This window comes from Sciurus vulgaris (genome assembly GCF_902686455.1).
Source record: "Sciurus vulgaris genome assembly, chromosome: 1".
NCBI lineage: Eukaryota > Metazoa > Chordata > Mammalia > Rodentia > Sciuridae > Sciurus > Sciurus vulgaris.
The window spans coordinates 125,106,634-125,394,991 of record NC_136461.1 but is presented as its reverse complement, the minus strand read 5'-3'; the positions used below and the strand labels follow the sequence as shown (position 1 = coordinate 125,394,991).

Here is a 288,358-nt window from a genome sequence, read left to right as displayed (position 1 = left end):
TATGCCATTTCCTAATCCCCTTCCAAAAACAAGTGCCCGATCATATGCTACTAGTGGAAGACACCTTAAGTTGCTTCTCAGCTTAGGGTGACTAGCAGCCTCTGTAGAAGTCTACCACAAGAACAAACAACTTTGCCAAACATCTGTATGTGCATGTGTGTATGTATGTTTCCCTCTCTCACATGGGTTCTCTCTCTCTCTCTCTCACACAAACACACACACACACACACACACACACACACACACACACACACACACCAGTCCTGAAAAATACAGAAAATAACAATGAATGGAAGCAGGAAAAAAAAAAAAAAAAAGAAAAGAAAGACACACAAGAAGACATATAGAGAGGAAAGGAGTTACAGAATTTCTTTAATGACACTTTGAGTCAGTCATGTCTCTTAACTGCTCTGATGTCCCATCCTTCCAGTTATCAAAACAAATATTATTCTTCTTCCTGTGAGTAGACACACAACTCCCATGAAGTTCCTGCCTCCCTCGCTGCCATCAGTGACTGTGACAGATGTACTTCAAAGAGTGCAATGACCCACGCCTCCTGGAGTTCATGACCCTATGTGATCCACACCCTCTCTTTGAGTGTTAGTGGCAATTGTCACTTGTCTTTAACCAAAACATGGCAAAATGATGGGAACCACTTATGCAACTATGATACATGCTATCATATTAGCCTGTTCTACGAAAAAAGCTTTTTCTTTACTGGATCTAATGAAGCAAACTGCCATGTTGCAAGCTTCCCTTTGGAAGGGATTACATAACAAGAAGCCTCTGGCCAACAGCCAGCAAGAAACTGAGGTTCTCAAGTGTAACAGCTATAAGAAACCAAGTGCTGCCAACCCCCACGTGAGCTTGGAAGCTGTTCCCTCCTCAGTCAAGCCTTGGAACAAGACTATAGCCCCTGAACTGATACTTGGATCTTAAGCATGCAGAGGGCACAACTGAGCCATACCCAGATACCTGACCCAGAGACACTGTGGGAGGATAACTGTCCTGTAGTCAAAAAGTTTGTGATAATCAGTTTGCATCAATAGAAAAATAACACAACATTCTTTTATTGTAAGCTACTGACAGCTTGAGTGAGCCTGTTTTTCTCACAGAAAAAGTTTCTTGGGGCTGGGGAGATAGCTCAGTCCGTAGAGTGGTAGAGTGCTTACTTGCCTTGCAAGCACAAGGCCCTGGGTTTGATCCCCAGCACCCAAAAAAAACAAAAAAAAAGTTTCTTACATAACAACCTAGTAGGAATTTCTTACCAGTGTGGGGAAAATATTATTATCATCAAATTATTAAAATTTCCCCCACTGTATCTTTTCAATTCTAGTGACCTCATTGCAGACATACTTAGATTGTAACAGTATCTCAGCTAACCTGCCCTAATTTGTGGGGGGGGGGGGGGGGCGGTATTACTGAAGATCAAACCCAGGGTTATTTTACCCCTGAACTACATCCCCTGTCCTTTTTGTTTTTTATTTTGAGACAGGGTCTCACTAAGTTGCTGAGCCTGGTTTTGAACACTCGAACCTCCTCCCTTAGTCTCCTGAGCTACTGGGATAACGGGTGTGCACACCAGCCTGACAATATCCAAAGTACTTAAACAGTACTTTCTAACTGAGAAAACCTGCATTTGCTACTTTTTTTTTCCAACTACCAGGCTGGCAATAAGTTTCCTGCTGATTTCTAATTCAAATCAATTAATAATGGTAGCTAAAGACCCAAGTCTAAAGCCATCACCAAGCTCAGCAGAAAGAAAGTACTGCATTATGTGTCAATGTCTGTTGTAGGGATTTTTCAGCCTGGTGGATAATGTAAAGGCCAAACGTTACTGTTTGACTTTCACAACACATCAGAATTCTCCTCCTCCAATATATCCTGTATTATCCTTCATCCCTAACCATACTGCATTCAAGCCATTTTCCACATACACTGTTACTGCCACTTTCATGGTAGTTTCTCTTCCTTAGATTTCCCATCTCTCCTCCATTTTCAACATCCTAGCACTCCATAAGATCCAATTCAAATACCATTTGCCTGAATCCTTTCCTGATTTGTTTTTTGTTCTTCCATTAAACTGCTCTAGTTCTCTTAGTATATACTAAGGATTCAGTAGGACATTTGTTTTTATAAAAATCAGATCCAACCAGGTTCCATGGCGCATGCCTATAATCCAGTGGCTCAGGAGGCTGAGGCAGGAGGATCATGAGTTCAGAGCCAGACGCAGCAACTTAGCAAGGAGGTGGGTGATTTAGCAAGGTCCTGTCTCTAAATAAAATATTTAAAAAGGGTCAGAGAAAAAGCTCAGTGGTTGAGTGCCCCTGGGTTCAATTCCTGATACAGAAAAAAAAATCAGATTCATTTTAATTCACTTGACTTTTTGAACTACAAAGTTGTGAGGTCTAAGTAATCAAGGAATTCAAGGACCTTGCTGAATGGAAAATTCAGTACCTGTAACTAAACATGCTCATGGGACTCAGTAGTAGAGCACTTGTCTAGCATATGAGGCCCTGGATCTGATCCAGCTTCTCAAAACAAAAAATAAGAAAACATTCACACATATGCACACACAAGACCTCAGTATTTGCTCTAGGAATTTTGCTCTCTTTTCAACATTTCAACACGCTTCCCTGTGCCTTCTGTTTTGTAACTGGGTTTCTTTCTCCAGCTTGGGACAAAGTCTAACCATTTAAAGTGTCTGGTCTAAAGTTTACCTTTCTCAGATGGTGAGGAGGAATCTCATAAAAATCAAAGGGAGATCAGTAGAGTAGTGAAAGGGACCTGGGGAACAGAGGAGGGGAGGGAATTTGAGCTACCACTGAGTTATACCCTCAGCTTCCCAGTGGTTTTTAACAACATATTTGGACTATGTATATATATTGTAGAATGGCTAAATCCAGTTAATTAACATGAATTACCACACATGATTTTATGAGATGAGAACACTTAAAATCTACTCTTAGAATTTATCAAAATACAATGCACTGTTATTAATCACAGTCAACACATTGTATAATAAGTCACCTGACCTTATTTTTGCTGTCCAATTGAAACTTGTATTCTTTGACCAACATCTCTCCCAATCCCCACCACAACCTGAATCTCTGCTTACCTCTATTCTATTCTTTCCTTCTATAAATTCATATTTTTTAGATTCCAAATATAAGTGAGATCATGGGATTTGTCTTTCTGTGTCTGGCTCATTTCACTTAACATGATGTCCTCCAGATTCATCCAAATTGCCACAAATGACAAAATCATCTTCTCCTTCTCCTTCTTCTTCTTTTACTGGGGACTGAACCCCCAGGAGCACTTTAACACTGAGTCACATCCCCAGCCCTTTTAATTTTTTATTTTGAGCTGGGGGTCTAAATTGCTTAGGACCTAGCTAAATTGCCCAGGTTGGCCTTGAACTTGTGATCATCCTACCTCACCTCCCCAGTTGTTGAGATTTATGGGGGTGTGCTCTGCTCCTGGCTGATTTTATTCTTTTTTAAGTCTTCCATTCCATAGGAGTTCATTTTATATTGTAATAGTTAATTAGAATTGTCAAATTGATTGGATTAAGAGATGCGGAGGATTAAGAGGCTTCTGGGTGTGTCAAGGAAGGCATGTCTAGGAATGATTGGAATGTGGGATAGTGAACTGGAGACCCTCCCTAAGTGTAGGAGCACTGCCCAATAGGATGGTGGTTTGAATGGAATAAAAGTTGGAAGAACAAGGAAGCAGATGCAGATGCAGATGCAAGCTCAACTCTTCTTGAAAGGGTTCTTGATTGCTGCTTGGATCGTCTGAGGTTATTGGACTCTCTCGCTTCTTCTCTCTTCCAAAGCAGACTCTGCCAGTGATTCTTTAAGTAGTTTCCAGAAGCCTTGGTCTCGCACTACGGTAGCACTGTTGATCCTTCTTGTTCTGGGGCTTCCCTGTCTTGGACTGTGCAACTGCTGGTTTTTCCAGTTCTCCAGCTGCAGACAGCCATTGTGGACTATCCAGCTTCTAGTCATGTAAGCCAATCTAATAAATCCCCTTTTTATAATCATATTTCCTGTTGATTTTGTTCCTCTAGAGAATCCTGACTAGTACATATGTGAATACACCACATTTTCTTTATTCATTCTTCCTTTGACATCCTGATTCTATTTCTTTTGGATACATACCCAGAAGAGGTATTGCTGGGTCCTACAGTACTTCTATTTTTAAATTTTGAGAAACTATAATAATGGCCATACAAATTTATATTCCCATCAACGATATTTATATTCCCATCAGCAAGGGTTCCCATTTCTTCACATCCTACCAGCACTTTTTATATTTCATCCTTTTAATAATAGGTATCTGAAGAGATGAGAGCTAATAGAATTATGTTTCTAATTTGTACTTCTCTGATGATTAGTGATGCTAACATTCTTTAATATACCTGTTGGTGGTTATTTGTATGTTTTCTTTTGAGAAATGTCAATTCAGGACCATTGCCCATTGTGTGTGTGTATGTGTGTGGGTGGGTGTGTGATCACATCCAGAACCTTGCTCATGCTAAGCAGACACTTCACCAGTGAGTTAGATTCCAAGCCAGATGTTACTTTGTTTTCATCTGGTTTTCTTTGGTTATTGGGTTGTTGAAATTTCTAATATATTTTGGGTATTAGACCTTAATCACACATATGGTTTGCAACCATCTTCTTCCATTATGTAGGTAGTCTCTTCTAGAGGACCAATTTTTTTAGTTGGCTACGCAATATCACTTTTTCCTAGTGTTTTAAGGATATCTGGAATTTGTACTAATCAGGTTTGGTAAGACACACTGACACGGAAATGACCGTCATGAAGAAAAAAGTATGCTCACAGATCCCAAGAAGTAGGAGGTATTGGTAGGTCAAGCAGAGTCACATGGGGGAGGGGGGGCTCCAGGGTCAATCAAGAGGCAGAAGAGTAAGGGGGGAGTGTGGGAAGAAATAGGCAAGGTATGGTAAATAGGTTTAGGATTAGTTTCTTTGAATAATTTCAGGGGATTCCTGGTCATAGGGGCTAGTCCTAATTTGTCTGGTGATCAGGGGAAAGGAACAGTAGCCAGGAGTGTCAATAAAGAGAACTTGATAAAGGAGGGAGTGGGATATTATTTTGGATTGATTGGTTTGCTTTTTTTTTTGCAGTGCTAGGGATCAAACCCAGGGCCTTGTGCTTGCAAGGCAAGCACTCTATTAACTGAGCTATCTCCCCAGCCCAGTTGGTTTGCATTTGAAAGGCACAGTCCCAGGAGAATTGTTCACTATCTCTAAGAATTAGTTCACCCTGGAAGGGGTCATCTTTCCAGCAGTAAAAGGCTGCAAGATGTCATATCATCAGAGTACACAAAGTAAAAGATCTGGTTAACATCAGGTCTCCCTCTACTTCACGGGCCATTCCTTCTGAGTCTCCTTTTATGCTTTTTTCTCTTCCTTGTAAATCCATAATATTAAGTGCTAAGTCTAAATTCTTGAGTGTGTTTTTATTACCCTCCCTACATTTACTTCAAGATCACAGCCAGGTTTATAACTTTAAGTTTTATCTAAATGTTTTTATTCTTGAATTTTTTATCTCAAACCTGAACCTGTCCCTTAAACTCTACACTCTAATTAATCTAACTCAGGTTAGCTTCTAAAATGCAATAGTCAATTGGACATTTCAAATTTTTTTTCTTTTGGGTACTGGGTTCAAATCCATAAGAGCTCCATCACTGAGCTGCATACACAACCCTTCACACTTTTTTTTTTTTTTTTTTGAGGCGGGGTCTTGACAACAGTTGCTCAGGTTGACCTCCAACTTGCAAGTTCCTGCCTCAGTCTCAAATTATAGGCATACACCACTGTGCCTGGTTTAGACATCTCAAATTTAACTGAACTCTTCATCTTCCCACCAGAGTTCTACCTTAAAGCTTATTTCTCTCCCTCAGGTAATTGATAAATTCATTTTGCTGAAGCCATAATCCTTGGAATCATCCTTGATTTCCCTTTCACCCACACTATGCAAGCAGGCCATCCAGAAATTTTGGTGGATCTGCCTTCCAAATACTCCTAACAATTTATCATAACATCCGCTTTGCAGTCCTTGTACAACTTTCCATCACATCTCACCTAGAGATTCCAAGAGTCCCCATGCTGCTGCTTTTCCTCCAAATACCTTGTCCTTCTATAACACCCAGAGTGAACTTTTAAGGCATAAATAAGCAGGGCACTGTGGCTCACACCTGTAATCCCACTGGCTCAAGAGGGTGAGGCAGGAAGATCACAAATTCAAAGTCAGCCTCAGCAACTTATTGAGGCCCTAAGCAACCCCGTCTCAAAAATAAAAATAAAAAAGGCTAGGGATGTATCTCTGTGATTAAATGCCCCTGGATTAAATCTCCTGTACCAAAAACAAAAACAAACAAAACAAAAAACATAAATAATATTATGAAAAATACACATTCTCTCTCTCTTTTCTTGAGCTGGGACATCCATATCCTCTTGTCTCAGATATCTGAACTCCTGCTTATTGAAATTTTCTAGTTCAGGACTTAATCCATTAGTCCCCATAGCTCTCAGACTTTAGGTCTCAGAGTGAGAGATGCTGTGGGTCCCCCTGCATCTCAGGCCTGCAGAGTCAAACTTCAATGCCATAGAAGGAGTTAAAGATGTGCCATCTCAAATTATAACAAATTGGGACCTACCCATCACCCAACACCCAAGGTTCACCTGCTGATCATCCAACAGCAATCAGAAGACTGACAACAGACCGCCAGTGGAGGGCCAGCGGCCTGTTGTTGCCTAGAAGTTCACTGTCACAGTACCTGCAGGTTTGGCTACATGTGGCTGCTGCCATTTTGAGACAACAGTCAGGACTTGTATGACCCCTGGCCTGACCGACTGAGCCCCATCTCTAGAAACCCTCAGCCCGACCGATCACTGCCTGCCTCCAGGGCCCCCAGACCAACTGATTGCATCCCACCTCCAGGATCCCGCAACCAGACAGACAACACCCCTCCTCCAAAACCCCTGCCTGACCAACCCCACCCCTCCTCCAGACCTCCAGCTGACCACGCCCTATCCCCCCCACCCCCAGCTGCAGCTCCCCATTTGTCAACACATTTGGAAGCCAGAGTGGCCATCTTGGATAATCCTAGAAGCTGTATCCTGGAACAAGACAGGGATGCCCTCTTTCACCACTTCTATTCAACATCATCCTTGAATTACTAGCCAGAGCAATTAGACAGACCAAAGAAATTAAAGGGATGCAAATAGGAAAAGAGGAACTCAAGCTGTCACTATTTGCTGATGACATGATTCTCTATTTAGAGGATCCAAAAAACTCCTGCAGAAAACTTCTAAACCACATAAATGAATTCAGCAAAATAGCAGGTTATAAAATCAACACCCATAAATCTAAAGCGTTTCTATACATAAGCGATGAAACATCTGAAAGGGAAATGAGGAATACAACTCCATTTGCAATAGCCTCAAAAAAAAAATAAATAAAATACTTGGGCATCAATCTAACCAAAGAGGTGAGAGATCTCTACAATGAAAACTAAAAAACATTGAAAAACATTGAGAAAGACCTTAGAAGATGGAAAGATCTCCCATGTTCTTAGATAGGCAGAATTAATATCAAAATGGCCATACTTCCTAAGGCGCTATACAGATTTAACACAATTCTTATAGACATTTCTCGTAGAAACAGATAAAGCATCATAAAATTCATCTGGAAGAACAAAAGACCCAGAATAGCCAAAGCAATCCTGGGCAGGAAGAGTGATGCAGGAGGTATCACAATACCAGACCTTAAACTCTACTATAAAGCAATAGTAATAAAAACAGCATGGTACTGGCACCAAAATAGACAGGCAGATCAATGGTGCAGGATAGATGACATGGAGATATACCACATACAGTACTTCATACTAGACAAAGGTGCCAAAAACTTACAATGGAGAAAAGATAGCCTCTTCAACAAATGGTGCTGGGAGAATTGGAAATACATATGCAATAAAATAAAATTAAACCCCTATCTCTCACCCTGTACAAAACTCAACTCAAAATGGATTAAGGATCTAGGAATTAGACCTCATACCTTTCACCAAATACAAGAAAAATGTAGGCCCAAATCTCCATTACATTGGCTTAGGACCAGACTTCCTTAACAAGACCCCCATAGCCTAAGAAATAAAAGCAAGAGACAATAAATGGGATGAATTCAAACTAAAAAGTTTTTTTCTCAGCACAGGAAACAATTAGGAATGTGAAAAGAGAGCCTACAGAGTGGGAGAAAATCTTTTCCACACACGCTTCACACAGAGCACTCATCATCTCTAAAGTTTATAAAGAACTTAAAAAACTGTACACCCCAAATACAAAGAACCCAATCAATAAATGAGCTAAGGAAATGGGCAGACACTTCACAGAAGAAGATATATAGGTGATCCACAAATATATGAAGAAGTGCTCATCATCCCTAGTAATTAGAGAAATGCAAATTAAAACCACCCTAAGATTTCATCTAACTCCAATTAGAAAGGCTATTATCAAGAACACAAGCAATAATAAGTGTTGGCATGGATGTGGGGAAAAAGGCACACTCATACATTGCTGGTGGAGTTGCAAATTGGTGCAGCCACTCTGTAAAGCAGTATGGAGATACCTCAGAAAACTTGGAATGGACACACCATTTGACCCAGCTATCCCAGTTTATCCTCAGTTTATACCCAAAGGACTTAAAATCAGCATACTACAGTGATGCAGCCACATCAGTGTTCATAGCAGCTCAATTCACAATAGCTATATTGTGGAACCAACCTAGATGCCCTTCAATTGATGAATAGATAAAGAAACTGTGGTATATATACACAATGGAATATTACTCAGTCATAAAGAAGAGTAGAATTATGGCATTTGCTGGTAAATGGATGAAGCTGGAAAATATCATGCAAAGTAAAATAGGCCAAGCCCAAAAAACCAAAGGCCGAAAGTTTTCTCTGATAAGTACATGACAATATATAACGAGGGAAGGTGATGGGGGGAAGAGAAGAATGAAGGAACTTTGGATGGTGTAAAGGAAAAGGGGGTAGGAGGGGGTGGGGATGGAAAAACAGTAAAATGAAACAGACAGTATTACCCTATGTTTATGTATAATTATATGAATGGTGTGAATCTACATTGTGTACAACCATAAGAAAAAAAATTATAAAAACTCCTCTGCTCAAAATTCTCTAGTGGCTTCCAAAATAATTGTAGATGAAATAAAACACTTCTAAATGATACATGAGGCAAAAATTTTTTTAAGATAAATTAACAATCATTTTGAGCTAAATGAAAACAAAAAGACAATTTATCAAAATTTGTGGGATTCAGTGAAAGTAATGCTTAGGAAAAATTTTTATAATGTTGAATACATATATTGGAAAAGAAGAAAAATCTAAAATATATAATTTAAGCTTCTACTTAAGGAAACTAGAAAAAGAAAACACTAAGCTCACAGAAGAAGAAACGGAAATATCAGGAGTAGAAATCAATGAAATTGAATGCAGGAAATCAATAGATTAAATTAATAAACATACATTCTTTTGCTTTCTTATTTTTTTTTCTTGGTTTTTTTTTTTTTTTTTTTTTTTTTTTTTTTCAGTACTGAGGATTAAACCAGGGGCACTCAACCACTCAGCCACATCCTCAATCCTTTTTATTTTTATTTTAGTATAGGATCTTTCTAAGTTACCCAAACAAACTTATAATTCTCCTTCCTCAGCCTTCCAAGTCACTAGGAATACAGGCAGGCACCACCAAGCTCAGCAAGAGTGGGTTTTTAAAAAATATCAATAAAACTTGTAAACCTTGCTGGGCATGGTGGTACACACACACACCTGTAATCCCAGCGGCTCAGGAGACTGAGGTAAGAGGATCGTGAGTTCAAAACCAGCCTCAGCAACAGTGAGGTGCTAAGCAACCCAGTGAGACCCTGTCTCTAAATAAAATACAAAAAAGGTTTATGAATGTGCCTCAGTGATCAAGTGCCCCTGAGTTCAATCCCGGGTACCCCTCCCCAAAATAAAACCTTATAAACTTTAAGACAGGCTAAGAAAAAAGAGGTCACAAATGACCAATATCAGAAATGAAAGAGGAGGCATTAAAAGTATAATTAAAGAATACTATGCTGTATTTGATGCCCACAAATTTAATAACCTATATGAAATGGACCATTTTCTTGAAAGATACAATATGCCAAAACCCACAGAAGAAGAAATAAATAATCTAGGTTTAAGTATATTAAAAGAAATTAAATCAATATTTTAAAATTTGTATAAAAGAAAACACTAAGCTCACATGGGTTAACTGGTGAATTCTATAAAACTTTTTTTGGCAGTTCTGGGGATTGAATACAGGGGCGCTTTACCATTCAGCTAAATTCCTAGCCCTTTTTAAATTTTTTATCTTGAGACAGGGTCTTGCTAAGTTGCTAAGACAGACCAGAAACTTGCAATCCTTCTGCCTCAGTCTCTCAAATAGTTGAGTATATAGGTGTATGCCACCATGCCTGGCTCCTACCAAACATATATGAAAGAAATTATACCAACTTTCTACAATCTCTTTCAGAAGACGGAAACAAAAACAATATTTTTTAACTCATTCTATGAGGGTTACCATTACCTTTATAGCAAAATCTGACACAATGACAAGAGAAGAAAATTATGAACCAATATCTCACATAAAAATAGATGCAAAAACCATCAATAAAATACTAGCAAATCAAATCCAGTGATACATAAACAGAAAAACACATTGCATCCAGTAGAAATCATCCCAGGAATGCAAGTCTGGTTCAACATTCAAAAATCAAATAAATGCTATGCATAGTGCACAAACCTATAATTCCAGCTACTTGGAAGGCTGTCAGGAGGATCACAAGTTTGAGACCAGCCTCAAGGCCCTAAGTAACTTAGCAAGACCCTGTCTCAAAATAAAAAATAAAAAGGACTGGGATGCAGCTCAGTATTTAAGTGCCCCTGGGTTTAAGTACAACAATAACAACAACAACGACAAAGTGAGGAGAATAGGGAGTGAAGGCTGGGGTTGTAGTTCGTTGGTAGAGTACTTGTGGACTCAATCCCCAGTTCTACATACACACAAAAATAATTACTTTCAATAATACCATTTTCTTCATTTACTTTAGTATCTCAAAAAATTAAATACCTAAATATAAATCCTAGCAAAATCTATGTACTAGATACATATGAGAAAAACTATAATACTCTGATAAAAGAAATCAAAGGAGAGCTAAATAAGATTCCATGTTCATGTACAGAAAGACTCAATATTGTCAATATGTCAGATCGACAGAAAGAAAGAAAGAAAGAGAGAGAGAGAGAGAGAGAGAGAGAAAGAAAGAGAGAGAGAGAGAGAGAGAGAGAGAGAGAGAGAGAGAGAGAGAGAAAGAGAGAAAGAGAGAAGAGAGAGAAAGAAAGAGAGAGAGAGAAGAGTGAAGAGGAGGAGGAGGAGGGGGATGGAGGGAAGGAAGGAAGAAAGAGAGAAAAAGAATCTAGATACATGCTTTAGTTCCTCAGACCTAAATATAAAATGCAAAACTATTAAATTCCTAGAGATAACATAGGAGGAAATGTACATGATGTTGGGTTTGGTGATAACTTCTCAGATACATCACCAAAGGCATGAATCATGAAGAAAGAAGTGATAAACTGGACTATTTTAAAATAAAAAATTTTCTATCTGAGAAAGACATTATCAAGAGAATGAGAAGAAGGCCATAGCCTGAGAGAAAATATTTCCAAAAGAAGGCATAACTGATAAAAGACCATTAACCAGGGCTGGGATTGTGACTCAGTGGTACAGCACTTGTCTCGCATGTGTGAGGCACTGGGTTTTATTCTCAGCATCACATACAATTAAATAAATACAGGTTCATCAAAAACTAACAAAAATATTTTTTAAAAAAGACCATTAATCAAGTTCTTTTTTTAATTCTAAAGCCCAGCAATAAGAAAACATACAACTTAATTAAAAAGTGGATCAAGCAACTGAACATAGACTTCACCAGAGGAAATATAAAAATGATAAATAAGTATATATAAAGATTTTCCAGAGTGTATATCTTCAGAGAAATGCAAATTGAAGCAATAATGAAATACCACTACATACCTAGAATGACCAAAATCCAGAACAGTAATAACATCAAAAGCTGATGAAGATGTGAAGCAATAGGAACTCTCATTCAGTGCTGGTGAAAATACAAATGACAGTCATTTTGGAAGCTGGTTTGACATTTTCCGAAAAAAAAAAAAAAAAACAAAAAAAAACAAAAAAAAACAAATATACTCTTACCAAATGATCCAGTAATCTCATTTATTGGTATTTATCCAAATAAGCTGAAAACTTATATTCACAGAAAAACTTGCAGAGGGCTAATTATATGACTTTATTCATAATTGCCCAAACTTGGAAGCAACTAAGTTGTCCTTCAGTAGGTACATGGATAGATTGTGGCATGTACTATCTAGTGAAAAAGATATGAGCTAGCAAGCCATGCAAATGTCTTTAAGGAAATTTAAAAATGCATAATGATAAGTAAAAGAAGTCAATCTGAAAAAGCCACTGCTATAGTTTGGATCTTGAATGTTCATGAGTTGAGGGCTTGGTCCCCAACCTATGGTAATGTTGGGAAGTGGTGGAACCTTTAAGAGAGAGAGTCTAGTGGGAAAGAAGTTAGGTCGTCAGGAGGGCATGCTCTTTAAGGGGATATTGGGATCCTAAACACTTCCTCTTCTTTCTTTGCTTTTCAGCTGCCATAAGGTGACCAGTTTACCATGCACTCCTGCCATGATGTACTGCCTCATCTCAGGCCCCCAATCAATGGAGACAACTGACTATGGACTGAAAACTCCAAAACTATGAGCCAAAATAAACTTTTACTCCTTATAAGTTTATTATCTCAAGCAATTTGTCACAGTGATGGAAAGCTGACTAATATCTACATAGTACATGATTCTAACTTCATGATATCCTGGACAAGGTATAACTATAGGAACAGTAAAAAATCAATAGTTGCCAGAGACTGAGGAGAGGGAGGCACGAATATTAAGAACACAGGGAATTTGTAAGGCAGTAAAATTACTTTGTATTTCAGGGAGAGAGAGAGGAAGAGGAAGAGAGAAAGAAAGAAAGAAGTTATTCTGATGATACTTGTCTTAGTCCACTGTGTGTTGCTATAAAAACTAGGAACTTTATAAAGAACAGAGATTTATTTTCTTACAGTTCTGAAGGCTAGGAAGGCCAAAGTCAATGCACAGGTATCTGGTGTCTAGAGAAGTTCTTTTTACTCACATTATAAAAGATGGAAGAGCATGAGAGAGCAAACACTGTGTCCTCACATAGGTGAGAAAATGAGTAAACCAAAATTCAAAGCAGTTTTGTAACTGCACTAACCTATTCATGGAAGTGGAACCCTCATGATCTAAACAACTCTCAAAAGGCCCCACCTCTCAACACCACCACCACACTGAGAATTGCATTCCAACGTTTGAATTTTGGGAGACATGCTGCCCCTGGCCACCAATATCCATGCTCTTCTCATATGTTAAATATAAAACATTCATTCTATCCTGATAGGTCCAACAGTCTTAAATCATTCCAGCATCAAGTTTAAATTCTAATTCCAGAGTCTCACTAAATCAAACATGGGTGAAACTAAAGGTCTAATTCCTCCTGGAACAAATTCTCCATTTTTAAGTCTGAAATTAAATGCTTCCAAAATACAATGGTGGGACAGGCAGAGGATAGACATTCCCATTCCAAAAGGGAGAAGTTGGCAAAAAGAAAAGAGCAAAGTTCTCGGTAGATCCAAAACCCAACACTGCAAGCAATATTAAATCATAGGTTTAAGAATAGTCTTTTATGACTCACTCTCGCATTTCCTAGACATACCAGGTTGTGTTGCTGAAAGCTTGGTCCTTATCCTGATGCCAATCCAATAATGAGAACACAGTTTTGAGAAAAAGGAAAAAGGTTTATTGCTTTGCTAGCAAAAGAGAAACACAGGGGACTCCTAATAGAACATAAAGCTGCTCCCCCGCCCTTTATGCTGCAGCCATTTCTCCACCTCCCAACTTACAGCCTAGCTTGTCAGTCTGTGAACATCCTAGCTAGCTATGGGTTCATCAGTCAGCCTGCAAGTATCCTTCTCAGTTATTGGTCCCTTGTTAGCCTGCGAAATTCCACTACTTAAGAATAGCTCCCCCGCCATTTTCTCTCTCTCTTTCTCCGCCTGGCTTTCACGCTCTCTCCTCCTGGCTTTCACTCTCTTGTGTCCTCTCTTTCTTTCTCTCTCTCTCTTTTCCTCTCTTACCCTGCAGAGAGACACTCTGCCTGTTGGCTTAATAAACTCTCTTATGTGAGTTCCCGCGTCCAGAATGGTTTCTGGATTCTTACAACTCCTTCCCAAAGGCTGTGATTCTGCCCATCTGCAGGAACAGGTTTTTTAAAGAGGTAATCCAAAGGCTACATTCCACGTGTTCTCTGTTGGAGTCGTAATTCACTTGTTAATTTGGGAGACAGTCATTTCTGAGATCTTCTGGTGACACCCCAAAAGTATGCATTACTTTGTTCCTGTGGTGGTGGGTACTCAAGGATAGATAAATCTTCCTAAAATGAGGAAGAAAAGTGATCCTGTTTCCCCTGAGATTAGGGAGGAAGAGAGATTAGGGAGGAGCAGGGAAAGAGGAAGAAAAAGAAACATGTACATTTAAAAAATAAGTTACAGTAGCAGAGCAGCAGGGCTTATATTCAAAGCATAAACTGAACCACTGTTACAGTTGGACCCCCAAAGCCCCCAACAATCTTGCCCTTATGGATTCGCTGAGCGTAGCCTACACTTGGACATGTCAAAGTTACTTGCATGCAGTTTTCCACAGGCTGGCACTACACAGTGACAGCTCTACAGTTCTGGGGACCCTCTAGCCCTGCCCCATGGCTCCACTAAGAATTGCCCTAGTGGAGTCTTTCTGAAATGGACTCATTCTCACAGTAATGCTAGGTACTACTCTCTATGGTGATTCTGTCCCTATGGCAAATCTTTGGGCCTTGAAACTGTCTGAAATCTAGGTAGGTGAAGCCCTGTGTTCACAGCTCTTATATTCTGTGCACCACATGAATCCTGTCAAGGTTCATAGCTTGTGTCCATCAGTGCAGGAGTCCCTACTTTACCTCAGATTGCTTGAGACACAGGTAGAGTGGCTAAGGAACACAATGTGAAGAGCAGAGACTCAAAGTGGCTGTGGGCAGTGAACTCCAAAGAACACAATGTGGTGGTGCACACCTGTAATCCCAGTGACTCAGGAGACTGAGTCTGGAGGATCACAAGTTCAAGGCCATCCTGGGCAATTTAGTGTGACCCTGTCTCATAAAAAATAAAAAGAACTGGATATAAAAAAATATAAGGGATGCATGATAAAAATAAAAAGGGATGTAACTTAGTGGTATAGTGCTCCTGGGTTCAATCCCCAGTACAAAAATCAAAATAAAACGAAGAACCCACTGGCATTTGGGGCCACTTCCCTAAGTGGTTCTGTCAACATGACTTACCACTGTGTTCTGTGATTGAAGGGGTAGCCTCTATGATCTTTGAAATGCTTTTGTGGATCATTTTCCCTGTTTTAGTTAGCTTTGCTTGCTGTGACCAAAACACCTGACAAAAACAACTTAAAGGAGGAAAAGTTTATTTTGGCTCACAGATTCAGAGGTTTAGTCCATGGTCAGCTCACTGCAGAGCTCTGGGCCCATAGTGAGGCAGAATATCATGGTGGATGGTCAGAGGAAAGTTGCTCAGGACATCAGAGCCAGAAAGCAGAGAAAGGTGTCCTCATGAAGGACAAAGTATAAATCCTAAAGAAACACCCCCAGTGACTTACTTCCTCCAGCCATGCCCTACCTGCCTACAATTACCACCCAGTTAATCCATATCAGTGAATTTATTCACTGAATAGGTTAACACACTCATAACCTAATCATTTTGCCTCTGAGTACTCTTGCATTGTCTCATACATGAGTTTTTGGGAAACACCTCATATCTCTAAACCATAACACTCCCATTGCTTTAATGAATAGCAACTGACTTCCTTAGTCTTATCAAATAGTCATTTGACCATACCCTTGTTTTTTTTTTCTCCTAAACAGTTTCTTAATTCTTTACATGACCAAGTTGACAATTTTCCAAATCTCTTATATTCTATTCCTTTTCATTACAAAACCCTGCCTTTAAATGTTTCTCTCTTCTTGCTACTTTGTTGTAGTAGCCCACATTGACTAAGCCGGAGATTGCTATTGATTATGCTATGCTAACAGCAGACTCCCTAAGGAAGGTCTACATACCTCGGCCAGCCATTTTGTCTGTCCCACAACACCTTTCTTTCCAGTGTCCAGGTGTGCCAGGTGCAGTGGACTTCTTTATTTTTTATTTTGAAACAAGGTCTCACTAAATTTTTTGAGCTGTCCTTGAACTTACTATCCTCCTGATAGCCTCCGAAGTCCCTGAGATAACCGGTCTGTGTTACTGTGCCCAGTTCATTAACAAATATTGTTTGGTCTTTTTTTTTTTTTAAATGCTGGGAATTGACCCTAGGTCTTCGTGCTACTAACAATGCAGTCCACCACTTGAGCCACACCTGCAACCCCAACTATATCCTTTCAGAGTTTTTATTTTTTATGTATGCCAACAAATATATTGATTTATATCTCCTTTTGTTACACAAAAAGGAATTATTATGATATTTTAAACCTTGCTTTTCCATTTAGTGATATTCCAAGAGACCTTAATATGTAAGTATATTGAGAGCTACCTCATTGTTAGTATAGCCATTATGGAAAAAAATTTCCTCAAAAAACTGAAAATAGAATTACCATATGATCCACCAATTCTACTACTGGGTATACATCAAAAGGAAATGAAATCATGTTAAAGAGATAATTGCATGCCCATGATTACTGTAGCACTATTCATAATAGTCAAGACAAAGTTGTCCACTGATGGATAAATGGATAAAAATATGTGTTATATATACATAGTGAAATATTATTCAGTCATAAAATGGATATGATTCCATCACTGGGGTAACATGGATGAATGGAGCCTATTATGTTAAGTGAAATAAGTCAGGCACAGACAAATACTGCACATTTTCATCCACCTGAGGAAGCTTTAAAAAGTTGATCACATAGGAGTGAAGAGTAGAATAGTGGTCACTAGAGGGTAGGAAGGGAAGTGGGGGAGGATCAAGTGAGGGTGAATGATGGTTATCAAAACACAGAGGAGGGTCAGGCCTGGTGGCTCGATCCTATAATCCCAGCAGCTAGGGAAGCTGAAGCAGGATGATTGCAAATTCAAGGGCAGCCTCAGCAAATTAGTGAGGCCCTAAGAAACTTAGCAAGACTCTGTCTCAAAAGATAAAAGGGCTGAGGATGTGACTCAATGGTTGAGTACCCCAAGGGGCAACTATAGTCTATAATAAATACTTGTCTATTTAAAAAATAACTAATGAGTCTGAAGGTTCCCACTATAGAGAAATAATATTTGAGGAAAGGGAAATGCTAATTACCCCAATTTGATCATTATACATTGTAAATAAGTGTCAAATTACAATACTGTGTCCCATAAACAAATACTACATGCCAATTAAATAACATAATTTAATTTTTAAAAAAGCAAGGTGCAAAGTTGTGTATAGTGTGCTACCATGATAGGTAATTTTATAAGTTGCCTCATAGAGGATGAAGATATGGGTTCAAACACTAGTACCAAAAAACAGGCAAATAAGCAAAAAGTCTAAAACAACTGTCTTACATATATTTAAAGAGCTACTGTAAAATATGGACAAAGAACAAAAGAAATTAGATAAATTATATATGAACAAAATTAGAATATCAGTCAAGAGGGAAAAAAAAAAAAAAAGAAAGGAGCCAAACACAAATTCTGGAGATAAAATGCATAACTGAATTTAAAACTTCACTAAAGGAGTCAATGGCAGATTTGAGCAGGCAGAAGAATCAGCAAACATGAAGAGAGAGTTTTTTGAGGAATACCAGGGATTGAATTCAGAGACACATCCTAGCTCCCCACTTTTTTCCCAGTCTTTTTTTTTTGTGTTTATTTAGAAACAGGGTCTCACTGAGTTCTAAGGGCCTTGCTGAGTTGCTGAGGCTGGCTTTGAACTCTGCAATCCTCCTGCCTCAGCCTCTCAAGCCGCTTGGGTTACAGGCATGCACCTCCACACCTGAGAGGACAATTGAAATGTTTTAGCTGAGGAGTAGGAAGAAAAGTGAAAAAAAAAAAAAATGAACAGAGTATGAGACTCATGGGGGGATTCTAGAATATCAGCCATGGCCCACTTCTCCCTCTCAGGACAAGTCCGTATCATTACTACTTTTAAATAAAACCTGCTTAATATGCTTGCCTTGGCGTGCTTCTCTAGTGTTCAAACTTCAACATTAGAAGAAGTAGAACTTGCCACCAGTAACCGGCAGTATCAGATTTGGAGGTCTCACCGAGATCTACACCAAGATATACAAGTCTTTAAAGCAGGAAATTTATCAAGCTGCTATTCTCCAAATTAAACTTGTTCGAAATGCACCCACCCCCAGATGACGTTACAACCTGCTCTTTCCCAACCAGATTTTCATCGTGGACCCCTCAAATGACACAATATATTTTTTTTTATTGTAAACAAATGGGATACATGTTGTTTCTATGTTTGTACATGGAGTAAAGGCATACCATTTGTGTAATCATAAATTTACATAGGGTAATGTTGTTTGATTCATTCTGTTATTTTTTCCTTCCCCCCACAGCTCCAACCCCTCTTTTCCCTCTATACAGTCCTTCCTTCCTCCATTCTTGCCCCTCTCCCTAACCCTAACTCTAACCCTAACACTAATCCCTCCCACCCCCCATTATGTGTCATCATCCACTTATTAGCAATATCATTCGTCCTTTGGTTTTCTGAGATTGGCTTATCTCACTTAGCATGATATTCTCCAATTTCATCCATTTGCCTGCAAATGTCATAATTTTATCATTCTTTATGGCTGAGTAATATTCCATTGTATATATATACCACAGTTTCTTTATCCACTCATCCATTGAAGGGCATCTAGGTTGGTTCCACAGTCTGGCTATTGTGAATTGAGCAGCTATGAACATTGATGTGGCTGTATCTCTGTAGTATGCAGATTTTAAGTCCTTTGGGTATAGGCCAAGGAGTGGGATAGCTGGGTCAAATGGTGATTCCATTCCAAGTTTTCTAAGGAATCTCCACACTGCTTTCCAGAGTGGCTGCACTAATTTGCAGCCCCACCAGCAATGGATGAGTGTACCTTTCTCCCCACATCCTCGCCAACACTGGTTGTTGCTTGTATTCTTGATAATCACCATTCTAATTGGGGTGAGATGGAATCTTAGGGTGGTTTTGTATTGCATTTCTCTTCCTACTAGAGATGTTGAACATTTTCCATATGTTTGTTGATTGCTTGTAGATCTTCCTCTGTGAAGTGTCTATTCATTTCCTTAGCCCATTTGTTGATTGGATTATTTGCATTCTTGGTGTAGAGTTTTTTGAGTTCTTTATAGATTCTGGAGATTAGTGCTCTATCTGAAGTATGATTGGCAAAGATTTTCTCCCACTCTGTAGACTCTTTCTTCACATTGCTGATAGTTTCCTTTGCTGAGAGAAAGCTTTTTAGTTTGAATCTAACCCAGTTATTGATTCTTGCTTTTATTTCTTGTGCCATGGGAGTCCTGTTGAGAAAGTCTGGTCCTAAGCCGACATGTTGAACATCTGGATCTACTTCTTCTTCTATAATCTGCAGGGTCTCTGGTCTGATTCCGAGGTCCTTAATCCATTTTGAGTTTAGTTTCATGCATGGTAAGAGATATGGGTTTAGTTTCATTCTGTTGCATATGGATTTCCAATTCTCCCAGCACCATTTGTTGAAGAGGCTATCTTTTCTCCATTGCATATTTTTGGCCCCTTTGTCTAGTATGAGAAAATTGTATTTATGTGGGTTTGTGTCCATGTCCTCTATTCTGTACCATTGATCTACCTGTCTATTTTGGTACCAATACCATGCCATTTTTGTTACTATTGCTTTGTAGTAGAGTTGAAGATCTGATATTGCGATACCCCCTGCTTCACTCTTTCTGCTAAGGATTGCTTTAGCTATTCTGGGTTTCTTATTCTTCCAGATGAATTTCATAATTGCTTGCTCTATTTCTGTAAGGTATGTCATTGGGATTTTAATTGGAATTGCATTGAATCTGTATAGCACTTTTGGTAGTATGGCCATTTTGACAATATTAATTCTGCCTATCCAAGAACATGGGAGATCTTTCCATCTTCTAAGGTTTTCTTTAATTTCTTTCTTTAGTGTTCTGTAGTTCTCATTGTAGAGGTCTTTCACCTCTTTTGTGAGATTGATTCCCAAGTATTTTATTTTTTTCAAGGCTATTGTGAATGGGGTAGTTTTCCTAATTATTCTTTCCAAAGATTCATCATTTATGTATAAAAATGCATTAGATTTATGTGCATTCATCTTATATCCCGCTACTTTATGAATTCACTTATGAGTTCTAAGAGTTTTCTGGTGGAATTTCCTGGTTCCTCCAAGTATATAATCATATCATCAGCAAATAGGGATAGTTTGAGTTCCTCTTTTCCAATTCGTATCCCTTTAATTTCTTTGTTTGTCTAATTGCTCTGGCTAGAGTTTCAAGGACGATATTGAATAGAAGTGGTGAAAGAGGGCATCCCCGTCTTGTTCCAGGTTTTAGGAGGAATGCTTTCAGTTTTTCACCATGTAGAATGATATTAGCCATGGGCTTAGCATAAATGGCCTTTACAATGTTAAGGAATGTTCCCACTATCCCTATTTTTTCTAGTGTTTTGAGCATGAAGGGGTGTTGTATTTTAACAAATGCTTTTTCTGCATCTATTGAAATAATCGATATGGTAAATTACATTTATTGATTTCCTGATGTTGAACCAACCTTGCATCACTGGGATGAAACCCACTTGATCATGGTGCACTATCTTTTTAATATATTTTTGTATGCGATTTGCTAAAATTTTGTTGAGAATATTTGCGTCGATGTTCATTAAGGACATTGGTCTGAAATTTTCTTTCCTCGATGTGTCTCTGTCTGGTTTAGGTATCAGGGTAATATTGGCTTCATAGAATGAGTTTTGGAGGGTTCCCTCCACTTCTATTTTATGGAATACTTTGAGAAGTATTGGAATGAGCTCTTCTTTAAAGGTTTTGTCGAACTCGGCTGAGAACCCATCTGGTCCTGGACTTTTCTTTGTTGGTAGGCTTTTGATGACTTCTTCTATCTCATTACTTGAAATTGGTCTATTTAAATTGTGTATGTCCTCCTCGTTCAGTTTAGGCAATTCATATGTCTCTAGAAACCTGTTGATATCTTCGAAATTTTCTATTTTGTTGGAGTATAGATTTTCAAAATAGCTTCTAATTATGTTTTGTGTTTCAGTCCTGTCTGTTGTGATATTTCCTTGTTCATTCTGAATTTTAGTGATTTGGGTTTTCTCTCATCTTCTCTTTGTTAGTGTGGCTAAAGGTTTATCAATTTTGTTTATTTTTTCGAAGAACCAACTATTTATTTTGTCAGTTTTTTGTATTGTTTCTTTTGTTTCAATTTCATTGATTTCAGCTCTGAGTTTAACTATTTCCTGTCTTCTACTACTTTTGGTGCTGGTCTGTTCTTCTTTTTCTAGGGCTTTGAGCTGTAGTGTTAGGTCGTTTATTTGTTGAGTTTTATTTCTTTTATTAAATGCGCTCCATGAAATAAATTTCCCTCTAAGTACTGCTTTCATAGTGTCCCAGAGATTTCGATATGATGTTTCTTTGTTCTCATTTACCTCTAAGAATTTTTTAATTTCCTTCCTAATATCTTCTGTTATACGTTCATCATATAATAGCATATTGTTTAATCTCCAGATGTTGGAATAGTTTCTGTGTTTTACTCTTTCATTTATTTCTAACTTCAATCCATTATGATCTGATAGAATACATGGTGGTGTCTATATCTTCTTGTATTTGCTAACATTAGCTTTGTGGCATAATATATGGTCTATTTTAGAGAAGGATCCATGTGCTGCTGAGAAGAAAGTGCATTCGCTCTTGGTTGGATGGTATATTCTATAAATGTCTGTTAAGTCTAAATTATTGATTGTGTTATTGAGATCTATGGTTTCTTTGTTCAATTTTTGTCTGGAAGATCTGTCCAGTGGTGAGAGAGGCGTGTTAAAATCACCTAGTATTATTGTGTTATGGTCTATTTGGTTTCTGAAATTGAGAAGGATTTGTTTGACATACATGGATGAGCCACTGTTTGGGGCATAGATGTTTATGATTGTTATATCTTGCTGATTTATGCTTCCCTTAAGCAGTATGAAATGACCTTCTTTATCCCTTCTGACTAACTTTGGCTTGAAGTCCACATTATCGGAAATGAGGATGGATACTCCAGCTTTTTTACTTAGTCCATGTGCATGGTATGTTTTTCCCCATCCTTTCACCTTTAGTCTATGGGTATCTTTTTCTATGAGGTGAGTCTCTTGTAGGCAACATATTGTTGGATCTTTCTTTTTAATCCAATCTGCCAGTCTATGTCTTTTGATTGATGAATTCAGGCCATTAACATTCAGGGTTATTATTGAGATATGATTTGGTTTCCCGGTCATTTGGTTCATTTTTTAAATTTTATTTATTTATTTTTGACACGACTTGGTTCCTCCTTTATTTGACAATTCCTTTAGGATAATTCCTCCCTTTGCTGATTTGCTTCTTTGTTTTTCCTCTCTTCCTCATGGAATATTTTGCTGAGAATGTTCTGTAATGCTGGCTTTCTTTTTGTAAATTCTTTTAGCTTTTGTTTATCATGGAAGGATTTTATTTCATCGTCAAATTTGAAGGTAAGTTTTGCTGTGTTTAAGATTCTTGGTTGGCATCCATTTTCTTTCAGGGCTTGGTAAATGTTGTTCCAGGCCCTTCTAGCTTTTAGGGTCTGGATTGAAAAATCTGCTGATATCCGTATTGGTTTCCCCCTGAATGTAATTTGGTTCTTTTCTCTCACAGCCTTTAAAGTTCTGTCTTTATTTTGTATGTTAGGTATTTTCATTATTATGTGCCTTGGTGTGGGTCTGTTGTAATTTTGTGTATTTGGAGTCCTATATGCCTCTTGAACTTGATTTTCCATTTCAATCTTCAGATTTGGGAAATTTTCTGATATTATTTCATTGAATAGATTGTTCATTCCTTTGGTTTGTTTCTCTAAGCCTTCCTCAATCCCAATAATTCTTAAATTTGGCCTTTTCATGATGTCCCATAGTTCTTGTAGATTCTGTTCACGATTTCTTACCATCTTCTCTGTTTGTTCAACTTTGTTTTCAAGGTTAAATATTTTGTCTTCAATATCTGAGGTTCTGTCTTCTAGGTGTTCTACCCTATTGGTTATGCTTTCTATGGAGTTCTTAATTTGGTTTATTGTTTCCTTCATTTCAAGGATTTCTGTTTGTTTTTTTTTTCAATATCTCTAACTCTTTATGGAAATGATCTTTTGCTTCCTGTATTTGCTCTTTTATCTGTCGATTGGTGCAATCATTTAATGCCTGCATTTGCTCTTTCATCTCATCATTCAATGCCTGCATTTGCTCTTTCATCTCCTCGTTTGCTTCCCTGATCATTTTAATTATGTACATTCTGAACTCCCTTTGTGTCATTTCTTCTGCCATGCTGTCATTGGATTTTATTGATGTAACATCTAGATTTGTTTGGGGCATTTTCTTCCCTTGTTTTCTCATATTGTTCAGGTATCAGTGGACCGCTAATATACTGCAGATTTTCTCTATTGACTTAAAATGTCCCTGAAGATTTCTAGTATATCCCCTCTTAGCCTTCAGTGGCCTGAAGTCTTGGAGGAAGTTGATAGTGTGGTGCTCCCCAAGGAAGCTGCCTCTCTAGGGGTGGTGGCCTTCAGGTGGGGTATATTCCCTGCTAGTGGGCGGAGGTGCCTGCACTTGTTGACCAATGGTCATGCAAAGGGGAACTAGGCTGTGGGCTGAGGCAAGGCCTGTTTGGGCCTGTGTCTCTGATTTTACCGTCCTTGTAGGAAAACCTCACTCGGCAGGGAAGACTCACCTGTTGGGGAGGTCTCGCTGGTCAGTTCCCTCCTAGAGGTTGCCCTCAATCCCCAACTACCACCTGGGCTGGGCTGCCTTCCTCTGCAAAGTTCCCAGGGGCCCGGCCCTACCTCCTGGGCCTGGGAGCCTCACCCTTCACAGATGAGTCTCCTTAGGCTGCCTCTCCTCAGAGAATCTGCCCGCAGTCCTGGAACCTTCGCTCCGCCCCTCAGCTTGTCTCTGTGCAGCTCTTCCACCAAGAAGCCTCCTAGGTCCTGGGACCTTGCTCTGCACCTAATCGCCTGGCTATGCGGCCCCTCCTCTGAGCAGCCACCTGGAGCCCCATACAGTCGCTCCAAGTCCCAGCGACCCACCACATGATTCTTCCTCCCAGCAGTTGCCAGTTGTTCTGGTGCGGTCACTAGGAGTCCAAGCAACTCACTGCATGCCTCCTCCTCCCGCCAACCGTCTGTAGCCCTGGGCAGTCACTCTGAGTCCAAGTGACCCGCCGTGCTCCTCCTCCTCCTTCATGCAGCCCCCTGGTGTTCAGGAGCAATCGCTTTGTGTCCAAACAATTCACCACTCGCCTCCTCCTCTGGGCAGCTGTCCGTAGCCCTGATGCAGTCACTCCGAGTCCAAGCAACCTGCTGAGTTCCTCCTCCTCCTCTGGGCAGCCCCCCAATGTTCTGGAGCAGTCGCTCTGAGTCCAAACAGCTCGCTGCACAGCTCCTCCTCTGGGCTGCTGCCTGGAGCCCCTGTGGTTGCTCCGAGTCCTAGCACTGTGCTGAGCGGCCTCCTCTCCAATGCTCCCAGTTGTCCGTGTTCTCTGCTTCAGCGGGGGGAGGGGTGTCTCATTGGCAACTCTGTTTCACAATGTCCCTGCGTTCCAGGACTAGTGCCCCATCTGGGACGCCTCCCCAATGGAAGAGACTCACCCAGCGGAATTGAGTTGGTCCCAAGTCTCTCAATATCTCCTCTTTTGAATCCTGAGTCCTGGAGCAACATGAAATGCAGCCACCCTCTAGTCCGCCATCTTGAAACCCCCAATTGACCCAATTTTTAAAAGGGAACTCCAAACTGCTTGCCCCAAGCTGTCCCCTTCCAGTTCAAAGCAGTCAGAGTGGTCGTTACACCCTTTCCTTACAGCAGTAAGGAATTCCTAAAACAAAAGCAGGGAATGAAGCCAGAATTGGGGACAGATAATTAGTGTAGAAATAGGGGATCGGATCAAATTGAGGAAATGGGGGCCATGAAAGTCATCTGCCTCTGAATTGGAGACTGCCCTTGGGGGAATGGAATGTCAAGGATCTCCCTAGCCCATTGATTACCAAATTTACGTGTATTTGTCAGGGACTACAGGCAGGGAGCTGCTAATGCCCCCTGGGCCCTTGCCTGGCTGAATCACTTTGGCTCTCCCCCTGCCCATTTGCTTCTCACTTTATACATCTCACCTAGTCACATAGGCAGGAAGGAGAGATAAGGGGGGAGAGAACTGGAGAACAAAAATGACCTGAACCTATAAAAGATGTAGGGGGTGCTCACTTCTTGGGATTCTAGAACATCAGCTATAGCCCCCTTCCTCCTCCGGGAGAAGTCTGTATTATTACTACTTTTAAATAAAACCTGCAAAACAGAGAGAGAGAGAGAGAGAGAGACTGACTTACTTGTGGGACACTTATGGACTGAATATCTTGTGTTCTCCCTAAATTTATTTTTGAATCTATAACCCCCAGTATGGTTACATCTGGAGTAAGGAAATAATTAAGGTTAAATGATCTCATGCGGGTGGGGCCCTGACCTGATAGGATTCGTTCAGATGAGAGTTCAAAGGAGAACCATTTATAAGGTGTTATAAATTTCTCATTTTTTAACCTAGAAAAAGTGTGGCTTCCTTACAAAAAATTCCTACCTTCATGGAGCTTACATGCTAATGAAAGCAGTCAACTTTAAAATAAATATATAATTTCTGACTGTGATGAGAGCTAAGTGATATAAAGAGCAAAGGACATAGTGTCCGTTTTTTGTTCTTTGGACCAGACAGTTTTAGAGAGCTCTCTCAAGAAGTGATCACATAGTGCTATAGCTCAGTGGTAGAGAGCTTGCCTAGAATGCCCTAGGTTTGATCTCCAGTCTGCACTCCAAAGCAATTAGCTTATAAAGATTGGGGTAAGATTAACATGAAACCCTGCAGGAACCCAGACTTTGACTGGGTGGGGTCTTTGGGAGTTGGCCTCTTGGTGTGTAGGACAATGGCAAATTTGGTCCCAGTAAGAAATCTTAGTGTGACTAGAGTCCTAAATTAGCTGTGGGGATCCCAAAAGCAGATAAGGGGTCAGATCCTATGGTGATTTAATTACATATAACAAGGAGTTTCTGTTTTATTCTAATTAGAATAGGCAACAATCAAAAGCTCAGTGGGTGGGGGGGGGGTGATGCCTATTTGTATAATGACATTACCAAACTGGAGACAGTTGATTTCCTTTAAAAAGGCCAATTTCCCTTTCCGTACTTCTGCCCTCCAAATTCCAGTATTTGGGTACAGGGGATCATGGGTGCTACTCCAAAAACCTTATGAAGTAGAAAATTTATTTTGACTCAGCATCTTCTCATAAGATTAATTACAAAGGAAAAAATAGCAATTTATACTGTAGAAAATTGGCAGACATGGTTTGAATATGGTTTGTCCCCATCAAAACTCAGTTGGGCTTAGTCCATTAGGGAGCAGTGTTGGGAGGTGGGGTCTAGCCGAAGATGCTTGGGTCACCAGGACAGAGGCCTCATGAATAGATTAATGCTGTCTTGGAGGAGCGAGTTCTCACTCTGCTGAAATTGGATTAGTTACTCCAGGAGCAGGTTGTTAGTGTTTGGCTTCCTCAGGATGTTCTTTGCTTCCCTCTTCCACACCTATCGGGTCACTATTCTCACACACACTCCCACCAGGATGCCATCCATGTCATGATGCAGTATGAGGCCCTGACAAGTGACCGGTCTTGAATTGCCCAATGTCCAGAACTATAAGGCCCATACTCTTTTCTTTTTCAATTACCCAGTCTCAGATATTGTTATAGCAACAGTAAATGGGCTTGCCACGTAAGCACAAGGATGGGATGCAGACCTCAGCAGATTCAGAGACGCCTTTATTCCTTCATGGACTTGGGGGCCTTGTGGCCCATTTTATGGATAGGGAAAATGGTCATCAGTTACATAGGGGATTTTGGTTTTATAGGGTAAAATGAGGATTATGTAACATTGGAAACCGTGCACATGTAGTTTTGACTGTCAGGGGCTAGTTGTACAGGTTGAAACCAGACCCCAAGGAATGAGTACCCAAATCTTGCCCATTGTCATTTAGGACTAATTTGACATGGGGTAGGTCAAGGTTTAGCCCCAGCATTCCACATCCGCCCCTTTCCCACAAGGCCCGTTGTTATCAGGAAAGAATGCCCTGGGAGCAGTGTTTGGCCAATATCCCCTCCCTCCTTCCAAGTCACACTGTCCCTCCATTTTCTTGGGGAGTTGTCTTATAGGAATATTATTTTTCATAACCCTTCATGCCAGTAAAGGGATATCAACATTCTGTGCCTTCTGATACAATGCACTGAGAATATAGCATTACTTCCATGGTGTTTCTGCCAAAATTGTATGCTGAGACTCAGCTGCAGACCTCAGGAAAATGCACATGAAAGGGTATTTTACATGACTGGCCTGCACTATTGAAAAATGTGAAGGTCATGAAAAATGAGAAAAGACTGAGGATGTTCTAAATTGAAGACTAGTGAGATGTGAAAACTAAATGCATCTTGTGATCCTGAAACAGATTTTTTAAAAAAATTTTGTTATAAAGAACATCATTGAGACAATTAGTGAAATTTGAGTGTCTGAAGATGAAGTGATAGTAATTTTTTAAAAAAAAATTAATTAAATTATTTTGGTTCTGGAGCATTTTACCACAGAATTGCATCCCCAGCCCTTTTTATTTTTTGACAGGGTCCTGCTAAGTTGATTAGGCTGGCCTCAAACCTGTGATCCTCTTGCCTCAACCTCCAGAGTTGCTGGGATTATAGGCATGTGCCACCATGACTGAAAGTATGGTTTTCAATTGCTATGAAAGTACTCTATGGTGGTGGTAATACTATAAACAAAAAACAGACTGGGGATATAGCTATGCAGTAAAGTAAAGTACCTTGGGCTTTAATCCCTAGTACCAAAAAAAAAAAAAAAAAAAAAAAAAGATCACTTTGTCCGCAGCCTACTCTCAAATTAGTTAAAATAAAAATTAAAGATAAAATCCAAGATGGTGGACTACAGGGAGACTGCATTCCTTGTCGCTCCCTAACTTAAGATTCAAGCAGAGGAAATATTTTTTCTCTGTGAGGCAGTCCTTGCTGCCCACTGATCTCCTGCTGTTTACCCCCTTTGTCCACCCTGCGATCACGTACCTTCAGCCAGCATATCACCTGCCTTTTGGGTACAGATCACTCACTTACCGCTGCCTATCATCTGCCATTTACCTGTTTGCCTGCCTCTTGCCTGCCCATCACCCACTGTCCAAAGTCCACCTGCTAATTGTCTGCCATTAGTCTGCAGAATGCCTGCAGCTGCCGGCGGATTGCCTGCTGCCATTGTCACAATACCTGCAGGTTTGGTTACACGTGGCTGCCACCATTTTGGGACAACAACCAGGACCTGAAGGTGAGGTAGTGGAAGCCTCAGGGACACTATAAGACTACAGGGTAGAATCTGTACTGCTTCAGCTCCACACTGCTATAAGAGAAGACACAAGGGAATAAAGAGCCTCCAACAAACCAAGATGTTCCAACAACAGAATCCAGAGGCAACAGAGTAGAAGAAATGTCAGACATGAAGTTTAGAAAGTACATAGTTAGATTGATCTTCACAATAAAGAATAACATTAGAGAGAAAATACAGGAAGTGAAAGTTCACTTCAAGAGGCAGAGATTATAAAAAAAGGAATCAAACAGAAATCCTTAAAATGAGGAAACAATAAACCAAATTAAAAATTCAATGGAAAGTATCACCAACTTGGAAGATGAAACCTCACTCAATGAAGACAAAACATATACTTGAAAACAAAGTTGACCGCACAGAGAAGATGGTAAGAAACCATCTATGGGATAACACAAAAAGACCAAATTTAAGATTTCTTGAAATAGACAAAGCCTTGGAGATACAATACAAAGGAAGGCACAATCTTTTCAATGACATAATATCAGAAAACATCCCAAATCTAAGAATGAAATGGAAAATCAACTACGAGAGGCTTACAGGATCCCAAATGTACAAAACTACAGCAGCCCACACCAAGGCACATTATAATGACAATGACTAACCTACAGAATAAGGATAGAATTTTAAAATCTGTGAGAGAAAAAAATCAAATTACATATAGGGGGAAACCAATTCAGATCTCAGCTGATTTCTCAACCCAGACCCTCAATGCCAGGAGGTCCTGGAATATCATTTATCAAGATCTGAAGTAAAATGGATGACAACTGAGAATTTTATATCCAGCAAAATTGAGGTTCAGATTTGAAGATGAAATAAAAACTTTCCATGATAAACAAAAGTTAAAAGAATGTTCAACTAGAAAGCCTGCATTATAGAACATTCTCACCAAAATATTTCATGAGGAAAAACTGAAACAAACAAAAAAAAAACAACAACAACAATGAAAACCAGCAAAGGGAGGAACTACACTAAGGGAAAGGGCAACCAAAGGACAAACTAAGTCAAGTGAAAAACAAAAAATAACCCGAAATGACTGGGAATATAAATCATGTCTTAATAATAACCCTGAATGTTAATGGCCTAAACTCATCAATCAAAAGACATAGACTGGCTTACTGGATTTTAAAAATGGATTTTAAAAAAGACCCACAAGATGCTATCTTCAAGAGACTCACCTCTGAGGAAGACATCCATAGACTGAAGGTGAAAGGTTAGGAAGAAACATATCACTCACATGGACTGTGTAAACAAGCAGGTATTTCCATCCTCATACCAGGCAACATGAACTTCAAACCAAAGTTGGAAGGGATAAAGAAGGACATTTCATACTGCTTAAGGGAATCATACACCAACAAGACATAACAATTGTAAATATATACAACCCCAAATATTGGAGCATCTACATACTTCAAACAAACCCTTCTCAATTTCAAGAATCAAATAGACCACAACACAATAATACTGGGTGACTTTAACACACCTCTCTCACCACTAGATAGATCTTTGAAACAAAAATTAAACAAAGAAATTATAGAATTAAATGATACAATCAATGGATTTAGACTTAAGGGAAGTATACAGAGTTTTCATCCATCATCGAGCAAATACACTCTCTTCTCAGCAGCACATGGATCCTTCTTTAAAATAGACACGTTATGCCACAAAGCAACTCTCAGCAAATACAAAAAAAATAGACATACTACCCTGCATTCTATCAGATTATAACAGAATGAAACTAGAAATCAATGATAAAATAAAAAATAGAAGCTACTCCAACACCTGGAGACCAAATAGCATGCTATTGAATGACAGATGGATAGCAGAAGAAATGAAGGGGGAATAAAAAAAGTACTTAGAGGTAAATGAGAACACCAATACAACATATCAAAATCTCTAGGATGCTATGAAGGCAGTGCTAAGAGAAAAGATCATAGTGAAGCCAGAATTGGGGACAGGCAGTTAGTGTAGAAATAGGGATCAGGTCAGATGGAGGAAATGGAGGCCATGAAGTCATCTGCCTCTGGAAGTTGGAGACTGCCCTGGGAGAATGGAATGTCAAGGACTTGCAGAGCCCATTGATAACAAACTTACCTGCCCTGGTCAGAGACAACAGGCAGAGAGATGCTGATTAATGCCCCCTGGGCCCTTACCTGGCTGAATCACTTTGGCTCTCCCCCTACCCCATCCGATTTTCACCTTTTACAGCTCACCTGCAAAACCGGGCCTAATACCGTAGGCAGGAAGGAAGGAGATAAGGGGGAAAGAATGGGAGAATAAAGCCTATAAAAAGAACAAGATTTGCTCATCCCATGGATTCCGCCTTTGGGTCCCCTTCTTCCACCCGGGAGAAGTCTGCTTTTACTTTTCTTTAATAAAGCTGCATTTCCACTCTACATTTGCCTCGGCGTGCTTCTCCAGTGTCATATTTCAACACTTGAGGAAGCAGAACTCGTCACTGGTAAAGAGCGGTATCAGATTTGGAGGTCCCACTGAGATCTACGCCGAGGTAAGTGAGCTTTTCTCTCCATGCACCCCAATCTGTCAGAGGTGCATCTTTCTCTCTCTTTCTTTCTGGAGGGCAAAATGGGCACCCGTCAGCTATGTAAATGCAGTTAGTGCAGCCACTGGGTGAGAGGTTTCCTGGCCCAGGCAAGTTTCCAATCACCTGTTCTGTATAGACCAGGCATGTTGGGCTCTGCCGAAGCTGTTTCCTACTTTTCTGACCAGGCCTGGGGCGTAATTGCTGTTAGTACACAGTTTCCCTAGTCCTGATCCACCCAGGATGCGTGGAGGTGGAGGAAGGGTTGGAACCACTGCAGGGTTCTCGGCCCGGGCTACTCTTGGGTGGACCCCAACGGTTCCTTCTCCGGATTCCCCCTCCTGACCGCCCTAAGGGGTATCCAGGGTGTTCAGTGGCACTGAGGGAAAGCGCCAATTGCCTCTGTATGGGCCATACAGCACACCCCACACATCCACTCCCTCCTGGATGTTTCCCCTTTGCTCCCGGATCAGACATTAAGCATTCAGATGGTAGGATCAATAGAAAGACATGGGACAATTAGTAGGAAAATGCCCAGGTTACCTTTGTTTGCATATTTAGCCTTTGCTAGTTTGTTTAAAGTTTTCCTGTGCTTAAATGTGCTCATTGTGTTCTAAGCTGCGAGGAGGACGTATTTTAATTCAACCCCTCCCTTGAATCCCTCAGAGAACAGGGTATTATATGTCTAACAATCAAAGGTGCCCCCTCACCCTCTGGAGATTCCTTTAGTCTACAAAATAGGCAAAAAGATGTGCAATTTTTCTTTTGTTGTGTGTCTCTCTTAATTAGGAATTTAAAGTGGCAGGGAGGAAAGCAGTAATGCCCTTAAGTCTGACTCCTCCAAGGGTCTCTAGCACAGGGCAAACTAGGACACTAGCACTTTGCCAAAAAAGGCCAGAAATCACTTTGGCAAGGCCAAGTAGTGAGAGATGGGTTTTCTGGACCGGATTGAAGCTTAAACTTAGGGAGACGTCCCTAAAACTGGTCTCCAGCGCGGGCGCCTGAGGTCTATTTCTCTTTTCTTTCACTTAGATGGGAGCTTCACTCTCAACAGTATTGCCAGGTTCACCACTAGCTTGCATACTGAAAAACTGGGACAAATTTGACCCACAGACACTCAAGAAAAAGTGCCTCATTTTCTTCTGCCGCCAGGCCTGGCCTCAATACAAACTCTCTGATGGAGAATCCTGGCCGCCAGAGGGAAATATAAATTTTAATACCATTTTACAGCTTGATAGATTTTGCAAAAGGGAAGGAAAATGGTGCGAGGTTCCTTTATGTTCAAATCTTCTTTACTCTAAGGGAAGACCCCAAATTATGCCAACAATGTAAAGTAGACTCAGCCATAACCACTGCCATAAGGGAAGAAAACCTTAAAGAGTCACCTACTGAGGGAAAGGAATTTTCTGCTAATGTCCATCAGCAGGCCTCCTGTCCTCCACACCCTGGCCTTTCTCCATCTGCCCCAATGGACAGATCGAATATACTACCTCTTCAGGAGATGCCAAGAGGAGAATTTGGACCAATTAAAGTATACAACCCTTTCTCCCTCCAAGACCTAAGACAGATAAAAACAGACCTAGGGGAATTTTCAGAAGATCCAGATAAATATATTGAGGTATTTCAAAACCTATGCTAGGTGTTTGACTTCACCTGGAAAGATATTATCCTGTTACTTAACCGGGCTTTAACCTCCAATGAGAAGGAAGCCACCCTAAAGGCAGCTGAACAATTTGGGGATGACCTACACCTTGCTCATGCCCCAGGAGCCCAAACTAGATCTAAACCCAACTATCCATCCGGAGCACAGGCAGTTCCCAGAAATGATCCCGACTGGGATCCAAACGATGAACAGGATGCTTGGAAGATCAGACACTTCCAAATATTAGTCCTTGAGGCCCTTAGGAGAATCAAACAGAAGCCTATTAACTATTCCAAGGTTTCTGAAGTTATACAAGGTCCCCAGGAAAGCCTGGCTATTTTTATGGAGAAACTCAGGGAGTCAATGAGAAAACACACCACCATGGATCCTGAATCCACAAAGGGACATTTACTTTTTTTTTTATTGAAAAAATTTTCCCTTTCCCCCACCCCTCCCAGCCCTCTTTTCCCTCTATACAATCCTTCCTTCCTCCATTCTTACCACCCTCCTTATCCCTAACACTAAACCTAACCCTAACCCTAACGCTAACCCCTCCTACCCCCCATTATATGTCCTCATCCACTTATCAGCGAGATCATTCGTCCTTTAGCTTTTTGAGATTGGCTTATCTCACTTAGCATGATATTCTCCAATTTCATCCATTTGCCTGCAAATGCCATAATTTTATCATTCTTCATGGCGGACTAATATTCCATTGTATATATATGACACAGTTTCTTTTATCCATTCATCAACTGAAGGGCATCTAGGTTGGTTCCACAATCTGGCTATGGTGAATTGAGCACCTATGAACATTGATGTGGCTGTATCTCTGTAGTATGCTGATTTTAAGTCCTTTGGGGACAGGCCAATGAGTGGGATAGCTGGGTCAAATGGTGGTTCCATTCCAAGCTTTCTGAGGAATCTCCACACTGTTTTCCAGAGTGGCTGTACTAATTTGCATCCCCACCAGCAATGGATGAGTGTACCTTTTTCCCCACATCCTCGCCAACACCTATTGTTGCTTGTGTTCTTCATAATCGCCATTCTACATGGGGTGAGATGAAATCTTAGGGTAGTTTTGATTTGCATTTCTCTTATTACTAGAGATGTTGAACATTTTTTCATGTATCTGTTGATTGCTTGTATATCTTCTCCTGTGAAGTGTCTATTCATTTCCTTAGCCCATTTGTTGATTGGATTATTTGCATTCTTGGTGTAGAGTTTTTTGAGTTCTTTATATATTCTGGAAATTAGCGCTCTATCTGAAGTATGAGTGGCAAAGATATTCTCCTACTCTGTAGGCTCTCTCTTCACATTACTGATAGTTTCCTTTGCTGAGAGAAAGCTTTTTAGTTTGAATCTATCCCAGTGGTTGATTCTTGCTTTTATTTCTTGTGCTATGGGAGTCCTGTTAAGGAAGTCTGATCCTAAGCCAACAAGTTGAAGGTTTGGACCTACTTTTTCTTCTATAAGATGCAGGGTCTCTGGTCTGATTCCGAGGTCCTTGATCCATTTTGAGTTGAGTTTTGTGCAGGGTGAGAGATAGAGGTTTAATTTCATTCTGTTACATATGGCTTTCCAGTTTTCCCAGCACCATTTGTTGAAGAGGCTATCTTTTCTCCATTGCATATATTTGGCCCCTTTGTCTAGTATGAGAAAATTATATTTATTTGGGTTTGTGTCCATGTCCTCTATTCTGTACCATTGATCTACCTGTCTATTTTGGTACCAATACCATGCTGTTTTTGTTACTATTGCTTTGTAATAGAGTTGAAGATCTGGTATGGCGATACCCACTGCTTCGCTCTTTCTACTGAGGATTGCTTTAGCTATTCTGGGTTTCTTATTCTTCCAGATGAATTTCATAATGGCTTGCTCTATTTCTGTAAGGTACATCATTGGGGTTTTAATTGGAATTGCATTGAATCTGTATAGCACTTTTGGTAGTATGGCCATTTTGACAATATTAATTCTGCCTATCCAAGAACATGGGAGATCTTTCCATCTTCTAAGGTTTTCTTTAATTTCTTTCTTTAGTGTTCTGTAGTTCTCATTGTAGAGGTCTTTCACCTCTTTTGTGAGATTGATTCCCAAGTATTTTATTTTTTTCAATGCTATTGTGAATGGGGTAGTTTTCCTAATTATTCTTTCCAAAGATTCATCATTTATGTATAAAAATGCATTGGATTTATGAGCATTGATCTTATAACCTGCTACTTTACTGAATTCACTTATGAGTTCTAAGAGTTTTCTGGTGGAATTTCCAGGTTCCTCTAAATTTATAATCATGTTATCAGTGAACAGGGATAATGTGAGTTCCTGTTTTCCAATTTGTATCCCTTTAATTTCTTTGGTTTGTCTAATTGCTCTGGCTAGAGTTTCAAGAACGATATTGAATAGAAGTGGTGAAAGAGGGCATCCCTGTCTTGTTCCAGTTTTTAGGAGGAATGCTTTCAGTTTTTCACCATTTAGAATGATATTGGTCATGGGCTTAGCATAGATGGCCTTTACACTGTTAAGGAATGTTCCCACTATCCCTATTTTTTCTAGTGTTTTGAGCATGAAGGGATGCTGTATTTTATCAAATGCTTTTTCTGCATCTACTGAAATAATCTTGTGATTCTTAACTTTTAGTCTGTTGATATGGTGAATGATATTTATTGATTTCCGGATGTTGAACCAACCTTGCATCCCTGGGATAAAACACACTTGATCGTGGTGCACTATCTTTTTAATATATTTTTGTATGTGATTTGCTAAAATTTTGTTGAGAATTTTTGCGTCGATGTTCATTAAGGACATTGGTCTGAAATTTTCTTTCCTCGATGTGTCTCTGTCTGGTTTAGGTATCAGGGTGATATTGGATTCATAGAATGAGTTTGGGAGGGTTCCCTCCTCTTCTATTTTATGGAATACTTTGAGAAGTATTGGAATGAGCTCTTCTTTAAAGGTTTTGTAGAACTCGGCTGAGAACCCATCTGGTCCCGAACTTTTCTTTGTTGATAGGCTTTTGATAACCTCTTCTATTTCATTGCTTGAAATTGATTTATTTAAGTTGTGTATATCCTCCTCGTTCAGTTTAGGTAATTCACATGTTGATGTCTTCGAGGTTTTCTGTTTTGTTGGAGTATAGATTTTCAAAATAGCTTCTAATTATCTTTTGTATTTCACTCCTGTCTGTTGTGATATTTCCTTGTTCATTCCGAATTTTAGTAATTTGAGTTTTCTCCCTCTTTCTCTTTGTTAGTGTGGCTAAGGGTTTAACAATTTTGTTTATTTTTTCAAAGAACCAACTATTTATTTTTTAAATTTTTCTGATTGTTTCTTTTGTTTCAATTTTGTTGATTTCGGCTCTGATTTTAACTATTTCCTGTCTTCTACTACTTTTGGTGTTGGTCTGTTCTTCTTTTTCTAGGGCTTTGAGCTGTAGTTTTAAGTCATTTCTTTGTTGATTTCTACTTCTTTTGTTGAATGCGCTGCATGTAATAAATCTTCCTCTAAGTACTGCTTTCATAGTGTCCCAGAGATTTTGATATGATGTGTCTTTGTTCTTGGTTAATTCTAAGAATTTTTTAATTTCCCTCCTGATGTCTTCTGTTATCCATTCATCATATAATAGTGTATTATTTAATCTCCAAGTATTGGAGAAGTTTCTGTTTTTTATTCTGTCATTTATTTCTAACTTCAATCCATTATGATCTGATAGAGTACAAGGTAGTATCTCTATCTTCTTGTATTTGCTAACAGTAGTTTTGTGGCATAAAACATGGTCTATTTTAGAGAAGGATCCATGTGCTGCTGAGAAGAAAGTGTATTCGTTATTTGTTGGATGGTATATTCTATATAAGTCGGTTAAGTCTAAATTGTTGATTGTGTTATTGAGATGTATGGTTTCTTTATTCAATTTTTGTTTGGACGATCTATCCAGCGGTGAGAGAGGTGTGTTAAAATCGCCTAGTATTATTGTGTTGTGGTCTATTTGATTTCTGGAATTGAGAAGGATTTGTTTGACATACATGGATGAGCCAATGTTCGGGGCATAGATATTTATGATTGTTATGTCTTGCTGATTTATGCTTCCCTTAAGCAGTATGAAATGTCCTTCTTTATCCCTTCTGACTAGTTAGTTTTGGCTTGAAGTCCACATTATCTGAAATGAGGATGGATACTCCCGCTTTTTTGCTGTGTCCATGTGCATGGTATGTTTTTCCCCATCCTTTCACCTTTAGTCTATGGGTATCTCTTTCTATGAGATAAGTCTCTTGCAGGCAGCATATTGTTGGATTTTTCTTTTTAATTCAATCTGCCAGTCTATGTCTTTTGATTGATGAGTTCAGGCCATTAACATTCAGGGTTATTATTGTGATATGATTTGTATTCCCAGTCATTTGACTCATTTTTGTTTTTTGACATGATTTGATTTCTCCTTTATTTGGCTATTCCTTTAGGCTAGTTCCTCCCGTTGCTGATTTGCATTGTTGTTTCTCATCTCTTCCTCATGGAATATTTTGCTGAGAGTGTTCTGTAATGCTGGCTTTCTTTTTGTAAATTCCTTTAGCTTTTGTTTATCATGGAAGGATCATATTTCATCGTCAAATCTGAAAGTAAGTTTTGCTGGGTATAAGATTCTTGGTTGGCATCCGTTTTCTTTCAGGGCTTGGTAAATGTTGTTCCAGGCCCTTCTATCTTTTAGGGTCTGGATTGAAAAATCTGCTGATATTCTTATTGGTTTACCCCTGAATGTAATTTGATTCTTTTCTCTCGCGGCCTTTAAAATTCTGTCTTTATTTTGTATGTTATGTATTTTCATAATAATGTGCCTTTGTGTGGGTCTGTTGTAATTTTGTGTATTTGGAGTCCTACAAGCCTCTTGTACTTGGTTTTCCATTTCATTCTTCAGATTTGGGAAGTATTCTGATATTATTTTTTTGAATAGATTGTTCATTCCTTTGGTTTGTTTCTCTAAGCCTTCCTCAATCCCAATAATTCTTAAATTGGGCCTTTTCATGATATCCCATAATTCTTGTAGATTCTGTGCATGATTTCTTACCATCCTCACTGTTTGGTCAACTTTGTTTTCAAGATTAAATATTTTGTCTTCAATATCTGAGGTTCTGTCTTCTAGGTGTTCTATCCTATTGGTTATGCTTTCTATGGAGTTTTTAACTTGGTTTATTGTTTCCTACATTTCAAGGATTTCTGTTTGTTTTTTTTTTTTCAGTATCTCTAACTCTTTATTGAAATGATCTCTTGCTTCCCGTATTTGCTCTTTTAACTGTCGATTGGTGCGATCATTTAATGCCTGCGTATGCTCTTCCATCTCCTCCTTCAATGCCTGCATTTGCTCTTTCATCTCCTCGTTTGCTTCCCTGATCATTTTAATTATGTACATTCTGAACTCCCTTTCTGACATTTATTCTGCTGTGCTGTCTTTGGGTTTTATTGATATAGTATCTAGGTTTGTTTGGGACATTTTCTTCCCTTGTTTTCTCATATTGGTCAGATGTCAATGGGACTCTGTGATATTGCAGATTTCCTCTATTGGCTTATAGTGTCCCTGTAGATTTCCAGTGTATCACCTCCCAGCCTTCAGTAGCCTGAAGTCTTGGAGTAACTTGATAATGCAGTGCTTCTGAAGAAAGCTGCCCCTAGCCCACTACTGGTTCCAGGGACAGAGACCTGCCCCTGCCCTGCCCTGGTCCCAGGGGCTGCTCGAGGGTCGGAGGTCTCCGCTGGCTTGGGGACTTGTGGCTGGCTCTGTGTAGAAAGGCTCTCATGGGGCGGTCTGCTCCGATAAGCTAGCCTAGAAAGGCGCTTCCCGCCGGAGGGAGCTGGGCTGCTTGGGGAAGTCCCTGGGTGCCCTGTCCTGATCTCTGAAGCAACCTGCAGGTGGGTCGGAGCTCGCAGCATGCTGGCTCAGGGACTTGGAGCTGGTTCTGTGCAGAAGGGCTTTCACTGGGGGGCCTGCTCCGAGAAGCTGGAGAATCTGGCCCTGTGGGAGGAGCCCACTGCCGGAGTGCTCAGCGCTGCCTGGGGGAGACTCTAGCTGCCCTGCCCTACTCTAATAAGTCACCCAAATCCAGGCCTGCCGCCGGGGCTGAGCTTCACCAGGTGGGGGAGACTCACCCCGTGGTTGTATTTTGGTCCGAGTCTCTCAATGCCTCCCCTTCTTGAATCCTGGGTTCTGGAGCAACTGGAGATGCAGTCACCCTCTAGTCTGCCATCTTGGATTGCTCCCTTTACTTTTAAAGGACAAATTTATCATTCAGTCTGCCCTAGACATTCGGAGGGAATTACAAACATTGGCATATGGCTCTGATCAATCAGATTATATCCTCCGACTTGCAACTTCTGTTTTTTATAATTGAGATGTAGAGGAAAAGAAGGAAAGAGCGTAGAGACAAGAAAAAGACTGAAGTGCTGGTCTTAGCCCTAAGAGGAGTTAGCTTCCTGGGTGAAAAAGGAGGAAAACTGAATGTACCTCAGGCCACAAAAGGGATTTGTTTCCATTGTGGAGAGGAGGGACATTTCAAACAGGAATGTCCCTGAGCCAAACAGCCACCTCAGGAGCCCTGCCCTAAATGTCAAGGCAACCATTGGAAAAGTGACTGTCCTCAGGGGTGTAGGTCCTTGAGGCCAGACTCTTCCACACAGGCCTAATGGGGCTCGGGGCCGATTCTAATGGCTCCCATAACTCCTATCACTATGCATGAGCCCCGGGTATGCTTCTCTGTAGGGAGCCAAGAGGTCAACTTCCTCTTAGATACTGGCGCCAGTTTTTCAGTGCTCACCTCTTATCCTGGACCTCTTTCCTCTAGTACTATAACGGTGCAAGGGGTGTCTGGATGGCCTATTACCAGAAAGTTTACTCCCCCACTGAGTTGTGAGTGGGATGGGATGATGTTTTGTCATGCATTTCTGATAGTCCCAGAATGCCCTACCCCTTTATTGGGAAGGGACTTATATTCAAAACTGCAGACCTCCATTACAATGAATTTGGGACCACAAGGATCATATGTTTACCTCTATTAGAATGTGATATAAACCCTGAAGTATGGGCCACTGAAGGCAAGATTGGACGGGCAAAAAGTGCAATCCCAATTAAAATAGTCTTAAAGGATCCCTCTGTCTTTCCACATCAGAGACAATACCCGCTATGCCCAGAAGCAAAAAAGGGTTTATTAAAGATCATCTGGAACCTCAAACAGCAGAAACTTTTAGTACCTTGTAACAGCCCATGCAATACACTGATTTTGGGAGTTCAAAAATCAAATGAGGAATGGTGTTTAGTCCAAGACCTCAGAATAATAAATGAAGCAGTTGTTCCCCTCCACCCAGTAGTTCCCAATCCATATACTCTGCTATCTGAGATTCCAGCAACTGCTGCTTGGTTTACTATGTTAGATTTAAAAGATGCCTTCTTTTGCATACCTTTGGACTCTCAGTCTTAGTATCTGTTTGCCTTTGAGGAACCAGATAGTGGATCTCAGTTGACCTGGACAGTATTGACCCAAGGATTTAGAGCTAGCCCCCACCTCTTTGGACAAACTCTGGCTAAGGACTTAACAGAATTCAGAAGTAAGACATCTGCAATTGTTCTCCAATATGTGGATGACATCCTGTTATGTGTCTCCACTCAGGAGGAATGTCAAAAGGCTACTACAGAACTCAAACTTCTTAGCCAATCAGGGTTATAAAGTCTCAAAAAAGAAAGCTCAATTATGTCAACAATAGGTCCAATATTTAGGATTACAACTATCTCAAGGAATCCGCAAACTAGGACAGGAAAGAATAACTCCCATAGGACAATATCCTCTGCCTCAGACGATAAGGCAACTCAGAGGCTTCCTAGGAATAACTGGATACTGCAGACTTTGGATTCCTGGGTCTGGGGAATTAGCTAAGCCTCTTTACAGTCTTCTGAAAGAAACTTTACAACTAGGAGCAACCAACCTAATATGGGAACCAGAACATATTAAAGCCTTTAAGACATTAAAAGGGCCCCTACTCCAAGCCCCTGCCCTTAGTTTACCTACTGAAAAGGAATTTAACCTGTTTGTCACTGAAAGAGGAGGAGTAGCCCTAGGAGTGGTAACACAAAAGAATGGACCTGTTCAACAGCCATAGCCTATCTCAGCAAGGAACTTGACATGGTGTCTCGGGGATGGCCCCACTGTTTGCGAGTAATTGCAGCTGTAGCCCTACTAGTCCCTAACACAATCAAAATCACCCTGGGAAGAGACCTTATTGTCTACACTTCCCATGACTTCTCAGGAATTTTAAACATGAAAGGAGGACTATGGCTTTCAGATAGTCGCCTTCTAAAATATCAGGCTTTACTTCTGGAAGGACCCATAACTCAGATAAGGACTTGTTCTACTTTAAACCCAGCTACTTTCTTACCAGAAACATGAGAGGAAAGTCCTGAACATGACTGCCAACAGGTCCTAGCTATGAATTGCTCAGTCCGAGAAGACCTTCAAAACCTTCCCCTGTCTAATCCAGACCTTACATGTTCACTGATGGAAGTTCCTTTGTGGAACAAGGAGAATGCAAAGCTGGATATGCTGTGGTGACTCTACATGACACTTTAGAAGCACAATCTTTGCCCCCAGGCACAAGTGCACAACTTGCTGAATTGATAGCCCTAACAAGAGCCCTCGAACTAGGGAAACAACAGAGAATTAATATTTATATTGACTCTAAATATGCCTACCTAATCCTGCATGCACATGCAGCAATTTGGAAAGAAAGAGGATTTCAAACAACTAGGGGAACAGCTATAAAAAACTATAAACAGATCTTAAATCTATTAGAAGCTGTCCATTTACCCAAAGAGGTAGCAGTAATCCACTGCCCTGGACATCAAAAAGGAATAGATGAAATAACAGAAGGCAATAGATGAGCAGATCAGCAAGCCAAAGAAGCTGCTAAGGGGACTTTACAACAAATGACAACCTTAGCTCCTCTGGTATGGACAGGTCCTCCCCCAGAGATAAGACCCCAATACACCCAGGAGGAAACACAGCAGGCTTTATCTAGAGAAGGTGACCTCTTACCTTCTGGGTGGATTCAGATGGAAGATAACAAACTTTACTTAACTGCTAATTCCCAATGCAAGATTTTACACACCCTACATCAATCTTTCCATCTGGGAGAAGAAAACACTCTCAAATTAACTCAAGAGATATTTGAAGGGAAACATATTTCAAAAACAATTCAACAAATAGTCAAAGCCTGTGAGACGTGCCAAAGGAATAACCCACCTAACTCTGCCAAAAAGCCCCCAAGGCTACAAAGGACAGGGCAATTCCCTGGAGAAGACTGGCAACTTGATTTTACTCACGTGCCAAAAAGTAATGGATTTCAATATTTATTGGTTATGGTAGATACCTTTACTGGGTGGACAGAGGCCTATCTTTCCAGAACTGAACAGGCAGGTGAAGTAGTCAAAGCCTTATTACAGGAAATAATTCCTCGATTTGGGCTGCCCCGTAGTCTCCTGACAATGGAGCTGCTTTCAAGGCTGCTGTCACTCAGGGAATATCCAAAGCCCTAGGCATAAAATACCATCTCCACTGTGCATGGAGCCCCAATCCTCAGGAAAGGTAGAAAAGACTAATGACATCCTAAAGAGGCATCTAAGAAAACTTACTCAAGAAACTCACTATCCATGGCCTAAAATGCTTCCTCTAGCCCTACTCAGAATTAGGAACACCCCCAAAACATTAGGGCTCAGCCCATTTGAGCTCTTATATGGGAGGCCATTCCTAAGGAATGATATCCTTAAAGATCAGGAAACTGCAGTTTTAGTGGCTCGTATCACAAAGTTGGCCAAATTTCAAATTGAAATCTGTAAATATCCTGTATCTGAGCCAATCACTTCTCCACCTCTGTATGAACCTGCAGATCTAGTCATGATAAAGACCATACCTTCAAATTCTCCAAACTTAGACCCTATTTGGAAAGGACTTTCCCTGTAATCTTATCTACCCCCTCTGCAGTAAAAGTGCTGGGACAAAAGAACTGGATCCATCACTCTGGAGTTAAAGCCTGTCATCCCGAGTCGACTCCCAAAGAAACTTCCTCCCAAGGAACTGAGGAACGATACTCCTGCACTCCAATAGAAGACCTAAAATATCTCTTCTGCAGAGACAATGATGATATGTAAACTTTTCTTCCTCTCTTTGTTTATTATTGTAGACAGATCCACTGAAACAAATTCTTTTCTAAATTGGGCCCAGCAATATGCAACTAAGTTACAGAAAGATAATTGCTGGATATGTGAACTATTACCCCTTTCCAGCACTTCTGGACTACCTTGGTGGGTATCTCCTTTACAGGGAGATGACTAGACGAATTTACAGTCCTTAATATTAGAACAAAAGAAAGAAAGACCCGCCTTACAAACTGCTACTTGTGCCAATGTTAGCTTATGGCCTATCAATGAAACTCTATCACTACCAGGTCATAAAAAGGATTTCACTTTAGAGGAGACCAACGTTCAAATTTCTACTGCTGTTAAGTCACATACAGGCCCATTCACTTCTAACTCTCCACCACTGCCATCAATATGTCACAAAGATGGTTATTATCAGGTTTGGGACAGAAATTTATGGCTTACACCCAACATTGGGCATCTAAACCAAAAGGCCCCAATCTGTTGGGAACAACATAACTATACCTATGATATATGGCCTAATAGTACTTGAGAATTAGGATGGACCCCAGAGTCACAATGCCAACAAATTTTAATTTTACAAGACAAGATTGGTTTGGAACTAATTGGCTCTCTAGACCTGAAATTAGCTGGCCAGCACCCAATGGGACACAATGGATATGTGGAACTAACTTATGGCCCTGGCTTCCCCCAGACTGGATAGGAAGATATATTATTGGGTACCCCTGGATACAAGGGAGATGGACCTCCAAGTATAGAACAGCCAGCAAATCTCCCCAATCTCAAACATAGATGGGGACAATCTGTTTTTCATTGGTATGATCATTTAGCTTCAATATTTATCCCACAAATTGGTTTAGAAGATGTAATGTGGCATGTGGAGACTCTATATACCCAAACCGCCCTCTATGACGTTGAAGAAAGCATTTCTCTCCTTAACACAGAAGTGACACTCATGAGGAAAGCTGTCTTACGAAACCAGATGGCTTTAGATATCCTCACTGCAGCCCAAGGCGGCACTTGTGCCATTGTTAGAACTGAATGCTGTGTTTACATCCCTGACAACTCTGGCAATGTGACTGACATCCTTAAAGATTTACATTCTCAGATAGAGGCCACGTCCTCCCCAGACTCACCATGGGAACAAATTCTTAGGTCCTGGTTCTCTGGTACCTCCTGGTGGAAAACATTATTGGTCTCTGTCATCATCATCATACTCATTGGCATGTTCCTATGCTGTGGCATTTACTGTTGCATTAATCTTATCCCAGGACTCAAAACTTCTTGTTTCTCTTATAGACCGCCCATCTCTCAAATGACCCTCCAGCCCGTTACTTCTCAACCAGACTTTTACCATGGACCCCTCGATTGACCCGATTTCTAAAAAGGATCTCGAAGCTGCTTGCCCCATGCTGCCCACTTCCAGCTTGAAGAAGCCAGAGCAGTCATCGAGCCCCTTCCTCTACAGCAGCAAGGAGTTCCTAAAACTAGAGGGGGGAATGAAGCCAGAATTGGGGATAGGCAGTTAGTGTAGAAATAGGGGATTGGGTCAGATGGAGGAAATGGAGGCCATGAAACCATCTGCCTCTGGAAGTTGGAGACTGCCCTGAGAGAATGGGATGTCAAGGACTTGCAGAGCCCATTGATAACCAAACTTACCTGCCCTGGTCAGAGACAGAGAGATGCTATTAATGCCCCCTGGGCCCTTACCTGGCTGAATCATTTTGGCTCTCCCCCTACCTCATCCGATTTTCACCTTTTACAGCTCACCTGCAAAACCGGGCCTAATTCCGTAGGCAGGAAGGAAGGAGATAAGGGAGAAAGAATGGGAGAATAAAGCCTATAAAAAGAACAAGATTTGCTCATCCCATGGATTCCGCCTTTGGGTCCCCTTCTTCCACCCGGGAGAAGTCTGCTTTTACTTTTCTTTAATAAAGCTGCATTTCCACTCTACATTTGCCTCGGCGTGCTTCTCCGGTGTTATATTTCAACACTTGAGGAAGCAGGACTCGTCACCGGTAAAGAGCGGTATCAATATCATTGAGCTCATACATTAAAAGAATAAAAAGTCAACAAATAAATGATATAACATTACATCTCAAAGCCCTAGAACCCAAAAGCAGCAGAAGACAAGAAATAATTAAAATCAGAGCTGAAATCAATGAAATTGAAACAAAAGAAACAATTTAAAAAATTGACAAATGTTGGTTCTTTGAAAAAATAAATAAAATTGATCAACCCTTAGCCACGCTAACAAGAGAGAGAGAAAACTCAAATTACTAAAATTCGTGATGAAAAAGGAAATAGCATGATGAATACTACTGAAATACAGAAGATAATTAGAAACTATTTTGAAAATTTACACTCAAATAAAAGAGAAAAACTTGAAGACATTGACAAATTTCTACAGACACATGAACTACTCAAACTGATGCAGAAGGACATACACAATTTAAACAGATCAATTTCAAGCAATGGAATAGAAGATGCCATCAAAAGCCTACCAACCAAGAAAAACCCAGGACCAGACAAATTCTCAGCCAAGTTCTACAAGACCTTAAAAGAAGAATTAACATCAATACTTCTCAAATTATTCCATGGAATAGAAAAGGGAACCTTCCCAAACTCAATCTATGAGGCTAGTATCACCCTGATACCAAAACCAGACAAAGACACATCAAGGAAAAAAACTTCAGACCAATACCCCTGATGAACACAGATGCAAAAATTCTCAATAAAATTGTGGAAAATTACACACAAAAAAACATATTACAAGGATAGTGCGCCACGATGGGGCTCATCCCTGGGATGCAAGGTTGGTTCAACATAAGGAAACCAATAAATGTAATATTTTACATCAATAGATTTAAAGACAAGAATCATATGATTATCTCAATAAATGCAGAAAAAACATTTGACAAAATACAGCACCTCTTCATGTTCAAAACACTAGAAAAACTAGGGATACTAGGAACATACCTCAACATTGTAAAAGCTGTCTATGCTAAGCCCATGGCCAACATCATTCTAAATGGGGAAATATTGAAAGCATTCCCCCTAAAAACTGGAACAAGATAGGGATGCCCTCTTTCACCACTTCTTTTCAACATCATCCTTGAAACCCTAGCCAGAGCAATTAGACAATCCAAAGAAATTAAAGGGCTATGAATAGGAAAAGAAGAACTCAAACTATTACTATTGTAAGAACTCAAACTAATACTATTTGCCCATAATGTGATTCTACATTTAGAAGATCCAAAAAATTCCACCCAAATTTTTCTAGAACTAATTCAGCAAAGTAGCATGATATAAAATCAATACCCACAAATCAAATGCATTTCTATACATAAGTGACAAATGCCCTGCAAGAGAAATTAGAAAAACTACCCCATTCACAGCAGCCTTGAAAAAATGAAATACTTGGGACCAATCTAACAAAAAGATGTGAAAGATCTCTACAATGAAAACTACAGAACACTAAAGAAAGAAATTGAAGAAGACCTTAGAAGATGGAAAAATCTCCCATGCTCTTGGATAGGCAGACTTAACATTTCAAAATGGTCATACTACCAAAAGTGTTATACAGATTCAATGCAATCCCTATTTAAATCCCAATGACATTCTTCATACAAATAGAAAAACCAATCATGAAATTCACTTGGAAAAATAATTGCCAAAGCAATCCTTAGCAAGAAGAATGAAACAGGAGGCATCACACTACAAGACCTTAAACTATATTACAGAGCTACAGTAACAAAAATGGCATGGTATTGCACCAAAATAGACATGTAGACCAATGGAACAAAATAGAAAACTCAGAGACAAACCCACACAAATACAGTTATCTCATACTAGACAAAGGCACCAAAAAACATGCATTGGAGAAGATAGCCTATTCAACAAAAGGTGCTGGGAAAACTGGAAATCTATATGTAACAAAATGACATTTAACCTCTATCTCTCACCCTCCACAAAAATCAACTCAAAGTGGATCAAAGACTGAGGAACTAAAACAGAGACCCTGCCCCTAATAGAAGAAAAAGTAGGCCCAAATCTTCATCATGTTGGCTTAGGACCTGACTTCCTTAACAAGACTCCTAAAGTAAAAGGAATAAAATTAAGAATCAAGAAATGGGGGGCTGGGGATATAGCTCAGTTGGTGGAGTGCTGGCCTTACAAGCACAAGGCCCTGGGTTCAATCCCCACCATTGGAGGAAAAAAAAAAAAGAATCAAGAAATGGTATGTACATGAATGGTATGAATCTACATCGTGTACAAAAATAGAAATGAAATGATGTATCCCATTTGTGTAAAATGAATCAAAATGCAGTCTGTAAAAAATTTTTAAAAATTAAAAAAAAAGAAGAAATGGGATGGACTCAAACTAAAAAGCTTCTTCTCAACAAAGGAAACAATCAATAACATGAAGAGAGAGCCTACAGAATGGGAAAAAAATCTTTACCACATGCACATCACATAGAGCACTAATCTTTAAGATATATAAAGAACTCAAAAAATTTGACACCCAAAAACCAAATAACCCAATCAATAAATGGGCTAAGGAACTGAACAGATGCTTCACAGCATACAATTGATGATGATCATCATCTCTTGTAATTAAAGAGATGCAAATCAAAATGACTCTAAGATTTCATCTCATTCTAGTCAGAATGGCAATTATCAAAAAATACAAGCAATAAATAGTGTTGGTGAGGATGTGGGGAAAAAAGTACACTCATACATTGTTGGTGGGACTGCAGATTGGTGCAAACACTTTGGAAAGCAGTATGGAGAGTCCTAAGAAAACTTGGAATGGAACCACCATTTGACCCAGCTATGCCACTCCCTGGTTTAAACCCAAAGAACTTAAAATGAGTGTGCTACAGTGATTTAGCTCTATCAATGTTTACAGCAGTTCAATCCATGATAACAAAACTATGGAACCAACCTAGATGCCCTTCGATAGATGGATAAAGAAAATGTGGTATATATACACAATGGAATATTACTCGGCCTTAAAGAATGAACTTATGGCATTTGCAGGTACATGGATGAACTGAAGAATATCATGCTAAGTGAAATAAGTCAATACCAAAAACCAAAGGTAAAGTGTTTTCTCTGATAAGCAGATGCTGATGCATAGTGGGGGTGGGTAGGTAAGAATGAAGAAACTTTGGATTGTAAGAAGGGAGTGAGGAGAGGTGTGGGGTAGGTGGGGATGGGGAGGATGGTAGATTGAGACACATTATTACCCTATATACATGTATGAAAAATTTAAAAAAATTATTAGTCAAAACAAAAATATAATAAATAAAAAAATTAAAGGTAAGCAAATTTGATTATTATCATTTATTATGATTTAAGTTAATTTATTTCTCTTGTTAATTGTTGACTATGCAGGAAGGATAATAAAGAATGGCATGTTTACATTATGTAAATAAAATTATTTTCTAGTATTTAAAAAATATATTCATGGGAATTAAGCTGAAATTTTATCATCTTATTAAGAAAAGTCCACTCATTTCTGTTCACAGTAATGATAGAGAATTTAATGAACACAGCATACATTATTCTCTGTTGTAAGTTTTGCTGCACATTTGGAGTCAGCTGAGTTGGATTTGCAAGTAGGCAGCCTTATGCCCGAGTTCTCAATCTTTATGCTGTCAATTGCCTTATACATTTTTCGGGAAGATGTTTTCCAGCTTAAAGTTTTGCTTTTGGTTGTTTCTGCCCTAACAGCTGAGGGGGTCGGGTATGCTCCATAAGGCCATTGGGCCCTCCCTCTAAGCGAGCATATTATCAGAACTTAGGGCACAGAGGTACAATTCAAATGTGCAAACATATTCCTTTACTACATAACCTGAGATTTCATTCATTCCAAGAATGCCTTGACTTTTTTTTACCTTCACCCTCCCTTTGTAGAAGCAAATCCTATACAAACATGTAATATGCAACCAGCTTCAGGCACTGCAGTAAGTGAATATGAAACCTACAGACCATAGGCAGGTTGTAGATGTTAAAAGGAAGTTTAATGAATTAAACAAATTATAACTATGACAGAACCTGTTAGCATCAGGATAGTTAATTTCATGTAACTAAAATCCCCTTAAAATTGAACTATAATATATGTCTGCAATTGCATATACCTTCATCTTGGTATGGAATTGTAAAATTTAGAAAAATATTACTAATTTATAAACTTCAAGGGGAAAACATCTCAGTACATTTACTTTCACAGGCAGTTCCAGGCCCTGTAGCTATACAATAATTTCAAATGAATAAATTATTTGGGATGCAGTTTAGGGAAAATGTCAAGAGCTACTTCTTCCCATGGCCATGGGACATGTTTTTGTATCACCTTTAGGTGGCTTTGTTCATAAAAGCCTACATAATGTGTAACTTCTGTGATGATGGTGTGTATGCTGTTTAGTTTGTCAGCAATAAGTGAAAAGATGGCCCAAGAACCAGGTGTCTTTCAGCAACTATTGAGCTGTGAATAAAACATTTTCAGTCTGAAGCACATATGGTTAGAGAAGTGGACTGATTCCAAGTCTTCTGTCCACTGGAGCAGTTTTAGAATACCTACCATATGACAGGCACAGGGAGCTGTTGCTCTAGTATTTTGCAAGCTTAAATTGTGTCCAGAAAGCATGGGGCAGAGTTAAAACTTGAGCTAGATCCAGACATGTTATAGGTCAAGGTCAGTTCTAAAGTCAGAAGACTGAGCTGTGTTAATTCCAGCTTCAACTACTGCTTTGGGTCTCCTTGCTCCTCCATCTGTGAAAGATTTGGTTCTGTAGAGTGGCTGTGAGAGTGACATATGGAAGCATATCCTACATACATCCTCATAGAGGAAACCACACAAGTAAAGTCAATAGGTGGGCAGTCATCCATGCCCCTTAGTGAAATCCAACCTAACCACTGCCTCCTTCAAAATGTCACTACAAAGCCTGGTGCAGTGGCACATGCCTATAATTCCAGTGGCTCAGGAGGCTCAGGCATAGGGATCACAAGTTCAAAGCCAGACTCAGCCAAAGTAAGGTGCTAAGCAACTCAGTGAGACCCTGTCTCTAAATAAAAGTACAAAATAGGGCTGGGGATATAGCTGAGTGTTCAAGTGTCCCTGACTTCAATTCCTGGTTACCACCCTCAACCAAAAAACAAAAAACACTACAATCTCATTTTGATAGTGAAATATTCAACTATAATTTTCTAGAACAACAATTTTATTAATAAGGTGTTGATTCCAAGTTATAAAAGACAGCCTCATAGGACTTCAATGTTTCAGGGATTATTATACTAGTAGTAGTTTTTACTTATAAGATTTGAGGCTATAATGGTTTGAGAATACTGGCTGCTGGGATTAATTAAAATTGGAATAAAAACTCATTAAATATCTTTGTTTCTTTTATGGTATATAAACCACTTACTATTATGAATTTCCATGAATGTAGTATTTATCAAGGTTTTTTTTTAAATGAAAAACAATGTCAGATAATCAAGAATTATTTCTTCTATTATTTATTTAGAAAAGTTTTACATATTAGGATAAAACAGAAGTCAACCTGGAATCAATCATTTGCTACCACACATTCCTGATATAATAGTAGCCATGAAGAAAAGCTCTAAAAAGTATTATACTTGAGTGCTATTAAAAAAGAAGTTTCTAGCCCTTCATTGCCTCACACTGAATGATAAGCTCTGGTCATTGATTATCTCTTGCTACAAAATCCTTGAAGGGGTTGGTGCTGTAGTTCAGGGGTAGAGCCCTTCTCTAGAATACATGAGGCCCTAGGTTCAATCCCTACCATGGGGGGGGGGATCCTCAAGCACATCAAAGTCCACTATTAGTTTTCACCCAAAGCCACAATCTGCTGGGCATGGTGTTGCACACCTGTAATGCAGTGGCTCAAGAGGCTGAGACAGGACAGAGTTCAAAGCCAGCCTCAGCAATGGCAAGGAACTAAGCAACTCAGTGAGACGCTGTCTCCAAATAAAATATAAAACAGGGATGGGTCGTGGCTCAATGATTGAGTGCTTCTGAGTTCAATCTCTAGTACCCCTCCAACCCCAGAAACTCCACAATCCACACTGCCACCTTCAAAGACTGACACATTGTTCTCTATATACAGATGAAAAGCCCCACTGCTAACGAAATAGCATATCAAGAAAATAATCTCTACTGGATGTTCATAAATTGCCACAGTATTTTTACTTAAAATGTTAAAAAAATGAAAGCATATACTAACAAAATTGAACCCAAATTAGGGAACTTTATGTAGCCATATAATGTCTCTCGGAATCTATTTATAGTGATGGCAAAAGGAGCAGGTGACTGGCCTGCAGGTTGCGCATGCATACAAACAGGTCCAACTAGAAGTATGCAAGAGCATGGCTCAGGGAGCATTAGAGCAAGCGAACAGTTTTCCCAGTCACTGTCAAGAAGTCGTCATCAGCCAAGGCACGCAGAGCTTCTTCAAACATATCTTTGGTAATTGCCTTTAGGAAAGAGAAGAAAAATAAATAAATCACATGCCAAATCCCCTCAACTGTTGGAGACATGTTAATTTTTCATCTTCTTTGGTGGTTGTGCACATTTCTTGTGCTGTATATCAGGGACAGCAAACATTTCCTTAAAGGGCTAGGTTTGGCATCCATACAGTCCCTACCAAGTTCTGCCTTCATGGTGCCAATATAGCCAGGGACAATAAGCAAAGGTGTTATAGAAACAAAGGAAAATAAAAACACCAAAAAGCAGGCAGAGCTGCATTTGACCCAGGTAGTTCTTTTGTTTGGTACTGAGAATCAAACCCTGGGGCAGTTAACCATATCCCTATCCCTATTCATTTTTTAATTTTGAGACAGGTTCTCAGTTGCTCAGGACCTTGCTAAGTTGCTTAAGCTGGCTTTGAACTTGCAATTCTGCTTCAGCCTCTGGAGTCGCTAGGTTTACAGGTTTGCGCCACTGCACCCAGTCCATGTAGTTCTTTTAACTGAACAGTTCAATCTTTCTTCCCTTTTTTTAAGTACTGGGGATTGAACCTAGGGGTACTTTACCACTAAGCCACATCCTCAACTTTTCATTTTTTGAGACAGAATCTTGTTAAGTCACTTAGGGCCTCGCTAGGTTGCTGAGGCTGGTCTCAAATTTGCAATTCTCCTGCCCCAACCTCCTGTGGTGCACATATCACTGCACTTGGCTCACAATTCAAACTTAATTATTTGCAAAAGGGCACCCAAATATTTTATCCCTAAAGCAAATTATACACATAAAAAATACTTTGAAATGGTATAATAAGTTTATTTTTATTTAATTCTTTTTGGTGCTGGGGATTGCACCCAGAGGCACTTAACCACTGAGCCACATCACCAGCTCTTTTTTTCAAAAAAAATTTTATTTTGAGAAAGGATATCACCACGTTGCTAAGGACCTTGCTAAGTTGCTTGATGGCTTTGAACTCACAATTCTCCTGCCTCAGCCTCCTGAGCTGCTGGGATTACTGGTGTGTGCCACCATGCCAGCAGGTATAACAAAACTTTAATTGTGATTATATCTTGATGATGGGTTTATGGATCATCTTACCTCTTTACTCTCATCTACATTTATTACTTAATAAATAAAGAAGAGGGAAAAATTCCTAAAAGCATAATAGAAAGGAGAAAAACTAACAACGACAAAAAAATACATATTAACACTTACTATGTCAGATTGTCCCCGAATATCTTCAAAAAGTTGCTGATATTTTAGAGCTGGGGTTTTGCCCTTAGATAAAATAAGTTTTTTCAATGCTTCAGCTAATTCTTCTTTCCGTTTACGAGAGGTGGCACTCATTCCTGATTAAGACAAAACAATGAAAATATTTCTGCTATTAGGAAGTAAAATGTTTCAAGTTCCCATAAACATTCCTTTATTAGTAACACCTTGAAAGGTAAGAATAAATTTTAAATTCTCTGCTCTTTCAAATTTCCTATGTACTAGTAGCTGCTACTTTACACTGGAAGACAGTCTATGTAATCTATAATAATAAGCACAGTCATAGATTGAGAGATGTATTGCTTTGTTTTGGAGACAGGGTCACGTTGGTCAGATTGGCCTTGAATGCCTGGGCTTAAGTGATCTTCCTGGGTAGGTGGGACTACACGTGTGCACAACAATGCCTGGCTCTGCTTCTTTAAAATGGGTTGTCACAGGTCAAAACAGCAAAGGAGAGAGAATCCCCTTAAAATCATAGACAAAACTTTTTTGTGTGTCTTAGTTTTTATTAGGGAAAGATGGGGGGTGGCAGTGGTAGTGGCAACTTTGATCAGAGTCTCAAAGGAGTCCTGATTCCAAAATGGTTGAGAACTTCTGCTTCAATGATTTAATGGTTGCTTACACTTTTATGACCACCTATATTTAAATAGTTTCCAAAAGTCTTTTTTGTTGAAAGCAAGTAACAAACCTGTAGTAAGAATAGATATGTCCACAATGCCAGTCCGGGGGTCAGTTGCAGACTGTTTCAGAGCTTCTCGATGCAGACGTTTTGCCTCTTCTACATCAATTGCTTCAACTTTGCTTGAAAATCGTACTTTGGCATGGGCTTCTGCTAAGCGAATCAATGATTCCAGTTGTCGAGGGTATGCAGAAACCATGCCTCGACTACTCCCAATCTTCCTCATGTCTACATAAGCCTAGTGAAAGCAGAGAAAACAAAAGTAAAGCCCCTTGCTCATAAGAAACTTAATTTTGTTGCTGAATCTTTAAGTTAGGGTTCCATTAAATAAACTAAAATTCTGCTTGGCTATCTTGTGGAGGTAGTGAGGGGAAATCACAAATCAAATCTAGTTTCTGGCCTTGCACCTCATCAAGTGGTGGAGACTGACACATAGAACATGGGAATTCTAGAGGAGAACCACAACAATAGTGTGCAGTGATGGTTAGAAATATTCTGACTGGGGGCCAGGTGTGGTGGTGCATATCTATAATCTCAGTGGCTCAGGAGGCTGAGGCAGGAGGATCACTAGTTCAAAGTCAAGGATTTGGCTTAGTGGTTAAATGCCCTGGGGGCTCATCCCAGTACCCCTCACCCCCCACCACACACACACACACACACACACACACACAAAAAAAAAAAAAAAAAGGGGAGAGAGAGAGAGAGAAAGGAAATATTCTAACTGGGATACGTTTGGAAAGATTTCTTGAAGAAGGTAATATCTGATAATAGCTTTGAAGAACACAGAATGGCATTGTGTGGCAGAGAAGAGGACATGGCTCTTGGGGGAGGAGTACGTGTGATAGAGCAGATGATGAATGAGGGGGAACAATCTGAGAAAAAGCACTCAAATACTGATTCCAATGTATACCCTGGCTAGGGATCTGTGTGATGAGGCACAGAAAGGATCAATGAGATAATATTACGAACACTAACTTGTACTGATTTCATATATGACATAATTTTATGAACAAGCTTCAAGAATTTGATTCAAATTTGATTCTATATTGTTAGTAACATTTATTTAGCACTTCTGGTAGCTCAGTAAGGATGGAGAGCCCATCGAAGTACCAGGAACCTTAATAAAAGAATACTTGAATAACAGGATTTGTTAGTATATTGTGCCCACATATAAGGATACCGAAAAGTTAAAATACCTACTTAGCACTCATTTTAATTTATATATACAAGAGAATGGAATTTACAGAAATTAAATTACCTGTCCAAAGTTATTAAAGTGGCATTGCCTATATCTGAACATAAGTCAGAAATTCACTGTGCTTACAAATACTTTATAAGGTTACCTCAATGAGAGCCTGGCTAGCCTCCTCACTCAGACGGGGCATGATAGTGCTATGAGCATATGCAATGTAGTCCTTTAGCATCGCCATATCTAGGAATTCCTCCTCTGCCTGTTCCTCGCTCTGGTAGTATAGTGCAACCAGGTGGTGAGCCAGACGCCGATCATATGCCTCATCCTGAGGGTCCAGCATGAGGAAGATCAGATCAAACCTGAGAAACAGTAAGAAAAAACACTGTCTTTCTATTTGGGAGAAAAACATATCTACAAACAGAATTTAATGGTTGCTTGAGCCATTGCAGACTGTGTAGTAAACATGCACCCAGTGAGGGCCATCAAGGGAAAATAGTTTTCTATCCCTGAAAGAGCATGTGGGTCAGACCTATGCTATTCCATCTTTGGTCTGTCCAAGTAATGGCTAAGTCAATGAAGTAAAACTTCTCCTAGGAAAATATTAAAACAATTCTGAAGATTTGAAGATTCAAATGAAAGTGCCTTCCAATTGTTTTCAGAGACAGAAAAAATCAAAACAAAACACTTTCTGGTTAAAAAAAGTAATTAAGATGTAAAATATGTATATATCCATTTGGAGTGTAAGGCTGAGAAAAAGTATGGTTTGTATGATATGAGCTTTAACAAATCTCGCTCTTCAAAACCTTGTCTATTGTGCAGCGTGTTTCTCTGTACTTTGCTGATTCTCAATAGTAGCTTTCAGACTAAGAATAGTAGAATGACAGCCACCTGAATAATACGCCAAAGTGAGAAGTCCCAATAGCTTAGGAAAATAATAATAATCATAATAATGTTAACATGTTACCTGAAACTGGGCAGAGAACACAGAATCCTTGCCAGGAAAAGCCCTGACCAACCAGACATGAAATAGCCTTACTGGAGTAAAGAGATTCTTAATCTTACACAGAAAACTCTACAGATAAGCAATACCTTGACAATAATGTATGAGGTAGCTGGATGTTCTCAATGGTTGTTTTCTTAGGATTCCACTGAGATTCAATGGGGTTTGCAGCTGCCAGGATAGAGGTACGTGCATTGAGTTGACAGATGATCCCAGCCTATAAGAAAACTGTGTAGTTAGAAACCTCACCTTGATGCTGGCAGCAGGAAAGAGCAGTCTCTGCTCAGAATCCTGCTAAACTTCATTTGCTCTACATTTCTGCTACTCAGGGGCATTGTCACCTTTATTGACTTCCACAGTTGCAAGTCAAAATGTCCCATTCTTCATGCCTGATTTTAGATGAATGTGTGCCACAGTCACATTTTTCTCAGAAAGCAAAACTCTTGCATGAACTTAAGCACAAACTTCAGAGCTATGAATAACACACATTAGTGGGCAGTATAATAAAAAAGATGAAAGAAGTTACCCTGTTACACTTACAGATACACTTACAGATCTGTAAGTTACACTTACAGATTTAGCTTATATCTGATATGAAAATTCAGTTTCCCTAAGTTAGAACCAGGGCAGTGCTGCATGGCTCTGCAGATACTTTAATTCAAGGGACCCATACATTTATGTGTGTGTGTCTGCATACACAGTGGGACCACGACTCACCTTTGCAATGGACAGAGTCTGCTGTTCCATGACTTCATGTAGCACTGATCTTGTATTTTCACTCATCTTGTCAAACTCATCAATACAGCAGATGCCATTGTCACTTAGGACAAGGGCACCTGTCTGCAGAACCAGCTGCCTGGTCTCAGGGTCTTTCATCACATACGCGGTGAGGCCAACTGCACTGGAGCCCTTCCCGGATGTGTACTGGCCTCTGGGGACCAAATTATACACGTATTGTAGCAATTGGGACTTGCTGGTACCAGGGTCACCACACAGCAGGATATTGATCTCAGCACGAAATTTGCCCCTTCCTGTGTGACTGAAATCCTTCCTTGTTCCACCGAAGAGCTGAAGCAAGATTCCCTAAAAAAATAGAAAACAAAAAAACCCCAAACACATGATATAATGAATGCTGAATGTTCATTTACTGCAGAGTAACAGATTTAGCTTAAATTTTAGAATTATCTATTCTTAATTGAAGGTATTACAAAACCAAAACCAAAACCAAAAAACCACATGAAAGTGCTTTCATTACTTTAAACTATCACAAACCAATCTGAATTATGCCAAAACACTGCTCATATAAATCCCTATGCTGACCCCACATGGCCTGTTATGTTAAGAATTGTGAATAAGTTCAGCGCATGGATAAGTAAATAGATAATAATGCTGTGATTCTCAACCAACGACCAAGGCATCACAACACCACCCTACTCTATCAAAGCAGTAACTATTATCCTTAAAGGAAGGCAGTGGCATGGAAGATGAGTATTTATACTTCTGGATCCCAAAGAACTGTAAATTCCAATACCAGGTTATAAATCCTTTGTTACCTTTTTTATATCTTCGTGTTCATAAATGCTGGGAGCCAAGGCTGAAGCAAGTCTCTCATAAATGTCTGGTTTCCTAGAAAGTTCCTTAAGCAATTCCACACGTTTTTCTGAAAAAAGTTTCTGTTCTGCTTCTTCATCAAGACCATGCAGGCGCTTTGCATCAGTTTTCCGATAATGGATGACGTCAATGTGGGTTTTGTAGACAGACTTCACATTACTCACTCTTGGGTTAACTCGAATAGGCACTGCTCGATAGATGCCTAAGGGTACAACCAGGAGACACACTTTTACCCCCAGGCTTCTTCCACTGAAGGGCTTAGTAGCTAAGAGCCATGGTGAGCCACTCCACGTTGAGCTCCTAAGACACAACTTCTGTGGGCATTCTGGGTTGAGGACTTGGGCCTACACTGTACAGTTCCTGTTCTTTTTTGATCAAGTGGGGGAAAGGCCATGCTGGGAAGATCATAGGTTTCTGAGAATGGTGGACCTAAAATCATGTTCATCTGTTTTCACCTGTTAGCCGTAAACTTGGGTACCCATCTAGACATAACTGCAGGGCATACAATCATTCTGGGGAAAAACGACATTATATTGCTTCCAGTACAAGGCCTGGCTCATGGTCATGTTCAATAAATAGTACTTTTATTTCCCTAGGCTCGCTCAGTGCACAATACCTGCTAACAACTGGACAGGAACAAATACTGGAATCCCATATCAAAAACTTGGAAAGAAAATCCTGAAAGTTCAAATTATAAAAAAAAAAAAAAAAAAAAAAGGTTTCATGAACAAGCCGGACTACTGAGTCAAAGGTGAAGGAAAAACGATTATTTTCATTTAGTAATTGAAGGTGTTTGTGGGTAGTTTTTTGAGAATACAATTCAAGGGCTGGCATTGTAGCTCAGGATTACAGCACTTGCCTCACATGTGTAATATTCAACCCCCAGTACTCCAAAAATCCAACCAACCCAAGAACATAATTGAGAAATTAACAAACAGATTAAACCATTAACATGTCAACTGTACCAACTATACATCTTTTGCTCAAAAATAGAATGTTTACCAACATGATATGTCTGATGCTTATCTTTGGATTTCAAACTAGAAGCCTTGAGTTCCAGGCTGATTCTATTTCTTGCAACTTTTTGAAGATAAAGTCTGATATTTGTTTTTCTCACCATAATAGTATGGACCTTTGTCCTTTATTTTCTTAATAGGTCAATGTAATTCTCATAAAATATAAAAAGTAGTTAAAACATAATATTCTTAAAATACACTAGATGACTGTTCAACAACAAGACGGATGAGGGTTAATTTGTTGATGACATTTGAATTGGCGTGGTTATCTTCCTGTAAGCATCTGCTGTGATTATCTTCATAGAACAGCATTGAAGACATTATATTACATCCTACACAGCATTCTGCAAGTCACCTTCACCCCTAATTCTTTCACATGTATAATCACATAAACTCCACATATTGGATTAAACATTGCACCAAAGGTTTCAGAGCAGCTGGATGACAGAACTAGGATTGCATATCTCTTTCAGTAAAGACTACACATGCTTTTGAATTTTCAACTGTTATATATATTTTTACAACCTAAGGTTGTTAGTGACCACTCCTTAACTTTTATGCCAAGGAAGAAACAGGATGAGAAATACTGACTCATTGAGAGAAGAATAGAGAAACTGTGGGCCCTGGCCCAGTGCAGGGTCCTTGGACTCATTCCCCACATGAGAAACAATGGTGCTACACTATCTGAGAGACCAAGTAACTACATGCCTCCAAAATGTGTGAAGAAAGACTGCTGTACTCATCTGGTACTGTGGAAAGGGTGCTCTTGGTAGGAGAGATAGGATCTGTCTCCTGGAACCAAATTTACTATGGTACCTGAGCTATATTTACCTACTCGCCTCTGTGTCAATCTCTCAGCAAGGAAGCAAAACACACTCTGTCTAGGAATAGTGGCACATGCCTGTAATTCCAGCATGGCTTGAGAGGCTCAGGGAGGAGGATTGTAAGTTCAAATCCAGTCTCAGATTCTTAGTGAGGCCCTAAGCAACTTAATGAGACCCTGTCCCTAAATAAAAATATAAAAAAGGGCTGGGCATGTGGCTCAGTGGTTAAGCACCCTTGGGTTCAATCCTTACTACCAAAAAAAGGCAACACTGACCTATTCCTCCATAAAAGGAATCAAAAACTGTACATTTGGGAAATAAGTTGAAAATTACTTACAACTTGAGTTGGTGTGATTTCCCTGAGTTGCTTGTATAGTTCAAATCCTATCAACATCCTATTAATTCTAGTCTTAATCTCAACTGTTCTCTTGTGATACTAATACTGCCAATATTGTCAATTTGAGACACATACAGTACTGAGAGATTGACACAGCAAGGTGCAAGTGACCATAAGGACCATATTTCCCAAAATTTGAGTGTGGGATGAAGGATTTCATAGTGCCAGACTATGGTACTAAGTTAAAAAGATAGTGAGTAAAGCAGGGGATATTCCTCATGGCCTTGAAGATCTGAACTGACTACTACCAAAGGACAACCAGAAAGCATGAAAAATAGGAGGCATTTTTGTTATGTTGGTACAAAGGTACATTCTTACCTGTGACATTCACTCTGTCCCCTGGCTGAACCTTGTCCACAAGATCATTGTGAGCAAAAAGGACGACAGTGTGAGGTGTCTGCCCAGCAGGCATGTCTTCGGGAGACTCTTGAAGTTTGATCTGAAGGAAGAGCAATGAACAGAATAAACTTGAGAAACAAAAAAAAACACAATGGAGACAAAAGCCCAATTGTGTCTTTGTATTGTTTAGACATGTTTGATACCTAGCATCTTTACCTCTTTATTAAAATCTATTTGGACTGGGATTGTAGCTCAGTGGTAGAGTGCTTGCTTATTAGCACAAGTGAGGCACTGGGTTTGATCCTCTGCACCACATAAAAATAAAATAAAATAAAGGTACCGTGTCCATCTACAACTAAAAAAATATCTATTTGTCATTGTAAGGTTGTAGTGCATTATGTATCTCCTTATATAGATGTTTCCTGTTTCTAATTATTCCTTTAGAAGTTTACTTGTAGTAGGGGCTGAGAGTGCAATTCAGTAGTGTAGCACACACAAAAAAAGTTACTCCTAACTATTCCCTGGGTGAAGTAATGTTTTTAAGGTTCACCATTTAGACACTTCTGCACATTCCCAAGTACTTGCCCATGTCCCTGTCTATATCCAATTATAAAATAGGCATCTATTGAGCACCTTCCCTATGCTGGAACCTGTTGCAGGTACTCATAGTGAGTAAAGTTCCCTTCTTCATGGAGTGAAGGGGACAGACAATACACCGACAAGGGAGTATGTGATAGATCTTACAATGCCAAATGCAATGAGCAGAAATAAAAACAGGGCAAGGCTACAGGCAAGGTGGCAGGAATGGTGATCAGCTGAGGGAAGGCCTTTGTAAAACCAGGTGACCTCAGTGAGGATCTGAGGATGTTAGGGGTTTTATTCTAAGCCAGACTTGGAGTCTTTGAAGAATTCTAATAATACCATCCTACACCTGGCAGCAGGGACTCTCCCTTAGTATCTCTAGTTCTCAATCCTGTTCAACACTCTACTGAAATGACTGTTATTCCTCCATTTATTTCTATATGGAACTTTAGAACTCTTTTTTATTGAATACTGGGCATTGAACCCAGGGCATTCTACCACTGAGCTATATTTCCAGCTTTTTTATTTTGAAAAAGTTAAGTTTTGCTAAGATACTGAAGCTAACTTTGCTTACAATCTTCCTATTTTAGTCTCCAGAGTCACTGGGATTAAAGGTGTGCTCCATCATTCCTGGCTCTTTTTTTCCTTTATTTACCTGCATACCCATGTTTAATTGTGGCACCATTCACGATAGCCAAGTTGTGAAACTAGCCTAAGCCTAGATGCCTCTCAGTGACGGAATGGACAAAGAAAATGTGGTACACACACAATGGAACATCATCCAATCACAAAGAATGAAATCACCATGTCAAACAAAATACCCCAGACTCACAAAGACAAATATCTTGTGTTTTCTCTCACATGTGCAATCTTGTTCCCATTTATTTTTTTTCTTTGGTTTTTAGGTACTCTTGCCTGGTGAACTTATCAAAGGTTTTGCAGTCTCGTCACTATTTTATCAACTTTATGTAAGCAAAGAGAAACTCTGAGGGGGAGTCAAGACAAGTCATCCCAACTAGCTTAATCATCCTCTCCATGCAAGGATAGGATTAGGCAGAGAGAATCTGAAGTCTGTACTAAGTACATCTCTATTTCAGAATATTTATGATGAAAGAAGTAAAAGTTCAAACTTTGAAGACAATAAAATCTGAGAAAAACTGCAGAAAATCACCATACATTATTTACCAGTGAAAAATGGTAGAATTTAACTAAATAAATCCGATCTCAAATCTTTTGTATATGAACTAAAATATCATATAACCTTACATGGTTCCATGAAAGTATCTCATGACACATTTAACAAATCCAAGAGCTTATCTGGGTCTGTTAATTTAGAAATGACTGAGACTTGAAAACTTGGGAGTATATAATAATGAACTGATTCAGGGCCACTGAATCTCAATGCTGAAGCCTCCATGTGCTCTGAGTGTTCCAGCCCACAACTCACTAACAAGACGTCCAATGTTAAGGAAGAAACACAACAGCTAAATGCCATTTAAGAAGCATGGCTGAGGGCCACAGAGCAACAAGTTAAATTTGGTTGAAGATTCAGAGGCAGAATAGAAGTGGAAATGTGTGTATGGGAGCCCTGACCTGGATGTAGAATGGATACCTACCATCTGCTTATCAGAGAAAAGGGAGCGGTTGTGGATGAGTGCCATGCTGTGTGTAGTGTGACAGTGCCCGCAAGCACAGGGCTCGGCAATACGGCCACGGTCCATCTCCACCCGGGTTGTATGGGCACACACTTGGCACTGAAAGAAGGCCTCCTGCATTTCAGGAATCAGCTGGGATGTCCTGATGACCATGCCACTGATGGTGATGAGCTGATCAATGTCTGTAAGGGGAGAAAGAGGCTGGCTTGTCAATGATCCAGATCATGGCCACTGCCCATGATCCAGCCAGGCCTGGGCCTGCCACCAAGAAGCAGAACCTTACCTGAGGTGCAGAGGTGCTGGGGAAAGACAGGGTCAGGGCAGACTGGGTACCCTCAAGACTGGCCTAGGATGCCCTCTGTGTCTAGTCTACCTTCCTCTCAACCGCAGTAGATCTCTGACATACATATAACACACATATTATAAAACCCACCATCTCTCTTTTCCTTGATGGATCAGAAGCTTGATGCTTTTGCATGTTTTGTCCCATGTCCTCTGATCTCACTCAAGGTGCCTCCTGAAATCTTGTGGTCTTGTATGAAATGCGTGTGCTCTACAGTTAAATGACCTGGACTAAGTGTGTACAACCATTATGGTCTACACAAGACAGCCTTTTCTAGTCTCATTTTTCACCCTTGCTCACACTTCTGTTTGTATCTTTCCAATAAACTTTATCCCTCTGTTGGTCATTTGACCCCGTTCCCACTGGTGGTTCACGTGAGTTTCACTGCTCTGTGTAGTCAACAAAATGTGGCTGTGGTCAGTTATTGCTGGTCTTGAAAATTGCTCCATCCTGACAGCACTAACTGGGGATTCAAGAAGTCTTTAGAATGTTTCACCTGGTCTTCCTTTCACTGACAAATCATCCTTGTTTCCTCCCTGCTCATCTTTCCTTGCTTTTGAAAGTTTAAAAGCACCAATCATAATACCTCTGACATTCTCCCACAACATCCCTTCATAAAAATGTCAGAAGCCAATTTCATGAGCCAAAAACAAAAACAAAACAAAACAAAACAAAAAAAACCACACAACTTGCTAAAAGAGTCTTACTAGTATTTATTGGCTATATCATGTTCTCTTACTGAAATTTTTTAATGTCCTTAGCACATTTGTTTACAGGGTAACTTTTTTTTTTACCTCAATCTTCATACATGGCAAATATCATTATTTTTCCTATTTTCCTGATCTGGTCACTATCCAGATCATGAATCTGGTGCTCCTTAATTGAGCTACTTTCAAAATCTACTAACTGAACTTCAATATAGTTTGCATAACAGAACCACTGTGAACTTCAAGAGTAGCAAAATCTTTATCCTCAGAAAGTCTCAATGGTTCCTTTTTTAGGTTGGAATAAAATCTAAATTTTTTTTAAGTTGATGTAGAAAGTTTTCTAGTATAATTTTACAGTCCCACTCAAACATTGCCTTCCAAACTCCCTGCTTTGGCAACCCAAATCATTTAGTGTCCATACATAACTCTGTCTGCTTCCTTGTTTCTATTTTTATTCTTTCTAGTTTCTAGAACAAATTCCTTCATGTTTGTTTTCCAAACCTAACTATTCAAATTTCTCATTTACCATTAATATGTCCTCTACAGGCCCAGCACTCTGCTCCTCTCCCTTGGCTGAGATGTCTCCTGCACTGCTCTTTTGTTATTCTGCCTCATCTTTTATTTTCTTGTCAAAGTAGATTTTTTTCTTAAGCTCAAGGGTAGGGACCATGATATGTATTTATTTTCTATAGTGGCTAGGAAAACATCTACCCAATAACTGTAGTTTTATTATATTTGATTAGGTTTGCATTAGAGAATTGCTAATAGTCACATCTTTTATATTGAATATTACAGTTAAGTTAGAAAAAGACATAATGGGGTTCACATTAAATACATGAATCTGTATTATTTGGTCAATTTATAATGCATCATCACCACTTTTAAAGATCTTTGATGAAGTAAGACTTTATTCATTTTCATAGAAGGTACTTTCCTGCTATTAAATACATTACCTTCTGGATTCAGGTTTCTCATGTTCTTTGTCTTCAATGCATTAAATGGTCTTACTTGAATCTGATGTTCTAAGATAGAGTCAGGGTAACGATCAAAGAAGATCTCATTGACAGCCATGTCAAAAGTAGGGATAACTTCCTGTAACAACCAATATAAAGATTCCAAACTATGTTTCCAGTCCTATCTTGGCGTTAAATCTAAGATACAAAATACTTCATAATGGGAAAGTATAGAAGCAGAAAAACATGGCATAACCCCAATTACCCTTACAGATTCATGTACATGATATTTTCAAATCTTAGGCATACCAAAATTTCTTACCTCTGGCATATTCTTAATTGGATTAAATGAAAATGCCTTCTCAGCATGTTGGCTTATGTTATGCTTTGATTTGTAAGGGAAAGGATTTTGAGCTCACACTTTCATGTCTTATATTTTTTTCCACAATGAAATGATACAATAGATTAAATCATACTTATTTTACTCCAATTTAATGTTATTCTCCGATTACAGACGAAGAAACAACTTTTTGGAGGCCAAGGAACTTGAACAAAGTTATGTAGCTAGTAAGCAGCAAAGCCAAGATTCAAAATCCAAGTCTATCTACCTCCAAGCCTATACCTGAATTCAATACAGCTGATGTTTCATTAAAAAACTGACCTGTCTAGAAGAAACACGCTATGGCTAACATAGTCCATTAAAGATGGAAGAACATATATAACACATTTACAAAACATTTCCATTTAAGATAATTTATTTCATGAAGCCCAAGAAACTATCATTCATGAAATTCATGATTATTTCATATGTAAGATATATACGATAATCATCTATAATTATCATAGTAATACATATGCCATTTTGAAAAACATTAAAATGTAAAAATATTGATCTTGAAAGAAGCTGTTCTTTTAAAAAAGTTCATGTTTTAGAGGGATACTCTTTCTGTTACCATGGAAATCCTGCTATCCGAAAACATTCCTCTAGGAATTCACTGTATTTCAGCAAGGTCAAAGCCAAATTCTTACCTGTGGATAGGAAATGAGCTGCCTGTACAAATTCTTATCAAATGATTTTATGTGTTCACTGTTTACATTTAAAAATGGCTCCCCAATAACATTAATCTGTAAGATAAAATAAAGAAATTATATTTTGGTGATATTATTATTTCATAATGCACAACTTCTTTGTTTTTTTTGCGGTGCTGGGGATTGAACCCAGGGTCTTTTGCTTGCGAGGCAAGCACTCTACCAACTGAGCTATATTCCCAGCCCTATAATGCACCACTTCTAAGTTGCTTAGGGCCTTCATAAGTTGCTGTGGCTGGCCCTGAACTTATGATCCTTCTGCCTCAGTCTCTCAAATTGCTGGGATTATAGGTGTGCACCATCACACCCAACTATAATGAGCAACTTTTTAAGAAAGAAAATCTGATTACCTCTCCAAGTCGTTGCATATATAGAGGCTCAGTAATATCTATACCAACATTTTCTTCTTCTTTAGCCATAGGGTCCATAAACTGTTGAAGAAATCTCTTGATGTGAAGAGAAAAAATATTAAGCTTAATGCAATGGGAAATAAGCAACTATTCAGAATACAAAAAGTGATGAGTATTTCAGTATGAGGAGATAAAAGAAGTATTTTATTAAATGCATCAGCCATAATCTGCCCCTATTCTTTATGGTTAGTTCCATATAAATTATAAAACTTTTCTCCCAACATTTTCAGAGCCCTTAAATACGTATTTAATTTATCTTCACATTTATTTCGTAGTTATAGATGGACAGAAAGCCTTTATTTGTTTATTTATAACACATACAACTCACCTGAAAATTTTCCTTGCATGTTGCCACATTTACATCTGTTCCCCAGATGACAAGTTTTTGGCCCAAAGACTGCTCACTTGCTACTGCATCCTCTGCTGCTGCCTACGAAGAAGTATTCCAGAGCCATGCCAATGAAATTATCTATTTTTGTCCCCAAGACAATGCTATCAGGAGACTGCTGTGTACTCACCCCATCAGACTGCAGATCCACCTGAAGACCCTTCCGTGCAGAGCCCAGGTCAGGCCTCTGCCTCACAGGTGTACCCCTAACCCCACTCCTTGGGGTTCCCTCCACCCGAGAGCTAGGAGTGCCATATGTCAGTGGTGAGCTAACATCAAAGTCCAGAGGAATACCTATAAAGATAAAATGCAGAAGTTCACAATAGAATTCTAGTAGTACATCAAACCTGAAACTATGGGCATGTCTGATTTATCTTCAAAACACAACACAAACTGCGTATCTATTGCTATATTTGGTGGTTGAAGTTTTGAGGACCATTAAGTGTCCTATTTTAAAAAGGCAAAAGAAAGCTGCTTTCTTCGCTAAGTCCTAACATGTACCAATTCTTCTTCATTCTCCAGCTCTTTTTTTAATTTTTAAAAACTTTTTTAGTTGTCAACGGACTTTTATTTTACTATTATTTTTATGTGGTGCTGAGAATCAAACCCAGTGCCTCACGCATGCTAGGCAAGCGCTCTACCACTAAGCCCTCTCCAGCTCTTTTAATGAAGAGGGAATGCTTAGTTATATCAAATACCCAACCTGACCATCTATATCATTTGTTATCTATCAATCACAGTATAACCTAGATGTACAGAAACTCACTTGAAGAATGCATCTGAGGAGGACTGGAAAACAATGTGTCCTGCGCTGCAGGGCTCTGCAAGTCTGCTCCGGGCGAGGTGGGCATGGGCTGCAGCTCACCGGTGGAGGTGGAATCCTCGCCTCTCCGTCTCTGAGATGGAGATGACCGGGCTTCTTCATTCCGGGCTTGTGTCATATAAAACAACAAAGACGGCTATCAACTCTCACGTTTGATCTTCCAGGATTGGCCTCTTGAGATGATTTGATTCATTACTTTAGCACAAATGAGGGCAAATGGGCACCGGCATGCTTAACCAATCTAAACGAAGAACCCTACCGCTAATGTGGAGTTGAGTGCCCACTGCCATCTGTTTTCACAACCACGCGGCAGAGCACGCCCCGGGGCTCATACCCGCACGCTCCCCGCGCAGGCCGCGGGAGGTCCGTAGTGGACCCGCTCCTGAGGTGGGGTGTGAAGGAACAGGAAACTTACGTGTATGCGCGGGGGTGGCCCGTCCGCGCCGGCTGCTGCGGCGGCTCGGGGTAGACGCTGGAGACGACATGGTGCGGGGATACCTGCGCGACAGGGACAGGCTCGCGTCGCGCCCTCCCCGCCCGGCTGCACGGACGCCCCCGCCGGGCTCTGCGCGGAGCCCTTACTGCCAACGCGAGATTACTAGGGAAGGGCTTCCACCCGCAGACTCTTGAAAGCTCAAGTTCTACCTGGACAGTTGCTCTTCCAGACAGCACGAGCAGGGCCGAGGGTTCCCGCCGGCGGCACGGAGGTCACCGCCCCCTGCGACTTCACCAATCACAGTAGCGCTCCCGAACGGTTCCGCCAGTGGAAGGTGCCACTGCGCAACTACAGGGGGGATTGAACGACCTTTTGTCGCGCCCTAGCCGAAAGCAGACTTAGGTCCCGATTGGCCCTACCTCAGTGCAGATGGTTTGACCTACCGCCGAACCACATTTTCGCGGGAAATCTGGGACGTCCTACCAGACCAAGTTCTCGGAGGGGTGTTCCTCACCAGAGTGTTAAGAAGACTACACTTTGTTTTTTATCCCATAGGCTTTTTTTTAATCTCTAAAGACATTCGAAATTCATTATTTTAGTTTTTTAAATCGAGGAACAAACTCCATCATGACTAAGGACCCTAGATTGTGTTTTTCCTCCTGTCAATCCGTTGAATTCCTGTTTGTCCTTAAGCTTCGATGTATACCTACTAAGTGTATTATGTGTTATGCATTCATAATCTGCCGGCATGTTAATTTGGGTCTAAGTGAGCTGTTTCTTTCGGGAGGACCCTCCTGCGAGAGTCTCGTGGAAGGGCCCCGCCGCTGAGGCTCCGCCTCGAGTCCTGGAGTCCCGCCCCTGCGCCGCGCGGCCTTTTGGGCCCAGGCCGACTGAGCGCAAGCGCGGGTCTTTGCGTCATCGTCATGGCGGACTCTGGGACAGTTTTGCAGGGGTACCTGCTTCAGCTACAGGAGTCCTTGTCCGCTGTGGACCACTGTAGCGCTGCGTTGACCAGTTACCAGTTGATGCGCGGCTTGGGGCAGGAGTGCGTGCTGAGCACCAACCCTGCGGTTCTGGGTGCGTACAGTTTGGGGCGGATGTCCGGGGTTCTCCAGGCTTTCAGAGTGGTGTTGGAGCCCGACAGCCCAGCCTCTCTCCCCGTGGGTTTAGTTGACGCAATTGTGAAGTCTCCCTAACTTCTGTGAATGTGTATGAAAAGCGATATGTCATACTTTTTCTCCCCCAACATCAGAAGGAAATCTAAGTTGGTGAAAATGACTCCAAATTTGGCAATCATTGCTATATCTAGTGGGCGTGGAGGACAAGAGAAAATATTTCCCTTCACTTTAGCCTCATCTAAATCCACCAGTATCTTTCCAAAGCCTTATATTTATTGTCCCTGCTTTTAAGGCTTGCAGAAATATAATTGAGGGGCTGGGGAGATAGCTCAGTCGGTAGAATGCTTGCCTTGTAAGCACAAGGCCCTGGGTTCGATCCCCAGCACCCCCCCCCCCAAAAAAAAAAAAAAAAAAGAAAAGAAATATAATTGAAAAGTCATGTTTTTAAACTTTTGGCAATGCCTGGATGATTTTTTTTCCTTTGTAGTAAAAGTGCTGCTTTTCAGCATTTTTCAATTTAGACATGCTGTTGCATGAAAACTTACGTATTCCTGTTTGTTTTTTTCCCCACATTTTAAATTGGTGCGTTGTAATTGCAGATAACTTGTTAACTGTTTGTGCATGCATACAGTATAACAATGTAATTTGGCCGAAATTGTATTGCTGTTTTAAAACACAAGTACGTAGACCTCAAGTGCCCTATTAAGAGCTGGATGAGATCTTTCTAAGAGGTCAGTACTAAGTACAGTGTAGAAATCCAAACCACACTTTAAACAAGATACTATGTAGTGTCTTTGCATTGTTAAGGATGTATTAGTAATGGGGAAATATAATAAAATTAACATTATGTAATTGCTTTCCGTAGTCATGTGTTCAAGGTTAGAGTTCATTTTTGTTTAGTAACTCATGTCTAAAAGTGATTTCAAGTTTACTGTAAATATGCAATATATGTCCTTTCACTTGAGAGTTTTTAGAGGAGTATAGTAGTTTCCTATTGCTGCTGTAGCAAATACCACATTCTAAGTGATAATATAAAGTGACACTGATTTATTAATAGTGAGAAAACTGATATAGGTCTCACTAAGTTATAAAGAACCAATGTATCAGGGCTACTTTATTTTCTGAAGGCTCTAGGGGAGAGTCCTTTATCTTATTCATTGAGGTTGTAGAATAAGGTCCCTGTTTCTTTGCTGGTGTTGTTTGCTTCTAAAAGGTGCCCAGTGTTCTTGGATCACAGCCCCTTTGCCCATCTTCAAAACCAGCAACAGTATGTCAAGTACCTCTCAGGAGAGGTTTGATAACCTCTTTTGCTTTCCTGTCTTCTCATCTCTGGTCTACTTTTCCTCTCACTGTTTTTTTCTTATCTTTCTTTTTCTTTTCTTTTTTTTTTTTTAATGCTGTGGATCAAATCCAGGGCATCATGCATGATAGGCAAGTACTACTGAGCCACATCCACATCTCTTCCCCACTTTTAAGGGCCCATGTGATTACATTGGTCTTAGTGGATAATCTGGGGTGAAATCCTGGATTAAGGCTGAATAGCAGCCTTAATTTCATATGCAATGTTGATTTCCTTTACTGTGTAAAATTAATATTCAGAGATGTGATACCACAGATTAGGGTATGGGCATCTTGGGGGAGTGCTTGTTACCCTACTACATCCCTGTGGAACATCATCCAGAATTTTCGTTTTTCTTTGTTCCAGTATAGCAGCCTTAGGTTAGTGTTTTCTTATTTAAAAGATCTCCTTGGAAATCCTGCAGCCTTTTTAGGATGGTTTATGAAATGCTTGGCAACCCTCTTAACTTATTGTTTGTTTGTCCAGCATTGCAGACTTCCTTAGTTTTTTCCAGAGATTTTGGTTTGCTTGTATTTGTTCGGAAATCACTTAACATTGATGAAGTAAGTGAAAAACTTTAATTTTGCTCTTTCTGTTTTTGTTTTCTCTTGTTCTTATTCTTAACCATATTTACAATATTTATTTCTTTTATTATAGTTTCGTGATTGTAGAGAAGAAGCCCTAAAATTTTTATATATTTTCTTAGAAAAAATCGGCCAGAAGATCATTCCTTATTCTCTTGATATTAAGGTAAGGAGGAAAAAACATGCCTTACTACATGTCAATATCTATTTTTAGTTATCATGTAAGGAACCTGGATATTTGTTTTGTTTATGTCTTTCTTATTGGAGAGTATACTTCCTTTGCCTATAGGTTAGAAACGAAGTGGGCTCTTCATTGTTTTAGGCTTAATAAGTAAGCTAAGACCCTTGTCAAAAGAACTACTTTGATAATTTTTTTGCTACTTATCTTGATAATTTTTTGCACATGGGATAAATAATACTGCTTACAAAAAGTCATAATAATTTGGATTTTTAAAACTGTGGGAAAATTCCAAAACACTTTCAACAGATAATTCTAAAGATTCCTCCCATTGTGTCAAATCCATATTTCCTGTAGTTCATGAGTTTTCTTTGACTACAGTCTTATCTGAAAAGTTTGACACTCTCATTCCTCTCATTCTTCTTGAACATGCCTCTCCCAGGTTTCTTCATAATTTACTATGGAACTAACAAACATAAATTAGGTCATTCTTTCTCAGCTTTTCTTATACTTTCAACAATTTTCACATCTCAAGGTAAATTATTTTTGTTGGCCCTACAGAATTTGCTTTTAGTTTGGTGTGTTAAGAGTTGAAGAAATATAGGCAGTAGAATGAATTGGACATAGGTTCATATGTGAATACATGATCATGTAACCACAAGAATGGGAAGATATACTCCATGTATGTATAATGTCATGTACAACCACAAGAATGGGAAGTTATACTCCATATATGTATAATATGTCAAAATACTGTCTACTGTCATCTAAAACGAACAAAAATTAAAAATAAAAACGAAAAAGAAGAAATATGTGTTCAATAAGAAGATATGGTTAGTTGAATCAGCCATATATTTACTACCTGCTGATTGAAAATATTTTTTTAAAAAAAGACATTTCTAATGAATATGTACAGACTAATTTTCTTGTGGTTATTCCCTGAATAGTACAATATAACAATCCTTGACAGCATTTACACTGTATTAGTAGTCCAGTGATGACTCATAGCATATGGGAGGATATGCCTGGGTCATATGAAAAAGTATGTGATTTTATGTAAGGGGCTTGAGTGTCACCCACAGACACTGAATGGCAGCTATATTTTGAAAATTATAATTAGCTAAAACACAAAATATTAATTTTACCAATTATTGGTCTTTTTAAAGTAGATTTTGTGTGTGTGTGTGTGTTCTTTTTTAATTCCCTTTGGATTTCCAGTCTATCTTGGTTGGGTTTTTTTATTTTTTAAATGTGTGTGTGTGCTGGGATTAAACCTGGGGTCTCATGCATGTTAAGCATATGCTGTATGACTGATCTATACCCACAGCCTGAGGTATTAATTTCTCTAGCTTAACTAATGAGACTTAGAAGTTAAGAAACTCACCCATCTTTTGGAGCCAGCTTATCTGATTCAAGAGCACCTGTTGTTTTCATCACACTGACTTTTCCTTAGTGACCTTTTTATGCTTGCTTTCTTGACATTTGATAACAAGTACTATGGGACTATGTGAGAAGAAATGACCTGATGTTGTAAAATCCTACTGAGATATCCATTGACTTTGTGTTTTAAAATTGTTATTGATATCACCACAGCATGTTGCATCAATGTTTTCAGTGATTTTTAATCTAAACACTTATATACTGTAATACTGTACTTTCAACAATAAAACACTAAATTTTATTATGTTATACATTTTATAATGGTATCATATCACTTCTCAGGGATATAGTTTTAGCTATCAATAAGTGTTACTGCTTTCATCTTAGTGATGATTTTGGTATGTTTCCTTTTAAAACCTAGAGTACTTGTACCAGTGTTTATACAAAAGATAGAGCTGCTAAATGTAAAATTCCAGCCCTAGATCTTCTCATTAAGGTAAGTTTTTAAATTTCTTAGTACAAGTATTTCATATTAAACATAAATAATAACTTATAAAACAAAATTGGGAGTTTTGAATTTTGTTTTGGGTGAGAGTTTTGGGGAGGATAGGGTTGAATCATATCAGTGCATGGATAAGATGCACACTTCACAACTATCACCTAAAAATACCCTGGTATTTTGTTCTCAGACTCTCCTAAGTAGTGAAAGAAGAATTTTGAGTTGTGAAAGTGATGAAAAATTAAAATAACAAAGGAATTTTTCTGTCCTTTCATTTGTTATCTTTGGTGAAATCTAATGCTGTTGGGAATTGTCAAGATCACCTTATCTCTCTTGAGTTTTTTCCTGAAGCTTTAACAGTGAGAATAGGAATGTCATGTTTCAGTGGTCCTTGGACCTCACTTTCATGGTACTTCTCTCTCCTTTTTTGTACCCCTGTTTTAGAATTTCTTTGGGCCTGTTTGGTTTAGTATTGAATGCATCTGAGGGCGTGGTTCTAGTCATGTTATGGGTTTTTGGGGAAAGTAAAATTAGGTCTAGACCATCCTTCTGCTTTCCCACACCCACCTCAAACCCTACTTCACCAGTCATCTGGGTAGATGTGAGAGACCTGGCATAATTTCCATAGAGACACAGGATTCTGAAGTTTAGCTATGTGCAGACATATAGAGGTAGAGGAAGCCTTTTCTGTATCTTCCTCTTTAAAAAATGCCAATTTATATTCTTTTAGTTACTTCAGACTTTGAGAAGTTCTAGTCTCATGGATGAATTTAAAGTTGGAGAATTATTTAATAAATTCTATGGAGAACTTGCATCAAAAGCAAAAATACCAGACACAGGTGAGATGCCTTTAAATGTTATTTTCAAATATTCCAAAAAATTAAAATTAACTGACCATTAGTATAAGACTTAGGACACCTTTATCAATGTATTATATTTTACAAATGAATACTTTTTTTGAAAAGAAAACCAAAATGGAAACAATGTGTGAAGGTTTCCCTTTATGAAAATGTTAATCTTTATAAATGATTCCTTTAAACAGAAAATTCAGTATATGTCAAATGTAGTTTTGTTTATAATAATAGAGATTTGCATAAAACTTGGGAAAGATTCTAGTATGCAAAGGTATTCTGCATTTTTTATAAAATTACTTTTGAACTCAACATCCTCTTATTTCCTTATTCATGTATTTTTGTTAACTTAGTTAAGTGTACCTTTAGGAATTCATTTATCTAAATTTTATTTTTCAGTTTTAGAAAAAGTGTATGAGCTCCTGGGAGTATTAGGAGAAGTTCATCCTAGTGAGATGATTAATCATTCAGATAACCTATTCCGGGCTTTTCTGGGTGAGCTTAAGACCCAGGTATGATACACTTTATGATATTCTGCTTTCCTAGACTTGGTTGGGTTTTTTTTTTTTCTCCTCACTCAGTTATATCTTCCTAAATCTTGTTTTTAGATGACATCTGCAGTAAGAGAGCCCAAACTACCTGTCCTGGCTGGCTGTCTGAAGGGACTGTCCTCACTTCTGTGTAACTTTACTAAGTCTATGGAAGAAGGTATTGCAGGGCTTTGCTTGATTTTCTTTCTATATTGAAAAACTATAAGTCTAACAAAAACCACTAATTTATTTTTCTGAACTTTCTGATTGTGAAATCACACGCAGTTATGACAAATAATCCAGAGATTCATAACACATTCCCATTTTCCCTGAAGACGGCATCTTTCTTAAATATAGTACAATAGAACACTACGATATTAACATTGACGCCATCCCCTGTTCTGCAGCACATCTCATCAGTTATATATGCACATACTAGTGTGTGTGTATTTAGTCCTATACAGATGTCTCACATGTGTTGGTTTGTATATGAACCACTAAACAAGGCAGATCATCACAAGGTTCCATTGAGCTACTCTTTTATAGCCCGTAGCCCTTTCTCCCAGTAACCCTTATTCTGTCTGGTTATTCGGTAGTTCTGTTATTTCAAGAATGTTATAGAGATGAATTCATAGGATATAACTTTTTGCATGTATTTCATTTAGCATAATCATCCATGTTAGCATGTGTCATAATTTTTCTCCTTTTTAAGATTAGATAATATTTCATTGTGTGAATATACCACATTTTATTTACCCATTCATCCATTATTACTTCCTTTGCTTCTGCTTTTGATTATTATCAGTAGTACTGCTATGAATATTGGTATACAAATACCTGTGAGAATCCCTGCTTTCAGTTCTTTTGGATTACCCAGAAGTGTATTTGCTGGATGATATGGTAACATTTTGAATTTTTTGATGAAGTGCTATATAGTTTTTCGTAGCAGCTAAACTATTTTTCATTCCCACTATCAGTGCACAAGGGTTATTTTGGTAGTAACCATTCTAACAAATGTGAAATAGTATCTCATTGTAGTTTGGATTTGCACTTCTTTAATGTTGAGCCTTTGTGTGTGTGTGGGGGGGGGGGCGCTTATTGGCCATTTCAGTATCTTTGGGACTTTTTTTTTCTTTTTTTCTTCCTGGTAAGTGGGGATTGTGGAGATTGAATCCAGGGGGCGCTTAACCACTGAGCCATATCCCCAGTCCTTTATTTTGAGACAGGGTCTTGCTAAGTTGCTTAGGGCCTTGTTAAATTGCTGAGACTGGTCTCAAGCTAAATCCTCCTATCAGCCTTCCAAGTTGCTGGGATTACAGGTGTGAGCTACCTGCCCAGCTATTTCTCTATCTTTGGAGAAATGTCTGTTCAGATTCTTTGCCCATCTTTTAGGTTAATCAGGTTGTTTGACTTTTTGTTATTAAGTCATAAGAGTTACTCACATAGTTTGGATATCTATTTCTTAGAAGTGATTTTTGAATATTTTCTCCCATCGATTGATTGCCTTTTCACTACTGATTATTGTCTTTGATGCACAAAAGTTCTTATTTTGGTTATTTTATTCTGCTTATGCTTTCGGTGTCATATATATGAAATCAAAAAATCAGGTGAGCATACCTGTTTCTGAGTTCTTTGATCTGATGTATTTGACTGTCCCCCTTGCCAGTAGTAAACTGTCTTTTTGACTATAGCTATACAATAAGCCTTTTTATGTCAAGTTGAGTATATCCTCTCATTTTATTCGTCTTTTGCAAAATAATTTAGTATCATAGAACCTGAGCTTTTCCATTATGAGTTAGAATAAGCTTGTGTCTACAAAAATAAAAAGTAAACAAAATAAAACCCTTGATGCTGTTTTGATAAGCATTGTGTTGAACCTCTGTATCTATTTGGGAAAATTAACACCTTACCTTCACTATGCTGAGTTTTCCAATCCATAAACAGTATATCTCCCCCATTTTTTTAGGTCTTTAATTTCTTTCATTAATATTTTATAATTTTTAGATGCAGTTCTTTTCCTATGATTTTAAGTTCTCTTAAATACACTTTTCATCATAGCTGTGTTCTCTTACAGTAATTCAAAATTAAAGGTTTAGAAGATAATCTAACTGATACCATTATAAACTTATGAAATTTCGTTTTCTTAGTTTCTTAGTCACAGTAACAGGAGGAGAGGGAAGAATAAAGTCACTTTATATAGGTAGAGGTGAGTAAAGGGAGGGAAAAGAGTATGGGGGGAAGGAGTAATAGTAGACTGAAACAGACATTATTACCTCATGTGCATGTATGACTGCATGACCCATGTGATTCTTCAATATGTATAATCAGAAGAATGGGAGATTATACTCTATTTATGATCTATCAAAATATATAAAAGCCTTCTGTCATGTACAACTAATTAGAACAAATAAAATAAAAATTAAAAAAAAGTCTTTTAGGGTAAAAAATTTTGCCTTTAAAAATATTTGCTCTTCCTTGCACATAAGTTCAAGTTTTTGTACTTCTTTTTGTACTTTTTGTACTTCTGTGTGTTTTGCTTCCTTCAGGTTGAAACATACAAAATTGCTGAAGTATAATTTTTAATCCCCAAAAAAGAGTAATTTCAAGCTAGGCATGGTGGTGCACGACTGTAATCCCAGCAGCTCAGGAGGCTGAGGCAGGAGAATCACAAGTTCAAAGCCAGCCACAGCAGATTAGCAAGACACTAAGCAACTCAGTGAGACCCTGTCTCTAAATAAAATACAAAATAGGTCTGGGGATGTGACTCAGTGACCCAATGCCCCATCTCCAGTACCCCTCCCCACAATAAAGAATAGTTTCATGTTTCAACCTAATATTTCTTCTACTCAAACCTATTTTTTTGTTTTGTTTTGTTTTGTTTTTTGTGGTATTGAACCTGTTCCACTTTACCATTGAGCTACATCCCCAAACCTATCTTTTTTGAGACAGGGTCTCAACTAGTATGAACTGATGAGGTTATAACTCATGTTCCAATGATTTAACCTCTGAATATTCCTGTGTTAACACAGTGCTTATTCAGACTTAAAAAAGAAGGAAAATTTGATAGAGGCTGTAATATGGGTAAATCCAGACAACATGCTACATGAAATGTGTCTTTGTGTCTGCATACTGAGTTTACACTGTTACTTTCTGTTTGAATAACTTTTTGCTAGCTAATACCTATTCTTTCAGTCCTATTTCAAGTGTCTGTCTAGCCTTTCTTGAATATGCACAATTGTTTTCAATTCTAGAGTAGTTTTTTTGGTGTCTCTCTTAGGGCATTCTAAAAACAAGTTGTTTTTCTTATGTTAAGGCCTCTCTGACCCCATTCTCCTTCTAGCTCCTATCACATAATCCTCTGAGCTGTCTTCATTTGAAAGACATGCAAACGGTTTTCTGTTGTTGCAGCTATTAGGGTGGAGAAATTAGTGATGAATGAACCACAACTACTGTAGAGCCTCAGTGCATAATTTGGTGCAAGACGAATACAAATAACTGAATGTCATTCAGGCAAGAATAAGAACCTCACATTATAGTTTTATGCCTGTTCTGACTTGCCTTTTAGATCATAATTGTATTAAGGTCAAAGGTCATATTTTATTCACATTTGTAATTCACATAATAATTTGGCATGTATTATGTACGGAGTAAATAACCTGGGGGAATTGGGGGGAAATGTGTTTGGCCTGGAATGAGTTACTTTATTTAACTCTTGAGGCAACCCTAAAAAGAAGGTATAAATATCCCTGAGACTCTGAGAGAATATCTAACAGGCTTTCTGTTAGATAAGTGATGAGTTGAATTTTAAACACGTCTTTCTTGTTCCAGATTTTTTTTCTACTTTCCTCTAGTAATAACTGTGTAACAGTAATAAGTTTCATCTCTAGCTGGATCCAGTGTTGGAAGGGATTGCTCCTGAATTCATAAGAGACTTGGGGTTAATGCAGATATCAGCCTGTCTAAAGCAAACCTATTAATTTGCAAAGTTATTGGTAAAGTACATCAGGTAATACTGTAATGATTTGTAATAGGCTTTTTTTTTTTTTTTTTTTTTTTGTTATTTCCCCAGATCCGAAGACTTCAAGGGAGATTTTTGATTTTGCACTAAAAGCAATTCGTCCTCAGGTAGGATGACTATTGCTCTTCATTCTTTTATGGTTGAGACTTGTCATTTTTCAAATATTGATGGTGAATTTTTTTTTTTTTTTTCTGAATTAGATTGATCTGAAGAGATATGCTGTCCCCTTGGGTAAGAGTCTATAATTAATAAGGTGTGGTATTTTACATTAATTAGTGAATATCTTGAGTAAGTTTCTACTTAAGCTAAATGAAAATGAGTGCTGTAACATATGTGATGTTTCGTATTATAATTATTATAGGAAGGTTCTGGGAGTTTAGTTTTTATTACACAAACCTGGGATGAGATGGTTATGCTCAGATATGTGATTTTAGTATATATTTATCTTAGGGTGTCTTTTAGAGAATCCATGCTGTTTGATTCTGGCTTTGTTTAAATAAATCCTGATTTAGTAAAATGTACTAAATCTTCATGAACACAGTTTTAACTTTGAAACATACCTGAAGCTTTCTTAGTTGTTTGCTGTTCTGGCTTAAGTTGTCCTATTTAAAATATAATGTGTTTTCCTTTTGCAGCTGGCCTACGCTTATTTACTTTGCATGCATCTCAATTTAGTGCCTGCCTTCTGGAAAACTACATTTCTTTATTTGAAGTACTATCAAAGTGGTGTAGCCATATGAACGTAGAATTGAAGAAAGTTGCATATTCAGCCCTGGAATCCTTTTTGAAACAGGTACTACAAATTCAACTTTCATATTAAATTTTTTTTTCACAAAAGAATTAAATTCAAATCTTGTATATATAAATTTGAAAAATATAAGTCAATCCATCAGCATCTGTAATGTTTAGAGCAGTCTCATAACTGGCAGCTGAACCAAGAGAGCTAGTAAAATACCAGTTTTGATCAGGATAGAGAGCCAACATTGAGCCAAGTCTAATGGAGCTAAGATGTGTCAGAGTGGGTCAGAGGAAAGTCTTGGGAGGTTAGGGCTGCTCAAACTGGAGGGTGGGGGGCCAAGGACCCCATCTCTCAGGAGGTGAGGGTTAGCTGCTGTGAGAAGATGAATGTTTGTGTGAGAGATTACTGCAGGATAGGGAAAGCACCTTTGTCCCATTGGGTTTTCCATCTGGATAGGAGGTGGTTGCAGAATTTCATTTGGCAGATCTCGGTGGCTAAGGGGAAAGTGTTGTGATTGTGGTTCTGATCAGTGATTTCAAGTTTGTTCTGAGCATCCAGAGGCATCTGGAATTCCTGTAGTTTAGGCTAGGTATTAAGGAGCCAGGCTGTTAGGTTGGATCTGATGAAAGATACTGGAGAGTCACAAAATTTTGTTTGAACTGTTAAAAATGAATAAATGATAGTAAATTCACAGACTAGTTTATGAAAACCTTTGTGAACTCTGTATAGACGTTATTGGTTTGAGATCCATGGCTTAATATGCAGGAGGGAGAGGAGAGAGAAAGAGCTGCTGTCCTTTGTCTGGGTGTGGCCCAACTCCACAAAACTGAAATAAGTGTGCTCTGGACCCCTAGTGCTTCCTGCTGTCCCTCTCTACTTAGTGTTCCTTTGCTGTTCTCAACCTGCCCATCAAACTTGTCTGTCTCAAAGTTATTTTTTTATTTTTTGGTACTAGGGATTGAATTCAGGTGCACTTGACCACTGAGCCATATCCCCAGCCCTATTTTGTATTTTATTTAGGGACAGGGTCTCACTGAGTTGCTTACTGCCTCACTTTTGCTGAGGAACTCTGGATCCTTTTGCCTCAGCCTCCTGAGCTACTGGGATTACAGGCACGTGCCACCATGCCTGACTCAAAGTTATTCTTGATATTAAGGTTGCAGCCTTTCCTGATTCTCCTCATAAAAATGCCTGTCCTACTTAATTGGCTGATCTTATTTGTTATAGAAAATGAACGTTTATTTTATTATTATTATTATTTTGGTTCACATAAATATGTGTGGATCTCAATAAACATTGACTCTTGAGAGAGAGAATTTTATATGTTGTTACTAAGATGAATAAGTATGTCCGGACTTTCCTAGGAGTCTGAAGGGATTACGCCTGCAGCATCCATGAATCCATGCTCCCTAATAATATCTGTGTGCTCTAGTAGAGGGTAGGTGGGGAGTGAGCCTTCAGGGTTGACTATTAGCTCTCCTTTGGCTGGCCTGTTAGCCTTTAATGAGCTTCACAGAACATGTTCATTGCAGATCTTTGCTAGAGAATTTAATTTCAGGTTTTTGCTCCAATTCTTAATAAAAACTTAAATTGAATAGGTGCTATTTAGTTACACTGAAGATATTTATTTTTCTAATACTGTGTAATTTTTGAAAATGTTAGAGTTTAGAAAACTAAGAAGTTAGGGAACAGTCCTCTCAGTGCTGTCCTTACAGCTGACTTCTGTTGCAAGCTTGGCGTTTCCAAAACTACCTTCAAATATGATAATTTGCACTGGGCATGGGAGTACACACCTGTAATCCCAGTGGCTCAGAAGGTTGAGGCAGGAGGATTACAAATTCAGAGCTAGCCTCAAGAACTTAGTAAGGCCCTAAGCAATGTAGAGAGACCCTGTCTCAATATAAGAAAATGGGCTACAGATGTGGCTATGTAGTTGAACACCCGTGGGTTCAATGCCTGGTCCAAAAAAAAAAAAGATAATTTGCTAAAAGGGCTCATAGAACTCAAAGCTTTTAAGTTCACAGTAATGGCTTATTACAGCTAAAGGGCAGAATTTAAAATCAGTTGAAGGAAGACGAATAGTTCGGAGACTAAGAAAGTACCAGGTGTGGAGCTTCTAGTGTCCTCTTCCTGTGGAGTCAGTACATTGTTACTTTCCTGACACTGATATGTACACAAATCACATGGAATATCAACTGTGATGCTCATCTGAACTTCAGTATTCACAGTTTTTATTGTATCATGTTTGCATAATGAATTGATTGATTGCCCATGTAGTTGATCTCAGTTTCCAGATCACAGGTAACACATGACCCAAAGCCCCCACCCTAAGTCACATTGTTACTGTGGCATTTGACCAGCCTCTAGATCATGTTGTTAATTCATCCATTGTGACTTGAGGCCCCCAGATAAAGAAAGACATTCCTACCAGGTATGACATTGTAAGGGTTTGGCGATTATCTCCCAGAAGTCAAGGCAAAGATCAGACTTCTTTCTAGGCAAGGTTAAATTCTTTGCTTTATAATCTGAATATTGTAAATTTTATCCTTGTATTTGGTTAGAACATCATAAAGTCCTGTCCTTTTATGCATTAAAAAAAAAAACAAACGTATCCAAGATGCCCTTTGCATTATGTCACTGGTTTTCATATTATTAGACAGTCATATGATATTTCTGAGTAAATTTATTTTAAGCTTTCTGTTGATTATAGCATCCCTTTTATGAAGACTAGTGGACAGAAATTTCTTACACCTTATTACTTTGAGAAAACTTTGCTCCCCTGAATTTCTGGTTTGTTTTTCTCATGGATATTGAGGCATATATAATCTTTTCTTTGCTTTGGCTGCTGAGAAATTCAGACTCTAGCAACTATTATTTAAAAAGTCAATGTTGGGATGGGGGTGTAGCTCAGTTGTAGCATGTTTGCCTAGCATGTCCACATGCATGAACTGACAGGTCATCATTATTGAGGTGTAATTTACATACAGCAGCAACATGAATGTTAAGTTTATAGTTGTACTCTGTAACCACTAATTTGTTCAAGACAAAATATTTCCAGTCACTTAGTGGTTTGGTCAGCTTTCTTGTTGCTGTGAACAAAAGACCTGATAAGAACAATTTTAGAGGAGGTAAAGTTTATTTGATGCTATGATTTCAGATATCTCAGTCCATAGACAATCAACTCCAATGCTCTGGTCCAGAATTCAGGCATCACTGCAAAAGAGAGTGGTAGATGAAAGTGGCTGAGGATATGACCTTCATGCAGTAAAAGAGAGCTCTGCTCTTACCGTAGACAATATAAATCCCAAGGACAGGCCTCCAATGATCCACCTCTTCAGTCACATCCTGCCTGTCTACAGTTACCACCCAGTTAATCCCTATCAATGGATTAACACACTGATTAGGTTAAAGCTTTCATAACCCAGTCATTTCACCTCTTAACTTTCTTGCATTGTTTCCCAAATGAACTTTTGGGGGACACCTCATAGCTAAACCATAACACTTAGAAAGTTCCCTTGAACCTCTGCATTTTATCCCCATTCCCAAGCTGTAGGCAACTAGTGCTTTCTGTCACCAAAGATTTGTTTTGCCTTTTGTAGAATTTTACATAAGTTTTATAGTGTCTGTTCTTTCACAGTTAACTTGGTTTGCTTGGTCAGTGTTTTTTTTTTTTTTTTTTTTTTTGTCGGGGTTGGGTACTGAGGATTGAACTCAAGGGCATTTGGCCATTGAGCCACATCCCCAGCCCTATTTTGTATTTTATTTAGAGACAGGGTCTCAGTGAGTTGCTTAGTGCCTTGCTTTTGCTGAGGCTGGCTTTGAACTTGTGATTTTCCTGCCTCAGCCTCTTGAGCCACTAGGATTATAGCCAGGCACTACAGCACCCCATCTCTGTCAATGTTTTTGAGAGTTTAATTTAACCATATTGTAGCATGTTTCAGTTCATTTTTATTGTTGCATAGTCTTCTAGTGTGTGGGTATAAAGTTGTTTATTCATAGGCATTTGGTTGTTTCTGATTTTGGGTTATTGTGAATTAAACAGCAAAGGCCATTTGTACCCGAGTGTTTAACATTTCTCTATCTCTCTCTCCCTTTTTTGTGGGGGGGGGGGGGCAGGGGGTACTGGAGATTTAACCCAGGGGAGTTTGACCACTAAGCCACATACCCAGCCCTTTTTCAAATTTGTATTTTATTTTTTATTTTGAGATAGGGTCTCAGTAATTTGCTTAGGTCCTAAGTTGCTGAGGCTGGTCTCAAACTTGCAACTCTCCTGTCTCAGCCTCCCAAGCCATTAGGATTACAGGTGTGTACCACTTTGCCCAGTTAACATTTCTCTTGAGTAAAAACTTACAAGTGGCATTGCTGATTCACATGATAGGTATATGTTAAACTTTATAGGAAACTCTCAAACTCTTTTCCAAAGTGGTTGCACCATTTTATATTCCTGCCAGTGATGCACAGAAGTTCTAGTTATCCCATGTACTCAGCCATACTGGTATTGTCAGTTTAATTTTAGTTATTTCTAATGGGTACATAATGTTATTGAAATTTTATTTTGGATTTCTGTGGTGACTGTTGATGTTGACCCTTTTTTTCCTGTGGTTATTAGCTACTTTTTTTTTTTTTTTTTTGTATTGGGAATTAAACCAAGGGACGCTTAATCCTATACCACATCTCCATCCCTTCTTATTTTATTTTGAGACAGGATCTCACTAAGTTGCCAAGACTGACCTCAAACTTGAGATCCTCCTATCTTATCCTTCTGAGTCCCTGAGATACAAGTGTTCTCCACTGTGCCCACCTCCTGTGTCCCATTTAAGAAGGGTTTTCTCCTATATTTTCTTTAGGAAGTTTTGTAATAAATCTGTAGTTTTATTGTTTGCATTTAGGTTTATAATCCATTTGAAGTATTTTTGCATATGGTATAAAATAAAGGCTGATATTGATTTTTCCTCACATTTGTTGGTTCCAGCACCAGTTACGTAAAAGACTAATTTCTCCCATTGGCTTACCCTGACACCTCAGTCAAAAGTTAATTGACCAAGGTAGGTGCAGTGTGGTGTACACCTGTAATCGTAGCTACTTAGGGTGGTAGAGGTAAGAGAGGATCATAAGTTCCAGATCAGCCTGAGTAACTTAGCAAGACTGTCTCAAAATAAGTAAAAAGGACTGGGATGCAGTTCATTGGTAAAGAACCCTGAGTTGAATCCCCGGTAACACACACACAAAAATCAATTGACCATATACGTGTGGACTTATTTCTGGACTCTCTAGTTTGTTTCATTCATTTTTATGTTTGTCCTTAAATCAGCACATCACTATCTTGATTACTGTAGCTTCATGCTATCTTATTTTCCATTATTATTCTTGCTATTATAGGTGCATCTTTAAAATTTAATTTCTGTGGGGGAGGAATTTTTCTTTTTTCATTTAATAGCTTTATATAAATTTCTTACGAAAACTCTTGCAGGTTAGTTGCACAAAAAAAAAAAAAGACACAGAGTTCCAAGAATAATGTGCAAATCTTTGAAAACCCCACTACCAACAAAAAAAGATCACCATTTTGGTGACTCCATTCTTATTTTGTCTTCCTCCCTCCTTTTCCCTTTCCCCTCTCTTTTCCTCTTTATGACATAAAGGAATAGTATTATTCATAATTTTGCAATCTTAAGATTTTCCACTGTTTTATGTTCTCCTGATAGCACATTGAGATCTGCATGATTAATTTTAATGATAGTATAATATAGCATTGTTTTATATGCCATAATATTTTATTCTATCCTGTCTTGGTAAATATTTTCAAATCTTTGCTATAACAGGCAGAAAATAATTGGCTAAAAATGCAATGAAAGGACATTTGCTAAAAGTGCAATGATAAAAAAATTAGTAACTCTTTAAATGGTTAAATATTATAATAAATTCAGGAAATGAAAAACTTTTGAAATTAAGACTTATTTAGTTCTTGAGAAACATGTTCATGGTATGTTTTGTGAAAGGAAATTTTGAAGCATTATGTCTGTGATAATCCATTCTTCTAAAATGAATGGAGAATAAAGACCTGAGAAGGACAAATGCTGAGACCTGATGGCTGTGGGTAGAATTAGGGATTGTATTGGTAGGTTGGTGATGGAAGGTGGATACTTTTTCCCTTTGTTAATTATCTCAATTCTTTCTATTCTTATTCTAGACAGTCTTTGTCCTGAAACTAGGAAAGCTCTTTCTATTACCTGTGTTTTTGCATTTAGGCCATTGTTGCTTAGTTGGTAGATAGTCATCTATTTGCTTCTCAAAGTACTTTTCTTTCCCCTTCCCTCTCTTCATTTAAGCTTTATAATTTGTATCTCATTTTTTATAAAATTGAGATTCCTTGTCTTTCTGATTGTACATCGTAATTTGTGTTTGTTATGACTCCTGAATTTTCTGGCCACTAGGCCTGATAGTTTTCATTCACACTCTGGATGACATGTGTTCCAGTGACTACTCTCTGCTTCATCAAAACCTGTATTTTATATATGTACAAATTACTTCCTATATTTCCCTCTTTTAGTTCATTTCTTTAGGAAGAATACTTGACATACAATATATCATTATTTAAGAGACTGTCTTTTCTGAACTTAATGGAGACTAAGCATATAGAAGCAAAGTGTCTTATGAGTAAAAGTAATTAGAACTCTAATAATATGTAAGTAGTATACAGTTTCATGTTCTTCATATTTGTGTAGATTCCTTTGTTTTGCTATTAAATATTTCTAAAGAGTAAACATTATGTAATTGCAGGTTTCTTTTATGGTGGCAAAAGATGCAGAGAAGCATAAGAGTAAGTTGCAGTACTTTATGGAACAATTCTATGGAATCATCAGAAACACAGATTCGAACAACAAGGAATTATCCATTGCTATCCGTGGATATGGACTCTTTGCGGGAGTATGGCTCATTAATTTATTCTTTGTTTCACTTGAGTGTTTAAAGGATAGTGTCTCATACTTTTTACAATGTTATTGTCATTTATTTTATTAATGATTAAGAACTTTTTCAATGTTTACTATGTAATAGAGTTCTTTAATACATGTTATCTCAGATCCTTATAGCTCTTCTGTAAGCTGAGGTTTATTCTATTTTATGCATGAGGAAACCGATACTCAGAGAAATTAACTTGTCAAAGGAGACACAGAATTGATAAAGTCTGAAGACCAAAAGCCAGTGTTTTTCTCCTGCGCTTAAAATTTTCCCTTACTTAAAAAGTAAAATTGTAGTTGATTTCACTAAAAGATTTAGAAAGAGAAGTTCCTGTCAAGAAAGAGACATACGTTCTTAAGAATATTAATAGTAACTCCCGTAATCTCAGGGATTAGGGAGGCTGAGGCAGGAGGTTTGCAAATTTAAGGTGAGTCTCAGCAACTTTTTGAGACCGTATCGCAGAAGGACTGGGGACGTAGTTCAGTGGTAAAGTGTCCTTGGTTTCAATCCCTAGCACCAAGGGAGGAAAAATAACCCTATTTTTCTCTTTTAGTGGATCTTTGTAACTTCTACTTTATAAATAACTTTCTGCCTCTTTTCCTACAACTCAGTCCATCAGTATCTGCTCTCTCTTTTTATTCTTCATCTCCATTTGTCCATCATCTTCTGTAAGTATTGTTAGGGCAGAAGAAACAGTAATGAGAAGGCTCAGAAGTAAGATAACATGGAATTTTCCACTTTATGCATCACTGTAATCAACTTCCAGATTGTTCACTGTGGCTAGAGATATTTGTGATGTAGTGAGAACATGATGGAGAAGAAAAAAGAGAGAGGATTCTGAAAAGAGCCAGTCAGATCCTTGAGGAATCTGGACTAGATTCAGAAGTTTAAAGAAGGCTTTGAAAAATTGGAAGTCAGGTAGTTGCATTATAAGATTTGTGAGTTTAAAAAGAAGGTTGAGGGCTGGGGATGTAGCTCAGTTGGTAGAGTGCTTGCCTTGCAAGCACAAGGCCCTGGGTTCAAATCCCCAGCACCGCAACAAAACAAAACAAAACAAAAAGGCTGTGCTCAGTGTGGAGCATGATATAGTAGTGTATTCTGGACGTTTATTTAAGTCTTGTCTTCCTGGGGTTGCCTAACTTCATGAGGTCATTGACTACATGGGACCTACTATCTAAACAGTGCCTAGAATATAGTTAATCAAAAAGTGTTCTGTGTATGAATAAATAGAGTGTGATCACAGCTTATTGTAAGAAGCATCTTTATAAGATACTATGTTTTATATATAGTAAACAAATAATTTGCTGCGATCAGTTTATAATAACATGGCTTAAAATGACATTCGTTTTGACATGAATAAGCATGATAAAAGACTTACATTTTGCTTTTCCTAAAGCCTTGCAAGGTTATAAATGCAAAAGATGTTGACTTCATGTATGTTGAGCTCATTCAGCGCTGCAAGCAGATGTTCCTCACTCAGACAGACACTGTCGATGACCATGTTTATCAGATGCCCAGTTTCCTCCAGTCTATTGCAAGTGTCTTGCTTTACCTTGATGCAGTAAGTGAAATAGTTATAAACTGAACACAGTTTTAGATATTTAATCTTGTTTCTTCAAATAGTTTGATGGAGGCATATGGTAGGCACTCTTGTGGTCAACATGACATTTTAAATTAGTATTTTCTATTAATAGACTTCCCATTGTGTAACTTGATTTCTCATCCAGAGAAAATAAAAGTATGTGTTACTTTTTCTATTCTTCTAAAAAGTGAAGAATCACTGGTTGTGATAATTGTGCCTTAGGTATCATTCAGATAAGTTTACTCTTAATTTCTTTTAGGCATTCACAATAATAAACATTAAACTTGGCAGATAAGTTTTCATTTATCTAAAAATACGCTTAATGCAGCTCTGATTGCTTTGGATATTGTATTATTCATATATTTTTTTTCTCTCCTGTAACTTGTAGTTTGCTTTCCTTTTCCGGTAGGTTCCTGAGGTGTATACCCCAGTTCTGGAACATCTCATTGTGGTACAAATAGACTGTTTCCCACAATATAGTCCAAAAATGCAGTCAGTGTGTTGTAAAGCTATAGTGAAAGTTTTCCTAGCCTTAGCAGAAAAAGGACCAGTTCTCTGGAATTGTATTAGTACCGTGGGTAAGTTTGCCATTCACTCTTGTTCTTATAATGATGAATAATGAATACTTAATATTAATTAACATCTCCCAAATTCTTTTGTATCAGCCTGGGGATGTAACTCAGTGGTAGAGAGCTTACTTAGTATGCAAGAGCCCCTGGGTTCAATCCCAGCACTGCAGGAAAATAAATAAATAAATAAATAATAAGGATTATTTTGTATCTTTAATGCCTTTTAGAAAATTCCTAAAATTTTGGTGGGTCAAAATCTCATACTTAGTTTCTGAATTTAATAGTTCAAATTTTTAAAACTAAAGATGGTAACAAGTTTAGAAAAGAAATTAGGAGGTGAAGTTACAATGATTTTTGTTTTTATTGACTATTTGGTTGTATTTTTCAGTATTCATAAAAATGAATAAAAATTTTCTTTTTTCTTTATTCAGTACATCAGGGTTTAATCAGAATATGTTCTAAACCAGTGATCCTTCAAAAGGTAAATTCTGAATCTAAGGTTTCAAAAATAAGTCTTTTATCACTTAAGTTATAAATGTTGCTGTAGTTTTAGTATGTACATATTTAAAAAATGGACATAATACCTATTTGTGTGAGGTAAATGTATTTCTCATAAGATATGAAATTCCTTAAGTATAACTTTACTGTTATATATTTTTACAAGGAAGAAATGTTTTTTTCTCTTGGAACTCTAGGATAAAATATTAAGATGTATTATGGGAGACATGTCTTAGTTACTAAAAGTTATAGGAAATAGGATGAGATGAAAGAATGAACTGTGTAAGAAAGAGAAATGAACGATTTTGTCATGCATCTGGTGGATAATATGTCAAAATAGTTTTTGGTTTTAGTCACAGAAAAATCATCCTTTTTTTCAGCTTTTTATTATGCTTTCAAAATATGTCTTCCTCAATCTGGTTGTAGTCTCCTCTTGGTTGCAGTTTTAGTTAAGAAAAGTCTGAAAATCAGCAAGTTCTGACAGCCAAGCTGCTTTTGTGAGTAAATCAGTCAATATTGGTGTGTTTTCTTCCTGTCCCAGGGTGCTGAGTCTGAATCCAAAGACCATCGTGCCTCAGGGGAAGTTAGAACTGGCAAATGGAAAGTGCCCACGTATAAAGACTATGTGGATCTTTTTAAACATCTCTTGAACTGTGACCAGATGATGGTAAAATTTATAATTTTAAAGCCATAAAAGTACCCCAGTTTCTTTCTTTCCATAATTATTGACTAAAGATTTGTTTCAGAATTATGTTGTAATAACTTGGAAAAGTTTTAAAGAAATACTTGGAGTATTGAAGACAATTAAAAATTAAAGTGAGACTAGAAGCCTGGGTATGGGGTACATTCCTGTAATCTCACCTAGGCTAAGACAGGAGGATTACAAGTTTGAGGCCAGCCTGGGCAAAATAAAATAAAAAGGCCTGGGGTATAGCTTAGTGGTCGGGGGACTTGCCTAAAATGTTTAAAGCCCTGCATTCATTCAATCCCTAATACTGTAAGGGGGGAAAAAAAAGTGAGACTAGGAAAACAGTTAATTGAAAGGAGCACAAATGTAGAGCTCTTTCAAATTAAGTACTGTAGCTAAGTCCTTATTTTAGCTTTTTGTAGCAGGATAGTGTAGCTAATAGCAAATTGTCCTTATTATCAGGTCCACCATCTTAGGCAACAAAAAATATAACAGTATTATCACCAGACAAGAATTATTCCTTCTTCCCTGACTCCTTTTTTTTTTTGGTGCTGGAGATTGAACCCAGGGCCTCATGCATGATAAGCACATGCTCTACCATTGAACTACAACTCCAGCCCTCTTTATTTACTGAGGATAAGATAAATCCAATTGATTTAATAGGTGTGAAGGTGATTAGTGCACAATTACTATTTATATAAATTATATTAGAATCATATCTCCTGCCTAATATTGTTCTGGAAGATATTTCTTCAGTTTCTATATTAAATTTGGTTGGCTAATGTTTTAATATATACATTGACAAAGCATTGATACCCTAGGACAAGCAAGTTTGTCAAAAGACAAAAATCTTAGATTTTTTAAGTTTTTTTCTTACTGAATTTAAATAGTATAGCAGTTATTAATTTTATCCAGAATATTGTATGTGATCTTAGATAGCCCTGTATTTGGAGGTTAAATTCCAAAGAATATTTAAGTATAGGCAAAGAATTGGAATATAATTTTGAAATGGTAAAATAGCTTTACTTTTAAAGAAGTGATAGATTATACTTTTCAATTTATTGTGAGACTGGGTATCTACTTACTTATTATGCATGTATGTGTATATACACAAACATAAATAGCATTTATGTTTCTTACATTTGTGTGTTTATGCACATATACACACAAATTGTTAGGGTAAATATTTTGACAGGGTTTGGTCTAAATCTTCTCATTCATTGCTATGTACAGAGTATTTGGTACATAACTATGTAAGTTATATTATCTGACTAATATGTTGCTGTTGTAATGATTCAAAAAGGTTTTAGAAGCTTGAAAACTTCAAGTAAATCTGCCACATTTTACATATCACTGGTTCCATAATACCTAAAAGTACAAGAACCTGTGTATGTATCTTTTAAAAAGTATCCTCATGTTTATAAAATACTCATTGTAAATATTTCTTTGTACAGATTTTGAACATTTTTTTTTCTTTATTTAAAGGATTTTATTTTAGCAGACGAGACATTTCTGTTTGTGAATTTTTCCATTCAAAATCTGAATCGTTTACTCTATGATGAATTTATAAAATCTGTTTTGAAGATTGTGGAGAAATTGGATCTTACACTAGAAAAACAGACTATTTGGGAACAAGAGGTTAGAAATTTTGTCAATAATATTGCATCAATTTATATCAACTTTCTTTGTGTGTAAATATTCAGGGGATAATAGCACATCTTTAGGGGATTGAAGAAAATTGATTTAATTGGGATTATTATATGCCATTGATACTTTAGAAGTTGGATATAGATTTAATGTATAGAAAATGTTATCAATGGATTATTCAAAAACTATGTTTTTAATATGTTAAAACTTTTTTTTTTTTTTTAATTTACTAGGCTTATTTCTCATTTTGTTAGAAGGGACTTTTTGCAGTAGGAAGGGGAACCTGGGGTTCCCTTGTTTATTGTTAAGAAAACTCCAGCCTGGGGCAGAAAATTTCCAATTTGCTCTTGAGATATTAGAATACAGGTTATAGGCACAAGATACCCAGGTATCCTAGCCTGGATAATAGGTAAATTTTTGTTTGAAGCTGCTAGCTCATAGCTGCCCTGTTCTTTTCTGAGGTGTCTGTAGTGAAAGCATACCACAGGAATGAATGAGCAAGTATGAAAGGGCTAGAGGTTTCAGTGGAAAACTTGTAGTTTGCTTTTGATCATAATGATGATTTTAGACTCAGTTGTACTTGTTAGAGTTCATGTATATGCCTCCATTGTAGTTGTGAAGTTACATTAAGAAATGATGAGATAATGGAGAGAATATGCAGAGGGGAAAAAGTGGAAGCAATAAGACCATTGCCATATTGGCTGTGTTGTCCTTGTAATGTGCTGTTTTTTAATGTTAGGTGATAGGAATACCAATGTGAGTTGAATTGTCTTGTGTGCTTGTCTAAGACAATTTCATTAAAAAAAAAAAAAACAACTCTCCAAAAGGGATTTCCTGGAACTGTGTCATCTAACATAGTGCATTTTTAGAACACTTCCTTCTTGTCTTTACTGTCTTCTCTTTCTCTGTTGTTCACCCTTTTTGCCTGTGTCAGCAGCAGGTCATCTGTCACCTCTGTCATAGCTAGTCTCCAGACCTTTGTAGGTTCTGGCTCCATGTTTATAACCTTTGTTTAACATTAGAATTTGAATATACAAATTGTATTTGATAGCATAGATTTGGTAAAACAAACATAATATGTTTAAAACTAAACTTAATGTACTCTCCCCCAACTCAAAATCATATTTTTCATGTGTCTTTTTTATTGTTACACATTATTCTTTTTCACAGTTGCAAACCTCCAAGTTATTATTAATACTTTCTACCTTTTGCAGTTCATCCTCCATTAAAGTATTACTGCTAGCTTTTTAAAGAAATTCTGTCTCCATTTTTTTTCCATTTGCATATTCATATATTTACATAGAGTAATGATGTTTGATTCATTCCGTTATTTTTTTCCTTCCCCCCCACCCCTCCCACCTCTCTTTTCCCTCTATACAGTCCCTCCTTCCTCCATTCTTGTCCCCCTCCTACCCCCCATTATGTGTCATCATCTCTTTATCAGTGAGATCATTCCTCTTTTGGATTTTTGAGATTGGCTTATCTCACTTAACATGATACTCTCCAATTTCATCCATTTGCCTGCAAATGCCATGATTTTATTATTCTTTATAGCTGAGTAATATTCCATTGTATATATATGCCACAGTTTCTTTATCCATTCATCAATTGAAGGGCATCTAGGTTGGTTCGGTAGTCTGGCTATTGTGAATTGAGCACCTGTGAACATTGATGTGATTGTATCTCTGTAGTGTGCTGATTTTAAGTCCTTTGGGTACAGGCCGAGGAGTGGGATAGCTGGGTCAAATGGTAGGTCCATTCCAAGTTTTCTAAGGAATCTCCACACTGCTTTCCAGAGTGGCTGCACTAATTTGCAGTCCTACCAGCAATGTATGAGTGTACCTTTTTCCCCATATCCTCTCCAACACCTATTGTTGCTTTTATTCTTGATAATCGCCATTCTAATTGGGGTGAGATGGAATCTTAGTGTAGTTTTGATTTGCATTTCTCTTATTACTAGAGATGTTGAACATTTTTTCATATATCTGTTGATTGCTTGTACATCTTCTGCGAAGTGTCTGTTCATTTCCTTAGCCCATTTGTTGATTGGATTATTTGTATTCTTGGTGTAGAGTTTTTTGAGTTCTTTATAGATTCTGGAAATTAGTGCTCTATCTGAAGTATGAGTGGCAAAGATATTCTCCCACTCTGTAGGCTCTCTCTTCACATTACTGATAGTTTCCTTTGCTGAGAGAAAGCTTTTTAGTTTGAATCTATCCCAGTGGTTGATTCTAGCTTTTATTTCTTGTGCTATTAGAGTCCTGTTAAGGAAGTCTGATCCTAAGCCAACATGTTGAAGGTTTGGATCTACTTTTTCTTCTATAAGATGCAGGGTCTCTGGTCTGATTCCGAGGTCCTTGATCCATTTTGAGATGAGTTTTGTGCAGGGTGAGAGATAGGGATTTAGTTTCATTCTGTTGCATATGGCTTTCCAGTTTTCCCAGCACCATTTGTTGAAGAGGCTATCTTTTCTCCATTGCATATTTTTGGCCCCTTTGTCTAGTATGAGAAAATTGTATTTATTTGGGTTTGTGTCCATGTCCTCTATTCTGTACCATTGATATACCTATTTTGGTGCCAATACCATGCTGTTTTTGTTACTATTGCTTTGTAGTATAGTTAAAGTTCTGGTATTGTGATACCCTCTGTTTCATTCTTCCTGCTAAGCATTGCTTTAGCTATTCTGGGTTTCTTATTCTTCCAGATGAATTTCATAATTGCTTGTTCTATTTCTGTGAGGTACATCATTGGGATTTTAATTGGAATTGCATTGAATCTGTATAGCACTTTTGGTAGTATAGCCATTTTGACAATATTAATTCTTCCTATCCAAGAACATGGGAGATCTTTCTGTCTTCTAAGGTCTTCCTTAATTTCTTTCTTCAGTGTTTTGTACTTTTCATTGTAGAGATCTTTTACCTCTTTGATTAGATTGATACCCAAGTATTTTATTTTTTTTGAGGCTATTGCAAATGGAGTTGTTTTCCTCATTTCCCTTTCAGCAGTTTTATCGCTTGCGTATAAAAATGCTGTAGATTTATGTGTGTTGATTTTATAGCCTGCTATTTTGCTGAATTCATTGATGAGGTCTACAAGTTTTCTGGAGGAGGTTTTTGGATCCTCTAAATATAGAATCATGTCATCTGCAAATAGTGACAGCTTAAGTTCCTCTTTTCCTATTCATATCCCTTTAATTTCTTTAGTCTGCCTAATTGCTCTGGCTAGAGTGTTGAGGACAATGTTGAACAGAAGTGGTGAAAGAGGACATCCCTGTCTTGTTCCCGTTTTTAAAGGGAATGGTTTCAGTTTTTCTCCATTAAGAATGATGTTGGCCATGGGCTTAGCATAAATAGCCTTTACAATGTTCAGGTATGTTCCTACTATCCCTATTTTTTCTAGTGTTTTCAGCATGAAGGGGTGTTGTGTTTTGTCAAACGCTTTTTTGTGTCAATTGAAATAACCATATGATTCTTATCCTTAAGTCTGTTGACATGATGGATTACGTTTATTGATTTACGAATGTTGAACCATCCTTGCATTCCAGGAATGAACCCTACTAGATCATGGTGCACAATTTTCTTAATATGTTTTTGGATACAGTTTGCCAATATTTTGTTAAGGATCTTTGCATCTATATTCATCAAGGATATTGGTCTAAAATTTTCTTTCCTTGATGTGTCTTTTCCTGGTTTGGGTATGAGGGTGATATTAGCTTCATAGAATGAGTTCGGTAGGGTACCCTCCTTTTCTATTTCCTGGAATAGTTTGAGAACTATCGGAATGAGTTCTTCTTTGAAGGTCTTGTAGAACTCGGCTGAGAATCCGTCTGGTCCTGGGCTTTTCTTGGATGGTAGATTTTTAATGGCTTCTTCTAGTTCATTGCTTGATATTGATCTGTTTAAATTGTGTATGTCCTCCTGGTTCAGTTTGGGAGGAGCATATGTCTCTAGAAATTTGTCAATGTCTTTGATAGTTTCTATTTTGTTGGAATACAGATTTTCAAAGTAGCTTCTCATTATGTTCTGTATCTCAGTGGTGTCTGTCGTGATATTTCCTTTTGCATCATGTATTTTAGTAATTTGAGTCTTCTCTCTCCTTCTCTTTGTTAGTGTGGCTAAGGGTTTGTCTATTTTGTTTACTTTCTCAAAGAACCAACTTTTTGTTATGTCAATTTTTTGAATAGTTTCTTTTGTTTCAATTTCATTGATTTCAGCTCTGATTTTAATTATTTCCTGTCTTCTACTACTTTTGCTGTTATTCTGTTCTTCTTTTTCTAGGGCTTTGAGCTGTAATGTTAGGTCATTTTGTTGTTGACTTTTCATTCTTTTCTGGAATGCGCTCCATGCAATGAATTTTCCTCTTAGTACCACTTTCATAGTGTCCCAGCGATTTTGATATGTTGTATTTCCTTTTTTTATTTTGTCATTGATTTCTACTCTCAGTCCATTATGATCTGATAGAACACAAGGCAGTATCTCTATTTTTTGCATTTCCTAAGGGCTGCTTTGTGGCATAACACATGGTCTATTTTCAAGAAGGTTCCATGTGCTGCTGAGAACAAAGTGTATCTGCTCGTTAATGGATGGAATATTCTATATATGTCTATTAAGTGTAGGTTATTGATTCTGTTATTGAGTTCTGTGGTTTCTTTGGTTGGATTTTGTTTGGAAGATCTATCTAGTGGTGACAGCGGTGCGTTAAAGTCACCCAGAATTATTGTGTTGTGGTCTATGTGATTCCTGAAATTGAGAAGAATTTGTTTGATGTACAGGGATGCACCATTGTTTGGGGCATAAATATTTACTATCGTTATGTCTTCCTGATTTATGGTTCCCTTAAGCAGTATGAAATGTCCTTCTTTATCCCTTCTGACTAACTTTGGATTGAAGTCCACTTTATCTGATATAAGGATGGAAATCCCTGCTGTTTTACTGAGTCCATATGCGTGGTAGGTTTTTTTCCCATCCTTTCACCTTTTGTCTGTGGATGTTTTTTTCTATGAGATGAGTCTCTTACAGGCAGCATATTGTTGGGTCTTTCTTTTTAATCCATTCTGCCAGTCTATGTCTTTTGATTGAGGAGTTTAGGCCATAACGTCAGGGTTATTATTGAGAAATGATTTGTATTCCCAGTCATTTGGCTTATTTTTGGTTTTTAAGTTGGCTTGGTTTCTCCTTTGAGTGGTTTTTCTCTAAGGTAGTTCCTCCCTTTGCTGACCTCCATTGTTGTTTTTCATTTCCTCCTCATGGAATATTTTGTTGAGAACATTCTGTAGTGCAGGCTTTCTATTTGTAAATTCTTTTAACTTTTGTTTATCATGGAAGGATTTTATTTCATCTTCAAATCTGAAGGTTAGTTTTGCTGGGTATAGGATTCTTGGTTGGCAACCATGTTCTTTCAGAGCTTGAAATATGTTGGTCCAGGCCGTTCTAGCTTTTAGAGTCTGGGTTGAGAAGTCGGCTGTTATCTGTATTGGTCTCCCCCTATATGTAATCTGATGCTTTTCTCTCGCGGCCTTCAAAGTTCTATCTTTATTTTGAATGTTAGGCATTTTCATTGTAATGTGCCTTGGTGTGGATCTGTTGTGATTCTGTGCATTTGGTGTTCTGTAAGCTTCTTGTATTTGATTTTCCATTTCATTCTTCAGGTTTGGGAAATTTTCTGATATTATATGATATTATATTATATGAATAGGTTGTTCATTCCTTTGGTTTGTATCTCTGTGCCTTCCTCAATCCCAATAATTCTTACATTTGTTCTTTTCATGATGTCCCATAGTTCTTGGAGATTCTGTTCATGATTTCTTACCATCTTCTCTGTTTGGGCGACTTTATATTCAAGATTAAATATTTTGTCTTCATTGTCTATGGTTCTGTCCTCCAAGTGGTCTAGTCTGTTGGTGATGCTTTCCATTAAGTTTTTTATTTGGTTTATTGTCTCCTTCATTTCAAGGATTTCCGTTTGGTTTTTTTTTTTTTTTTTTTGAGCATCTCTATCTCTTTGTTAAAATGTTCTTTTGCTTCCTGCAGGTGCTCTTTCAGCGTATTGGTATTATCATTCATTGCCTGCATTTGCTCTCTTATCTCATCCTTTGCTTTGCGAATCATCTTAATCATGTATAATCTGAAGTCCTTTTCTGACATTTCTTCTAACATAGTGTCATTGGATTCTATTACTATAGAATCTAGATTTGTTTGGATCATTTCCTTCCCTTGTTTTTTCATGTTGTTCATGTATCTTCCTCTCTAGCAGTGCAGATCTGGGGTATTGCAGATTTCCCCCTGTAGGCTTATAGTGGCCCTATAGGTTTCCAAAACCCTTTCTTTAAGGGGAGATCAATATTAGCAGTGCCCAAATCAGACACTATGCAATCCTAGACCAAATAGCCCCTATGGGGAAAATAACAAAATTGTCATAATAAACAAAATGAGTTCAAATGTTATCTTCGGTAAAACAAACAGGTTTGCAATAAGTTCTGCAGTGTCTAATGGAGGACAAAGAGGATGCAGAGGGATGTAGCATATGGCTGTTAATGGGATAAGAAAAGAATATACAGAAGTTCTAGAAAATAGAAAGGGTGAGAGTGTAATCAAAAGAAATCGGATGTTAGCATGCAAATAAGGGAGAAGGAGACTCTGAGGGAATAGTTAAACAAAAGGAAAAGAAAGCAAGAAACGTAAAGAAATAAAAACTTAATTTTTTTTTTAAAAAGGAGAAAAAAGAAAATCTACTGTATAACAGTCATATACTAATGAAACCTCCCAGTGTTCAGTAGCCTGATGTATGAGAGGTACCTGACAGTGAGCTTCAAGCCTCCAGCAGGCGTCTCAGGATGGGATTTGCCCCACCCGAAGATCGGAGCTATGGCTTCCGGGATTATCCAACATGGCTGCTCTGGCTTCCAAATGTGTTGGCAAATGGGGCGCTACAGCTCAGGGTTGGATGTGGTCAGCTGGAGGTCCTGGAGACAGGATGCACTTGGTCCATCAGGGGTCCTGGAGGTCGGGTGTGTTTGGTGTAGTTGTGGGATCCTGGAGGCCCGGTGCAATCAGTCAGTCTGGGTTCCCCGTGATAGGGCGCAGTTCACTTGGTCTGGGGGTCCTGGCGGCAGGGAGCAGTCAGTTGATGTGAAGGCCCCAGAGGCAGGGAGTGATTGGTCGAGCTGAGGGATCCTGGAGACGGGGCTCAGTCAGTCATGCCAGGGGTCCTACGGGGCCTGGCTATTGTCTCAAAATGGCAGCAGCCACGTGTAATCAAACCTGCAGGTACTGTAACAGTGAACTTCCAGGCAACAGCAGGCAGCTGGTTCTCCACTGGTGGTCTGCAGTCAGTCTGCCGGCAGCTGTTGGACGATCGGGAAGTGAACCTTGAGCGTTGGGTGATGGATAGGGGTAAGGCAGGCGATGGACAGGCGAGAGGCAGGCAAATGGCGGATGATAGACGCCTGACAGTGAGCAATCTGCTCTCAAAAAAGGTGTCGATATGCTGGCAGATGCAGGTGATCACAGCAGACAAACGGGGTAAAGAGCAGGGGATCGATAAGCAGCAAAAACTGCCTCACCTAGAAACAGATATCCTCTGCTTGAATCAGGCGTCACGGAGCAACAAGGAACGCAGCCTCCCTCAAGTCCGCCATCTTGGATCCTCCCCGTCTGCATTTTTTTTTCTCCCATTCTTTCATCACTTCTGTGATTTCTTTGGTTTACTGTTGCTTTAAGTCCTGTCATTTCTCTCAGACTGCAAGCTCTTAAGAACTCATTTCTGCCTTTATCATTTTTGCTTTCTTTGCTCATAGCATCAGGTCTAGGTCAGGAAGATTGGAAAGTTGTTTGTTGAATGATGTTTGATCGAATGGTACAATGTTTGATACAATTAATTTTTAAGGATGGAAACGAGGCTACTGGTGTTTGGGTGATCCCGACTTCAGATCCCGCTGCTAACTTGCATCCTGCTAAACCTAAAGATTTTTCAGCTTTCATTAACCTGGTGGAATTGTGCAGGTATTTTGTAAAATTTTAATTATCTAAGAGTGAAAATTATTTCTTATTGAGTATAATGTAGGAAATACCCTTGTATAAATATAAGAAATAAAATAGTATGAGGACTTAAGTCTAAAATCATTTATATATAGACCTTTAAAATATAAATGAGTCTTTTAAAAAATCTTCAGGTAGTGTAAAAAAGAATGTACTTAATATTATATAATACAATTATAATTTTCATATCCCATGTATTTTTAAAACTATAAAAATTAGTAGGATAAAAATTTCTACCTTAAGCATTTAATTTGTTTTTACAGAGAGATTCTCCCTGAGAAACAAGTAAAATTTTTTGAACCATGGGTGTATTCATTTGCATATGAATTAATTTTGCAGTCTACACGGTTGCCACTCATCAGTGGTTTCTACAAATTGCTTACTATTGCAGTGAAAAATGCCAAGAAAATAAAATATTTTGAGGTAAGATTTTTAGAAAATATGAATTATTCTTGTGTTGTGTTCCCATTCTTTGTTTCCTTTGATTGTGTGAGTATATAATGCATTATGAAATATGTGATTATGTCATATGCAGTCTTAAAGTCTACTTAATTTTATGTATGTTTGTGTTTGTGTGTATACGTATATTTTTTGTTGTTGTTTTTCTTGTACTGGGGATTGAAACCAGGGATGCTGTACCACTGAGTTCCACCCTTTTTGAAAAATATTTTTATTTTGAGATAGGCTTTCATTAATTTGCCAAGGCTGACCTTGAACTTGTGACCTCCTGCCTCAGACTCCTTAGTCACTGGGATTATAGGTGTGTGCCACCATGTCTGGCTTTATTATATATTTTTTAAAGTTTCTCAACACCACATAAAAATAAATAAAACAGAGGCATTGTGTCCATTAAAAAAAAAAAAAAGTTGATATGTGAGTGTCAGTTGGATGATTCTCTTTGAAAAGTTAGTGGCGTTTTCTGCTTTGATTTTTAAGCACCGGCTAATTTATTTAAGATTTGAATTGTGGTCATTATTTGTAAGTTGTGGACTTTCTCCACACTTAGCTAATCAGAAACTCTGTGGGAAAGGGTAAGTGATATGCGCTGCAGTTCATCCAGATAATCTCAGTGCCTACTGAGTTTTGAGAATGACTATAATAGCATCCCTAAGGCTCCATTTAGTCATATAAGTAGTCTGCTTTTGTAATTGCAGGGGAAGTAGGTCTCTCAGAGCATAGATATATCTGACTGGAAGATGGAAGGGGAAATGGACTTGGTCATGCCAGTGACCTTTGACCAGTTATTCAACTTCTCTCTTCCTGCTCTATTTCTGACTGGTCTTTGCCTGGAAATGCTCTCTTAGCTGTCTCTCTTTCTTTCCACACTGAACTTTGGTAAAGTGGAATGGATTCCACCCTCTGGAGGAAGGTTGGGCACTGCTGGATTAGGATATAATATGTCCTAATTCTTGGTTAGTGTACTAATTTTCTCTTTTATTTGACAGGGAGTTAGTCCAAAGGGTCTGAAACACTCTCCTGAGGATCCAGAAAAGTATTCATGCTTTGCTTTATTTGCAAAATTTGGTAAAGAGGTAATTTTTATGCAATTTATCATAGTGTTTCATAGGTTATTTTTAAATGATGTGTAGTGAAAAAATTCTAGTGATCAAAAGTGATAATTTTTTTTAAAAATTCATTTGCTAAATTCAGACTGGAAGTTAAGTTCTTTTAAAAAAACTAACACAGCAAATCATTGTGCTTCAAAAGTACCTTGAATTCCCTTAAAATAATTCAGCTGAATGATGACGATTCAAATTGAAATATTCCTTAGTTTTTCCATGTAGAAGGAATTGAGTCTTTCAATAAATTATCTTGGAGATCAGTGGTTAGTTTGTAAGTGAACATGCTCATGTCAAATAAAATATGTACTCATTCTTTGTATTTGAAAATAGAGTGAAGGTTTTTAAATTGATTTTCAAATTGTAGGCTCTATTCAGATATTTAATATTGTCTTCCTTCTCATTAAGGTATCAGTTAAAATGAAACAATACAAAGATGAACTTTTGGCCTCCTGTTTGACCTTTGTTCTGTCCCTGCCACATGACATCATTGAACTTGACTTTAGAGCCTACGTCCCCGCATTGCAGGTAGATGAATTTTCTTGAGCAACCCACCTCTTCTTTGCTATTATTTTTCCTAAAGAGCATGGAGATACCAAGGATCTCCATGCAGAATGCATGCATGACTCAGTCTCTGCCACTTTCTAGCTTGGGGCTCTGGAAACCTGACATGGCCTCTCGGAGCTTCCTTTGCAGGTGAATGTGAGAATTACACCTTGCCTGTGTTGGAAGTCTTTAGATTCGTGCTATTTGTTTTCCTCATGGTGAACTGGAACTCCACCCACATACCTCCAGCAATATCTGGGCTTCAGTGATAGAAGGGTTTATTACATAGAAACCACAATTAACTGGTGTTTTTTTTTCTTTAAATCTTAAATTCACCGTGTTTATCTTTACCGTGTTTGGATTGACTAGATGGCATTCAAACTGGGTCTGAGCTATCCCCCACTGGCTGAAGTAGGTCTGAATGCTCTTGAAGAATGGTCAATTTGCATCCAAAAGCATGTAATTCAGCCATATTACAAAGATATTCTTCCCTGCCTTGATGGATTCCTGAAGACTTCCACCTTATCAGGTAAGGTTTAAAAATATTGGAATGTGCATTGTGATTAAAATGACAGTGTGATAACTAAGTAGGACTGTTTGTATTTTTTAAAACTTTAAAAATTTGAACCCAACATGTTCATAATGTGTTTTTAATTCCCCAGTCATCTTAATATAATTGCAACAATATTGTTGCAACAGGAAATGTAATCAAGGCATTAATACTATTTTTCATTTTATCTGTTTATATCTTACTAAGATTTATAAAATTTTTAGGGACAGAAACTCTTCGTAGCTCCTGTTACACTGCCTTGCAAAGAATTTTTGAATAAATCAATCAAGAATTAAAAATATCAGAAGCTGGGTGTGGTGGCATACACCTGTAATTCCATTGTCTTGGATGGCTAAGACAGAATTTCAAGTTCAAGGCCAGCCTCAGCAACTTAGTGAAGCTCTGTCTCAAAGTAAAATTAAAAGGGCTAAGAATGTAGCTCAGTAGTAGAGCACTTACCTTGCATATATGAGGCCCTGAGTTTGATCCTCAGTACTGCCAAAAAAGAAAGAAAATCAAATAGTAATTTTGTGTTTTACCTCATTTTGCTGGATTATTATTGCTTTTTAAAATATAACTGATGAAGCTAAGAATTGAAGGGAAAAAAAGTCATCAGAGAAGAAATAGGTTTAGGAAAAGATTTTTTAAAAAAATCATCTGACCAGGCAAAAAATATTACTAATTTGGGATTGCAGTAGTAATAGTCAGGAGGCTGGATTTACTTAAATGAGAATGAAAACAAATATCAGGTGCAAGCAAAAAGAAAAATTCAGTTGGGAGAGAGACTGTAAAGTATTTCAGTTGTGAAGAAAGACTGTAAAAATTTAATTTTACAATCATCAGAGTGGAAATCAAGTGTTAATTTGTCAAGTTTTACTATGTAAGCCATTATTTTATTGTTATATGTTATTGTCTTGGAAACATTAAATGGAAGTTATCTGAAAGATTTCAATCACTATCTAGTTGAAACATCCTCAAATATATATGCAGAATTCTTGAAAGAAGTCTGAATTTTAGAAGATTTTTATATAAATGTGAGTCTTATTTTAGGGACAAAAAATTCATAGTAATCTCTATAGTTTAGGCTTTTTTTTATATAATATCTTTATTTACTTATTTTTATGTGGTGCTGAGGATCGAACCTAGTGCCTTACATATTCGAGGCTAGCCCTCTACCACTGAGCCAGCCACAACCCAGCCATCTAGGCTTTTAAAATGCATTTTATATAAAGGAGTGCTACTGTTTGAGTAGTTCACAAATATTCATACACTTTCAACAATGAATATATGACATTTCTTCTATCATACTGTCACTGGATTCTATTAATATAGAATCTAGGTTTGTTTGGATCATTTTCTTCCCTTGTTTTTTCATGTATCTTCCCCTGTAGCAGTGCAGATCTGGAGTATTGCAGTTTCCTCCCTATTGGTTTATAGTGACCCTGTAGGTTTCCAAAACCTTTTCTTTAAGGGGGAGATCAATATTAGCAGTGCCCAGTTCAGACAGTATGCAATCTGAAACCAAATAGCCCCTATGAGGACGTTAACAATATTGTCATAATAAACAGAATGAGTTCATTATTATCTTCAGTATTACAAATAGATTTGCAATAAGGTCTACAGTTTCTAATGGAGGACAAAGAGGATGCGGAGGGGTGTAGGATGTAGCTGTTAATGTGATAAGAAAAGAATATATAGAAGTTCTAGATCATAGAAAGAGTGAGATTATAATCAAAAGAAGTCAGTTGTTAGCATGGGAAAAGGGAGAAAGAGACTCTGAGGAAACAGGTAAACAAAAGGAAAAGAGAGCGAGAAAAGTAAAGAAATAAAAACTTAAAATTTTTCAATAAGGAGAAAAAAGAAAATCTATACTATAACAGTCATATAGTATTCAAACCTCCCAGTCTTCAGCAGCCTGATGTATGAGAGGTACCTGGCAATGAGCTTCCAGTCTCCAGCAGGTGTCTCAGGATGGGAATTGCCCCACCTAAAGATGGGAGCTACCACTTCCAGAATAATCCAAGATGGCCACTCTGGCTTCCAAATGTGTTGACAAATGGGGAGCTGCAGCTCCAAGTGTGGGTGTGGTCAGCTGGAGGTCCTGGTGGCGGGGAGCAGTCAGTTGATATGAGGGCCCCAGAGGCAGGGAGTGATCGGTTGGGCCGAGGGATCCTGGAGACAGGGCTCAGTCAGTCCCTGAATATATGAAATAGCAAAAATCTTTGTAGTATTTTTATTTGCTGTTTTGCATTTGATTCTGTTAATTAACTCATTGAAAAGATTTATGTTTTAGATTAATGTCAAGTTGCTGATTGTTTCAAAGGCTCTGTCTATTGATAAATGTGTGTATTCTAAATCATTTGATGATAGAAGCAGAGGAAGCAAAATTAACAAAATACATGATGTTCAAGGCAACCACTACTTTTAGTAACTTTTTATTTGATGTATCTAATTTCCAGAACGGTTGCGTGAACAGTAAAAAGAACTGCTGTGTACTTTAACCAGATTCCCCAATTTTTAAACCAGTTATTCAGATTTTGTACCATTTGCATTATCATTGTATATACTTTTCTATATAATGTGTGATTTCGTGTGTGTGTGTGTATATATTTATACATGACTTTTTTTGTGAATTCTTTGTAAGCCACAGGCATCATGGATCTTTACACTTCAGTGTCCCATTGTGTACTTCTTAAGAGCCAGGACTTCCTTTTACATAATTACAATAGTGTTATCAAAATCAGGAAAAATAACATGGATACATACTCTTTTAATCTGTAGTCCATATGTAGTTTTTTCCATTTGTTCCATTAGTTTCTTTTATAATTATATTTTTCCCGGTCCAGTATCCATTGTATAATTGTATAGTGCATTTGGTTGTCAATACACTTCAGCCTCCTTTAATGTAGGTTAGTTTTTTTTAACTTTTCTTAGTTCTCATGACTTTGACATTTTCAAAGGTATAGGCCAGTTATTTTATATAATGACCTTCATTGTGGGTTTATCTGATGTTTCTCGTGATGAGATTCAGGACATATCTTTATGGCAGAAACACTCAGAACTGATGCTAGGTCCTCTCCAGGGCACATGATGGCAGTTCATGTCTATTCTGATCATTGGTCAGCATGGTCTGCTTCATCTTTTTGTAATTTCGGAGTTATTATTTGTCCTTCTAATGAGTCAGTTATTTGAGACCCTCTCCCTCTCCTCTTACTGAAATGTTTGGTCCTGCAGCCTTTAAGTGACCCAGGTGAAGATAAGGGTTGGGCATGGGGAGGCCATGGAGCTTCCATGTAGAGATTCCCCAAGGGGTGGCTGGCATAGGGTCAGAGCCCAAGCAGGGTTGGGACCCTTATATGTTGAAACACTCAGATGGGGTTTGGGATATAGGTAGGGGATGAGGGCAATGGAAGTGGTAGTTTTGTTATTTGTAGGGGATTAAATAAATAAATAAATAAATAAATGCATTGAGGATAATGGAAGCTAGATTTCTCACTGTTGAAGAAGGGAGCTATAAATACATAAAGAGAGAAACTAGAATGAACCCTGCAGTGTTGGGTTACAAGTGAATGATTCAGTGTGAATTAATCCTCCTCTCTCCCTCACCCTTTCCTTCTCCCTCTGCCCTTTCCACACAATTACATATATACATTTAGATGTGGATGCATATAAGTAAATGTAAATTAGAGACAAAAGTGTTTGTGTGTATCATGTATGCATACATTCTAGCTCTGTTCACTGAAAAGGCCTGTAAGTACCTTAGTAGTAATGAGCCAACTGACATTCAGGTTGTGACTTCTCAAATGTCATTTTCCTGTAAAAGAAACTGTTGCTACTTGATTCCAGCCTGGGACTGGGAAAATTCTGGAACATCTGAAAAACAGAAGTGTTCAAAAAATGATGGGGGAAATAAAATGTCACAGGCAAAATTGGGAATAATTTGAGCATCAAAACAAATACATTTTAGAAACATTATAATCAGTTTAATCAAATTTGAAGCAGTGTGTATAAAGAAACAAAATGAGTGTATTGAAAGTTTCAGTGTTTTCTATTACTATGTAATGAATTATAAACATAGTTTAAAATAGTATCCATTTATTATTTCATAGTTGTCCATCAGAAATCCAGGTGGGTTCTCTGTTAGATTCTCTGCTCAGGGTCTCATAAGGCTGAAATTGAGATATTGGTGGATTGGGTACTATTAAGTCCTACCTGGAAACTCAGGATAAGAATCAACCTCTATACTCATTCAGGTTGTTGGTAGAATTCAGTTCCATAGCATTTGAGAACTAAGGTTCTCTTTTTCTTGCTGACTTGGTATTTCTCAGCTCCCAGAGGCCTTAAATTCTGCCTACTACACATGGTTTTAAAGTACCTTCCCAAAGTACATGTTAATAACCAAGTGTGACAATGATGGCCTTAACATTGGAGACATGTGGCAGACTCCTTAGCCCACTGGCCAGCAGTGAGACAAAGTGGCATGTACCTCTTAATGTGGCTTGCTGAAGAAACACTCTGCCAAAGACACATGGCCCATATCTCCTTTTTCAGACAGTGAGGTCAACATAAAGCTAAGAAGATACTTCTGGTAATATACTGAATCTATGCTGTTTTGGCAGATTACACAGAAAGTAAAAATTGACTTTTCATATTATAGCTCAAGTTTTTGCTCACTGAAATGAAGAAGGAAGGAAACATTTCAAGTTAGAGTGACTTTTTAGTAAAAGTTATCTTTTCTCAGACTCAGGTGTTTCCAAGTTTTTGTCCTTTCTGATGCCCTATCACATTCTGGAATACATGACAAAACTAAAGCAGCAATTTTCTCAAAGAATCTGTGAGATCAGAACTGCTTCTTGGTGCCAGGTGTGGTGGTGCACGCCTGTAATCCCAGAGGCTTGGGAGGCTGAGGCAGGAGGATTGCAAGTCCAAAGGCAGCCTCAGCGATGGCTAGGCACTAAGCAGTTCAGTGAGACTCTCTCTCTAAATAAAATACAAAACAGGGCTGGAAATGTGGCTCAGTGGTTGAGTGCCCCTGAGTTCAATCCCTGGTACTGAAAAAAAAAAAAAAAAGCCAAAGAATAAAAAACTGTTTCTCTGAGATAACGTTTGTTAACATGGTCTCAGAGTAAATCAGTAAGTCTTTGAAAACATTGTTTCCAATTCTAATTTAACCACTACTATTTATGACCCACATTAGCCAAGATCCCTGAGGTAAGTCCCAGTTGCCTTTGGGTCCAGACATCCAAAAGTCTGACAGTTGCTTAAAAATCAAGCATACACAATTATATTGCATTGTTGCTTCTAATATAGCTGCAACCACCTGTTAATTATATAACCCATTATCCAACTGTCTCTGACCCAGAAAACTGAGCTGCGTTACTGGGCACTGTGGGTCACCCACTAGCAGTTCAGATTCATGGAGTTCATGTGATACCACGGTCTGCAGTTACCTCCAAAGGCCAACATACATACACTTTAGCGTGAACCAAAGCTCCAACCTTCAATAGCCTAGAAAGCAAGAAGCAACAGTACATCAACTTAAAACATGTTGCTTTGCAATTAATATTTCAATGTTCTATTTACTTAGAAATTATTAGTTAGCCATCAGTTCACTCATATGCTTCAAGGTTTAAAGTTACCTAAAGACCTTAGAAATTCTCTTCCAGTTGATACACAATGAAAGGATTAAAAAAAAAAAAATTGTCCAAATGATTCAGTTTAGTTGAACACAAAGCTAGAAACTAACTTCTCAGTTTTCCAGGCAAGGAATCTTTAATTGTACTTCCAAATTTTCAATTTATGATTGCTTAAAATATAAGTGGTTTATAGGGGTGTACTCTATGATTGTAAATATTCTTGTTCCTCATCACTTTTTTGCTATAATAGTTCTAGTATTCCTTGAATTCTTCTGAATCTTTTATTACTGTGATAGTTAGAGAAGTTCTCTATTACCATCAGTCCTTTAATCCTAGTTGACATTCTGCTGTAAAAAATAACTTTTTTTCCCCTTTATCCGTTTAGTGGACAATGGTGCTTAAAAAACAAGACAACCAGTGTGAATACTTCATGTTCTAGAAACTTAATTTTTTTCATCATAATTACGATTAGAATTTTAATGTTTTATGTTTGGCAATATAATGCGTTCTCCTTAGTATTCATCAAATGAATGAATGAGTGTTTAAAATTGATTTTTGTTTACTGTTGTTAGATGAGGTCAAGAACAACTGGGAAGTGTCAGCACTTTCTCGGGCTGCCCAGAAAGGATTCAATAAAGTTGTGTTAAAGCATCTGAAAAAGACAAAGAACATTTCATCAGTAAGAAAGCCTTTGTATTTTCTTTACCTTGTTTAATACAGAGATTAGAAAAGAATCCTCATTTGAGATGTTAGTTCTTTTTACATATAAATTAGTAATATAAAAGTTGTTTCAATATACGTTTGGCTTGAAAATATAAACTCTATTAATTATTGGCTGTTGTCTTGATATTGTCCTGCTCATCCCTATCCTTAAATGTATTTAGTGGATAATGCAGAGTAACATGGTTCATATTCAACTAGAAAATTGGAATACTGATATCATGGATATATAAGATTGATCCATTCTGAAATACATCTTTTTATCAAGTTCATGCTAGTTTTGTACTTTTGGTGATAATTTCTTGACCAGCTTTTTTGAGATGAGCTGTATGATATGATAGGAAAAAAATGATATAAATGGAAAAAATGAACTTTGTTTAGGAAAAGTATTTTTGGTATGAAGTGAAAATTGCAACTTGAAAAACCTCATGTTAAAAACTGATACTTAAACCCCTAGGATAAATGCTTTCTACCTTATTATTTTTGGCAGCTTTTGATTGAAAGATTTGCATGAAACTAGAAATGATTTTCTGAAATTTTAAAATTTTATCTCACATAAACAAAGTTGGATAACATAACTTGAGCATATCTTTAGTTTTGCAAATAAAATTTCTTTACAGGTACCCGATGCCTGTTCCCTAGGATTCCTATTTCTTAGGATAGTGTTTTTCTAAGTGAGGATCCCTGGGTTCCAGGGTGCAAGGTTAAAGCTGTTTCTGTTGACATCTGCACTGTGATATAACAGTGAGCAACATTGTTGGGGTTCTTTTTAGCACTTTTATTGACACTTGGCTCTTGGCACATTCTGGAAAGTTCGCCAAATCCAGTGAACCAGTATTTTATCACCTTGAGGTTACCAAATTATGAACAATACTTGAGGTTACCAAATTATGCACGAGGGAAAACATTTATTAAAAGTATAAGACAAATCAAAGATTTTAATGTAATACAGTTCACTGATAAGGTTTCAAGTTCTAAATTACAATAATGAACCTTTAAAAAACTATCAGCAGTATACTTTTGGTGTAATATCAAGTAATTATAATCAGAATTATGTAAAAAGACTACTTTTATATTATCCTAGGGAACAGGCATCTGCAAGGTCTGAACCTTGTATCTCCCAGTGAGCCAGATTATAAAGGGATCTGCACTTATGTGAAACAGGATCACTTTCTTGAGGAATTTTGTTTGGAAAATTGAATTACTTTTTATGACACTATGTCATTTGTTCACTTGTAATGTGTTTAGTATTTTTAAGATAATAACTAAATTTGTTTTAATTTATAATGCAATAATTATTGATGTGCATGACCCACATAAAGAAAACCTTAAAAGATCCTCCCCAAAAGCTTGGCTCTAGGAAATAACTTAAAAGTTGGAAGAGATATGGTTTTTATGAATAGTACTACTTATACAATATGATTAACCATTAAGAGGATTGGGGCCATAAAAAAACCATTAATAATAGGGAGGGTGATAGTTTTTCTTTCTTTTCATCTTCTCTTTATTTTAACTCAGATATCACATGTATACATGTTCATTTTTGTAGAATGAAACACTGTCCTTAGAAGAAATAAGAATTAGAGTAATACAGATTCTTGGATCTCTAGGAGGACAAATAAACAAAAATCTAATAACAGGTAATTTTTTCTTTCAAAATAAAGCATGTAGATATATTTGCGCTTCAAGTGGGATCAATACAGTTATAGTATATTCTGATGTTTATTCCTATATGTGATTTACATGTTTTCAAGGAAGATTATAGTGAAGAATGTTTCACTTGATGAAAAGCTTTGATTATACCCATGCTGTTGAAATAATTCAACACACTAACAGACTAAATGTTCTAGATAAATAAATAAATAAATAAATAAATAAATGTTGCACATGTTTTTTCCATTTTGAAACAGAATCTAATTTGGCATTGTTTTCTATGTTAAACTTTATTTTAGGGGAATATAAACTTTTAAAACTCAATATTCTTAATATATGGATGCTTTTAGATTGTTCTTATGACAATACTTTTGATTAGTAAAAACTCATTTGTTTTTACTTTCAAAATTTGGTGTTAAATACACTAGTGGCTTGGTTATTAAGGAAATTTGAACCTATACTTGGAAATAAGGAAATTTTAAAAAAAAATATTGTTCGGGGCTGGGGAGATAGCTCAGTCGGTAGAGTGCTTACCTTTTAAGCACTAAGGCCCTGGGTTCAATCTCCAGCACCCAAAAAAAAAAAAAAAAAAAAAAAAATATTGTTCATTTACCATTTTTCTGCAAAATATCTTAAGGAACTCTTACTGAATTTGAATATTAAATATTCCAGACTGTTACTTTGTTTGAAAATATTTTTACTTAAGTTCAGAAATAGTATTATCAATACTTTTAGATGTTGTAATTACATATCAGAAGCAGTGAAAAGGAAAGGTGAGTAAAGTGCTTAATTTAAAAGTTTAAAAAGACTCAGATTTAACCAATGAGAGGTAGAACAGTTGATTTAAGAAAGATTTTGAATGGAAAACCACTCTTCTTTTTTGTTAGCCATGACTTCAGATGAAATGATGAAGAAGTGTGTGGCGTGGGACAGAGAGAAGAGACTCAGTTTTGCAGTGCCATTCAGAGAGATGAAGCCTGTCATCTATCTGGATGTATTCTTGCCCCGGGTCACAGAATTGGCTCTTTCAGCTAGTGACAGACAAACTAAGTACTTTTATTTTCATTCCATTTCTTACTTAGGCTCTATTGCTTTAAAACATGTTGGTTAGGAAACAGAAAATATATTTTAATTTATTATCATTAATTTTGTATATTTCCTAACTGCTTACTTACCAGATGTAAGTACATTCATAAGTGAAAGTTAAACATAAATCATCTTAATAGATAATAACCGTACAGAGCATTAATATGCCCAAAATTCTTCATTATAGAAAATATAGTACAAAGGGATTTTAAAAATGATACTTAACCGTAGAAATAGGTAATCTGAAATTTTAATATGGGTTTATAGATATATATTTACTAACGATTTTAGTTGCAAATATGCTTACAAATGAAGTGATGTCTATAGTTCTGTAATGTGGCATCATTCAAATATATTTCTTAAATAAATTTTTAAATAGAAAAACAACCAAAAATAAAAGGAAATATATTTCTTGTGAATGTATTACTCCCAGTGTCTAAAGCTTTTAAAATATTAATTCTTGGCTCTTAAAGATCAAAGTGAACAGAAGTATTAATTTTATGTAAGCGTTATTTCTAGTTAATTTATACTTGGATTACATGATAGTTATCTGCAGTAAGTTTTTCTTCTTAAAGGGTAAATTGAGAAATACTTCAAAATATTCTTTTCTTGTGAACAGTATAATGTAAGCTTTGTTGAACTCCTGGCCTGTTTAGGTGGCAGCTTGTGAACTGTTACATAGCATGATCATGTTTATGTTGGGAAAAGCCACTCAGATGCCTGAAGGTAATCAGAGTTCTCCACCCATGTACCAGCTATATAAACACACATTTCCTGTTGTGCTTCGCCTTGCCTGTGATGTAGATCAGGTAAGTTCATGATTTTGAATAGGAATCAACTGCATATTTAAAAAGAAAAAAAAAAAGTGGTTAGGCGTGGTGGCATACCCCTGTAATCCCAGCGGCTTGGGAGGCTAAGTCAGTAGAATTGCAAGTTCAAGGCCAGCCTCAGCAACTTAGTGAAGCCTTCAGCAATTTAGTGAGACCTGTCTCAAAGTATAAAAGGGCGGTGGATGTGGCTGAGTTTTAAGCCCTTCTGGGTTAACTCCCCAGTACCAAAAATAAAAATAAAAAAGTTCTCCTTCAGTTGTCAACAGAGTTTGCTACACATTGGAATAATCACCTGGGAATCTATTAGACTTTCTGATTTGATTGGATATGGATACGACCTGGGGATCAGGACTTTTAAAAGTTGTCCCAGTGACCTGTTTTGTGCCACAGTGTTGGGCACCACTGTTATAGTCATTGAGAGTCTGGGCATCCTAAGGTGGATTAGCTGTCACCCTACTCACGGATGGATGAATTCCATCTTTCAGGAAGTGAAGAAGTGTCTAGGAGTCAAGGAAGAGATTGGAAATATTGGGAAATGGCCTGTTCCTGATAAGTTCATGGACAGATCCTCCATTGCTGCCATGAAGCAGAAAAACAAATCTCAGTTACTTTTATGAAGCTTGTGTAACCCTGATATCAGAATGTACGCATAAAAAATAAAGTGAGACCACAAGTCACTTATAGATGTATTGGAAAATTTTGCAACATATATGAAATCATCATGATTAAATAGAATTTATGGTTAAAACTGAAATTTACCACAGAAATTGTTTAAGAAGTAGCTGTGCTCTCTATAGAAGCCTAAAGACCTTTCACTGGACTTGATAGGCTAGGGGTAGGAGTGGTTTAATGTTCTCTTAATATGAAAAAGACTATCTACCTGAATTTCACAGTCAAATCACTGTGGTTTGGCTCCTATGGTTGGAGTATTGCTGGCAGTGTTTGGATTAGGCAGCAGAGGGAGAGGCACCTGCCTCTTTCTCCTAGATCATTTTGACTTTGTTCTTCCCTGTGGCATAGGCTTTGAAGACTGTGTATGTAGGACACTGATCTGGCTTTTATTTGTCACAGGAGTGTCAGTCTTGGTGTGGGAAACCACAGGGTCTTTATTTGCTTTGTAGTTGATGAATGATAATTTGTGTCTAATCCAGAATACTTTGTATATGCAATTAAAATCAAAGTAATAAAGATAGATATTTAAAACCCAACAGTGTTTACTCTAAATTGCCCCCTTATCTATAGAGTAACTGAGATTTAAAGGTACATTTTCTTTGCTGAACTCTAGGAAGTAAAGAAGAAGAATTAGAACATTTCATTATGGGAATTGTACTAGAAAAAGAATTATTGAAAGCACAGTACTAGTTTTGCTTCATTTGGTCCTACTGCAAGTGCCATTTAATGTTCAGTTTGCAATTTAAATTTACTTTAACACAAAAGAAATAAACTTGTGAAGTATTGTTTTTTTCAGGTGACAAGGCAACTCTATGAGCCACTTGTTATGCAACTGATTCACTGGTTCACTAACAATAAGAAATTTGAAAGTCAAGATACTGTTGCCTTACTAGAAACCATATTGGTGAGTAGTGGTTTATTCTTTTCCTTCTATTCTTGTTGATTAGTAACCTTTAATGTATATTTAGATCTTTAGGAAATAGCTACCTGTTAAGATACCAAAATGTAACCTCTAGTTGGATCATTTTATCTTCTTTTGTATTTGTTTTGTAATGCCATTTTAGTGGACACAATGCCATATTTATTTAAATGATGCTTTTAAATATCTACAACTATAAATAATAGTTCACATATTTTTCTTCTGTTTTCTAGGAAGGTAGTTGTAAATTCAACACATTTTTTCAACATTAAGGATGTGTATGTGGTATATATGTGTATGGAGTAAGAATATTCTTTGACTTACCAGTAGCTCTTTTTTCAATGTTTGTAGTACAGTCCTTAATTTAAAAGTAAAAGAAATTTTTGAACTTTTTCAGTTTTTTCCTATATTCAGATTCACTAGCTAAAGTGTCCTACTAATAGTAGCTTACCTTTTACATAGAACTTTTCTGACATGCTAGAGATAGAATTGTTAGGATTTGGCCACTGCCTTGCTGAGGATCAAGGTAGTGAGGTCAGCGAAACTGTGATATCTTTTGATGCATGTGTATTACTATAATACATAAAATTATAATTATTATAATTTTTTTCTTTCTTTTTTATTGTAAACAAATAGGATACATGTTGTTTCTCTGTACATGGTGTAAAGGCATACCATTTGTGTAATCATAAATTTATATAGGGTAATGTTGTTTGGTTCATTCTGTTATTTTTTCCCTTCCCCCACCCCTCCCACCCCTCTTTTCCCTCTAAACAGTCCTTCCTTCCTCCATTCTTGCCCTCCCTCCCTAACCCTTACTTTAACGCTAACACTAGCCCTCCTACCCCGCATTATGTGTCATCATCCACTTATTAGCGATATCATTCGTCCTTTGGTTTTTTGAGATTGGCTTATCTCACTTAGCATGATATTCTCCAATTTCATCCATTTGCCTGCAAATGGCATAATTTTATCATTCTTCATGGCGGAGTAATATTCCATTGTATATACATGCCACAGTTTCCTTATCCATTCATCAACTGAAGGGCATCTAGGTTGGTTTCACAATCTGGCTATGGTGAATTGAGCAGCTATGAACATTGATGCGGCTGTATCTCTGTAGTATGCTGATTTTAAGTCCTTTGGGTATAGGCCAAGGACTGGGATAGCTGGGTCAAATGGTGGTTCCATTCCAAGTTTTCTAAGGAATCTCCACACTGCTTTCCAGAGTGGCTGCACTAATTTGCAGCCCCACCAGCAATGTATGAGTGTACCTTTTTCCCCACATCCTCGTCAACACCTCTTATTGCTTGTATTCTTTTTTTTTTTTAATTAAAAATCATAAATTTACATAGGGCAATCTTGTTTGATTCATTATGTTATTTTTTCCCTTCCCCCCTACCCCTCCCACCCCTCTTTTCCCTCTATACAGTCCTTCCTTCCTCCATTCTTACCACCCTCCTTATCCCTAACCCTAAACTTAACCCTAACCCTAATGCTAACCCCTCCTACCCCCTCTTATATGTCCTCATCTGCTTATCAGCGAGATCATTCATCCTTTAGTTTTTTGAGATTGGCTTATCTCACTTAGCATGATATCCTCCAATTTCATCCATTTGCCTGCAAATGCCATAATTTTATCATTCTTCATGGCGGACTAATATTCCATTGTATATATATGCCACAGTTTCTTTTTTTCTTTCTTTTTTATTGTAAACAAATGGGATATATGTTGTTTCTCTGTTTGTACATGGCGTAAAGGCATACCATTTGTGTACTCATAAATTTACATAGAGCAATGTTGTTTGATTCATTCTGTTATTTTTTCCCTTCCCCCCACCCCTCCCACCCCTCTTTACCCTCTATACAGTAGTTCCTTCCTCCATACTTGCCCCCCTCCCTAACCCTAACTCTAACCCTTCCCTCCCCCCCATTATGTGTCATCCTCCACTTATTAGCGATATCATTCGTCCTTTGGCTTTTTGAGATTGGCTTATCTCACTTAGCATGATATTCTCCAATTTCATCCATTTGCCTGCAAATGTCATAATTTTATCATTCTTTATGGCTGAGTAATATTCCATAGTATATATATACCACAGTTTCTTTATCCACTCATCAATTGAAGGGCATCTAGGTTGGTTCCACAGTCTGGCTATTGTGAATTGAGCAGCTATGAACATTGATGTGGCTGTATTTCTGTAGTATGCAGATTTTAAGTCCTTTGGGTATAGGCCAAGGAGTGGGATAGCTGGGTCAAATGGTGGTTCCATTCCAAGTTTTCTAAGGAATCTCCACACTGCTTTCCATAGTGGCTGCACTAATTTGCAGCCCCACCAGCAGTGTATGAGTGTACCTTTCTCCCCACATCCTCGCCAACACCTGTTGTTGCTCGTATTCTTGATAATCGCCATTCTAATTGGGGTGAGATGGAATCTTAGGGTGGTTTTGATTTGCATTTCTCTTATTACTAGAGATGTTGAACATTTTTCCATATGTTTGTTGATTGCTTGTAGATCTTCTTCTGTGAAGTGTCTATTCATTTCCTTAGCCCATTTGTTGACTGGACTATTTGAATTCTTGGAGTAGAGTTTTTTGAGTTCTTTATAGATTCTGGAGATTAGTGCTCTATCTGAAGTATGATTGGCAAAGATATTCTCCCACTCTGTAGGCTCTTTCTTCGCATTGCTGATAGTTTCCTTTGCTGAGAGAAAGCTTTTTAGTTTGAATCTATCCCAGTGGTTGATTCTAGCTTTTATTTCTGTGCTATGGGAGTCCTGTTAAGGAAGTCTGGTCCTAGACCAACAAGGTGAAGATTTGGACCTACTTTTTCTTCTATAATCTGCAGGGTCTCTGGTCTGATTCCGAGGTCCTTAATCCATTTTGAGTTTAGTTTCGTGCATGGTGAGAGATATGGGTTTAGTTTCATTCTGTTGCATATGGATTTCCAATTCTCCCCAGCACCATTTGTTGAAGAGGCTATCTTTTCTCCATTGCATATTTTTGGCCCCTTTGTCTAGTATGAGAAAATTGTATTTATTTGGGTTTGTGTCCGTGTCCTCTATTCTGTACCATTGATCTACCTTTCTATTTTGGTACCAATACCATGCCGTTTTTGTTACTATTGCTTTGTAGTAGAGTTGAAGATCTGGTATTGCAATACCCCCTGTTTCACTCTTCCTGCTAAGGATTGCTTTAGCTATTCTGGTTTCTTATTCTTCCAGATGAATTTCATAATTGCTTGCTCTATTTCTGTAAGGTACGTCATTGGGATTTTAATTGGAATTGCATTGAATTTGTATAGCACTTTAGGTAGTATGGCCATTTTGACAATATTAATTCTTCCTATCCAAGAACATGGAAGATCTTTCCATCGTCTAAGGTGTTCTTTAATTTCTTTCTTTAGTGTTGTATAGTTCTCATTGTAGAGGTCTTTCACCTCTTTTGTGAGATTGATTCCCAAGTATTTTATTTTTTTCGAGGCTATTGTGAATGGGGTAGTTTTCCTAATTCTCTTTCTGAAGATTCATCACTTATGTATAAAAATGCGTTGGATTTATGGGCATTGATCTTGTAACCTGCTACTTTACTGAAATCACTTATGAGTTCTAAGAGTTTTCTGGTGGAATTTCCTGGTTCCTCTAAATATATAATCATGTCATCAGCGAACAGGGATAGTTTGAGTTCTTCTTTTCCAATTCGTATCCCTTTAATTTCTTTGGTTTGTCTAATTGCTCTGGCCAGAGTCTCAAGAACGATGTTGAATAGAAGTGGTGAAAGAGGGCATCCCTGCCTTGTTCCACTTTTTAGGGGGAATGCTTTCAGTTTTTCACCATTTAGAATGATATTAGCCATGGGCATAGCATAAATGGCCTTTACAATGTTAAGGAATGTTCCCACTATCCCTATTTTTTCTAGTGTTTTGAGCATGAAGGGGTGCTGTATTTTATCAAATGCTTTTTCTGCATCTATTGAAATAATCATGTGATTCTTGACTTTAAGTCTATTAATATGGTGAATTATGTTTATTGATTTCCTGATGTTGAACCAACCTTGCATCCCTGGGATGAAACCCACTTGATCATGGTGCACTATCTTTTAATATGTTTTTGTATGCGATTTGCTAAAATTTTGTTGAGAATTTTTGCGTCGATGTTCATTAAGGATATTGGTCTGAAATTTTCTTTCCTTGATGAGTCTCTGTCTGGTTTAGGTATCAGTGTGATATTGGCTTCATAGAATGAGTTTGGGAGGGTTCCCTCCTCTTCTATTTTATGGAATACTTTGAGAAGTATTGGAATGAGCTCTTCCTTAAAAGTTTTGTAGAACTCGGCTGAGAACCCATCTGGTCCCGGACTTTTCTTTGTTGGTAGGCTTTTGATGACTTCTTCTATTTCAGTACTTGAAATTGGTCTATTTAAATTGTTTAGGTCCTCCTCATTCAGTTTAGGCAATTCATATGTCTCTAGAAACCTGTTGATGTCTTCGAAATTTTCTATTTTGTTGGAGTATAGATTTTCAAAATAGCTTCTAATTATGTTTTGTATTTCCATCCTGTCTGTTGTGATATTTCCTTGTTCATTCCGAATTTTAGTGATTTGGGTTTTCTCTCGTCTTCTCTTTGTTAGTGTGGCTAAAGGTTTATCAATTTTGTTTATTTTTTCGAAGAACCAACTATTTATTTTGTCAATTTTTGTATTGTTTCTTTTGTTTCAATTTCATTGATTTCAGCTCTGAGTTTAACTATTTCCTGTCTTCTACTACTTTTGGTGCTGGTCTGTTCTTCTTTTTCTAGGGCTTTGAGCTGTAGTGTTAGGTCGTTTATTTGTTGAGTTTTACTTCTTTTATTAAATGCGCTCCATGAAATAAATTTCCCTCTAAGTACTGCTTTCATAGTGTCCCAGAGATTTTGATATGATGTTTCTTAGTTCTCATTTACCTCTAAGAATTTTTTAATTTCCTTCCTAATATCTTCTGTTATCCATTCATCATATAATAGCATATTGTTTAATCTCCAGATGTTGGAATAGTTTCTGTGTTTTACTCTTTCATTTATTTCTAACTTCAATCCATTATGATCTGATAGAATACATGCTAGTGTCTCTATCTTCTTGTATTTGCTAACATTAGCTTTGTGGCATAATATATGGTCTATTTTAGAGAAGGATCCATGTGCTGCTGAGAAGAAAGTGTATTCACTCTTGGTTGGATGGAATATTCTATAAATGTCCGTTAAGTCTAAATTATTGATTGTGTTGTTGAGATCTATGGTTTCTTTGTTCAATTTTTGTCTGGAAGATCTGTCCAGTGGTGAGAGCGGCGTGTTAAAATCACCTAGTATTATTGTGTTGTGGTCTATTTGGTTTCTGAAATTGAGAAGGATTTGGTTGACATACATAGATGAGCCACTGTTTGGGGCATAGATGTTTATGATTGTTATATCTTGCTGATTTATGCTTCCCTTAAGCAGTATGAAATGACCTTCTTTATCCCTTCTGACTAACTTTGGCTTGAAGTCCACATTATCTGAAATGAGGATGGATACTCCAGCTTTTTTGCTGAGTCCATGTGCATGGTATGTTTTTCCCCATCCTTTCATCTTTAATCTATGGGTATCTTTTTCTATGAGGTGAGTCTCTTGCAGGCAACATATTGTTGGATCTTTCTTTTTAATCCAGTCTGCCAGTCTATGTCTTTTGATTGATGAATTCAGGCCATTAACATTCAGGGTTATTATAGAGAAATGATTTGGTTTCCCGGTCATTTGGTTCATTTTTAAAATTTTGTTTATTTATTTGTTTGACACAACTTGTTTCCTCCTTTATTTGACAATTCCTTTAGGATAATTCCTCCCTTTGCTGATTTGCTTCTTTGTTTTTCATCTCTTCCTCATGGAATATTTTGTTGAGAATGTTCTGTAATGCTGGCTTTCTTTTTGTAAATTCTTTTAGCTTTTGTTTATCATGGAAGGATTTTATTTCATCGTCAAATTTGAAGGTAAGTTTTGCTGGGTATAAGATTCTTGGTTGGCATCCATTTTCTTTCAGGGCTTGAAAAATGTTGTTCCAGGACCTTCTAGCTTTTAGGGTCTGGATTGAAAAATCTGCTGATATGCGTATTGGTTTCCCCCTGAATGTAATTTGGTTCTTTTCTCTCACAGCCTTTAAAATTCTGTCTTTATTTTGTATGTTAGGTATTTTCATTATAATGTGTCTTGGTGTGGGTCTGTTGTAATTTTGTGTATTTGGAGTCCTGTAAGCCTCTTGAACTTGATTTTCCATTTCATTCTTCAGATTTGGGAAATTTTCTGATATTATTTCATTGAATAGGTTGTTCATTCCTTTGGCTTGTTTCTCTAGGCCTTCCTCAATCCCAATAATTCTTAAATTTGGCCTTTTCATGATATCCCATAGTTCTTGTAGATTCTGTTCATGATTTCTTACCATCTTCTCTGTTTGTTCAACTTTGTTTTCAAGGTTAAATATTTTGTCTTCAATGTCTGAGGTTCTGTCTTCCAGGTGTTCTATCCTATTGGATATGCTTTCTATGGAGTTCTTAATTTGGTTTATTGTTTCCTTCATGTCAAGGATTTCTGTTTGGTTTTTTTTCAATATCTCTTAACTCTTTATTGAAATGATCTTTTGCTTCCTGTATTTGCTCTTTTAACTGTCGATTGGTGCGATCATTCAATGCTTGCATTTGCTCTTTCATCTCATCGTTTGCTTCTCTGATCATTTTAATTATGTACATTCTGAACTCCTTTCCTGTCATTTCTTCTGCCATGCTGTCATTGGGTTTTATTGATGTAACATCTAGATTTGTTTGCAGCATTTTCTTTCCTTGTTTTCTCATATTGTTCAGATATCAGTGGACCGCTGAGATATTGCAGATTTCCTCTGTTGATTTACAATGTCCCTGAAGATTTCTATATATATCCCCTGTTAGCCTTCAGTAGGCTGAAGTCTTGGAGGAAGTTGATAATGCGGTGCTCCACAAGGAAGCTGCCTCTCTAGGAGTGGTGGCCTTCAGGTGGGGTATATTCCCTGCTAGTGGGCAGAGGTGCCTCCACTTGTTGACCAATGGTCATCCAAAGGGGACCTAGGCTGTGGGCTGAGGCAAGGCCTGTTTGGGCCTGTGTCTCTGGTTTTACCGTCCTTGTGGGGAAACCTCACCAGGCAGGGAAGACTCACCCAGTGGGGATGTCTCGCTGGTCAGTTTCCTCCTAGAGGTTCCCCTCAATTTACAGCTACTGCCTGGGCTGGGCTGCCTTCCTCTGCAAAGTTTCCAGGGGCCCGGCCCTACCTCCTGGGCCTGGGAGCCTCACCCTTCGCAGATGAATCTCCTTAGGCTGCCCCTCCTCAGAGAATTTGCCCATAGGCCTGGAACCTTCGCTCCGCCCTAAGCCTGTCTCTGTGCGGCTCTTCCACCCAGAAGCCTCCTAGATCCTGGGACCCTGTTCTGCACCTAATCGCCTGGCTGCGTGGCCCCTCCTCTGAGCAGCCACCTGTGGCCCCGAACAATCGCTCTGAGTCCCAGAGACCCGCCTCTTCCTCCAGACAGCCGCCCAGTATGCCCGTGCGGTCACTAGGAGTCCAAGAAACTCACTTCGTGCCTCCTCCTCCCACCAACCACCCGTAGCCCGGGGCAATCAATCACTCCGAGTCGAAGTGACCCTCCCCGTTCCTCCTCCTTTCCAGATAACCCCCCGGGGTGTTCAGGAGCAGTCCCTCTGAGTGGCTCTGAATCCACGTGACCCGCTGCACGGGTCCTCTGGGCACCGCCCGGAGCTCTGGTGCGGCCACTCAAGACCAAGCGTCCCACCACGCTTCTCCTCCAGGCAGCCCCCCTGTGTTCAGGAGCTGTCACTTTAAGACCAAACAACTCACCACTCGCCTTCTCCTCTGAGCAGCCGCCTGGAGCGCTAATGCAGTCAGTGGGAGTCCAAAGGACCCGCCGCGCTCCTTCTCCTCCTTCTCCTACTCCTCCGGGCAGGCCCCAGGGTTCAGAAGTGGTCAGAGTCCAAACAGCTCGCCACGCAGCCCCTTCTCTGGCAACCACCTGTAGCTCCCGTGTAGTCACCCAAATCCAAGCGGCCGCTCCTCTTCCTCCTCGTCCTCAGGGCAGGCCCCGATGTTCAGAAGCGTCGTTCTGATTCCAAACAGCTCGCCGCGCAGCTTCTCCTCTGGCAACCGCCTGCAGCTCTGGTGCAGTCTCTCCGAATCCAAGTGGCCACGCTCCTCTCCTCCTCCTCAGGGCAGCCCCCGGTGTCCTGAGTCCACACAGTTCTCCCCGCCACTCCTCCCCCGGGCAGCCGCCGGAGCCCCAGTGGCTGCTCCGAGTCCCAGCGCTGTGCCGAGCGGCCTCCTCTACCGCGCTCCCACCTATCCAAGTTCACTGCTCCAGCGGGGGGAGGGGCGTCTCGCCGGCAGTTCTACTTCACAAAGTTTCCTGCGTTCCGGGACCCCCGTCCCATCCGGGATGCCCCCCCAGGGGGTGAGAGTCACCCGGCTACTTTGAGTTGGTCCCAAGCGTCCCAATATCTCCTCTCTTGAATCCTGAGTCCTGGAGCAACACGAAATGCAGCCACCCTCTAGGCCGCCATCTTGAAAACCTCTATATGCCACAGTTTCTTTATCCATTCATCAACTGAAGGGCATCTAGGTTGGTTCCACAATCTGTCTATAGTGAATTGAGCAGCTATGAACATTGATGTGGCTGTATCTCTGTAGTATGCTGATTTTAAGTCCTTTGGGTATAGGCCAAGGAGTGGGATAGCTGGGTCAAATGGAGGGTCCATTCCAAGCTTTCTGAGGAATCTCCATACTGCTTTCCAGAGTGGCTGCACTAATTTGCAGTCCCACCAGCAATGTATGAGTGTACCTTTTTCCCCACATCCTCTCCAACACCTATTGTTGCTTGTGTTCTTCATAATCGCCATTCTAATTGGGGTGAGATGGACTCTTAGGGTGGTTTTGATTTGCATTTCTCTTATTACTAGAGATGTTGAACATTTTTCTATATGTTTGTTGATTGCTTGTACATCTTCTTCTGTGAAGTGTCTGTTCATTTCCTTAGCCCATTTGTCGACTGGATTATTTGCATTCTTGGTGTAGAGTTTTTTGAGTTCTTTATAGATTCTGGAGATTAGTGCTCTATCTGAAGTATGATTGGCAAAGATTTTCTCCCACTCTGTAGGCTCTTTCTTCGCATTGCTGATAGTTTCCTTTGCTGAGAGAAAGCTTTTTAGTTTGAATCTAACCCAGTTATTGATTCTTGCTTTTATTTCTTGTGCTATGGGAGTGTGTTGAGGAAGTCTGGTCCTAAGCCGACATGTTGAAGATCTGGATCTACTTTTTCTTCTATAAGATGCAGGGTCTCTGGTCTGATTCTGAGGTCCTTGATCCATTTTGAGTTTATTTTTGTGCATTGTGAGCGATATGGGTTTAGTTTCATTCTGTTGCATATGGATTTCCAGTTTTCCCAGCACCATTTGTTGAAGAGGCTATATTTTCTCCATTGCATATTTTTGGCACCTTTGTCTAGTATGAGAAAATTGTATTTATTTGCGTTTCTCTCCATGTCCTCTATTCTGTACCATTGATCTACCTTTCTATTTTGGTACCAATACCATGCCGTTTTTGTTACTATTGCTTTGTAGTATAGTTGAAGATCTGGTATTGCGATACCCCCTGCTTCACTCTTTGTGCTAAGGATTGCTTTAGCTATTCTGGGTTTCCTATTCTTCCAGATGAATTTCATAATTGCTTGCTCTATTTCTGTAAGGTACGTCATTGGGATTTTAATTGGAATTGCATTGAATCTGTATAGCACTTTTGGTAGTATGGCCATTTTGACAATATTAATTCTGCCTATCCAAGAACATGGGAGATCTTTCCATCTTCTAAGGTTTTCTTTAATTTCTTTCTTTAGTGTTCTGTAGTTTTCATTGTAGAGGTCTTCCACCTCTTTTGTGAGATTGATTCCCAAGTATTTTATTTTTTTCAAGGCTATTGTGAATGAGGTAGTTTTCCTAATTATTCTTTCCAAAGATTCATCATTAATGTAAAAAATGCATTAGATTTATGTGCATTGATCTTATATCCCACTACTTTACTGAATTCACTTATGAGTTCTAAAAGTTGTCTAGTGGAGTTTCCTGGTTCCTCTAAGTATATAATCATATCATCAGCAAATAGGGATAGTTTGAGTTCTTCTTTTCCTGTTCGTATCCCTTTAATTTCTTTGGTCTGTCTAATTGCTCTGGCTAGAGTTTCAAGGACGATATTGAATAGAAGTGGTGAAAGAGGGCATCCCTGCCTTGTTCCAGTTTTTAGCGGGAATGCTTTCAGTTTTTCACCATTTAGAATGATATTGGCCATGGGCTTAGCATAGATGGCCTTTACAATGTTAAAGAATGTTCCCATTATCCCTATTTTTTCTAGTGTTTTGAGCATGAAGAGGTGCTATATTTTATCAAATGCTTTTTCTGCATCTATCAAAATAATCATGTGATTCTTTAAGTCTGTTGATATGGTGAATGACATTTTTTGATTTCTGGATGTTGAACCAACCTTGCACCCCTGGGATGAAACCCACTTGATCATGTTGCACCATATTTTTAATATGTTTTTGTATGCGATTTGCTAAAATTTTGTTGAGAATTTTTGCGTCAATGTTCATTAAGGATATTGGTCTGAAGTTTTCTTTCCTTGATGAGTCTCTGTCTGGTTTAGGTATCGGGGTAATATTGGCTTCATAGAATGAGTTTGGGAGGGTTCCCTCCTCTTCTATTTTATGGAATACTTTGAGAAGTATTGGAATGAGCTCTTCTTTAAAGGTTTTGTAGAACTCGACTGAGAACCCATCTGATCCTGGTCTTTCCTTGGTTGGTAGGCTTTTGATGACTTCTTCTATTTCGGTGCTTGAAATTGATCTGTTTAGATTGTGTACATATTCCTGATTCAGTTTGGGAGGATCATATGTCTCTAGAAATTTGTCAGTGTCTTCTATATTTTCTACTTTGTTGGAGTATATAGATTTTCAAAGTAGCTTCTCATTATGTTATGTATTTCAGTTGTGTCTGTCGTGATATTTCCTTTTTCATCATGAATTTTAGTAATTTGAGTTTTCTCTCTCCTCTTTGTTAGTGTGGCTAAGGGTTTGTCTATTTTGTGTACTTTTTCAAAGAACCAACTTTTTGTTTTGTCAATTTTTTGAATTGTTTCTTTTGTTTCAATTTCACTGATTTCAGCTCTGATTTTAATTATTTACTGTCTTCTACTACTTTTGGTTGGGTTCTGTTCTTTTTCTAGGGCTTTGAGCTGTAATGTTAGGTCATTTATTTGTTGACTTTTTATTCTTTTCTTGAATGTGCTCCATGCAATGAATTTTCCTCTTAGTACTGCTTTCATAGTGTCCTGGAGATTTTGATAGGTTGTGTCATTGTTCCCATTTACCTCTAAGAATTTTTTAAAAAATCCTCTCTGATGTTTTCTGTTGTCCATGCTTCATTCAATAGCAGATTATTTAGTCTCCAGGTGTTGGAGTAATTTGTTTTTTATTTTGTCATTGATTTCTAATTTCATTCCATTATGATCTGATAGAACACAGGGTAGTATCTGGTTTTTTTGTTTTTACATTTACAAAGGACTGCTTTGTGGCATAACATATGGTCTATTTTAGAGAAGGATCCATGTGCTGCTGAGAAGAAAGTGTATTTGCTTGCTAATGGATGGAATATTCTATACATGTCTGTTAAGTCTAAGTTATTGATTGTGTTGTTGAGTTCTATGATTTCTTTTTTTATTTTTTGTTTGGAAGATCTATCCAGTGGTGACAGCGGTGCGTTAAGGTCACTCACAATTATTGTGTTGTGGTCTATTTGATTCCTGGCATTGAGAAGAATTTGTTTGATGTACATGGATGCACCATTTTGGGGCATAAATATTTATGATTATTATGTCTTCCTGATTTATGGTTCTCTTAAGCAGTATGAAATGTCCTTCTTTGTACCTTCTGACTAACTTTGGCTTAAAGTCCACTTTAAGGAAATAAGGATGGAAACCCCTGCTTTCTTAGTGAGTCTGTGTGCATGGTAGGTTTTTTCCCCATCCTTTTACCTTTAGTCTGTGGATGTCCTTATCTATTAGATGAGTCTCTTGAAGGCAGCATTTTGTTGGGTCTTTCTTTTTAATCCAATCTGCCAGTCTGCGTCTTCTGATTGATGAGTTTAGGCCATTAACATTCAGGGACATGATTTGTATTCCAAGTCATTTGGGCTTATTATTGGTTTTTAACCTGACTTGGTTTCTCCTTTGATTGGTTTTTCCTCCCTTTGCTGACCTACATTGTTGTTTTTCATTTCCTCCTCATGGAATATTTTGTTGAGAATATTCTGTATTGTACGCTTTCTATTTGTAAATTCTTTTAACTTTTGTTTATCATGGAAGGATTTTATTTCATCTTCAAATCTATAGGTTAGTTTTGCTGGGTATAGGATTCTTGGTTGGCAACCTTGTTTCAGAACTTGAAATATGTTGTTCCAGGCCCTTCTATCTTTTAGAGTCTGGCTGAGAAACTGCTGATATCCGTATTGGTTTCCCCCATATTGTAATCTGCTGCTTTTCTCTCGCAGTCTTCAAAATCTTATTATTTTGTATGTTAGACATTTTCATTATAATGTGCCTTGGTGTGAATCTGTTGTGATTTTGTGCATTTAGTGTTTTGTAAGCCTCTGTATTTGATTTTCCATTTCATTCTTCAGGTTTGGGAAATTTTCTGATATTATTTCATTGAATAGGTTGTTCATTCCTTTGGTTTGTATCTCTGTGCCTTTCTCAATCCCAATAATTCTTAAATTTGGTCTTTTCATGATGTCCCATAGTTCTTGGAGATTCTGTTCATGATTTCTTACCATCTTCTCTGTGTGGGCAACTTTATTTTCAAGGTTAAATATTTTGTCTTCAATATCTGAGGTTCTGTCTTCCAAGTGATCTATTCTGTTGGTGATGCTTTCCATCGAGTTTTTTGTTTGGTTTATTGTTTCCTGTATTTCAAGGATTTCCGTTTGGTTTTTCTTGAGAATCTCTTATCTCTTTGTTGAAATGATCTTTTGCTTCCCGTAATTGCTCTTTCAACTGCTTATTGGAGTGATCATTCATTGCCTGCATTTGCTCTCTTACATCATTCTTTCCTTCATGAATCATTTTAATTATGTATATTCTGAACTCCTTTTCTGACATTTCTTCTAACATACTGTCACTGGATTATATTAATATAGAATCCAAATTTGTTTGAATCATTTTGTTCCCTTGTTTTTTCATGTTGTTCATGTATCTTCCCCTCTAGCAGTGCAGATCTGTGGTTTTGCAGTTTCCCCCCTATAGACTTATGGTGACTCTATAGGTTCCAAAACCTTTTCTTTAAGGGGGAGATCAATATTAGCAGTGCCCAGTACAGACAATATGCAACCTGAAACCAAGTAGCCCCTATGAAGATGTTAACAATATTTTGAAAATAAACAGAATGAGTTCAATTATCTGTAATACAACAAATAGATTTACAATAAGGTCTGCGGTTTCTAGTGGAGAACAAAGAGGATGGCGGTGTGTAGGGTAGCTGTTAATGGACTAAGAAAAGAGTATATTGAAGTTGTAGGTCATAGAAAGAGTGAAAGTGTAATCAAAAGAAGTTAGTTGTTAGCATGAGAAAAGGGAGAAAGAGACTCTGAGGAAACAGGTAAACAAAAGGAAAAGAGTGAAAAAAGTAAAGAAATAATAACTTAAAATTTTTCAAAAAGAAGAAAAAAAGAAAAAACAAATCTCCACTATAACATTCATATAGAATTCAAACCTCCCAGTCTTCAGCAGCCTGATGTATGAAAGGTACTGACAATGAGCTTCCAGTCTCCAGCAGGCATCTCAGGATGAGATTTGTCCTGCCTAAAAATGGGAGCTACAGCTTCTAGGATTATCCAAGATGGCCGCTCTGGCTTCCAAATGTGTTGGCAAATGGGGAGCTGCAGCTCTGGGTGTGGGCATGGTCGGCTGGAAGTCCTGGAGGTGGGGTGTTGTCGGTGTGTTCGAGGGATCCTGGAGGCGGTGTGCAGTCAGTCCGGGGGTCCTGGTAGCAGGAGCAGTCATGTCAGTCTGCGGGTCCCGGAGGCAGGGAGTGGTCGTTTGGGCTGAGGGGTCCTGGAGATGGGGTTTGGTCAGTCCAGCCAGGGGTCCTCCAGGTCCTGGCTATTGTCTCAAAATGGCAGCAGCCATATGTAACTAAACCTACAGTACTATGACAGTGGCTTCCAGGGAACAGCAGGCAGCTCCACTGGTGATCTGTAGTCAGTCTCCTGGCTGCTGTCGGACAATTGGCAGGTGAACCTTGGATGGTGATTGATGGGTACGTGAAAGGCAGGTGATGGACAGACAAGAGGCAGGCAAATGATGCATGATAGGTGCCAGTCAGTGAGCAATCTGCACTCAAAAAGCAGTCCTTATGCAGACAGACTGCAGGTGATCACTGTAGACAAATGGGGTAAATAGCAGGGGATCGATAAGCAGCAAAAACTGCCTCACTGCCTCTGCTTGAAACCTGAGTTATGGAGCAACAAGGAACACAGCCTCCCTTTAGTCCACCATCTTGGATCTCAGAATTTTCAATTTATTATGACACTAAAAGAGAGTGTTTTCCTTATGCTTAAAGGAAGTTGTCATTTGAATTTAGACTCTAGGCAACCAGATTGTTTTTCTTGAGTTTCTTTTTTCTTATCTAGTGCTATAAATAATTTTCATAACATACTCTAGTAATGCTCAGAGGCAGACTAAGGGTATTTAGTTGCCATTTTATATTCATATAAAATTAATAAAGTAAAGGTGTCTTTGTTTTGTTTCAGGATGGAATTGTGGACCCCGTTGACAGTACTTTACGAGATTTTTGTGGTCAGTGTATTCGAGAATTCCTCAAATGGTCCATTAAGCAAACAACACCACAGCAGCAAGAAAAGAGTCCAGTAAATACCAAGTCGCTTTTTAAGCGACTGTACAGCTTTGCGCTTCATCCCAGTGCTTTCAAGAGATTAGGTGCATCATTGGCTTTTAATAACATCTATAGGGAATTCAGGTATGTGAGCCATGTGACAAGGAAGAATGTAAAATTTGCCCTTGAAACTTGTATGGTACTTTTAAAAAGTGACTTGATGTTTAACTCTGTGTATTTCTATATAATTATTAGTAAGTAATTATGTAATTATGTGCTGGATGTGATGCTTATGTTATAAGGTTTAAAAAATGAATTAAAATTTGGTTTGTACTCAAGTTGCTTAGAAACTATTGAGAAATATGTACAAGGATAATACTGCCGCAGTTTTGGATCCCACTGTGGGTATATCTAATCCAGTCTGAGTAGGTAGGCAAGGGTTGTCATAGGTAGGATGTAAAGGATGAATGAGAACAAGCCAGGATGTTTCAGATCAAAGTGTGTAGAGGTAAGAAACAGGATGGCGTCTGAGTTAATGAAGACATTTGATACTCCCAGACTGTGTTATTTGAGATTTGGGAGACAGTATAGTGAGGCTGGCAAGCAGGACTTTGGCTGCTGTGTTGCAAGTACCAGTTACCTCTTGTTTCACCAAGTCTGTGAAGTTGTGGCAGCTGGGAGCAGTGCAGTTAGATTTCCTCTTAAAATTATCTGTTGGGTCTAAGTATGACACCAGTGAAGAGGCTTTTACAGAAGTCCAAGAAAAAGATAGTTACTGACCTAAGGTGGTAGTAGTGGTTGTTCATTCATTCCATCATTTATTAACAATATTATGAACCAGTCACTTATTAAGAATATTAATTACTTGTTAAGAATGTTTTAAACCAGTGTGCATCTATAGTCCCAGATACTCAGGAGGCCAAGATAGAAAAATCACTTGATTTCAGGACTTTGAGTCTAGCCTACGCAACATAATGAGATCCTCACCTCAATAAAAGAAAAGAATAATAATAATATGTACCAGGTATGGTATCAGATGCCAAGGTATAAGGATATAGCCCTTCATGAGGGTTACATGTCAGAGAAAGAGATAGTGATTAATTAATCACAGCAATAAATATAAAGCTTACAACTGAAATTAGTGATGCTACATAGTGGTTCATAATTATTAATCTTATCTTGAGACTCTGAACTTGTTTGATCAGAGTAACTTTTCTCAGAAAGTATCAGCTGGCATAGAGAGGAGGAAATCAGTGATAAATATCAGATGGATGGGAATCTGTATATGTGTTTATGGAAATTGGCTACTTAAAGCCATATGTTAACTTTTTACCCTTGTTTCTTTTGTACTGGGGATTTAACCCTGGGGTGCTCAATTACTGAGCCACTTCCCCAGCTTTTTATTTTTTATTTTGAGACAGGATCTTGCTACGTTGCTGAGGCTGGTTTTGAACTTGTAATCCTCCTGCCTCAGCCTCCCAGGTTGCTGGGATTATAGGAGTGTACCACCTCACCTAGCTCTTTTTTACCTTTTTAAATTGTGGAAACTATTTGCACAGAAGAGTATGTAAAGAAAGAGTGTGTAAAGTTTATAGAATAATAGTAAAACAAGTTGTCACATACCCCCTAAATTGAGACATAAGGTATTACCAGTATTCTAGCAAACTTCCCTTGCCCTTCCAGAGGCCATCATTCTCCTGACTTACATTACTTGCTTCCTGCTTTTCTTTCCTTCCTGCTTTTCTTCATAGTTTTATATTTATCTCATATCCCCAAACAAAATATTCTTGTGTTTTGGAAAGTGGATGGCGAGTGCAAGCACAGTTATGTGAGACAAAGGCAGTCTTTTCACTTTTTTTTTTGTGCTGGGAATTGAACTTAGGGGCACTTAACCACTGAGCCACATCCCCAGTCCTTTTTCTTGTTTTTATTTTGAGACAGGGTCTCACTAAGTTAAAGAGACTGGCTTTGAACTTGTGATCTTCCTGCCTCAGCCTCCTGAACCACTGGAGTTACAGGCATGTGCCACCGGCCCCAGAGTCATTTCACTCTTGAAGGGTTCTGGGAGACTAAGTTGAATGGAGACTGGCTTTCTCCTCCCTAATAGATCATAAGATCATGTTAAATCTGCAGGATTCATAGTTAGTCCTGGAAGTCAAGGCTCTTCAGAGATGGCCAGGAAGTAGACTGGCATCTGATGTCTGGGGGAAGTATCATCCAAGGGTGTGGGCTGTCCCTTAGTTCCTTCTCTCAGAACAGAATGCCTGCCTTGTCTGTCGGAAGTAAGTCAAAGTTAAATACTCTTGTGGATGAATGAGCACTGTCAGCTGATCTAGGCAGAACACAGACAGAACTTCAGAACATGGTCATGATAAACCAGTCTCAGAGAAAAACTTGGACTTGCCTGGGCATTCTGTCCACATGGAAGGATCCATTCAGCCATGTCCTATGAGAGATAGCTATCAGCTTGTCTCTTCTACAGTCCCTGCTTTGTGTTATGTGTTATTAACTCTGGGTGAAGAACCTGTTGGTCATTTCTTTTAATATATTTTTTTTAATATATTTTTTATAATTTATAATTTTTTAATATATTTTTTTAATATATATTTTTTTCAGTTATAAATGGATACAACACCTTTATTTTATTTATTTATTTTTATGTGGTGCTGAGGATTAAACCCAGTGCCTCTCACATGCTAGGTGATTCTCTACCACTGAGCCACAACCCCAGCCCCATCTTTTGGTCATTTCTTAACTTCTTTCCTGTGTTTGGGCTTCTATTTCCTTCTCCTGTGGTCATTGTCTTTCATGTTAATTTGTTGGACCACATTTCAAGTGGCTAATTTGGGAAAGAGTGCATGAGAGAGAATATTTTGAGATCTTGCATGTTGGATACTATAAATTGAAGCACTAATATTTCCTTTTTGCATGCTAATGAACTGTATTTCATGCTCCTTTAGAGGGCAGCTTAATCTTATTTGGTCATATAATTTCTTATACATATCAACTGCTTTCCTTGTGCCTAATATAGAAACTATTAATACTTTACCTTGACCTTCCAAAACCTTTTCTTTTAACCCCAGTGACTTTTGTAGTTCTTTGACAAGTCATTCCTCCGAGTGAACCTTTTGCTGGTTGACCCTGTGTTTTCCTGCTTGCCTCTGTGTTCTTACCCATACTGATTCTGTTTTTTTGGCCGCATCCTTCATTGAACAATTTGAAATGTTGGGGGATGTGGAGGACTTGTGTAACTCTGAGAGTCCTTGTCTCCCTTGGGAATAAATTTCTTTTTTAAACTATTACACTTGTGCAAGTCTGATTACCAGTTTCCATTTCTCTTTCTAAGCCCCATCCCCTCCTCCATGCCTTGCTCTGCTTTTCTTATTGCACAAACGCATCCATCCCATGGGGTAATGCAATGACTGAGGCTGAAGGCTTTACTAGAACTTCCAACTCTTAATCTTCTGTGAAGTCCTATGAGAGTTATTGTGTTGTATTTAATCTTTTATTATCCTGTGTCTTTAAGGAACACATTTTCCCATATGAGATCTGACCTCTCCAGCCCTTGGTGCTTAGAACAACAAATTTACTATCTATGCAGTCACACATCGGTTAATGACAGGGATGCATTCTGAGAAATGTGCCCTTAAATGATTTTGTCATTTTTGTGAACATTGTAGAGTATACTTCCACATACTAAGATAGCTATGGTGTCATTAGTCATTGTAATCTTCTAGGACTACTGTTGTATATATGGTCAGTTATGTGTGACTGTATAAGTTAGATGGTGCACAGATGTTGATTGAATTAATTACTTGCACATACCAGATATACTTGTGAAAGGCATAGAGCTTACTATTGATGTTGACTTAACATTTTTCCCATAATTAAAAATAACTTTATTCCATTGACACTCAGTAGCTGGATAGTGAAAGTAGAAAAAAATATTACATTCTATGATCTTAAATGCATACCTTTTTGTCAGGGGTGATGCTGGGGATTGAATATCAGGGGCATTTTACCACTGAACTTCAATCTCAGTTCTTTTTATTTTTCTTGAATTTTACCAAACTTCTATTTTATTTTACTTTCCACATTTTTTAATTTGTAAATTATATTTGTACATACTGATGGGATTTATTGTTACATGCACACAGTGTAACAATATAATTTGGCCAACATTACTCCCCAGCACTTGCCCCCTCCCTCTCCACCTACTACCCTTTGGTCCCTTTCCTCTATTGATCTCCCTTTGATTTTAAGGAGATCTATTCCCCACCTTTGTTTTCCTTTTTCCTCTCTAGCTTCTGCATATAAGAGAAAATATACGACCTGTAACCTTCTGAGTTTGACTTATTTTGCTTAGATGTTGACTTCAGGTAGTTTGAGAGCTTTTAAATTTTTTTTTATTTTAAAAGAACATGGATATAATCAGATCTTCTTTTTCCTTACATTGAGTTTTTTTTTTTTTTTTTTTTTCTTTGTTGTGGTGCTAGGGATTGAACCCAGGGCCTTGTGTTTGTGAGGCAAGCACTCTACCAACTGAGCTATATTCCCAGCCCTACATTGAGTTTTAATGAGCTTTGTAAAATGTGATTGGAACACTGGTTCTAAGGTTATGTGCCAGGAAGAGCATCAGGCTTTAGTCTGCTCTTGAGGAAGTAGTATTCTTTGAGAAACACTTTAGGTTGTCTTATGTTTTAAAACATTTAAACTTTTTTTGGAAAAAAAAATCCAAATTTATTGAATGTTTGCATTCTTTAATAGCATTACTTTAAATTTTTTTTTTTTTTTTTTTTTTTTTTGTCCTCTGTGCTTTTTTATTTTCTTAGTAAGGCTTAATATTCTTTATTTTGCAGGGAAGAAGAGTCCTTGGTAGAACAATTTGTGTTTGAAGCTTTGGTGATTTATATGGAAAGTCTGGCGTTGGCACATGCAGATGAGAAATCTTTAGGTATGTGTCATCTGAGTGTTCTGTTTGCCTTAAGGTCTTCTTAAAAGATTTTCTACCCAGTAGCTAAGGCTCAGTTGATTTTCTTATAAGGAATGTTTTCTTTTTCATATCTTCCATAAATAAATTTGATAAATGTGAAGGGGAAATATGCCCCTTCTGTACCTCAAATCCAGTTTGTAGGTTTTTTCAGGTTCTCATCTAAGATTCCCTGATTGCTGTTGAATAACCCTTGGGTTGGTAGGAGATCCTGCCCAGAGCAGTGCAGCCATTCAGTGATTAATGACATGAACATGGAAATATACAGACACTCAGAGCTGAAGAGAACTGGATGCAGTAACCACTAAGAAGTGGCTAATGTCTCTAAACTCTCTAATGATAACTTAGAAAGTAGGTCTCATTATAAGATTGTGGTAAAACTGTTTCAGCCATGATTAAGGAATATGAGAAAGTTACTATGTCAGAGATGGGCTAGGCTGGTGTTGCTAAAGAGTAATAAATGATAGTCTTTATAATTAAATTCTGTCTAGATGATATTAGGAATGTCCCAGAATTTTTAAGCTAGAAGACGTCTTGGAAATCTCAGTTGGGTTGGGTGTGGTGGCATACTCCTATTATCCTAGTGGCTTGGGAGGAGGATTGCAAGTTGAAGGCCAGCATCAGTAATTTAGTGAGGCCCTAAGAGTGAGACCGTATCTCAAAGGGAAAATTTGAAAAAGGACTGGGGATTTGACCAGTGCTTAAGTACCTTTGGGTTTAATCCCTGCTACCAAGAAAAATAAATTTAAAAAATTTAGTTGGTCCCAACACTTGATGATATTTAGTCAAGATGCAGAATGTTCATGGATCTTTAGTTCACCTAGCTGTGAGGTGACAGGACTTCTCTTTTACTTGTTCATATCTTGGTTTTTGTTTACTTCTTAAAAAAGTTAAACTTTATATCTTTTATGTTCAAAGCCTACTATAGGCAAAAATGCTAAAAATTTAGTCCTCACCTTAGCTTAAATTTATTTTTATATTGATTACCCATGTAGATGCATTTTCTTAGGAAATGAGACGTTTTCTAGTCACTGCTGCCTTGTGCCACACACACACACACACACACACACACACACACACACACACACACAAAAAGGGAACATAAAGAAAATCTTGGTTATAGGGATTATCTTGTACTCTTTTTCCTTCCCTAAATAATTATTGATCTCTTTGAGTGATTTGCCATCTTAGTTACTAAACTATAACATGAATCATCCTACACAAGAAGGAGAGGGCAAGGAACTTACACCCCTTGAAGAATAGCTTTGAATTGAGGTGTGCAGGCTCTGGTCTAGCATGGGGTTTTGTAATGTCTACTAGGTCTCTTTTGTCTCAGTTTATTGTGTAAAGTTGTGCTTTGGCTGCCAACAGCTGGTGGTGCAGTTTGTAGTTGGCATACTGTAGTTGTGATAATATTCTGTGTATGTGTGTGCATGCTTATGCCATACTATCACAGTTTTAAATCTGAGTTTGCCTTTGGATATGCAATCTAAACCATTTATTGAAATTTTTATTCTGAAGGATGAATCAATATTAAATGTACAATAAGATTATCTTTTTAATCATAAAATTAGGCCTATACATTTACATTACCTTATTAATGATAATCAGCTATATATTTTCTTTGGAATCTCTTTCATTACTGGAGAACAGGTACAGTTCAACAGTGCTGTGATGCCATTGATCACCTAAGGCGCATCATTGAAAAGAAGCACATTTCTTTAAACAAGGCAAAAAAACGACGTCTGCCAAGGTAGGTAATACTGTTTCCTTTTCTGCCCCCGCCCCCACCACCATAAAACCAATTTTCAGCTACTAAAGGATTATTGGGGACAGATGTTTGCAAGTATAAAGAATTAGTTTTCTGAAAAGAAATGTATGGAAGCATATAGAGTCAGTTTTCCAAAGAAGTTAAAAAGCTTTATTTTGAAAACATTTGATTTAAGGTGTATGTTATTTGATCTTGGTTGGGATAATAGAAGTTGAAGATTAATTTTGAAACTGAGACATTTACCTCTACTGATATTTATGTTATTATTATTATCTTTTGTGGTGCTGGGGATTGAATCCTGAGTCTTGCTCATGTGAGGCAAGTATTTTTGCTACACCCCAACCCCTACCTGTACTAATTTAAAAAAAATTTTTTTTTGAGTTGTTGATGGACATTTATTCTCTTCATTTATTTATATGCAGTGCTGAGAATTGAACCCAGTGCCTCACACATGCTAGGCAAGCACTTTACCACTGAGCCACGACCCCAGCCCCTGTATTATTTTTGAATACAAGTGTCATGTGAAATTATTTAACTAGTGTATGCATGAATTATTATGCAGTAAATTTTGAAGTTTAAGAACTGAATGTTGAATAGTAGAAATTTGACAGACACAGAATGATAGGGAGATGTTCAAAGCCCAAGCTAAGTGTTGGGTTTTCTGTCATTGGTCTCATTTCCATCCTGTGCCTAATTGTCAGATGGGACTGAGGAAGCATGTAGATCAAAAATTAATCTTTTCTCCATTTTAAAATGAATTCTTCCAGATTCTTAACTTAAAAAAATCTCTGTACATAGTTGCCTCCCTCTCCCCGAGACCCGCCTCCACTCTTTGCAGTACTGAACCCAGGGCTTCATTCATGCTAGGCAACCACTGTATCACTGAATTACACCTGTATCCCAACAGTTGTTTTTCAAACTTTAGCCATGGGTCTAATTAAAACAGATTGCTGGCCTGGCCCCACCATCAGGATTTCTGTGTCATTTCTGGGGTAGTGTCAGAGAACTTGTATTCTTAACTAGTTCACAGGTGATACTGTCCACATGTGTAGGAGTACTACTTTAGATTTGAAACCCTTATTTGATTTAAGGCATATTGAAAAGGAAACTTGAAGCTGGGCACAATGGCTCATGCCTGCAATCCCAGTGGTACAGGAGGCTGAGGCAGGAGGATCTCGAGTTCAAAGCCAGCCTCAGCAAAAGAAAGGCATTAAGCAACTCCTTGAGACCCTGTCTCTAAATAAAATACAAAATAGGGCTGGGGGTATGGCTCAGTGGTTGAGTGCCCCAGAGTCCAAAAAAAAAAAAAAAAAAAAAAGAATGGAAACCAAAAAAATATTTGGTGGTGTTCATTTGTATAATATTTTTAAATTTTTCCCCAGATCAAAAAATAATAAAAAATGGTCAGCAGCTGTTCAGGTCCATTTAACCTGTAATGTTTTGATTACATTCTAATGATAATACATTTCAAATTAGTTCAGTGCCTTTTAATGAGATTTTTTGCACATATCAGTCTGGTAAAATTGAGCTTATAACTCTTTAGACCGTTGTATAGCTAAATGTTGAAAGTTGGAGAGCATATTAATGACATTGTGTTCTCTCTTGGTAGAGGATTCCCACCTTCACCATCATTATGTTTATCGGATCTGGTCAAGTGGCTTTTAGCTCACTGTGGAAGGCCCCAGACGAATGTCGACATAAATCCATAGAACTCTTTATAAATTTGTTCCTTTACTGCCAGGTATGTGGTTTTACATTTCTAAGAATTATTGGTTTGAGTTTGCTTTTGCCAATAACTTAAAGATGCATATTGTTAAAAACAATCTTCCGAATTAATGGTGAAAGATATCCTGAAGCCAATCATTTGATAGAATGTACAGATTTAGCTTCTGAGATAAAAATCAAACAAACAAAACACATGATCTTTCTAATTTTTAAATGAGTGTTATAATGTGTTTCTTTCTCTCTCTTTTTTTTTTTTTTTTTTTTTGTGATGATACTGGGAATTGAACCACCCAGGGTCTTACATGTGTTAGGCTAGTGCTCTGCCACTGAGCTACATCCCCAACCCTTGTAATATGTTTCTTTCTTCTTTTCTTTTGTTCAGAGTGACTTTATTTTAATTTTTTTTATGTGGTGCTGAGGATTGAACCCAGTGCCTCACACATGCTATGCAAGCACTCTGCCACCGAACTGTAGCCTCAGCCCCTGTAATATGTTTCTAATAAATAAAAAATAAGTATGTTAAGTAATCGTTTCAGATTTATGTGACAGATGATAAGTTATGACTATATTTCTGAAAGATTTATAGAAAGAGTTCTTTTGATTGTTAATCAAATGGTACAGAGTAAGTAAATTTAGAATTTCCCAGTGTCTTATTTATTTATTTAGTGCCCAGGAACTGAATCCAGGGGCACTCAAGCACTGAGTGATATCACCAGCCCTTTTAATTTTTTGAGACAGGGTCTTGCTATGTTGCTTAGGGTCTCATTAAGTTGCTGAGATTGGCTTTGAACCTGTGATCTTCCTACCTCAGCCTCCCAAGCTGTTGGAGTTATAGGTATACGTCATCATGCCTGGCTTTTCCCAGTATCTCATATTTTAGTATAGTTTTGTTTTGCGTTTTTTTTTTTTTTTTTGCTGGGGGTAGGAGCATACTGGAATTGAATTCAGGAGTACTTGACCACTGAACCATACCCCTAGCCCTATTTCGTATTTTATTTAGAGACAGGGTCTTACTGAGTTGCTTAGTTCTCACTTTTGCTGAGGCTGGCTTTGAACTTGAGATCCTCCTGCCTCAGCCTCCTGAGCCTCTGGGATTATAGGCATGCACCACCGCACCCAGCTAGTTTTTCTTCTTTTATCCCATTTAGAATAAGTAGGGTTGTATGGCCATTGAAGTTAACATAATATTCAATTAAGATTCAAAATATTAATTTAATGAAATAATGCAGTTCTATTTCAACAGATGATTAATAAGAAATTCCCATAGTACTTAGTCTGAATGATCTCAGGTGATAATAAAGGAAAGCAGTGACCCTGTTCTTTTGAGGAATTTCTCATTAAACATTAAATTGCACTTATGGGCTTGAAATAATTACTATATTTATCAGGAATGTATTGTTTTATTTTCTCTACTAAATCCAAACCTGGGTTTGGTAGATTCGAAGTGGGGAAGCTGTGTCCCAGGATGGAGCCAGGCCTAGGGTTCCCCCTTTGGTACTCTGGTCACTAGTCTGGAGCCAGGACACTGTGTGTGTGGCATGTGCCTCTGAGCAGGAAGGCTAGTCATTGCACAGAAGAATGTGAGCTGTAGTTAGGTTTACTTAGAAGATTTTTAAATTTTTTATACTGTAGAGTATATTCTAATGTTATATACTGTGTTTCATGTATTATAGTCATACCATATTTTATATGTGCCACATAAATATATAATATAGGGGCTGGGGTTGTAGTTCAATGGTAGAATGCTTGTCTAGTACCTGTGAGGCAATGGGTTTGATCCTCAGCACCACATAAAAATAAATAAAACAAAATAAAGGTATTGTGTCCATCTACAACTAGCAAAATAGGAAAAAATATATAGTACTGTACTTCTATATAAATAATGGAAGTATGTATCATTTTAGAGACTTGCTTCAAAACATGATTAGTATTTTAAATTTGCTGACTGCTTTTAGTTTATAAATTTTTTAAAATCTTTTAAGTCATTCTCATAAAAACTCTGTAAAGTCAGTCAATGAAGAGAATAGGGCAGTATATGTTTTGCTATTTTAAAGGAACTGCAGCCCAGGTATTACATAGGTAGAACTACTTATCAGCAGACCCCCCACCTCAGATTTTGTGTCTAGTGCCATCTGCTTCACTGATCCCAGACGTTTCTTTGACTTTTCTTGTATATTTTGAACTAAATAAATAGAGATCTACCTCTCAGAATTATTTTTGGTAAACCAAAGATACCAGCTGATATGTGAGCCTTGCCTTTCTCCCAGCATATAATTCATATCAAATTAATGAGTTTCCTTTGGTGTATCTCTTCTATGCCTCTCCTTTAGTATATTTTCCTACAATGTTTTTTAAAGGACAGTGTCATAGTGCAGTGGGTCTTCTGGGCCTGTGAACATGACAACAGATGCAGGCTTATCCCTATAATATGTGTCAGACTGCCTGGGAGGCATAGCTTTTCAATGTTTTCTGAACATGGAGACCCAAGAATGAGTGTGAATGTGCTGCATGGAGGCCAGACACAGATGGAGAGGAGGCTCAGAAGGAGGACATGAGTGTATGTTTTGTGTGTTGTTGACCTGTTTCTCTTTTTGCTGAGAATCCTTTCTCTTACTCTGTTTCTTGATCTGTCTTTGTCTTTTCTTGTGATACTTTCTCTTCTTTCTTGGTAGCATTTGATATGGAATTTAAATATCTTTGTTTTTCACTCAGCATTATCATTTCCTTGGACTGTTCTTAGTAAAAGTAATAAAATGTTCCCCTTTAATATATAAACTGCCCTATTCTTTTGTTTTTTATTTTTTGAGATAGGGTCTCTCAGTTTCCCAGACTTTCCTCAAACTTGAAATCCTCCTGTCTCAACCTCCTGAGTTGCTGGGATTACAGGTGTGCACCACCACACTTGACCAACTCATGAAATGTTGTCCTTTTTTTTTTTTTTTTTTTTTTTTTTAATGAAATAGAAAAATGTCTTCTTAATACATCAGAAATACTTTATTGTTTTGGCTTTTTTTAAACTTCATTATAATGAGGAAGAATGATTTAATCTTTTTAGAACCATTGATACCAGAGAATACAAAATATAACTTTATATATTTCTTGTTTGATTTAGAAAAAGTTTAATATCAATAAGAAAATACCTTTTAAAAAGCCAGGTCATATAAGTTGTGTGTGGTGGCACACAACTCTAATTTCAACTAACTTGGGAAACTAAAGCAAGAGAATTGTAAAATCAAAGCCAGCCTGTGCAATTTAGTGAGGCTGTCTCAAAATAAAAAGGACTGGGGATATAGCTCAGGGTTAGAGCTGCCTGCCTACAATGTATGAGGCTCTAGATTTGATCTTCTATACCAAAAAAAGAAAAAAAAATTAAAAAAAAAGAAGAAAAGCAGATCATTTGATTTTTACTTAACAAACACTATACTTACTATGTGGTAAATGATATTCTAAACACATGCTTATATATTACTTACTTTAATTCATTTAATGTTTGTATTAGCCCAAGAGATAGATATTACTGATCTCATTTGTGGATTACTGAGATTGAGAGAAGCCAGATTTACCCAGCTGTGAGCAAAACAGCTAGTACCAGAATCCGAAAATCACAGTGCTCTTTTGTTACTTTAAAAAAACAGGGAGAGGGTATTTTTTAAAAAAATTTATTTTTTATTTTTAGACATACATGTCAGTAGAGTGTATTTTGACATATTCATACACAGAGTATAACTTCCCATTCCTGTGGTTGTACATGATGTGGAGTTACATCAGTCATGTATTCATATATGAATATAGGAAAGTCATGTCCAATCCATTCTACTCTTTCCTATTCCTATCCCACTTCCCTTCCCTTCATTCCCCTACGTTTAATCCAATGAACTTCTGTTCTTCCCTCCCCACTCCCTTATTGTGTGTTAGCATCCACATATCAGAGAGAACAGTCTACGTTTCGTTTTTTGGGATTGGCTTATTCCACTTAGCATGACAATCTCCAGTTCCATCCGTTTACTAGCAAATGCCATGATTTCTCTTCTTTATGGCTGAGTAATATTTCATTTTGTATATATACCACATTTTCTTGATCCATTCATCTGTTGAAGGGCACTTAGGTTGATTCTACAGCTTAGCTATTGTGAACTGAACTCCTACATCACTGTAGTATGCTGATTTTAAGTTCTTTGGGTATATGCCAAGGAATGGGATAACTGGCTTAAATGGTGTTTCCATTCCAAGTTTTCTGAGGAATCTCCATACGGCTTTCCATAGTGGTTGTACCAATTTGCAGTCCCACCAGCAACGTATGAACAAACATTTTCCCCGACATCCTTGCCTACATTTATTGTTACTTGTATTCTTGATAATTACCATTTTGACTGGAGTGAGATGAAATCTCAGTGTAATTTTAATTTGCATTTCTCTAATTGTTAGAGATGTTGAACATTTTTTCATAGATTTGTCAACCAGTCGTATTTCTTCTTCTGTGAAGTGCCTGTTCAGTTCCAGGGAAAGGGTATTAGTATATATCTATTCAAATGATGTCCAACCGTTTTTTGTAGTGTTTAAGACAACCAAGGAGAGTGACTTTGATAGAAATACTTCCTTGGAAGTAACTAACGAAACAAGTTATGAGTGTGATAGTAAAATAAAAGATTATCCTGTATCATTCTGAAATTTTAAATAGACACAAGGATTAAAGAAATTTAATGATATGGAAGTTATTTATATGTACATTTTAATTGTGTTTCTCTTTTTAAGGCAACAAATCCCCTTATTTGTGGTTGAAAGATGTTATTAAGAAAGAAGATACTTCTTTTCTCATAAACATATTTGAAGGGGGAGGCACAGGCTGTGATCAGCTATCAGGCATCCTTGCTCAACCAACTCTCTTCCATTTGCGAGGGCCATTCAGCCTTCGAGTGACCCTGCAGTGGCTGGACCTGTTCCTAGCAGCACTGGAGTGCTATAACACGTTTATCGAAGAGAAGACTCTGGAAGCCTGTGAGGTCCTGGGTAGGTAAAACTTACCCCTAAGTTAGCACAGCCAGTCTGCTAGGCCTCATCCTGGGTAGACAGCTCACTGCCATGTCAAATGATAATAACAACACTGATAGCAAACTCTGGTTACTTAGTCTGGGCAAAGAGTTTTACCTGCATTCTCATTTGTGTTAGTCAACTTTCAATTGTGACAAAACATCTGAGGCAATCAACTTACAAATAGAAAAGGTTTATTTTTTTATTTTAATTTTTCTTAATTATTATTTTTTATTTGTTCTAATTAGTGGAAAGATTTATTTTGGCTCATGGTTTTGAGGTATCAGTCCATGGTTGTTGTTGTTGCCTTTGAGCCTTTGTCAAGGCAGCACATAGTGTTGGGAGTACATGACAGAGGCAGGTGCTCACCTCATGGCAGCCAGGGAACAGGGGGAGAGAGAGAGGGAGATATATATATCTAGATCAGGGGCAAGGGTCCTAATATCTCCTTCAGGGATATGCCCCCAATCCCTAAATTTCTCCCATTAGGGCATACCTTATAAAGGTTCCACCATCTACTAGTTTGCCACAGGAGCCGGTGGCACAAGAGCCTTTCATACATAGACCTTTGGGGGACACTCATCCAAACTGCATCATCACTTAATTTCACAATGAGTATGATATGAATGACAAAATACAGCCTGCACAGACTTGGCCAGAACTTCCATATGTATTTTTTATTTGTTTTTCTTGGAGTACTGAGGATCAAAACCCAGGGCTTCACATATAAAAGTCAAGTGCTCTGCCACATATAAAACATATAAAAGCCAAGTCCTCTGTCAGCCATTTCATATCCATTTGTAAAGCCCTTTAGAGGTTTTTGTTTGCATGTAGTACATTAAAAGCGTTCATCATGACAGGAATTCTATGATTTTATTCCAAGATTTTGTGTAGTATTATTTTTCTCACATTTTCATATTCCTTCAACTTTTGATCATTCTGTGGAAGTAATAGTGCTTTTTGCAGAGGATAGGATCCAAGTGTGTGCTCTTTAGTCCATGCTGGAAGAAAAGAGGTGTTCAGCTTCATCCTTCTAGTGACCTCAGTGGGACATATGAGGAAGGAGGTGACTCTTGGGGATGGAGCATATGGAATTGTCAGCTAGCATATGTGCCCTTTGCTTCAAGTTCTTCAGCCAGGCTTCTTGTAAATCCTCTTTCCCATGGGTTGAACCAGACTTGTAACTTGGAATATGTCTTATTATCTAAATGATTTTTTTTTTTTGGTACCTGGGGATTGAACTCAGGGGCACTTAACCACTGAGCCACATCCCCAGTTCCTTTTTTTTTTTTTTTTTTTTTAATTTAATTGAGATACAGGGTCTCACTGAGTTGCTTAGCACCTCACTAAGTTGGTGAGGGCTGACTTTGAACTTGTAAACCTCCTGCCTCAGCCTCTGGGATTACAGGCTTATGCCACTGTGCCCAGCTAAATGATTTTTAACTTGAAGCATCCAGTATTCTAGTGCTTAGTTGTGGCTGAATTACTAAAAGAATTGTCATTTTCTCTTCAGTTCTATCAGAGACAAAGTTGGTATTATGGGGGTCTGGGGTTGTGGCTCAGTGGTAGAGCACTTGCCTAACACATGTGAGGCACTGGGTTCAATTCTCAGCACCACATAAAAAAATAAAGATATGTCCATCTACAACTAAAAATACTTTTTAAAAACAGTTGGTATTATGGAAATTTGGGGAAAGGAACTAGGTCTTGGTTTTTAGCATGAGGATGGTAGAAGCTGAGCCTAGTGAGGAGTGTGCATGTGTGTGTGCACATGCGTGTGTGTGCATGCATGTGCTGAGGTTTAGAAACAGAGTTTATTTGATTCTGCAAGAAGTTATAAACCTTTCACCAATGTTAGCTGTTCAGTTGTAAATAATACCTTAAATTTGTTGTTTTAAGAGCTATCAGAAAGTTTTAATAAGGAAAAAGTACAGGAAGGAAAACATGCAAAACCTTCTCCCCTCATTGCATTCCTTCAGTGATAAAAACTATTAACAGGGACTGGGGTTGTGGCTCAGTGGTAGAGCACTTGCCTAGCATGTATGAGGCACTGGGTTCAATTCTCAGCACCACATAAAATAAAGATATTGTGTCCATCTACAACTAAAAAAAATTTTTTTTAAAACTATAGTAATAGTTTAGTGTTTACTCTTGTAAAAATTATTGTTCATTTTCTCATTTTTTTGCATTCTTCTTGCTGTTTTAAGATAAAACTTAATAGTATTTTTAAAAAATTAATCCAGTGTGCCCTAAGTGCTATAGTAGTTTTATATTTAATATCATCAACTTTAAAATACAGTTTGTTTATTGGAAATTTTGCAGTCTCTCTGAATTGATTCCATGCCCCTCATGCTATTTCACCTAGAGTATTATGTTTCTTGTTTCAGATTTCACTTATAATCCTGTCTATGCCTTTGCAAGAAAAAAAAAAAAATTTTTTTAAAAAGCATCAGCATGTTTAAAGATTTCTTCAGTGTCATTACATTTATTATTATTAGGGGACATTATATTTCTTATGACCACAGCAATATAAGAATTTGATAAATAACTATTATAGATAAATGTTAAATTATATTATATGTTAGAGATCTGTTTTTGTTTAGTCCATATTGCTTAATGATGGGAATATATTCTGAGAAATGCATTCTTAGGGAATTTTTTCTTGTGTGTTTTTTTTTTTTTTTTTTTTTTTTTTTTTTTTGCTGTTCTAATGATTGAACCAGGGGCACTTACTCCTGAGCTACACCCTCAACCCTTTTTATTTATTTATTTTTTTTGAGCTAGGGTTTCACTAATTTACTTAGGGCCTCACTAAATTGCTAAGGCTGGTCTCAAATATGTTGTGGGAATGTATTTTTGCTGGATTCAAGGATATTTGATGTTTGAGAATTTAAGTGTTTTTAAAACTTTTTTTTTTTTTTTTTTTTTTTGTAGTTGAAGATGGACAGCATGCCTTTATTTGTTTATTTTTATGCAGTGCTAAGGATAGGACCCAGTGCCTCACATGTGCTAGGCAAGCACTCTGCCACTGAGCCACAACCCCAACCCCAAGAATGTAATTCTTAATATATGGTCTCAATTCTTTGACTGCATAGCAATCTGTTGTTAAATTGTTTTAACAGTGTGTTAACATTTTGATTCACTTTCTCTATCTTTTGTGAAAAAGAATTGGCAGCCCTCACAAGTATAAATTTCTTACGTAGTCATTACCTTTATTCACTCTTGGAACATTTATACTAATATTTCAGATTGTCTCTTTGGGGTCAGAAGGTTTTTAGTCCTGGAGTACTGGACTAAGTGAGGTGAGGGAGAGATTAGCAGTATGTTAGGTGAGAGACTGGTCACGGTGAGTGGGACAAGAGAAAACAGTCTGATTGTGTCCACACAGATGAGTTTATTTAAAAAAAGAAAAAAAAGTGATGTACAATAGATACAAAAATTGATTGCATAACATGCCCAGTGCCCATCCACACTTACTTAAAGACCACTGTCATAATTTATCTATATCATCCCTTTCAACTATGTTTAGGTTGTTTTTTTTCGTAAGTAAGAACAATGCTAAATGAACGTTCTTATAAACACATCTTTGTGGGTTTGACATTATTTTAGTAGATTAAAATTTTAGTCCTGGATCAAGTGCAAGGCAAGCACTCTACCAGTGAGCTACAGCACCAGCCCAGAATATTGATTTTTTAAATTGAAAATATATCTATATACTTAAAGAAAGAACTTTATATTAATATTAGTGGAGTTAGGAAGAAGCATATATTCATATTTTAATGTAATTATTTCTAGGTACTGGATCACAGTCTTCAGTTTTGAAGTCAGTGAATTTCTTTTTAGAAAGTATTGCTATGCATGATATCACAGCAGCAGAAAAGTGTTTTGGCACTGGTGCAGCAGGAAGCAGACCCAGCCCACATGAGGAGGAAAGGTACAACTACAGTAAATGCACAATTGTCGTCCGGATTATGGAATTTACCACAACCCTGCTCAACACCTCTCCAGAAGGGTGGAAGGTAGGGTCTCTTCTGCTGCTCTGTTAATTTGATATTAGAACTCAGCAATGGAAAAATGCTTTAGAAGTTCCTATTAGAAATGGCTATGGCTTCTCTGAAACTTTCCATTGCCAGAAGATTTATCCATTGTTACTTATTTATTTTAATTGACAAAATTTCTTTGTATTTATGGTGTACAACATTTTGGTATTTGTATCCATGGTGAAATGACTGAATTAAACTAATGAACATATATAATATCTCACTTTTTCTTTTGTTATTGTGAGAACATGTAAAAATTTACTCTCAGCAGTTTTCAAGTATACAGTACATTGTGTGTATGTGTGTGTGTGGGAGCTACTGGGGATTGAACCTAGGGTTGCTCTCTTTTACTGAGCTACATTCCTATCCATTTATGTTTTTTATTATGAGACAAGATCTTAATGACTTGTCTAGGATGGCCTCAAACTTGTGATCTTCCTACCTTAGCCTTCCCAGTCACTGGGGTTACAGACATGTACCACCTGTCCAGTAATACATTGTTATTCATTGTAGTTACCATGATGTACAATCAGTTTTTGAAAATACTTGTTGATCCTCTCTAATCAAAAAATTCTGAAATTCAGAATGTTCTAAAATATGAAACTGAATTATCATGTTAGCACTCAAAAAGTTTCAAATTTTGGAGCATTTTGGATTTCAGATTTTTGGATTGGTGATTCTCTGTGGAGAGCAGTGACTGAGATTGGGGGTCCCTGATGACCTCATGGCTATGGCATGCCTGATGCCTAGGAATGTTCCTGTGCAAGGGCACAGGATACTTAGCTGCTATGGTAATGCCCTGTGTGAGGAGGCTCTATGCATGAGTCTTATCAGCTCTGACCTTGATCTCAGGTACATAGCTCCTGAAAATAAAGGAATTCTTACCACACTGTTTCTCGAGCTCCGCTTCTCCTGAGCCTGCTCGTTGTAAAGTAACTTTTTTAAAAAAATTTTTAAAAATATTTTTAGTTGTCAGTGGATCTTTTATGTTATTTATTTATTTTATATGCGGTGCTGAGGATCAAACCCAGGGGCTCACACATGCCAGGCAAGCACTTTACTGCTGAGCCACAACTCCAGTAATTTAACACTGAACTTTCTTGAGAGCTACACAAAACTCTTAACATTTGCAACTCGGAAAATCTACATTGATGTCCTAGTTTCTGTAACTTTCCTGAATACCAAGAATAATGCTTACATAGTCTTTAACCTGATAATGAGACATATATAAATAAAGATTGCTGGCATAACTCCATCAGAGAATAGCACTTCACCTGATCCCAGATTTATCTTCAAAATCTGCATTTGTGAGTCTTTATTTTTCTAATCCCCCTTCTCCCTTTACTTGTACTGCAAGTTTGGCTGTGCTGGATGCAGCAATTCTCAACTATGCAAATATTCCAAAATGTGAAAGGATTGAATCTGAAATACTTTGGTCCCAAGGATTTGAGATAAGTACTCAACCTGCAACTGCATATCTGGGCTGGGGTTGTAGATCAGTGGTAGAGTGCTTGCCTAGCATGTGTGAGGCACCAAGTTTGATCCTCAGCACCACATAAAATAAACAATTAAAATAATGTTATTGTGTCCATCTACAACTAAAAATATATTTTTAAAAACCTACATACCCTTCAGATTTTAGATATGTGAATAAAATAGGAAATAGTTTTTTAAAATGTTTCATTGGATGCTGCATTTTATACTGTGATCAAATATCTGCCTTAGAAGCAAACTTGCAAATATTTGTAAATGTAACTGTGAAGTGTATTATATTATCAAACTTCAATCACTCCATCCACTGTCTGCTGTATGCCAGGCCTTGTTGTAGGCTCTGGGGATATAGCAGTGCCCTAAACCAGGGCCAGAAACTATGTTCTAAAAGCAAAAACCCCACCTGCTGCTTGTTCTCATAAAGTTTTATTGGAACATGGCCATCCATGTTTATCTACCTGTTGTCCATGCTGCCTTCAGGATAGAATGGGTTGAAGAATTGCAGCAGAGACTTCATGGCTTACAAAATCTAAAGTGTTTACTATTCAGTCTTAACAGAGGAAATTTTCTGGACCACTCCTCCAGTCATGTAAAAATTTTCAACCTCACAGGCATTGCATTGTGGTGAAAAATAGCTGTTGGCTGATAGAAATAATTTTATTTGAACCATCTTTTACAGCTCCTGGAGAAGGATTTGTGTAACTCAGACCTATAAACCTCTTGGTGAAAACACTCTGTGAGCCCATGAGCATAGGTTTCAATATTGGTGATGTCCAGGTCATGGATCATCTTCCCAGTGTGTGTGTGAACCTGATGAAAGCACTAAAGAAGTCACCATACAAAGACATCTTGGAGACTTGCCTGAAGGAAAATGTAACAGCACAGAGGTGGGTACTCAAGTCACACTCAGTGTTGTCTTGTGGAATTTAAGGTCCTAGTGCATTGCAGTGCTCCTGGCAGCTGTACACATACACACACAACTGCTGTAGCTCCTGTTTCTTTAAGGAAGGGTCTTGACAGTGGGGCGTATGGTGCAAATGATCTCATTTGTTTGGAAATCACATGTTTAGGAAATGCCTTCCCTGCACCTAGGGTGAGTGAGCTGCAGGTGTGATTAGCACCATGTTTGGTTTCCATGGCTGTTAGTGCACATGAGCCTTGTCTGGGGTTGCCTGCTTGTTTTCCAGGACTTTGTTAACGAATTTGAGAGCCAGGTAATTAGTGAATTTAATACATCTTTCATGTTCCTCAGTGTGTCCTGATTACAAAATTAGAATTCACTTGATTTTTCTTTGTATTTCTCTCACATGGGCAGTATTGAGGAGCTTTGTGCCATTGACTTGTATAGCCCTGCTACTCACTTGGAGAGGACCAAACTGACTTCTGTTGTGTCGGCCTGTAAACAGCTTCACAGAGCTGACTTTTTGCACATTATATCACCACCCCAGGTAACCATAACCAATTTTTTTTTGCATTTCTTTTAGTTTGATTATGCTATCTGGTCTATATATTCAATTTCTTTGTGAAATATCTTATTCTACAGGGCACGCTGAAATAAGAATTTCAGATATACTTGCTCTAAAAGTATAGATTTTATCTGGAATATAAAATGAAAGTAAATATGGAATGAAAGTGAAATAAAGAATAGTTGAAAATTTCCAGGGCAGCCTTCTAAAAATCTTTAGGAACCAACTGCTATTACACCTATGTGGCAAAGCAATGCAAATTGAAAATAATGTAGCATAGAAAGCATAGTTTGGAAGATTGTCTTGAACATTGGAATGCATTTGTCAGTGTCAGCTAACATAGATTTTTTTTAATTAATGAGAGAAGTGAAATCATGTTTTTCTGTTGAGTATGTTTTCTTCCTAGGCATTTCATGTTAATTTTATTTTAGTCTATAGCTTCGCATCATTCTATTGGCACAAGACTTCTCTTCCTGGTTTATAAAGGCATTGCACCTGGAGAGGAACAGCAGTGTCTGCCATCGCTGGACCCCAGCTGTAAGCAGCTGGCCAATGGACTCCTGGAGTTGGCCTTTGCTTTTGGAGGACTGGTAGGGAAAAATAGTTGCGTGCTGTTCTCATCCTAATGATGGCTGTGTGTAACTCACTTGCAGTGTGTCTCTAGGAAAAGTGTAATTTAGTTAGGTAAGATCTTAACTGGACACTGGACAAGTATTGTAATTGATTTACAATAAACTAACTTTCTAAAACTATTAACATTTTTTTTTTAATAAAGAAAGAGAATAATATTCTTAAATTAGGTTTGTCATGTTTTCCAAAGAACTTTAGGCAGAGAACATTTTATGACTATAAAACTGACATGTGACTTCTTCCTCTATCTTTGGTAGTTTTTAAGATGAATATCTTGGGAAGGCTCTGGAGGAAATCCCAGGAGCACCCAAGCACCACAGCAAAAGTCTTTAAGACTCTTTGAACTGAGTAGGCTGGTCTCAGTCTGGTATAGCTGAGTTCTGCAGCTAATCCTGTGTGTTTGCTTTATTCCATCTTCCATTGTCTCTTTTCCCATTGCAGGGACTTTTCCCTTGCCCTTTTGTCCACCTTGGTGTAGAAAATCACATTTAAATTGTTTAAAAATACTTGCCCTAAAAATACTCAATCATCCAAGGAGCAGTAAGATTTCTAGAAATTTGGAAACAAAATCATTCAGGGAAGATTTCTTTCCCAAAATGAAACCTAGAAAATGAAAAACTAATTGAAGTATGTACAAATAAAACTTGAACCCAGGCTTCACATGTCAAGTACCCTTTAGACCTTTACCCTAGAGTCTTTCTGTAACATCTGATATATGCCTTTGCCATGGTCTTCTGTCTTTTTCACAGTGTGAGCGCCTCGTGGGTCTGCTCCTGAATGAAGAGCTGCTGTTCATGCCATCCTTAGGCAACTCACAGACAAGCATCATTAGGTTCTCCCATGGAGAGTATTTCTATAGCTTATTCTCGGAAATAATCAATGCCGAGCTATTGAAAAATATAGACCTTACTGTGTCAGAGCTCATGAAGTCATCAGTGGATAATCCCAAAATGGTAAGAAAATTTTTCTTTAAATATTTTCTTATATAATGCCTATAAAAAGATAGTCCTGTTTCCAAAATGTTTTTTAAAAACAAGATTTATTCCTGGAGGGTTAAAAGTTTTTGTAAATATTTACAAAAACTTTTAAAATTTTTAAAAAGTTTTTGTAAATATTTTAAATATTTTAAATTCACAAAAACAAAACACCATCTTTATCAATAGTTAATGAATGTTAGTGAATGTTGAAACATTGATTATTTTTTCCATTCCCTCATGCCTCCCAAATTTCTCGGTCTAATAGGTACAACCTTACAGCTTAGGACTTTTGCCCAGATATCATAATGAATCCAAGCCTTTGTCCTGAGCAGCAGCCTGGGCAGACTGGAGCACAGGTAGCAAGCCCAGGCTGTGACTACTCAGAGCCTGCCCTGTGAGTGCAGGGGCTCAACATGATGTGCCAACCTGTTACCTCATGGTGGCCTGGCCCTAGGCCAGGTGAGCAACAGGACAACAGAAGTGAGGGCAGACCCAAAAGGAAATTGCAGAAATTTAGTACTCAGGGCTAACCAATAGCACTGATACTTCCAATATCTGATTAACATAAATCTGGACCAATAACATTGGTACTTTTTGAAAACCTGAATAGCATATATTTGAACCAATAGCATTGATGTAAGAGCTATATAAATCCCTAGACTAGCACACTCAAGCAGCAATCTCTCTTGCCCTGCAGCAGCCCTCTTTTCTTCCCACTTTAATAAATACTTTTTTACACTCAACTCTTTCTCATCTGTGGATTTTATTCTTCAAATTTATAATACAAGAACCCAGAAAGAAGAAATTGGTGATGAGTTTCTGGGGTCTGTTGTGACACTGGAAGGCATAGCCCACTTAAGAGCTGCAGGACATCACTTGATAGTAGGTGCAAAGAATTTGACTTTGCCAGCTACCATCTTTGACAGACATCCCAGTCTTGATTAACTGCTAACACTAAAATGGGCTTTCTTGGCTGCCAAGGCCTTCAGCTTATGCAGACCCCATGTGCCAACAAAAGCAGAGAAACTCCAATTTCAATAATAGTTTTCACACCAAGCCTGCAGACCCAAACTGTCCTTCCTGCCATTAACTGATCCTTCACACTACTAGAGCTTTCTCATGGCCTCTATGCCAAGTCACTCTTTCCTGCATATACTTGCTATATCTGTCTTTGCCTCTTCACATTGATTCTTTGGAGATCAGTATTTAATAAATCTTTGACTTTGGTTTGTTACACTTCTAGAATTGTGAAATGTAACCCACCTGTAGACAGAAACCATGAACTGTTTGTATGGCGATTTTAAGTGGGAGTTCATCATTTCATGCAAAGTTGAGCCCTCCTATTCTGAACAGTGCTTTCCTGCTATTGAGGGAGTATTTTGTGAGGTCGTACTAGCTTTTTTTGTTTGTTTTCCCAGTGTAGGGAATTGAACACAACCTTATGCTTGCTAGGCAAGTGCTCTACCACTGAACTACATCTCTAGCCAGGAATTTGTATTTATTAAAGTTAGAAATAAAATGATAGTACATACATGAGACTTAGGAAATTGAACATTTTGAGTTCTTAATCTGTTAAAACTTTTGGTGAAAATGATAGAACATTTATCTTTGTTCCCACTAAAATATTAGAACAGGATTAAAAATAACAACACAGTCTTGAAGGATGCAGAAAAAAGAATTTCATAGTGACAAAAGCTGTGAAGAGTATTCTTTTTAATGTAACTAAATGTGCTGACATTTGGGGCATAAATATTTACTATTATTCTATCTTCTTATTGGATTGTTCCCTTTACCAGGATGTAGTGACTTTTTTTTTTTCTTTTCTTTTTTTGGTACCAGGGATTGATCCCAGGGGCATGTAACCACTGAGCCACATCCCCAGGGCCGCCCTCCAACCTTTAATATTTTATTTAGAGACAGGATCTCACTAAGTTGCATAGTGCCTTGCTTAAGTTGCTGAGGCTGACTTTGAACTTGCTGTCCTTCTGCCTCAGTCTCCTGAGTTGTTGGGATTATAGGCATGCACTACCGCACCCAGCTCTACTTTGTCTCTTCTGATTAATTTTTGTTTGAAATCTGCTCTGTCAGATATGAGATGACTACCCCTGCTTATTTTTGGGGTTCTATGCATGGAATAGTTTTTCCATACTTTTACCTTCAACCTGTGGGTGTCTTTGCCTGTAAAATAGATAGCATATAGTGGTATCTTATTCTTGGATCCATTCTGCTCATCTGTGTCTTAATTGGGCAGTTGAGACCATTAGCATTCAGCATTAGGGTGGATATGTGTTTGTGGTTTCCTGTCATTTTCATTCTTTGTTATATCTAATAGTGTCTTGATTCTCATTTAGAGGATCATTCTTCTGTTGATCTTTCTCTATTTGGGAGCTTTGGAATTTGTTTTTGAGTTTTCGTGTGTGCAGTTTAACTTTGTGTATTCTTTGTCATGTTGGCTTGGTAATCATTAATTCTTTTAGTATATTCTTGTTGTGGAAAGTTTTTATCCCCCCCCCCCCCTTATTTTGAAACTGAGCAGTTATTTTCTTTTAGAGCTTGAACTATTTCATTCTTGGCCCTCCTTGATCTTAGTTTCTGCATTGAGAAATCAGAAGTGAACCTTATTGGTTGGCCTCTAAATGTGACCTGATATTTCTCTTGCAGCTTTTAGTATTTTTTTCCTTATTTTCTGTGCTAGACATTTTGATTATGATATGTTTTAGAGAACTTCTCATTTTAATAGGTCTATTTTCTATGCAATCTAATCTGTTAGTAATGCTTTCAAGTGAATTTTTAATTTCATTGATTGTGTTTTTGTAGGAGTTCTGATTGAGTTCACTTTGTTTCTTTATTAAAATGGCCTTTTATCATCTACATTTGCTCTCAATTTATTATTTAGATCTTCCTTTAGTTTAGTGAACATTTTGATAATCAGTTTTTTATATTTCTCTGGGATTTTGTCCATATCAATATCATTGGGATCCCTTGTTAGGGGTTTATAAATCTGGTGGAGAGATTTGTTTGCCTGTTTCCTCATGTATTCAGCGGTTCTGGCCTTATGCACCAAATGAAATGGGTTCCCCTTCCTCTTTTTTTTTTTTTTTTTTTTTTTTTTTTGCGGTGCTGGGGATTAAACCCAGGGCCTTGTGCTTTCAAGGAAAGCACTCTACCAACAGCTATAGCCCAGCCCCTCCCCTTCCTCTTTTTAACTTGTATCCAGTTACCTTATTTGTTCTGGGACTTATTTCTGTTTTTGATGTATGGGTAGATTCCAAGGGGTGGGACTTGAGGTTCCTCTCTGATTGTTCCTCCTTGTTGGTTTGGTTGTCTCCTCAGTTCTTTGAGTTGAGTTGAAGTAATGTGTGGGCTCAAGTAGGGTTATATTGTATGTGAGGTGAGATTGCTGTTGCTTGGTTGAGATGGATTTCTCAGCTATAAGGATCTCTACTCTGTGATTTTCATGTGTTCCAGTCTCTTTCCAGACCCTTTTAGACAGAGGGAGAACCTGGAATGACACTAATGTCAGCAAAAGATATACAACCTTAATATATATATAACTGGTGTCTACTTTGACACCTGTATAGGAATGGTGGGGTCAGCTATTAACAATAGTACCCACAATAAAATACTGAACTAGATCAGTCATTTGACAGTAGCTGTCTACTATGTTGTTCCCTATATTATAATCACAACAGTTTGAATGGGGTAGAAGTTACATAGTCTGCATAATTTCTATTAATTAGTGGGATTACAGTTGTCTTAAGAGAAAATAGGACAAGCAAGAGAAAGTTTGAAGTGTTTAAAAAGTGATCAGAGGGGAGACATGGTAAGGAGCAGGTGTCAGCTGAAAGAAGGAATAATAAGCTAACTGAAAGTATTGAAAAAAGAGAAGAGGAGGGAATAGGAAATTTTGACCTTTACTGGGGGAAGAGAGTGAAGAAGGGGAGATAGGACCTAGGTATAAAAGAATTGCCAATGCGGATGTGGTGGCACAGCCTGAAATTCCAGCAGCTCAAGAAGCTGAGGCAGGAGATCACAAGTTCAAAGCCAACGTCAGCAACTTAGCAAGGCCCTGTTTCAAATTAAAAAAAAATAAAAAGGGCTGAGAATGTGGCTCAGTGGTTAGCACCCCTGGGTCCAATCCCCAGTAACAAAAAAAAAAAAAAAAAAAAAAAAAAAAAGAACTAGCCAATACCCCACCTAGTCTAATCTAGACTCAATAATAAACACATGCAAGAGAGAGCTGTCAATGTGTAAATAAAGTTATAGAATGCGTATACACACACACATACTCAACCATTATCTTTACAGTTATGAGAGCATACATAACCACAAATACACATACTCTCACATACACCAAAAAAATCATGATAATGAAAAGAAAAAAAGTAAATAATACAATATGATAAAATGTTTGAAAAGTTGAAAAAATAGGAATATGGAGTAAAAAGAAAAAAAATCTTAATGAGTGATAAAGGAGTTGTTTCCACTGTGGTGGTCAAATCTGCTGGCAGATTTATTTTTTTTGCCTCCGCATTTTTGGTCAATGGCCTTGTGCTCCTTGCCTAGCTGGCAGCTAGATTTAGTAGCTCTCAGCTTCTAATCTCCCCGTATTGGGATTGACTAGGGAGTGCTTATGAGTAGTGTAACCTAGGTATCTGCCCTGCAGTGCAGATGAGCATCTAGCCACCAGTGAGCTTCTTCACTGTAGCTCCTTTAGGGTGCCAGCCATCATGGGGTCCTTTCTCCCGTGGCACCAGATGCCGAGTGATCCAGGCAAATGGTCTTTGTGCCTGATTCAGTTTCTCTGGCTCCAGTACACTCTGGGAATTTTTTTGTTGGCTCTTGGCAACTTTCTCTACAAGTCTCCCTCACCCCACCATTTCTGTTAACAGCTGCACAAACTGCATGCAGGGGGACAACTTTCAGCTCTTAGGAACCTTTTTCTCACTTGTCAGCCACTCTGGTGGAGGGGAGGGGAGGAGGGGTTTCTGTGCCACGCTCCTGGAAGGCTCACACCCCAAGGGAGTACTTTCACCCCTACAGACCACTCTGAATTTGTTTTCACTGAGATGCTTATCTTATCAACTTTATGTCCATTAAAATCAGCCTTCCTCTGTAAACCCAGTTTTCCCAAAGTTGGGTTTTCTTTATTTTTTAATTTCTTCATCTGTTGGCCACACATTTCTTCATCCATGTTCTCTGCTCTGTTCTGATGGCAGCTAGAGCTGGTGTGTATCTAAGGTGTTATTTCTTTTTTCTTTTTTAGTTATAGATGGACATAATACCTTTATTTTTATATTATTCATTTTTATGTTGTGCTGAGGATCAAGCCCAGTGCCTCACATGTTGCTAGGCAAATGCTCTACCCCCAAGCTACAGCCCTAGGGTCTAAAATATTATTTCTTAAGCTGAAGTTACTGACTTTCTGTACCTATGTGAATTTTTATTTTTTTTAATTATAGCTCAGTATTATGTTTAAGTGACATTCCATTTTTTACTCACCTTGCTAAGGAGAAGCCTTCCTGTTTTATAAGTTTGCACGAGAGACTGCTCAGCTGGCTTCCTTTCTCTACTCTGTCATCTTCCCTCTCCCCAGTCATTTTATTTTGAGTCAGGGTTTTGCTAAGTTTCCAAGAGTCTCACTCAGTTGCTGAGGTTTGCCTGGACTTGGTAATCCTCCTGAGTCCACTGGGATTATAGATGTGTGCCACCATGCCTAGCCCAATAGCTGTTCTTTGACAGCAGCAGGAGGGTGGGTGGCCAGTGTGCTGAGCAGAGTATGAAAGAGAGGACTGAGGAGCGAGGCCTGGTGCAAAGTCAGCCTCCTAGTCATCAGGGCCCAGTCCTGCCACCTCCAAAGAGGACTGGAGGTGATGATTTCTAGGGACATGAGTATCGTGGCCCAGGACTCTGCACAATTGAGTATAAAAATTCCATCATGAAAACAAGTTGAAAGTCTACTCATTCTAGTCCTAGAAGCACTTCATTCTCCCTCTAATTTGACTCTGGGAATCTGTCAACTAGGTGCTTACCTTCAGAATATTCTGACAGGCATAGGAGAAAAATAAAGATGAAGTCCTCATTGCTAGCTCGGTGAGCTTACCATGACCCTCACAGCTTATGAGCTCTGTCCTGCCATAGTACCTCCAGTCAGTTCTTAAATGTGAGCCAACAGCTAAGAAGCCAAGGCCTGAGGAGAATGATACCAAAAAGTGTAGCAGGAAAAAAGCAAGTTGTTGCCAAGATTCTCTAGTGATGGAAATATAAAAAGGAGGAAAAACTTCATGAGACGAGAAAAGGATACTGTATTCCTGAAACAAGAATTGCTACTGAAAAAGAAGAGCTCATCTTCTTCAATTGGAGTTCCATCAAGAATGCCCCAAACCAAGAGCATCAAGAGTGGCAGGAGGAGCACAATGACATCAATGAGGCCATGCTCTTCTTTCTGTGGGAAAATTTATGTAGTGAACTACTATTTGCAAATTAAAAGAATTTTGAAGTAATCATCTATTATACAAATAGCACTTTTGTTTTCTAAGAATAGCTTTGAAATGAAGTAAATTTTGTTTAATATCCGTTATTCTCAATACTAAGACTTTTTCCTCATTCATTACAAAATTATTTCAGATGAGTGCCATTTTGAATGGTATGTTAGATCAGAGCTTCAGGGATCGAGCCATTCAGAAATATCAAGGACTGAAGCTTGCGACTACAATTCTGCAAAACTGGAGGAAGTGTGATTCATGGTGGGCCAAGGATTCTGCTCCAGAAAGTAAAGTGGCAGTACTGGCCTTACTGACAAAAATTTTACAGGTATTTTGAGAGACCCAGAAAAGTTACTCATGTTTGTGTTTTGAAAGCCATAAGGCAGTATCTTTAAAAATTTGATGGAAGTAACTTCAAAGGCTCATTGGTTTGATCAGTAAAAATCATTGTGGAGGTGTAATTGCTGATTATATATTTTTTACTTTTCCATTATTTTACATCATTATTTATTATGCTTATCATGTCTTGTATTGTCTTTTTTGTTGTGCCCTTATGTACTTTATCATAGCAGGTAATATTAAAATATTTCAAAATAAGATTGTTGAAGTATTGTTGAAATCCAAGAACAGAGTCACAATTTATTATCTGAAATTTAAACATTTGAAAAATGTGTTAAAGAAAATAGACATAAAGTAGAAATGTGTCATGTTTTTCTTTCCCCTCCTTTAGATTGATGCATCTGTCTCTTTTAATACAAATCACAACTCATTCCCTGAAGTCTTTACGACATATACTAGTCTACTTGCTGATTCAGAGTTGGGTCTACACTTGAAGGTAAATGATTGGAAAATATTTTTCCCCAGATTATATTCTTTTTTCATACTTTCGTATTTTTGCACATTTATTATGCTTTTTATTTTTTATGGAAAATTTCAAACATGTAAAAATAAATTAGCACAATAAGTTCTTATGTACTTGTCATCAATCTTAATAACTCAGTGTATAGTGCAGGTGTGTTTCAACTATGCAGCCCTTTTCCTCTTGAAGGACTTTCCCGGATTTTGGCATATTTAATTTGTATGTACTTCAGTATATTTCTCTAAGAAATGAGAACATTTCTTTTAAATTATAATTATGGAGATTATCATATTTAGGAGAATTTATATTTGTCTTTATACATATATGATTTTAAAGTGGCTTTTTATTATTTGCTATATAAACTTTGTTACTTAATCTTTTTACTATTAAATATAATAAAATTTGATTTTGGGGTCAAGAATTTAATAAGGTTGCTAATTTTAAAGTTCTGTAATAATTATATTTTAAGCTCTAAAATGCAGCTAACTATGAGGTTCTGAGGTAGTTATGCAATGGGTATGTTATATATTACCTTAGGTAATTTTTTCCATATAAATCTCATCTAGTACATTTCTATTAGGGTTGTTATTGTAGAAGGAGAAAATACCAACAGCCAGCATACAGTGTTCTATTTATGTGTATGTATATAGCTCTGAGTCATCTCTGGAATGAGTCATCTCTGGAGTGGAAGTTGAGGTACAGAATTGCATTCAAGTTTTTAATGTAATCCAGAAGTTACCCTGAAGTCATTTGTTGAATCCACATAATGCTTTATTTAGAAAGCAGTTATTTTATTTAATCTGCAGGATCTGTAAACCACAGTTGGCATGATTTAATATGTATACATTGTTCCACAGGGCCAAGCTGTAATTCTTCTTCCATTCTTTACCAGCCTGACTGGAGACAGTCTGGAGGACCTTAAGCATGTTCTAGAAAAGCTCATTGTTTCTAATTTCCCCATGAACTCTAATGAATTTCCCCCAGGAACTCTGAGGTACAATAATTATGTGGACTGCATGAAAAAGGTTAGTTTTTAGTAGTATCAAAATCAAAACATTAGTTTTTTAATTGTATTTCTTGGTGGAAATAAGTAAAATATCCAGAATCAAAGAAGAATTCTTTCAGAATTCATTTTAATTCATTTTCTGGCTATCTGAAGAGGCAGGTAGATAACTAAATCCTTTGTAATTCATTTTTCCCACACTATTAAAATTGTGAAGTTTTTAATGCATAAAAGTGGAATGTGTAACATACATTTAAATAATGAGCAATACCAAAAGAAGATAAGAAATATTCTCCCATTGGGCCTGGGTTGGACTTAAGAAATGTTTTTGTAAGGGAAAGAATGCAATGGAGGAAAGGCTGCTGTGGGGTTCAGGACTAGCTGTAAAAGGCAGTACAACTTCCTCCAGACACCATCTCTTCCTGGGGTCTCTTGTCCAATGGGTGGGAAGTTAATTTGTGAGTTTATCTCCGACCTCTCCTATTCTTTGCCAGAAATGTAAGTATTCCTCACTTAATTCATGCTATATTTTGTTATTGGTTTTATAGTTCCATGAGGAAAAAAAGGACACAGGCTTTGGGGTCAAAAATTGGTACCACATGACATTCTGTTTTTTGTTTTTGTTTTTTTATTTTTTTTTAATATTGTCCTGTTTGTCTGATTGTTTCCTTGAGGATTTTGTTTTTACTTGTCTCTTTATCCTGTACTTTCCTCTAAATGGGAAATTAGATTTAAAGCTAGGTCAAGAGATTCAGGTTAACTTTCTTGGCAACAGTAGCACAGCAAGTGGCAAATGATGTCAGCTGCCCCATGATAGTGACCTCAAGTCTGGTTATGTTGGCATCATGTAAATATTCTGTTCTCCAATAATCTGTTAGCTCATGATTTTAGCATTCACAAAGATTCTGAGTTGATCCTTAGTACTTTCTTTTAATGTAAACGTTTGAATGTAAGTGTAAATGCTATGCAAATAGACACTGAACATTTGAAGAAAGCTTCTCAAAAAAAAAAAAAAAAAAAAGATACAAACCAGGGGTGTGGGGACAACCTGTTCTGCTTGTAGTCACAGTTGGTTTGTTTGTTTTATTTTGTTTCTGTTTTGTGGTTTGGGTGATTGAACCAGGACTTTGCCCATGCTAGGCAAGTAAGTGCTCCACCAGTCCCACCTGAGAGATTGCTTGAGCCCGTAAGTTCAAGGCCATCCTGGGAAATGAGACAACTACATCTCAAAATAAATAAGTAATCTTACTGCTTTCGGCTGAGGATTTAGCTCAGGGTAGAATATTTCTCTAGTATGTGTGAGGTCCTGGCTTTAGTCCCCAGCATTGACAAAGTGCACCCCCCCCCCCCCAAAAAAAAAAAGAAAAAGAAAAGAAAGATGCAGACCAACAGGAAAAAGGAGGTCAGAGGGAATAGAGTTAAACAAAGGAGGGAAGAAGAAAGAACATGTAAGAATAGATTCAGAGATGAAGGAAGGCATTGTGTCTTCCTGTGAGATAGGAAGAATAGGGGCTTGTGGAAATTAAATACGTAAAAGTAAAATTTAAATTATAACTTTCCTGTTATATTCTGAAGATAAACTTGATGATATATCCTAGAAAATAGAACAAATAGACACTGAGACATAGAATGGGAGACTGAAGATGAGAACAGCAAGGACATCTGCCATGCAATAAGAATGGTGGAGAAAGCTGGGCACACCTGTAATCCCAGTGGCTCAGGAGGCTGAGGCAGGAGGATCGTGAGTTCAAAGCTAGCCTCAGCAAGTTAGCGAGGCCCTAAGCAACTCAGCAAGACCCTGTCTCTAAATAAAATATAGTAAAAATATAATAAAATATAATAATAATAATAATAATAAAGAAGAATGGTGGGAAAAATTAATGTGTTTCTTGAGTAAGAAGACCAATAATACCTGCCTGGTGAGGGCATATCACATGGAATTTCAGAACCTGGGGACAAAGAAAGGAAAAACATCTGTAAAACCTAAAAACAATAAAAAGTCCTGTACTTAATGAACATTATCATAATCTGGGCATTCACTAGTTCTGAAAAAAATTATAAAAATATTAACATTCTAAAATTCTGTATGAAATTTTGTTATATTTTCTATTTTTAAATTAGAACCATTAAAAGCAAAATAAAATGATCCTGATATATTTTTTTCTAGTTTCTAGATGCATTGGAATTATCTCAAAGCCCCATGTTGTTACAATTGATGACAGATATTCTTTGTCGGGAACAGCAGCATGTTATGGAAGAATTATTTCAAGCTACTTTCAAAAGGATTGCCATAAGGTAAGTCATTCTAGTTTGGAAATCCAGGAGTCATACACATATTATTTCTGGAGGTATGTATCTTCTCTGCTTAAAAAAAAAAAAAAAGGGTGGCAGTTGCACTCAACTTTTGCCACTATATTCTGTTTTACTTTGTCGTCTTCAAAATGAACTTTTTATCCTGAAACTTTTTAAACATACTTAGAGCTACAGCACAAACGAGGCTCCAGATGGAGGAAATATCAGCATTTTCCCATTTCATTTTCCCCTTTATCTTTTTTCTTTCTGTGTTACTTTAATTGAAAGCACATATCTGATGCCTTGTCATTTCACCTGTACATCAGTCTGTATGTATCTCTAAAAAATGCTGTTTTCTTGAATAACTTTAGTATCATTATCAACTGAACAAAATTATTAGTAATTTCATATTCTGATTTTACCAAGGGTCTCAAGTGCTCTTGCATGTTGGATAATTGAATTTCGATCCAGAAAACGTTTATTCCTGGCATATTTTCTAAGTCTGCCTTAATTTAGAGCAGTTTCCCATATTCATTCATTTTTCTTTGGTTTTTGAAGAAGCCGGGACACTTGTCCTGTACAGTGTTTTCATTCTGATTTTCTTGCTTGTTCTTTTCATTTAAGTTGTCCCTCCAACACTTGTGTTTTTATAAACTGAGTGTTTTGTGTAAATGCTCAGTTAGATTCAGATTCATTTTTTATGTGTAATTTAAGTTTATTTCAGTATTGCAAAGTTTAACATTCAGAATTCAATTGATATCTTATTAAAAGGATAAGAGAAAAAATTATATTATCTTAACATATGTCTAGGTATCACTTAATAAAATTCAGCTTCTATTAATAACAAAACCAAAATATAAGGATTTTTCCTTGATCTTCAAATAAAAGAAAAACTGATATTTACTAAACAGTGTGTTCACTCTTATGCCTGTCTCTGTTCAACCTTATATTGGTGGTGCTCTTAGCCAATAAAAATAAAAAAAGGAATAGAAAGCAAATGTATAATGATCAGAAAATAAAAAATAAAAATATTTTTAGTGACAGGTTCAATTTTTGACAAGACTGCTTATAGTAGATGTTTAATGTTTCATATTCATGGCATTAGGAGACATCTAGTGTCTGGTAGTCTACTTTTAGTGATGCTAAGATTGACCAGCCCTGTTTTCAGAACATTTCCCTACTGGTTTTTTTTTTTTTTTTTTTATTGTAAACAAATGGGATACATGTTGATTCTCTGTTTTGTACATGGCGCAAAGGCATACCATTTGTGTAATCATAAATTTACATAGAGTAATGTTGTTTGATTCATTCTGTTATTTTCCCTACTGGTTTTAACATCCATTTCTGTTAGTTGCCCTCAGTCAGTTATTTCATTAGGAGTTGCAAATAGCCATATTTCCAATTTTTTTTTTCCCTTTTCAGTTTAGTAGGTAGAATTATATCGTGAGGAAGAACTTATCCTTGTCAGTAGGACAGTATGGTTTCCTAAAATGTAAATAACTACTTTAGAAAAATACAATGGGAAAGATGGGGCATATTTGATTTTCAAATTAAGAACTTGATGCCATGGCTACTTTTAATTGTAAATTTCAATGAATTATTTAAAAATTGGCAAGTACTAACCAGGCCCAACCCTGCTTAGCTTTTGAGAGCAGACAAGATTGGGCACGTTCAGGATGGTATAGCCATAGATTTATATTGAATTTGTAAATATCCATGTAAATTTATTTCAGAGTTAGATTTTATATATCATAGAATTCACTCATTTTAAGGATACAGTTCAATAATTTTTAGGAACTTTCCTGAACAACCATCACCATCCCCTTCAGTCCTGGGGATTGAACCCAGGAAACCTACCACTAAGCTACATCCTTAAGCCTTATTTGTTTTCTGTTTTGAGAACAAGTTCCTGCTAAATTGCTGAGTCTGGCCGGAAACTTGCAATCTTTCTGCCTTAGCCTCCTGAGTTGCTAGGATTATAGGTGTGCCACCACCCCACCCAGCACATGCAACATTTATGTTCTCATGAGTTCCTGTGTGAACTTTAACAACTGACTCCCATTCTCAGCCTCAGCCCAAGCAATTACTAACCTACTTTCTGTCTTTATAAATTTGCCTTTTGCCTTCATAGAAATGGAATCATACAATATGTAATCTCTTATGTCAGTTTTCTTTATTCAGTATAAAGTTTTTGAGGTTCATCCATTTCATTTTTAAAAAATCATAATTAGCCAACCATACAACATTCTGCACAACAGCAGAACACAGCAGTCATTTTGAGTATACACAGAACATTCTTCAGTACAGACCATACGCTAAGCTGTAAAGCAAGTCTTAATAAATTTGAGAAGATTAAACGCATCCAAAGTATTGTCTCTGGCCACAATGACGTTAAATTGGAAATAAAAAGCAGAAGGAAATTTGGAGAAGCTGAAAATATTTCTGACTAACCAACTAATTAATATCACATTTCTAAATAATCCTGAGTCAAAGAAAAATGCAAGGAAAATCAGGATTTTGATTGAAATTAAAAAGATGTATAAGGTACAACTAAAGCACTAGATAGGAAAATTAAATATTTTAGTGCCTGTTTTAAAGGCATTAGAAAAGGTAAAAAAAAATGTTAGTTTTCTACCTTAAAATTTAGAAAAATAAAACTAAATCGATGGCAAACTGAAGGAAGGGAATAATAAAGGTTAGAATGAAAATTAATGAAATAGGTAACAGGAAAATGGTGGAGAAAAATCAGTGAAACTAAAAATTGTTTTTTCAGAATGTAAATGACATTGAGAAACTGAGTTAGACCAAACTAAAGGGAAAAGTAATAGTTTGTGATAATCAGGAATAAAAGAGGAGGCATATACTACTGACATCTCCAAAATTAGAAAGATTATAAGACAATATTACTGATAGCCTTATGCCAAAAACTTTAGCAATTTAATTGAAATGGAAAGATTCCTAGAAAGCCACTAGTTACCAAAACTGACTAAAGAAGAAATTTAAAAATCTGAATATCCACCTACCAAGTAAATTAAATTAATAATGAAAATGTTTTCACAAAAGAAAACTCAAATCCAAACATTCACTAGTGAATTTTATCAAATATTTAATGAAGAAACAATGCCAAAACTTTGTAAATTTTTCAGAGAATAGAGGAAGGAGGACCACGTTTTAGCTCCTTCTATGAGGCTTATAGCATCCTGATATCAAAGCCAGAAAAAGAACACAAAGAAAACTATAGAACAGTATCCCTTATGAACATAGACACAAAAATCCTCAAAAATGCCTTGGCAAGCTGAATCTATCCACGTATAAAAAAAGATTATATATAATAACCAGTTGGAATTTATTATAGGAGTACAAAGCTGGATAAACATTTGGAAATTGATTAATGTCATAAACCATATTGTTAGAATAAGGGATCAAAACCACATTATTATTTCTGTAGGTGCAGAAAGGTTTTTCTGACCAAATCTTACATCCATTCATGACGAAACTGAAAAAGGTCATCTATGCAAAACCAACAGTGAACAAAATATTTAATAGTGAAAGACTGAATGCTTTCCTCTTAAAAGAGTGGGGACAAGGCAATTGTGTGTGCACTTTCTGCTTATTCTACATAATACTAGATCATCTAGCCAGTGCAATCAAGCAAGAAAAAGCAAAGGCAACCAAATTTTTTATTATTAAAACCTTTTTCTTGTTTTATTTTGTTTCTTCTTATTCTCTTTTTCCCTTTATGAGAACTTTTTTACTTTCCCTTATTTTTATCTCCCTTTCAAATTTAACATAGGATTTAAATTTAACTTCTTGTTCTTATTCCCTTACAACATACATCTTACTGTTTTTTCTTTACAAAAATGTTTTTTCCATGACATTAATTATTTAGTTGTACTGTATACTCAAAATACTTTCAAAAGTAACAATAAAAATATTACTAGTAAGAATAACAACAGCTGGTTGAAATTTAAATTTTTCCTTTTAGTTACAGTTGACTTACAATATACCCTTTCCTAGTCCTCTTCTGCCTCATCACTTTCTTTTTTCCTTCACTTGATGTCTTCTTCTGATCACTGTACATTAGCACAGTGTCTCCATTCCTTTTTATTTAAACAAGTATAAAATTCTTCATTGTATTAGAAGGACCATAGTATTTTGAAGCTCCCCACTGACAGATTTTTTATTCAGTCTTTTGTTTTTACAAATAATGCCCCAGGAAGAGTGGTTCATCTGTGTGATTTTGTATTTTGCCATTATACCTTTGAAGTAGATTTCTAATTGTAGAGAAAGATTAATGCATTTGTAATTTTGCTGAATTTCTCCACATCCCTTCTTTGGGAACTGAGTTGTTCACATTCCCTCCAGAAACGTATGAGAGTCCCCATTTCACCACTGTTATTCCCATAGAAAAGGTTGTCAAACATTTGGACTGTTTCTAATTTTATAGGTGAAAAAGGGTTTATTTTGTATCTATTATGAGTGAAGTACAACATATTTTCTTATATTTATGTTTATTTGCATTTGGGGGGCAAGCCATCTGTTTGCCCATTTTTTAAAAATATTTTGTAGTCATAGATGGACACAATGCCTTTAGTTTATTTATTTTTGTTTATGAGGTGCTGAGGATTGAACCCAGTGCCTCACACATGCCAGGCAAGCGTTCTACCACTGAGCCACAACCCCAGCCCTGATTGCCCATTTTCTAATTTAGATTTGTTTTTTCTTTTTTCTTTTCTTCTTTTAGCTTTTTAAATAAAAGTTGCATGTGTTAGGGCTTGAACTCATGTGCTTCTCTACTGTGCTCAAGAGTGAAAAGCTCTTTGAGGACTGTGCTTCTCTTGGTTTGACTGCTGTAACAAAATACCACAGACTGGATGGCTTATAAACAACACAAATTTATTTCTAAGTCTAACACTGGAGTACGAGTGCTTACCATGTCTGTTGAGGGCCCTCTTGCTCTGTCCTCACCTGATAGAAGTGGGTAATGAGTTTCCTGAGGCCTGTTTTATAAGGACATGAATACCCCTGAAAACCTCACGAACTAATCACCTCCCAAGGCCTTCCCTCCAAATACCGTTACCTTGCGGGTTAGGATGTCAGCATAAGAATTTGGGGACACATAAACATTTGGTTCATTGTAGCACCCACATGAATATTGAAAAGCTGTGTAGCACTGGTAATGTCTTGCAACCTTAAAACTCTAAGACTGAATTGTCTTAGTCTTATGTTGTTGCCCTGGTTAATATGTAACTTCAGAGTGTCAGAATTTTAATGATCATTTTGTCCTAACACTTGAAATTCTTAATTTATAGATTTATAGATAAAATCTTAGAACTAATAATTCAAATATCTTATTTTTCAGTTGAGAAATGGCCAAATAGAAGGGTGCATCTCTGCATAGGAAATAGGAATGGTGACTCATTAGGGAGAGATTAGAATATTTATTTATTAACTTACTGTTTGGCAGTGCCGGGGTTCAAGCCCAGGGTATTGCACATGCTAGGCAAGCACTATACTGCTGAACTACACTCCCAGCCCAAGACTAAAATATTTAAATCCTAATCTTTTTGAGTTTCGTATCATGGGAATGTGATCATTTCCAGGTCCGAGACTTCCAAAACCTTCCAGATATTATTTAAGCAAAACCAGATTTGAGAGTAAATAAATTCTTTCTTCTAATGCCTGAATTTGTTTTGAAGATCTTTGGGGATGAATAAACAATATGGTTTGTGTGCAAGTGATTGTTGTATTTCAAGACTTTCGCATATCTGATGCTTTAAGTTATTTTTGTAATTCATAATCATTGAAGTTTGCCTGTTATGTAGTAGACCGCAAACTATTTATTCAAAGATTGAGTTTTCATGTAATTGTATCTCTTTTTTTTTTCTTAGGAATTCATGTGTCATACAATTGGACCTTCTGGAAAGTGTATACCGAATGTTCAGGAGGGATGACCTGCTTTCAAATGTTACTCGGCAAGCTTTTGTAGATCGTTCTCTCCTCACATTACTGTGGCACTGCAGCCTAGATGCTGTGAGAGAATTCTTTAGCAAAATTGTGGTGGATGCCATTGATGTGTTGAATTCCAGGTTTACAAAGGTATCCTGCATTGCATAAACCCAGTAATAGTTGGCAGATCTTTTTTTTTTTTTTTTTTTTATTGTTTGATTCATTCTTTTTTTTTCCCCTTCCCCCGCACCCCTCCCACCCCTCTTTTCCCTCTATACAGTCCTTCCTTCCTCCATTCTTACCACCCTCCTTATCCCTAACCCTAAACCTAACCCTAACCCTAATGCTAACCTCTCCTACCCTCCATTATATGTCCTCATCCACTTATCAGCGAGATCATTCGTCCTTTAGTTTTTTGAGATTGGCTTATCTCACTTAGCATGATATTCTCCAATTTCATCCATTTGCCTGCAAATGCCGCAATTTTATCATTCTTCATGGCGGACTAATATTCCATTGTATATACATGCCACAGTTTCTTTATCCATTCATCAACTGAAGGGCATCTAGGTTGGTTCCACAATCTGGCTATAGTGAATTGAGCAGCTATGAACATTGACGTGGCTGTATCTCTGTAGTATGCTGATTTTAAGTCCTTTGGCCAAGGAGTGGGATAGCTGGGTCAAATGGTGGTTCCATTCCAAGCTTTCTGAGGAATCTCCATACTGCTTTCCAGAGTGGCTGCACTAATTTGCAGTCCCACCAGCAATGTATGAGTGTACCTTTTTCCCCACATCCTCTCCAACACCTATTGTTGCTTGTGTTCTTCATAATCGCCATTCTAATTGGGGTGAGATGAAATCTTAGGGTAGTTTTGATTTGCATTTCTTTTTTTTACTAGAGATGTTGAACATTTTTTCATATATCTGTTGATTGCTTGTACATCTTCTTCTGTGAAGTGTCTTCATTTCCTTAGCTCATTTGTTGATTGGATTATTTGTATTCTTGGTGTAGAGTTTTTTGAGTTCTTTATAGATTCTGGAAATTAGTGCTCTATCTGAAGTATGAGTGGCAAAGATATTCTCCCACTCTGTAGGCTCTCTCTTCACATTACTGATAGTTTCCTTTGCTGAGAGAAAGCTTTTTAGTTTGAATCTATCCCAGTTGTTGATTCTAGCTTTTATTTCTTGTGCTATTAGAGTCCTGTTAAGGAAGTCTGATCCTAAGCCAACATGTTGAAGGTTTGGATCTACTTTTTCTTCTATAAGATGCAGGGTCTCTGGTCTGATTCCGAGGTCCTTGATCCATTTTGAGATGAGTTTTGTGCAGGGTGAGAGATAGGGATTTAGTTTCATTCTGTTGCATATGGATTTCCAGTTTTCCCAGCACCATTTGTTGAAGAGGCTATCTTTTCTCCATTGCATATTTTTGGCCCCTTTGTCTAGTATGAGAAAATTGTATTTATTTGGGTTTGTGTCCGTGTCCTCTATTCTGTACCATTGATATACCTGTCTATTTTGGTGCCAATACCATGCTGTTTTTGTTACTATTGCTTTGTAGTATAGTTGAAGATCTGGTATTGTGATACCCTCTGTTTCATTCTTCCTGCTAAGCATTGCTTTAGCTATTCTGGATTTCTTATTCTTCCAGATGAATTTCATAATTGCTTGTTCATTCCTGTAAGGTACATCATTGGGATTTTAATTGGAATTGCATTAATCTGTATAGCACTTTTGGTAGTATGGCCATTTTGACAATATTACTTCTGCCTATCCAAGAACATGGGAGATCTTTCCATCTTCTAAGGTTTTCTTTAATTTCTTTCTTTAGTGTCCTGTAGTTCTCATTGTAGAGGTCTTGCACCTCTTTTGTGAGATTGATTCCCAAGTATTTTATTTTTTTTAATGCTATTGTGAATGGGGTAGTTTTCCTAATTTCTCTTTCTGAAGATTCATCACTTATGGATAAAAATGCATTGGATTTATGAGCATTGATCTGTAACCTGCTACTTTACTGAATTTACTTATAAGTTCTAAGAGTTTTCTGGTGGAATTTCCAGGTTCCTCTAAATATATAATGATGTCATCAGCGAACAGGGATAGTTTGAGTTCCTCTTTCCAATTCGTATCTCTTTAATTTCTTTGGTTTGTCTAATTGCTGTGGCTAGAGTCTCAAGGACGATGTTGAATAAAAGTGTGAAAGAGGGCATCCCTGCCTCGTTCCAGTTTTTAGGGGGAATGCTTTCAGTTTTTCACCATTTAGAATGATATTGGCCATGGGCTTAGCGTAGATGGCCTTTACAATGTTAAGGAATGTTCCCACTACCCCAATTTTCTCTAGTGTTTTGAGAATGAAGAGATGCTGTATTTTATCAAATGCTTTTTCGTTGGCAGATCTTTCTAACCAGTGTCATTAGAAACTGCCGTATGCTCAGGTGGGATCTTGGCTCCAGGAACTTTCACTCTGTATTTGTAGTAGTCTGTTACCACATGGATCTGCATTAGTTCCTTCTGGCTGTTGTAACAACTTTCTACTAACTTGATGGTTTAGAATAACAGAAGTTTATTCTCTCACAATTGAGGGGAGAGGACAGAAATCTTCAATAAGTTACGCTGGGCCAAAATTAAGTGTTGCCAGGCCACATTCCTTGTGCAGACTGTCATGATAAAGCCTCAAGTGGATGCATTATTCCTGGTCACTCCCATCTCTGCTTCCTTGCCACATTGCCTTTTCCTATCTGTTTAATTTCCTTCTAACTCCCTTTCCTAGGGCTGCATATGGTTTGCCCACCTGGGCAAACAGATAATCTCCTCATGTTAAGGTCTTTAACTGAAGTCTGTAGAGTCATTTTTTTGCAGTATGAGGAGGTTACACTCATAGGTTCTGTGGGTTAGGACATCTTTTGATAACTTTTGTGGGGTGAGGATGGGGTACATAATTCAGCCTCCCACAAATTCCTGTTGGGAGATACAAATATCTTTTTTGTTTGCTTGTTTGTTTTGTTATTTGATTGATTGATTGGTTTTCAGCATTAAAGAGTAGGATTTATTCAAGTGAGAAGAGAGAGCTCCTCTAGGCCAAGAAGGAACTGGTGGGGATTGCCACTTAAGTGTACTAGTCTAGGGACTTATATACCCCTACTGAGTAGGGTTATTGGTCAGCATCTATGCTAATCAGATCCTGGAAACCAATGCTATTGGTCAAAATCTGTGCTAAACAGGTATTGGAAAAGTGTTAAGGCTATTGGTTAGCTGTTGATTCTGTAACCTTCACTCAGGCCTGTCTCTGCCTTCTTATTCCTGTCATCCTAGGAGTTGGCTGGAATGTTTGAAATGTTCCTACAGGTTAACTTCTAAAATGGCCTTTACATTAAAAAACCTCAATTGGGGCCCGTTACCTATCCTATCTTATGCATTCCCTCCTCTGAAGAAGCGCTCCTTACCACGTTTAGGAAAAAAGAAAGATGATGTCTCTGGCTACTTAAAATTGAAAAGGGGCATTGAAAGGGGACAGCAGTCAGGGTCACTCTATGTGTGTGGGGGGTGGAGTTTGGTTTTGGATTCCATCTGAAAGGCCATTTGTAGCTTGGGCATCTTTCACCTCAAGGCAATCCAGAAGTCCATGGTGGCAGTTAATGGGTGACTAAATGAGGCATACAGGAATTGTGCCTGTGGAAGGATCCTAGATGAACCCCCAGAGATGAAGTGAGTTTTTCAGCCTCTGCTGCTATAGTTTTGCAGCAGACCCCAGCTCCCTGCTTGTGCCTCTTTTCTTGGTTCTTGTCTTGTGAATTTGCAGAATGAAATCCATGGATGAGGAAGAACCTTAAAAAGTAGAATTTATTCAAGTGAGAAGAAAGACAAAGCTCCCACAGGGCAAGAGGGAATCCAATAAGAGTTGCCTCTGATGTTACATTGTTAATGTAAACTTGAAAATAGTTTAAAGATTTATTTTTTAAGTTTGATTTTTCTCCTGTTGTTCCCATGCCTTAATAAGATTTCTTATAAACTTTTTTTTTTTTTACCATGGGCTCACTATTTGAACATCATCTTTCTCTCCTCTTTTTGATACTAGGGATTGAACCCAGGGGTGTTTTACCTCTGAGCTGCATCCCCAGTCCTTTTTTATTTTTCATTTTGAGACAGTGTCTCACTGGGTTATTTTGGCCCGGGCCTCCAGCTGTTGATCCTCCTGCCTCAGCTTCTTGAGACATGGGGATATAGACATGTACCACTGTGCCTGGCCTTGTGCATTTTTTCTTGCTTCACCCAATATAATTCCTCAATGCTTTATCCATGTTGGAGACCCTGGACAACAGGGCACTCTCTTATCAAAATGATTTAGTGTCTTTGTTAAAGTTATTTTCTGTCTAAAAGCATTAAGTATTAAATTGATGTGTTGAGTAAGATATTTTTCATGTTGGATAAGACTGGAGATAATTGTTTGTTACCTTTCTTAAGCTAAATGAAGCTACTTTTGATACTCAAATCACCAAGAAGATGTGCTATTTTAAGATGCTAGATGTGATGTATTCTCGTCTTCCTAAAGATGTTGTTCACTCTAAGGAATCTAAAATTAATCAAGTTTTCCATGGCTCCTGTATTACAGAAGGAAATGAACTTACAAAGACACTTATTAAGTAAGACTTTTAAATTTTGGATTCTATTTGATTTGTTACTATTTTTGATATATGTAATTTTATGCATGTATATAATGTGAATAAATGTTTTACTTACTGAACTTTTGTAGTTATCTGATCTTTCTCATATACAAATTATTTAGGTGGACTTCAATGTGTTATTGGACACCATGTGTTTTATCCCATACTTATCTTTTGTAAAGAATAAAACTGATTTTACAATTTTATTCTCTAACATTTTTTTATCCCTGGATAGCTTGATATATTTTTAGTAGTATGAATTACAGTGAGAAGCTATTTTATTTTTTTCTATTATTTGAAGTGGCAAAAGTGGCAAATATTTTTAGTAGGTGTTCTTTAAAGCACAAAGTGATCAAATACATTTTCTTTAAAACTAGTCTTCTGATAAAGTTCTCCCAAGGAAGATATACTTTGCTGAGTCTCTATTTTTATTTATTTATTTATTTTTGGATATGGGGATTGAACAGGGTCATTTTACCCCTGAACCACATCCCAACCACCCCCCACTTTTTTGTTCTGATTAGTTATACATAACAGTAGGATGTGTTTTGACCCATCATACATAAATGGAGTATAACTTCTCATTTTTCTGGTTGTACATGATGTAGAGTAACACAGCCAACCTCTTTTTATTTTTTATTTTGAGACAAGGTCTCACTAGGTTGCTTAGGCCCTCACTATGTTGCTGAGGCTCTCCTTAAACTTGTGAACCTCCTCTCTCAACCTCTCAAGACACACTGGTATTTTAGGTGTGCACACCACACCTGGATTGAGTGTCATTTTGCATCTCCAAATTTATCATTACTCTTCTCTTACCCTAGTCCATACTTCCTCCTGGGTAAATGAGGTTGCCTTCTACTTGTTTGCACAAGGAAGAATCTTAGGAGTCACATTTCATTTCTCTTTACCTTCTTCTCTCTAACTTCAGATCCCGTGGGACATCAGATCTGGCAGATTTTATCCTTTCCATGCTCCTGAAACCAATGCCCTTGTTTCTATTCCTCCTCAGGCAACCTTGTTTTAGCACCTTACTTCCTATCTCTTTACATGTTGTACTTGTTGCTGTACTTAATACAGGCAGTAAGATCCATGTATGTGGCCTGTGCTGTGAGGTAGTAACATGCTTATCTTTATATTCCCAGTGCCAGTAGTATGCCTGGCACAAACCTGACACTTCAGAGAGACTGAACTGAATTATGAATTAGATCATGTTGTTTGGCATGGTTTGGCTCAAGCTTCAATTTCAATGTTAAGTGAATTAATTTATGATCTGTATCTACTCTGCAGGTTGTGCCATGGTGCATTTACAGAAAACATGGCAGGGGAGAGCCAGTTGCTGGAGAGGAGAAGGCTTTACCATTGTGCTGCGTATAACTGTGCCATCTCTGTTATCTGCTGCATCTTCAATGAATTGAAATTTTACCAAGGTTTTCTGTTTAATGAAAAACCAGAAAAGGTAGGCTTCTCCAGTGTTGTCCACTAGTTGTCATTGTGGGATTTCAAAAGTTAGATTTCATCAATTCGAGTTATATCATAATTTATATCTTATAATGTTAAAAGTATGGGTTTTTTAAATTCTGCATAAATAAATTTTAAAGCTGAAGTGCTTCTTAATGAATTATTGGGTAGAATTCTGTAGTAGCAGCATCGTATTTAGGATCTCTGTCATTCAGATGTTTCATTTGATTTTTTTGGATTTATAGAACATGCTTATTTTTGAAAATCTGATAGATCTGAAGCGCTGCTATGCATTTCCTATAGAAGTTGAGGTAAGTGAAAATTTCATTCTTGTTTCTGAGTAAAAAAAACTAAGTGCACACAGAGAAAAGCATATTATGTTGAACATGTTTAAATATTCAAGTCTGCTTTCAACCATAAAAACTGGCAGCTTCATGTTGTTTCTTTAAAATTAACAACCACAGAAATTGGCAGTTCAGCCTGAGGTATAGTCTTAAGCAGCTACAATGAAATTCATCAGAACTTAATTTTTCTTCCTTTTGACTTGTGAAGGAATGACAGTGTCAACAGAAGGAACATTTAGGACATTCCATAAGTTATTTTTTTTTCTTTCTTTTCTTTGTTTTTTTTTTTTTTTTTTTTTTGGGGGGGGGGTGATTGAACACAGGGCCTTGTGCCTGCAAGGCATGCACTCTACCAACCGAGTTGTATCCCCAGCCCCAGAAATTATTTTCTGAGTAAATTCTTCTAATCAGAGAAATTGAAATCCATACTGATAAGAATTATGAACCCTGTGATCCTGCTTGGGAAACCTGACAGGATAATGGGGAAGTCACGAGAAAAACCAGCAGATAGGACAGATTTGGTTTTAGTCAGGGTCAGATTGGCATATCAGCCTCAGCGGTTGGTGAGAAGTTAGGTGGCTGTTGCCTTCATGCTCCACTGGAAATGTGAAGAGTAGGCCAGGCCCAGTGGCACACTCCTTTGATCCCAGCTTCTTTGGAGGCTGAGGCAGAAAGATAGCGAGTTTGACATAAGACTGGGCAACAATCAAGACCCTTTCTCAAAAAGGGTGGGGGAATATATCTCAGTGGTATAGTACCCCTGGTTCAATCCCTAGTACTGGGGTGGAGCGGGGAGAAAGAGGAGAGTAGGGGAGAGCACTGAGTTCATATACTATCATAGGCCATACACATAACTGCTGCTGACCTTGACCATGTCTTAGTGCTTCACTAATGCATGACAGTGGTTTCTTCCTACCTTGTATCCTTTTGGAACATAACCAGATTTTTGTTCATTTGTTTGTTGTGGTACTATGGATTGAAAGCAGGGTTCCTTTGCTAGTAAGCTGTCTCCTCAGTCTTTTTCGAGACAGGATTTTGCTAAGTTGCTGAGGCAGATCTTTTGAACTTGTGATTGTCCTTCCTTGGCCTCCTGAGCGGCTGGATTATGGACATGCACCACTGTCCCTGGCTAGATTCTTTTCATAGGCTTGTGTTCAAAGAGCTAAATCCCAAAAAGACACTAGCACTAGTTTTTATAAGCAGTTAGATATTTGATAGATATATGCTATTCTTACACTGTAAGGTGCTGTATCATAACCATGATTGATACTGGAAATTGAGTCTCAGAGGTCAAGTAAAAACTTAGTAATACAGGGCTGTGGATATAAAGACCTCAGCACAAACTGCTCAGCAGTCTGTACCAGAGTCAAGTGTTTCAGTTAGGTTTGGTGGGAGTCTGTTAGAAAGGCTTTCCATAAAGAAAAGTAAAACACATATACACACATGTACATACATGTCTTTTTTTTTTTTTTTTTTGGCCCTGGGGATCGAACCCAGGGTCTTGTGCTTGCAAGGCAAACTCTCTACCAACCGAGCTGTTTTCCCAGCCCTCATACATGTCTTTTTAATGGATTTTTAAAATGCTTTTAAATTTGATAAAAGGCTTTTTAAAAATTATTAATTTGGGCCAGATACAGTGGTGCACACCTGTAATCCTAACTACGTAGGAGGCCAAGGCAGGAGAATCTCAAGCTCAAGAACAGCCTGAGCAACTTAAGGACATCCTGTCTCTAAATGAAAAATAAAAAGTGCTGTGGATATAACTCAGTGGTAGAGTAACCCAGGTCTCAATCCCCAGTACCTCCAAAAAAAAAAAAAAAAAAAATTACTACTAAAACAGAAAACAGTGTGTCCATGATTCTGAAACATTTTAAATGGTGTTATTTGTTTTGCCCAATAGGTTCCTATGGAAAGAAAGAAGAAGTACATGGAAATTAGGAAAGAAGCCAGGGAGGCAGGAAATGGGGATTCAGGTAGGGCATTATGAAAATGATTAGAAAGTTTCTAATAGTTAATATTTGTTTATATAAATAGAATGTATTTTAAATACTCCAAAACCATGAAATTGGGTTTGAATTTTTTTTTTTTTTTTTTTAACTTTTAGGTGTCAAACTTAACTGTATTAAAAAGGTCTCAGAGTAGCCAGATAGGGCAAGATGGACTGGATGTTTCTTTGTTTTTCTATGAATTAAATAGTATTTTCAGAATATGCATTAGAATACAAGTCCTCTACTCTAAACTGCCGAGTGGTTTCCATCCCTCCTCAGGACAGAGCTGCTTGAGGCCTCTGATTCACTGCTCTTTGCTCTTGCAGTACAACCTCTGCATTGTGGATGCTGGGCTTGCTTTTGCCTAGGGGCATTTATACTTGCTCTTCCCTGTAATACTTTCAGAACCAGATATCAGTGTGCCTCATGACATTTTGTTTAATGTCAGCCTTTGAAAAAGGCTCCCTAGCCTCTTTGTTAAAAATGAATATACTATCCGTCTGCATTCTCCTTGTTTCACCTTTTTTTACCCTTATTTTTTTCTTGATGTTTTTTATCACCATTTCTTGATTTGCTGGTAATTTAAACAATTTTCTAAATCCTGTACATATTTTGGATTAACTGGTTTTTAGTAGTATTTCTTTCCACATTTAAGTTAAACTTACTGGGCAAAATAAAATGTATTGTCATTAAAAGTATAAATGCAAAGATATTGTTACAAATTAAATTTAACTTCTTTGTCTATAGCAGTAGAGAATAACTGCTCAATAATGATAAAAGCAAAGGGAGGGTTTTACCCCCCATTTCCTTTTTGCTTTGTTAATTTGGACAAGGGGCTAAGAATCACAGGGCTGATGAAAGACCTAAACTAATGTATTTTTTATATTGTTTGAACTTAGAGAAATATATCTCTTACTGATTATGTTTGAGTACATGTATTTTTCTTCTATTTATGTTTCAGATGGACCTCATTATATGTCTTCCTTGTCATATATGGCAGATAGTAGCTTGAGTGAGGAAATGAGTCAATTTGATTTCTCAACTGGAGTTCAGAGCTATTCATATAATTCCCAAGACCCTAAATCTACCACTGGTCATTTTCGGAGACGGGTGATCACATCTCACTTATTAAAAGAGTGGTGTTGAAGTTTGTTGAAGAAAGGGGTCACAGCTATACTCTTTTATTACTAGGGGAAACCTCTTCTTTATTAGTAGTCCTTGGGTACCAGTGTTAATTTGGAGAATTTTCCAAGATTTAAGCCCTAGCCTTTCATCCTGTGGATTAAGCAATTAGGAAGGAAGTCAGGAGTCTAGGTGTCATGGTAGAGAAGCGTTCTGACTTAGGAGTAACCTGGGGTTGGAGTGAAGGTAACAGGTATGACTGACCTGAGGTGTGACCCCAGGAGAGTGACTGGGCAGATGGGAGCTGGAATGTAAGGCAAGCATGAGTTCCTATTTACCTTTTACTTGTTTAATAAGAAAACATAACAAGTATATTTGATATTATTATCATATTATTACTTTTTATTATATGATGGTAAACAAAAAATGAGCATCTTGTATCCAATGGCATTTAACAGTCTTCTGCATCACTGGATTTTTCCCTGTTCATAGGAACATCAAGACCCCAAGATGCAAGAGGATATCCTGGAGTTAGAGATGGATGAGCTCAATCAACATGAATGTATGGCACCCATGACAGCCCTGATTAAGCACATGCAGAGAAATCTGATCCCACCCAAAGGAGAAGAGGTGCTTTTGCCACTAATCTTACATTGTCTCTGTTAGTACTATTCATGATATCATCTCGAGGACTAATATTAAAAACTACATTAAGCTATATTACATATCAGATAAACATGATATGTTTTTTTTTCTTTCATGTCTGTCATTTTTTTTCTTATAACATTAAAATATGAGGTTCTTTTATTCCATTTTTCAAGGTAATTTTGTTTTATTTCAGGATTCAGTGCCAAAAGATCTTCCTCCCTGGATGAAATTTCTTCATGACAAACTAGGAAATCCATCTGTACCATTAAATATCCGTCTTTTCTTAGCCAAACTTATTATTAATACAGAAGAAGTAAGTAATTATTATTTAACAGTTCTTTGCAGTTTTATGTATCTGTTTAAAGAATATCACAATGAAGGACATTCTAAAGGGTGAGAGGATGTTTTGTTCTCAATAAATTAGCCAACTGTATTTATCTACTTTCAACATTGTTTTATCAAACAAATTAATCTCTACTGAGTTAGATATGATCTTTGTGTAAAGTACATGAGGCAACTTTCTTAAGGGATGAAAATATTCCTGTTAACTTTATATGAAAAACAAGTTTCTTTCTCTTAGGTAGTTGCTGAATTTGTCAATTCTTTTACACATAGCACCTATTAAGTTGGGAGCACCTTCCACCAGGGGGTTAAGTAGATTTTGGAGAGGACCCTTGAGCTTAGTGTGGTTAAATGTGGTGGTGATTTGCATTCTGCACAGAAGGAGCTGCATGAGCAGAAGTGGCCCTGAGAGAGCTAACATATCTGTATTCACTGAATGGACCATGGGGGCATGGTCTGGACAAGAGATTTCTGAGAGACTGGTGACCTAGACCAAGCCTCATTTGTTGAATATTAGGGAGCTACTAAGGATGCTAAATGGAGGATTGACATCATCCATTTTGCCCAGTAGAAAGTCCTTCTAGGTAGGTAGCTCTGGGACGGACATAAACCAGAGAGATACTGCCTGTGACTGCAGCAGGCCTTGCTTTCTTTGGGGTCTCACTCTTGGGGCTGCTGTCACAAGGCAACAGTGGGGCTTAAGCATCAGCTATGAAGTTCTGAAATCTGAGATCTAGGTATTGGTAGCATTGGTTCCTTTGAGGCCTGTGAGGAAGCATCTGGTCCAGGCTTCTCCCAGCTTCTAGTGGCCACATTCCTTGGCATGTGGATGGCATTCTGTGTTGTCTTCTCCCACATGTCTGTTACTGTGTTTAAATTTCTCCTTATAAGGACACCAGTGTATTGGTTTAGGGTCCACACTAATGACCTCACTTAAACCCCAAATAAGCTCACATTTGGGGAACTTACATGATGGACAACAGCTTTTGGGGGGATACCATTCAACCCCTCACATTTGGGGTCATACTTGATTTCTACCTCATGTTCCACTAAACATAAACTTAATATCTATCAAAAAGGAGAAAGGAGCTGTTTAATTTTTGGATGATTTCTTGATGGGGCTGGACATGGGCAGTTAGAGTGACAGGGAAGTGTGCTCCACTGCATTTGCACAAATGCCTCTGAGATATCACTAGGACATGTCCCTGAAGCATGGTGCATGTGTGAATGTGGCATCGAGAGTGGTCAGGGTAGTGGTACCCAAAATGAGACACCCCATAGTTTGTCTTCTGGAAGAAAAGATCTTACATTTGCATTCAGTTTTAACCTTTTTACGTTTAAGTATTTGTTTTAGTTTAATAACATAATAAAAATGTTTATATATATGATTAATAAATTGAAGTATAGACATACATGGAGTATGCCCAGGACTTTAGTTCTTATAGGTGCATGATCAAAAAAGACTTGTGGTAGGGCTGGAGTTGTAACTCAAGATGGAGTGCTTGCCTCGAATGTATGAGGCACGGGGTTCAGTCCTCGGCACCACATTGAATAAATAAACAATCAATCAAACAAATAAGTTAATAAAAATAAAGATATTGTGTCCATCTAAAACTAAAAAAAAATTGAGAAAATAAAATTCTTGGGGCTGGGGTTGTGGCTCAGTGGTAGAGCGCTTGCCTAGCATATGTGAGACATTCGGTTTGATCCTCAAGCACCACATTAAAAAAAAAATAATAAAATAAAATAAAGTTTAAAAAATTAGATTAAAAGTATTTTTTAAAATATACTTAAATTAAACGGCTGAGTCGAGTGCTTGCCTCACACACGCGAGGCCCTGTGTTCAATATCCAGCACCACAAAAAATACTAAAATAAAAGATTTGTGGCCACACAGATTAAACTGTGAGAGTAGATGAGAAATCCTTAAGAAAACATTTGAAAAAGAAGTTAGAAAGGGTAAGAAATAAATAGCTCAGCCTTCTTTTCCATCAAAATGGCATTCTCCTGCAATTCTAACATAAATTAAATGGAATTTAGTATATGGATACATTGGAATTAGACTTCAGAGATCTGAAGTTGGGCTGATGTGAAGTTTTTTATTTGTTTGTTTCTTTTTTAATTTATTTTTATTGTAAACAAATGGGATACATGTTGTTTCTGCTTGTACATGGAGTAACAGCATACCGTTTGCTGTTATTACCGTTTGTAATCATACAGTTACATAGGGTAATGATGTTTGATTCATTCTGTTATTTTTTCCTTCCCCCCACCCCTCGCACCCCTCTTTTCCCTCTATACAGCCCTCCTTCCTCCATTCTTGCCCCCCTCCAACCCCCCATTATATGTCCTCATCCACTTAACAGTGAGATCATTTGCCTTTTGGATTTTTGAGATTGGCTTATTTCACTTAGCATGATATTCTCCAATTTCATCCATTTGCCTGCAAATGCCATAATTTTATTATTTTTTATAGCTGAGTATTATTCCATTGTATAATATATACCACAGTTTCTTTATCCATTTGTCAATTGAAGGGCATCTAGGTTGGTTCCACAATCTAGCTATTGTGAATTGAGCTGCTATGAACATTGATGCGGCTGTATCTCTGTAGTATGCTGATTTTAAGTCCTTTGGCCAAGGAGTGGGATAGCTGGGTCAAATGGTGGGTCCATTCCAAGTTTTCTAAGGAATCTCCACACTGCTTTCCAGAGTGGCTGCACTAATTTGCATCCCCACCAGCAATGTATGAGTGTACCTTTCTCCCCATATCCTCTCCAACACCTATTGTTGCCTGTGTTCTTGATAATTGCCATTCTAATTGGGGAGAGATGGAATCTTAGTGTAGTTTTGATTTGAATTTCTCTTATTACTACAGATGGTGAACATTTTTTCATATGTCTGTTGATTGCTTGTAGATCTTCTTCTGTGAAGCGTCTGTTCATATCCTTAGCCCATTTGTTGATTGGGTTATTTGTATTCTTGGTGTAGAGTTTTTTGAGTTCTTTATATATTCTGGAGATTAGTGCTCTATCTGAAGTATGAGTGGCAAAGATATTCTCCCACTCTGTAGGCTCTCTCTTCGCATGACTGACAGTTTCCTTTGCTGAGAGAAAACTATTTAGTTTGAATCTATCCCAATTATTGATTCTTGCTTTTATTTCTTGTGCTATGGGAGTCCTGTTAAGGAAGTCTGATCCTAAACCAACAAGGTGAAGATTTGGACCTACTTTTTCTTCTATAAGATGCAGGGTCTCTGGTCTGATTCCAAGGTCCTTGACCCATTGTGAGTTGAGTTTTGTGCAGGGTGAGAGATAGGGGTTTTGTTTCATTCTGTTGCATATGGACTTCCAGTTTTCCCAGCACCACTTGTTGAAGAGGCTATCTTTTCTCCATTGCATATTTTTGGCACCTTTGTCTAGTATGAGAAAATTGTATTTATTTGGGTTTGTGTCCATGTCCTCTATTCTATACCATTGATCTACCTGGCTATTTTGGTACCAATACCATGCCGTTTTTGTTACTATTGCTTTGTAGTAGAGTTGAAAATCTGGTATTGCAATACCCCCTGCTTCGCTCTTTCTACTGAGGATTGCTTTAGCTATTCTGGGTTTCTTATTCTTCCAGATGAATTTCATAATTGCTTGCTCTATTTCTGTAAGGTACATCATTGGGATCTTAATTGGAATTGCATTGAATCTGTATAGCACTTTTGGTAGTATGGCCATTTTGACAATATTACTTCTGCCTATCCAAGAACATGGGAGATCTTTCTATCTTCTAAGGTCTTCCTCAATTTCTTTCTTCAATGTTTTGTAGTTTTCATTGTAGAGATCATTTACCTCTTTAGTTAGATTGATGCCCAAGTGTTTTATTTTTTTTGAGGCTATTGCAAATGGAGTTGTTTTCCTCATTTCCCTTTCAGCTGTTTCATCGCTTGCATATAAAAATGCTTTAGATTTATGTGTGTTGATTTTATAGCCTGCTATTTTGCTGAATTCATTGATGAGGTCTAGAAGTTTTCTGGAGGAGGCTTTTGGATCCTGTAAATATAGAATCATGTCATCAGCAAATAGTGACAGCTGAAGTTCCTCTTTTCCTATTCGTATCCCTTTAATTTGTTTAGTCTGCCTAATTGCTCTGGCTAGAGTTTCGAGGACAATGTTCAATAGAAGTGGTGAAAGAAGACATACCTGTCTTATTCCTGTTTTTAAAAGGAATGGTTTTAGTTTTTCTCCATTAAGAATGATATTGGCCATGCGCTTAGCATAAATAGCCTTTACAATGTTCAGGTATGTTCCTATTATCCCTATTTTTTCTAGTGTTTTCAGCATGAAGGGGTGTTATATTTTGTCGAACGCTTTTTCTGCATCAATTGAAATAATCATATGATTCTTATCCTTAAGTCTGTTGACATGATAGATTATGTTTATTGATTTACGGATGTTAAACCATCCTTGCATTCCAAGGATGAACCCCACTTGATCGTGGTGCATGATTTTCTTAATACGCTTTTGGATATAGTTTGCCAATATTTTGTTAAGGATCTTTGCATCTATATTCATCAAGGATATTGGTCTAAAATTTTCTTTCCTTGATGTGACTTTTTCTGGTTTGAGTATGAGGGTAATATTAGCTTCATAGAATGAGTTTGGTAAGGTACCCTCTTTTTCTATTTCCTGGAATACTTTGAGAAGTATTGGAATGAGATCTTCCTTGAAGGTCTTGTAGAACTCAGCTGAGAATCCATCTAGTCCTGGGCTTTTCTTGGATGGTAGGTTTTTAATGGCTTCTTCTATTTCATTGCTTGATATTGATCTGTTTAAATTGTGTATGTCCTCCTGGTTCAGTTTGAGAGGAGCATATGTCTCTAGAAATTTGTCCATGTCTTCGGTAGATTCTATTTTGTTGGAATACAGATTTTCAAAGTAGCTTCTAATTATGTTATGTATATCAGTCTATCGTGATATTTCCTTTTTCATCATGAATTTTAGTAATTTGAGTCTTCTCTCTCCTCTTTGTTAGTGTGGCTAAGGGTTTGTCTATTTTGTTTACCTTCTCAAAGAACCAACTTTTTGTTTAGTCAATTTTTTGAATAGTTTCTTTTGTTTCAATTTCATTGATTTCAGCTCTGATATTAATTATTTCCTGTCTTCTACTACTTTTGCTGTTATTCTGTTCTTCTTTTTCTAGGGCTTTGAGCTGTAATGTTAGGTCATTTAGTTGTTGACTTTTCATTTTTTTCTGGAATGCGCTCCATGCAATGAATTTTCCTCTTAGTACCACTTTCATAGTGTCCCAGAGATTTTCGTATGTTGTATCATCATTCTCATTGACCTCTAAGAATTTTTTAATCTCCTCCCTGATGTTTTTTGTTATCCATGTTTCATTCAATAGCATATTATTTAGCCTCCAAGTGTTGGAGTACTTTCCCTTTTTTATTTTGTCATTGATTTCTACTCTCAGTCCATTATGATCTGATAGAACACAAGGCAGTATCTCTATTTTTTTGCATTTCCTAAGGGCTGCTTTTTGGCATAACATTTGGTCTATTTTCGAGAAGGTTCCATGTGCTTCTGAGAAGAAAGTGAATTTGCTCGTTGATGGATGGAATATTCTATATATGTCTATTAAGTCTAGGTTATTGATTGTGGTATTGAGTTCTATGGTTTCTTTGGTTGGATTTTGTTTGGAAGATCTATCTAGTCGTGGCATCGGTGCATTAAAGTCACCCAGAATTATTGTGTTGTGGTCTATGTGATTCCTGAAATTGAGAAGGATTTGTTTGATGTACAGGGATGCACCATTGTTTGGGGCATAAATATTTACTATCATTATGTCTTCCTGATTTATGGTTCCCTTAAGCAGTATGAAATGTCCTTCTTTATCCCTTCTGATTAACTTTGGATTGAAGTCCACTTTATCTGATGTAAGGATGGAAACCCCCGCTTTTTTCCTGAGTCCATCTGCATGGCAGGTTTTTTCCCACTCTTTCACCTTTAGTCTGTGGATGTCTTTTTCTATGAGATGAGTCTCTTGCAGGCAGCATATTGTTGGGTCTTTCTTTTTAATCCATTCTGCCTGTGTCAAATCTATGTCTTTTGATTGATGAGTTTAGGCCATTAATGTTCAGGGTTATTATTGAGATATGATTTGTATTCCCAGTCATTTGGCTTATTTTTGGTTTTTAAGCTAGCTTGGTTTCTCCTTTGAGTGGTTTTTCTCTAAGGTAGTTCCTCCCTTTGCTGACCTACATTGTTGTTTTTCATTTCCTCCTCATGGAGTATTTTGTTGAGAACATTCTGTAGTGTAGGCTATTTGTAAATTCTTTTACCTTTTGTTTATCAAGGAATGATTTTATTTCATCTTCAAATCTGAAATTAGTTTTGCTGGGTATAGGATTCTTGGTTGGCAAGCATGTTCTTTCAGAGCTTGAAATATGCTGGTCCAGGCCGTTCTAGCTTTTAGAATCTGGGTTGAGAAGTCTGCTGCTATCCGTGTTGGTTTCCCCCTGTATGTAATCTGATGCTTTTCTCTCGCGGCCTTCAAAATCCTATCTTTATTTTGAATGTTAGGCATTTTCATTATAATGTGACTTAGTGTGGATCTGTTGTGATTTTGTGTATTTGATGTTCTGTAAGCCTCTTGTTTTTGATTTTCCATTTCATTCTTCAGGCTTGGGAAATTTTCTGATATTATTTCATTGAATAGGTTGTTCATTCCTTTGGTTTGTATCTCTGTGCCTTCCTCAATCCCAATAATTCTTAAACTTGGTCTTTTCATGATGTCCCATAGTTCTTGGATATTCTGTTCATGATTTGTTACCATCTTCTCTGTGTGGGCAACTTTATTTTGAAGATTAAATATTTTGTCTTCTTTGTCTGAGGTTCTGTCTTCCAAGTGGTCTAGTCTGTTGGTGATGCTTTCCATTGAGTTTTTTATTTGGTTTATTGTCTCCTTCATTTCAAGGAATTCTGGGGTTTTTTTTTGTTTTTTTTTTGTTTTTTTTTTTTTTGAGAATCTCTATCTCTTTGTTGAAATGATCATTTGCTTCCTGCAGTTGCTCTTTCAGCTTATTGGTTATTGGTATTATCATTCATTGCCTGCATTTGCTCTCTTATCTCATCCTATGCTTCGCTAATCATCTTAATCATGTATAATCTGAAGTTCTTTTCTGACATTTCTTCTAATATACTGTCATTGGATTCTATTAATATAGAATCTACATTTGTTTGGATCATTTCCTTCCCTTCTTTTTTCATGTTGTTCATGTATCTTCCCCTCTAGCAGTGCAGATCTGGGGTATTGCAGATTTCCCCCTATAGGTTTATAGTGGCCCTATATGTTTCTAAAACCCTTTCTTCAAGGGGAGATCAATATGAGCAGTGCCCAATTCAGACACTATGCAATCTAGACCAAATAGCCCCTATGAGGACAATAACAAAATTGTCATAATAAACAGAATGAGTTAAAATATTATCTTCAGTAAAACAAACAGATTTGCAATAAGGTCTACAGTTTCTAATGGAGGACAAAGAGCATGCAGAGGGATGTAGAATGTGGCTATTAATGGGATAAGAAAAGAATATACAGCAGTTCTAGATAATAGAAAGTGTGAGAGTGTAATCAAAAGAAATTGGATGTTAGCATGCAAAAAAAGGGAGAAAGAGGATGTGAGGGCGATCTGACTGCCACATCTGTCACCCCATTGATTGCCAGGGTTGGTTCGGCTGATCTGGCTGGCTAGGCGGGTGTCCCCTTCCTCCCTCACCGCTCCATGTGTGTCCCTCCCGAAGCTGCGCGCTCGGTGGAAGAGGACGACCTTCCCCGATAGAGGAGGACCGTTCTTGGGTCAAGGGTGTACGAGTAGCAAAAAAGGGAGAAAGAGACTCTGAGGGAACAGGTAAACAAAAGGAAAACAGAGCAAGAAAAATTAAGAAATAAAAACCTAAATTTTTTCAATAAGGAGCAAAAAGAAAATCTACAGTATAGCAGTCATATAGTAATGAACCCTCCCAGTGTTCAGTAGCCTGATGCATGAAAGGTATCTGACAGTGAGCTTCAAGCTTCCAGCAGGCGTCTCAAGGTGGGATTTGCCCCACCTAACGATCGGAGCTAAGGCTTCCAGGATTATCCAAGATGGCCGCTCTGGCTTCAAAATGTGTTGACAAATGGGGCGCTGCAGCTCAGGGTGTGGACATGGTCAGCTGGAGGTCCTGGAGGCGGAATGCAGTTGTTTCAGCACAGGTTCTGGAGGTCAGGTGTGTTTGGTGTGGTTGTGGGATCCTGGAGGCCGGTTGCAATCAGTTAGTCTGGGGTCCCAGTGATAGGGTGCAGTCTTTTGGTCTGGGAGTTCTGGCAGCAGGGAGCAGTCAGTCGATGTGAGGGCCCCAGAGGCAGGGAGTGATCTGTTGGGCTGAGGTTTCCTGGAGATGGGGCTCAGTCAGTCCGGCCAGGTCCTACGGGGCCTGGCTGTTGTCTCAAAATGGCGGCAGCCACGTATAATCAAACCTGCAGGTACTGTGACAGAGAACTTTCAGGCAACAGCAGGCAGCTGGTGCTCCACTGGCGGTTGGCAATCAGTTTGCTGACTGTTGTTGGACGATCGGGAGGTGAATCTCGTGCGTTGGGTGATGGATAGGTGTAAGGCAGGCGATGGACCAGCCAGAGGCAGGCAAATGGTGGATGACAGGCGCCTGACAGTGAGCAATCAAGAAACAGATATCCTCTGCTTGAAACCGGAGTTACAGAGCAACAAGGAACGCAGCCTCCCTCTAGTCTGCCATCTTGGATCCTTCTGATGTAAAGTTTTTGACAGAATGACTTCTAACATAGGAAGAAATGGGAAAAAAAATTGAGGCATACACGCCTACCTCATTTCTTAACCTTTATTTTTTCCTACTTATTATGCATTTACATAAAGTAAAAGTTCAATTTTCTATTACTGCTTATTATTTAGATGGGGCAGAGGAGATTAATATAGAATATTTTGATTTTGATTTCTGCAAGCATCATATACAAAGGGTTTTAAGCAATAAGAACAATTATAAATCCATTTCAATTGAATCATTTCATAAAGAGATAACTTATCAAATCTAATCCAATTAAGTGAGTTAATGGTTGGAGTTTACATTTGTTTTGAATTTAGATCAGGTCATAAAATTTTAACTGATGGAGAATTAATTCCTATATTAATATTTTGATTATTCAAAATGATTCTTCTATATTTGACTTTTAAGTTTTCTTGTAGGTCTTTCGCCCTTATGCAAAGCATTGGCTTAGTCCTTTGCTGCAGCTGGCCATTTCTGAAAACAGTGGAGGTGAAGGAATTCACTATATGGTGGTCGAGATTGTGGCTACTGTTCTTTCGTGGACAGGCGTGGCTACTCCTACAGTAAGGAACAATGTATCTGTTATGTAGAAATATACCAAGTAATACACATTATTCCTCATAATATACATTATTCCTTTGTTGCTGTCCTGGAGAACATATTGGCACATGATTTTTACTCTTCATAAGTTACCTCTTTAGTAGAAATTGTATTGTTGTCATACCATGTGGCCTCATACTGCTACAGTTTTTTTTTTTTTTTTTTTTTTTTTTTTTGTGTGTGTGTGTGTGTGTGTGTGTGTGTGTGTGTGATACTGGGGATTTAATGCAGGGGTACTCTACTACAGAGTTATACCCCCAGACCTCCTTCTGCCTCAGCCTCCCAAGACTCTGGGATTACAGGCCTGTGTTACCATGCCCAGCTCTTTTTCTGCTTTTGATAATTCCTCTCTCCTTACCTTTATTATTAAGCTATCGATGTGTGTTTTGTTTGTTGTTTTTATTAGCTAGTAAGTTGGAGACTAGATAATCAAGTTTTCAAAATTACATGTAAAATAAATATAAGTAGAACCTCAATGTGAGGTCTAAGGACTTTTCTGAATGTGAGGTTCTGAGAACTTCTCGTATTATCAGAGTCTGGATTTTTTTTACATTTGTTTCCCAACTTATTTAATCCAAGTTTTGTTTTCGTTTTTGGTTTTTTTGGTGGGCCCCCCGCTGGTACTGGGAATTGGATCCAGGGGTTGCTTTTCTATTGAGCTATATTCCCAGCTCTTTTTACTTTCCATTTTATTTTGAGATAGGGTCTCACTAAGTAGCTTGGAGCCTCACTGAGTTGCTGAGGTTGGTTCAAGCTTGTGATCCTTCTGCCTCAGCCTCCCAAGTTGCTGGAATTACAGCCATATGCTACCATGTCTGGCTTCCAAGTATTGTCTAGTATGGGTAACAGTAGAGAGTGCTAAGAAATTGTCTGACAGATGCCTGTCACTGTGTGTTGTGAAGTAAGAACTGTCTCACCTGTTCCATTTTCCCCATGGAATAGCAGCCATTTGGAGGTTAGGGAGATTAGTACTTTTGAGGAGCCCTGATTAAAGACTCTGACAGTTTTGTGGACTCTGGGGTAGATGAGGGGTTGTGAGGTTGGGGACCGGGTGATGAAGGAAAGGGCTCATAGTCATAAAGCATTGGGTAGGGCTGGGGATATAACTCAGTTGCTAGAGTGCTTGCCTCACATTCAAAAGGCCCTGGGTCCAATCCCCAGCACCACCAAAAAAAAAAAAATCACTGGATACTGAGTCATCATGGGACAAGTCTTCCCAGTTTCCCCTCCTGCTCCATTTGGAGGTCTCAGCAAAGGCCCCAGAAGAGAACCTCTGTCCAAGGTCTCAGAAAACACCAAAAGATCTAGGAATAGAGGCTGCTGTCTAGGATGCAGATGTGTAAAGAGCATGGCAGGCCAAGCCTGAGCCTCTTACTGCAGGACCCTTGCAGTGTAGGAGCTGTGGCCACATCTGTGCAGGGACAGCATCCCCCTCATCATGCCAGGGGAAGCCTGTGTATTGCTTGTAACTGACCTGATAGATCACGTGGAGTTTAACGAGGGGCTGGACCCTTTGGTAAAATGCCAAGTTTCTTTTAGAAATTGACTTTGGATTTAAAGATGTTTTCCAGAACAGAATGTTGCATATTAATACAAATTTTCTATACTTTTTCAGGGAGTCCCTAAAGATGAAGTGTTAGCAAATCGATTGCTTCATTTTCTAATGAAACATGTCTTCCATCCCAAAAGAGCTGTGTTTAGACACAACCTTGAAATTATAAAAACCCTTGTAGAATGCTGGAAGGATTGTCTATCCATCCCCTATAGGTATACTTTTACTAATTTTTGCAATGTTGTTTAGAAATTTAAGTTAAAATGTAGTATTTTGTAAATGATGGTTACAATGAAATATAATTATGTAAAGTGATACCTGGAAGATTATTTGAAGTAGGGCCCATTTATAAGAATATAATTAGCTACTGATAAAAGTCATAATCTCCAAAGTTGACCTTGGGTGGTCAGTGGCTTCAGTAGTTCCCTTCTGTTTCTTGGCTTACCTAGGCTTTGCCTCAACATCGTGCAGTTGGGGGCTCTCTTGCTTTGCACTTTCCTAGCCTAGGAGTAATCCATAGGACTTTTGTTTGACCTCTTTTAGCATAGCCTGAGACAAGCTAAAAAACTGTTTTTCATAAAAGTTTTACCCTCAGTTAATAGATTGGGACAGATAATTAGAATATTAAAATGAACAGGAGGATCTTGTGCAAGAAATCCTGAATATAGGAAAAGACACAGTATTCCTTACACTCAGCTAAAAATGAACTTTAGAAAAATGCTGTATTTATCTTCCTGTTGTTCATTTCATTGTATGACAATATCTATTTTTTCCTTTGTGTTTGTGTTTCAGGTTAATATTTGAAAAGTTTTCCAGTCAAGACCCCAATTCCAAAGACAATTCCATAGGGATTCAGTTATTAGGTATTGTAATGGCCAATAACTTGTCTCCCTATGACCCAAAGTGTGGCATAGAGAGTATCAAGTAAGTATCTTTTTTTTCTTTGTTTTTTCAGTCATTATACTAAAAAATTGAATTGGATTGTCAGAATGGAGCATGGTTGATTTGATGCATGTAAGGACCAAAATTCATGTAAAAAATACCTACCTAAAATAAAAAGGTTGGGTTTAGAGGTTATATGGAGAAGAACTTTATCTTGAGTAAATGAGGAATGTAGTTTTTTAAAAATATGATTTTTTTTTTCATGTAGGTTCCAGCAGGTAAGAGATGTTACATATTTTATTCTTATTTTTAAAACTGATGTTATTTATTTATTTATTTATTTATTTTGCATTACTAGGGATTGAACTCAGGGGCACTCTACTACTGAACTATCTCTCCAGCTCTTTTATTTATTTATTCCCTGTTTTATTTTATTTTTTATTTTTAAATCATTTTTTTAGTTGTCAATGGACCTTTATTTTATTTATTTATTTTCATGTGGTGCTGAGGATCGAACCCAGCGCCTCACACATTGCCAGACAAGCACTCTACCACTAAGCCAACCTTAGCTCTAAATTTTATTTTGAGGCAGCCTTAAATATATACTCACAAGCAATTTGCATCATGTTTTATTTTCATATTTTCTTAGTTTGTGCTAGTAGTGTGAGGGGAGGAGAATTTTTAAATTTTTTGTCAAATATCAGAATGGATTATTTTATGCATACTTATTTTTTATATTTTTATAGATACTTTCAAGCTTTGGTCAATAATATGTCCTTTGTAAAATATAAAGAGGTTTATGCAGCAGCAGCTGAAGTTCTAGGACTTATTCTTCAATATGTTACTGAGAGAAAAAATGTGAGTATTTTGTACAATTCTAAATAAGTGCTTCTTTTCAGATTTATTTGTAATCATTTTTAATACTTATATTTATTTCTTATATGCTATTTGTAATATAGTGGACATTGGCATTTAATAATTTTTTTACCCTCTTTCTTATTACATACTAAATATAATGCTCAGTTTTTTAGAAATGACATATGACTTTAAACACCTGGAATTTTGCCAAATGTTTAAAGATTGACAATTAATTTTACATTGTAAAATTCAAGATGAGACTATTTAACTAGCCTTCGTTCCTCTGAATTTGGTCTCATGATTTTCTTTTGGAGAAAATTATCCTGGTAAATAGCTAAATTATCCTGTTCAAATCTTCCATTTGGAGATTTCACAATAATAAATCTGTTATTGGAGTAGATATATCTTAGGAGAGCTTTCCCAGTCTCATGTGCCTTGCCTGCTTTATGGAATTTGAGGAGAACCAAAGTGAGTATTTAAGTGCAGTACACATTCAGATCAGAGTATTCTGCTGATAGGTGAAAGTTATTTATTAAATAGATTTATATGGCTGCATAGGCCAGTGTGTGGTAACCACAAGGTGTAACTTATCTAAAAGTGTAGCAGAGAGAGGCTTTCTGCACTACCTGACATACTCTCGAGTTAACACATCTGCTGCCGGCCACTCACTGTGATGAGATTCTGTGAAGGGGTTAAGGGTGAAGCTCAGTTGTAGAGCACATGTGTGAGGCACTGGTTTCCTTCCCCAGCACTGCGCGCGCGCACACACACACACACACACACACACACACACACAGATGCTGTGCAGACTGGCCAGTATGGCACTGGTAACAATCACTTCGACACTTTCTTGCTTTCTTCCCGCTTCCCTAGCAGCAACTTTTTTTCCTTAGATGACTTCCTCCATTTTGGTCTTCTCTTTTCACACTTCTCTGCCTATCTTGTCTAGCCTCATGGCTTTAAAACTCACCCTTTATGTTCATGATTCTCAAGTTCATAGCTCCACTACACATCCTCTTCTAAAAGGAAAGACTAGAGTACAGGTTGTGGTTGCTGTGAGGCAACCAGGAGATGCTTAGGACAACCCAGGTGATGCTGAGTGGACACCAACTGACCCAAGACAGCAAATTGGACCCTTGCCCATTTCCCTGATTAGGGAGTCATTGGGCTTAAAATAAAATTAAATAACTCAAGGAAACAGACCCCCTTGGAAAGCTCAAACTTCACTTATAATTTATTTTAGGGATTACCAGCTATTTTTTAAAATTTTTACCAGCTATTTTTGTCAATTAAAAAATAAATTCAGAGTAACCTGTTAACACGTGATTCTCATGTTCCTATATATTATTAAGTTTAAATGTATGTAACATGCTTTATTTTCACCAAAAGTGCTTATTATAGCTGATTCCCAGATTTATTTTCTCAATACTTAAATTTCAACTTAAGAAGGATAATACTTTTGTTTCACATGTATAAATATGAAAGTGGTATAGATAATGTAGAAAATAAAATAAATTTGGATAATAAAAATAAAATATAAAGGAGTAAGTAAAGCAGTTCATTTTTTTCCCCACTATGTCACTCTCAGCAGCTGCGCTCCTGGCTGTAGTGGCTCTGATCACCACTGTGTTTATATGTCCACTTTTCTTCTGTTTGCTTTATCCATACTATTCTATAACTTCTTTACTTGCTAGACTGTGACCCTTTCATCAGATTAAATACACTTAATTAAAAGACATATCTTATGCCAGTCAGTCACTCTGTCACTGAGCTACACCCCCAGCCCCAAAAGATATCTTATGAATCAGTAGTGAAATACTTCCTTGAAATAGTTTACATGGGATTCAAAACTACTAAAATTTGTGGTTAAGGATGTCCCTGGAGCATAATTTTAAAGTAGTCCGATACTGGTAAGTTTGTACTGAAAATCTATCCATTTGATCTTAGTGCTTTTGAAATGTTGCTTTATCCTTTTTTCTGTGAAGAACAGGTGAGCCATGAATGAAGAAAGTGAACATTTTCCATAACTTCATTCCAGTAGACTCTATTCAGTACTTGTCTATATTGAGTTCCTACTTTTGAGGACTTCTTAATTCCAGGCCCTAAAGACATAACATAGAAGAGACAGGCCTCATCTGTGCCTTTGGAGAGCTATTTTCAGAGGGGACAGATAATATGCAAATGAGTATTTAACAGTAGATTTGAAACAAATCCTTTTTTGAAATTAAAATAAGCTTCCTGATTCCTGCATCAGGTCAGACCCCAAGGAAATTAAGATTGACATATTCTTTGACTAAGCACAGTCTAGCTCAGTGTACACATGTGTATCACTTGGCTTTAGTGTTTATGAATTGTAACTAGCTGCTTCTCCATCTTTTAATCAAACTGCATAAAATCCATTTTTCCTTTTTCCATCATTTGCCTATTTCAAATGTCAGTTGGCGGCCAAAGCCAGCCAGCTAGCCAGCCAGGATCCCTGGCTTGGCTACTGGTAATGCATATTAATACATGATAAAGAGATACTGGGATATGGGCAGAGAGATAGTGATAGGGGCTATTATTTAGAGTTGTTTGGAAACTGAACTATGAATGTTTGACCAGATCTGAACTCTGTAAATCATGTCCTAAACTGTATTTGAGACACATTAAAATTAATTTTAGTTTCTCAAAGGATTTACTTTCAGTGTTCGTGTATCAGAAGGAGGCAAGGACATCAAGCAGCTCATAGCACACCACCAATGATGTGGCCTTGCTCTTTCCTCTCATAATACCCTGAGCCTCAAGGGTATCTGGTGTTAATGAAAACCCCTGATAAATTCCCAGTGCTTCCTTCTTCATTCACCTTGTGAACCTTGTTGTAAGAAATAGCATTGGATACTACCTTCCTTGGATTCACTTAAATATTCAAGATAGACCTTTTTTTCATTGTGTAACACAGGTTTCCAAGTTTATGTATTTGAAAAGAAACTTAATTTTTCAGGTACTGGAGGAGTTGGTGTTTGAACTGGTTGTAAAACAATTGAAGCAACATCAGAATACTATGGAGGACAAATTTATTGTGTGCTTGAATAAAGCAGTGAAGGGTTTCCCTCCCCTGGCGGACAGGTAGGGGGTGTGGGGCCAGTTGTGGTGGGTGGGGTCAGCAGCAGTCCTCTCATCAGGCTTCTTACCACCCCTTAGGTTCTTGAATGCCTTATTTTTTCTGCTGCCAAAATTTCATGGCGTGATGAAGACGCTTTGTCTGGAGGTGGTACTTTGTCGTGCAGAGGGAATAACAGACCTGTATTTCCAGTTAAAGAGCAAGGACTTTATTCAAGTCATGAGACATAGGTGGGTGAACACCAACCCCATGCCTTCAGATCTCAAGTGGATCATAAAATGTTAATTTGTTCAGATATCTCCTTCAGTTCATTAATTACTTGCCCATTTTCATGAAATGCGTATATTTGTAAAATTTGAATCTGAGAGAAAAAGGTGAAGACTGCATAGGAATGAAATGTGAGCGGGAGGTGGGCCTGTGACCAGTTGCCTGAAGAGGTCACATCCAGGCCTTGTGTATTTCACTGACAAGTAAATGAGGTGACCTAGGGCATTTTATTGCCTCAGGCTCCGTAGATTTAAAATGTGTGAATTCGAGTTCTGTACCCATTTTGTCAGTCTGACTCTTACCTTTATGTGTTAAATTTGTTCATTTATTTTTAAAATTGCAGCATAGCATAAAAGTAAACTTAAAAGAAAAAAACTGTGCATCACTTACATTATTTTATTTCTCTGTAGTCTTTTTCTAGTCTTCATCCGTGTATATATTTTAAATAGTGATAAATTCCTGACACTTGTGTAATGTGTCAGTAACAAGGAATGTATATCATTCTCTTCTGATATCCTTCAATAAATATTTATTATCTACTGTGCGTAAAACATTAAGCTGAGTACTTTAAGGAGTAAAAGACCCCAAAACATAAAAACAGGTGTTTGCTTCATTTAGGCCTCAGACTATAGGTGTTTGTTTCACTTAGGACTCAGACTATACTTCAGTTCACCCCAAGTAGCATTTGAAATCATTTTTAAAATCCAAAATTCCTTTTATTTCTATCTTATTTTGTTTGCCACCATCAGGTATTCTTTTTTAAAATAAACTTTTTACTTTTATCTTTACAGAATAGTTAAAAGATAGTCTACAAAATTCCCACATATCTTTTATCCAGTTTCCCCATTTTTAATAATGGTGTACTTGTCAAAATTAAGAAATTAACATTAGCACTCTGTTGATAAATAAATGAAACTTTATTTCAGGGTCTAATCCATTCTAGCATATTTAATTGTTTTCATGTAGGTGTAGTATTATAACAGTTTTTTTCCTTGTTTTATGGTAATGGTGATATTATAACAAATTTTGAACTGCAGAACAGTAAAAGAAAGAAAAAGTTGCTTGTCATGTTTTTTTTTTTATTATTTAAACAAATGGGATACATGTTGTTTCTCTGTTTGTACATGGAGTCAAGGCAAGGCATACCATTTGTGTAATCATAAATTTACATAGGGTAATGTTGTTTGATTCTGTTATTTTTTTCCCCTTCCCCCACCCCTCCCACCCCTCTTTTCCCTCTATACAGTGCTTCCTTCCTCCATTCTTACCATCCTCCTTATCCCTAACCCTAACCCCTCCTACCCCCCATTATATGTGCTCATCCGCTTATCAGCGAGATCATTCGTCCTTTAGTTTTTTGAGATTGGCTTATCTCACTTAGCATGATATTCTCCAATTTCATCCATTTGCCTGCAAATGCCATAATTTTATTATTTTTTATAGCTGAGTAATATTCCATTGTATATATATATATATATATATGCCACAGTTTCTTTATCCATTCATCAACTGAAGGGCATCTAGGTTGGTTCCACAATCTGGCTATGGTGGATTGAGCAGCTATGAACATTGATGTGGCTGTATCTCTGTAGTATGCTGATTTTAAGTCATTTGGGTATAGGCCAGGGAGTGGGATAGCTGGGTCAAATGGTGGTTCCATTCCAAGCTTTCTGAGGAATCTTCATACTGCTTTCCAGAGTGGCTGCACTAATTTGCATCCCCACCAGCAATGTATGAGTGTACCTTTTTCCCCACATCCTCTCCAACACCTATTGTTGCTTGTGTTCTTGATAATTGCCATTCTAATTGGGGTGAGATGAAATCTTAGGGTAATTTTGATTTGCATTTCTCTTATTACTAGAGATGTTGAACATTTTTTCATATATCTGTTGATGCTTGTCATGTTTTGAAAGTACAATAATAAGTTAAATTTGTGTGTTTTAAAATTTTATTATAGAGATGATGAAAGACAAAAAGTGTGTTTGGACATAATTTATAAGATGATGGCAAAGTTGAAACCAGTAGAACTCCGAGAACTTATGAATCCCATTGTGGAGTTTGTTTCCCATCCTTCTCCAATTTGTAGGGAACAAATGTATAATATTCTCATGTGGACTCATGACAATTACAGGTAAACCATACATTGACATTTATATTAATTTTTTGAGGGATCTTTTGGGTACATTTAGCAATCTAGAACATAATAAAACTTTTTTTTATCATATAATTACAGGAAGTTTATTAAACTGTGAATTTATTGGTTGAGTTTAAAGTATCTGAGTGTCTTCTTGTAAAACTTATTTTTGTAGTTATCCTTTTAAAATCTGACAAAAATAAGGAGATACCTCTGCCAGCACCCCACATACCAGGGGGACCCTCACCTTTCCTGCTCCTTTCCTCTCCCCTGCTGTCAGCAGTGACAGGAGCAGGAGGCACAAGATGATGGGGCAGGTCTAGGCATATACCACCAGAGTAGGATGCCTGCTATTCCAGTGCCAGTGGGAGGTATAGTCACATGGAAAGCCAGCCTTTCTTCAATTCTAAGATAGTATTTAGATCGAACAAAAGAGCTAGAATTAATGTTTGTCATTTTTTTTTGCTTTCTCAGAGATCCAGAAAGTCAAACAGATGATGACTCCCAGGAAATATTTAAGTTGGCAAAAGAAGTGCTGATTCAAGGATTGATTGATGAGAACCTCGGGCTTCAGTACGTGCTCCTCCTGGAAAAACTGGGCCAAAATAATTAAATTTTTGGAGTATTGCTTTCTAGGTTAGATTGGAGTATATTAGATTGGAATATATATATATATTTTTGAAGTATATTTCAGTAGATTTTGAAATGTACTTGCAGTGTCAGTATTTTCTCTACATCTTTCATAATGTTTAGTAAAAATGTATTTAAAATCACATTATGAAGAATAACATTTAAAAATTCTGATAAGGGGCTGGAGTTGTAACTCAGTGGTACAGTGCTTGCATGTGTGAGGCACTGGGTTTGATCCTTAGCTTTACATAAAAATAAATAAATAAAATAAAGATGTATCCATCTATAATTAAAATTTTTTTTTAATTCTGACAAGTTACTTTAAAATAAAACTGGTGAGAACAAAGCACTTTGTACTAGTACAATGAATTACAGTGTTTGAAAATAAAGAGAAAGATCTATACTATCAATTATTGTGTTTCTCATTTAGCACAAATAGTTGAGAGCACACTCTATATATTAATTTTTTGTGTGTGTGGCACTGCACATGGTGATATATTTGGGGGATATATATTTTTCCTTCAACCCATTATTATGTTTCATAACTCAGATTACACTTTTTTTGTTTTTTTGGCAGTGCTAGGGATTGAACCCAGGGCCTTGTCCTTATGAGGCAAGCACTCTACCAACTGAGCTATATCACCAGCCCCCAGATTACACTCTTTATACAATTTTGGCATGTGGTTTCTTTCTCTATAAAGCTTTCTGTGAATGGAAAGCTGTGCCTACCTCACATGACACCATGCGCAGCACTTTTTTTAATTTGCCAGTGTCTAAGAATGTGCTTTCTTCCTTTCAGATTAATTATTCGGAATTTCTGGAGCCATGAAACTAGGTTACCTTCAAATACTTTGGACCGATTGTTGGCACTAAATTCCTTATATTCTCCTAAGATAGAAGTCCACTTTTTAAGCTTAGCAACAAATTTTCTTCTTGAAATGACCAGCATGAGCCCAGATTACCCAAATCCCATGTTTGAACATCCTCTGTCAGAATGCAAATTTCAGGTGAAGTGCATATCTCTGTATTTGTGATGAATCTTACATACTTTCTTTCCCTGTGGTTACTTAGGAAATACCTAATGGCTTAATTAGAAAACTTAAATTTTCTTAGAATATGTGCACATTTTACAAGATACTTGTCGTGCCCCCTACTTCTCAGAGACTCATAATCCTCAGCCTCCGACTCTAGTTGGATTTCTCTCTTTCCCAGTGCTCTTCCTACTTACCCAGCAGGTGCCAAATTCATGACTCATAGCAGATGTAACAATCAAGATGAGGTACACATTGACAAGCGCATTCCTGTAGAGGGTACCTAGTTGTGACCTGGTACATCTGAAATGCTTGGGACCAGAATTGGTTTGGATTTCAGAATTTTGGCGGGGAAGCTTTGGAATATTTGCCTGTACATAGGGAGATACCTTTTGTTGGGAGAAGGAAGCCAAGCATAAATACAAAATTCATTTATGTTTCATACTCACCTTATATACAGCCTAAAGTATATAAGTGAATTTGTAGTTTTTTTAAGCAGGCCTATATTTTGACTGTGGACCTCTCACAGGTCAGGTGTGGATTTTTCTTCTTGTAGCACCTCATGAAGTTTTGGATTTTGTAGCGTTTTGGATTTAGGATTTTCTAATTATAGATGTTCCACCTGTGCCCGTCACAGTGCTTTGCACTTGGGGGTACTTAGAACTGTCATTGGACTTGTGGAGGTCAACTTACTGAGCCATTACTGAGTATGGCATCAGTCTCCTACTGGAGAATGTTAATGGATAGGAGGATGATTTTCTCCCATGGTAGTGATTCATTTTTCTACTTGGCAAATAATTGTTTTTGAGAGTTTTTAAAGTAAGAAATGGTTCTTCTTCACTTGCTTCTCAAAGAAATATGAAATGATAGTATATATCTGCTGATGGTACCATGGGATTTTAAATAGAAATATTTTAATGTTGCTACAGAAGGATCATTATTTCCTTTAATACTTTCTTACCTGCAGGAGTATACCATTGATCCTGATTGGCGTTTCCGAAGTACTGTTCTCACTCCAATGTTTATCGAGACCCAGGCCTCCCCAAGCACTCTGCAGACCCGAACCCAGGAAGGCTCCCTCCTAGCTCAACGGCCACAGGCTGGGCAATTACGAGCTACCCAACAGCAGTATGATTTCACCCCTACACAAACTTCAGGTGACTAGTCACCTAGTGCTATGACTTGTGGAAGCTTCTATTGTAAGAACAGGGACCCTTTTATGAGACAAGTGAAAAGAGCAAAAAGTCATAAGGACCACAAGAAATGTGTATTAGTCAAAGGAGAAAAGTGTGGAGGTCCCAGAATAGTCAACTTCTCAGAGACAGAAAGTAGAGGGGTATTTGCTAGAGGCTGTGGGAGAGGGAGATGAGGAACTATAGTTTAGTGGGTACAAAGCTTCAGTTTTTAGGAAGAAAAGGGTCTAGAGATGGATGGTAGTGATATGAATGGACTTAATGCCATTGAACTGTACACATAAAAATGGTTGAAATGGTAAACATTATATGTGTTTTACCACAATTTTCTTTAAAAAGGAGGAAAGGATTAATTCTGACTAAAGAAAGTAGGGGCAGTGTTTTAGTCCCCTATTTTGCTGCTGTGACTAAAGGACTCACCCAGCACAATTATGGAGTAGGAAGAGTTTATTTGAGGGCTCATCGCTTCAGAGGTCTTAATCCATAGAAAGCCAGCTTCATTCCTTGGGTATCCAGGTGAGGCAGAACATCAAGGAAGAAGAGTGTGGCAGAGGGAACCAGCTCACGTGGTGTTCAGGAAGCAGAGAAAGAATTTCCACTCTTAAGATATAGAATGTATACTCCATAGCCACACCCCAATTCCTACTTCCTTCAGCCATATCTATCACTTTAGTTACCACTCAGTTAATCCCTATAAGGGGATTAATTCACTGATTCGGTTAAGACTCTTACAACCCAATCTTTTCTCTTCTGAACCTTCTCATACGTGAGCTTTTGGGGGACACCTCACATCCAAACCCTAACAGTTTAAGTAACTGTTTGGAGTTTGGTTTTGGTTTTGTCCAGAAAACTCTATTTAGTGCATTGTATTTAAAGCATCTTATCTTAGAAACAAAGTAGAGCTAAACTAATTTATTTGATACGTTAATAATTTATTAAACTTGTTCTTTCTCAAATGGCTTAATAGCTTCTTTTGATAAGCAAAGTATAAATTGTAAAGTATCTTAATTTTATATAAATGCTGCAACAGTTTTCCTTAACACAGTTGTTTTTTCACATTCTGTTGTATCTGGAAACAGGACTAATTTGAATAATCACAATGAAAATTCTGCAACACTCCTAGCACCTTATAGGAGATACGAAGTGTCATTCCTGAGATGATCACAGTGGACAGAGGGAACGGGATGTATCTCTTATTTTATAATGTAGACACAGACTCAAGTATCTGTAAACCTTGGGTTGCACACTGGGGAGCTGACAGAGCCTCCGCCCAGGGTCTCAGATGGCTACAGAAGCCTGAAAGCTGCTGGTTGTGCCCCAGCAGGTCTTGCTGCCCTGTATAGGCTAAGCTGTGGTGCCAAGTGTCCTCAATGCTCTGATCATATGTATTACAGATGGAAGAAGCTCATTTAATTGGCTGACTGGGAGCAGTATTGACCCAATGGCAGATTATACGATCTCGTCTTCATCTGATTCCTTGGCTTCTTCCTTGCTCTTTGCCCACAAGAGGAAAGAACAGTCACAGAGAGCACCCTGGAAATCAGTGGGACCTGATTTTGGGGAAAAAAAGCTGGGCCTTCCTGGGGATGAGGTGGATAACAAAGTGAAAGATGGTAAGTAAGTTTACTGAAACATGTTTAAAAACCTACCCTCTAAATGACTGCAGAAGCTTAGATCTAGAGAGCACATTTCTGAATGTATACACATGTCCCTGTAACCTGTAATTAAGACCATTAAAATTCAGTTCAGCAATGTTGAAAACATTGTTTTTTAGGTGTTTTCAGAAAAACTATTTTAAGCTGGGAATAAAATCCTTCCATTTAGTGACTTTCTGGAACATTAGGATGAGTTTGGGAATATATTGGTGATCATCATATGAGGTAGATTTAGTAATCAAACCTCAAAAGTAAAAGAATTTAAATCCAGCTAGGGAATGTTCAGAAATATTGGGTGGAGGAGGAGCCTGAGAGCCTGGGATGCAGAAAGGCAGAAGTTGAAAAGGACAAAGATGGACAAGTATGCAATGTGTTTGGGAGGTGGGAGGAAATCAGAGCAGTTCAGTGAATGTTTACAGAGAGCTGAGTCTATGTGAAGGACCCAAGGGCCCTGCCTAGTTCAGGTAATGGATGCTCTAGGACCTGAGTCATGGTGAAAGAGGCTAAGAAGGACACAGGCTTGTGGGAGATGGAGTGAACTTTGGAAAGCAAGATGAAGTAAGCAGAGATGGCATGAAAATTCTGACCCTTTCTGAGAGAGGTTTGTGAGGGCAGCAAATAGAGTGAGGAGGACCAAGAGGCAGGGCAGAGGCACCATGGCCCAGGGTCTTGGCAACATGAAGTTCAGGGGGTGGCCCCCCAGCAGAATAGTGGAATGCTGAGGGGAACAGTGGAAAGTGTGGTAGGCTTACAGAACCAAGGCCAAGAGGGCAGGAGGAAGGGGAGTTTAGCTCTTTATGAAACTTGCAGGTCTGGGGCCAAATGGAAGCCCAAAGGAAGAAAATATGCAGCAAAAAGATCCCAAGAGAAAACCCAGGGCATATACATTATGTACATTTAGATTTGTAGAAGTTTAGAAGCAAGAGTAAATTCCTTTTTATTTGTTCATAGTAACTAAAACACACCACACACAATACTTTATTCCCAGATAACTCTCTCTTACTTCTTAGTCACTTATCTGTGAGCCCTATACAGTCTTCTAGTTCTACCTCTGGAGAGGGGGTAAGTATAGTCATCTTTTTGCTACAAACTCTTGAGTTTAAAGGTGTGCCAGTGAAATCAGTTCTCCATTCTTTCTTCTTGCTCAACTGCCTCTCACAAATCTTCCTTTTATCTTCTTCCTCTGCTGTTAGGCCTTCTAGCTGTTGATCCACAAGAGTGCCTAGCCCTGTGTCCTGCCTGTGAGCTTGCACTGTCAAACTGTGCAAAACAAAGTCTTAGGGTGACTCCTCCCTTCCATGGTCTCTTAGTTGTCTCTTTCATCCTTATCCCTGCTTGTCTCAAACTCATGGACACACAGTACTTTCTGTGAATGAAGCGTTTGCATTATGCCCTGAAAAAATTGCCTCAAATCTGCATTTGGGGCAGTCCGCAATATGGTTAGTTTTATGGTGATTGCTAGACCAACTCTAAATTAAGTTTATTTATTGAATGGAGAGTAAGCTCAGAGTGAATTGACCTTTGCTAAAGAGAAAAACAGTGGTTGTCCACAATACAAATTGTTACAAATTGTATTTCCCTGTTTACATTTTTAAGACAGAGTATCATGGGTAGTGTAGGTGGAATTGGAGGACTGTATAAATTAAGAAAGGTAAGAGCTGGGGTTGTAGGTTGGTTAGAATGGTTTCCTAGCATTCTCAAAGCCCCAGGTTTGATCTCTAGTACCACAAAATAAGTGGAAGGAAGAAAGAGAGAGAGGGAAGGAGGGAGGGAGGGAGGGAAGACCTAATTTGGAACTATTTTTCTTGAGACTTTTATGTATGAATTTGAAAAAAAAACTCAATCATCAAACTAAGTAGGTAAAAATGAATGCCCATAGCTATCCATTTTAATTTATTTACTATACTTTAATGTGCACATATTCTTTTATAGATTTAAAGTTTCATAGATTTATAATAGTTCACATACTATCTTCTTTGGGGTATGTGTATTTTCTTGGCTAAATGAGAGCATTTAGAGGTTCTGAAAGTATGATGGATTAATACTATATATTGTTTATTAGCATTGAAATATAGTTTTTTCCACATTTTTTATTGGTGCATTATAGTTATACATAATGATGGGAGTTGTCACATATTCATATATGTACACAACATAAAAATATAATTTGACCAATATCATTCTCCAGCACTTCTCCCCTCCCTCTGGAAATATAGTTTTAAAAATGAAATTGTAACTTAGTTAGATATCACTTTACAGGCATAATTTTGTTTAGTTCTTTTTTTAAAGACATTTTTATTTTATTTCCTTTTTTATGGTGCTGAGGGTTGAACCCAGGCTCTTACACTTACTAGGAAAGCATTTTACCAGTAAGCTGCACTTCCAACCCTTTGTTTCTTTCAGTTTCCTTTAATTATTTATATCAGTTCTATATACATATCATTTGAAGAGTCAGACACTTCTCAAAAGCTTGTTAGAAGAAACAGTAACTCTACATATTCTCTTCCCAAATGGAGGCAACCATTTATAACCCCCTTTTCCTGAGTTTTGGTCTTCCATATCTTCAAGTAGGTTTTTACATTGCTGCTTTTTTCTATCAGTATTAGTCATTCTCTTCTGGTTTTATATGATGAACATTTAAGGATTGGCCCTTCTCCCTCACCCTGCTTATCACAAAAGCACAGTCATGTCTACTGGTGTCCTATCCTCCTGCTCAATTGTATCATATTTCTCATTTCATCAGTATGCTATATTTCCTCTTATTTTGACTACATAGTATTATTTGTGATTGGGCCACAAGTAACACTATAATAATTTTTCCTTTCTTGTATATTTTTCCCTAAGCAGCAATTATTTTGTTTTATATGCTTAGTTTTCTACATATTTATCACCAAATTTCCCTGAGTTCTATAGTTGTCTTTTACTGTGTCCCAACATGTAGATGTCGCATTTTCTTAATTTTTGTGTGTGTATATCTGTGTGTGTGGTACTGAAGACTGAATCCAGGGGCACTTTACCACTGAGCTACATCCCCAACCCTTTTTATTTTTTTATTTTGAGACAGTATCTCTGAGTTGCTGAGGCTGACCTCAAACTCATAATCCTCCTGCCTTAATCTCCCAAGACTCTAGAAGACAGATGGCATGTGCCATCATGCTAGGCTTATATGTCCCATCTTCTTAAAGAAATTCTGCTGGAGCCTTGGGCTCCCACTACTAACCTGCATGCTCCAGGGCCTCTGCTCAACCATGGTCTAAAGACCCTTCCTCATCCTGAAGATTCCTTCACTTCCCTGGATCTGATTTTTCCACCTTAGTTGGTTATTCCTTCTTTTTGGTAGAGTAATTCCTCAGTAATGTTCTGAGTAAAGGGTCCCAAGCTGGAAGTTCTTTTTGAGATCTCGATGCCACCATATTGCCTTCAGAGCATATGCACCTGGGGACCAGGTTAGTTGTAGACTTATAGGGGAACTGTCAGGTACTGGCAGAGACCTGACATTCTCCTTACTGATATTTTGTAAGAACCTGTGTCTTTTCTTAGTGGGTCTCAGATCCTCAGATCTTCTCCTTTGAACCAGTTTTCTGAAACCTCACAAAAGTGTCCTTTGGTGCAGGTCTACTTTAATCTGTTTCTCTGGCCATAAAGTGGGCCCTTTTCAACCATAAACTCTATTTCCAGTTTCAGAATATCATCTTGATTTTCTGATGACTTTTTCATCTCAGTTGTCACCTCTGTTTTAAAGGAAATCTCTTCAACCTCATCTTCTAACCCTTCCTTTTGAGTTATCATATTTTTAATTTCCATGAGCCTTTTTTTTTCCTCTGAACATATCTTTAGTTCTTGATTCAAAACTGTAGTACCTACTTTTATCTTTCTGATAAATGGGAATTTTTTGAATTTTTCCCTCCATATGGTCTACTTTAGCAGTTGCTCTTTCACTGTCATTTATTTGGGTTTCTGTCTTTCATTATTTGAAGTTTTGCTCAAATGTCTGGTGATTTTTGGTTTTTGACTTCTTTCTAGGTGGGGCTCTTCTGTGCTGGTTGATTTCCCCAGCTTTCTACTCTGCTGCCTGCAAGCTGAAGGCCTCTTGCTAGCACGTTAGGGCCACATGGCCACATGTGAAGGCCACTGCAGGTTTCAGAAGTCCTCTTGTGCACTACAGATGCTGGGATGGCCTTTCCTACCTTGTAGCCCTGTGTCCATTCCCAGGTCCCACAATGCATGTGGATATTCTGCTCTCACATCAGGCCTGCTATTGCAGCCTTGCTTTCACCCTTCTTCAGTCCAACCATATCCTGAACCTTTGAGATTCTCTTCAGGATCCACTCCCTTATTCTTTAGCTTCCAGAATTGCTCAGACACAATAATCTTGTGTCCCCTCTTACTATTCCTTCTAAGTTTATGTCTTTAAGGAAACACTAAGTGGGGCTGGAGTTGTGGTTCAGTGGTAGAGTATGGCATGTGTGAGGCCCTGGGTTCAATCCTCAGCACCACAAATAAAGAAAGTAATTAAATAAAAAGGTCCATTGACAACTTTAAAAAATTTTTTTATAGAAAACACTAAGTAAAAATTTAAAAGTGGGAAAAACACACATTTTCACTTTAGGAATCCTGGGAAGGAGTTGAGGTCAAGTGCACATGTTGAATTGACTGTCAGTAACCAACCCCACTCTGTCCTTCAGGCACAAACAACCGAACAGAAATACTCAGACTACGCAGACGATTTTTAAAGGACCGAGAAAAACTCAATTTGATTTATGCCAAAAAAGGTCTTGATGAACAAAAACGAGAAAAGGTTTGTATCTTTTTCACAAATGTGATTGGTCAGAAATGCCTGTTTTCTATCACAGGATGTATACAAGGAAATAAACTCTCTGTCAAAATTGCAGAAACAGCACTGTGTGTGTTAAGGTTACATATGAACCAAAGCTCCTCTGATCTCTCTGGGTGTGAAGGGTGCTTATAAAATCTGGTGAGAAACTTCATCCTCCTGAATCTGTGGTCTGCTTGGTTCACATACTGCTAGGATCTAGTTCTTCCTCTTTCTGCTATTAGGTGCAGCTCAGCTTCATTTTTGTATCTCTACAGCTTAGTTTTTTCCACAGGTGGAAACATGACCATTCCTTGATTTTGTACCCTACAACATCAGCTGCTGAGAAGGGATTAACCCAACTCTCTTTCACAAGACCAGAGGGCCCATGTTGGATTGAGGCCCACAACTGGGACTATAGGACAGGGAAGGGTTGGCAGCCCCAAGGATCAAGTAAGCAGGTCTACCAAAAAATCCAGACTCCTCTGATGAAGTTGTGATTGAAGACACAAGTATGGCATGAATTAATAGTTACACATTTCTCATAATGTAGAAATAATGACTGGGTGCAGTGGCACTTGCCTGTAATCCCAAGCGACTTGGGAGGCTGAGGCAAGAAAATTGCAAGTTGGAGGCTAGCCTCAGCAACTCAGTGAGACACTGTCTCAAAATAAAAATGAAAACTGGTGATAGAGCATCCCTGTTTAAATTTCTAGTACCACAAAAGAAAAGGAAAAAAAAATAATGAAAAGAATACATTTAACTATAGCTTCAGTTTTGCTTAAATCAGTAATTATGACTAAATTTCCAAGAAAGTGTAGATTGTAAATTAAAACCCTGTCGTTTCAATTCATTGTGAACCCTCAGCTATTTAATATACTTCTAAATGTGAATATGAAGCAGTTGAATAGTTCCTCTGAATCTTTTGTGAGGAGAAAGTGTACTTTTTATCTTCTTGACTCTGTAATTACAACCATTCTTTTGAAAAGTATGGTCTAAATTCAGGATGTATTTAGGACCCTTTCTTGCTCCATTACCTCCTCAGAGAAATTGGGGCTCCTGATTAAACCTGAAACCCAACAAGTCCTGCCTGAAGGAAATAGTAATATCTAGTCAGTAGAAGGAAGAGAAACCAGGATTATTGGGTAGATGTTGCAGGAAAACATTTTGACCTGATACAAAGAAGAGTTTTGTAATTATTGATCAGTATAGTTACTAGACATATTCTAGTGCATGGTCATGCATTTTTCTCTGATGTGGACATTCATTTGTGAAGTGGTTGCCCAGTAATAAGGATTGCATAGATATAATTAGACATCTGAAGGCTGGACATCCATGGCCATGTATTCATTGAACAAATAAGTCTAGAGCATTTTACTCAGTGCCAGGCACTATATTGTAGAAGTAAACAGAATATAAGCCCTCAAGGAGCCCAGTACAGTGCATGACAAACAGAAAAATAAGTTGAGATTATAATATGTAATGTCAGAAATAAATCAAGTAATGAGCACATCTCAGAAAGAACTGGGTTAAAGAAGTGGTAGAAGGCCTCTCTGGAGAGATAATACTGCGATGGTTCCCAAATGTTAAAGAAAAAGCTGAAAACATATTCCAGGCAGGGTGGAAACATCACATCACTCTGGGCCTTTGAGGCCAAGCTTACTCTTAGAAGAATTAAAAGGAACCACAGTTATATTTCTTAAAAGTTTATAATCAAATCTTCTGATTTTGTAAATATTCAGATTACTTCATAATGAATATTTAAATAATCCTTTCACTGCTTACTTGCCATAGAATTTTATTTACTACAAACTGGTAAGGCATAATGACCAAACCAGTGTGAATAAAAATGATTGTCACTTTACCTTTATGTTAAAGATGGATCCCGGCAATTTCAGATCTTATGCACCTGATTTTCTTAAAGAGAAATCTAATGTTTCTTCTTTGGTTCTGGTGATTATAGGAAGTCAAGAGTGAGTTAAAAATGAAACAAGATGCCATGGTTGTTCTGTACAGAAGTTACCGTCATGGAGATCTTCCTGACATCCAGATTCAGCACAGCAGCCTGATCAATCCATTGCAGGCTGTGGCCCAGGTCTGCCCGGACTACTGTGTTTTTTGTTGACGGGTTAAAATCCGTTTGTGGGTCCATGGGTTTGCTCTATATAAGGAAGAACTGTTCAGGCGACACTGTCATAAATGAAGTGTGGATTGTCCTAAATGGTGGACTTTGTTTAAAAACTATTCCAAGTCCCATCTCTGCCATTTCCTAGTTCTAGGACTTCTTTTCCTGTGGGAGTACTCTGACTTAGAATTAACAAGAATTGGGCCCTAAAACGGAAAGTGCATGCCCATGTCAGGTCAGTTAATGCTCTGAGCAACAGGGTCTCCATCTGTAAATTCAGAATAAACTCTGTTTTTATGGGTCAGAGATGTCTCAGTGGTGGCCTGGCACACCTGAGGCCCTAGGTTTCAAAAAAAAAAAAAAAAAAAAAGGTAAAAAGATGCTTTTCATATCCATTAACTGTAGAATGAAATTTTTTGTATCCATTAATTCTAGAATGAAATAATGTGTAAAAAAATCATTATAATCTTTACGGTGCCAAGCTAGTTAAAGCATTGAAATCATTTCTTATCCAAAATGCATTCTTAGGGGAATGAGGGAAATAAGTTCATCAGTGGGATTGGTTTTCTCTTATAACTCAATAACAGAGGACTGGAAATATTTATCTAAGTTATTAAGATACAAAGTAAAGCTTTGCAAGGGGACGATATTTCCTAGATGAAGTCTTACCCCCAAAGGCCTGGTTAAGATTATTTATTGAAATAATAATTTTAAACCTTTATGCTGGGTACCTAAATATTGTGCCTTATTTTTTTATTGTACTGAAGTTTCCAATACTAATATTGATTATAATCATAGATTATATGTGCTTAGCCTTTTACTATTTAAGTTTTTTTAGCTTTTTATTTTATCTAAATAGTTATGAATTAATAGGAATTTGTAAAAAATGGTATATAGTTCATTTACATTTTCCCCAGCGTCCCCCAGTGGAGACATCTTATGTAACTATAGTACAATATTAAGACCTACATATTTGAAACTGGTACAGCAGTGTTAATAGACTATAGGCCTTGCTCATTGTCATTTCCTCTGCACTCACACATGTATATAGATGTGTGTTTCTTCCCATGTACAGATTCACGTTACTGACTAGAGTGCGGCACTTTATTATCATAAAGTGCCTTCGGCCTCATGTTAAATTCTAATAGTCTTGTGACCTTGAGGCAGTGATTAGTCATGCTTACAGATGTAGATTGAAAGTTAGTGAAGATTGGATAATGTGATAACGCCCCGGGGGTCTCTTTGGATGTGGGGCAAGGGAGAGACCCCTGTCTTCTAGGGTCCATTATTTCTCAGTTCTTAGTTCCCTGGTGTCTCATATCACTGCCTCTGTAGTGATGTTGACACCTGCTCTCTGGTGTGCCCTGTCTACATGTGTTATCTTGGTAAGACTTCACCTCAACCCTCTGAGGCTTGTCAGCCTCAGTTGAATGATGAGGAATTGGGGTTCCAAACTCAGCTCAAATGAGCTGTGTCGTTACATACTGATTAAATTGGCTTTTAAATTATTCTCTTTAAGTCAAAGGTCCATGTACTCATAGCATATATAATCAGATATATTTAGTTAAATTCCAAATATTCCCCTTGTGTGATACCATCTTAAACTTTCAAAACAATGTTTGCAGCAGTTTTATTTTTAAGTAATGCTCTGATAGTACTGGTGAATTATAGCTTTTTTACTTCAGACCGTAATTTGTTTTCATTTTTAATTTGTTGTAGAGAGATCCAATAATTGCAAAACAGCTCTTTAGTAGCTTGTTTTCTGGGATTCTGAAAGAGATGGATAAATTTAAGACGAAGTCTGAAAAAAACAAGATAACTCAAAAGTTGCTCCAAGACTTTAATCATTTTCTTAATACCACTTTTTTTTCCTTTCCACCATTTGTCTCTTGCATCCAGGTAAGTGTCTGCACAAGTTCTACATAAAAGATGCATCATCTGCCTTGGCATTGCATGACTAATGCCATTATCACTTTGTTTCTCAAGGGGAAACTTGATAGAAACAAGGTATTTAACAGAGTAGAAGTATTATTTAGGTCACCTCTTCTCAAATGATCGTGTGTAATTTATTGTCTTTTTTCCATCAAAAAAAAACACCCATCTTATATATGACCAGATAATCTAAAATCAATTTTGTTATAAAAGTTTATTTTGTAATCAGCCAGTCCTTTTAATGTTTTGATTAAACTCTGCGTTTTGTTTAGTTGTTTTTCTATATATAGTATTTCACCAAATTCTCTCCTGCCTTCTGAGATGTTGAATGAGCACATGCCTGGCAATGAAGGGGTAAAATCCCTGCCTTCCAAGAACCTGCTTTTTTGATAGCTGACAGGCAGTCCACAGAAAAATATAGAACAAAAGTGTTAGGTAGTGGTGTATCCTAGCACTTAATACCCAAGTGTTAAAGTAGCATAAAGTAGTAACAATGTGGTAGGTAGCTTCTTGACAAGGGCAGGTGTATGTGCCCATATTGATACTTTGATGCAGTGATTGGAGAAGTCCTTTCTAAAGTGACATTATTTGAGCAGAGAATTTAACATAGGTGTGCTTTCAGTTACTACCTAAATATTCTTATCAAAAGATTGTCTTCTCATATAGGAAATGTTTCATGTATCATCCCAAACAAGGATCATTACATCTTCCCTTATAGAAAAAAACCTCTGATTCATTTTAATATTTATGTATCTCATGACCTCCCTGAAGTAATTAAATTCTTTTTAAAAATATTGTTCATCAGTAGTAGGGTATTAGTTTATAAAATAAACTTATTAGGTTATAATTCTCTGAGATGAAATACTTAGTTTTTCTGTTTTATTCTTTTTGATAGAGCATGAAATTGTAAACATAGCTTCCCTTTATAATTAGGTGTATTTCTCTTGGTTTACAGTTTATAAGTAGAATTCCTTCATTGTTTTTATCTTGTCCACATTGTAGATAAAGACATTTCAGTAATATAAGCCAGTATTTCAGAATAAGTTTTTTCTTTTTTTTCTGGCTGTACATGGTGCTGAGTCACACCAGTAGTGTAATCAAGTGTATATAGGGTAATAATGTCTGTTTCATTCTACTGTCCCTTCCATCCCCACAGCCCAATCTATACAATCCAAAATTCCTTACATTCTTCCTTACTCCACCCCACCCAACTATGGGTCAGCATCCACTTATCAGAGAAAATTTTCTGCCATTGGTTTTCTTGGGATTGACTTATTTCACATAGCATGATATTCTCTAGTTCCATCTATTTACCAGAAAATGCCAAAATTTTGTTCATCTTTAAGGCTGAGTAATATTCCATTATGTATATATACCACATTTTCTTTATTCATTCATTTGCTGAAGGGCATCTAGGTTGGTTCCATAGTTTAGCTGTCGTGAATTGAGCTACTATAAATATTGATGAGAATTTTTGCATCTATGTTCATGAGGGATATTGGTCTGAAGTTTTCTTTCCTTGATGTGTCTTTGTCTGGTTTTGGTATCAGGGTGATACTAGCCTCATAGAATGAATTTAGAAGGGTTCCCTCCTTTTATATTTCGTGCAATAATTTGAGGAGTAGTGGTGTTAATTCTTCTTTGAAGGTCTTGTAGAACTTGGCTGAGAATTCATCTGGTCCTGGGCTTTTCTTGATTTGTAGGCTTTTGATGGCATCTTCTATTTTATTGCTTGAAATTAATCTGTTTAATTTATGTACATCCTCCTGCATCAGTTTGGGTAGTTCATGTGTCTCTAGAAATTGGTCAATGTCTTCAAGGTCTTCTCTTTGAGTATAAATTTTCAAAATACCTTCTAATTATCTTCTATTTCAGTAGTATCCATCATGATATTTCCTTTTTCATCACAAATTTTAGTAATTTGAGTTTTCTGTCTCTTTGTCTTTGTTAGTGTGGCTAAGGGTTGATCAATTTTATTTATTTTTTCAAAGAACCAACATTTTGTTTTGTCAATTTTTTGAATTGTTTCTTTGGTTTCAGTTTTATTGATTTCAGCTCTGATTTTAATTATTTCCTATCTTCTGCTGCTTTTGGTATTTATTTGTTCTTCTTTTTCTGGGGCTTTGAAATGTAATGTTAGATCATTTATTTGTTGGCTTTTTATTCTTTTAATGTATGAGTTCAATGCAATGAACTTTCCTTTGAGCAGTGCCTTCATAGCATTCCAAAGATTTTGATATATTGTATTGGTGTTCTCATTTACCTCTAAGTATTTTTTTATTTCCTCCCTAATTGCTGTCCATTCAACATCATGCTATTTAGTCTCCAGGTGTTGGAGTAGCTTCTATGGTTTATTTTACCATTGATTTCTAATTTCATTCCATTATGATCTGATAGAATGCAGGGTAATTTGTCTGTTTTTTTGTATTTGCTGAGAGTTGCTCTGTGGCGTAACATATGGTCCATGTACTGCTGAGAAGAAAGTGTATTTGCTTGATGATGGATGAAATACTCCATATATGTCCATTAAGTCTAAATCATTGATTGTATCATTTAATTCTTTAATTTCTTTGTTTAGTTTTTGTTTCGAAGATCTATCCAGGGTGAGAGAGATGTGTTAAAGTCACCCAGTATTATTTTGTTGTGGTCTATTTGATTCTTTTTTTTCTTTTTTTTTTTTTAATATATTTTTATTTACTTATTTATCTTTACATGGTGCTGAGGATTGAACCCAGTGCCTCACATGTGCAAGGCAAGCACTGTACCACTGAGCCACAACCCCAGCCCCCCCTCTATTTGATTCTTGAAATTGAGAAGGTTTTGTTTGATGTACGTAAATGCTCCATTGTTTGGGGTTGTATATATTTATGATTCTTATTTTTTATTGGTGTGTGATCCCCATAAGCAGTATGAAATGTCCTCCTCTATCCCTTCTGACTAACTTTGGTTTAAAGTCCACTTTGTCTGCCGTGAGGGTGGAAACATCTGCTTGTTTACATAGTCCATGTGAGTGATATGTTTCCTAACCTTTCACCTTCAGTCTGTGGATGTCTCTTCCTAGGAGGTGAGTCTCTTGAAGATGGCATATTGTTTGGTCTTTTTTTTTTTTAAATCTAATCTGCCTGTCTGTGTCTTTTGATTAATGAGTTTAGACCATTAACGTTCAGGATTATTATTGAGATACAATTTGTATTCCTGGTCATTTTGGTTTATTTTGGTTTTTAACTTGACTTAGTTTCTCCTTTGATGGACCTTTCCTTTGGTGTAGTTCCTCCCTTTGCTGATTTTCATTGTTTTTTATTTTTTTATTTTTTTTCCTTTCCTCCTCATGGACTATTTTGCTGATAATGTTCTGTAGTGCAGGCTTTCTAGTTGCAAATTCTTTTAACTTTTGTTTATCATGGAAGGTTTTTATTTCATCTTAAATCTGAAGCTTAATTTTACTGGATATGAAATTCTCAGTTGGCATCCATTTTATTTCAGAGCTGATATATGTTATTCCAGGACCTCCTGGCATTGAGGGTCTGGACTGAGAAATCAGCTGAGATCCAAATTGGTTTCTCCCTATATATAATTTGATTTTTTTTTCTCTCACAGCCTTTAAAATTCTATTTACATTCTATGTTAGTCATTATAATGTGCTGTAGCATGGATCTGCTGTAATTTTGTGCATGTGGGGTCGGTCCTGTAAGCCTCTTGTAGTTGATTTTCCATTTCATTCTTTAGATTTGGGAAGTTTTCTGACGTTACATCATTGAAAAGATTGTGCATTCCTTTGGTTTGTATCTCCATACCTTCTTGTATTCCAATAAATCTTAAATTTGGTCTTCTCATGTTATCCCATATTTCTTGGAAATTCTGTTCACGGTTTCTTACCATCTTATCTGTGTGGTCAACTTTATTTTCAGGAGTATATATTTTGTCTTCGTTGTCTGAAGTTCTGTTTCCTAAGTGGTCTAGTCTGTTGGTGATACTTGCCTTTGAATTTTCAGTTTGGTTTATTGTTTCCTCATTTCAAGGTTTTCTGCTTGATTCCTTTTTATAATCTCTGCCTCTTTTATTGAAGTGATGTTTCACTTTTATTTTCTTTCTAATACCATATTTTATTTCAATCAGTCTAATTATGTATTTTATAAACTCCTTCTCTGACATTTCTTCTACTGTGTTGTCTATGGATTCTGTTGTTGGAACATTTTGGTTTGTTTGAGGCACTTTGTTTCCATGTTTTTTCATGTTGTTTGTGTGTCTTCCCATCCAGCAATATGGATCTAAGGCAGTACATTTTCTACCCTGTTGTTTTATATAGCATCCCTGAAGGCTTCCGGTGCCTCACCTTTAAGGGGAAGATCAATATTAACAGCATCCAACTGAAACAGTGTATAACCTTAAATCAGAGATAGCTCCTATGAAGGTGTCTATAGTTTAGTCACAATAAATAGAAATGATATGTTCAGTTATTGTCTACAATATAAACAGTAAGTTTGCTAAAAGGATTTACTGTTTCAAATGATGAACAATGAGAGAACAGAAGTAGTATAAGATGTGGTGTTTGTGAGGGAGGAGAGAAGATAGAGGTTGGCTATTAGTATGAGAGAAGTGAGAAAAAATCCAGGGAAACAGGGGAGAGAAAAAATATATACAGATTTTTTTTAAAAAGTAAAAATATAAGAATATACAACAGAACACTAATATACTATTCAGACATCCCATTCTTCCATGTATTGATGCATGAAAAATCTTTGGATTCAAAGATGGTAGAGGTGTGAGAAAGAATGCAAAAAAAAAAAAAAAAAATAGGAACGTCTCAGTGATGGAAAATTGAACGATTGCTTTTGTTGGCTTTCAAAAATTTTCTCAGCTTCCCTTTTCCGCTGATAGGTAGGGTTGTCTGAAGTTTGTTGTTAGTTCCAGTCTAGTGGGGGCCAGACCAGTTGTGTGGGTGAGCTGATAGCAAGCTGCCCTTACACCCTCTTCCAGTCTTCTGACCCTCTGTAGCTGGCCCCTTCTACCCCTGTTTACTTCAGGACTCACTGAGCTGGAGAGAGCCTGGTTTTCTCCAGTTTCTTCAAACTGTGCTCCCTCTGGGGAAACTTCCCCTAGTCTTCTGCTTTCCATGGGCTTATCAGACCTAGACTGGCCCATGCAAACCCAGGTGCAATCTGATGGACCTGGGTTTCAGCTTCCCCAGGCTCTGCCCTGCTGCAATTCCAAGATCTCAGTACCTTTTCAACTTGCAGAGAGAGCACCAGGGATGCACTCACAAAAAGGAGCAATCCTGCAAAGAGGCAGTCAGATAGTGGCCACTAGCAACCCAACAGAAAGACCTCGGGGGCATCCATACCTGCAGGTAGCCCAATATATCTCCATGCCCTGGCCTTTGTCCCATACTGAGGCACCCGGGTCCCAAGATAGCAACTGTGGTGGGAGCAAACCTGTAGGCCCTGGCCTGTATCTCAAGACGACAGCAGCTACATGTAAACAAACCCATAGGTACTGCGACAATGAACTTCCAGGCAGCAACGGGCAGCAGGCAGCCAGTGATCTGCTGTTGGTTTGCAAGCGAATTTCAGGCTAACAGCGGGTGGATGTCAGGTGGCAGGTGATGGATTGGTGAAAGGTAGGCAAGAGGCGAGCAAACAGTTAAATGCGAATGATAGGCACAGATAGGCAAGCCATCTGTGCTCAAAATGTGGGCAGTCTGCTGGCAGATGGTGGACAAATCGGGAGTAAACAGCAGGGGATTGGTGGACACCAAGGGCTGCCTCGCGGAGAAACAATATTTCATCTGCTTGAATCCCAGTCATGGAGCAACAAGGAATGCAGCCTCCCTCTAGTCCACCATCTTGCTCTGCCCAGATTAAGTTTTTTTACATTATTTTCTGAAGTGATTTTTAAAATCTTTATTCCTAGTTTTGACCTGATATTTACTAAAACCCTGACTTTCTGTAATTGATGAGGAGAGTCATTAGCCATCAATGAGTAAATAGCTTATAGAGCTTGCTGGTTGCCATCAGACATGAAACAAGCCTCATACTTGCACATCAGGACTTGCAGTTTGCAATGTTTGCTATCATGACCTTCTTTTCAAGGGTTTATATCTGAGAATGTAGTTTGTTTTCTCTTCCCAGGTCATCATAATACATTTGGCTCAGTATTTACAAAGACTATTGTTCTAGCAAGACTAAACTAAAAGTTTATATTTCTACAGATTTATCTTTTGTTCAGCAACTTAGTGTTTATAAACCAAAATGATACTGTAAATAGAATTGAACAGAGTAGTCAGTCTTCTCAAAAATAAATTTAAAAGAACTCATTTAAATTATGCATGCATTTACATATGAAGGACTAACACCCAAATATAGTGATATATTCATTAAAGGTGTTTACATAAGACTTCTGTTAATGAACATAAGGATGAATGACTCATAAAGTTTATGCAATCAGGGACAGCATTGTTCTTACTGTTTCTGAAACCTAGAAGATAAGTAATTATGGAATGAGGAGAATTAAGATATTTTTTTATCTTGAGATAAACTTCCCTTTCCAAATTAGAGTGGTGGTGTCTCAAATCTGATACTTCATCAAAGGCAAAACTTTTTGCTGTTAAGAGAATTTTATTTGTATTTTCTTTCTTGTACCACTAGCTCAAATTATGAGAAACATTTTTGTTTATTTAATTGCTTAGGAGGATATACATTTTCCATGATTCAACCTGGTGGCCATATGGCCAGTAGCTGATATGTGTGGTGCAGCTGTGAGGGGAGTGGGTTGAGCCAGGGCAAGTATATAAGGACCATCTTTTCAAGGTATGTGCACAGGTGCCATGTGCATAGAAACCCATGTGCACACATACAGGCTGTTCTTTATTTTATTCTTTTTAGATACAGTTGACAGAGGGTATTTTAACATATTTTATATACATGGAATGTAGTAGGATCTCATTCTTGTGGTTGTACATGATGTGGAGTTTCGCTGGTGGTGTATTTATATATGAACATAAGGAAAGTTATGTCCAATTCATTCTACTGTCTTTGCTATTCGCCTTCCCCTTCTTTCATTCCCCTTTTTCTAATCCATTGAACTTCTCTTCTTCTCTCCCCTACTTTGTTGTGTGTTACCATCTGCATTTCAGAGAGAATATTTGACTTTGGTTTTTTTGGATTTGGCTTATGTCACTTAGCATGATAGTCTCCAGATCCATCTATTTACCTTCAAGAGTCATGAAGTCATTTTTTTTTTTATGGCTCTTGAGTAGTATTTCATCATGTGTATACATACCACATTTTCTTTATCCACTCATTTAGGTTGGTTCCATAGCTTAGCTATTGTGAATTGAGCTGCTGGAAATATTGATGTGGCTGTGTTGGCTGTGTCACTGTTGTATGCTGATTTTAAGTCCTTTGGGTATGAACTGAGCAGTGGATAACTGGGTTAAATGGGATTCCATTCCAGGTTTTCTGAGGAATCTCCATGCTGCTTTCCAGAGTGTTTGCACCAATTTGCAGACCCACCAGCAATGTATGTTTTGTTTTTTGTGGTATTGGGGATTGAACCCAGGGCCTTGTGCATGTGAGGCAAGCACTCTACCAACTGAGCTATATCCCCAGCCCCCAGCAATGTATGAATGTACCTTTTTTCCTACATGTTCATCAATATTTATTGTTACTTGTAATGTACTTGTTGTTCTAGTGAAAATGCTGATACAAGGTTTCATGTTATTCTATATATGGATTCAAAGTTTGTATTTCTTTCTACTGAGGATTTTTTTTTTTTTTTTTTTTTTTTTGTTGGTGCTGGGGATGGAACCTACAGCCTTGTGCTTGCAAGGCAAGCACTCTACCAACCAAGCTATCTCTCAGTCCCTGTATTTCTTTGCTTTGATGGTTATAGGACTCTCACATTGAGAATTAAAAGGAAAGCTCATTATAATAATTCCTGAAATCCTCTATAGCCTCTGGATGGAAAAAAAGAGGTTGCATAGATACACAAATGAATACAGCCACTTTTTGATGATTGGATATGAAATCTTTCAGCTGCTTGTCTGAACAAGTCAGGCTAAGTATTCCTGGAAATTGCAATTGTTTGGATATGTGTTTTGGTATTATATATATATGTGTGTGTACATCTGTATACACACACGTTTTTTTAATCTTCATATTTTGCCAGTGTTTTTCTTGCTTTAAATTAATCCCTAGATGTGAAAACAAAAGGTCATTTCCTCTTTTTAGTAAATGGAACAATGAAGGAAAAGTTGTTAATAGAATTACACTGAGAAGCTTTTAGTGATATTACTACTTACGTCAAAACTTTCTTTTATGTTTAGTAAAGTGAATTAATCACTTGTGTAGATATGGTCCAAGTACCACAGGCTAAACAGCTACATGTGTTTTTGGTTTCACAGGAAATCAGTTGCCAACATGCAGACTTGCTGAACCTCGACCCAACCGCTGTCCGTGCTAGCTGCCTAGCCAGTCTTCAGCAGCCTGGGGGTATTCACCTTCTTGAGGAGGCCCTGCTTCACCTAACCCCCTCAGAGCCTCTCACCAAGCGAATTCGGGGCAAGACCTGCCTCCCTCCTGACATCCTTCGATGGATGGAACTTGCTAAGTAAGCTCATGAGGGGCAACTTGCACAACTGTGAATCCAAACAAAATAATAGAAAAAAAAAAGTCTTCATTTTGGCAGAAAATGAGTAAAATGGATAGTAACACTTCTGCAAAAGTTTGTAAAAAATTGTTCATGCTGAGTACAATTCTGGGAGTCAAGAACAGATGCCATTAGAAGGAATGTGTTGCTCATAGAAAGAGAACATTAACTAAACCTATTAATTTCTTTCAGTAGACAGTTGTTTAGACTCCATGTTATCCAAGTTTAGCTTCCTGTAGAGGGTAGCTGTAATTTATAGTTCCTGGTATTTTATGTTTTTTCCAGCTTTGCTGAACAGATTAAAGGTTGATTTTATTACTTTCATTAGGACTCAAAATTTTAGAAAGAGTTTAATTCCAAATACTTTGTTATCTAAAAAAAAAAAAAAAAAAAAAATACTATTTTGTAGTTTGTCATTGTGCATTATGCATGATCCTTCCCTTACTGTGGTTTTATTTTGTGAAAGCCAAGGTCTAATTCTGAGAAGGATGTTAGGTCAAGATTGGAGTTAAACCTGAATTTGTTTTTTTAACGTGATTTTTAGGTCTTTAGGTTTAGGTGAAAAGATAGTAAAGATAAAGACACAGAATCCTTGCCTTTTTTACTATATAGTCACATCTTATCTTAATGAAGCACCATCACTGTGTTAAGGCACCGTGTCAGGAGCTTAAGAGACTGAAATGGATTAGACATTGGTCACAGACTCAAAAAACTAAAGATCCCTTCGGATATGTTGCATAAATGCTTTTATATATAACTTAGCAGAACATGAAGTAGGAGGACATGGTGAGCACAGAAAGGGGAAAGATCAATGCCAGGGCAATTCATGGCTAATGTGATTTTACCCAGTAGCCATTTTATCCATTGCCTCAGATATATGAGCAAATAGTAAGTGACATATTTAATGTTCAGTATTTTCAGGGAACAAGAAATCCATGTGTATAATTTGCTAGGTAAATGGACCATAGAATTTTTATTTATTTATTTTTTTGCGGTGCCGGGGATTGAACCCAGGGCCTTGTACTTGCAAGGCAAGCACTCTACCAACTGAGCTATATCCCCAGCCCAGACCATAGAATTTTTAAGGACTTAGCCTTTACACATTGGTTTCTAACTTGATTAAATATTTCCTCAGACTTTTATGTGTAGTTTTTTGTATTTTTTACAGAGTATAGTGAACATAATTTAACCTTTTCTTGCTGTCTTGGCCCTCAATTTGACCATGTTCTAGTGAACATAATATAGACACCTGTAAACCAGGATAGGGTGTAGCTAGAGATCTCTTTTCTGTGTTTGTTAAACATGTTTGTAGCTCTCCTTTTCTCAGTTTCTGGCTGTGAGCTCCTGTTTCACCACCTACCTGTCCATTCCTGTCTGATTTGTCACTTTTGACTCTGTAGGATCAGGGCAATAATAGAGCCATATCTATTTAATTTTTTAATTTAAGTCTGGGATCATTGACTCATGAATTCTTCAGGGCTCTTTTGATGGAGATATAAGAGATTTAGTACCAGGAAGGGAACCAAAAGGCACAAAAAAACAATGAGGAAGTAGTCCTTGGCCAGCTGATCAAGCAAGGGGTAACATTTGGGTTGAGACTTGAAGAAATTTCTGGAAGAAAGGAAACAAACTTAATAATAGCAGCTTGAGACTTTCATAAAGGGAGGAGGTTTGTTTGACAAGATATAGTCAGACTTTTTGTTAAGGTGAAGAGTTGAGTGAATGCTCTAATAAATATAAGACTATAAGGAAGTTACCTGTCTTTGGAATTGAGATGCTTCATAAAACAGATTAAAACATGATAATAGAGTGAAATTTATTGTTTATTTGTTTCTGGGATTTATAGGACTAAATAAGAACCCCAAATATGTCATTCATCAAAGCTTATTTAATGAAATAGTTTATACCTTATGAGCTTTTTAAATTTTCAGACTTCGTTTTAAATGCTTATTGGAATAACTTCTGTCTACTGTATAATTAAAGTAGTAAACCTAAGGGTATCTTCAAAGCTTTAAAAATTTTCTTGTTTTTACAAAAATTTAAAAATTTGGGCTGGGGATATAGCTCAGTTGGTAGAGTGCCTTGCAAGCACAAGGCCCTGGGTTCAATCCCCAGCACCACAAAAAAAAAAATAAAATAAAATAAAAAATAAAAATTTTATGTTTTCTTTAATGTGTGGCGTCTTGCTTATCACTTCATAGTATTAAGTACTTTTAAAATATTGAGGTGTTCACTGATTTGGACCTGTTTTGGTTTGTTTTATAGGCTGTATAGATCAATTGGAGAATATGATGTCCTCCGTGCTATTTTTAGCAGTGAGATAGGAACAAAGCAAGTCACTCAGAATGCATTATTAGCAGAAGCCAGAAATGATTATTCTGAAGCTGCTAAACAGTATAATGAGGTAAAATCAATCTCTACCTTTTATATCAATTGCATTGACATTTTCATTCTCTTTGAAAAATGTATTAGCTTTAGCTTTATTCCTTAGGTTTTAGACAGAATTAATAATAACCAAGTGTGGTTTTGTAATAACCACATATGAAATAAAAATTATTGTATCTATTTTAGATTTTAGGATTGAATCCAAGGGAACTTTATCATTGAACTATATCCCCAGTTCTTTTATTTTTTATTTTTGAAACAGCCTCACTAAGTTGCTAATCCTTGAACTTGGCAATCCTCCTGCCTCAAATTCCCAAGTTGCTAGGATTACAGGTGTATGCCACCACACTTGACTTGTACTCTTATTCTTTTAAAGAAAACATTGAATGAAAGCATTTCATTAATTACCAAGAACTATTAAATCATCAGTATTGTTTTTATATATGCTATGATTTTACAACTTCTATTTGAGAATTGTTTTCTTCAATAAGTAAAAAAATCTTGCAAAAAGTGAAGAAGAATTTGAGATAATGACTGTAAGTTCAGTTTTGTACATTTTATGTTTTGAGTTGCCAGTGATTATTCAAGTGTATGAAGTTCAGGATCTGTGGCCTGTGAGATTACTTTTGTTTTGTTTTATTTTGGTTTTTGGTACTGGGGATTGAACCCAGGGTTCTTAACCACATCCCCAGCCCTTTTTTTTTTTTATATTTTATTAGAGACAGAGTTTCACTGAGTTGCTAAGTGCCTCTCTAAGTTGCTGAGGCTGGCTTTGAACTCGAGATCCTCCTACCTTAGCCTCCTGAGCCACTGGGATTAAAGGCATGTGCCACTGTCCCTGGCTGTTTTTGTTTTTGTTTGTTGTTGGCACTGGGTATTGAACCCAGTGGTACTCTGTCGCTGAAATACATCCCTTGCCCGCCCCCCCCCCCTTTTTTTTTTTAATTTGAGACAGGGTCTTGCTAAGTTTCCCAGACTGGCCTTGTACTTGTCATCCTCCTACCTCAGCCTCCTGAGTACCTGGGATAACTGACATGTACCAGGCTCATGTGAAATTCTTGAATGAGCAATCCCAGCTTTAAAATCCTCCATAATTTTCTGCAAGTGTCCGGTATGTTCAGTCTAAGGATTTAAGTGGTAAATAATTTACAGTCCTGATTTAATTAAAATTGTGAGTCATTGAAAGTTTTCAGTTCTTACTAATTGGTTTCACTGTTAGGTTTCTCAGAGAAATGGCTTCTTCCCGATTAGGCCTTTTATATTCATTTGTTACTGTAAGATTCCTTTTAATTTTTTTTTCCATTCACTGTTACTCTGAATATTCTCCCTTTTTTCTCACTTTGCCATAAATCTGAAAATGATTATATTTAGTATAAATGTTGCAGTACCTTCTTTTTTACGTTTCTTTTGTGTTTTTTTAGCTTTGTAAAATAATCTTTTAACATTTCCCTGCCAGGCTTTGAATAAACAAGAGTGGGAGGATGGTGAGCCCACAGAAGCTGAGAAGGACTTTTGGGAACTGGCATCCCTTGACTGTTATAACCATCTCTCTGAATGGAAATCACTCGAGTACTGTTCTACTGCCAGTGTAGACAGTAAAGGCCCAGCAGATCTAAGAAAAATGTGGAGCGAACCATTTTATCAGGTTCAGTATAATTATTTGTAGGTCAGTGAAATAAATACTTTAGATGGCTATGTATTTTATAGTTAATAAAATTGTTTTAAAATTTTCCCAAAGAGGATGGTAGTTGTGAATCGTTTGGATATTTATCTGACTTGACTCCCCTGACAAACTATAATGTTAAACCTCACATCACTTTAGCTAAACCTTTCAAAATAAATGAGATATATTTTAAAATAAGTATTCCCACCTTTGGTATAATCACACGGAAGAGTATTTCCTGTTGCCTCTGTTCTCTGCATCACTGGTCACACAGAGGAGGCAGCTCATGGCCCCTTTTGCACCACCACTGCCTGTATGGTACTGTATATTACTCAATTTGTGTGAACCACAAGATTATTTTCCAGTTAAAAGTAGATCCCATTTTCTGTAGAGTATTTTCCTATATATTGCATCGTTTCAAAAAAACCATTTTAGTTGAACTCGTTTTTAGCTTTAAGTCCAGACATCAAACATCATCACTTTGACTCTGAATCTTGACCCATAAACTCACTGCTAAACATCTTACAGAAATAAGATAGACATATTCAAAATGGCTTTCTGAAGTTACAAATAAATTCTTATGCTCCTCAGGAGATGTATCTACCATACGTGATCCGCAGTAAGCTGAAGCTCCTGCTTCAAGGTGAGGGCAACCAGTCCCTACTGACGTTCATGGACGAGGCCATGCACAATGAGCTGCAGCAAGCTTTCATCGAGCTGCAATACAGTCAGGAAATGAGTCTCCTTTACATCTTGCAAGATGATTTTGATAGGGCCAAATATTATGTTGAAAACAGCTTTCAAATTTTTATGCAGGTAATATAGATATATCTATCTAAACTATGCCATTTATATAATTGTTTTAAAAGTCAGTAAACTCATTAAAAAAAAATGACCAAAATTTTTATGTACTATTGTATATTACCCATTTCCTTCATCTTTCTAGTCTTCAGTTTCTTCTTATAGTGTTCTTAGCTTGTCCTTTGACTTAATATCTTTTTTAATTTTTTTTTATCATTTTTCACAAAGTTCCACTTTTTGTTTTTTCACACTGTTAAAGAACTCTCAAGGTAGACTTTTCTTAGTGGAGTAACTGCAGAAGTTTGGTTGCTTTGTGAAGAAGAACATCGATTTAACTCCCTTGTTCATTTTCTGTTGCTACTTCTTTCTTGTGTTTCTAAGAATTTTTCTGCTTACAGTTGTGAGTTGTTTTATGTGTGAGACAATGTCTTCTAACAGAGTCTTTAAACATTTGTCTTTGGTACATGTTAATCATAGGAACTTACCCATTTGTAGTTTTCATTTTTATGTTATGAGTGTACTAATGTTGATTAGTACACTCAAAAGTAAGAAATAATTGGTGTCTATAGTTGGCAGTTTTATGAGGATATTGTGATTTTTAAAATTTGGCACAGACTTGGGTTGCTCATTGGTAGAAGGGTTGCCTAGCACATGCAAGGTCCTAGGTTCAATTTCCAGCGCTGGGGGAGGAAAATATTTTTTAAAAAATTAAACAAAAAATAATTCTTTTGACTGAGGGTTATAGCTTCATGATAGAGCATGTGCTTAACATCCTTAATACAAAAAAGGAAAATCAGAAACAACTGGTAAAAATAGAGACAGCAATAGCCTGGTTATATTAATTTCATGGGTTTTGTTGAATCAAAATGTGATTAAAAACCTAAATTGCAAAAATAAATAAATAAATAAATAAATAAACCATTTGTTAATTGTGTCTGATCTCATTGTTAACCACTCTGAGACACACTAGATGACCAATGTATTTATAGGGCAGTTGCTGTATTTCACATTTCAGAGGACTATATTAGAAGTTTAAAGTGGTAAGCTGGTGTATAACAATGCTAAATGCCTTTTTTTTAGAATTATTCTAGTATTGATGTCCTCTTACACAGAAGTAGACTCACCAAGTTACAGTCTGTACAAGCTTTAACAGAAATTCAGGAGTTCATCTGTTTTATAACTAAACAAGGTAATTCTTTTAGACTTTTCCCCCCCTTTTCTAATTATGGAAGAGTTTGTTGTGGTTTTGATTTACTTAGTATAAGTACATGTTTCTTACTGCATTGGTTGGAAACTGCCTTGAATTTGTTCTCACATTTTGAGGTGACTAGAATAAATGTTTTTAAACAGTTAGGCATTACTCTATGCACTGGGGATGAAAACCCAAACAGAACATATTGAAGGGTGATTCCAAGGACAAGTGGGTGTGGACCCAAGTGGTGGGGCCTAACCTGGCAGGATGCGTAGAGGAGAGGTCCAAGTGTGAATAGGGTAGCTTACTGAACTGTCAAAGGAAGGTCCGCCCAAGGGCAAGAGGGGATAGATGGGAAATGGCCCAGGTCATGAAGGCCTATGTGCTGTAACAGTGGATTTTATCCCAGTGCCTGTGGGAGTACTTGTTTTCAAAGGTGAAGTGTTTTAGTTAGAACTCTGTTTACATTTTGTTTTTTAAATGATTAAAAATAATTATGAAAATCACTTTTCAGAATACTAACAAAAATTTGATTTTCATATCTATCTACCTCATTGTTCCATTTAAATTTGGAGAAGTGTTTTTCAGGTACACACATTTATTAAGTGTTTTCTACTATCTGAGAACTAAATTAATCTCTTTATATTACCTTAAGGTTGTTTTTGTTACAACCTTATGAGATATAGATTTTTTTTCTCTTTGTTTTTGGAGCCCTAGAGAATTTAAATGGCTTGTGTAAGGTAATAAGTGAAAGTGAAGAACCCAGCACCATCCGAATTAAGCTCATATTCCTAACCATTGCTTTCCAGTCACAGAAAGAGAAAACTAAAGTTCTAAACAAAAAAATTAGCAATGTGAAATTTCAATTTCATGAAAATTATATTGAATTTCTTTTCTGAGATTGTGAAGGCTAGGTTGTTTTAAATATGAGAAGTGTACCCCTATAAACTTTCCAAGGTTGGGGCAATATGCCCTAATTAAAAATAGTGATGAGTCTCCAGACTACATTGTGAATAATCATGTAAATATCTTTGTGCTGTCAGTTGAAATTTTGCCTTCAAGGAAATTTACTACAACCCTATGAAAACCTTTTCAGTTTTTAGAACTTTTTAGGTTTTGGAATTGCAGATAAAGGATAGTGGACCTGTAGTAAGTATAAAAATATTTTGTATATGTTTATTTCTGTATTTTTTTTTTCTGTATGTTGAAGTAATTACGTTTCAGTGTCAAAATGTATTAGATTTAGTGGAATGACTTGTGTTCCTCTTATGAAGAAAGGATTTTTTTTTTTTTTTTCTGTAATTTGGACATGAAATTTGAATGTTCTATTTACCAATGATAACCCCACTCTCTCAGTTGGTCTTGTCATTGAACTGTGGGTATGATCATCTTCTAATATTATTTTTAGATAATTTATCATCTCAACTCCCCCTTCGGAGACTTCTAAAAACCTGGACAAACAGATATCCAGATATTAAAATGGACCCAATGAACATATGGGATGACATCATCACAAATCGGTAAGATAGTGTTTGGAGTCAAACATGGGTTCTTTTCCAAAATTCTCAGAATTGTTCTTCTTCTAAATCATGCTTAAAAAAATGTGGGGTTTGAGCCTAGTGTAGCTCTTTTATCATGCTGACTGCCTACACAAATTGTTCTAACAAAACTCACCAGGTCTGTACACTTTGTCCCCACTTGTCTCCTTGAGGGGATTGCTTCCCACTTGCTGTGTAGGCATTGGGGTGCTGCTGGTTGATGATGAGCATGCTGTGGCAGGGAGAGAAGGTGGAGGCTGAGAAGGCAGCCCTACATCTGCTGCTTTCTCATGACTTTTAGATAGTGGGAGAACAGCAAAGAAGACTGCTAGGCATGATGTTTTATTGTTCTGGTATTAAACCTTGGTTTTTTGACACTCCCACCTCCTACTTCCCCACTCCATGATATAGTTGTATTTACTTCCCAGGTCTGAACTTACATGTCCTCATATGTCTACCCTTATCAACCCTGTGGGAACTGGAGACACTTGCTGTATACTCAGGGAAGAAGCAATAGCGGCAAAGAGTTGTAGATTTTTTGTGGCAGTATCCATAGGAACTAGGACTCAAGGACTGTGATCCTAGCTGTTGTGTCCTTCCATTATTTCCCCTACTGTTACTACTACTTTTTTATATGTGACTTTTTTTGGTAGGGGGGGTTACTGGAGATTGAACTCAAGGGCACACAACACCTGAGCCACATCCCTAGCCCTATTTTGTATTTTATTTAGAGACAGTCTCACTTAGTTGCTTAGTGCCTCAATTTTGCTGAATTCTGGATCCTCCTGCCTCAGCCTTCTAAGCTGCTGGGATTACAGGTGTGTGTCACCACACCCCAATGACAAAATTTTATTTATGGAAAGTTGCATGAAAAGTAGAACCCTACTGTGTACCTTTTTCACAGATTGAACAATTAAAAAAAAAAAAAACTGAACTTTCGGCATGTTAACTATTTTTTCTTCTATCCATACATATTTGTTTTCTGAACAATTTGTATGTAAGTGACACACATCAGGTCCCCTAATCTTTTTCTATCAGCATGTATTTCTTAAGAGTATTCTCTAATTTAAGCACAATAATGAACTTCAGTGCTTTCATTTTTAATCTACAGCCCAATTTCAGTTTTGTCCCATTAACATCCTCTGAAGCATTTTCTACCCCTCTAAGGACAGAATCCAGTCCAGAATCATGGACTATATTTAGATTGTGTCTGTTCACTCTTCTTTAATCCGAAATAGTTCCTCAGCCTTTCCTTGTCTTTCATGACATTGACACTTTTGAAGAATGTTTATTTTACATTTTCTCATGATGAAATTTAAGTGATATATCCCTAGCCAGAATATACTTTACTTCTTCTCAGGCTTTCACATCACATGTGGGGGCACATAGTATCCATCTGTCTTTTTCTGGAAATAGTCATTTTGACTGATATTTCCAGACAACAATTTATTTTGTCTGTCTAATGCTATTTATTTTTCTTTGCAACCAGCCAGAAACTAGTGTGGAGATGCTTGGAGATATGCGTATGTCCTGTCTCCTTTGAGACTTAACCCCTCTATGTTTTATATCTGCAGATGACTCTTGACTCATTTCAGTCTTGACAGTGATGATTGTGAAGTGATGACTTCTGAGTTCATCACTTATTCCATGATTGTCAGTTTACATCTTATTGTAAGAAAGAGCCTTTCCTTCTCGCCAGTTATTTACTCATTTTTTAAAATAAATACTTTCATATTTTTCAAAAATTATCAATGTAGACCCATGGTTCCAGTTTTATTTAATGGGATAAGAACCCATTATTGTCCTTACATTTCATGTTCAAATTGTCTCAGATTTGGCCTTCAGGAACTCCTTCAAGCTGACATTACAAAGCTTTTCTCCTGTTTTCTTCTAGAAATGTTATGGTGTCTGTTTTTGCATTTAGGACTAAGGTCCATTGGAAGTTAATTTTTGTAGATGATATAAGATTGGTATGTTAATTCTTTTCATTTTGATAACTAGGTTTTTTGCCCCTTTTGTTCAAAAGTCTTTTTTTCATAATTGAATTGCCTTGGCATCTTTCTTTGAAAATCAGTTGACCATATATGCATGAGTCTGAAATTGGATGCTCTTTTCTATTCCTTATTTGAATGATTGATCTTTTCATAATATCAAACTGTCATGTCAATATAAACAGTTTGACATTTTTTTGCCTAGTTTTATCATCTGCTGAGATACAGATGTCAGAATGTACTATGTGGAATTCTCTTTTTCTCCCTTTAATTCTGTTTTTACTTTAAGATTTTTAAATTCTGTTACTAGTCATGTCCACAATCATCTTCCTGATGAAATGCCTCTTTTTTCATTATGAAATAATAATTTATTGATGTGTGTGTGCTTTACTTGCATATGTGTGTGTGTGTATATATATATATGCATGTGTGTATGAGTGTGTGTGTGTGTTTGAAATAATATATAATAAAAATGCTGCCAGATTTTTGTTGTGGCGGGCTGCTAGGGATTGAAACAGGGGCACTTAACCACTGAACCACATCCTGAGTTGCTTAGAGCCTTGCCAAAGATAATATATTTTTGCTTAAAATAGTCATGCATATTCTAAAGAATGTATGAGGTATGCTGAGCATGATGATAATTACACCTGTAATCCCACTGACTTGGGAGGTTGAGACCAGAAATAGTATCTATATTTGAGGTCAGTTTCAGCAACATAGGAAGACCGTCTCAAAAAGAGAGAGAGAGAAAGTGTTTTCATACTTATTTTAGTCAGCTTTGTCACTGCTGTGACTGAAAGACCCAACCGGAACAATTGTAGAGGTGGAAAAGTTTATTTGAGGGCTTACGGTTTCAGAGGCCTTAGCCCTAGAATGCTGACTCCTTTCCTTGGGGCTCAAGTTGAGGCAGAACATCATGGCAGGAGAGTGTGGTGGAAGGAAGCAGCTCACATGATGATCAGGAAGCAGAGAGAGGTCTTCACCAGCCAGATACAAATATATACCCGCAAGTCACACCCCAATTCCCACCTCCAGCCACACCCTACCACTTCAATTACCACTCAGTTAATCCCTATTAGGAGATTAATTCACTTATCGGGTTTAGATTCTCATAGCCCAATAATTTCTCTTCTGAACCTTCTTTTTCTTTTAATATTTTTTTAGTTGTAGAGGGACACAATACCTTTATTTATTTATTTTTATGTAGGCCAAAGGATTGAACCCAGAGCCTCACATGTGCTAGGTGAGGCTGAACCACATCCCCATCCCCTCCTCTGAACCTTCTTGCATTAACTCATACATGAGCTTTTGGGGGGCACCTCACATCCAAACCATAATAATACTTACCATTTCTGATGCTCATCATTTTTCCTAAGGATCCAAATTTTCCTCTGATATCACTTTTTTTTCAGCTTGAAATTTGATCTTTGATAAACTCTCTTAGTTTTCCTTTGTGTAAATATGTTTTTATTTATTTCAATGTCATTCCTGGAGAATATTTTCTCTGGTTGTCAAAATCTAAGCAGGTTCACTCTCCCGACTCATCAGTCACTTTTGGTGTTCATATTTCTAAAGACATAGTCAAGATTATTAAAACAGTTTTTCCCCTGTATGTAATATGACCTGTTTTTCTGACTGCTTTCAAGATTTTTTTTTCTAATTGGTTATCAGCAGTTTGATTATGCTGTGTTTAGGAGTGGTTTTCTTTGATTTTATCCTACTTCAGTTTACTGAGGTCTTAAATCTGTACATTTATATCACCGGATTTGGGGAATTTTCTGTCATTGTTTTTTTTTTTTTTTATCTTTTTTTTTTTTATTGTAAACAAATGGGATACATGTTGTTTCTCTGTTTGTACATGGCATAAAGGCATACCATTTGTGTAATCATAAATTTACATAGAGTAATGTTGTTTGATTCATTCTGTTATTTTTTCCCTTCCCCCCACCCCTCCAACCCCTCTTTTCCTTCTATACACAGCTTCCTTCCTTCATACTTGCCCCCCTCCCTAACCCTAACTCTAACCCTAACACTAACCCTTCTCTCCCCCCATTATGTGTCATCATCCACTTATTAGCGATATCATTCGTCCTTTGGCTTTTTGAGATTGGCTTCTCTCACTTAGCATGATATTCTCCAATTTCATCCATTTGCCTGCAAATGCCATAATTTTATCATTCTTTATGACTGACTAATATTCCATTGTATATATATACCACAGCTTCTTTATCCACTCAACAATTGAAGGGCATCTAGGTTGGTTCCACAGTCTGGCTATTGTGAATTGAGCAGCTATGAACATTGATGTGGCTGTATCTCTGTAGTATGCTGATTTTAAGTCCTTTGGGTATAGGCCAAGGAGTGGGATAGCTGGGTCAAATGGAGGGTCCATTCCAAGTTTTCTAAGGAATCTCCATACTGCTTTCCAGAGTGGCTGCACTAATTTGCAGCTCCACCAGCAATGTATGAGTGTACCTTTCTCCCCACATCCTCGCCAACACCTGTTGTTGCTCGTATTCTTGATAATCACCATTCTAATTGGGGTGAGATGGAATCTTAGGGTGGTTTTGATTTGCATTTCTCTTATTACTAGACATGTTGAGCATTTTTCCATATGTTTGTTGATTGCTTGTAGATCTTCTTCTGTGAAGTGTCTGTTCATTTCCTTAGCCCATTTGTCGACTGGACTATTTGAATTCTTGGAGTAGAGTTTTTTGAGTTGTTTATAGATTCTGGAGATTAGTGCTCTATCTGAAGTATGATTGGCAAAGATATTCTCCCACTCTGTAGATTCTTTCTTCGCATTGCTGATAGTTTCCTTTGCTGAGAGAAAGCTTTTTAGTTTGAATCTACCCCAGTTATTGATTCTAGCTTTTATTTCTTGTGCTATGGGAGTCCTGTTAAGGAAGTCTGATCCTAGACCAACAAGGTGAAGATTTGGACCTACTTTTTTCTCTATAATCTGCAGGGTCTCTGGTCTGATTCCGAGGTCCTTAATCCATTTTGAGTTTAGTTTCGTGCATGGTGAGAGATATGGGTTTAGTTTCATTCTGTTGCATATGGATTTCCAATTCTCCCAGCACCATTTGTTGAAGAGGCTATATTTTCTCCATTGCATATTTTTGGTCCCTTTGTCTAGTATGAGAAAATTGTATTTATTTGGGTTTGTGTCCGTGTCCTCTATTCTGTACCATTGATCTACCTGTCTATTTTGGTACCAATACCATGCCGTTTTTGTTACTATTGCTTTGTAGTAGAGTTGAAGATCTGGTATTGCAATACCCCCTGTTTCACTCTTCCTGCTAAGGATTGCTTTAGCTATTCTGGGTTTCTTATTCTTCCAGATGAATTTCATAATTGCTTGCTCTATTTCTGTAAGGTACGTCATTGGGATTTTAATTGGGATTGCATTGAATTTGTATAGCACTTTAGGTAGTATGGGCATTGTGACAATATTAATTCTTCCTGTCCAAGAACATGGAAGTTCTTTCCATCTTCTAAGGTGTTCTTTAATTTCTTTCTTTAGTGTTGTATAGTTCTCATTGTAGAGGTCTTTCACCTCTTTTGTGAGATTGATTCCCAAGTATTTTATTTTTTTCGATGCTATTGTGAATGGGATAGTTTTCCTAATTTCTCTTTCTGAAGATTCATCACTTACGTATAAAAATGCATTGGATTTATGAGCATTGATCTTATAACCTTCTACTTTACTGAATTCACTTATGAGTTCTAAGAGTTTTCTGGTGGAATTTCCAGGTTCCTCTAAATATATAATCATGTCATCAGCGAACAGGGATAGTTTGAGTTCTTCTTTTCCAATTCGTATCCCTTTAATTTCTTTGGTTTGTCTAATTGCTCTGGCTAGAGTCTCAAGAACGATGTTGAATAGAAGTGGTGAAAGAGGGCATCCCTGCCTTGTTCCAGTTTTTAGGGGGAATGCTTTCAGTTTTTCACCATTTAGAATGATATTAGCCATGGGCTTAGCATAAATGGCCTTTACAATGTTAAGGAATGTTCCCACTATCCCTATTTTCTCTAGTGTATTGAGCATGAAGGGGTGCTGTATTTTATCAAATGCTTTTTCTGCATCTATTGAAATAATCATGTGATTCTTGACTTTAAGTCTATTGATATGGTGAATGACATTTATTGATTTCCTGATGTTGAACCAACCTTGCATCCCTGGGATGAAACCCACTTGATCATGGTGCACTATCTTTTTAATATGTTTTTGTATGCGATTTGCTAAAATTTTGTTGAGAATTTTTGCGTCAATGTTCATTAAGGATATTGGTCTGAAATTTTCTTTCCTTTATGAGTCTCTGTCTAGTTTAGGTATCGGTGTGATATTGGCTTCATAGAATGAGTTTGGGAGGGTTCCCTCCTCTTCTATTTTATGGAATACTTTGAGAAGTATTGGAATGAGCTCTTCTTTAAAGGTTTTGTAGAACTCGGCTGAGAACCCATCTGGTCCCAGACTTTTCTTTGCTGGTAGGCTTTTGATGACTTCTATTTCAGTACTTGAAATTGGTCTATTTAAATTGTGTATGTCCTCCTCGTTCAGTTTAGGCAATTCATATGTCTCTAGAAACCTGTTGATGTCTTCGAAATTTTCTATTTTGTTGGAGTATAAATTTTCAAAATAGCTTCTAATTATGTTTTGTATTTCAATCGTGTCTGTTGTGATATTTCCTTGTTCATTCCGAATTTTAGTGATTTGGGTTTTCTCTCGTCTTCTCTTTGTTAGAGTGGCTAAGGGTTTATCAATTTTGTTTATTTTTTTGAAGAACCAACTATTTATTTTGTCAATTTTTTGTATTGTTTCTTTTGTTTCAATTTAGTTGATTTCAGCTCTGAGTTTAACTATTTCCTGTCTTCTTCTACTTTTGGTGCTGTTCTGTTCTTTTTCTAGGGCTTTGAGCTGTAGTGTTAGGTCGTTTATTTGTTGAGTTTTACTTCTTTTATTAAATGCGCTCCATGAAATAAATTTCCCTCTAAGTACTGCTTTCATAGTGTCCCAGAGATTTTGATATGATGTTTCTTTGTTCTCATTTACCTCTAAGAATTTTTTAATTTCCTTCCTAATATCTTCTGTTATCCATTCATCATATAATAGCATATTGTTTAATCTCCAGATGTTGGAATAGTTTCTGTGTTTTACTCTTTCATTTATTTCTAACTTCAATCCATTATGATCTGATAGAATACATGGTAGTGTCTCTATCTTCTTGTATTTGCTAACATTAGCTTTGTGGCATAATATATGGTCTGTTTTAGAGAAGGATCCATGTGCTGCTGAGAAGAAAGTGTATTCGCTCTTGGTTGGATGGTATATTCTATAAATGTCCATTAAGTCTAAATTATTGATTGTGTTATTGAGATCTATGGTTTCTTTGTTCAATTTTTGTCTGGAAGATCTGTCCAGTGGTGAGAGAGGCGTGTTAAAATCACCTAGTATTATTGTGTTATGGTCCTTTCGGTTTCTGAAATTGAGAAGGATTTGTTTGACATACATGGATGAGCCACTGTTTGGGGCATAGATGTTTATGATTGTTATATCTTGCTGATTTATGCTTCCCTTAAGCAGTATGAAATGACCTTCTTTATCCCTTCTGACTAACTTTGGCTTGAAGTCCACATTATCGGAAATGAGGATGGATACTCCAGCTTTTTTGCTGAGTCCATGTGCATGGTATGTTTTTCCCCATCCTTTCACCTTTAGTCTCTGGGTATCTTTTTCTATGAGGTGAGTCTCTTGCAGGCAACATATTGTTGGATCTTTCTTTTTAATCCAATCTGCCAGTCTATGTCTTTTGATTGATGAATTCAGGCCATTAACATTCAGGGTTATTACTGAGATATGATTTGGTTTCCTGGTCATTTGGTTCATTTTTTAAATTTTATTTATTTATTTGTTTGACACAACTTGGTTCCTCCTTTATTTGACAATTCCTTTAGGATAATTCCTCCCTTTGCTGATTTGCTTCTTTGTTTTCATCTCTTCCTCATGGAATATTTTGCTGAGAATGTTCTGTAATGCTGGCTTTCTTTTTGTAAATTCTTTTAGCTTTTGTTTATCATGGAAGGATTTTATTTCATCGTCAAATTTGAAGGTAAGTTTTGCTGGGTATAAGATTCTTGGTTGGCATCCATTTTCTTTGAGGGCTTTGTTCCAGGCCCTTCTAGCTTTTAGGGTCTGGATTGAAAAATCTGCTGATATCCGTATTGGTTTCCCCCTGTATGTAATTTGGTTCTTTTCTCTCACAGCCTTTAAAATTCTGTCTTTATTTTGTATGTTAGGTATTTTCATTATAATGTGCCTTGGTGTGGGTCTGTTGTAATTTTGTGTATTTGGAGTCCTATAAGCCTCTTGAACTTGATTTTCCATTTCATTCTTCAGATTTGGGAAATTTTCTGATATTATTTCATTGAATAGATTGTTCCTTCCTTTGGTTTGTTTCTCTAGGCCTTCCTCAATCCCAATAATTCTTAAATTTGGCCTTTTCATGATATCCCATAGTTCTTGTAGATTCTGTTCATGATTTCTTACCATCTTCTCTGTTTGTTCAGCTTTGTTTTCAAGGTTAAATATTTTGTCTTCAATGTCTGAGGTTCTGTCTTCCAGGTGTTCTATCCTAATGGGTATGCTTTCTATGGAGTTCTTAATTTGGTTTATTGTTTCCTTCATGTCAAGGATTTCTGTTTGGTTTTTTTTCAATATCTCTAACTCTTTATTGAAATGATCTTTTGCTTCCTGTATTTGCTCTTTTAACTGTCGATTGGTGCGATCACTCAGTGCCTGCATTTGCTCTTTCATCTCATCGTTTGCTTCCCTGATCATTTTAATTATGTACAATCTGAACTCCTTTTCTGTCATTTCTTCTGTCATGCTGTCATTGGGTTTTATTGATGTAACATCTAGATTTGTTTGCAGCATTTTCTTTCCTTGTTTTCTCATATTGTTCAGGTATCAGTGGACTGCTGAGATATTACAGATTTCCTCTATTGACTTACAATGTCCCTGAAGATTTCTATATATATCCCCTCTTAGCCTTCAGTAGGCTGAAGTCTTGAAGGAAGTTGATAATGCGGTGCTCCACAGGGAAGCTGCCTCTCTAGGAGTGGTGGCCTTCAGGTGGGGTATATTTCCTGCTAGTGGGCAGAGATGCCTCCACTTGTTGACCAATGGTCATCTAAAGGGGAACTAGGCTGTGGGCTGAGGCAAGGCCTGTTTGGGCCTGTGTCTCTGGTTTTACCGTCCTTGTGGGGAAACCTCACCCGGCAGGGAAGACTCACCCGGTGGGGAGGTCTCGCTGGTCACTTCCCTCCTAGAGGTTCCCCTCAATTTACAGCTACCGCCTGGGCTGGGCTGCCTTCCTCTGCAAAGTTCCCAGGGGCCCGGCCCTACCTCCTGGGCCTGGGAGCCTCACCCTTCGCAGATGAATCTCCTTAGGCTGCCCCTCCTCAGAGAATCTGCCCGCAGGCCTGGAACCTTTGCTCCGCCCCTAAGCCTGTCTCTGTGCGGCTCTTCCACCAAGAAGCCTCCTAGATCCTGGAACCCTGCTCTGCACCTAATCGCCTGGCTATGCAGCCCCTCCTCTGAGCTGCCACCTGGGGCCCTGTACAATGGCTCTGAGTCCCAGAGACCCGCCACACGCCTCTTCCTCCAGACAGCCGCCCAGTATTCCGGTGCGGTCACTAGGAGTCCAAGAAACTCACTGCGTGCCTCCTCCTCCCACCGACCACCCGTAGCCCGGGGCAGTCAATCACTCCGAGTCGAAATGACCCTCCCTGTTCCTCCTCCTCCTCCAGGTAACCCCCCGAGTGTTCAGGAGCGGTCACTCTGAGTGGCTCTGAATCCACGTGACCCGCTGCACGCGTCCTCTGGGCAGCCGCCCGGAGCTCTGGTGCGGCCACTGGAGACCAAGTGACCCACCGCGCTTCTCCTCCAGGCAGCCCCCCTGTGTTCAGGAGCTGTCGCTTTAAGTCCAAACAACTCACCACTCGCCTTCTCCTCTGAGCAGCCGCCTGGAGCTCCAATGCAGTCACTGCGAGTCCAAACGCCCTGCTGTGCTCCTCCTCCTCCTCCTCCTACTCCTCCGGACAGGCCCTGGTGTTCAGAAGTGGTCTGAGTCCAAACAGCTCGCCACGCAGCCCCTCCTATGGCAACTGCCTGTAGCTCTGGTATAGTCACTCCGAATCCAAGCGGCCACACTCCTCCTCCTCCTCCTCAGGGCAGGCCCCGGTGTTCTGAATCCACACAGCTCTCCTCGCCGCTCCTCCCCTAGGCAGCCTCCGGAGCCCCAGTGGTGGCTTCGAGTCCCAGCGCTGTGCTGAGCGGCCTCCTCTCCGATGCTCCCAGTTTTCCAAGTTCACTGCTCCAGCGGGGGGAGGGGCGTCTCGCCGGCAGCTCTACTTCACAAAGTTCCCTGTGTTCCGGGACTACCGCCCCATCCGGGACACCTCCCCAATGGGAGAGACTCACCCGGCTGCTTTGAGTTGGTCCCAAGTCTCTCAATTTCTCCTCTTTTGAATCCTGAGTCCTGGAGCAATATGAAGTGCAGCCACCCTCTAGGCCGCCATCTTGAAAACCCTCCTGTCATTGTTTCTTAAAGTATATTTTGCCCCCATTTTTCTCTTTCTTTGTGGAATTCCATCTATATATAACATCAGACATGTTGGTAATATTATTTAGTATCCTGAATCTCTGTTCATTTTTACTCAGTCTTCTTCAGATTAGATCATTTCTCTTGAGCCTTCTTTAAGTGTGCTGTTCCTTTCCTCTTTTTCATTCCTTAGTTAAGTCTGTCTAGTCTGTGAATATTTTATTTCAGGTATTTTATTTTTTAGCTGTTAAATTTCCATTTGGTTCTCTTTATGTTTTCTCTTTCTTTGCTGAGATACCTACTTTTTTTTATTTCCTGTGGATTTTTTTCTTTTACACCTTGGAGCATACATGTCTAAAACAGCTGCTTGATGGCTTTTATATGATCATTCCAACTCATGACATTTTGAAGTTGACATCTGTTGACTGTCTTTTCCACTGAAAATCAGTACATTTTCCTGTTCTTTTTATCAATTAATTTTGAACTGTGTCTTGGAAATCATGAATATTCTCTTGGGTAGACTCTGACTTCTTGCATAAATCTCTAACAGGTGATCAGCCCAGTTCCATTTGGATAGTACGCTCTATCTTGATTCAAACCCCAGTCCTCTTTAAACTTTCTCTGTTTTGAGTCATCCTGCATGTGCAGGATGACTACCTCTGGGGTAGGCTGAGACCTGTGTAGGTTCATGAACAGCATGAGAGGTCCCTTCTCTGTGTTCCCTCCAGGATCCCCAGTACAATCTTTGGTCTGCCTGGGCTCTTTTCCAGGTTTCTCTGTGCACATAGTTTCCCTTAGAATCTCTTTGTCCCAGCATGAACTGCCACACCACTCATTCCACAGCATAGGAGGTTCCCTGCATGGGAAAACCAGAACAAAAGAGAAGCAGCAGGAAACTCATCCCAATGGTAGAACCTTTTTCCACTTTCAATTTGCTGCACATATAGCCAGTAAATATTATTTTCTCTCAATTCACAAGGAATTGTGTTTTGTATTTTATCCAGAATTTCTGGGTATTACAGCAGAGGAATGGGCTACAGGGGGCTTACCATGCAGTACCAGAGCCAGATTCCGTTGCTTCTAGAAAAGTTGGTCCTCTTCCAGATACCATCCTTCCTGAGTTGATATAAAAACATGCCACGTAGTATAACTCTGTTCTGCCTTTGTTTAATTTTTTTCTCTGTCTGGAACTCCTCCACCAAATCTGCCACCTCAAGTCAGGTGCATCTTCATAGTCCCAGAGTCTATCTCACCTGTGAACATGTAGCCACCTTCTCTACCATCCACCTATCTCCTTTCTATGGTCTCAGGACACTTTATTCCTGTTGATAGGCAACATTTATGTATTCATTGATTCATTTATTATTTCTTCAAATATTTGTCAAGTACCCATTTTGTACCACTTTTTATTTTTTTGTTCTTATAAAACAGCAGCTTTTGGGAGGGAGGGGATAGTGTGTGTTCATTTAGGGTCTCGGAACACAGAGCACTGTGATGAGAACAGGAACAGATATATGTGAAGTTATGTTGCTTAGTCCCTGAATGAACAGCATTTATCAGGAAAAAAATTTGTAGTTAAGGCACTTTGTCAATGTTGCTAATATTAATAAAAATCGAGTTACTTGAGAACAAAATCATACGTGTAAAATATAAATATATAGCTTATATACTTATATAAATGTAAGCTATAAGTATGATTGTTTCTGTTTATATATGAAAAAATAATTTCATACCAACCCAGGATTATCTTTTAAAATTGTCTGTGACTTTTTATAACCTGTTTGTGTCTTTACTTTTTTTCCTTTGAATGTAGAACCTTAGATTGAAAATATAAGGGGAAAAATGGCTTCTGAGCCAACATAGGGTATATTACCCATTAATTTACAGAGACAATTATGAGTTTAAATGCTTTGTTTTGTGAAACCAGAGCATTAAGTGATAACTGAAAAATTCTATTAAAATATCATTGGTGCCAGGCAAGGTGGTACACATCAATAATCCCAGCAGCTTGGTAGACTGAGGAAGGAGGATCCCAAATTCAAAGCCAGCCACAGCAAAATCGAGGTGCTAAGCAACTCAGTGAGACCTTGTCTCTAAATAAAATACAAAACAGGGCTGGGGATATGGCTCAGTGGTCAAGTGCCCCTTCAATTCCTGGTACCAAAAAATCAAACAAACAAAAACAAAACAAAACAAAAGAAATATCATTGGTAATCTTTCAAGAGTTGATTAATTAAAATGGGATATATTCCTAGAGTGTGCATTTATAGTCTTCATGTCAGCAAAATCGTAATACCTGTAGAATTTTCCTCTGTGAGTGCTTTCCAGTCCCGAAGGTCAAAGATTCCTGTCACCAGTCTCTGACTTCAAATCTCAATCTTCTTTGTTGTATATAGATGTTTCTTTCTCAGCAAAATACAGGAGAAACTGATTCCTGTTTCAGACGATTCCAGTATGAGTATGGATGAAGATGAGTATCTCAGTGACAGGAGAGAAATGAGCAAGCCAGAGGAAAGTGCTGATTTTCTAATCCAGAGCTTCAGGTTTTCCATGAAAATGAAAATGATACAAAGTGCCCGGAAACAGGTGGGTGTCCATGCCTGTGGTTCCTCTCTGGCAACACAAGAATTTCCTAAGTTATCTCTTTTCTTAGCATTTCTTTAAAATTGAAGCTTAAGAATAATTGCTAATAGTATAGTTTTTTCTTATTATAAGAAATTAAATTGTAGTTCAGTGATAAAGCTCTTGCCTAGCAAGTTTGAGGCCCCAGGTTCTATCCCCACCTCTGCAAAAATAAACAAACAAGCAACACTTTAATTAAAACTGTCCAGAAATTACTGAAGTTGATTACATTTCTGTTAGTCATTTCAAAATGTTTATTATCTATTATTAGGAAAGCAAACAAAGCCAGGTGCAATTGCACACAACTGTAAACCCAGTGACTTGGGAGGCTGAGGCAGGTGGATCACAGGTTCAAGGCCAGCATCAGCAATTTAACAAGATCCTATCTAAAATAGAAGGGGGCTGGTGGACAGGCACAGTGGTGCATACCTATAATCCCAGTGACTTGGGAAGCAGAGAGGATCACAAGTTTTGAGGCCAGCCTCAGCAACTTAGAAATGCGCTAAGCCACTTAGTGAGACCCTGTCTCAAAATAAAAAGGGCTGGGGGGATAGCTTAGTGGTTGAGTGCCCCTGGGTTCAAACCCCAATACCAGAAGAAGAAAAACCAAACTAAAACATTTTGGGGAAAGTAAAGAGCAGTTCATTTAATGGGAGAAAATATTTGCAGATTATGTATCTGTTAAGGGTTTGGAATTCATACATAAATAACACTTTACAACCAAACAGAAAGTCAAATAACCCAGTTAAAAAATGGGCAAATGATTTCAATAGATACTTCAACAAAAAATGCAAGTGAACAAGAAATACTTGAAAAGAAACTCAGCATCATTAGTTATCAGGGCAATGCAAATAAAAGAAATACAATGAGTTTACCACTTCACACCCACTAGGATGGCTACCATCAGAAAGATAAGTGCTAGTGAGAATCTAAAAAAAAACTGGTACCCTTGTGCATTTCTGGTGAGAATGTTAAATGCTGTATCTACTGTGGAAAACAGTCTGGCAATTTCATAGATTACCATTTGACCCAACAATTCTACTCCTAGGCATACACACAAAAGAAATGAAAGTACAGGCCCACGCAGAATGTTGTTAAATATTCAGAGTAGGCAATCCATAGAGTGAGAAAGGGGATTAGTGGTTGCCATTGACTAGGGAGAATGAGGGGGCCTGCTAATGGGCAGTGTTTTTCTTTAGGCTGATGAAAATTTTCTGGAATTAGATGGTGGTGGAAACATTACCTAACTTTGTAAATACAGTAAAAAAAAATACTGAAATGTTTGAAATGTTGTCTTTAAACGTGCATTATTTTTAAAATGTGCATTATATCCAGTGATTAAAAAAAAAAAAAAGCTATCTACAACCAAGGAAGTGGATCACTGCTCCCAAATGAATTGTGTCATGCAAAAAGAAAAACAGGCCAAGAAGAAATTTCTTTTGTAAATCAGATTTAGTTCTAAACTGCCCACTTATATGTCATCACACCACTTCCTTACTTTTTCTTCTATTAATATAGAATAATTTCTCGCTTGCCATGAAACTACTGAAGGAGCTGCACAAAGAGTCAAAAACTAGAGATGACTGGCAGGTGAAGTGGGTGCAGAGCTACTGCCATCTGAGCCACTGCCGGAGCCACACCCAGAGCCCTCCCGAGCAGATACTTACTGTGTTGAAAACTGTCTCTCTATTGGGTAATTAGGCGACTTTTAAGAGCTGTTTTATATTTTATCTTGTGTGTTTTCAAACAAAAACTATTCTGTGTGCTGCTTCATCTGACATGTGGGAGTTAAATCTTTTTAGTAACGTCAGTAGAGGCAGAAAGGGTGCCAAAAAGAATGATGTCATTTTCTTGGGGGTAGAGCAAAAATTTGGAGCCAGGGAGCTTTGTATGCTAATGTTATTCAGTATGACATTTGGAACTTTTGATTTCTTTATGTATAAAAATGCAAATTTTCTTTTAATTTTCTCTTTAACACTTAATCAAATTATAAGTCTAGCCAGGAATGGTGGCAAACACCTGTAATCCCAGTGGCTCAGGAGGCTGAGGCAGGAGGATCTCGAGTTCAAAGCAAGCCTTAGCAACTTAGTGAGGCCCTAAGCAACTCAATGACAAGCCTGTCTTTAGATAAAATATAAAAAAGGACTAGGGATGTGGCTCAGTGGTTAAGTGCCCCTGGGTTCAATTCCTGGTATAAAAAAATTAATAAAAAAGTCTAGTGGTTTAATTATTTTGAGAACTTAAAAGTTTACACATGAGATGCAGAAAATTAAACATGAAAAGCATTTTTTTTCTTCTTAGTTTCTCTTCTCATGATAATGTAACTTTTAAGCGTTGAGGGGGATAAAGCTCTCTCAGTACAGTTTGGGTCTGATACCCTGCAGCAAGCCCAAGGGTATGGGGTAGCATAACTATATTCAACCTTGCTGCAAGACAGAATGCCTAAAAAATTGTGCCAGAGCAGCAGCCTCAGTAAGTGCCAAGAGGAGGAACATTCTCTCCAGTTGATCTCAGGACAGAAAAAATTTTAGGCACTTTAACAAGATGCAAATGATAATGCTTGAATAAAAGGTTAATACCTAGTTTTATTGCCTAAACCTCTACAGACATCAGTAGAATTACTTTTAACAAAGAACATTTTTCATTAATAAGCAAGTTCAATAAATTCTTTAACCACTATTTGAAACCAGTTTCTTATACTTCCAAGATTTATTTTAATTAATTTCTTAATAGAAATCAACTTTTATACACTGTGAATTTCTTTTTAATTCATGGTGTTCATTTACTTCAGAAAAAAAATAACTTTTTAAAAAAATCCAACAGATGAGAACAACACCTCAAGCTACTTAAGCAAAAATAATTTGGCTTCCTGTGATCAGAACATTCTCTTGGGTACAACCTTCAGAATCATGGCTAACGCTCTCAGCAGTGAACCAGCCTGCCTTGCTAACATCGAGGAGAGCAAAGCAAAGCACATCTTGGAACTTTCTGGATCCAGTGCAGAGAATGTAGAACGGGTAATGAATACTGGAAGGGAAGATGTTTCTTGTTTGTGTGTTGCATGTCTTTCATGTGCAGCCTTCAGGCTACAGGAAAGTAACAATGAGGCTATCACTTTGTGTTTTCAAAATATGTTTGACAGTTACACACAGCCAAGTTTCTTATGTGGAAAATTGATGTTCTCCATGTGTTTCTTGTTTATTTGAATAATACTAATTTTTTAGGATTAATAATGAGAAATTTTTATTGGATTGATGTGGACAGTTCTTTCGTGAATTTTGTTAATTAAATTTTACCACCAGTGACCATTCAAATGTTTCCATCAGCTTGAAGGACAAAACAGGATTTTCCACATTTTTATTTAGTGCCTGCTCTGTTTGACTTTTTTGAGATGGTTACCAGCTACCGCCTCATCTCACTGTGTTCTATCTCACTTTAGTGGTGTAGCCTCATCTTCTCTCTCCAAATGTATCTTTGTAGGACATTGAGCACAGTACGCCAATTTCCATCTGTTTTGTAAATTTCCTGACAGAGCTGCACAGTGGCTTTGACCTGATCCAGTTCTGTGTGACTCATAAACCATTTTGCCCCCACTCGCATGTTCTTTTTTTTTGGATGGGGGGGGTTGTTAATATGCTCAGGATTTTATTGGAATCACATACTCCCTCATCACAGGCAAAACTACCCTTTTTCTGGTTAACATAGCTTTCAGTGTTATTTACTTATTTTGGGACAGGGCGGGGGTGGGGGATTTACTATATTGCCTAGGCTGGGCTCAAACTCCCAGTCTCGAGGATTCTCTTGCATCAGCATCCCAAGTACCTAGGACTACAGGTCTGTGCCATTGCTCCTAGATTTTCACGGTTATTTTGGAGCTATCAATGCAGTTAGGCATCCTGTGAATTCCAGGTGGTCATGGGTCTGAACCAGAGAGCATTTCTTCACCTCTCCAAGGCCGTACGGACAGCTGAGGAGACCCAGTCTTTCTCCTGGGACCATGGGCCTGCAGCTGGGGTGATTGATTCTTATATGACGCTGGTGAATTTCTGTGACCAACAACTCCGCAAGGCAGAAGAGAATTCATCAGGTGAATCACAAAGGAAGAAAACAAGTTAGTGTGCCACTATGTTAACATAAAGTCTTAAGAATTTTGTAGATACTTTGGTTTCCTATTTGTTTGTTTCCAAAAGACATATCTTTTCTGAGGTCTTCCCCCCCCCGCCCCCGACACTAGGAATTGAACTCTACTACTGAGCTACATCTCCAGTCCTTTTATATTTTATTTTGAGACAGTCTCACTAAGTAAAGGACCTCACTAACTTGATGAGGCTCACCTTGAATTGCGATCCTCCAACCTTAACCTCCTAAGTCACTGGAATTACAGGTATGGGATCTGATGTCTTCTTAAAGCATTTAAATGGACTCAAGCTGTCTTCCATATTTCCCCATTTGCTATTTATACTTTCATATTTTGCTTGCAGTTTGCATTATCTCACATGGCCTACCTCTTGCTCTTGGAATAAATTCTGTAACCTGCAGCTACCCTTTATATTCTCAAACCTGGGTACAAACAGCGCTTCATGCAAAATGGATACACTAATGGAAGAATTCCACTGCCAGATACAGATAAAAAATGTGTCCACTATTTTATTTTATTTTGTTCATCTAAAGTGTTTGTTATGGCAGAGATATAGCTCAGTGTAGAGCACTTGCCTAGCATGCATGGCCCTGGATTCAGTTCCCAGCACCACAAGAAAAAGAAAGAAGGAAAAAAATAAGAAGGTGGTTGTTCAGAAATGAATGACATACTAAAAAGTAATAGCCAAAAAGAGAAAAGGCAATGATTTGTTACATTTGCAGTTTATGTATAAGTGATGTATTGACCATTGTTGTCCTCTTTGTTGTCCTTGGTAGTTATTGATTCTGTAGAACTGCAAGAGTATCCAGCACTTGTGGTGGAGAAGATGTTGAAAGCTTTAAAATTAAATTCCACTGAAGCAAGACTAAAGTTTCCTAGATTACTTCAGATTATAGAACTGTATCCAGAGGAGACCTTGAGCCTAATGACAAAAGAGGTTAGTATCTTTGTTCTAGTAAATGGAGGGCAGCTTTGTAGAACTTAAAGACAGTCTTATGTATATCTAAATACATAAATGTGTGCAATGTGTGTATTATAGCTTCTCCCAACCAGCTTTGAATTCTGCTACCTTCTAAGAACATACTTAATTTGAAATGATATAAGAAAATATTCACATTAACCCATTTTCCTATGTGACTGTTGATAAGAACACTATATCTGAACAAAGACCCAAAGAACTTCAGTAGTGTGTCTGAGGCAGAGATAGGGACATTGTGTCTGTAACATTTGTTGGTGCTTTATGCTCAGTTTTTATTTTTTGTTTTTGGTTTTGCTATTGGGGATTAAACCCAGGGGTGCTTTACCACTGAGCTACATCCCCAGTTTTTAAATTTTTTTATTTTGAGACAGAGTCTCTCTAAGTTGCTAAGCCTGGCCTCAGACTTAGAATTCTCCTCCCTTAGCCTCCTGAGTCACTGGGATTACAGGTGTTTACCACCACGCCTGGCATGCTCAGGGAGAGCAACTTAGTTTCAGCTTGCATTCCACCTACCATTAAGTTAGTGCCTACTGGTAGGGTAGCATGATGTCCAGTAGGGCCCAAGGCTTGTAGGCATGAGCAAGGGGTTTGTATGTGAGTATAGAGCGGGCTACTTGGCTCTTCGCTTACCTGGGGCTACACCTGCTGGTGTAAAGAGAGGGACCCATCTGCAAAAGTGTAGGTCTGTCTGAAAGGCTCCTTAAGATTTTTATAAATACGTACCTAGAAAATAGGGCCAAGCTTTATTTTAAAAATGTAAAGTCAGAAAGGTTGATCTTGAACTCTATTAGCTTTGCATAGGGAGTTTTTAAGTAGTACTGACCTCTGGAATTGGGGATGTAACTTGGTGGTAGAATACTTGCCTGGCATGCACACTGCTTTGAATTTCATCACCAGCACCATAAAAATGAACAAACAAAAAAATTCAGTGTTGGTCTCTGAGCTGTTGGGCCCAATGTGTATGTCAGGGCTCTAACTGCATCCTCCACTTCACTGTAGCTACTGTGGCTTTTCCAGTAGGTCTTAAACAGGAGCTTAAATTAAATTTAGAGGGGCTGGGGTTGTGGCTCAGTGGTAGAGCACTGGTCTAGCATGTGTGAGGCCCTGGGTTCAGTCCTCAGCACCACATAAAAATAAAGTAATGGTATTGTGTCCACCTACAACTAAAAATAATATTTAAAAAAATTAAATTCAGAAATACAACATATATGTGCTTTTCAAGGGTGAGCAAATAGTTAAATAATTTTATTATGATTTTGGTTTTCTGCAAAAATGATATTTTTCTTTACATATGATAAAAACCATTTTGAATTTGTTAGGAAATAAATTGCATGTCAGTCAGTGTTATTATGATACCTGGTAAACATTTGTGAGGGAGCCAAACCTCTCTGAGCTGTGTGAACTGACTCATGGTATCCTCATACATTCTGCTCTGTCTTTAGTTTGCTGAAGCAACTAGGAAGCTTCTTTAAGCTTCTCCTCCTGCCAACATTCTAAGTACATTAGATTTTACATTAAAAATAATATCTTAAAAGCATCCAGGGAAAACATGAACACATTTTTTTTTTAAATAATATTGGAGTAAAGAGACAAAAGCCAGAAACCACAAAGGGAAATCTTTTGGTGCATATATATATTTATTTATATATGTATGTATATACACACACATGCACAAAACAAAACAAAAAACTATTGAATGCTATATGCAGGGTTAAAAAATAAAAGTACAAGAAAAATATTTTCTACACATGAAAGAGAGCTGATTTATCTTTGAATTAAGCAGTCACAATAGACCAGTATAGTCAAAGAAAATGCATGCATGATTAACTATGTAAAGTAGATAAACATGGAGTGTTTGGCTTCACCAATAATGAACTATGAACATTTAAATTAGACATTGTTCACATTTCAGATTGACAGTGCTTTTAAAAAGTTCATTGTGTCCAACACTCAAAATTTTTGGAAAACAGTCTAATATGTTTAGAATAAAAATTAGAAAAAATCTTTCTGTATTTTCTAGCAATATGTATTGTAATTGTTAATGTTTACCCAGTAATTTTACTTCTGTACTTGTACAAATGTGTAGCACAAGTATAAATAGATATGTATAGAGATCTCTTTTATTGTATTAATTGTAATATCAGAAAATTGGAAAATACCCTAAATATTCATTACAGAGCAATAGATAAATAAAATACTATACAGGTATTAGAAGGAATGATGTACATCTTAAAAAACACAACAGTGAACTAACAAAGAATATGCCTGCACATGCACAGGAATGTCTAGAAGAATCCAGTGGTCACCTCAAAGAAGGCCAAAAAATAGGAGACAAGGACTCACGCGCACACACACACACACACACACACACACACACACGCAAACACACACGTAGATGTATGTATATATATATATGTATTATATATATTTATTTATTTTTGGACATATGTTACCATTATGGTAAGACAATATTAAATGTTTTGTTTATTAACTTAGAGCTCTCTGTGTTTTAGATTTCTTCCATTCCTTGCTGGCAGTTCATTGGCTGGATCAGCCACATGGTGGCATTACTGGACAAAGAGGAAGCTGTCGCAGTTCAGCACACTGTGGAAGAGATTGCCAATAGCTACCCACAAGCAATCGTTTATCCGTTTATAATAAGTAGTGAAAGCTATTCCTTTAAAGATACATCTGCTGGTCACAAGAATAAACAGTTTGTGGCAAGGTGATATTACAGGGCTAATCAAATACTGCAGGGTACAAAAAATGTGTGTGGTGAAAGCAAGCACATGGAGACTTATGTTTATCTTTAGATGGCTTCAGGCTGTCCTCAAAGTATAGAAAACCTTAGATACCTATCTGTTAAATATATCTTTTCTGGGTATCATATTTGTTGGAGAATTTCTATCTGTTTTTAAATAAATTTCATCTTACAGTGCTGTTCATGAAGCATACTACTCTTGTGCTCATAACTAATAATCTGTTGGTTGAAATAGACTAGATGAGATGCTTTTGCAATTAATTCTTGAAATCATTCTTTAATTTAAAATATACAAGAAAGCCCTCTTCTAATTTAGTCTCAGTAGACAACCTAAAGGGTCATCCTTTTCACCTCTTCAATTGATTTATAAGTGACAACCATTGATAGAAGGTGCAGTGGTGTGACTTTTGCAAAAATACTTTGTAAGTGCATGGCATTCTAGATGCATTCTCTATCAAGAGCTGTTTTTGTCATGAGCTGATTTACCTCATCATTTGGGATTTACCTCATTATTTGGGGAAAATAAGGAAGAATGAGGCATAGCATCTGCCATGGTTTGTACACATATCACCTGCCAACCACAACATCTTTGAAGAAGGTCTACCTTGATGGGATGGAAGATAAGAGCCAGGCAATGGTGGCAAATTCCTGTAATTCCAGTAACTCAGAAGGCTGAGGCAGGAGGATGAAAGTTCAAGGCCAGCCTCAAAATTTAGTGAGAGACTGTCTCAAAATAAAATAATAATAAAAAGGGGTAGGGATATAGCTCAGTGATAGAACTCCTCTCCTGGGTTTAATCACACACACACACACACACACACAACACACACACAAAGTTAAATAAAATAGGAAAAGATTTGAAAATGCATCTAGAAGGTAAACTTTTTCTTTGATAACTTCAGAAAATGTATGCCAAATTCCATACATCAAATTGTCTACACCTGTTGAAGAAAGTTTGCTTTTACTTTAAGAACTTCATCTCTTGATAGATGCTTTATACTTCATCTAATATTGGATGGAATTCTGGATTTAAGTGTACATATGAATATATGCAAACATATATATGTACATTTATATAAATAGATAAAATAGGTTGGAAGATGTTTGATTACCTAAATTTGGTATCTTTGTTTTAATAGAATCAGAAATAAGTTGGATCAAGGTGGAGTGATTCAAGATTTTATTAATGCCCTAGACCAGCTCTCTAATCCTGATCTGCTCTTTAAGGTAATACAACAGCTTTTGGTACAAAAAAACACACCTTGGGTAAAACTTTCTTGCAATGTAACTTGATTCATGATTCTTTTCTCTCTTTTTCCCACAGGATTGGGTTGCTGAAATAAAAGATGAGCTAGAAAAAAGCCCTGTGAATAAAAAAAATATTGAAAAATTGTATGAGAGGATGTATGCAGCCTTGGGTGACCTGCGGGCTCCAGGCCTGGGTCCCTTTAGAAGGAGGTTTATCCAGGTATGGTTGGACACATTAGCCTTGGTAGCAGAAGCATCGGAAAGATCATTCACATTTGATGTCTTGCTAATGATTCTGTTCTTGAATTACCTGTTGAATTTGTAAACTTGCTTTAAATCTGGTTCTTTCTATAAGATACTGATAGAAATTATTTGGGTCAGATGTTGGCAGGTAGGTCAACAGCCAAATCTCAGGATTCTGTTAATTCTATTGTTCATGCTTACATTCTTAGATCCAAAGGTACATATAGGTTATTCTTTTAATACTCAGAATGATTTCAATATTGGATCAAGAAAATATTTGTGCTGGGCACAATGGCATACACCTGTAATCCTGGTGATTCAGGAGACTGAGGCAGGATATCATCAAGTTAAAGACTAGTCTCAGTAACTTAGCAGGGCCCTAAGCAACTTACTTAGACCCTGTCTCCAAATTAAAATAAAAGGGCTGGGGATATGAGTCAGTGATAGAACACCCCTGGGTTCAATCCTCAGTACCAAAAAAGAAAGAAAAGAAAAAGAAAATATTTATATCTTACATGAATTGGTAAATAAGTCCTAGCATTTTTTTCAGGGCATAGGCTTATGGGTACTTGGAGATTATTCACAGGGACAGATCCAGTTCCCAAGGGCAGAGGGGTTCTGTGACAAATAACTGCTTATAAATGCTGTGCAAGTATAATGAGATCTATTTTCGAAGTTGTTCTAGAGCCAGAAGGAAAAATGCATCTCTGTTTATATGGTATTATGGAGTGAGTGGAGCTTATAGGAGGCTTGTAGTTGATGTGGCCAACTACATAGGCTCCTAACTGGGCTCTTTTCCTCTCTGGTCTTCTGGAAACTCACCCTCAGGGGCTGACTTCAGCATCATTTTTCATCCTGAGGGTCTAAGAACCAGATCTCCTTTCTCTGTTGCATATGTTACTTATATCTCCCTTTTTACCATTCATCACACTGACTCCCACCACCCCAATCTTTGTCAAACTACATTAATTTATTAAACCTCAAGAAGTTTAAGGCCTTAAAGGAAAAGGTCTGGCATTCATGTTGCCAAAATCCTGAAATCCTGAAGTCCAGTCTACAGTGCAAAGAAAGATCTTTATCTCCCCCCCCCCCGTTTTTTCTTTTAAATAACTGCTTTTTTTGGATGTTATTTCACATAACCCACAATTCAGCCATTTAAAGTGTACACTGGAGAAGTTTTAAGTATATTTACAGAGTCGTTGTGACATCACGTCAATTTTAGAACATTTCATCACTACAGAAAGTAACCCCATCCTATTTGCAATTACTCCCCATTTCCTGCTCTTGCTAGCCCCTGGGAGCCACTGAACTACTTGCCATAGATAAGCATTGACCTCTTCTGGACTTTTCATATGAATGGAATCACACAATGTTCCACTGGCTTTTTTCATTTGGCCTGATGTTTTCAAAGTTCAACCACATTGTAGTACACTTTTTGTTTTGTTTTGTTTTGTTTTGTTTTGCTTTTTTTGTTTGTTTGGTTTGGTTTGGTTTGGTTTGGTTTGGTTTTTTGGAGGGTTTTCATGGCCAAATATTGTTCCACTATGTGCATATGCTGCATTTTGCTTAACATTTTCATCAGTTGATGGACATTTAGGATGCTTCTACCTCTTAGTTCTTACACATAGTGCTGCTCTGCATATCTATGTACAAATTTTTGTGGGGAGATAACATTTTCAGTTCTTATGGCCACATCTTCAGGAGTAGAAAAACACTTTGGTCTTTTAACTCTTCCTCGCCTTTTTGCCTTCTCATTTGATCAGTGGAGATTGTTTTTGATGAGTCATTCCTAGTTGGGGTATTTCAAGTTAAAGGTATGAAATGGGGTATTTTGAGTTAAAGTTACGAATGTAAGGACATACAGAATTATCTGTGGCCTATATGCCACTAGGTATACATTCTAAAAGTGAAGATAATATTATGAACGCCTGTAATTTTAGGACATATTTTAGTCTGCCCATTGTTCCTGGTGTGTGTTGCTGATCCTTGGATATGCAAGGGTCTCAGAACAGGAACTGTAATTAAATGAGGTGGTAAGTAGTCCTTAACACTAATAGTTTAGTGGCTGGGGTTGTAGCTCAGTGGTAGAGCACTTGCCTAGCATGTGTGAGGCACTGGGTTTTATTCTCAGCACCACATGTAAAAAAATAAAGTCTACCAACAACTAAAAAATTATTTTAAGAAAACTAATAGGTTAGCATTAATAAAATTATTATAATATTGTAGAATATGGAATTTGGAAAAGTGTGTCAGTGTTTGTTTCTTGCTTTACCAGTGGCCCACACACATTTTCTTTAAAGACCCAGGTTTTTGACTTTGCAGACCATACCAGCCTGTTACCAGAACTTGTATCCATTGTTATATCATACAAAGGCAGCTCTAGAGGGTGCCTTGGCAGATAGGGCTGGATGTGGCTTGCATTCTGTGGTTTGCCTTGTTCTAATTAAAAGAAGCTGGAGCTAAAAAGTGGGCAACTTGCCCGATATCAATGACAACATCAGACTGCAAACTAGACCTGAGTCTCCTTGCCTCATAGGACTCAGGATGTCCTGGTGAAAGGGTTTCATTTCAGCAGGTCCTCTTTCCTGCCCTCCAGCACCCTGTCTTCTCTGCCAGGCTGAGAATAATCTCATGTGGAAAATTTATATTAGGCCCCCAATAAAGAATACAGATTATCCCTTTGAATTCTTGTCTACCTTCTTTCTCTGCATGCTGAACACAATAAGACTCTTCCCCCAAAATCTGTCAGACTAGACTATTATTTTTCCCAACTGCTGCTGAGCATAGCTGCATTCTGCCCTGTCCTGTGTATACCAACAGTATGGGAGAGACACGTTTTCTTGTTCCTAGCAGGCATGAGATTTTTTGGAGTTAAATTTCTAATGTCTTGGAAAATTTATACCTACTACCAAATAAATAAATACTTTTCATTAATTTAAATTATAACCTGCCAAAATAAAGTGACTCATATTTCACTTTAGAGGATCCTTGAGGGCACTGGGCCTATTATATATATATGATTGCTAGTTAAATTTTGGAAATAGCTAATCTTTCCAAGTATTCTAAGAATGGTAGGCTATTTTTATACTTTAATCCATTTATAGATCAAAGAAGCCTACGTGCATATATATTTACATATATATGTATGTATGAATTTTCCTATTATGAATTATGTTAAAATAGGACTTTTATGTATACCAGATTTATGTTGTGTAATTAGTTCTAAATTGGGTAAATCTTGACAACTATTAAGTATTTTAGTAATAATCTTGAGTCTTATTTTTTATTTAATATTAGGATTATCATTCAAATAAATATTTGAATATGACTAATACAAAGAAAGAATTGATATATCCCATGGTAGAGTACTTCTAATAATAATGGCTTTTAAAAACTAAAAATTATCTAAATAATTTTTATACTCATTTTATGATCCAAAATGGTCTCTTGAAAGATTTTTTACCAGGAAAAGTAGCCTTCTCTTATTTTTTTCTCTTCAACTCAAAGAATTGTGGACTTTTCATTTTTATTGAATTACTCCCTTAATTTTGTTGTTTTTAACTTTGTTCCTAATTATTTGTGTCATCATAATGCTGTACATCCAGAACTAGACAGTGGACACAAAAATGTTAATTGACCTTGCCAAGTTTTTAAAGCCCTTATTAGAATTTATAACTATAAGAATTTAGAATTTATAGCTATATGTCATTCTAACCATGACCTTTCTAAGGGAACACAAGTTACCAACAAAAGGCAGGCTCCAGATGTTTTAGAGTATTGAAATATTGAAGGAATGTTAAATTATAAATCTTAAAAGCACAGAATAAACCTGTGTAACTGAGCACTTAAAAAAATTCATAAGCTTTAGAGCCTTTTCCTAAATTCAAACCAAACATGAATCTTTATGATAGATTATTAATTTTAGGCCTTTGGGAAAGAATTTGATGAACACTTTGGGAAACAAGGTTCTAAGCTACCTAGAATGAAACTCAGTGACTTCAACAACATCACCAACTCCCTGCTTTTAAAAATGAGGAAAGACACAAAGACACCTGGGAATCTGAAAGAATGTTCTCCCTGGATGAGTGAGTTCAAAGTGGAGTTCCTGAGAAATGAGCTAGAGATTCCTGGTGAGTTTAACCCCACAGGTGACAAAACTAAACTTTAAGGAGAACAGCAACATGACAAGAACTTGGTTTCTAAATAGTGATATTGGGATCTTGGTAGTGTCTCCCTCCCGCCTTTCTCCCCCTTCCTCCCCTTAAGGATTTTAAAATTTCACATTTTTTTCATCATTAGGAAAATCTATAAGAAGTGTTCAGTTTTCCATTTACTAATTACCTCTTAGTATACCCTTCCTTTGCTCCTGATTAACTTTTCTTCAGAAATGTAATACAGGTATAGAAACAGGTCACTTCCTGGGACATACATGCTGCTGCTGTTTAAAGGGACTAGTTAATGATAAATGACTTATCTGCAGGAAAAAAGATCATGACACTGAGACTTATAGCAAGTGAACCAGATGTGAACAAGACATGATTTTTGAGAGGAAATATGTACATTTGGTGTTTTTCATCCTAGAATTTGCCAGAGGAAAAAAAAATTTCAATCTGATTACTCATGTTCTCGTTACAGTGAATATGAGGAAAAACATATTTGAAGAAACACTTTTTTTGCTTTTATTCACAACTGTGCAACTGCATCCAATCGATTGCAAGAGAAAACATTAAGTGTAAGCCTCCTCACATACCACTGATTTGCCTTGAGATAATGCAGAGTTCCAGTTCAGTGCACTAATTTTTCTATTTGGAATTTGTCATTTAGAATAGGAGGCTAACTTCCATTAAGAAGTGATAGCATTTTTTAAAAAGTTCATCTTTATTTTTTGTTTTTCGTTTTTTTTTAAGGTCCATCTTTAATTGAAAACTTCTGGTAAAACATTTTTTAGGTGGGAGTGGTGACGAATGCCTATAATCCCCGCAACTTGGGAGGCTGAAGCAAGAGGATCAGGAGTTCAAAGCCAGCCTCAGCAGATTAGCGAGGCACTTAACAATTTATCAAGATCCTGTCTCTAAATAAAATATTTAAAAAGGGCTGGGGATGTGGCTCAGTGGTTAAGTACCCCTGGGTTCAGTCCCCAGTGCCAAAAAAATTTTTTTATCAGATTAGTATTTTATTAGATCAACAGATATGTTTTAAAATGCAAAGACTCCATAACAAGCTGTATTTAAGCACACTCTGGTTTGTTTTAGGTCAATATGATGGCAGGGGAAAGCCGTTGCCTGAATACCACGTGCGGATCTCTGGGTTTGATGAGCGGGTAAGTGTGAGGGTTTGCAACTCCTGTCACCATGATAAGGACTTAGTGTGTGGTGTGTTCCTCTTGAGGTATGAGAATAATGTATTTGTCCCCACTGAGGAAGGGACAGTTAATTTCCCATGCTGTTCCCATATTGTATGGAGTTTTCTAACTTTTTTCTGAAAATCAGCAACTGATTTTCTTAATAAAATTTCTTCAGTGTTTCAATATTAGTCATATTTAAGGATATAGTAAACTCAAAAAAGTAAGCCCTTTATGTGTATTCATTTTTAAATATGTGAAGAATTAACTTATTACAAAAAAGTTTACATATTGAATATCATCATTGCAAAGGACACCCACAATTCTGTGCAATTATTTGTAGCTAAAAACACTAGATTTCTATGAGATAGCATTGAGGCACAGATACCAGAAATATTTCACTGGCCTTAAAGTCCGCTGGCCCAGGTTCTTTGTTCTTGTCACCTCACCCTGTCTTCAGAGGGAGGTTTCTGAGAAATGCATGTAGTTGTTTTTCACTTTTGATGATATGATGGGCCTAGATCATAAAAATTGCACTTAAAACTTTTTTTTTTTTTTGCCTATAGACATGGTAGTGTGTGCCTGTAGTTCCAGCTACTTGGGAGGTTGAGGCAGGAGGATAATGAGAGCTCACAAGTTCAAGATCAGCCTGTACAGCATAGTAACATCCCATCTCAAAAAAATAAATTAAAAAAATAAGTAATTTCACTCACACGCTCACACACACAACACACACACCAAAAACAAATGAACAAACAAAAAACACCCAAAAACCTAAAAAGATATTTTTTTTTGCTGGGTGCACTGGAACATACCTGTAGTCCCAGCTCCTGGGAAGGCTGAGACAAGGAGGATAGGGATAGCTTGACCCTGGGCAACAATAGTGAGACCCTTTTTCTTTTAAAACGAAACAAAACAGAAAACCTTTATTTTTAAAGGTTAAAGTAATGACTTCAATAAGAAAACCAAAGCACATCATCATCCGAGGCCATGATGAAAGGGAGTACCCATTTCTTGTAAAAGGTGGTGAGGACCTTCGGCAGGACCAGCGCATTGAGCAGCTCTTCGAAGTCATGAATGTCATCCTCTCTCAGGATGCTGCCTGCAGTCAGAGAAACATGCGGTTAAGAACATACCGTGTTGTGCCCATGACCTCCAGGTGCGGCCCAAGCACATGCCATGTAGGATTCTAGCCTTGAGCTGGGTTCTTGTGTGACTGTCTAGAGATGGGGATGGGGGCGGCTAGACACATTGGTGCCTTGGACTCCACAGACAGAGCACTAGACTGGACTAAACACTTGCAGACCTATGTGAAGAAAGTAAGTTAAGAATGGATGTAAGGAAATCTGTTTCACTCTGATTCTCCACACATTTTTTTCTAATGCAGAAAGAGCAATTCAGGTTTGTATTTATTTATAAACTTTTTGTTTTTCTTTTTAGATTAGGATTAATTGAATGGATTGAAAATACATTTACCTTGAAGGACTTTCTTTTGAATAACATGTCAGAAGAGGAGAAAGTGACTTATACGAGGTAGTTTGAAATTGACTGCTCCTTCTCCAGTGCTACCTGCCCTCCAGGCTGCTTTTACTCAACTTTCCTTTCTTCCTCAGCAGTGTGGTTTCCAGTGCAGTTTTCTCTACCTCTTGTTCCCCTTGTCAGGGCCCCTTGTAATTGTTGCTGCTACATCCCTGCCCTTAATCTGCCTATGGCTGGGTGAATAAGCTAAATGGAGTACAGGATACTAAACAGTAATTGTATTATTTTACCACAGCGTCTTTTATTTTTAAGTTTTAGTTTTGTGTCAGGGGAGAAAAAAATTTTTTTTGTGGTACTGGGATTGAACACAGGGGTGCTCTACCTTTGAGCTACATATCCAACCCTCCTCCTTCCCTTTTTAAAAATCTTTATTTTGACCTCAAACTTGTGATCCTCTTGTCTCAGCCTGGGATTATCGGTGTATACCACTGTGCCCAGTTAAAAAGAAAAATCTAGAAGGAAATATAATGAATAAATAAGATCAGCAACTTAACACTTATTTTCTGTATTCTAGACAGGCACTACTCTCAGTTTCTAACTATGTGAACTTATTTATTTCTCGAAACAATCCACAAGGTGAATATTATCACTTCTGTACAGATGAGAAAGCTGAGGTCCTGAGAGGTTAAGTCATCCTTGGTCACCCAGCCTATAAAGTAGTATAGCTGGAATTATTCGTGTTTAATTCTATATCATAAAATGTATGCTTTTTCTTTTTCCTTCACCTTTAGTTTTTAATTATTCTGCAATGAACTTGTATGTTCTAAAATTTTTTTATTTGTTCCTATAAAGGAAAATAGGACAACGTGATGAGAGATATGTTGAAGATAGAGTTGACAGGTTTTGGTGGCAAGGTGTTGGGATGAAGGAAAAATGGTTAAGAATGGCCGCAAGGCCTACTTCTGTTCATCATGCTGTAATTCTTTCCTGAAAGTAATCAAGCAGGAGCACTATTTTTTATCAGTCAGAATCTAACACACATAAAATTAAGTATATTTTCATCAAACTCACACTCCCATAGTAAATAGGTCATCATTTGCCAACATTTTTTTTTTCTTCCAGTGCTAGTGATTGAACCCTACCAACTCTTGATTCCCCACATTTGAATTCTTTGCCTACAGTTGCTTCTCCTTTCTTGGAAGACAGGAAAAACTGATGAATACTGCTTCCTGCCATCAGAAATTCTAGGTCTCTGACTGGGCATGTTGGGACATACCTACAGGAAATGGAGGTTGAAGGATCTCAAGTTTGAGGCCATCCTGGCAACTTGGAAACCCTGTCTCAAAATTTAAAAAAGAACTAGAGAATGTAGCACAGTGGTAAAGTAACCCTGTGTTTGATCCTGTACCACCAAAAGAAAGGAAGGAAGGAAGGAAGGAAGGAAGGAAGGAAGGAAGGAAGGAAGGAAGGAAGGAAGGAAGGAAGGAAGGGAGGGAGGGAGGAGAGAAAGAGAGAGAGGGAGGGTAAGAGGGAGGGAGGGGAGAGGAAGGGAGGGAAAGAGAAATAAAAAGAAGAAAGGAGTTTTAGGTCTCAGTCTGGCTCTGAAATACTGACCCAACAGTATCTTGAACTCTGGACTTGCTCTTCCTGTGCTCCCCAGTCTCCTTTTGTGAGGTGGGTCATCCTGTTGGATTCGCAGACAGTGAACATGGATATCAGTGAAGTTCAAAGTGTTTTCACATAAGAATGGTATAAATTGATTTTTGATTACCTTTTTAAAAAGGCATTCCAGAGCTGGGGTTGTACCTCAGTGTAGAGAGCTTGCCTAGCATGTGTGAGGCACTGGGTTTGATTGTCAACACCATATATAAATAATTAAAATAAAGGTCCATTGACAACTAAAAAACTATTTTTTTAAAAAAAAGGCAACTTCAACCCCCTATTATTAAGTTATTGCTTTTGTTATTTTGTTGTTATTATTATTATATGTTTGGTATTGGGAATTGAACACAGGGCATCAGGCATGCTAGGCAAGCACTCTATCTCTGAACTATATACCTAGCCCTCTTTATTTTATTTTGAGATAGGGTCTCATTAAATTGCCCAGGTTTGTGGTCCTTCTGCCTTAGCCTCCTGAGTAACTTACAGACATCAATTTAGCATATTGTAGTTTTCAGCCTAAGAATTTTCATCTCTTAATACTAGGAGAAGAGCTAGGCATAGTGGCACACACCTGTAATTCCAGTGATTTGGGAGACTGAGGCAGAAGAATCACAAGTTCAAAACTAACCTGGGCAATTCAGCAAGAGCCTGTTTCTAAATTAAAAAGAAAGAAAAGGGATGGGAATGTAACTTAGTAGTAGAGTACACCTGGGTTCCATCCTAGTACCATGGGATGAGGGGTAGAAGGAGAAAGCCAGGCATAGCTGCCCCACCTATAGTCCCAGCTACTTGGGAGACCGAGGCAGGAGAATTGCTTGAATCCAGGATTTCGAGCCCAACCTGGACAACATAGTAAGACCCTGTCTCAAAAGAGACAATATATAAGGAGAGGATTTAGATTAAAGGAGAGTAGTCTACTTTTGAATTTAACTTCGTAGTAACTTGGAAAATATTTAAATGATCAAAGTGCTAAATCACATGTGAAATTGTTCTCTCTTTAGGTTATTTTTTTCTAGGGAAACTTATTAAGACTTTTGACAAAAACCCCAAAGTGGCCAAACATATAATTATCATGTTGTTCCAACTGCCCAGATACCGCCTTCCTCCTATGAAACATCATTAAAAAACAGCTTTTCAAGTTCAAGATAAGAGTCCATTGCCCCTTAAGAAAATACTTTGTTGTACTTAGTAGGAGTTTATGTGTATCTACATAGTGGAAATGGTGAATATCAGAGTTTCAGAGTCATGGGCATCCTCAACACAAATAATATTTAGCTTATCTTATTCCTCACTGTAGGTAGTAGGGAATTTATTGCATCTATTTTATGCCAGACTTTTAGCATAGAAAATTACTTGGGTTTCTTTGGAGTAATTAAGAATGAATAATGACATATTGAAAATCTAGAACCACAGTAAATGGGTTTGATGTTCATATTAAATATGATTGCCAGGCTGGTGGTGCATGCCTGTAATCCCAGCAACTTGGGAGTCTGGGTCAGGAAGATCGTAATTTTGAGGCCAGCCTCAGCAACTTAGCAAGACCCTGTTTCAAAATAAAAATTTGAAAAGGGATGAGGATGTGTAGTTCAGTGGTAGAGAATGCCTGGCTTCCATCACTAGTCGTAAATAAAATAATAAGTAAATGTGATTATAAGTTGCATTTATTTTTCTCCTGCCTCTTCACTATTTTTAATGAATTCTTGATGATCTTGCCTCTAAAATCATGTTATGCTAAATATCTCCCTGATTCCAGTTTCCTTTTTCCTATTTGTTAGTGATTCCAAAGCACCCGTGATTGAATATAGAGACTGGCTGATGAAAATGTCTGGAAAACATGATGTTGGAGCATATATGCTAATGTATAAGTGAGTTTTGCTTTGATTTTCTTTTGTATTATCTATTCTTATCAAAGTTGCATATTCACTTTTTATTCTTAGAAAGTTTTGCCTTAGATTATCAAAATCAAGTTGATATTTGAGCTTCAGTATAAACAAAAGTTTAAATTTCAAGTCATGAGAAATTGGTTCTAATGAGACTTTTATCATTATTATATCATAGGAAAGCTAATCGTACAGAAACAATCATGGCTTTCAGAAAACGAGAAAGTAAAGTGCCTGCCAGTCTCCTAAAGTAAGTATACTTGTGACTTTATGAACACTCTAGTGGCAAAACAAAGATCACACATGACTTCTCTCTGTCCCAGGAGGGCCTTTATGAAGATGAGCACAGGTCCCGAGGCCTTCCTGGCACTTCGCTCTCACTTTGCCAGCTCACATGCTCTGCTGTGTATTAGCCACTGGCTTCTCGGGATTGGAGACAGACACCTGAACAATTTTTTGGTATCCATGCAGACAGGCAGTGTGATTGGAATTGACTTTGGACATGCATTTGGATCAGCAACCCAGGTGTGTTTGCTTTATCTTGTTGGCTAGTTTAGAATTTATATATCTTTACAACACCTCAAGAAATGAATAGTTTAAAGAAGAAATGGTTTGTTAGGTTGTTCTGTCACAACAGTTAAATCTGACATTCTTGAAGAAATACATAATCTCAACCTAGTTTCAAGCTTGTTTAGGCAAGTCATAGGAGATGTAATAAATTATGTGATCACAATGAGGAGTAAAATGCATTCCTGTTTAAGAGGCTGCTGTAGAAGTATAGAAGGTCTATGATCAAAATGTCTTACACAGAATATGACACAAATCTTTTGTCTGTTGCTAATCTCTGAATATAGGTGATCGCACTTCTAAATCTCTGCAGGCTCTGTGTTCTTTCACACAGATTCTGGCTTCAAGGATGATGCAAATTGAATTGATTATTCTTGGGCACAAGAATTCACATGTGTGTAGCTTATTTCAAGAAAAGTGGAGTTTGTAGTCATACTAAAAACAAATATACTGAGAAGACATTTTATTTATACTTGTTATTTTGAGATAGTTAGTTCATATATTCTACTTCTTACATGTCTTTTTTTTTTTTCTCTTGTTTAGTTTCTGCCAGTCCCCGAGTTGGTGCCTTTTCGGCTAACCCGACAATTTATCAATCTGATGTTACCAATGAAAGAAATGGGCCTTATGTACAGTGTCATGATACATGCACTGAGGGCCTTCCGTGCAGAAGCAGACCTGCTTACTAACACCATGGATGTGTTTGTAAGGGAGCCTTCCTTTGATTGGAAAGTAGGTATTGGGTTTTTTTGTTTGTTTTAAAAATATTCTTAGTTGTAGATGGACACAATACCTTTGATTTGTTTATTTAGTTGTTTTTTTTTTGGTTTTTTTTTTTTTTTTTTTTGTTTTTTGTTTTTCCTGGTGCTGGGGATTGAACCCAGGGCCTTGTGCTTGCGAGGCAGGCACTCTACCAACTGAGCCATATCCCCAGCCCTATTTAGTTTTTTATATAGTGCTGGGAATTGAACCCAATGTCTCATATGTGAAGGCAAGTGCTCTACCACTAAGCCACAACCCCAGCCCATGAAAGTAGGTTTTATTTTATGTACTTCTCCCTTTTATCAGTGTCCCAGTGTGTGACATGGTGTCTGCTGTTATATAAGGAAAATGCATCAAGTTGTGTTCACTAAAATATTTACTTTATTTTGTACTGCATTTTTCAAAATTAACATTTGGGACCATTCAGCCAGAAAACTAGATAAGAGGGAAAATCTTTATTTGGAGAAAACTGTTGCTTAAATTGAGTTTACTTCCTACTGAGAGTGGGATTATAGATCCATTGGTGATGGTGGGTTCAATTTCTCCCTGGCATCATTTTTATTTTAAAATTGTTCCATGTGAGGTTTTCATTGATCATGAAGTCAGATAGTGTTATCTTAAGTCTCAATGGTTATCCAGAATACAGCCCCCAAAGAATGAAGCCCATGGTGCTCATCCTTCATAGGGAGTGATATCTCATTCCCTCCTGTAGCACCTCAAGCTCATAATCACTATTATGTGTTCTACCATTAGAATGTTATAGGTTCCCAGTTATAGTTGTTTTTTAAGGTCATTACTTGATTTAATCTGTTTGAATATGATTGTATATATTATTATAACAGAAAATCATGTTCTTTTCTTTCAGAATTTTGAACAAAAAATGCTAAAAAAAGGAGGATCATGGGTTCAAGAAATAAATATAACTGAAAAAAATTGGTATCCTCAACAGAAGATACATTATGCTAAAAGAAAGTTAATGGGTGCCAATCCTGCAGTTATTACTTGGTAAGATTGTTATTTGTGTGGTTGCGGTGACCCAGAATACCAACATACTACCATTTCTTAGAGAATCAGCATATGTACAAAGTGCTAAGCACTTCAGGCTTGTGGGAGTAGTGTGAATATCCTCACTTTATAAATGAGGAAAGCCAGGATTAGAGAGATGAGAGGCCTGAGCCTGCTCTCTGCCCAGTCTTCAGGCTTCAGTTTAGTGCCTGGAATAGCTTCTACCAATATGAGAACCGGGAAGCATGTTCTTAGATGGTGTCAAAATATTGTTGCCTATATAGAGAGATTTGGGGGTTAAATTTGCTTTTGTCCCCTTTTTGGAGCATTTAAACCATTTGACCCTGATGGGCATAGCACCAAGGTATGAAGAACACAGTGTGGACTTGTCATATAAGAATCTGAGGTGGACTGGCCTTTAGGTTGGCTTTTAAATTTGTTTCTTATTAAGGTCTAAAGCAAATAACAGATAATTTATAGAGATTATTTCTAGGAAATAAAGTTAAACTTCAGAATTAAGTAGAAGTAAATGGCAGTCTATGGTCAATTTATTTGTTTTATTTTGTTTATTGTTTTTGTGGTACTGGTGATTGAACTCCCAGCCCTTTTTATATTACTTTGAGACAGGGTCTTACTAAGTTGCCCAAGCTAGCCTCAAACTTACAATCCTCCTGCCTCAGCTTCCCAAGTAGCTGGGATTATAGGTGTGTGCCACCACTGGACTCAGCATTTTTTTTTAATTGGTTTTGTTTTGGGGTTTGTTGGTTTGTTCTGTTTTGGTACTAATGATTGAACCAGGGTGCTTTACCACTGAGTTACATCCCTAGCCCTTATTATTTTTTTATTTCAAGACAAGGTCTTGCTAAATTGCTGAGGCTAGCCTTTAATTTGCTATTCTTCTGCCTCAGCCTCCTAAGTCACTGGGATTACAGGCGTGTGCCATCACATCTGGTTCAACATGTTTTTGGCAAAGGTGACAAGTAGTCTTTCCAACAGATGGTACTGGCAAAAGAGTGAAGTTGGATCCCTGTCTCACACCATCTACAAAAATTAATTCAAAATAGATCAAAGACCTAAGTATAAGAGCTAATGGTATAAAATGCTTAGAAAAAGCATGGGTAGGGCTGGGGATATAGCTCAGTTGGTAAGAGTGCTTGCCTCACAAGCACAAGGCCCTAGGTTCAAATCCCCAGCACCACAAAAAAAAAAAAAAAAAAAAAAAAAGAAGAAGAAGAAGAAAAAACATAGGTAAATTTTCATGACCTTGAATTTGACTGACATTTACTATCTTTAGGTATGACACCAAAAGCACTTCATCAACATTCAGAACTTTTGTGCTTCAGAGGATACTATCAAGAAAGTAAGATGAGGGCCAGAGAGCCAGAGATGTAGCTTAGAGTTAAAGCGCTTAACCTGGCATGTACAAGGCCTTGGGTTCCATTACCAGCATTGCAAAAAAAAAAAAAAAAAAAAACCAACCCATAGAATGGCAGAAAATACTTGTAAGTCATTTACTGACAAGGGATTTATATCTAATATCCATTTAAAATTCTGAAAACCCCAATAATAAAAAGACAAATAGCCCAGTTTAAAAATGGCCAAAGGAATCAATCAGACATTTTTTTAAAGAAAATATACTAGTGACTAGTAAGCACATGAAAACTAGTCATCAGGAAAATGCAAATAAGATACTACTCCATACCAACTAAGATGATTATAAAATGGCATATAACAAGTTTGGCAAGAATGTGCAGAAGTTGGAGAGAGAAATGGTGCATTTGCTGTGAGAAACAGTCTGGCAGTTAATCAGAAAGTTAAATAAAGTATTCATTTGACCCAGCAATTCTACTTGTAGGAACCTATCCAGGGGAAAAGCAAACAAATTATGATAGTGACATTATTTACGTTTTATTTTCCTGCAAATCCAACCTTTGACTCCAAGGTTATGAGGAACAGAAAAAAATTTGTAAGTGATGAGATAATGTTTGGGTGGGATAGCTGGGAATGCAGGCAACAAAGGAAAAACAGTTTGTGTTTTCATATTTGTTTAATCTTTTATCCAGTGATGAGTTACTTCTGGGCCATGAGAAGTTACCTGCCTTTGGGGATTACACAGCTGTAGCTCGAGGAAGCAAAGATCACAACATTCGTGCCCAAGAGCCAGAGAGTGGACTTTCAGAAGAGACTCAAGTGAAATGCTTGCTTGACCAGGCAACAGATCCTAATATCCTTGGCCGAACTTGGGAAGGATGGGAGCCCTGGATGTGATATTTGTTGCAGTTTGTAGCTATAAAGCATTAAATTGTTTAAAGAATCTCCTAAACTTTCTGTTTTTAAAAAATTTTTATTCTTTTTACTTATACACGACAGCAGAATGAATTTGACATATCATACATATATGGAATATAACTTCTCATATTTGTGGTTGTACATGATGTAGAGTTACACTGATTGTGAGAATTTCCTAAACTTTAGTGGACATCATCAGCTGATTTTGCTGAAGCACTAAAAAAGAAATTTTGGGGCTGGGGATATAGCTCAGTTGGTAGAGTGTTTGCTTTGCTTGTACAAGACTGGGTTCAAACCCCAGTACCACAAAAAAAAAAAAAAAAAAAAAATTTCAGCATGAGTTTCAATGAAGATCATGATGAGTAAATGAATAGTGATATGAATGAAAGATTATATTAGGGTTATAATAGACATAATTAAAAATATATACTGTGCTCATGAAAATATTAAAACAAGAACATGGCAAGTTAGCCAGATGTGGTGATGCATACCTGTAATCACAGGTAGTTGAGAGACTACCTCAGGAAGGAGGCAGGAAAGTATCTAATTCAAGACTATTATGGTCAACTTAGTGAGACCCTGTCTCAAAAAATAAAAAGGGGACTAGGGAGATAGCTCAGTTGGTAGAGTGCCTGCCTTGCAAGCACAAGACCCTGGGTTCAATACCCAGCACCACAAAAAATAAAATAAAAAATAAAAAGGGCCAGAGGTATTACTCAGTGGTAGAGCACCCTGGGTCCAATTCCCAGAACACTCCCCTATGGATGCATGAGCACATATGCGCGCGCGCGCGCACACACACACACACACACACACACACACACACACACCAAGTTAGGTAAACCCTCAATCTCCATATGTAAGTATGAACATACCATGAACACTTTCATTGCTTGTGGCACATTGGAAATAGTATTCAAAAGACTTCATCACTATGATTTTGTGAAAGTGAAGCCAACAATGTAATTGATAATGATGCTATCTTGCTACACATCCTATGGCAAGAGAAAAGATTCTTTTTGGAGGGATGGGCTGACTGTGAAATTTATTTATCTGAAATAAAGACAGAAGACAAAATTATCTTAAGAACAGGGGCATGACCGAATGAGCCATCCAGAGGGATCTGGCTCTAACAAAAGAAGGAGCCTGCACTTGTTGTATTTATGGCAGTATAGCCAAAGGGACTGGTAGGAGCTTCTTCATAAAAACCAGGATCGGAGGTGGAGGTAAGCAAGTCATTTGACTCTAGCGGATCACTCCCACATCCAATGTTTGTGTTTGAAACTTGAGCAGTGAGCTAACACAGGATAACCACATGACTTAGGCATTCTTGAACAGTTATGGAACTGTGAGTTCCCGAGGTCAGATATTCCCGGTTAATGGCTCCAACTATGCTCAGTTCTCATACAAGCCATGGGTGGCTTCCCATAATGCTGCATTGTATTAACAATGTAGGAATATGAACAAGTAAGGCTATGATTATGGCATATTAGATTTAGAAATGTCTGCATTTGATATTTTAAAGATCTGTTTCTAGGTTTTTTTCTTTCATTTTATTCTCATCTAGTTGTGAAACATTATGACAGATGTTTTCTCTGGAAAAGGAAGTCTTTACTTAGGAGGGTGAAAACCTTGGTCTTAGCATTCACTTTTACTACTTGGATCCACACCTGGAAGACAGATGAGATTTGTGTCCCAGGCTCAGGAAACTTCAGAAATCCTAAGTATGGGGAGAGGGAGGAAAAAAGAGAAATCTGTTCAAGATGCTTTCCTTATTTGGAGGGGGAAAGTATGCATTCAGGAATAGCAAGACTCAATTTTGAAATATGGAAATGACTTCCTACCCATCTGCAGATTTCTGTCTTCCTCCAGGCCTCTATACTCCCAACTGATTTAAAATCAGCTGCTTTCAGCTTTATCTTGTTTGTTTTTGTCTTCATTTATATTTGGAAACTCTTGTATGCTTTTGAGAAACAACAGTCTTAGGAGTATGTCTGATCTGGGAGAGAAGCTCTGTAGTAAAGTAGCTTGCCTACTAACATGCATGAGGTCCTGGTTCGATCACCAGCATTGTAAAAACTTAAGCCCACCAGCAGTGTATCCTCGCCAACATCTATGTTGCTTATATTCTTGATAATACCTATTCTAATTGAGGTGAGATGAGATCTTAGGGTAGTTTTGATTTGCATTTCTCTTATTACTAGAGATGTTGAACATTTTTTCATATATTTCTTGATTGCTTGTAGATCTTCTGTGAAGTGTCTGCTCATTTCCTTAACCCATTTGTTGATTGGGTTATTTGTATTCTTGGTGTAAAACTTTTTGAGTTCTTTATAAATTATAGAGATCTATCTGAAGTGTGTGTGGTAAATATTTTTTCCCACTCTGTAGGCTCTCTCTTCACATTGTTGATGTTTCCTTTGCTGAGAAAAAACTTTTTAGTTTGAATCCATCCCATTTATTGATTCCTGCTTTTATTTCTTGTGCTTTGGGAGTCTTACTAAGAAAGTCTGCTTCCAAGCTGACATGATGAAGATTTCATCCTACTTTTTTTCTATTTGGTGCAGGATCTCTGCTTTAAAGGCAGCATACTACAGTTTCACAGACACATCAATGTTCATAGCAGCTCAGTTCACAATAGCTAGATTGTGGAACCAACCTTGATGCCCTTCAATAGATAAATGGATAAAGAAACTATGGTATATATACACAGTGGAATATTACTCAACCATAAAGAATGAAATTATGGCATTTGCAGGTAAATGGATGGAGCTGAAAAATATGCTAAGAGAATAAGCCAGTCCCCAAAATCCAAAGGCCAAATGTTTTCTCTGATAAATGGATGATGATACATAACAGGGGGAGGACATAAGGGAAGAATGGAGGAATATTGGATTGTGTAGAGGGAAATGAGAGGTGGGGAGGGGGCAAAGGGAGAAAAGATAATGCAGTGAGACAAACATCATTACCCTATGTACATGTATGATTACACAAATGGTATGAGTCTACACCTGTACAACCAGAGAAATGAAAAGTTGTATGCCATTTGTTTACAATGAACCTTTTTTTTTTTTTTTTTTATTGTAAACAAATGGGATACATGTTGCCTCTCTGTTTGTACATGGCGCAAAGGCATACCATTTGTGTAATCATAAATCCACATACAATAATGTTGTTTGATTCATTCTGTTATTTTTTCCCCTTCCCCCCACCCCTCCCACCCCTCTTTACCCTCTATACAGTACTTTCTTCCTCCATACTTGCCCCCCTCCTTAACCCTAACTCTAACCCTAACACTAACCCTTCCCTCCCCCCCATTATGTGTCATCCTCCACTTATTAGCGATATCATTCGTCCCTTGTCTTTTTGAGATTGGCTTATCTCACTTAGCATGATATTCTCCAATTTCATCCATTTGCCTGCAAATGCCATAATTTTGTCATTCTTTATGGCTGAGTAATATTCCATTGTGTATATATACCACAGTTTCTTTATCCACTCGTCAATTGAAGGGCATCTAGGTTGGTTCCATAGTCTGGCTATTGTGAATTGAGCAGCTATGAACATTGATGTGGCTGTATCTCTGTAGTATGCTGATTTTAGATCCTTTGGGTATAGGCCAAGGAGTGGGATAGCTGGGTCAAATGGAGGGTCCATTCCAAGTTTTCTAAGGAATCTCCACACTGCTTTCCAGAGTGGCTGCACTAATTTGCAGCCCCACCAGCAATGTATGAGTGTACCTTTCTCCCCACATCCTCGCCAACACCTGTTGCTTGTATTTTTGATAATCGCCATTCTAATTGGGGTGAGATGGAATCTTAGGGTGGTTTTGATTTGCATTTCTCTTATTACTAGAGATGTTGAACATTTTTTCATATGTTTATTGATTGCTTGTACATCTTCTTCTGTGAAGTGTCTGTTCATTTCCTTAGCCCATTTGTCGATTGGATTATTTGTATTCTTGGTGTAGAGTTTTTTGAGTTCTTTATAGATTCTGGAGATTAGTGCTCTATCTGAAGTATGATTGGCAAAGATATTCTCCCACTCTGTAGGCTCTTTCTTCACATTACTGATAGTTTCCTTTGCTGAGAGAAAGCTTTTTAGTTTGAATCTATCCCAGTTATTGATTCTTGCTTTTATTTCTTGTGCTATGGGAGTCCTGTTGAGGAAGTCTGGTCCTAGGCCGACATGTTGAAGATCGGGACCTACTTTTTCTTCTATAATCTGCAGAGTCTCTGGTCTGATTCCAAGGTCCTTAATCCAAAAAATAAAAATAAAAAATTCTTAAAAATAAAATAAAATATATAGTGAAGTTCCCCTCTCCAAAGGGAGTGCATGATCCTTTAGGCAGTTTTAAAAGAAAAATATTCATCTTAGGAAATTATTCATTATATTACTTACTAAGCTTATTCTGATAGTACATGTTGAAAAATAAAATGTTTATGTTCTTAATAAATGGCATCTCTTCAGCCAATGGAATTCCATCTTTAAGGATGGAAAAAAGGATTATACATGTGAAAATTCAGTGCACATAACTGAGGAAATACTTTTTCCTACAGCACAAAATTGATTAACACAAGCCTACTTTGGAACCAAGATGATTATCCTATGTTTTCCTACCTACTCCTGCAACAACTAATTAATTGTAATTTGCACTTGAGACCTGATAATATGAGCTGCATTCATTAATATAGCTCAAGAATATTTTGTATGTATGTAATCTATTTTATTCTTTAGTGTCTGCTTTTCATAGCAATAAATGTTGGATCCAGTCTCAAAGCCATCTTCTGAAATGTTCATTATAGCTCAGAAAAGCAAATAAAAAGAAACTTACTGCACACAGCATTTAAAAGACATTTGTTCAATTAAATCTAACTCAGTTGCCCTCATTATACACTTATGGACCACACATCTAACCTATAACTGGTACCCAAACTTTACCTGTGATTCTTGCCAAATAAAGATATTTGGTTTAGAAACCAAAAGTAAAAGACTTCTACAGATTAAGAGGAAAAATGAATTATATTAAAAACGTATTTTATTAAGTATTACACTAAATTTTAAGTATTTTAATTTTTTTGAAGGTAGAAGCCACATTCATTTTTCAAATTGTTCAAAAACAAGCAGAGTATTTGTTTCCAAAAACAGGGCAGATTGAGCCATTTCCTTCACCTGTACAGTGTGGGAGGCACAACAGTGGCTCCAGCATGTGCCTATCACACCTGTGTAAGGAAGGTAGGAAAGTAGGAAGCAGGGTGAGGCTTTAGTGAGACATGAGTCAATTCAGATTACACTAGGTACTGTTGGACGTGTGTATATTTGTACTTTTATAATTTAGTAAACCCGTTTTCTTAAGTTTTGTAAATATATGAATGGTATTTTAAAAAAAAATTTTTATACATGTATATAGGGTAATAATGCCTATATCAATCATCCCCACCCACCCCACGCTTCCTCTCACTCCCTTCTGTACAATCCAAAATTCCTTCAATGAATGATATTTTTTGTAAATGGATTCTGGCATTGTTCTCAGGTTGCATATGAGAAAGACAATTCTTTCAATCTCAGTTCTTTCAATGTCAATTCTTCCAGTTTCATCTCATTGAAAAAGACTAGAATGAATCAGATCCGTGCTCATGAATATTAATTTGAGTGTTTTAACTGGAAAATAAGCATATTATGGGCTCATTTAGAGCAAGCACTGCATCTTCCTTACCACATCTCATGGGAACAACTGTTAAGACTTAAGCCTTTAAAAATTGTTCTTAAAAGAAAATCAACCTACAAAAAATTTAAAGGACTCTTTATAAGCTAATGATCAGTCACTTTAGCCAAAATATGTTTTTTTGAGCTTCAGAACACTGTTAAAATAAAAACACAGCTGGTTGCTGTGGCGCATGCCTGTAATGCCAGTGGCTCAGGGGACTGAGGCAGGAGGATGGGAAATTCTAGGCCAGCTTCAGCAACTTAGCAAGGTCCCCAAGCAATTTATTGAATATTATTATTATTATTGAAATAATATTAATTGAGACCATGTCTCAATAAAATAAAGGACTGGGATTGTCACTCAGTGGTAAAGTGCCCCTGGGTTAATCCCTACTGCCCCAAGGATAACAAATTATAGCAATAGATGTTTGCACTTACTCCCTTTTGAATGTTAAGAAGTTTAAGAATTAAATGATTGACTTTTCAAAAAAAACAAAAGGCCTTTGGACTTTTGATAGGGATTTTATTGGATCTATAAATTTCTATGGATACGATTGTCATCTTAAGAATATTGCATCTTTAAATCCAGCAGTGTAGAATGTCTTTCCATTTATTTAGGTGTTAATGTTTCCTTAATCAACATGTTATAATGTTCAGTGTTTCTAATTTTTCACATTTCCTGGATTAAATTTATTTCTAAGTATTTTATTCTTTTGGATAGTAGATGGAAGTGGTTTTCCCAATTTCCTTTTTTACTTGTTGGCTACTGTACATAAACACAACTGACCATTTGTGTTATCTTTCCTCTTACATTTTGCACAATGTGGCAGTGTTCATATGTTGAACCGCCCCTTGGGCATAGTGAATGATCCTTTTAATATGTTGTTGATTTCAGATCGTGGTATTTGTGGATGTGTATCAATATTCAGAGGAGATGTTAGTGCCTAGTTTTCTTTCCTGATAGTGGCTTTGGCTTGCCTTGGTACAAAGGTAATGCGGCCCTTGAATGAATATGCAATAATATCCCTCCTAATATTTTATGGAAGAGTTTGAGAAGAATTGATGTTAATTATTTTAAATGTTTTCTAGAATTCATTAGGGAATCCATGTGGAATAGGCATTTCTTGTGGGAGTTTTGATTACTGATTCAGTCTCTGTTTATTACAGATCTACACAGATTGATTCTTCTAGTTTTGGAAATTTGCATTTTTTGAAATTTTTTATTTTTATTGCAGATTACAAGCTAATATTTGGGCTTTTTTTCACTAGAAGTTTTCTTGTATTAAAAAGGAATATTTTCAATTTTTTTAAATATTATACTATTCTCCAGGGATTATGCCAAGTTTGTACTTCAATGCCTATTTCTCTTTGATGGAGCAGGAGGCAACTCATAATCTAATTGTCAAGACTTCTTGGAATTCATCCCCAACTTTTTCAATAATCCACTAAAAACGTTTATTAAATGACTACTATGAAGCAGGCACAGTGGTTGTGATATAATGAAAAAGTGTATCCCTCTCTCATTCTCCACATCTAAGGCTTTCTCCTTGAACACTGGAGCACTGAATCCCCACCATCCTTCACTCTTTTTTAAAATTTTTTAAATGTGTTCTAATTAGTTATACATGATAGTTGAATGTATTTTGACATGTTATACATATATGGAGTATAACTTCTCATTCTTCTGGTTTTACATGATGTAGAATCACATTGGTTGTGTAATCATATGCACATAGGCTAGTAATGTCCAATTCATTCTACTATCTTTCCTATTCCCATTCCTTCTCCCTTCCCTTCATTCCCCTTTGTCTAATCCACAGTATTTCTATTCTTCCCTAACCTCACCCATTATTGTGAATTACCATCTGCATATCAGAGAAAACATTTGGCCTTTGGTATTTTGGGATTGGCTTATTCCACTTAGCATAATGTTCTCTAGTTCCATCCATTTACCAGCAAATGCCATAATTTCATTCTTTATGGCTGAGTAATATTCCATTGCATATATGCACCACATTTTCTTTATCCATTCATCTGTCAAAGGGCACCTAGGTTGGTTCCATTGTTTAGCTATTGTGAATTGAGCTTCTATAAACATTGATGGGACTGGGTCACTATAGTATGCTGATTTTGGATCTTTGGGTTATAAATCGAGGTGTGGCATAGCTGGGTCAAATGGTGGGTCCATTCCAAGTTTTCTAAGGAATCTCCACACTGCTTTCCATAGTAGTTCCACCAGTTTGCAGTCTTAGCAATGTATGTGTACCTTTTTCCCCACATCCTCACCAACATTTATTGTTGCTTGTGTTTTTGATAAATTGCCAATTGATTGGGTTATTTGGTTTTTTTGATGTTAAGTTTTGTGAGTTCTTTATATATCCTAGAGATTAATGCTCTGAGGTGCATGTGGTAAAGGTTTGCTCCCATTCTATAGGCCTTGTCTTCACATTCTTGATTGTTTCTTTTGCTATGAAAAAGCTTTTTAGTTTGATGCCATCTGATTTATTGATTCTTGATTTTACTACTTATGCTTTAGGAGTCTTGTTAAGGATGTTGATATCTAAGCCGACATGATATAGTTTTGGGCCTACTTTTTCTTCTATTAGATGCAGGGTCTCCGTTGTAATGCCTAAGTCCTTGATCCACTTTGGCATTTTTATTTCTCAAGTTTGGCAGTAATGTCCCCACACTGTCATTTCTAATGTTATTTATATTTCCTACCCTCCACCCCACCTTAACCTGGTGTAAGCTTTCTTTCACTTAATCTAGTTAAAGCTGTGTCCATTTTGGTGACTTCATCAGAGAACCAAATTTGATATAATTTATTCTCTCTGTGATTTTTCTATATTCCATTTCATGTGTGCCATAATCTTTTTTTATTTCCTTAGTTTGTTTCCCCTAGCTTGTCTGGACTTTTTTATTTCCTTAAGGTGTAAAGTTAGCTTATTCACTTGAAGTATTTTTTTAAAAAATTGGTTCCTTTTACTTATATGTGACAACAGAATTCCTTCAATATAATTATAAAAGTATGGCTGTTTCAGTCCCTTTGCCCTCCCTTCCTTCCTCCCTGTTCCCTGTCCCCTTCCCTCTGATTACTGATCTTTCTGAGATTTACTTAAAGTTTTGTTTTTTAAATCAGTGTCTTTTTTTAGATCAATGGTGGTGAGATCCCCTGTGGTGTATTCATGTGTGTGCCTAGGAAAGTTATATCAGGTTATTCCACTGTCTCACCCTATCACATTCCTCCTCCCTTTTCTTTATTCCCTTTTGTGTACTCCACTGATCTTTCTTCTATTCTTTTTTTTTTTTTTTAACCCCCCTCCTTATTTTGGATTAGGTTCTGCATATCAGAGAAAATATTTGACCTTTAACTTTTGGGGAGTGACATTTCACTTAGCATCATTGTCCTTAGTTTAAATACAAATGCCATTATATCAGAAAGGGTTCTCTAGAGGAATAGAATCAACAGGAAGTATGACTATAAAAAGGGGATATATATCTTTTTTTTTTTTACTTTTTTTTTTAATTTATTTTTATTGTAAACAAATGGGATACATATTGTTTCAGTTTGTACATGGAGTAACAGCATACCATTTGCATATTCATACATTTACATACGGTAATGATGTTTGATTCATTCCGTTATTTTTTTCCTTCCCCCCACCCCTCCCACCTCTCTTTTCCCTCTATACATTCCCTCCTTCCTCCATTCTTGTCCTCCTCCCACCCCCCATTAAGTGTCATCATCCACTTATCAGTGAGATCATTCCTCTTTTGGATTTTTGAGATTGGCTTATCTCACTTAACATGATATTCTCCAATTTCATCCATTTGCCTGCAAATACCATAATTTTATTTTTCTTTATGGCTGAGTAATATTCCATTGTATATATATACCACAGTTTCTTTATCCATTCATCAATTGAAGGGCATCTAGGTTGGTTCCACAATCTGGCTATAGTGAATTGAGCAGCTATGAACATTGATGTGGCTGCATCTCTGTAGTATGCTGATTTTAAGTCCTTTGGGTATAGGCCAAGGAGTGAGATAGCTGGGTCAAATGGTAGGTCCACTCCAAGTTTTCTAAGGAATCTCCACACTGCTTTCCAGAGTGGCTGCACTAATTTGCAGTCCCACCAGCAATGTATGAGTGTACCTTTTTCCCCACATCCTCTCCAACACCTATTGTTGCTTGTATTCTTGATAATCGCCATTCTAATTGGGGTTAGATGGAATCTTAGTGTAGTTTTGATTTGAATTTCTCTTATTACTAAAGATGGTGAACATTTTTTCATATATCTGTTGATTGCTTGTACATCTTCAGTGAAGTGTCTGTTCATTTCCTTAGCCCATTTGTTGACTGGGTTATTTGTATTCTTGGTGTACAGTTTTTTGAGTTCTTTATATATTCTGGAGATTAGTGCTGTATCGGAAGTACGAGTGGCAAAGATATTCTCCCACTCTGTAGGCTCTCTCTTCACATTGCTGATAGTTTCCTTTGCTGAGCGAAAGCTATTTAGTTTGAATCTATCCCAGTGGTTGATTCTTGCTTTTATTTCTTGTGCTATGGGAGTCCTGTTAAGGAAGTCTGATCCGAAGCCAACAAGGTGAAGATTTGGACCTACTTTTTCTTCTATAAGATGCAGGATCTCTGGTCTGATTTCAAGGTCCTTGATCCATTGTGAGTTGATTTTTGTGCAGGGTGAGAGATAGGGGTTTAGTTTCATTCTGTTGCATATGGATTTCCAGTTTTCCCAGCACCATTTGTTGAAGAGGCTATCTTTTCTCCATTGCATATTTTTGGTCCCTTTGTCTAGTATTAGAAAATTATATTTATTTGGGTTTGTGTCCGTGTCCTCTATTCTGTACCATTGATCTACCTGTCTATTTTGGTGCCAATACCATGCCGTTTTTGTTACTGTTGCTTTGTAGTATAGTTGAAGTTCTGGTATTGCGATACCCCCTGTTTCATTCTTCCTGCTAAGCATTGCTTTAGCTATTCTGGGTTTTTTCTTCTTCCAGATGAATTTCATGATTGCTTGCTCTATTTCTGTGAGGTACGTCAAAAAGGGGATATATTAGATTGGCTTACATGACCAGAAGCTGGCTAGTCCACAATGGCTGTCTGCAGACTGGAGAGCTAGAGGAACCAGTAGCTGCACAGTCCAAGAGGCTGAAGCCTCAGAACAAGAGGGATCAATGGTGCCATCCTACTTCAAGACCAAAGCCTTGTGGAAACTCCCTGAATAATCGCTAGCAGAGTTCACTTTGGAAGAGCGAAGAAGTAAGTCTGATATCCTCAGGCAATCACAGCAGCAATCAAGAACATGTTTAAGAAGAATCGAGCTTACATATGCTGCTGCTTCCTTGTTATTCTTTTATTCCATCCAAGCCACCATCCTATTGGTTGGTGATACCCATGCTTAGGGAGGGTCTCCATTTCAGTTCACTATCACACATGCCAGTCATTCCTAGACACACCCTATTGACACACCCAAAAACCTCTTAATCATCAACATCTCTTAATCAAATCAAGTTGACAACTCAAATTAACTATTATAGCCATGTGGTCATTTTTCTTTATGGCTGAATAATACTTCATTAAGTATATATCCACATTTTCTTTATCCATCTGTTGAAGGGCGCGTAGGTTGGCTCCATAACGTAGCTATTGTGAATTCTGCTGCTATAAACATTGATGTGACTATAGTATGCTGATTTTACATCTTTTTGGTATATGCTGAGGAGTGGAATAGCTGGATCAAATGGTGGTTCCACTCCTCTATTCCTAGCAATCTCCATACTGCTTTTGAGAGTGACTGCACCAATATGCAGTCCCAGCAACAGAGTATGAGTGTACCCTTTTTCCCACATCCTCACCAACAATTACAGTTACTTGTATTCTCCATAATTGCCATTCTGACCAGAGTGAGGTGAAATCTCAGTGTTGTGTTAATTTGCATTTCTCTAATTGCTAGAGATGTTGAACATTTTTTCATGTATTTGTTGACCATATTTCTTTTAAGAAGTGTCTCAAAAGGAGATTTTGTTTGTTTGCCCATTTATTGTTGGGTTTTGTTTTTGGTTTTGGGGTGTGTGAAGTTTTTGAGTTCTTTGTATACCTTGAAAATTAATGCCCTGAGAGCAGGTGGCATCGATTTTCTCCCATTCTGTAGGCTCTCTCTTTATGCTCTTGATTGTTTCCTTTGCTCTAAATAAACTCTGTAACTTGATGTCATCCCATTTATTGATTTTTTTTTTTTTTTTTTTTATTTTTCTGCTTGGGCTTTAGGAGTCTTGTTAAAAGAGTCTGTTCCTGAGCCATCATGTTGGAGTATTGGTCCTACATTTTCATTTGTCAGGTGCAGGGTTTCTTCTAATTCCCAGGCCTTTGATCCACTTTGAGTTGAATTTTGTGCAGATAGGGGTTAAATTTCATTCTACTGCATATGGATTTCCACTTTTTCCAGCACCATTTGTTAAAAAGACTCTTTTCTCCAATATATGTTTTTGGCACCTTTGTCTACTATGAGATAACTGTATTTATGTGAGTTTGTCTCTGTGTCTTCTATTCCATTGGCTTCTTGTCTCTTTTGGTGCCAATACCATGCTGTTTTTGTTGCTGTAGCTCTGTAGTATAATTCGAGATCCAGTATTATAATGCCTTCTGCTTTGCTTTTCTCACCAAGGACTGCTTTGCCTATTCTTGGACTCTTATTTTTCCAAATGAATTTCATGACTCCTTTTTTTGTGATTTCTATGAAGAATGTCATTGGAATTTTGATGGGAATTGCATTGAATCTGTATAGCCCTTTTAGTAGCCCTTTAGTAGTATGGCCATTTTGACAATGTTAATTCTGCCCATCCAAGAGCATGGGAAGTCTTTGCATCGTCTAAAGTCTTCTTCAATTTCTTTAGCATTCTGTAGATTTCATTGTAGAGGTCCTTCACCTCTTTCTGTTATATTGATTCCCACGTATTTTATATATTTTTGAGGCTATTGTAATTATTTGAGGCTAATTTCTCTTTGAGCTGATTCATCATTGGAGTACAGGAATGCAATTGATTTATGGGTATTGATTTTCTTTTTTGTGGTACCAGGGATCAAACTCAGGGCCTTGTGCTTGCGAGACAAGCACTCTACCAGCTGAGCTATCTCCCCAGCCCTGGGTATTGATTTTCTATCCTGCTACTTTACCGAATTCATTTATGAGTTCTAGAAGTTTTCTGGTGGATTTTTTTCTGGTCTTCTAAAAGTAGGATCATATTTTAGCAAATAGATAATTTTAGTACTTCTTTTCCTATTCATATACCTTTAATTTCTTTCTCTTGCCTAATTGCTCTGGCTAGAGTTTCAAGGACTGTGTTCAATAGGAGTGGTAAGAGTGAGCATCCTTGTCCTCTTCCTGTTTTTAGAGGAATGCTTTCAGTTTTTCTCCAGTTAAAGTGATGTTGGCCTTGGGTTTGTAATATATAGCTTTTACAATGTTGAGGTATGTTCCTTTTATCCCTGTTTTTTGTTTTTTGTTTTTTTAGTGTTTTAAACATGAATGAATGCGGGATTTTTTTTAGATACTTTTTCTGCATCTATTGAGATAATCATGTGATTCTTATCATTAAATCTATTTATGTGGTAAATAACAGTTATTGATTTCTGTATGTTTTTTATAATTAACACTTTAATATTTTCTTAAATTTTTATTTTTACAGACTGCATTTTGATTCATTGTACACAAATGGGGTACAACTTTTCATTTCTGTGGTTGTACACAATGTAGATCCACACCATTCATGAAATCATACATATTCAAAAGGTAATACTGTCTCAGTCTATTATCTTTCCTTCCTCCACCCCCTCCTGCCCAATTTTCTGCTATACCATCCAAAATTCCTCCATTCTTCTCTTGCCCCCCAACCCCACCACCTCCCCTCCCATTATGTATCATCATCCACTTATCAGCAAAAACAAACGGCATTTGGTTTTGGTGGCTTGACTTATTTCACTTAGCATGACATTCTCCAATTCCATCTATTTACCAGCAAATGCCATAACTTTATTCTTCTTTATGGTTCATTAATATTTCATTGTGTATATATACCACAGTTTCTTTATCCATTTATCAATTGAAGGGCATATAGGTTGGTTCCACAATCTGGCTATGGTGAATTGAGAAGCTATGAACATTGATGTGGCCACATCACTGTAGTATGGTGATTTTAAGTCCTTTGGGTATCAACTGGGTCAAATGGTGGGTCCATTCCAAGTTTTCTGAGGAATCTTCATACTTCTTTCCAGAGTGGCTGCAGCAATTTGCAACTCCACCAGCAATGTATGAGTGTACCTTTTTCCCCATGTCCACACCAACACTTATTATTGCTTGTGTTCTTGATAATAGCCATTCTAATTGGAGTTAGATGAAATCTTAGGGTGGTTTTAATTTGCATTTCTCTAATTACTAGGGATGATAAGCACTTTTTTATATATTTGTTGATCACCTGTATATCTTCTTCTGTGAAGTGTCTGCCCATTTCCTTAGCCCATTTATTGATTGGGTTCTTTGTCTTTTGGGTGTAAAGTTTTAAAAGTTCTTTATAAATTTCAGAGATTTAGTGCTCTGTCTGAAGTGTGTGTGGAAAAGATTTTCTCCCATTCTATAGGCTCTCTTTTCACATTATTGATTATCTACTTTGTTGAGAAAAAGCTTTTTAGTTTGAATTCATCCCATTTATTGATTCTTGCTGTTTGTTCTTGCTCTCTGGGAGTCTTGTTAAGGACATCTGGTCCTAAGTCAACATGATGAAGATTTGGGTCTACTTTTTCTTCTATTTGGTGAAGGGTCTCAGATCTAATTCCTAGATCCTTGATCCATTTTGAGTAGAGTTTTGTACAGGGTGAGAGATAGGGGTTTAATTTCATTTTACTGCATATGGATTTCCAGTTTTGCCAGTACCATTTGTTGAAGAGGCTATCTTTTCTCCATTTTAAGTTTTTGGCACCATTGTGTAGTATGAGATAACTGTACTTATGTGGGGATGCCCCTGTGTCCCTCCTACCCTCTTTTTCTCCCTCTCTCTCTCCCTCCCTTCCTCCATCCCACTCTATCTCTCTTATTTATTTATTTATAGAATAATTATATGTAATTTATACTTTGGATTATACTCTAATACTAGGTTGTTAATTTTATTGCTCAAATTCACTGTCTTACTTTCCAAGACTTTCCTGACTGCATTTAGTATTTTCACAATATATTTTCTATGCCCAAGCTCTAGAATCAGCAGTAAATCCAAGATCACAGAATGGTATTTAGAAGCCAAGATCTGGATAATGGGTGTGCTTGCTGTTAACTGGTTGGCACTGGGAAACACTAATTTTAGTTGGACATGGAATAAAACCAGTGTTTTCCAGCAGCATGTGTAATGTGAGGAAACATCCCTAAAGTGGTTTGGGCACAGGATTCCCTGACCTCCTTCCTAGAGGAGATTTTGGATAAGAGGCAGAGCTGAAGGTAGAGAACTCCTGACTGTGATGTACAGCTGGACCTGAGTGCTCTACCTCGGGACTTCTTTTACATGAGAAAGGGAAAGCATTTAAGAATTGTTAAGTCTGTTATGATGGACTTCCTGTTGCCTGTGACCAAAATGAAACTGAATACACAGCACAGGGCATGACTTCTTAGCAGGGCCATATCCCAATAAACCACAATCCCACAGCAACTGCATCAGAAACTATAATAGAACAAAATACAATCAGTAAATGAGATACTACATTTTACCTCATTTAAAAAGCAACTAAGGTACTTGGCATTGACGGCTAAGCTGGTCTGTGTCGAGTGCCGGAGCAGCTGCTTGAATAAACTGGCTCTTTCTGCAGTTGCATACGGCTTGGTCTCCCTCGTGATCTCTTTGGTGTTGGTTCGGGGCTTGAGCACAACACCTACCCAGAGGTCCGGGCACAACATTTGGGGGCTTGTCAGGGATGGCCTCCCAATTGCCCCCAAAGAGACCCCAGGGACCCCAACCATGGACCGTGAACACTGATCAGTAAGTCGAAAGGATCCTGATTTTGTGTGACCGGTCAATTTGTAGGAGGGCCCGATTTGTGTGCCTGTGTGATCTAGGTGGACGCACCGAAGGATCCTAGGCTGGGGAGGTAAGAGATGTCTCTGCCTCGTCTGGTCGCAGAAAGCGGCATCTGGGACGCTTGGAGCGTCATTTGGTCACCAGCATCTGGTTGTGTGAGTGTGAGTCTGAATGTCTGCGCAATGGTTAACATGTGGATTGTGAAACTCAGTCTGTCTGTTGGTATTGTGTTCACTGTAGGTCTGTATAGTGTGTACCCTGAGCGTCCTGTGTGGAACGTTTTATTGCCTCTCAGTTGTACTGTTTTGTGTGTGAATTATTCTTCTCCATTTACTTTTCTGAGCATGCTTTGAATTTCAACCATGGGTCACTATGATGATTTTAAGAGTTCTGCTCTCCATCTAGATGTAGAAGCGAGAAAAACTAAGTTGGTTACCTGCTGCCAGAGTGAATGGACAGCCTTTGGCCTGGGCTGACCAGCGGAAGGAACCTTTGATCTTAAAATAATTAAGCAGGTAAAGGACTGAGTTTTTAAGCAGCTGGGAAGCCACCCTGATGAGGCACTTTATATTTAACTTGGAAGGACCCCAATTAGAATGGCGATTATCAAGAGTACTAGCAACAACAGGTGTTGGCGAGGATGTGGGGAAAAAGGTACACTCATACATTGCTGGTGGGGCTGCAAATTAGTGTAGCCACTCTGGAAAGCAGTGTGGAGATTCCTTAGAAAACTTGGAATGGAACCACCATTTGACCCAGCTATCCCACTCCTTGGCCTATACCCAAAGGAGTTAAAATCAGCATACTACAGAGATGCAGCCACATCAATGTTCATTGCTGCTCAATTCACAATAGCCAGATTGTGAAACCAACCTAGATGCCCTTCACCCTTCAATGGATGAGTGGATAAAGAAACTGTGATAAATATATATATATATATATATATATATATATACACACACACAGACACACAATGGAATATTACTCAGCCATAAAGAATAATAAAATTATGGCATTTGGAGGCAACTGGATGAAACTGGAGAATATCATGCTAAGTGAGATAAGCCAATCTCAAAAAACTAAAGGACAAATGATCTCGCTGATAAGCAGATGATGACACATAATGGGGAGTGGGGGGGGGCAAGAATGGAGGAAGGAGGAATAAGAGGGGTGGGAGGGGTGGGGGGAAGAAAAAAATAACAGAATGAATCAAAAACTATTACCCTAGGTAAATGTATGATTACAAAAACAGTATGCCTCTACTTCATGTACAAACAGAGAAACAAGATGTACCCCATTTGTTTACAATAAAAATGAATTTTAAAAATTTTAAATAAGAAGGAATAGAATTAAAGGTAAACATCTATATCAAAAAAAAAAAAGCAGCTAAGAGCTAGGGCTGTATAGTTCAGTGGTAGAGCACTCTACCTCGCAGCCTCCTCCCACTTCCCTCTTATTTCTTCTTGGGTGCCGTGAACTGAAGAGCTTTCCTCTACTGGGCCCTTCTGCCATAATGTTCCTCCTCACCTTGGGCCCAGGAGCAATGATGTCAGTCGACCATAGACTAAATGTCTGAAAATGTGAACCAGAATAAGCTTTGCCCCTTCTCTAAGTTGTTTTTGTCAGTTATTTTGATCACAACAATGCGAAAGTTAATTAAAACAAACCAGTAGAGGAATTTGTGGGTTATATGGTAATTCCATGTTTAATTTTTTTCTTCTGAGAGTGGGTCTTGCTCTAGTGCCCAAGGAGCTGGGGTTACAGGTGTATGACACCAGGCTCAGCTCTTCAATGTTTTCAGAAACTTCCAGTTTTTATTTATTTATTTATTTATTTATTTATTTATTTATTTATTTATTTATTTATTTATTTTTTGTACCAGGGACAGAAGTGAGGTACACTTACCCATTGAATCACATTCTCAGCCCTTTTCTTTTTTCTTTTTAGATAGGGGCTTGCTAAGTTGCTGAGGCTGGCTTTGAACTCGTGATCCTCCTGCCTCAGCCTCCCAAGCCACTGGGATTACAGCAGTGTACCAACAAGCCTGGCTGAGAAACTTTAAAATTTTTTTTCCCTTTTGGCAGAGCAGCAAGGACTATATTCAAAGCATAAAGTGGACCACTGTTATATTTCCCCACTGTCAATTTCTACATCCCATTTCTATGGAATAAGGGGTGATAACATCTCCAAACTTTTTCCTGCTGAAATGGGGCAAAGTTGGGGGAAGTAACCCAAAGTCCTTGTTCTCTATCAGGTGGGGCATGGATAGTTAATGGTTTTCATCATCCAAGCAGCCCAGAGGTCCACAGTGGCAGATGCAGGTGACTGGACAAGGCATACATGGGGCAGGGATGATGCTAAGACAACAATAAACAAGACAGCAAAGCATTACTTTTTTGTAAACAATTAGTACAAAAGCAATTAGTATTTCAGCCAGACTCTGAAAACGATGAGGACAATAACTCAATCTTATCAGTGAAAAACAGATCAAGTTTATCAATGTAGGAGGTTAGAAGATCTGTAGATCTATGAGATCAGACTCAACCCAGGACAAATCTGAGACTCTAGACTTCTTTGTGATCATTACACATAAGAACACTTCTGTTACAGCCTCTAACTTGACTTACTTTTGGTAGGGCTGACACAACTGTACATCTTAAGATTCACTTAAGTAAACCATCTTTATTTCTTTTAAATGTCCCCATAGGACTGTGCTCAGGCTATACTCTCCTGCCAAGTGTTTAAGACCAAGTTGGTCAAAACTGACCTTGTTCCTATCTATTCTTAAGAGTCTGCTGAGATTCCTCAGAGATCACTCTTGGGGACATGTGCAGAGACTCCTGTCTCCCTTAGCCTTCCCCTACCAGTGGTGACACTTGCAATAATAGGTCAGGATCTAATTGACCATATATGGCTTCTCTTGGAAGCATCAGGGACATTTCCATCTCTAATGACCATCCTTTTTGCAGAACGTGCACTGGTTGACTTTCTATTTTCTAGGGTCATCTTGATCTCCCTGATCAGCAGATCCAGTGACTCACCAGAGTTGCAGGATGCAGAGAGGGGTCCCATCATTCTCTGGGTTGTGGCTGAACTTAGGGGGCAAGGGCCAAAATGTTAGCTGCTTTTTCCTTGGACCCTTTACTCCCTTGACTTTGATCTCCCATGTTTTTGGTTTTAAACACCCAGTAAGCAGTTTCACCAGTCCTAAAGAGGGAGTAAGAGGTTATGACTTCAATATCTATAATTTTACAGCTATCTCTTTCATTAATTGGGGTTAGGATTAGTACTGGAAGTCAGCATTGTATACTATCTGTCCTGTGGGTGATGGCTTAATTTCTCAAGTTAACCCATTTTTTTTTAAGCAGTGCCTCTGCAGAACACTAACAGGCAACATTATAAAGTTTACAAGGAAAATACAAAATGAAATTACTGAGCAAAAACATTCTGTTTGTGTAATAGCTATGAACCAAGAAAAATGATTTTTATATCTTGAAACTTTACTTATATTATATTATATTCCCTGTTTGAGATCACAGTAATCTTTTCAACAAAAATCAATCTTCTGAACAGCCCTTCAATGGATGAGTGGATAAAGAAACTGTGATATATATATACACATACACACACACACACACACACACACACACACAATGGAATATTACTCAGTCATAAAGAATAATAAAATTATGGCATTTGGAGGCAACTGGACGAAATTGGAGAATATCATGCTAAGTGAGCTAAGCCAATCTCAAAAAACTAAAGGATGAATGATCTCGCTGATAAGTGGATGATGACACATAAGGGGGGATGGGAGGGGGCAAGAATTGAGGAAGGCAGGAGTGCATAGAGGGATAAGAGGGGTGGGTGGGGTGGGGGGAAGAAAAAAAATAACAGAATGAATTAAAAACCTTCTGCAAACCTTCTGTGACTTAGACACAACTTTACATCCTTAGTTTTGTCCTCTTTCTTTTTAGACTTTAGCCCAAGAATATTGTTTCACCAGACAAAATACATTCTCATCTGGAAACATTTCTTTTACCTTCTAATTTTCTGTACAAAAATATTTCCATACTTATAACTTCTATCTTTTCTAGTTTTGGACGCTTTCTTAAATTTATATTTTGAAACAGTCCTTATGAATGCTATCTGTGCATTTTATTTACACAACAAATTTCATCCCAGGAAAGGATTGAACATATACAAAAACCGTGCCTTAATCTTTTTTCTTGCAGGTTGCATTCAAAGGGTTGGAGCACAGGATATTTTTGAGCCTGACCTGTCTCGATTATCATTATCACAATGCCATCAACTTTAAGTGAGATCCCCACTGTCAATTGTACTCAAAGGCCCCTTTGGGTTTTTTGTTTTGTTTTGTTATAGTAGGCAAATTGATATGGATGGAGGCCCTTTCCATCCTTTTCTTTAGGCTTCCTTGAAGATCCCTTTGCAGAGGCTGCCTACAAAATGCAGGTTGGCCTTAGTTTCTGTCTTTTTCTTTTCTGGCTGCAGTTATTTATTTTGCCAGTCTCCCCAGGCATTTAGTTTGATGGGATACTGTTATAGCAAGAATTTCTTTGCCCCAGTGATAGATATCCCCTGGCCAAATGGGGTGTCCTGTCAGATCTTAAAAGGGGAGACTATTCCTATCCCCAAGTCATAAACTAACAGTGCTGGAACCTACTGCCATATCTTTTGTGGCCAGCAGCATCCACCCCCCAGGGACAAAATGGGCTGGAAGGCAGGGCAGAGGCCAGGTTCACTTTGGCCATTTTTCTACAACCCAGGTAGCTTTTCTGGGATTCCCACCCACCCCCATCCCAGTTTAGGGCTGGTGACCTTGACCCAGTCAGATGACTAGTGGCCGCCTGGGGCCAGGCCAAGAAACAGTGCTGGGACTATCCACACTGAGTTTAAAAGAGTCAAATCTTTTTAACCCTTTCTTCTGGTGTCCTGCTAAACTTGCACACCAGAGGCAGTGCCTTTTGACACCTTCAATTTAGTTCCTGATGGTTCAGACCCCTTATCAAGCAATTGCATAAATGCCTATACATACAAATCTTTCATGTACTTTACCTCTGAGTGACCAACTTCAATGTCAAGAATGTATAATAATCCAGAAAAACTATTCAAGGCTAGATTGTGTTACAGTAAACTGTCTTTCCCTTAGACAGGCTTATACCTAGAGTTGGCCCATTCAGCCAAGATCTCTCTGCTCAAGAGACTACTGGTAAGATCAATGCAGCATGGTCCATGTCTTAAAGTGCCAATAACAGATACAAAAAACAGATGAGAGAGGATTACTGAAACCACAGTTGACGGATGGGAACCTTTAAAACAGACCCACGCATACAAACTTCTTTCACTTACTTTACGTTTGACAGACCAACTCCAACTGTAAGATTGTACAATAATTCAGAAAGCTATTTAAAAGTCATATCATTACAGTAAATCATTGTCTTAGACTTATACCTATAGGTGGCCCTTTCTTTAACTTACTTTACCTCTGACAGACAAACTCCAATTCTGAGATTGTACAATAAAGAAACACAGAGAGACAACCAGCTAGGAGCCCCCAAACCATGGCTGACAGACAGGAACCTTTAAATTGACAAATAAAGATCTTTCCCAAGAGACTACCTATAGCATCAGTGTAGTACTGGCCATGTCTTAAAAGGAGCAGTGAGAGATAAAAACAAAACGGACAACCAGAGGGAATTCCCAAGCCCAAGACCAGCAAACAAATGAGAACACAGAACAGATCAAAAGGGAGTACGTATCCCTTGGTTCTTGAGTCCCACTTAACTGTGACTCCTACAGCGGCACCACAGATGTCCCCAGAAAAGAGGGACCAGAAATTCCCCCAAAGAGGATCCAGATGTGTGGAATTAAGGGTCTTGGCCTGCACACCAGGGGACTTACCAAAAGGCCAAAGTTGTCATAACTTTCCTGAGTTCAGGTTCCTTTTTTTTCAAAGTTGACCAAAATGGAACAACCTGTACCACTCAGGGAGAGAAGGTGGGAGTTCCCTGAAGCAAAAGGAGGTTCGGCAACTGCTAGTCCTTCCCTTTACTTACAGGAATAGTTCTTCTGGTTCAGCCTGAGGCAAACCCACCCATCTCCTGACTCTCCAGAAGTTGGTTCTCAACATATTTGCCAGCACCATGAATCCTCAGCAGAGAAGTGGGGTTCCTTGGAATGCAGGAGGAGGGCTGATCTTGGGTCCCATCTGGGTTGCCAAATTTGTTGTTGAGATGAAATAGAAGACACCATCAAAAGTCTACCAAACAAGAAAAGCCCAGGACCAGACTAATTCTCAGCCAAGTTCTATAAGACCTTCAAAGAAGAATAACACCAATACTCCTCAAATTATTCCATGAATTAGAAAAGGAGGGAACCCTTCCAAGCCCTTTCTATGAGGCTAGTATCACCCTGATACCAAAACCAGACAAAGACACATCAAGGAAAGAAAACTTCAGACTAATATCCCTGATGAACACAGATGCAAAAATTCTCAATAAAATTCTGGAAAATCCATACAAAAACATTAAAAAGATAGTACAAAATGATCAAGAGGGTTTCATTCCTGGGATGCAAGTTTGGTTCAACATATGGAAATCAATAAATGTAACATATCACATCAATAGACTTAAAGACAAGAATCTTATGATTATCTCAATAGATGCAGAAAAAAATACAGCACCTCTTCATGTTCAGAACACTAGAAAAACTAGGGATAGTAGGAACATAACTCAATATTGAAAAAAACTATCTATGTTAAGCCCAAGACCAACATCATTCTAAATGGAGAAAAATTGAAAGCATTCCCTCTAAAAACTGGAACAAGCAGGGATGCCCTTTTTCACCATTTCCATTCAACATTGTCCTTGAACTCTAGCCAGAGCAATCAGACATATGAAAGAAATTAAAGGGATACAAATAGGAAAAGAAAAACTCAAACTATCAGTATTTGCCCACAACATGATTCTATATTTAGAAGATCCAAAAAATTCCACCAGAAAACTTCTAGAACTCATAAATAAATTCAGCAAAATAGTAGGATATAAGATCAACACCCATAAATCAAATGTGTTCCTATACATAAGAGATGAATACACTGCAAGAGAAATTAGGAAAACTACCCCATACACAATAGCCTCAAAAAATAAAACAAAATACTTGGGAATCGATCTAGCAAAAGAGGTAAAAGACCTCTACAATGAAAACTAAAGAAAGAAGTTGAAGAAGACCTTAGAAGATGAAAGGATCCTGTTCTTGGATAGGCAGAATTAATATTGTCAAAATGATCATATGCAACACCAAAAGTGCTGTGCAGATTCAATGCAGTTCCTATTAAAATCCCAATGACATTCTTCATAGAACCGGAAAAAGCAACCATGAAAATCATTTGGAAAAATAAGCCACAGCATCCTTAGCAAGAAGAGCGAGGCAGGAGGCGTCGCAGTGCCAAAGCTTGAACTACGCTGCAGAGCTACAGTAACAAAAACGGCATGGTATTGTCACCAGAATAGACAGGCAGACCAATGGTACAGAATGGAGGACACAGAGACAAACCCACATAAATATGGTCATCTCGTACTAGACAAAGGCTCCAAAAACATACATTGGAGAAAAGATAGCCTATTCAACAAATGGTGCTGGGAAAACTGGAAATCTATATGTAACAAAATGAAATTAAATCTCTGTCTTTCACCCTGCACAAAAATCAACTCAAAGTGGATCAAAGACTTAGGCACTAGAATAGACACCCTGTACCTAATAGAAGAAAAAGTAGGCCCAAATCTTTATCTTAGGACCTGACTTCCTTAACAAGACTCCTAAAACACAAGAAGTAAAATTAAGAATCAACAAATGGGATGGATTCAAACTAAAAAGCTTCTTCTCGGCAAAGGAAACAATCGATAATGTGAAGAGAGAGCCTACAGATTGGGAGAAAATTTTTATCACACATACCTCAGAGCACTAATCTCCAGGATATGTACAGAACTCAAAAAACTTAACACCAAAAAAAAAAAAAAAATCAATAAATGGGTTAAGGAATTGAACAGACACTTCACAGAAGAAGAAATACAATCAATCAACAAACATATGAAAAAATGTTCATCATGTCTTGCAATTAGAGAGATGCAAATAAAAACTAAGATTTCATCTCACTCCAGTCAGAATGACAATTATCAAGAATACAAGCAACAATAAGTGTTGGTGAGGATGTGGGGAAAAAGGTACACTCATACATTGCTGGTGGGACTGCAGATTGGTATAATCACTATGGAAAGAAGTATGGAGATTCCTTGGAAAACTTGGAATGGAACCACTGTTTGACCCAGTGATCCTACTCTTTGGTTTATACCCAGAGGATTTAAAGTCAGTATACTACAGTGACACAGCCACATCAATGCTTATAGCAGCTAAACTCACAACAGATAAACTATTTAACCAACCGAGGTGTCCTTCAACAGATGAATGGATAAAGAAAATATGGTACATATATACATTTGGAATATTACTCAGCCTTAAAGAAGAATGAAATTATGGCATTTGCCAGTAAGTGGATAGAACTAGAGCATATCATGCTAGGGAAATAAGCAAATCTCCAAAAAACCAAAGGCCAGATGTTTTCTCTAATAAGTGGATGCTGATCCAAAGTGGGGCGTGGATAAGGAAGAATGAAGGAACTTTGGATTATGCAGAGGGGAGTGAGGGGAGGGATGGGGTGGCAGGGTTGGGAAAAATAAATTAATTAATTAAAAAAAGGAAATGGTAAGTTAAAACTATAGTGAAGGCTGGGAGTATAGCTCAGTGACAGACAACTTACCTAGTACACTTGAGTCTCTGATTTTGATCACCAGCACTGGAGGAAAAATAAAAACAAAATATACAAAGCGAATAAAGTATAGAACATATTTTAAAGAATGCAATAATTAGATACTGCTACATACCTTCTAGGATGACCAAAATTCAAAGCATCCAGTGTTAATGAGGATGGAGAGAAGCAGTACTGCCTGTTCGTTTCTGACAGAAATGGAAAATGGTGCAAACACTTTGCAAGACAGTTTCACAAAACTACAAATATTCTTTGTCACATGAACCAGCTACCACATTCCTTGATTTGTACCCAAATAAATTAAAACTTATGCCCATGAAAAAAAAAAAGAAAAGAAAAATAAGCATGAATATTTGTGGCAATTTTATTCACAAACTTAGAAGCAACCAAAATGTACTTCAGTAGGTAAGTGGATAAATAAGCCATGATACATCTAGACAAAGGAATACTATTTGGCACTAAAAAGAAAAGAGCCATGATCTCCTGCAAAGACATGGAGGAATCTTAAATGTTTATTGCTAAGTGAAAAAAGCCAATCTTGAGGAGCTACATACTGTACCACCCCACTATATGACATTTTGGAAAAGGTGAAACTGTGGAAACAGTAAAAGGTTTAGTGGTTGTCAGGGATCAGGGAAGGAGACATGAACCAGCAGAACACAGGATTTTAGGGCAGTGAAACTATGCTGCATGATACTGAAATGGTATGTTACATGTTAGTATGTGTTTATTAAAACCCATAGAATGAGGCTGAGCATGGTGGCATACTCCTGAAATCCCAGCATCTCGAGAGGCAGGAGGATTGCAAGTTCAAAGCCAGCCTCAGAAATTTAGTGAGGACTAAGCAACTTAGCAAGACCCTGTCTTCCACAAAAAACTCTAAAAAGGTCTAGGGATATGATTAAGTGGTGAATCATTTCTGGGTTCAATCCCTGGTTAAAAAAAAAAAAAAAGAAAGAAAAAAAAAAGAAAGGAAGGAGGGAAGGGAAAGAAAGAAGGAAGGAAGCAAAGAAGGAAAGAAAGAAAGAAAGAAAGAAAAAGAAAGAAAGAAAGAAAGAAAGAAAGAAAGAAAGAAAGAAAGAAAGAAAGAAAGAAAGAAAACAACAACAACAAGAGTGACTCCTGACAAAAATTATAGACTTGGGTGATGACCTGACCCCATCGATTTACCACTTAAGGTGCTGAT

General features: G+C 37.6%; 2 protein-coding genes and 2 long non-coding RNA genes across 6 annotated transcripts; 2 read left to right on the top strand and 2 right to left on the bottom strand.

Moving 5' to 3' along the window:
- Positions 1-48,802: 48,802 nt before the first annotated feature.
- On the bottom strand, positions 48,803-67,793 carry MCM4 (minichromosome maintenance complex component 4). 3 transcript variants are annotated; one of them, XM_079145474.1, is made up of 17 exons: positions 67,726-67,793; positions 67,496-67,578; positions 67,024-67,188; positions 66,388-66,551; positions 66,198-66,299; positions 65,810-65,905; positions 65,400-65,495; positions 64,371-64,509; positions 62,329-62,549; positions 60,110-60,230; positions 57,497-57,756; positions 56,661-57,026; positions 56,033-56,160; positions 55,095-55,302; positions 53,761-53,989; positions 53,019-53,152; positions 48,803-51,817 (listed from the first exon to the last, which is right to left on the bottom strand). In XM_079145474.1, the coding sequence occupies exons 2-17, from the start codon at positions 67,563-67,565 to the stop codon at positions 51,725-51,727; spliced, it is 2,592 nt and encodes an 863-aa protein (XP_079001600.1). In that variant the 5' UTR covers positions 67,566-67,578; positions 67,726-67,793; the 3' UTR covers positions 48,803-51,724. The 3 variants fall into 3 exon arrangements, with proteins under 3 accessions (XP_079001600.1, XP_079001601.1, XP_079001599.1); XM_079145475.1 differs by having other exon boundaries at positions 67,680-67,785; XM_079145473.1 differs by having other exon boundaries at positions 67,496-67,779.
- A 621-nt stretch (positions 67,794-68,414) lies between these two features.
- PRKDC (protein kinase, DNA-activated, catalytic subunit) lies at positions 68,415-262,566 on the top strand. The gene is given in 90 exon segments (XM_079137132.1): positions 68,415-68,593; positions 70,460-70,536; positions 70,631-70,723; positions 72,537-72,611; positions 73,345-73,453; positions 73,865-73,977; positions 74,074-74,173; positions 78,065-78,120; positions 78,214-78,244; positions 78,649-78,806; positions 85,530-85,676; positions 87,106-87,270; positions 87,701-87,869; positions 88,292-88,341; positions 88,900-89,025; positions 90,532-90,684; positions 98,578-98,693; positions 98,993-99,152; positions 100,175-100,261; positions 100,697-100,816; positions 101,204-101,363; positions 107,593-107,699; positions 109,290-109,380; positions 110,281-110,439; positions 110,442-110,443; positions 111,136-111,288; positions 112,778-112,885; positions 127,791-128,017; positions 132,733-132,827; positions 134,517-134,616; positions 136,244-136,317; positions 136,320-136,346; positions 136,349-136,375; positions 141,112-141,366; positions 145,183-145,406; positions 147,598-147,628; positions 147,631-147,805; positions 148,234-148,366; positions 148,816-148,974; positions 149,764-149,967; positions 156,619-156,804; positions 157,207-157,311; positions 158,193-158,360; positions 160,506-160,633; positions 166,522-166,729; positions 171,040-171,218; positions 172,527-172,695; positions 172,943-173,008; positions 174,942-175,014; positions 175,991-176,139; positions 176,644-176,781; positions 176,993-177,112; positions 186,391-186,534; positions 188,187-188,338; positions 188,916-189,047; positions 189,752-189,863; positions 192,844-192,968; positions 193,044-193,193; positions 195,188-195,361; positions 195,839-195,937; positions 196,794-197,001; positions 197,993-198,182; positions 199,613-199,831; positions 204,559-204,671; positions 206,650-206,781; positions 208,531-208,710; positions 217,145-217,350; positions 219,655-219,793; positions 221,231-221,419; positions 222,029-222,253; positions 223,319-223,427; positions 224,839-224,950; positions 237,962-238,151; positions 239,706-239,880; positions 241,011-241,204; positions 242,097-242,274; positions 243,102-243,262; positions 245,818-246,029; positions 247,205-247,292; positions 247,390-247,533; positions 251,482-251,686; positions 252,809-252,876; positions 253,836-254,056; positions 254,338-254,430; positions 257,814-257,903; positions 258,097-258,168; positions 258,242-258,443; positions 259,029-259,217; positions 260,113-260,252; positions 262,316-262,566. Coding segments are annotated over 90 exon segments (12,396 nt in total). The 5' UTR covers positions 68,415-68,439; the 3' UTR covers positions 262,521-262,566.
- Positions 262,567-262,864: 298 nt separating this feature from the next.
- On the top strand, positions 262,865-265,601 carry LOC306654701. Its single transcript, XR_013762033.1, has 2 exons — positions 262,865-263,767; positions 265,109-265,601. It is a non-coding gene; the product is annotated as an uncharacterized lncRNA (long non-coding RNA).
- Positions 265,602-280,182: 14,581 nt separating this feature from the next.
- Positions 280,183-284,849, bottom strand: LOC306659716. The gene is made up of 3 exons (XR_013763395.1): positions 284,405-284,849; positions 281,369-281,534; positions 280,183-280,684 (listed from the first exon to the last, which is right to left on the bottom strand). It is a non-coding gene; the product is annotated as an uncharacterized lncRNA (long non-coding RNA).
- Between the last annotated feature and the right edge of the window lie 3,509 nt (positions 284,850-288,358).

Bases quoted from the DNA above. Each gene is read 5' to 3' on its own strand.
- MCM4 (XM_079145474.1), bottom strand. From the start codon at position 67,565: ATGTCGTCTCCAGCGTCTACCCCGAGCCGCCGCAGCAGCCGGCGCGGA. The intron at 62,550-64,370 runs GTAATGTATTTA...CTCCCCTTACAG, and splicing joins GAGAAACCTGAATCCAGAAG to ACATTGATCAGCTCATCACC. The intron at 51,818-53,018 runs GTAAGTGTTAAT...TCTTTCCTAAAG, and splicing joins TTCGGGGACAATCTGACATA to GCAATTACCAAAGATATGTT.